General features: G+C 52.0%; 15 protein-coding genes across 30 annotated transcripts in view; 8 read left to right on the forward strand and 7 right to left on the reverse strand.

Annotated features, from left to right (window-relative positions):
* The window catches only part of CFAP74 (cilia and flagella associated protein 74), a 28,923-nt gene extending 20,717 nt beyond the window's left edge, over positions 1–8,206 (forward strand). For both annotated transcript variants that reach the window (XM_078873137.1, XM_078873138.1), the window contains 8 exons: positions 1,393–1,512; positions 2,430–2,585; positions 3,193–3,316; positions 3,937–4,091; positions 4,544–4,673; positions 5,396–5,523; positions 5,880–6,014; positions 7,165–8,206. In XM_078873137.1, the coding sequence (XP_078729263.1) occupies positions 1,393–1,512; positions 2,430–2,585; positions 3,193–3,316; positions 3,937–4,091; positions 4,544–4,673; positions 5,396–5,523; positions 5,880–6,014; positions 7,165–7,302 (1,086 nt within the window). In that variant the 3' untranslated portion in view covers positions 7,303–8,206. The remainder of the gene's footprint in view (positions 1–1,392; positions 1,513–2,429; positions 2,586–3,192; positions 3,317–3,936; positions 4,092–4,543; positions 4,674–5,395; positions 5,524–5,879; positions 6,015–7,164) is intronic.
* Positions 8,207–11,716: 3,510 nt separating this feature from the next.
* On the forward strand, positions 11,717–31,352 carry LOC144945139 (uncharacterized). Its single transcript, XM_078873423.1, has 16 exons — positions 11,717–11,823; positions 12,223–12,286; positions 12,979–13,137; positions 13,887–14,060; positions 14,147–14,335; positions 14,805–14,978; positions 15,586–15,744; positions 25,942–25,959; positions 26,118–26,162; positions 26,551–26,891; positions 27,071–27,296; positions 28,008–28,324; positions 28,860–29,088; positions 29,338–29,394; positions 30,318–30,375; positions 30,852–31,352. The coding sequence occupies exons 1-16, from the start codon at positions 11,740–11,742 to the stop codon at positions 30,886–30,888; spliced, it is 2,331 nt and encodes a 776-aa protein (XP_078729549.1). The 5' UTR covers positions 11,717–11,739; the 3' UTR covers positions 30,889–31,352.
* Positions 31,353–33,086: 1,734 nt separating this feature from the next.
* On the forward strand, positions 33,087–47,749 carry LOC144944999 (DBH-like monooxygenase protein 1). 2 transcript variants are annotated; one of them, XM_078873143.1, is made up of 13 exons: positions 33,087–34,054; positions 34,849–34,995; positions 35,992–36,150; positions 37,391–37,477; positions 38,220–38,396; positions 38,969–39,071; positions 39,614–39,780; positions 39,924–40,006; positions 42,190–42,286; positions 42,998–43,057; positions 44,808–44,941; positions 45,786–45,939; positions 46,728–47,749. In XM_078873143.1, the coding sequence occupies exons 1-13, from the start codon at positions 33,728–33,730 to the stop codon at positions 46,863–46,865; spliced, it is 1,833 nt and encodes a 610-aa protein (XP_078729269.1). In that variant the 5' UTR covers positions 33,087–33,727; the 3' UTR covers positions 46,866–47,749. The 2 variants fall into 2 exon arrangements, with proteins under 2 accessions (XP_078729269.1, XP_078729268.1); XM_078873142.1 differs by having other exon boundaries at positions 33,090–34,054; positions 46,725–47,749.
* Positions 47,750–49,540: 1,791 nt separating this feature from the next.
* LOC144945000 (cysteine protease ATG4C-like) lies at positions 49,541–60,075 on the reverse strand. The gene is made up of 13 exons (XM_078873144.1): positions 59,770–60,075; positions 58,138–58,317; positions 57,171–57,361; positions 56,644–56,727; positions 56,054–56,326; positions 55,560–55,714; positions 55,122–55,282; positions 54,663–54,733; positions 54,009–54,256; positions 52,863–52,941; positions 52,099–52,175; positions 50,965–51,084; positions 49,541–50,609 (listed from the first exon to the last, which is right to left on the reverse strand). Exons 3-13 carry the CDS (start codon positions 57,301–57,303, stop codon positions 50,418–50,420), a joined length of 1,593 nt encoding a protein of 530 aa, XP_078729270.1. The 5' UTR covers positions 57,304–57,361; positions 58,138–58,317; positions 59,770–60,075; the 3' UTR covers positions 49,541–50,417.
* A 6,831-nt stretch (positions 60,076–66,906) lies between these two features.
* Positions 66,907–74,091, reverse strand: LOC144945001 (programmed cell death protein 10-like). 2 transcript variants are annotated; one of them, XM_078873145.1, is made up of 8 exons: positions 73,959–74,091; positions 72,057–72,173; positions 71,544–71,597; positions 70,726–70,843; positions 69,651–69,777; positions 69,462–69,543; positions 68,959–69,041; positions 66,907–68,251 (listed from the first exon to the last, which is right to left on the reverse strand). In XM_078873145.1, the coding sequence occupies exons 2-8, from the start codon at positions 72,132–72,134 to the stop codon at positions 68,164–68,166; spliced, it is 630 nt and encodes a 209-aa protein (XP_078729271.1). In that variant the 5' UTR covers positions 72,135–72,173; positions 73,959–74,091; the 3' UTR covers positions 66,907–68,163. The 2 variants fall into 2 exon arrangements, with proteins under 2 accessions (XP_078729271.1, XP_078729272.1); XM_078873146.1 differs by having other exon boundaries at positions 73,947–74,002.
* A 386-nt stretch (positions 74,092–74,477) lies between these two features.
* On the forward strand, positions 74,478–79,873 carry TMEM222 (transmembrane protein 222). Its single transcript, XM_078873439.1, has 6 exons — positions 74,478–74,830; positions 75,412–75,496; positions 76,732–76,763; positions 77,217–77,313; positions 78,159–78,289; positions 78,872–79,873. The coding sequence occupies exons 1-6, from the start codon at positions 74,520–74,522 to the stop codon at positions 78,960–78,962; spliced, it is 747 nt and encodes a 248-aa protein (XP_078729565.1). The 5' UTR covers positions 74,478–74,519; the 3' UTR covers positions 78,963–79,873.
* Positions 79,874–79,973: 100 nt separating this feature from the next.
* On the reverse strand, positions 79,974–94,868 carry LOC144945002 (PWWP domain-containing protein 2A-like). 8 transcript variants are annotated; one of them, XM_078873149.1, is made up of 7 exons: positions 94,723–94,868; positions 92,237–92,315; positions 91,405–91,493; positions 90,918–91,010; positions 89,103–90,465; positions 88,399–88,679; positions 79,974–87,672 (listed from the first exon to the last, which is right to left on the reverse strand). In XM_078873149.1, exons 1-6 carry the CDS (start codon positions 94,854–94,856, stop codon positions 88,449–88,451), a joined length of 1,989 nt encoding a protein of 662 aa, XP_078729275.1. In that variant the 5' UTR covers positions 94,857–94,868; the 3' UTR covers positions 79,974–87,672; positions 88,399–88,448. The 8 variants fall into 8 exon arrangements, with proteins under 8 accessions (XP_078729275.1, XP_078729276.1, XP_078729273.1 ...); XM_078873150.1 differs by having other exon boundaries at positions 88,399–88,595; positions 91,345–91,493; XM_078873147.1 differs by having other exon boundaries at positions 91,345–91,493.
* A 1,966-nt stretch (positions 94,869–96,834) lies between these two features.
* Positions 96,835–107,959, forward strand: RSU1 (Ras suppressor protein 1). 2 transcript variants are annotated; one of them, XM_078873156.1, is made up of 9 exons: positions 96,835–97,057; positions 99,418–99,532; positions 100,190–100,240; positions 100,938–101,058; positions 101,644–101,762; positions 102,414–102,496; positions 102,843–102,957; positions 103,440–103,572; positions 105,055–107,959. In XM_078873156.1, the coding sequence occupies exons 2-9, from the start codon at positions 99,424–99,426 to the stop codon at positions 105,155–105,157; spliced, it is 834 nt and encodes a 277-aa protein (XP_078729282.1). In that variant the 5' UTR covers positions 96,835–97,057; positions 99,418–99,423; the 3' UTR covers positions 105,158–107,959. The 2 variants fall into 2 exon arrangements, with proteins under 2 accessions (XP_078729282.1, XP_078729283.1); XM_078873157.1 differs by lacking the exon at positions 96,835–97,057 and adding an exon at positions 98,066–98,084.
* Positions 107,960–108,945: 986 nt separating this feature from the next.
* On the reverse strand, positions 108,946–120,499 carry LOC144945005 (PR domain zinc finger protein 4-like). Its single transcript, XM_078873158.1, has 13 exons — positions 119,576–120,499; positions 118,266–118,381; positions 117,379–117,564; positions 116,194–116,659; positions 115,495–115,743; positions 114,803–115,053; positions 114,172–114,321; positions 113,493–113,617; positions 113,093–113,178; positions 112,403–112,530; positions 111,817–112,233; positions 111,236–111,407; positions 108,946–110,609 (listed from the first exon to the last, which is right to left on the reverse strand). Exons 2-13 carry the CDS (start codon positions 118,378–118,380, stop codon positions 110,255–110,257), a joined length of 2,700 nt encoding a protein of 899 aa, XP_078729284.1. The 5' UTR covers position 118,381; positions 119,576–120,499; the 3' UTR covers positions 108,946–110,254.
* LOC144945006 (uncharacterized) lies at positions 119,918–125,622 on the forward strand. Its single transcript, XM_078873159.1, has 4 exons — positions 119,918–119,981; positions 120,892–121,035; positions 122,072–122,270; positions 123,213–125,622. The coding sequence occupies exons 3-4, from the start codon at positions 122,075–122,077 to the stop codon at positions 124,526–124,528; spliced, it is 1,512 nt and encodes a 503-aa protein (XP_078729285.1). The 5' UTR covers positions 119,918–119,981; positions 120,892–121,035; positions 122,072–122,074; the 3' UTR covers positions 124,529–125,622.
* A 2,859-nt stretch (positions 125,623–128,481) lies between these two features.
* On the forward strand, positions 128,482–158,681 carry LOC144945007 (SPRY domain-containing SOCS box protein 4-like). Of its 4 annotated transcripts, none has more exons than XM_078873160.1 (4): positions 128,482–128,821; positions 150,473–152,070; positions 153,770–154,260; positions 157,251–158,681. In XM_078873160.1, the coding sequence occupies exons 2-4, from the start codon at positions 151,789–151,791 to the stop codon at positions 157,492–157,494; spliced, it is 1,017 nt and encodes a 338-aa protein (XP_078729286.1). In that variant the 5' UTR covers positions 128,482–128,821; positions 150,473–151,788; the 3' UTR covers positions 157,495–158,681. The 4 variants fall into 4 exon arrangements, with proteins under 4 accessions (XP_078729286.1, XP_078729289.1, XP_078729288.1 ...); XM_078873163.1 differs by having other exon boundaries at positions 128,483–128,821; positions 153,770–154,202; XM_078873162.1 differs by lacking the exon at positions 128,482–128,821 and adding an exon at positions 131,449–131,560.
* An 8,523-nt stretch (positions 158,682–167,204) lies between these two features.
* On the reverse strand, positions 167,205–176,338 carry TPI1 (triosephosphate isomerase 1). Its single transcript, XM_078873164.1, has 7 exons — positions 176,147–176,338; positions 172,676–172,799; positions 171,760–171,844; positions 171,271–171,403; positions 171,005–171,090; positions 170,523–170,610; positions 167,205–169,288 (listed from the first exon to the last, which is right to left on the reverse strand). The coding sequence occupies exons 1-7, from the start codon at positions 176,259–176,261 to the stop codon at positions 169,170–169,172; spliced, it is 750 nt and encodes a 249-aa protein (XP_078729290.1). The 5' UTR covers positions 176,262–176,338; the 3' UTR covers positions 167,205–169,169.
* Positions 176,339–177,123: 785 nt separating this feature from the next.
* TAF10 (TATA-box binding protein associated factor 10) lies at positions 177,124–180,779 on the forward strand. Of its 2 annotated transcripts, XM_078873441.1 has the most exons (5): positions 177,130–177,316; positions 178,325–178,461; positions 179,092–179,156; positions 179,820–179,934; positions 180,013–180,779. In XM_078873441.1, the coding sequence occupies exons 1-5, from the start codon at positions 177,271–177,273 to the stop codon at positions 180,100–180,102; spliced, it is 453 nt and encodes a 150-aa protein (XP_078729567.1). In that variant the 5' UTR covers positions 177,130–177,270; the 3' UTR covers positions 180,103–180,779. The 2 variants fall into 2 exon arrangements, with proteins under 2 accessions (XP_078729566.1, XP_078729567.1); XM_078873440.1 differs by having other exon boundaries at positions 177,124–177,316; positions 179,820–180,779.
* A 1,264-nt stretch (positions 180,780–182,043) lies between these two features.
* LOC144945140 (high affinity cGMP-specific 3',5'-cyclic phosphodiesterase 9A-like) lies at positions 182,044–201,194 on the reverse strand. Its single transcript, XM_078873425.1, has 17 exons — positions 201,056–201,194; positions 199,705–199,831; positions 198,345–198,349; positions 193,200–193,354; positions 192,376–192,419; positions 191,617–191,719; positions 190,757–190,899; positions 190,007–190,066; positions 188,914–189,091; positions 188,106–188,228; positions 187,227–187,319; positions 186,946–187,013; positions 185,689–185,791; positions 184,590–184,694; positions 184,043–184,189; positions 182,193–182,340; positions 182,044–182,060 (listed from the first exon to the last, which is right to left on the reverse strand). Exons 1-17 carry the CDS (start codon positions 201,192–201,194, stop codon positions 182,044–182,046), a joined length of 1,758 nt encoding a protein of 585 aa, XP_078729551.1.
* A 50,945-nt stretch (positions 201,195–252,139) lies between these two features.
* Positions 252,140–278,979, reverse strand: C1QTNF12 (C1q and TNF related 12). Its single transcript, XM_078873442.1, has 8 exons — positions 278,466–278,979; positions 268,094–268,219; positions 265,879–265,990; positions 263,770–263,993; positions 256,282–256,390; positions 256,061–256,151; positions 255,130–255,208; positions 252,140–252,477 (listed from the first exon to the last, which is right to left on the reverse strand). Exons 1-8 carry the CDS (start codon positions 278,736–278,738, stop codon positions 252,379–252,381), a joined length of 1,113 nt encoding a protein of 370 aa, XP_078729568.1. The 5' UTR covers positions 278,739–278,979; the 3' UTR covers positions 252,140–252,378.
* Positions 278,980–283,813: the final 4,834 nt, after the last annotated feature.

Consider the following 283,813-nt stretch of genomic DNA (forward strand, 5'->3'; position numbering starts at 1 on the left):
CCGCAAGGTGGCTAGGAGATGGCAGTATAGCAGGTGGGTTCGCAAACCCATATGTGCGGACTTTTAAATGTTATTTTCTTGTGTATACGTGGGTTTCTCTGGGAACTTCACATTCCTCCCACAATGCAAACCCTGCCTTACAAAAGACCTGGCCAAACATCCCAATGCAGCACTTTCCTAAAAACATGTCTCAAGACACGCTCAGGTATGGCTGGCTAAATTACATTATTACTATGATCATCATTCTTGGGATTTAGAATTTGTATTTATCAAGTGCTTGAATGTGACTGCATCTCTAAAATGTTGTGCAGCACATAATCATTACACGATTAACAGAGCGATAGTGGGAAATGATGGACAAAAAATCAACGGAGTTGGTGCAAAGCAGGCAGAATGATTGAGTACTGAGCATCATGACATTTTCACACCACACACACATATTGGCGCTTTGGAATCAATGTATTGTTGAGTAAACTTGACATGAAGACATCTCTTCCCAAATTGTATTCCTCACATGTTCAAGTCGACAGCAAAATAGCGAAGACATTTCTGTCTGGTTCACATCAATGGATTGATATTCTTTGGTTCTTTCGGTAAAGTCACGTAGATAGAAAATAATAAAAGGTAAAAACCACGACGTTTCGATCGCAACGCAAGCGATCGTCCTCAGGTGAACAAATACAGCTGGCGGACCGTTGAGAGGAATATAGTGAGACGGCTGCTCGAGCCAGATGCAGAGCCACTGCAACCAAATGTTATATATGCTTGGAGTAGGCGGACGTAGAGATGGAATTTGCAAGTAAATGAAAGATCGCAGAGCTAGGAATACATCGGCTAATTACGTCTGTATTAACCACAATACTTGTGGTCAGAATGCAAACAAAAATAAAGCGATCGGTAATTACCTCGGTGTCGCGGCGTCTCTTCAGAGAAGTGAGAGACGATATTCCTCTCAACGGTCCGCCAGCTGTATTTGTTCACCTGAGGACGATCGCTTGCGTTGCGATCGAAACGTCGTGGTTTTTACCTTTTATTATTTTCTATCTACGTGACTTTACCGAAAGAATCAAAGAATATGAATTCCTGCAGTTCCGAAAGCTTTAAGTCAAGAATCAATGGATTGATTTTTTTTCATAAAGCAGTGTGTGGGAGTTTGTTGAATTTCAGCTGCTCAAGACCAAAGGCAGCGGTGCAATCCAAAGGGATCCTTACATGAAGCGGTGGATACACAATGACTGGCGTGAAACTAATCCATTTAACAACCCGCCTTGTCCTATTTGACGTGCCCTGCCGGGCCCCGAGCTTCACCGCAGCCCTCACCGTTGGTGCAGGGGTGATTTTATGACGATGCTCGGCAATGGGAGTCGGTCCCTTAACGCAGCCGTGCCAAAGCCGACGTGCTCTTTGCTGGACCCGCTGGGGCCGTTCACGCTGCTCAACGCCCTGCGTCCCATCTCGCCCGGCTGCACGCACACGCTGATGCTCGCCTTCGCCGCCCTGCAGCAGCGACAGGTACTCACGGGCATTCAAGAGGCGAGCGGTGGGGGGCGGAGGGATGCGCAACAGGTCATTTTACCTGGGCCACATACAAAATAGGCCCCCATTAACGGGCCTGTGTTTTGTGATTCCTGAATAATTGGGCCCCCGTGTGGCATTCTGCTGCAGCCCCCCAGACGGCCCTTAGCATGTACGTTGAACTTCTTTCGCACTGTATGTAGCCGACCGTGATAATCGGTGTGGGGGCACAGCTACATCTGACTTTCCTCTCGACCCTTGGCCTAATTTTATACATTGGCCACTTATCCTTTCACCAAAAATGTACTGCCATTTAATTCGACTGCAACTGACCTACATGTAAATTGGTTGCAATGTTGAGAATTGCTGGTTCAACCTTGATAGAGCTATGTGGGTAGGGAAGACTCCACCACTTGCTCGGAGCCACCAGCACCACACCACGCTCTCTGCAACACGAGACATTTTTACAATAGCATCTCTAAAGGTACCTTTGTCTTTGTACAAGCCACCAAAGCGTGAATGTGCTTAATAATTGCACGTGACTCAATCGTCTAAAAGACTACATGGGTTTAGATTTTGTACAGTATATATAAGTGGATGTTTTGCATGGTGTGAGCAGTGGGGGAGTTAGCGCGCCGTGCCACGAATATACCAAAGTGTGATCAATTCTTGGCCATGGTTAACATCAGTGGTGTATAACGGATTTGGCCTCCTCTAGGTCGACTCAACCTTAAATGAGTATCTGGTGCAATATTGTAAACATCAGCACTGTGGAGACAGCTGTCCATGGTTCTGGCCTCACCATCTCCTCCTTGCCGCCTTAATAGGTGCTCGCTAACAGCACTTCCCCCAGCAGTGTGTTAAAAGGCTACCTACACAGGGGATCTTTGTCTTTGCTGTGAACGCGCGCGCAGTTCCACGAGCGGCTGGAGGTGCAGGCCGGTGGTGCGGTGCTCACCCTCACGCTGGTGGGGCGGGCCCAGCTCCCGCTGGTCACCTGCTCCTTGGAGGAGCCTTGCCTGAGCCTGGGCCCGGTGCTATCGTGCAGCACTGCTAGCGCCGGCTTCAAGGTCAGCGACCTCAACACAGGGCACACGCATCACTGCCCCTTGTTGTTCCCGTATTTTCACAATAATCCAATACTACAGAAGCCTATTGGGTTATTTTTAGCGAATGCAATTCCTTAAAAGTTTAGTATAAAACCCATCAATCCATGATGATAATTCAGTGAGAACAATCAGGCTATTATGAGTGGTTCTCCAAATGTGGCCATTTAAATGGCTTATGAAGTTTTAATGATATTCACATTCAAACAAATTACTTTTCGTAGACTGCACACTTGTTAGAAAAGTAACATCTAACCTAATGAGTATCCTCCATAAGCGCTCTGAGCAGCTTGGAATAATGGGTACCACAGTATGTTAAAAACATTATTTATTAGATAGTTTTACATATTTATGTCCGTGTGCTTTAAATTACACCGTGGATGCTGGGGTCAGGGTAACACCACTCAAAGTTTGATCTTTTTGGTAAGTTTTGTTTCAAATGTACAGTGGTGCGCATGAACAAAACTAAGCGTGTATGGTGTGAAGCATAGAATAGTATTGTAAAGTACGATTCGTACATATCTATATGTGGCTTGTATAACGACGATGAAAGCTGTGCCATTCTCCACAGCTTCATAACGACTCCTCGGTGCCAGCGTCATTCCTGCTGACGCTGGACAGCGAAGCTCCCGGACTCCACTCCTCGCTACCAATCCTCGCTCCCTCTGGGGGCAGCAGCAGCAGCTCATCAGTGGGCAAGTCCAGGAGCTCGCACTCACGCCAGTGCCCAGAACACGATCCATGCAACGGCAGCATTCACGCCTGGCTTTAATGGGCCGACTTTTAAATGGATTTGAGTTAAATGCAAGCCAGCTCGCACGTTACAGTAACCATAACCATCACCATCAGTAATGATCGTGATTTATCCACCTCTAGATGAAGGCCTCGCGATGCAGCAGCAATCCATCCAGGACCTACACGAGAGCCAGTTCCATCGCTCCACAGCCTTCGTCGCTCAAGATCGTGCACCTAATCTATTCACTTAGGGGTCACAACAAATATAACAATCACATTATCTTGTGTTTTTAACATTATATAAACTCGTCTTAGATGGTGTTCACTCATTTTCTGGACACTTGCTTTGCCTTTATAAGGTGAATTGGCATATTAATTCTGAATATATCTCAGCTCTTGGTAATTACATCATTTTAACTTTGTAAATTGTTTAACAGCAGGCACATTGCATTGTTTACCTCTGCTATTCAGTGTCTATAACTCTGCGTGCTAGTAAGCTCAATGTTACAGCAGGTGAGATACCCAGCATTCACTCCAGACTGTGCCAACTGCTCTGTGACATTGCTTCCCCACGATCCAGGTACGCAAAACCACAGTGGGCTCAGTGTCTTCAGCGTGCAGCCAGTGCAGGGCATCATCCCGGTGGGCGGAGACACAGAACTGCTGGTCACCTTCAGCCCAGACCACGCCAGCGCTCGCTACTCCGACCGCCTCCGTCTCCTCCTCTTTGGCAAGGTGTGCCTCTCACGCTGTACTGCTGCCGCTCAGCCATGGGGGACGATCGAACATAAGACGGATAGCAACTTTGAGAGTAAGAACTTGATATCTACATGGAAAACTGAACAATGTAATGCAAGAAATGACAAGATTTGCCATAAATACTAGACAATTAGATGTAACCGGAAGCGTCTAATGCTAATTTCTTGAGTAAAGTCATGGACTGGGCATAAACAGAAGTCCAGGATCACAGACATCTTTGAGAAAGTACATGGCACAGAGAGATGTGTTGTCCCCAGTAGCGTACTAACTACGCAACAAACAGGTTTTGTTCTGTGAGCAGTATGAGCCATTCTAGGTTCACACGTTATGACGATTCACATCATGACTGTCCGCTACGGGACAAAACACTACTGTGAGTCTGTGTAACAGGGCTGTATGTATGAATGTGCCCGCGTGTTTGTTGCTAGGAGTTTCGTGTGATAGAGCTGAAGGGCTGTGCAGTGAAGCACATGTTGTATCTGGAGGGCGGAGACCCTCTGGACGTTGCAGTGGAATCCCTGGCCCCCCTGCCCGTCTGGGAAGATGATGGGTCCTCAGGTATGGAGTGCGTTTATTTTAGACAAGGCCCAATTCTTCTGCCTGGCATTTTCCCTCTCATTTGAGATCTGCCCTCCTCGTCCTCGACTCATTCCTATCCTGAGACATATCCACGTCCACTCCACAGTCCTTTATTATCCTCGTTCAATGCTTAGACCACCTATTTATATTCTTGGTTCATTAGCCTAGTTCATGTATTGGGAAAAAAAGTCCTTTTCAGTCATTTATTTGGCAAAAACATTCCGTATTTATCACCAACAATGGGGCTTTTGGCCAAGGTGATACTTGGCTATTTCTTCAGTGTGTGAATTTGGCCTGTAATTCGTTTTCACTTGCTGCTATTCGGCGTTATTACAAAGTCATCGTACCATGCATTACAACTTGCAGCGATACACTGCAGCATCCAACTGGGACTGCATCTGAAGTTGCTGTGTGACGTGAGGCTCGTCAAACTCAAGCCCTTGCCCCCTATCATGGTGCAGTTCATATTTACCAAGCGTCGGATGCATGTAACACGTAAACACTTGTAGGTATGTTGAAATTCTTTCGCACAGTACTTTAACTTAACTTTCATTTAAGCGGAGAAGATTGATGTGCGTGACAAGGTGCAGCACCGTGGTGGGGTGCGAGGACTGGAATTTGACAATCCCTGGCGTGTCAGATGCTCACATACCAGGCGGACCGCTGTACTCACTACCACCACGTCGGTGCTGCCCGGGTAGATGTAGCGGCGGCTGTGAAGCCGTTCCTGCTGACGATGAGGAGCACCCAGACGGACGATGGCTTCAGCCCGGTCACTCGAGAGCTCTTCGTGGGCTGCGTGCGCCCTGCACAGCCTAGCAGCAGAAAGGTGGCCAACTCGTTCTATCCTCTCCATGTTGCTCTACATGACGAGTAGCAGGAATACTCACCCTGACACATTGTCATTAAATATATTGCGGGTGGTGGGCAATGCAGCAAAAACCATTACTGTGCTGTACTCCTATGCTCCCATGTCTATGCAGCCCACATTCACCCAAACCCTACGCTGACCAGCATGATGAAGTATGATCAACTATCAATCAACTGATAAGGGCCTCCTTGTTGCTGTGGAAACAAATGACGAAATCTGCAGTGCACACCTACAGGCTATCTGCCCATGGACCGTGATGATGATGGACACGAATACGTACGATTATTATGTTCTTAGCGTGGTTTCTTTGTCAGGGCGGAGAGTTTATTTTTGACAACATCGCCGAGGCCCGTGCCAAGGGCTTCACGGTGGAGCCCGTGCGAGGCAGCGTGGAGGCGGGGCACAAGAAGAGCGTGTGCGTGACCTGGAGCCCAGTGGACGGACAAGACGTGAGTTCACCACCGGCGCCACCGCGATAATCAAACACCGCCCTCGGCGTACACAAATGCACGCACCCACCCACCGTGGATGTCACGCACTTAACAGTGCATCAATTCAAATAGATTCTTACGCTCGTGATACACGCATCGAATTATAAGTGCAAGAATTGAGTCAATTATGAAAAGTGTACGCATATTATTTGCCTTAACACTTAGGCTTTCGCGACCAATATCCTCCATAATACAAGTTTTTTGGGTTAGATCGCGTAAATATGTAAATGTAGTTAAACCCACCACCACCCGACACAGCCAATTAGTAAGGTTTGTTATGTAAACAGAATGTGCCAATTCGATACTAGTGTAGTGGTTTCACGGGAAGCACACACTTCACAGGGAGGCAACACGTTTATTTCTCGACTTACATAAATCACAACGGGTTAAACTAGACCCTAACGGGGTTAAACTGGACCCTAACGTGGTTAAACTAGACCCTAACGGGGTTAAACTAGACCCTAACGGGGTAACTAGACTACAACAGGGTACGAGACCACAACGAGGTCACTACATACCTGGGTGATTCAGTTCTCATACTGCCTGACCCACGATGCTGAACGTGACGAGCGAAGACCCAAGACTGAAGAGCGGCGAAGTGTAGCGAAGTGTAGCACGACGGGTCCCATTCCTGTAGATGGCCACCTTCGGCTCTCAGCGCCCCCTTCTCATCCTCTGCCGAGCGTGGCCTCCCCCGCCCTTAGCCCCGCCTCCTTCTCGATCTTCCTAGAAGGTTCTCGATCCACGCCACCTGCCCCTCTCGGGTTCAACCACCTGTCACATCCTCCCTACCCCCCTTCTAACGTCCACCGGAACTAAGCCCCCGAGGGCCCCCTTTCCATGCCGTAACATACCCTGGTGCCAGCGAGAAGCTTTAACACTCGCAGCTCCACTTTCTTATCAGTAGCTAGCGCTAAACGCCATAGTGACTCCATTAACGTCGCTACACTAGTGCAGCACACGTGTCAACAAAAAACATATTTTAAACCAGTATGTAGTAAATATAAGCATGCGGGATAAATATAATCAGTAGCCATCTGCGTCAAATGGGTCGGGGTTGGCAAGCGTGCAGGCACACAGTGAGGTGCAGCGGGGCGTTGTGTTGCAGCCGTGGGCGCCAGCGTCCGCGTCCGTGTCGCTGTCCCTGCGGAGCGGCGACGCAACGGAGGCTGTCTCTGTGCTGCTGAGGGCCACGCCGCTGCCTGCAGCAGAGGGGCCCGGCGCCCGCTCCCTTCGACGTCCGTGAGAGATGTGACCCAGCGAGTCGGGGCGAGGACGCCGCTGTTCTGTGTACCGCAGGACGCGTGGAAAGGTTGTGTGTAAAAATAAAAAAATTCGGAAATGTAAAAAGGCTACAAAGGTAAAGGTGCAGCCATGAAATTTCTCGCACAAGGCCCTCAACTGGAGGAGCTCACGAGAGGGCTCAGCAGAGGCCCCTCCTGAGGGTATTTGGCCCAGGCAACTTGGAAGTGCGAGTCCCCAAACTTTATCTGAATATGTATCATTATTAAAGATCCACTAATTAACTGCATTTATATTGTGTAACCTATTTGTCTTGCGAAGCAAATCATAGCAACGAAAAGTAAACTCTTAAACAGGCATAATACTTTTTTTCTGAAAATGCATTACTGTAATATATGCAAAGACTGCCTTGAATAAGCGTTGAAAACTAAAACATTTACAGCAGGGCAATGCACAGCAACGCCAATGAAAATAAAGTACGAATGCACAGTGTGTTGCTTCTTCACACGACTGTATATTTAGTTCAGCCTTTCCAGTGCATTTACCATTACATTTTTGTGCACCACCAAAGTGAGATCGTTGAGACTCTGTTGTGTATTGTCTCCGTTATATTTGGCGCTTCAGGGTGCCGTGCAATGTTGTAGCGACGCCTGCAGACGGAAAAATGGGGAATTTGTCTCTCTCCTCTCAATGCCACCTGTACGGATGATGACTCGGTCTCAGCTCTGTCGCGTTAAGTTTAGCTCATCTGGTTTGGCTCTCAAGGGCTACGAATGCAGACCTCACAGTCTCATAGAGTCCACAGAGAAGTGTATCCAGTGCCCATTGCTGTGTCGCACAGTAGCACGCAGAGCGATACGGCACCCCGTGCTGGTTGTGCGTGTGAGAGAGAGGTGGAATAAATAAATAAATAGCTTGAAACCAAAACGTGTCCTCGTCTATGATTACGAGCTGATCTTGTCCAATCTCAGAAGCTAAGCATGCTCGAGCCTGGTTAGTACTTGTGTAATAATTCTCCGGAGACGGATTCGGAATCGGTCCTCTTTATTTTCACTTCACGGTACACTTGCTCCCACACGCTCCGTTGCTGGCAGACAACGTAGCGGCAGCGGACTCCCACCAGCTCCCACCGCGCACGTGGCCCCCGGAGCCCCGTACGCGCGTGGCTCTCGCCCCCGTTCAGTTCCCAGACTCCTCCTCGATCCTTCCTCTCTCTCCCTCTTAATCCCTTCGTCACGTGGTCCTCCCAGCCAATCCTTCATGGACAATCTCGACCGTTCTCGATGGTTCCCTGTCAATCCCGGGACCACGCCTCTTACCCGGATCCCCATTGGCTGGGGCCCCAATTGGCTGGGCCAATCACTCCTGCTGACATGCCGTGATCACGCCGGCCCCACACTCCCTATCTCAACCCTTATTGGCTACAAGCAGGACCGGCAAGCCAATCCCCCACGTGAACCCACGATAGCTGTTATTACACTTGGATGGGAGACCGCCTGGGGTGTTGAAGGCTTTTGCTGTCTGCAGGGGGCGGACTTCACTCACGACACCAGTGTCTGCAACGAAACCCTCCTTTCATTTTGATCTAAACATCCAAACTTGGGGATTTCATTATAAATAAAATGAGTGCATTGGCAGTGAGGCAAAATAACACTCCTCACGATCACCGTTAACTGCACGTTAAAAACAGGTGGCACAAGTGATGATAGGTAATTGGCAACATCTGGGGTTGATAACAAACAAGCGTGTGCGGCAGGAGGTGCGGTGCCTCCAGCTGTCCTGGCTGGGAGGTGCTGATCAATGTCCCAGTTAAGAGATGGATGTGGGCAAGTCGATTGATCAGAGAAGGGGGCACAAATAAACGGTGAGGAGTGGACTGGACAAGATGGTGATGGCAGCAGCACCACCATTGGCACCACACAGCCTCTGAACGAAAGAGTCCATGCTCGTGCGAGGACTTGCATTAAGAGACCTACTGCAGTCTTGCGTGTTACTCGACTACGTGTAATCAGAATAGTACTTTATAGAATGGGATGGAAAGCACTGGTGCAGAACAGACAAAAGACTGCTCTGGTGTTTGGGACGATGGATGGGATGGTTTATTTTCCCTTCCCCCAGTCGTCTGTGCTCTCGCATCTCTCTTCCCCTGTTTGGCTCTAGACCTTCAATGCTACATATGACTGTCTCTTTTAAAATAAAATACACAACACAATACTGTTTGTGTAAACTATATGCCTATTTTTACTTCTTAAGATGCAGTTGCGTGTAGACGCTATAACTATTTATATGAACAGTCCATCATCTCTCGGGTCGATTAAACGAGTACCACTTCGTGGGGAAGCCAACAGTGGCTGCCCGATGAATAGACTCGCCCCGCCATAGGAATGTGGAAAATCCGCCACCAGCTCTGCAGGGTTGTAAACAGCAGATGAGCACCAATGCAGCAGAACATCACTGTGACCTTTAACTTGATTTCTTTACCAAAACTCTGGCCATCATGGGGCTCACAATAAGGCAGATTCCAAATCGTAAAACCTCAATGCAATACATTATTGTTTTTGGTGATTATTGAGTCAAATAATCCCAATTTCCACTATACTCTGGTGCAGGAGTCAAGGGCGTGCCACGTTTCAAGCATGGCAATTTCCAGATGTCAAGAGCCCCGCTGACTCAAAGAGCACTGTCAGCAGCAACACGCTCAAACCTGCTGGGTGTGTCGTCCACGTGTGTGGCCTTATTTGCATTATTGAAATGCAAAAATTGGGCATATGTTACATAATATTTGTTTTAACACTGATTAAAACATTTTAATTGGTGAAGTCATAATTTTCCTCTATGATTAACATTTACTTTTCTTCCTCATTCTCAGATGAAATTTCTAAATGGAAAGAAAATATACTGAATTGAAACAAAACATCATTGATGAATGTTCAAAGATTACACCTGTAATCTTCATAAAGAGCCCTAAATTAATTAAAATAATGTATCAATGCATTCATTATTAATGTTCATGCAGAACGATATCCGAACCGGTCTTTGCACCAGCACGGTGAAGTATGGTTAAAAAAAACTTCCATGACCTACACAGCATGGGGAGACCTTCATCCAGAAGATTGACAAATTACGATAAATCATCATTGTCATCCGGCTTGCAAGCTCATTCAAATTCATGAACTTCACCTAACAGTTCCAACTCTGCACCTGGCGCAACAACTAGAACATGAATTGCCGCGAGGCATGGAGGCCCTGGGAAATTAATAATCTGCACCCACAAGCGTTATATTTTGTCTGGCAATCACATTTGGCAGAAAATATCAACATAGGCGATTACATCAATGTAATTTCTGCCTCAACTGAACAATTCAAGTCAATGGAAGATTTTGTGGAGGGTTAAAAAAAACACGGTTAAATCACAAGTTAATCATCTCGACTCACAACGTGGCACGTGGTATTCGCTTCCTTCTCAAAAGGGGAAAGAACGACTCGGGGAATCGAGGAGGAGCCACAGACCAGTGGCAAAGGCGATGAGCCAGTGCTACACTGTACCAACAATTTTCCAAGCTCTGTAGTCCTCTTATATATTAATATGAGTGTTAATACACGTGGAGAAAACCCGAGGAGGCCAACGCTATCTCGTCACTATCCAATACAAACTGAACAGGTTGGGTCCACACTTGCTGCACCGAATTCTCCTGGCGAGCCAGGGTACGTCAACCTCCTCGACGTCCACGGCAAGAGTTTCACAACATGTGTGTAGTGATCCACCAACCCTCGCTGCTACCACAACGATGTTGGATTACAGGGCACCTGCAGCATCGCCACCACCGTCCGGCAAGGACCGGTCCCGATATCACTCACCACCGATGTTGGGCCATGTCCAGGAAAGAATAAGCACTGCGCCACTGCTCTAACCTAACGATTGTGTCCCGTGGGAGTGAAGCCACCGCACTCCGTGGTTGTTAAGCGGAGCTCTGCCTGCATTGGCAGGACCACGTGTGGAGCACGTGGACCTCGCTCTGAAGCGTGAACTTTCCAAGCTCTCAAAGCAGCTGGTTGGTGTCGTGACATGGCGGTGGTTTTTCTTTTACTGAGATTCACCCCACATCGGACTCATTCAAGAAACAGACACTCGCTGGGCTCTGGGCTCGTGTTCATGAGCGAAATTACCTCCTGGGAATCGACACAAGTGAGGAGGGCAGCCTTATTTACATCTTGTCGCTGGGGCGACCATAAAACCATCAGCACACATCACTATTCCGTCAGCATTTTTGCGCGTCTGTCCATAATAATGACAAGTTTGCTACATGCACACGCACGCACACACTTGTGTGAGCACGTGCGTGTGTGTGTGTGTGTGCGAGCGTGTGTGTATATATAACAGTGTGTCAAGTGTAGAGAGTTGAGGACGGGCACCTTGACGCAATAGGGTTGTGCAGTGACGATGTCGCTGTGGCTGCTGCTGCTCGTGTGGGTGGCTGGGGTGGTGGTGAACACGCGTCTGGGATCTGCTAGCCCCTTCAGAGAGGTACACGGGTACACAAGCACACGGGTGTACACGGGTACAAAAGGTACAATGGTACATCAGGTGGACGGGTACAACAGGTACCCATGCACGTGATGCACCTGGTTAGCGCGCTGTGCTAAGAACCCAGTAACCCGAATTCGATTCCCGCTCACAGCCAACACCAGTGATAATTACCTGAACTGGTCCTGGGCCTCCCCTATGTCGACTCAGCCTCAAATTAGAACTTTGTGCGTTGTAAACATCGCCACTGGGGAGATAAAGGCGGTTGGGCGTGGTGCTGGTTACCTTTGTATATCGTCCCGGCTTTGAGACGTGCTCGCTAACAGCACTTGCCCCAAAAGTTGTTTAAGGTTATAGGGGGGGGGGATCTTTGTCTTGTGTGTGTGTGTGCCTTAACAGGAGAATGAGGTCGAGCTGCGAGAGGGTGGTAAATTGTCCCACGTGCTGTCGAAACGACACAAAGGTAATGCCACTCCTGGAGGTCGGGCGTCTTCCTAAATCATTTATGCCGGTTGGGATATTTCCTGTACGGGTCTCAAGTTTAATCATCAGCATTATCCTCGCGTGCACGCTGACGCTGCCTTTGTGGCTCATGACTCAAGTACTCATTCTAACCGCTCCCAATGGACTAACATTGATGCCGTTTCACCCATATCTTTTTCATCGAATCGCTTCTGCATACCACACGTGACCACTGCCTGCTTACTCAGATTCCCTTTCTCTCCACAATACCCCTTCGCTGTGGCCCGTGTGAATTCCGTTTCTCGTTTTAGTTTTTGCCTCCCAAGCCCTGCTGAGTTCTCGTGAGTGAATGCATTCTCGGCTGTACATTCACTCACTGGCTCGTGCGTTAACTCGGCCCATCATCAAGTTGTATTTTGGATATACTGTCCCCCAGCATGGGAATTTTCACCACTTGGTCGGTACAACCACCAGATGTGAGATCCGCCCCATGCTTCGAGCCGCATACCTTTCTCGGTAACCTTCCCCCTTGCTGGTGATGGTGACGTGACCAGCTCTTCCCGCCAGGCATCACAACAAGAGGGCCCAACCACTGACTTGCGAGCGTGGCCGTTCGACTTCGTCCATGGGCGGCGGCTGCGGCGCTGCTATGCGTGCGTCTCCGCTGACCCCGTCGTGCCCCGGTTCCCGCAGGCGGGGACACGGGCGGGGCACCGTGCGTGTTCCCCTACACTTACGGCGGACGCAGCTACGACTCGTGCACGCTGGACGGGCGCAGCGATAACCGCTGGTGGTGCGCCACCACCGCCAACTACAACACCGATGGCTTCTACGGCTACTGCTCCTTCAACGGTAATTGGCGCGCCAGGCGGGGTTTGTTCCAACCGGGTCTTGTCCGGGCAGGAAACAAATATATTTCTGGACCTGTCACCACACCACATCCAGTGTACATCTCGCTGTTAACTGTGGCGACTAATCACGTGCCACCCTAACTGCGGTCTACAAGTGACCCGGGCAATGTTGGGCAACGACGTGATCAATTCTCCTCCAGCGTGGCTGCGTACACCGTGGCGGTGTTTATGTTTTAGCAAACGTGCTGGAAGCATAGGCCTGATGGCCTACACAAGTAGCCGGCTTGTTAAGTTAATTTTAATTTGATTTGGATTTAAGTTTTCTTAACACCATTAGTTATATATTAGAAGTGACACCACGTGATGGTCTTAAAGAGACGGCCTCTGTGTAACCCGAGCCTCACTGATCTAACCAATCTCGCCGACCTTGGGAAACCCGATGATTCTCATCCCTCTCCCGTGCCTCGGGTTTGAGGGAGATGCTGACAGTCATTGGCCGATACACGGTGCGGGGGGGGGGAGACAACGCTTGTCACTTTGGAGCCAGGGCCACTCGCCTGTTTGCATCTCCAACTGCGCAATGCAATGATACCCCCAAGTCTCGGACACCTGCTGCTGTGATGGCACAAAGCCATCATGTGCTGAAGTCAGTTGCCAGTGGCTTGCATTTGGAGTCCCTTCACTCAAACTCTGTTGTTGGTGACCAGTGAATCCATTGCATTTATTGGTTAATATTCGATCATTCAACAGCTCAGCCAACAACCCTGGGGAACGACGGAGGAACGGCGTGCATGTTCCCGTTCATCTACAACGGAAAAACGTACAAAACGTGCACGCTGGACGGGCGAACTGATGGGCGCTGGTGGTGCGCCCACACCGGCAACTACGACACCGACAGAAAATACGGCTTCTGCACAACAGCTGGTAACGCATGCCGGGGCGGCGCCCACTCACACTTCGCCCCCGGGGCGGCGCCCACTCACACTTTGCCTCCCCTGGGGTTGATGCAGGCATCGTTGGCTTGGGCAGTTCGGAATCACGGGCAACGGGGCCGACCCCGCTGTGCGTCTTCCCCTTCGTGTACGCGAAGCTGAGCTACAATGGGTGCACACAGGCCGGCCGCGACGACGGCCGCTGGTGGTGCTCCACCACCGCCAACTACGACGACGACCGGAGATGGGCCTACTGCTCCAACAAAGGTAATCACGCGGTGCTCGCAAGCGCAGACCTCTCCTCGAGCCGTGGTCGAGCGGTCCCTTCCTGCTGCAGTGATGTCGCAAACGGAGCGTGGTTTACAGGGGAGCGGTGGCGCATTGTTTTGCATGCTCTTCTACGAACCCGGCTCCCGGAGTTCGATTCCCGCTCACGGCCAACACCAGTGACGATTATCTGAACCGGTCCTGGAGCTACCCTGGGTTGACTCAGCAAGAGTACCTGATGCGGTGTTTAAACATTGGCCGAGCGTGGTACCGGCCACCCACCCCTTCGCATCTACGAAGGCCATTGCCGGCCTTCGTAGCTGCTCGCTAACAGCACTTGCCCCAAAAGTATTTTTTGTAATTTAAAACCGATTCTAGTTTACTCAAATCCGTGTAACCAATTCAAATAGAATCTTAACACCTGGCCGCGCCTACTGCTGCACGTCCCCGGCACGTTTGTCTCCCCCAGCCATGATGACGTCGGGCGGCAATGGGGGCAGCGCCAACTGCATGTTCCCGTTCCTCTACGGCGACAAGCCGGTGTACGAGTGCACGCTGAAGGGGCGCACCGACACGCATCTCTGGTGCGCCACGACGGCAAACTACAACACCGACAAGAAATACGGATTCTGCGGCCGCGCGGGTAACACGGCGGATGCGGCAGATGCGCGGGAGTAGCACGGTAACAGTAGGGACGCGGTAAACCGAAGCGATGACTGTAGTACCGCACTAACTGTAGTAATGCAGTTACCATAGTAATGCAGTCATGATAGTAACAAAGGAACCAAATTAAAACACAGTAACTATAGTTATGCAGTAACCAGTGACGCAGTAACCATAGTAACTCAGTAGCTAGATTAACACAGTAACCACATTATCTTAATGCAGTAACCATGGTAACACAATACCATAGTGACACAACTACCAATGTATTTCATAAAACACAACTCCACACAAACTGCGTCTCTTCTGCCATCTGGGTGCTCGCAGGGCACCCCACTATTAGTAACAGAATCTCTATTTGTCCTGGATACATCCTATGAGCTATGCAGTTCTTTTTTCACAATGTCCAGGAGGGACGAGTCATAAAGTTACAACAACAAGAGTGTTGTTAGAGTACACGGGGCTGAGCGGGGATGTCGGCATCCGTGCATCTGTGACTGTCCTTACACACTCCTGTGTGCGTGCGTGCGCGGGTCCCCACCTGCACCGCCCCCCCGCGACGAACCCTCTCCCACCACCGTCGCCAGGCGGGTACTCGGAGGAGCCGTCGTGCATCTTCCCGTTCGTCTACAAGGGGCAGAGCTACAGCGGCTGCACTCAGGACGGCCGCACCGACGGCAAGTGGTGGTGCTCCACCACCGCCAACTACGACAGCGACAAGAAGTGGATCGTCTGCCCCGTCGCGGGTAACGCTCGCGCTCCGTCTCACGCGCTCCGTCTCGCGCGCTCCGTCTCGCGCGCTCCGTCTCACGCGCTCCTTCTCACGCGCACCGTACCGCCCGCGGGCACCGATCGCAGCGGGACGGGAGCACGCGGCCAAACGAGTTCCTGTGCCCCTCGTGCGTGGTACACGGTAGTGGGGATGCAGGGGGAACCCGTACGGCGTCATCATCAGTCCCCTGTGGGGGTCATGGGGTCACCTGCGAATGCTTTGGAAATGTACTTTCCCCACCTGTTGAGGACTTTTGCAATCTGTGCAACATCTGCTGCCGAGCTCCCTGTCCAAGACGCTCGGTTCACACCCGGCCCCTCCTTGGCCTTCCTCTCTTCCTCATCCCTTTTCACGTTCAAAGTTTATTTTGTTTATCAGGGCGAGAAGTCAAGAGGCTAATTGTCAAGAGAGACCTGGGTCACCAAAATGACAAAAGCAATAACATACAAACGATGAAGAAAACATGACATAAGAAAATTAGATAGTGCACAAACATTAATGAATACAGTACTGGATTAAATAAAATTAGCTGTAGTTTCCGTTAAACTGGACCCTGCAGGGCACTGGCGGAGCCAGTGGGGGGAGGGGTCAGGTGGCACGTGCCCCTCCAATGATCCGATCGAAATCCCTAATTTCGATCGGATCATTGGGGTTTACTAGTGAAGTATTGGAAAATGACGGCAGGAAACTCCTTGACGGGAACACACTTCTTTTATTAAATCTTGACTTGTAACAATACAACGCGTGGCCTCTCTTCTTCACAATGCGCTTCTCTTGACTCTGGATTCTGTGCTGCCGGCTCTCTGTGCCTCGTGTAGACTCCGCGCCTCGGCTACACTCCTCTCTCGCCTCGTGTAGACTCTGCGCCTCTGCTACACTCTCCACTCGCCTCGTGTAGACTTTGCATCTCTCTCTCTGGCTACACCGTATGCATACTCGGCTCGTGTAGACCTTCCTCTCTCGCTGGCTACACCGTATGCATACTCGGCTCGTGTAGACCGTTCTCTCTCGCTGGCTACACACTATACATTACTCAGCTCGTGTAGACCGTTCTCTCTCGCTGGCTACACACTATACATTACTCAGCTCGTGTAGACCGTTCTCTCTCGCTGGCTACACACTATACATTACTCAGCTCGTGTAGACCGTTCTCTCTCGCTGGCTACACACTATACATTACTCAGCTCGTGTAGACCGTTCTCTCTCGCTGGCTACACACTTATACCTTACTCTCCTCTACTCTCCATTACTCTCCTCTCCGGGCTCTATCTCTGCACCTTCGTCTTCATTCTTAGATGGTTCCACTTCTGCCCCTGCTCCTCTGTGCATCACCTTATATACCCCTTCTTCCCGGGAGACGGAGCGGATGCAGACCTCAACGTCGGCACCGCTCCTCAGTTACCCAATCCCCACGCGCTATCCCTACGATCCGGTTCCGCTCAGCGCGTGTTTCCACTCCCCGACCAATCACACCGCGCTGCTACCCGATCACTCCCTCTGGGCGCGTCACCGGCACACAGCCAATCAGCAGCACTACCCCCACCCGCGCACTGACGCCTGCTCCTCCCCGTCAGCGCGCGTCACCACACACACACCCGTACATACGCGCTGGCACACGACATATACACCCAGCGCGTATCACCACTACATCACCCCCTCCCACATAGCTCGCAGCCGGCCCGGCTGCTAACAACAACCAACCGCGACGATAAAACGACAACCAACAAAAAAAAAAACCCCGTAACCCCCCGAGTGTGCCCCGTAACATAACACAACAACAACAACAACAAGAATAACTATGTACAGATTGACAATGAACCCGAAAAGTCAACAATAACACGATACGAGCAAATTCGAAACGAACGCGCCCCACGTCCCTGCGACTACACGCAGTGACGAGGCGCTCCAACTGCCCCGACTCCTCACGAGGCAGGTCATGCAAAGTAGCACGACCTGGCGCGAGTCCGTCTGGCTGGTCCATCGTATGGGGCGGGACACTGACGACCGTCCGGCGGTTCCGGCTGCTCCAGACGGCGCGGAACGGGCCTGAAAGGGCCGGCCCCGCCGCGGAGATCCGGCCGCCGGTGATCGGCAGCTGTCAGTTCCGAGACACCTGGGAGCAGATCAGGCGAAAATACGTGTGGATCAGGCAGAGACATTTCCCCCTCTGGGTCGCCGGTCACGTCACACGCCCGGCCATCACGACACAAGGGGAGGCCATATGGAGGCGAGAACGGTTTCAGTCGGGAGGGGTGAACGTACCACCGGCGCTTTCCCCACTTTATCTGAACGCACTGGGGCCGTGCAACGCGCACGACCTCCACGGGTCCCCTCCACGGTCTCAACAATTTAGGCGACGTAGCCAAGGGTGCCTGAGGGCAATGCAGCCAGGCCCTGTCACCTGGTTTCCATTCGTGCATGGACACCTTCCGTGCCCGCAACCGTTCATTAGCAATTTGGCGAGCCCGCGAATTAAGCCGCGCGGCCTCCCTCGCCTCTGTCAGCTTGTGAATATTAAACTTAATATGTTGTGCCAAATTAGAATTAGTTCGTGGAGCGGACAGGCCAAGTTGCGTTTCTATTGGCGGGTCAGCTTCCCGACCGTACATCAAATAGAATGGGGAAAACCCCGTAGCTGCATGGGGGGCCATTCTATACGCGGCAAGGACTCCCGGGACCTGCAGGTCCCAATCTACATGTGCCTCGCACACCTGCTGGCACAGCATGGAAGTCAAGGTTTTGTGGAGTCTCTCCACCATCCCGTCAGTCTGCGGGTGGTACGGGGAGGTACGCACCTTCTTGGTACCCAACAGATCGCACACCTCTTGCAACAATTTACTCGAAAAATTTTTACCTTGGTCGGTCAGCAGGCGTTCGGGAGCCCCCTTGTCCAGGACATAGCCCTGGACGAAGGCATCCGTCACAGCCGCTGCCGACTGGTTAGCGAGAGGCCACGCCATAGGCCATCGGGTAAAGTATTCGACCCCCACTAACAAATATTTATTCCCTCTCGGCGTGACTGGGAAGGGCCCCAAAATATCGAGTGCAACGAGCTCGTTGGTACGCGAGACCTGAATAGATTGCAGCGGTGGATTAGCTGCCACGGCCGGTGGTTTACGCCTGGCGCACTCAACGCACCCCTTCAGAATATGCACCACATCACTTCCCATTCCCGGCCAGTAATAGTCACGCTGAAGCAGGGCAAGCGTCTTGTTAACTCCCAAGTGCAAGAGGCGTTCGTGTGCCGCCAAGACAACCCTCCCCCTCACAGCGGAAGGCACCACGAGTGCGTTCCGCCGGGACAAACTGTCCCATTTCAATAACACGCCCCGCTCAAGTACATAGGAGCCGGTACGCTCCTGGTCCCCCTCGGGACCCCCAACCTTGCGGCGCAATGCTAGCAGCGAGCTGTCCGCCATCTGGAGGCGGCCCCATTCGCTGAGCGACAGCGAGAGCAGCGAGTCCCGACCCTGAGAGGCAGTGGAATCATCCCCGATCGGTGCGCCCGCTGTCGCAGCCAGTGCCCCCATCTCCCCCGCAAGCGTCGGTTTACAGCGCGCCGATCCCGACAAACACGCGCATTCATCACAAGGCAACAACCGCGACAAGCAATCGGCATTCGTGTGTCGCAACCCCTTACGGTACGTAGTCGTAAACTGATAGTCCTGGAGGACTTCCAACCAACGCGACAACTGGCCCGAGGGCTGGGCGACCCTCAATGAATACTGTAGCGCCGCGTGGTCCGTTCGGACTGTAAAGTGACGACCATAAAGATATGGCCTAAACTGCTGCACAAAAAAAACAATGGCAAGCAGCTCGCGACGGGTGACACAGTAGCGCTGCTCCGCCGGAGACAACACCCTACTACCGTAGGCGACAACTCTTTCGACACCCCCAACGACTTGGGATAGCACCCCCCCAATGCCCGTGTTGCTAGCATCCGTGTCCAGCAAAAAGGGACTGGCAAAATCGGGATAACACAAGGGTGGGGCACCCACCAAGGCGTCCCGGAGGGAGCGAAACGCGGCCTCCTCCTCCGGTCCCCATTTGAACTTCACTCCCTTCGCCGTTAGAGCGTGCAAGGGTTTTGCAATAGTGGCGAAGTGCTCAACGAACCGCCGATAATAAGAAGCAAACCCGATGAAACTACGCACGTCGGAAACGGACGTAGGTGTCGGCCACGAACCGACACAATCCGTCTTCGCGGGATCGGTGGAGATCCCCGAAGAATCGACAATGTGACCCAAGTATCTAACGGACCTACGAAGGAGGTGACATTTGGCCGGTTTAAATTTCAACTTAGCCGATCGCATTCGCAAGAACACCCCTCTCAATCGCCGGAGGTGTTCCTCAAACGTTTTACTGAAAACAATGACATCGTCCATATAAATCAAGCATGTATCCCACTGCAAGCCCGACAAAACCAGCTCCATAAGTCGCTGAAACGTCGCTGGAGAGGAGTGAAGTCCCATGGGTAACCGGTTAAACTGGAACAGCCCCCCTGGAGTCCGAAATGCTGTCTTAGGTTTCGACTCTTCGTCGAGCGGCAACTGCCAAAACCCCGATAACAAATCAAGAGTCGAAAAATATCGCGCACCAGACAATGCATCGAGGGACTCATCCATCCTGGGGAGCGGATACGCGTCAGCCACAGAGATCTTATTCAGGCGACGGAAATCAACGCAGAATCGCAGGGACCCGTCCTGCTTCTTAACCAGCACAATAGGCGCTCCCCACGGGCTAGAGGAGGGCGAAATAATATCGGCTTCTAGCATATCGTTAACAGCCGACTGAACATGTTCCTTCTCCACGGGACTCAGTCGGAAGGGATTTAGCCTGACCGGCGCCGCATCGCCCGTTTCAATGTGATGGTGCAACAAATCCGTGCACCCAATGTCATACATATGTTTACTGAATACATCAGAGAATTCAATGAGCAACTCGCGCAGCGCACCCAACTGCGCCGCCGACAAATCGTCCGAAGCGGCACATAACGAATGGACCCACTCAAGGTCTTCCCTTGGCTCAACGTTCCGCGCGGGGCTCGAGCCCACCTGCGCAACCAACCCATCATCCCCAGGGACCTGCGCCGCGTGAGCCAGCACGGTGCCCTGCGGAATGACAGCTGGTCGCGACCCCGCGTTCAAAACCATCACAAACGGATCCCTGTCAGCCCGCACCAAAGTGTGAGCCACCGATAAATCAAGACCCCCGACAGCCTTGTTAGAAGGACCCAAAAGCATACTCTGTCCCGAAGCCTCCCTCACCCATGGTTTCCGCAACCGGAGGGGAATCAACATCTGTGAACCCGGGGGCACTTGCACTGTCTGCGTCGCCACCGCTTGTATCGTAGCGCACGCCGTCCGAATGTCAGTAGGGCCCGTCAAAAATGAAATCCGGCGACCCGATGGCAGTTCAATGCATCGTTGATCGATAAGAATTTTAATGGGCATTTTAGCCAAAAAGTCAGTGCCCAAAAGACACGGAACTGCCAAAGAAGACGAAACGAAAACGGGTCCCGACAATTTGATATCTCCAATGCAAATGGACGCCCTAACCTGACCGATAATGCCCAACGATCCCCCATTAGCGGCGTAAAATGGCACATCCACTGGAAGCAGCGGACGACATTGGACCGGAAGAATATTATAAATGAGGTCCGATATAATAGTTGCCGATGCCCCCGTGTCCACTAACACCCTAATCTCAACCCCATCAATAGATCCCGTAACAACGGACGAACCCGCCGAAGCAGCCACAATTCTATGCCCCAATTCCGCCCATTCAATGTCTCCCTGGTCCCGGCCGAACCCCCCTCGCCGAACCGAATCCCCGAACCTTAACCGGCCCTCCTCCGCCGCAACGCGGCGTCCCATGTGTGCCGAATAAACAGGCCGAGCGTGTGAGGTGCCGCGACTTGCCGGGGATTGTAGAGATGACTTGGGCTCTCGGTCGTCGTCCAGCCGAGCTCCCATGGCGCGCTGCCGCGGAGCGCGGCACCCGGACGCCACGTGGCCCCGGAGGCCGCAGTTATAGCACGTGACGAGGGTCGGAGTAGATCTTGGTTGCTCCGACTTTCGGCCCGATCGCAGAGGCGACCGGGCCCCCGGCCTCCAGTCCCCTGGTCGTCCCGTGGCGAACGCCTCCTCTCGTGGGCTGACGACTTGGGGTTCGGCGACCACCAAACCCGGGGCTGCGACGACAGCAGCGTTGCAACCAACGCCTTGCTTCCGTTGTAGGGCCTCGTGCGCTTGAATACTCGTGGCGACTCTCAAAGAAGAAATATCAATCTCGTCAGCTGTGTTGATAGGGACCCCCAGGTCCTGCGCCAACTTGAGCAGCTGCTCCAAAACCATCGCGTCTTGGCCCTCCTCGTCCATCCGAGGGAACGCAGCATCAGCAAGAGCCAGCAACGCCGTGCGATAGGCCAGCGCGGTCTCCGTGGCCGCTTTCCGTCTTGCGTAGAACTGATGGCGGCACGTAGAGGGAGGCCCGTAGACCCTGGCCAACAACCCCAGCGCATCCTTCAGCGTGGAGCGGTCCGACTTCCGTGCAGCCCTGAAGGCCGCGAGCGCATCGTCGTCCAGCATGGCGGGCAATGCCCGCAGCGCCGTAGCATCGGACCACGCTGACATCTCTTGATGCGCCAAAAACCTTCGCTGAAATTGGCCCCAGTCTCCGCCTTCCGCCTTGAAGGCTGACAACGTGGGCAGGCGCTGCTGAAAAATGAAGTCATCCGCCTCGTGGTTCCTCTCCGCCTGTCCGTCGGTGTCTAAGATGGCGGCTCCAGCAGCAGACGTAAGATGGCGGACCCCCTCGCGCGCTGATGACGTCGATGCGCGCGCTTGGGAACCCACCACCACGTGGCGCTCGCCGTTCCCGCCAAAAGTAGGCCCAGGCGCAATGGCGGGAATCCCCCATTCGTTTTGGCGGGAATCTGCGGGGCGACCTTGTAAAATGTCCCCCACCGTCCCCGCTCCTCCCGACGAGCTGATCTCCGCCAAGATGGACGCGGCGGCGAGCAGCAGCTCCGCCAGTCGGGAGTGCGCCTCACGAAGCCCGGCGTCTGTCCCCGGTCGCTCGGCCGGCGCCGTCGACGGACCCTGCAGCGTGGGCAAGTCCTCTTCCTCACCCCCCGCCACCAGCGGCCCCGAGTCGTCCAGGTCTTCCTCGCGGTCAATCCCGTGGGTCCTACGGGTCTTCCTCGTCTCCATACTTGGAAGCCCGTTTCACTTCTGACGCCAGATGAAGTATTGGAAAATGACGGCAGGAAACTCCTTGACGGGAACACACTTCTTTTATTAAATCTTGACTTGTAACAATACAACGCGTGGCCTCTCTTCTTCACAATGCGCTTCTCTTGACTCTGGATTCTGTGCTGCCGGCTCTCTGTGCCTCGTGTAGACTCCGCGCCTCGGCTACACTCCTCTCTCGCCTCGTGTAGACTCTGCGCCTCTGCTACACTCTCCACTCGCCTCGTGTAGACTTTGCATCTCTCTCTCTGGCTACACCGTATGCATACTCGGCTCGTGTAGACCTTCCTCTCTCGCTGGCTACACCGTATGCATACTCGGCTCGTGTAGACCGTTCTCTCTCGCTGGCTACACACTATACATTACTCAGCTCGTGTAGACCGTTCTCTCTCGCTGGCTACACACTATACATTACTCAGCTCGTGTAGACCGTTCTCTCTCGCTGGCTACACACTATACATTACTCAGCTCGTGTAGACCGTTCTCTCTCGCTGGCTACACACTATACATTACTCAGCTCGTGTAGACCGTTCTCTCTCGCTGGCTACACACTTATACCTTACTCTCCTCTACTCTCCATTACTCTCCTCTCCGGGCTCTATCTCTGCACCTTCGTCTTCATTCTTAGATGGTTCCACTTCTGCCCCTGCTCCTCTGTGCATCACCTTATATACCCCTTCTTCCCGGGAGACGGAGCGGATGCAGACCTCAACGTCGGCACCGCTCCTCAGTTACCCAATCCCCACGCGCTATCCCTACGATCCGGTTCCGCTCAGCGCGTGTTTCCACTCCCCGACCAATCACACCGCGCTGCTACCCGATCACTCCCTCTGGGCGCGTCACCGGCACACAGCCAATCAGCAGCACTACCCCCACCCGCGCACTGACGCCTGCTCCTCCCCGTCAGCGCGCGTCACCACACACACACCCGTACATACGCGCTGGCACACGACATATACACCCAGCGCGTATCACCACTACACTAGTAATAAATCGGCATTTTGCGACCGCCACTGTGTAGCATATTATGATGTCTCAGGGACTCTATGAGATGATAGGCCAATAGTCTGAGTCCATAATTGGCAATAAGTAACGGCAAAGCAGTTATAAGTGACTCACAGAATTGTGCGCAGTTGCGTATACAGTACACGACTTCCCTGAAGGCATTCACCTTCAGCGAGCGCGATGCCGATCACTCAACGCGGTTCGAATTCGGGGACAAGTCCTTACTTACTAACAACTATCATTTTTCATTGCTGGAGGGGTTGCCCCTCCTACCTAAAAATCCTGGCTCCGCCCATTGCTGCAGAGTGGTGTTGAAAATCCCCCTCTGTTGTTTGAATGACAGGACCAAACCATCGCAGCTTCCTCCTCTTCACAATAATAATTCCAACTTGCAATGCCAAAGGTTCACTCTCAACAAGAGACGACGACTCAGAGGCACGAGAAGCCACAGACGAGCAGGGAGGCAGCCACGGTGGCGAGATGTTAATTAGCTCGCATGGTATACCGGAGGAGGTGGGTTCGACCCCAAGCCTGACGCCTGTATATTTTTGGAGTTTGCATGTTTTCTCTGCGGTCATGTGGATTTTTCTCCAAGTCCTCCAGTTTTCCCCTCCACATTTAGAAACATGCGTGTAGAGTAATTGGCTGCTATAAATTTTCACATGACACTTCATTGAGCGAACAATTGTGGCCAGGTCGCTTCTGAAAAAGAGCTATATAGCTCAGTGGGCCTTACCTGGAAAATAAAAATAGTTTAGTTGGTAGCAAGCGCTACCAACAATACATTTTCCAAGCTCTGTGGTCCACTATATATTAAGTTTTTTTTCCAGCCATTAACAATAGTTTATAGATGTGGAATGGTAGCACCCGGAGAAAACCCACACTTGTAAAGGAACAATCGTCTTATCGTGTACAGCAGGGACAGATTATTATGTAAGTCCACAATTTGCTGAATCGCCTTCTTCTGGCACGCCAGGGCACGGCACCTCAACACCCACAGGAAGGGAGTTTCACAATCTTTGCCCCGGGGCCCTGCTAACCGAGCTACACGAAAGCAGAGTGCTGAATTACAGCTGTGTGCCATCACTCTTGCCCTCACAGTCGCGTGCTCCGATGTTTTAATTCGAGATACACTGTAACCCTTGCATAGCCTCCTTTGTCCACGCATGCGTGGTGGCGAGTTTTGTCTTCTCGAGGGGGCTCCACCACCCTTCCCCGCCGTCCCACTTGGTGTCTTCCACCTCAAGTTCCCCCTGTTGTAAAAGTGTCGACTGTAACCACTCTGCACATAGGTCACCAGAGCCCTCGCAGTGAAATGAAACGTCTCAGTGTCACAGGTGTCTTGGGGCAATCAGTGGAGACTAAGTAGAATCAATTAACAGCAACACAACCTATATTTCTAAATCAGCTCAAGCCTCCCTTACATCACGCAGCTTCTGCGTGGCCATCCCCACTCTGAACCCCTCCCCTCTCCCCGCCCACTGTGAGAACAGACTCCACTCCGTGCAGCAGCAGCAGCAGCAGCGAGGCCTTGATGCAGCCTCCCTCCCCATTCTCATCTCTCCTGACCCTACACTCCCGTTCCTCCGCTCTTTCTCCGTTTCCTCCTATTCCCCGTTCTCTCTCTTCCCTCTCCCGTACCTTTCTCTTCTCCCCTTGCATTACGTCCTTGACTCCACTCCCGTTCCCGTGGCAGCCACGGCTAACAAGTTGGCAGTACTGTACTGTAAAAATTACCGATGTTAAATGAACGAGGAAACCGTTTAGATTACTGAACTACTAAAAACACGGATGTCTATTTAACTCGATGGTTAAATATTTTTGGTTTACTGCATTGCAGAAGTCTGTTTACAAACGTTTTGTGTTATTTAATGAAACGTTGGTAATTACATATTTTCTTTTTTTCTTCTCAGTGGCAACAGCTGTGCCAAGTGAGTCCCCGCACTGGTGTTTACCGCTCCATAATTACTCGGGATGAATACGTGTTCTCTGGACAATGTTGTATATTTTCACTGTGAGCTTGTGCCTACTTTGTTGAACTGTCCGTGTCTAAGCGCAGTGATTCACACGACAGTGTTTATTGTTCCAGCTGTCGCCCCAACCGCCACCGTTCAGCCCAAGGTCGTCGTCCCGGGTGAGTCAGACTCTGCCATTTACCCAGCTCGAGATCCTCATCATCGACCATCGACTGGAAGGGACGATGGCCGATGGTCAAAATTAACAACAGAGTGCCAAGCAAATGATAACTCATTATTTACCCAGGATGTAATTTCTTTAGAATCACAATTCACCCCCGACCGTCTACCGTTCTCGTTAACCAAACTGGCATCCGTTTCAAAATCTGTGTTTGTATTTAAACGAACCACAATTTAATGACAGGAGGGGTCGAAACCCAGATTGCTACAATGTAAGAGACGGTGATAACGAGGTCTTTATCCGGCAGTGGATAGATCATGGCCAATGCTGACGACGGCGGTGCACCGCTGCCTGGGTTGCCTCCGTATCTGCGTCTGGGAGTGCAGCGGCCGCAGGGAACCGCGAGGCGGACTTCGTGTTCGTGGTGGATGGCTCGGCAGGCGTGTCAGCGGCCAACTTCGCGTTGCTGCGCCAGGCGCTCGCGCGCATCGTGGCCGGCATGGACGTGCGTGCCGAGGCCACGCGTGTCGCCGTGGTGACGGTGGGGGGCGCGCCCAGGCTCAGCGTCGGCCTCAACTCTTTTGGCGACAAGGCGCAGCTCGTGGCGGCCATCGAGCGGCTCGGCCACCCGGGTGGCGCTCGCAACCTGGGTCACGCGCTGCAGTTCCTGGTCAGCGACGTCCTGCGTCCGGACAAGGGCTCACGCATCCAGCAGGGAGTCCCGCAGGTGCGCACGGCGCGGTGCAACCAACCCGGCGAATCGAGTTCAATTCCCGCTCACGGCCGCCGACACCAGTGACCGATTATCTGAAACGGTGCCGTGCCTCCGCTCGGTAAAATTGGCCTCAAACGAGTACCCAGTGCTCACCACTGTGGGGCGGGCGGTGGCTGCGTCCGTGCGTGCAGATGATTTACGTGATCATGGGAGGAAAGTCTGAGGACGACGTGGCCGTGGCGGCGGGGCAGTTGCGCACGATGGGCGTGCGCGTGTCGGCGTTCGGAGCCGGATACCAGGACTCGGCGGCGCTGGGTTCCATCGCCACGTCCGGCTCGCTGGTGCGCAGCTGGAGCAGCTTCCAGGCTCTGCTGTCCGACAGTGCCAGCCTCACCGGCAATGCCATCTACTTATCGGGTGAGTAGCTTCAGGCGCAGCTTCCGTGTCAAGTCAGATGCCACCCTGCCCTCACCAGCGTGGGAAAGTATGACCAATACCCCCCCCACCCCCACAAACCCCACGACCCGCATGACACGGGAGACCGTCATACCGGGGTAGTCACAAAAAGGCCTCTATGTGTGTATTAGTAACGAGCAGCCGAACATTCCATTTATACCATTGCAGCAGTCAACCTACGAGGAAAGCAGCACCTGCGAAGCAAATGTGGAATTTCCCCCACTGGTTCTGGGCCACTGAGTGTCACCGCAAAAAATTGCTGATTTGACCCGGGAGAGACTTATGCATGTTGTATGTTGAACTTATTTTGCACCGTACGTATCCAACCATGCTAATCGGTTCAGGAGTTGCATCTAAAGTGGCGCTGCTTAAACGCCTCAACTCAAAGCACCTCGCATCCTTGTGCGGCACAAGGTGTTGGCACAGCATCGGCCTGCAAGCGGGCATTATTTTAGAATTAGCGGAGATCAGTCCGTCTCCTTTAACCAATTTATGAAATGAATCCGCTGAGAGGCTGCGTAGGTCGGTCGCGTGCTCCACTTGCCAAGTTCGGCTCAGAGAGGTTCGATCGCCCAGGCCGAGTTGGAACGACGCACAGTGGCGAATCTTTCCCGGCGCCTCTTTTGAAAGCGCAGTCCGAGACGAGCTCACCCGTGCCGTCGTCCCTTGCAGAGGAGCCGGCGAGCATCGTGTTCGTGGTGGACGCATCGGGCGCCGTCAAGGCGGACGAGCTGCAGGCCGTGGGCCGCTTCATCGTGAGCATGGCGCACCGCCTGAGCCTGGGCGCGGGGCACGCGCGCCTCGGCGTGGTGCTCTACGGCGCGACGCCCTCCATCCTCGTGGTGCCCGGGGAGCTCAGCTCGGCGCAGCAGCTGGATGCGAAGCTCGCCGGTGGCTTGCGCCTCGTGGGCGGCGCCACCAACACGGGCGCCGCCCTCGCGTTCGCCCTCAACAGCGTCATGACGGCAGAGTCCCCCAAAACATCCAAGGTGCCGCGTGCAGTTACGGGATGTTCAGTGTTTTTTTTTATTTAAAACATAGTTGCTGAGCGCAGTGCACAAAGGCCAAACGGATCTCGTGGCTAGCAGCACTGAGTTGTACGAGATAAGAGTGAACACTTTGTCAGGGCTTTGTAAAACAATTACATCGGAGGGAATTCTCAAGCGGAGCAATTGAAAGCGTGAGAGGGGCTACCTGAGTAGTGGGACACTCTGACCCAATGCGAGAAGCCAGTCGTTGGCGTGGCTGTGTAAAGAGAGGCGGGGCTCACATGCAGAGGGGCTTCCTGCTCTACCAGGGTCCTGGTTGAGCCTCCTAGATATTTGGTATCGTCCTTTTAAGTAAATTGTTACATTGCTCGCTCTCGTAAGTTGAACAGGGGGAACGACGGAGCGCCGACGAGCTGCACTACAAATCTGTTAGCGCCGAGTTTCATTCACGGCCGTGGCTAACATCAACGGCAAGTGACATCTCAACTTGGCCCACAACAACCCGTTGTAAACGACGGATCCGCTTGTTGCGCAGAGCATCGTGCTGGTGACGTGGGGCCCGTCGAGCGACGACGTCTCCGCGGTGCCGGCGCTGCTGCAGCAGCACGCCGTGAGCATGCTGGCCATCGGCGTGCGCGGCGCCAACCAGGGTCAGCTGGACGTGCTCGCGTCGCGCGGGGGGAAGGCGTTCCAGATTGCCAGCGGATCCCTGCTGCTGCAGCTGCAGGGACAGATTCTCACCAGGACCCTCTATATCACCAGTGGTACCAATCCGGCACACCCGCTTTCTCCGTATAATTCTGACGCTGCGTTTCGGTCACGTTTTCACGATTATTTTTGCGAATGGTCGAAAATTGGTAGCCGATCGAGAAAAATCGGCTGCGCAAGAGAGGGATATATCACAAAAACAATCTCCGGGAGATATTATAAACCTGCTTGCCGTACCCATGCCATTTTTTTATATGTATTCTGATGTCCCGTGCCGCGCACCCGATGACGTGTTTGTGCTGCAGACGTGACGATCAATTACATCAACCGTGGCACGATTGAAATGGAGGAATACGAGGAAGGTGAGACTCCCAGAAGCGCCTCCGTGCAGTGGAGATCCCCACTGCGTGCCCTGAGCAGACTTTGTGTTTGGGAGAACCCCCCCCCCCCCCACCACTTTCAAGAGAAGTAGAGACGTGAAATCTGGGTGGTGGAGAGCGGAAAGTGAGGGGTTCTGGGTAGAGGATGACAGTGAGGGCGGTAACCCGCCCCAATGAGCCTTCTCTGCACACGTTGTGGCCCTGTGGTATTTTGCTAACGTGTCTAATGAGAATTAAAATGTAAACATATACAAGTAACACTTCTCCTACCTGTCCACAAAGCAACATTCTTTATGCATTGATAAGCTCCGTGAATTTCAACTGAAATGTGTGTGATGTGGGAAGCAAGTGTATGTGTGATTTATCAGTTACAATGCATGTGCCTTTTTTCCCCAAATATTCCATCATCGCCATCGAGGCCTTCGTCTGTTGGACGAAGGCCTCGGCATGCCCTCACCATGCCTCGTGTTCCCACGATGCCAAGATCCATCTCGCTCCTACACGCCATCTGACTTTAAACCTCCATGGTCACGGTGGTCATCCTCTTGGGCACATTTCTGCCTTTGGATTCCATCCCATGACCAGTCTCCATCTATCGGCCGTCATCCCTTCTAGCCATGATGGGTCCTTCCCAATCCAGCTTACTTCACACAATACAGTTTCTCTTGTGTGTTCTCAGCTTCATGTGTTCCTCTTTCGGTATGCACACGCATCTCTTCGTGCTGCTTTTGCGCACTCAGTTTTTGTTCCAAGTCTATGTTCGTGCTTGTGATGTCCATATGCCATTGGAGGTAATAATAACTCACTGAAAATCTTTCTCCGGTCATCTAGTAGACTGCTTGTCGTTAATCGAGTTCAGCCTTTCACAAAATAAGTTTGTATCACTTGCCATACTTCTCTTACAGGCACAGTCATCAACTGTGCAGACGTTGATCTGAATGAACTCAAGAACTCTGGATTCAAGTAAGTGTTGCCGAGTGAATGTTGAACCTGGCCACTGAGAGTTCATGAGGGCCGGAAATTCACGAAGTCGAATGTTCCCTTTAACCGAGGTCCTTCACCTTGCGCTCACATTACCTGTCGAAGTCACAATTTTCACTCTCTTCCTTGACGTGAGACATTTTCACAATTCGAGGTTGCGCTTAGTTACAGTCGGATTGTCTATCTATATGCACAGTTTTATTTCGATTGGCGTCACATTAACTAAAATAAGTAATTCTCAGAGCTGTCATTTATTCAAATTGAGCGTGCAACAAAATTTAATGCGACCATTTTACTGCGCAGTCACTGGCGACCACCATCAGCCCTCTACGCTTGGAAATCCGGTTTTTTCGCAGGCGTCCAAAACCTGGATTCAAACCCAGCTTCTCAGCGACGCCAGCTGGGCGCTCTCGCCTCTAAAGTTGCTCCGTTAACATTCAACATCTCGCCCCCTGCAGCGTGGCCTGCCAGAAGAACACAGAAGTTTGGAAATGAGTCTGAGGGGGTCTACCCGTCGCCGCCGCACGCTCGAGGCTCGGCTCACGAGCAGCCCGGAGAGCCTCACCCCCCCCCCCCCCCTCGTGCCGTGGTCTCTCCTCGACGACGAGACAACCCCATGAGCCTCCAGCCTCGCCGACGGCTGATGTGCAGACGCATGGCACGCGGTGCGAGAGCCGCCACGGCCTCCAAAGGGCCACGGTCTTCAAGCAGCTTAAAGAACCTAATGGTGTGACATTTTTAGGTATAACGTCTTAATAATACGGTGCATGTTTGGGATCCGCTCGTTTTTTTATTAAAATTTTGATAGCTACTGAATAGAGGGAAGCGTTTCAAACTGACGGGCAATGTATAGCTATGGCACAATGCGAAGGTGCATGCATGAGAACTTTGTGTTCGGAGCAGTATTTCAGTGGCGGTTTCGATGGAGTTTACTCACCTGGTGGTACAATAAATGGTTTGCGGGGACCGGTATTTGTTGGGTTTTTTTTCTGCCAGATATGAGACTTTATGAAACATAGATGTTTGGTCGATTTACTTTGTGGGGCCTCACCGTGTTTCTTCCGAGTCATCGGCTTCTGCAGCTCTGATTATTTCGGGTCGGTTGTTTTATTTGACTGGCCTCAGCCTGTAAGGATCATGATAATTACGCTTGCATCTTCATCATGGAAATGGAAGTACTTGTAAGCACTACACAAGGCAAGGCTTGTGCAATTACTTCTCCTCAAGAGCGGGAGTAGACAAGCTGCCCCGGCACATCAGAAATAAGAAGTCGTGTGGTTTCCTACGTCTTCCAAGACTGGGTGTGCCACACTCGGTGTGCGATGTGTGTGGACGCTGTGACATGTTGTCACGAATGCAATGTGTTATCAGGGTTGCACTTTTGCGGAGGGAGATAAACATTACGAAATGTACTTGCTAATTTCCTCATTGTATCTGAATTTAGGCCATTTATTTTAATAAAAGTTATATGGGAACTCCACAGGATGGTTAACAATGCCAGTCCTTGCTAGAAACGTATCCTACTCCACGTAAGCCACCTTGCCCTAGCTCTTTCCCCTTCCATTAGCTCGTGCCCTCCTACCCAGCTCACACCTCAATACTTGCCATGGTGGCGGAGGAGGTGGAGGTCTCGCCCTTGTACTCCACCACGTTCACCCACATGGTCCCTCCGGCGCTAACCCCGGATGGAATACGGAGACCAAGCTTGAATAACACAAACACACCGCAACTAAATTTGTCAAGCGACAGTAGGGAATTCTTAGTCCTAAATGGCAAGGTGCATCAGGCAACAAAACAATTTTCCACCGCACGGTCGAATGCCACCCAACATGCCAATGCACAGAGTTGCAGTGCCGGTTCCTTGCGGTTACCTCGCTCTGGAGATCACAAGAGTTACCAGGGCAAGGCGTGGGCACAGCAGGCCCTGCATGTACGATGGCCGTTGCCCCCTCCAGCCACCTCACCGCCCAAGTCGGTGAATTGCACGTCTCATTGCTCGCCGCGTGATCCGCCAACCCCCACCTCGCTCAGCCCATTCGGCACAGCACCACGACCATGGGGGATGGGCTGCTATGCTGTCAGTAACTATAGCTAAGGTGAATTACAATGTGTCACTGGTAATTATAATCGCAGGGTAAGTGTAAGTTTAGCTTCTAACCAGTCTTCTTCTTTCGTATAGCTGATGTAGATGCAGAGCAACAGCTGCAATTTCACATCCAGGTGGTCAAGCCAGACAGTCGCGTCAGGAGTAGCGGAGAGTATCGTTGTGATGTCTCCTCGTATTTGTGGATCAGGCTTTGCGTCGTTGCACGGTCTGCTCTGGATGACCACAGTCACACACTGGAGAGTTTTAAATTTTCCATTTGTAATAACCCAATAAACATTGCACGTTAAACCACCGTTAGTTAGTCCAACGGTTCCAACCACATGCAACGTTGGCTCAACATTGCATGTTTACTGGGAATACTCCTCAAAGTCATTATGCCACCTCGTTCTGGCTGGACCGAAGAGGGCCTCCTGCGAGTGTGTGTGGGAGGTACATGCGTCAGTCGTGGGAGGTACGTTCGTTGTGTTTGTGTCTGGTTGCACAAAAAACGCAACTCTCGTAGTTGCAATAATCTCCACCACCCCTACGCATGCCGGCCACAGTTCCTCAACGCCCACGCCCCGTGTCGGAACACCATCAAGCTAAGTGTAGATATAAAAACTAGCGCCTGTCCATTGCGCCAGCGTTTAGCGGATGTGGAGCGTGGCAGTGTTAACGTGAGTGTGCTGTACTAGGAACGAATTGGCATGTTTTGTTTACGTGAAAAACCTTACTAATTGGCTGTCGGGTGGTGGCGCGTTTAACGACACATTTATATTTATGCGATCTAACCCAATAAAACCTCTTCTGTCTAGTAGATGACGACAATCCGTCGAGTCACAGTCAAGTCCTGCAGTCGGTGGACTTCGTAGAGTCATTCTCTTAGTCTCGTCGACCAAAGCGGTCGGTCGCTCGTCGCTATTAAATGTTGACGAGAGGGGGCACGCTCTTTGTTCCTCCCTAATGTTACCACGTCAGCTAAAAATCACTGAACTCAGTCAATTATTTTATGTACCGTACTTATAAAGGGATTTACCATTTGCGGTCTTCTTCTTCTGTGCGCTCTCCCAGCGTTGCTAAGTTTGCTCGCTCGGCGTTTCCACTCAGACTCATCGTCAATCTCACCCCGTCACACAGCCGGCCGACTCACAGCCACAATCAGACTATACCAAGAAGAATAACATTAGTTTGGTCACTGAATAATTCGTTGGCAATCTTATCACTGGGAGCGAGAGAGGTAGCAGAGAGATGCCCTGGGGTGGAAGATCACAGTGCGACATGCCGGCCCTTTCTGCCCGGCTGTGCCTGGTGGTGGTGGTGGTGGCCTTGGTGGTTGCCCTGACGGGTGGCCCAAGTGGGGCCACGCAGCTCTCGCTGGAGAAATTCCAGCACCGTACGAAGCTGCACGAGCGCTTCTTGCTGTCGTGGAACGTCAACAGCTCCTACATCGTGTTCAAGATCGATGTGCAGACCGCTGGCTACGTGGGCTTTGGGGTGTCGAGGAAGGGCGGCATGAAGGACACGGACATGGTGGTGTGTGGGGCCGACCATGTCGGGGGCGACTACACCTGCACGGTAAGAGAGGGGAGTGTGGCGGGGGGGGCAGCCTTGGATAGGTTGTGGTCAGCCCTGTAGCATAATTACTTAAATAATAACTTTATTTAAAGAATTATCTTCTGTTTAGTGTTTAACATTGCTGCTGTTAGAGGGTGTCTGCCTCTAACTGCCCAGTAGTATCCTCCACGAGCCTCCTTCACAGAGGACGATCTTGACATCGCTGGTACCAGTCATTGGGGAGTCCAATCAGCTTAATATCCTGTACCACGGGAGCCTATTTTCTCTCCAACTTGTGCCATGCCGTTTAGCCAACTCTATCCAGCCAAAGAGAACCTGCTTGGGCATGCGGGCGAGAAGACCGAGCCAACGCAGCCTCGCCTGCTGGAAGAGCTCACTGATGGGACCGTGTCCAGAATGTTCAAGGGTCTGTGAATGTTTTAAACCAGTGCAGATGTTCCTTCATATTGAGAAAATCGAGATTCGTATGGAGTGACAGGTCAGGTAGCTTCCATACGGCGTTATGCAGCTCATGAAAAGATAATGCCGCTTGACCGATTTAGAGCGAGAACTCCGCTGCCATACCGGAGCTGGCCATACACATACTGACCAGGTACGGAAACTTATCCATTCTCTCCATAACTGCCCCATCACTCGTGGGGAGTTGAGGATGTGGAGCATTTAATGACGTAAAATACCCAAGTAGATGCTTTTTTGTGGGCTGATGATAAGGCCTCACTCACCATCACACACTCTCACACACATTGCCTCCTATCACACGCATCATTCTCTCCCCGTCGTCCCCGTGGCGTCAGGACCGTTACTCAGCGAGTGAGACAACCCCCGTGAAGGACGACTCTCAGGATGTCCACATCTACAGCCTCAACCTCGTCAACCAGCACCGCGTGGTCACGTTCGGACGGAAGCTCAAGACTGGAGACAAGCACGACGTGGACATCACGGTGAGTCTTCATCGATTCTGTTGCATCACACGCACCGCTTTTACTTTTTTATTAATGCTTTCCAACCAGGTTTAAAAGCATCAATGCATTCTAATGTGTAGGCTTTCGTGAGCAATGTTATTCACTAGGTTGTTGGGGGGCACCTGCGTCTCCCCCCAACAACCTAGTTTTCATCATAAAGATAAAGTCGTGCGCTTACCAACGTAATGGAACATCTGTCCCTGTGACTTGTTGATCGTGATAGCGTCTGCGGGGAGAATGGGAAATTGTTGTCGTCGTCGCAAAACAAATGGCAAAGTGGTGTCGGTGGGGGCCAAGTCAATTCTGAGAATCAACACCGAATCGCCTCGTTCTCTCTCTCTCAAGCGTTCATCATATTCATCATAGACAGACAGAGAAAGTTGTTAATATATAAATATCATTTTACATCTGGAAGACCTCATTGAAAACGACATTTCGTGTGAATTTTCTCTCGTCGTTAAGTAGATGTCCTTGCTGGGGGTTCGGTTCGATGCGGACTTTCACTTGGTTGGGATTGCGGGATCGAGATAAGGCGACATAGAGCTGGCCGTGCGAGAAGACCGGCGTCTGCAGATTGATTCCAACGTAATCGAACGTCTATCCCTGCGCCACCGACGTTCATGCAGGGGGCGCGTAGGTTTGCAGCGCCCCCTGCATGAAAACAACGGGAAGTGCAGCGTTCATCATTTTCATCACATATAAAGTTGGGCGTTTATCTTATTAATAAAGATTTTTGGGTCAGAGCATTGTAAATATAAATGTGTCATTAACGATACACAATATGTGTCGGCACACACTACATGTCGTTGACACATTTATATTTACGCGATCTAATCAAAAAACCTAAAAGTCAATGCATCGTGTCCACGTACCAAATCTGTCATGTCTGCCTCATCTGTGCGTCTACGCATTACAAATCTGCGCTTGTCATTTCTGGGCGCGTACCGTGTGTGTGTCTCTGCGCCTGGCGTGCAGCACGACACGATGCGAGCGGTGTTCGCGTTCGGGAGCGACGTGGTGATCGTTCACCATGGCGCTAACCGCGGCACCAAGTCGGTGCTGCTGTTGTCGTACTCTTCGGGACGCGACGAAGTCCTGGAGCCAAGCACGACCGCCGACCTGCTCACCAGCAACGTGGCTCACCCACCGCAACGCGAGCACTCACCCACTATCGCAGGGAACACTCACTCACCGCAGGAAGCACTCACTACTACAGGAAGCACTCACTACTGCAAGTTCTACTCACGAGAGACAGCACTCACTCCTACAGGGCATACTGAAGCACCGATTATTGGTTCGGTCCTAACGCTGGACGGGAGGTGGCCGGCAGGGCTTGGTGATGTCATTGGCATCATCAGCCGTGTCACGCTGGATGGGGTTCCAAGGGTTTTTCCTGCCTACAGAATGTGGGGGTGGCCACCATTTTTAGAGGGCTCAAATAATCCTCCACAAAAAATTTGTATATTGCAATTGTGAGTTGAGCAATCGACTTCATAAATGAGTCATCCCAGCTCTAGACGAAGCACACACAAGGCAAGGACGGGGGAGGCTGCAGGAAGCCTGCCCAGGCAGAGACAACACCGCAATTACGAAAGCAGCAGAAATTCAATCGCAGTTTGAAATCATTTCTGCTTTGTTGTCGTGATATATGAGAGGAAGTACCCATCGCTGAGTGACAGGCCCTCCCTAACCCCCAACAACATCCCCATCTCCCCACCTCCAGGTGCCCCCTCCCACCTTCCGCAGTCCCCCCGAGTGCGACCCCTCCCCTTCCCCACCGAGCCGTCCAGACAACCGAGTGGATTCCTGGTCGGGACCTCGAATATACAGAACTCGGGTTACCTGTCCCCCAATAACCCCCGAGTTTGTATGCAGATATATTTTTGTTACATAATAGTGATAATCCAACTACATTGATTATAACGTATACTTTTTTTTTATTGCATACAATTTTAGTGTGAAAAGTGGCCTATTTGGGATTTGTGGAATTTCACATTTACTATGACAACCACCGACACTAATTAGTAATTTATATGGTTCAATATCATGCCAGGGGACCCAGTAAACATGCCGTTGGCCCGACGTTTCATGTTAAGGACAGCACAGATAAATAATGTTTGTATGTTGAATTTCTTTCGCACCGTACGTAGCCAACTGTGCTAATCGGAAGTGCGGGGGAAGGACAACTAAAAAAAGATACTATGTTTGTACTGCACTTCTATGCTCCCACACCTATGCTGTCTTCATAAACACGCACTGAATTAGCGTGAAGTACGGTAAAATAACCCTCACACGATCCGCGTGGCATTGGGGAGGCCCTCATCCAGCACATTACACCATGGGTCTTCGCCGGCCGTGCTTTCTGTCGTTGCAGTTCAAGATCCCTTCGGACAAAAACACCTTCTACTTGTGCACGATGTTCAAGCTGCCCGTGCTGACAGAAAAACACCATCTCATTAAGGCAAGGGTCCAACGGGGCCAAGTGGCCTCCACGCTCTCACAATGTCTGATGAGGCCACCCGGTCACTGGGGCCTAGTGAGGGAGGGGGGGCAGGTACACGCCGGGGACCATGTCACGCGTTCTTGAGATGCTGGCGAGACGGGTTGTGAATGTGACGTCTGATTCTGGTTGCAATGTCTCGTATCGGTTCTGGGGGCTGTAATGCCTGTAAGCTTGTGTCTATTTCAGACCCAGCTGGCAGTGTCGATTTGTCTACCCTACCACATCTGTTCACCATGACCCACCAACTCCCTCTTCCCCTTCCTCTCTCACCATCAATTGTCCCATCTTCCCCATCCACCTCCCAGATCCTTTTCCCACTCATTCACATTCATCAACCACCTCGACACGCTGCCACTGCTCCAAAATTGCTCCAACCTCCCACCCCTCCAGTCACTCACCTGTCTTTTCCTTCCCCACCCCAGCATCTTAATCTCCCACCTCCATCTTCCACTCGATCGCACACCTCCATCTCACACTCGTCCACCCACCTGCATCTCCCAGTCCTCCAACTTCCCACCTTCATACCAGTCCCTCACCTTCATCTCTCGCCCACATCTCCCACTCTCGTACCTCATTCTCCCATTCTATTACCTTCATCCTCAATTTTCCCACCCGGATCTCTCACTTCCCTCTGCTAATCCTCCACCCTCTCCACCTACACATCTCACTGGTACCCCCTCCCCCCCTCTCTGGAGGGTAGGTGGAAGCAGTGGTGACGAATGGCAGCGAGCCATACGTGCACCACATGATCCTCTACCGCTGTGCCGCCAACATCAATGGCTCGGACAAGCAGCAGAACCAGTGCTACCATCCCAACATGCCCGAGCCATTCTGGAAGTGCCAGGGCATCACGGTGGCGTGGGCTATCGGTGGCGAGGTAACCGCCGCCGACCTCGCACCCGACGATCCAAAACCCATCCGTGACTCCGAACCGACGTGGAAAATACATTCTATTTACTGAGAGGGTTTCTGCCTCTGATATACATTGCAACAAAACCAGGACATGTCAGCGGGAAGGAAAATATCACGCTATGCGTGAATGCATTGTCCTGAGCTGTGTATTATTAGGGAACTTGATGCAAGGTGCCAGACATTTTTATTTTACTTTTAATATTAAATGTAAAAACCGTGAATCTCAAGTGTAATCCGTGAGACTTGACATGTGTGGGGTAGTGGTGGGGGGTGTAGAAGGGCAGCAGGTGAAGTGTGACGAGTGTGCGACGATCGGTTAGATAGTGGCTGACGGGCAAGGTAGGAGTGGGGCAGCTTCATGAATACCACCATCCCTCTTAGAGCAACATCAAACAGTTTTCCTTTTAAGTCCACGGTGTTTTGGACGAACGTGTTGGGTTATTTTGTTGTTTGTGCTTGTGCACCACTACCAATGCATCAGCAGCGACGTCACCGGATGATTTGTTAAAAGCGCGGTCGTTGTTTCCTGGCGCCCAGGCGTTCGTGTACCCCAAGGACGTTGGCTACTCATTGGGCACGAATGGTGACCCCCAGTACGTCCTGCTCGAGATCCATTACGACAACCCCAACCTCGCCACCGGTGAGGTCAGGGCTCGGGCGCTGAGGACACAGGGTCAGAGGGCATGATATTCCGGGTGTGGGATCAGGGTGCGGGGTCAGGGCACAAGGCCCACATCTGGAGGTGACCAGGTGGATTAGGGCAGGGTCCTTCATGCAAGATTCTCTGACAAGCCACAATGTAAAAAAACATGTGCTGGTGGGCAGCATGACATCACATAGTGAAGGAGTTATCACTGAAACACTCGCACTGCATTGATTACGGCAAGTCCTCGCTTAATGCATGCTGTTCACACTAGAACGCCTTTTCGCTATGACGCGGTTCCTCCCATTAGGCAACACCTTTCGCACAAGGCAGAAACCACAACGTTATGACGTGGAACGCGCACCGTTATGACGTGGAATGCGCCCCGTTATGACGCGGAACGCGCCCCGTTGTGACGCGGTTTTTGAGCGGTGGACGACAAACTACGTTCATAAGTTGCGTGGTTGAGCGGTACAGTGATACAACGAGGGCTTGTGTTGTAACCATACAACACGACACTGCCTGTCGCCCCCCTTCAGGTGTCGTGGATAACTCCGGCTTCCGGCTCTTCTACACCAACCAACTCCGCAGGTACGACGCGGGGATCATAGAAGTGGGGGTGGACCCGAGCCCCTACCACATCATCCCCCCACACGTCTCCGGCTTCGTTAGCCACGGCCTGTGCACCACGGCGCTCCTGCAGGATGTGAGTTATCTTCGTTGGGACCCTTGTCTTTGGCCGAGGGCCCAACAGCACTGTCGCATATCCCACGCTAAAACAAACGCACGCGTAGGCGCCCCTACGACGAGGCATGGTGGCCCATCTGCCCGTCTCGTTGCTGCATGCAGGGCCACGTGTCGCGTGTGTACGTGTTCGCCGCGCTGCTGCACGCGCATCTGGCCGGGAGAAAAATTCACGTGCGCCACTTCCGGTGAGTGTGAGTCACTTCCGGTGAGTGTGAGACACTTCCGGTGAGTGTAAGTCACTTCCGGTGAGTGCGTGTAATGGTGCCTGTGCATTGGCACAGTTTGTGCATCTGGCAATCACCTCGGCAAGTCAACCCATGGCACCTGGGTCTGCCCCATGGCACCTGGGTCTGCCCCATGGCACCTGGGTCTGCCCCATGGCACCTGGGTCTGCCCCATGGCACCTGGGTCTGCCCCATGGCACATGGGTCTGCCTCATTACCTGTCAGCGAGTCTTCGACACTTCGCGTGACCTCAAAAGTGCACCTAGTCTGGCACAAGCGCCATGGTGACGCCATCGCCATTTAGTGACGAATGGCGTTGCTGTGCGAAATAAAAACAAAATCCCAAATGCATTATATAGTCGGACCGATATCAAACCATGGACCACACACATGCTGACACCGCAGGCCATTCACCTGGATCAGAGTTTCAGATACTCACCAGGCCACTCCATGACTCCGTCCACTCACCGACCTCGACACGAACTTGTCGACGTTTGTAGCCGGTCCGCCCTATCCGCTCTCCTCCCGCCGTGAATCCTTGCGAGGTCAACTAAATAGACAACAGCGACGATAAAAATAATAAAAGTTCGGAGACGATGAGTAGACTCTGCGTTGTTCTGTCCAACAGATGCAATGGCGATCAGAAACGCACCCCGGGTTACAACACTGCAGCTCAAATTCTCAGCTCGAAATCCGCCCAAATCTCAATTATGATAAAAGCTGCTGATATCGAACAACATTTAACATTGATATTATTTAACAAACATTTAACAAGACACATTTTAACATCTTCCCAAAACATCTGTAGCACCTACTACAGCTCCTGATAATACTGCCTAAACGAGACAATACACAGTTATATTTTTTATATCAAATTATATTAACATGTAAATTAGAGAAATCATATTTTACTGACAATAAACATAACATCATTCTGAAACCCAAATCGGGAATGTCACCTGTGCAAGGTCACCCGTGGCCGCTCGCCCCACGAGCTCAATGTTAGAATGAGCTCCAAGGCAGCCATTTTGTGCCTTCCAAATGAACAGCGCAATACCAAATGTTATAAACTATTACAAAAACTTCTTTCATCACCAAAACACCATGATCATCTTCAAACACCGTTATATTAATTGATTCGAGTTGGAGTGATCAAAATAAACAAGTAATTAATGCTCGAAATAATAATTAAATAACTCGCTACGACGCGAGACGCCATCTTTCTTTATTCGATTTCCCGCGCAAAATAGTCGAACAATATTTACGTGTAAAAAATTAGAATAGGTTTTACCCTCTCTGGAATAAAAAAAGGTGGTAAGATGTTTAAACACTAAATATAAACCTTTTCCAAGGGATCAAATCTTATACAACTAAAAAAAAAGTGAAAATCTTGTACCTGCAATCGTGACCACACACCCCCACAACCACAACACCGCAGCAGAATTCCTGTCAATAGGATTCAGCGTTAACATTGTAGACCCAATTACTGCGAGTATTTGATATATTTAAATCAACTTTATTATCAAAGTCTTAATTGTGCATATCTTCATTACCACCAGCAGCTCAATCGACAGTCAATTAACATTACCGAGTTCCTGTCAGCCAATTGACTGAAACAACACGACGATGATAATTGTTTTTTTACCCTTTTATCTGGCAACAAAACTGACACATTTTTTACAAGGAGTCATGTTTGTATAGACCACAATACCTGCAGTCATAACGCAAACAAAAACATAACTCTCATAATGAATGCACTGTCCTTGAAGTTGATTGGTCCACACCCGAGACAAGCTCGGGTGTGGACCAATCAATAAGGAAAGCTGTCTCGGGTGTGGACCAATCAACTTAAAGGACAGTGCATTCATTATGAGAATTGTGTTTTTTGTTTGCGTTATGATTGCAGGTATTGTGGTCTATGCAAACATGACTCCTCGTAAAAAAGCTGTCAGTTTTGTTGCCAGATAAAAGGGTAAAAAACCAATTATCATATTTTTTTACTGGCAAATGAGGTACTAATGATGTAAACACGACGATGGTCGCACGGCTTTCACGTCGCCGTGTGGAGCGTGCCATGGGGACGCTGCCTAGGACATGGGCCGCGTTGCTGTGCTCATGAGGAGGCGGCCCGCGTGGTTTTCCAGGGCCGGGGAGGAGATTGGAAGTATCGGTGAAGACAACACCTACGACTTCAACTTTCAGGAGAGCAGATACTTCCCACAGCACATTGAAGTGTTTGCGGTGAGCAGTACAACTCCTAGCACCGGCTGCTCTTCTCTCAACATCTTCTTCCACTTCGTATTGAGCGAAATCTGCGTCATTTTCAGTTTGAATTGCATATTCTCTATTGTTTTTGAGGGGGGAGGGGGGCAGTGAAGTGGAGCTCTTAACCTGGTAACCTGAGTTTGAATCCTGGCCACGGCTAACATCCGTGGCGAGCGAAAGCCGAGCCCATCATCCATGGTCCCACCACTTCACAAACCCGCGCTGATCGGTGCGGTGGAGTACGGGCAAGCGATCAGCGCAAGCCGCACGGCACGGGAAGGCATTCATCCAGCAGTGGATTTTGAACGCACTGAAAGCCTGGCGGTGAGTAAACGCCTCGGTTCGAGGTAACGAGCTGTCGGTCTGTGCAGAGGGAAGCCAGTGTCCAGCATCATGGGGTCTGTGTCACTATGACACTGTGACGTGGTGTGTGTGACACTGTGACGTGATGTGTGTGACACTGTGACGTGTCATTGTGGCAGTGTGACGTGGTGTGTGTGACACTGTGACACTGTGACGTGGTGTGTGTGATGTGCTGTGACAGTGTGACGTACTGTGACGTGGTGTGTGTTACTGTGACAGTGTGACGTGGTGTGTATGTCACTATGCCACTGTGACGTGGTGTGTGCGTCACTGTGACATTGTGACGTGCTGTGACACTGTGACGTGTGTGTGCCACGGTGACAGGGCGATGTGCTGGTGGTGGAATGCACCTATGACACGGAGGAGAGGAAGAACATCACCACTGTAAGTACCACGCAGCACGGCGTACCGATTGCGAACACGCTCGCGGTTCTAAAGTGCGCTCGCGGTTCTAGGTGGGTGAGGGAGGGGCAAAGAATGCGGCATGGATACCGTGCGGGAGAAATTATAAATGTGCGCGGCGACCATCAGCGGACAAAACACTCCGATACGCAACGTGACAACACGAGCCTTGCTGACACAATAAAAATACACAATAAAAATACACAATATCCAACAAATGCCTTACGCAAAACACACCGATACATCACAAACAAATGCCCAAGGAACACAAAACACGCAACGACACCAGGAACCGCATGCCTTGCTAACAGACAACACACTGACACACAGCGTGAAACACAAATGCCATGCTAAAACCGCTTTGACTAGAGGCATGGACATGTGATCTCTCTGTTTATTGTGGCCCTCAAGTACCCTTAGTCAAGTTTGAGGCTGGCAGGGATCAGTGATCTTGATTAGAGGGCCGCCATACCTAACAAGTTGAGAACCACTGATCGATACCGTCGGGACCGAGTTCGCACATAGGCTTTCCCAACCGATCTAATGATCCATAACAGTTTATTCATTGAGTTGTGGAGATATGATGCCAATTAGAGCTAAAACCTGCTCACAACTGATGATGCTGGGTTGTAATCTCCAGCAAAACGAATTAAATTGTTAAATGTTGCTTGCTTTTGAACATAACCAGGTCTTGCTCAAAACAAACTCGACTGGCGCATTTTCCTGGGTGACAACTTGACTCGATTGTCTGTGTCTGGTGGTCGAGAGTGCACAGCCCGAGTTGACGGACCCGCACGACGACCCAAGTCCAAAAAACGAATAACGAATCAGTGGTGGACCGAGTGGAGTGAATTCGGATGACCTACAATTTGCTGGAAAGCTGACAAGTCTACACCAATGTAGTGAAATGGAATCCTTTAACTAGAAAAATCTGAAAACTAAAAATATTTAACTTTAGTTTTTAAAACTGGTCCTAATCATGTTTGTATTTGGGTGTTTTTAAAAGTGTTGAATCCATAATTGGCGTCATATTTTAAATAACTTCATTTGTACTATATTTTTACAACACTGAAGACAATCATAAATGGACAGAGTTCGCTGAATGAGTAAAACAGCAACTGAGTGAAAAAGTGACATGCTCATGTTCTAGAAGGGCTAGGAAGTTGACATTTAGAACAGCCATATGGTCGATATTTAAAACTAGAAAAAGAAACTAACTTTAGGAATGTTTGACTGCCTACATTGTAATCAGTCTTACTCACAGGGGCAGGATTGGCCAAAACTTCTCAAAATCTTGCACCAAACACATACCAACATCGTTACCATCGTTAACACATTCATTTTCTTCACGACACTCAATTATTATTTTGTGCTATGTATCATATAACTTTGCGTTGAATTCGGACCCATATCTTACAGAGAGGGTACTTGCCTTTAAACATCTGGCAATCCAACAGCATTGGCTTAAGGCAAGCCTGACATTCAATGGTGAGACATTGAATGTCTAAATCGGTCAAGAGTTTAGTTTGGATTGAACCAAAGCTGCTGAAATTATGTACTCACAGAAGGCCGTGCGGCCAATGCGATGCATACAAAGTATTAGTTATATTTGTTAATGCGGAGACAAAACGATGGGAAGGAGGCGGTACTTATTTTGTTTGATAACATTCTCCGCGACAATGCACGGTGAATATTCTGCGTTCGGAACGTACGATGGCTCCTGTCGCCCCAGGGAGGCTTCGAGACGCTGCAAGAGATGTGCCTGGCGTACCTGCACTACTACCCGCGCGTCTCGCTCGCGCGCTGCCGCAGCATCCCCAACGTGCCGACGCTCGCTCGCAACCTCCTCGGCTGCGAAGTGACCAAGTGAGGCCATCTTCTTGGTTCTTTCGGTAAAGTTACATAGAAGGAAAGACAGCCCTGTTCTTCACCCGAGGACGGCTGCTTGCATTGTGGCCGAAACGTCGTGATAATTGTATTTAATTATGTTTTATTTTTATTCTTTTATTATTTCCCTTCTACGTGACTTTACCGAAAGAACCAAGAAGATGAATCCCTGCAGTCACGAAAGCTTTAAATCGGAACCAAGTGAGGCCGATCGCCCGGCACCAACTCGGCGGTTGAAATGGGTGGAAGCGCGCGCGCGTTTTAGTGGCCACGGTGAAACTCTGGCGAGGTGCCACCCTGGCAGTTCCAGGCAAGTGTGTGGCTGACCTCGAGGTGCAAAGGCCTCACGGTCAAAAATCAGCAAAAGCAGCATCAGCCACAGGATCACTCGAAGCTCCAAAGTTGTGAAATTTTCCAGGCCGGTCGTCTGGGTTCCCCTGGCAGCTCTGGGACTCCAAATTTATTATTCGAGTCGCGTTGAGAGAAACACGTCCCAGCCCTGTTTAAAAAAAACCGTGCCTCCCTCTCGCCCATCCTGGCTCCTCTGTTTCCCCGTAACCTCTTCCTCCACACCGGAGGCTTTAAAGACTGGGGCCTTGGGTTCCAGTGACCGAGCAGGCAGACCGCTGCACACGAGATGTACTCACCACCGTGAGACTCACCACCGTGAGACTCAGCACTGTGAAACTCCCCCCCCGCCCCCGCCATGAGACCGACCACCACATGACACACTCACCACCACACACCACGCGCGGAGACTCGCAAACACACGTCACGGTGCCGAGCCGGGCGTGACCCCCACGACCGCCGTGTGAGTTCGCAGGCAAAGCAACAAGTACACGGTGACGTCCCCTGAGAGGCACAAGGGGCGGCTTCTGGAGGCGGTGGTGGCCGAGTTCGCGTGGAGCGCGGACCGCGTGACGCAGTACGAGCGCCTCCTGCGGGACACGGACTACGACGTGAAGCTCTACCTCTCGGTGGGCCACCGCGTCACCGCCCCTCTTCCTGCTGCTGCTGAGCCACACAATCCCGGCACTGCACCAGATAACATCTGAACACATTCGACAGGAGCACCGTGGTATTAAAGGGATACATTCACCGCATTCCCCCATCTCACCCTCGGTCTCCCTCGACACCTGACCTGCACATCGGCCGACCACTTCGAAACAGCCCACAAATGGAACGTGTCCATGACTGCCAGCATCTTGGCTGTACTAAATGGTACTGGAGGGGGGGGGAGGCTAGTATTTTCTTCCTGGTGACAATGTCCTGTGATTTGATTGCGTTGAGATATACCCCTGTCATCATTGTAAGGGCCTCTGCGAGAGCCTTTTTATCTGTGCTGGGTCTGAGTGCCTCGTACCGTAACAGAAGCAGACAACTGTCTCCCAAACACAGGGGGAGACGCTGCTGCTGCCGCTCGCGTCGGCGGTTAACCACAAGAGGAGGTGGCTGTGAAAAGTCAATTATCACGGGGCTCGTATAGTCACGGGTCTTTGTGCAAGATCAGTTTCGTGCATGACACAGGCCTAGGTATGAAATTCTCGACGATCCGAATGTTTGTTTTGGATTGATCCGAAAAAACACAAGTTATGTCGCCACACTTTGTCTGCCAAAATTGGTCTCTGGTGGCATCAGGTAACATCAGGATTGTTAGCACGCAGACGCATCACATTACATAATTTAAAGGCTACACTTTACATGAGTATATCATGTAAATAACCTTAAAATCTGACTCGCGCGTTGCGTGCCGTGCGTTTAGAAGAACCACACGTGGCTGTACGAGACGGCGAAGCTGCCCGGAGCGCGGAGCGCGGGGAGCCGGGGCGACGCAGGGCACCCTCGCCCGTGGCGTCTCGGGTTTGAACTCCTCACAGTCGCCGTGGCCCTCCTCCTCCTGTGACCACCGCACCCCCTGGCCACCACCCTGCCCCGACGTAGCGCTGTGCGGTGACCAACAGGGATTCACTCCGCGCAGGGTCACTCAATTCACCCACGTGGTATCACTTCTCACATTCACTCCACATAGAATTATTCCACGTAGGTGTGCATAAATGTACGCACAGAAGCTCACATACGCCCTCCTGCACACAAGGGATGTTCTAAACGTGTTCCGTGCCAGCACACAAGTGACGTGGTCCATCGGTTCACTCCCCATAATGAATGTAAATGATAAGTGAATCATATATTGACTGAACATGGCGTGAATATAATGACGCGGTCGCATTATTGCATGATTATTGACAAGTGTTTTCTGGCAAATTAACAAGAACATTTAAATGTGTAAATATTTTTTTTACATGACGCCTTCTGTTTTGCAGGAATTATTTTACGTAATTCGTCATATTTCTACGCTCTGCATTAATTCTCAAAAATGCTCCTCTTGCTATTCTGCGCAGCGTCCCGTAAGCAACGCCACTCGCATCTCCACGCTTAACGAGTTGTACCGCGTAAATAGATGAAACTCACCGCCCTCTGAATTTCCCCTCCCTCGATGTCCACTGAAGTGTCAGTGGCTCAAGGATCTAACCGCATAAAATCGATTCCCATGCTGACAAAACCCGCATCGGTTATTGTGTGTGTATGAATTATTTTGATCTGTATCTGCTGTAGTGGCAACAAGTGATACACGCATACATAGTAGACAACATGTAGAAATACAAGGTGATATATAAACCAGGTAAAAACTCAACGCATTCGTCAATAATGCGACCTTAAAAGAGAAAATAAAAAATCAGCGACATCACAGGCCTTCGTTGGTATGCAATAAAGCGAACTACACACAAATTGGGCGTTGATGTGGCCCAGTGGCTGGTGTCGTTATTTGTCAAATGCTGACCGCCATGTCTCCTAACGCGAAAGCGAGACAAGTGATGTGAAACGGAGTGGTCAGTGTTGATTTCTCGTAAATATTTGGTCGGAAACGTTTGGATCCTTCACCGGTTTTCCGAAATTTTCTCTAAAATGTTTCACTTGTTCAAGAAAGTCTTCAACGGGAACGCTGTCATTATTACAAATGAACGTGTGCACCCTGATGAAGTGCTAGGTGGTTTGCCGTTACCACACAGCTGCCTGGTCGGATGGCGACCTCTCACAATCTCCACCTCGTAAATCAAACAAAACTCCAAGAAACCCAATCACAGATCACGTAGAAATAAAACACAAAGCTTCCCTTTTAATCTTCAGATACTCTTTTATGAAGGCAACCATATTCCTCTTCTGGACAACAACGTATCTTAAAAGATATTTAACATCAACGGAAATTAAATCGGCTTAACATTTTTATCGGTGTTGACTCACGACGCCCTGCTGCCCTGTCCGGCGTGTCTCGGACTCCAATTCCAACGACCCACCACCGGCGCTCCCTCCCACTGTAACCAACCTTCGTTTAAATACAAATTAGGTCATTACACACTGTACACACCCGATGATTGTTAAACACGTGCCACGTGACAGTGGCCATTCCAATTAAAAGGAGTGTTGTGTATGTCCGTGTCCCCCGTGATGTAACACGCGCGTTTTTAGAGAGACTTATGTTGGTCAACACATCTCACGGGACGTAAATAATGCAGATTAAAATTATGATAAAAAAAAGATAAATTGGTGATGATCATGTCATTACATGACATCAACGGGACCGATTTATCTTAATTTTAATCTTCATTCTCACATGGGACGAGTTTACCAACCATCTGTTGCATGTAGCGTCGTGCAGAGAATCTGAAATTGAACCGCGGCGAGTGGTTAACGTGGAGAGGCAACATCGCGCGGTGGGTCGCAAGAACTGGAGCTGGGATACCCGCGAGTAAACAGCCTCCTGCCCAGCGGGCAGTGGAAGTCCCGGCGACCGCTGCTCGGCCTACCCAGGTTTGCCTCTGGTTTGAGTCTTCGTCACAACAATAAGCTGGCCACCGCCCGCACGCGTTGACTGGAGCCGGCACGATGACCCGACCTGATGGGCTACGCGGCAGCCAAAATTCATGTGAGGACGTCACCAGCGTGACAACTTGCCTCCCGGATTGATCTCTGGAGAACTCTAGCTGGCTCTGGGCAACACCATCACCATGGAGCGTAAACCCGAGCGTGGTTGAATGGTATAGACAGCAGCAAGGGCATTGGAAACTCCTTTACAGACATTAGGGGCAGCGTGTGTCGAACACGATGCACATTTCATCTGATCCGTGCGGACCGCACAAACCCCATAAAAAAGACCATGGTCCAGTGTAAGGGAGCTTCAACGTGTACATACCAACGTACACCCGGGCACAGTGGTACGCCTGTGTGCACACAAGCACAGTCACAAAATACATTAACATTTCCCTCGCCACATTTCGAGACAATATTTACAAGCGAGCAAAAAATTGCACTGTCAAAATTCATTCTCCGAAAGTTAAAACGATGGTGATGTGCAAAACGTCAGAAAATGATGCTACCAAACCACGTGCGCACAGCTTAGAGCTTGGATAGGGCCTCATGTACAGGACGCTGGGAGCTGGACGTACAAAGTGCCTGGGGCTAGGTTCAAAGAAGGTGTCACGTTAAACCAACGACCACCGATTACCACAGCTTCCTGCTCGAATACTGATCGCAAAATGTAACAGCATTAGGTGCAAACAATGGATTTATCATGTTTACAGGAAGATCACCCTGATTACAAGTCTCACGACTTGGAAAACAAGCACTTCTTTGTCCTCAGGTACATGTTGTTGGGCGACAAGTCGTACATTTTTTAAATTAAAATGTTCTTGAGCGTTAAAGGTAGCATCAACGTTATTACCACGCTGTCGAATTCTCAAATGGTTAAATAAAATAAGCCTGAAATTTCAGAGCAATGAAAATAGTTTGGAAGTGAAGGTCAAACGCAACAGTTGTAAAACAAGGGATTGAATGTGATGTCACATGGAAACAGAGTCTGCAGGGCAGCGATTATGATGGTGGGAAGTTACGGCAGGAAAAAGTCCTCATGTTCATGGGATACGGAGCTGCAGAAGGACCAAGTCTGTACAGGAGCTGCCCTGCGGATTGCAGGCCCCTGGCGGGATTCAAGTCTTCAAAGCTGCGCTTGGCAGTGAGAAGTTACAGCATATCACAGTCCCCAAAGCAGCTTCACCGTGTTCAGGGTGCATCAGCATGACACTTGGTAAAAGCTTTACCTAGGGATACAAGTTTACTCATTCTTCTCAGACGTCTCACGAGGTGTGCTCACGGATACATCCTCAGAGAAGACTGGGGGATGAGAGGTGGCAGCTGACTGAACTCCGCCGAGACGACTAGCGAGGTGTGGCGGTGCTACAGCGGCAGAAGAATCACGGGATGACAGATCATAATCTGTCATCCCGTGATTGATAATTATAATTATCAATCGTTACAGCAGGTTTAAATCCTTCGAAGACTAACTGGGTGCGGTGTTACACAGCAGGCTTAACTCCACCGAAAAGACTAGCGGGCTGCCAAGTCACAGCAGCACGAAGTCCTCGGAGGAGCTGCGCTGGGCGGCTCGACGGCACACCGGGTGGAGCCGCACGTGCCTCTCAGGCCTCGGCTCCTCATCCTCCACGTCACGGCTCCGCCCCGACATGAAACTGAAGATGGGGTAGCTCTCCTGTGGCAGGCCTCCTCCTCCAACGCCCGCCGACGGCCGGAGGACCTGCGCCAACGCACGGCGAAACACGGCAAGGCAAAAGTCTCGAAAAACAAAGGCAAGCTTGAAAGACCTGCGCCGAGTAGTATAATAATAGATTTGCGATTTTTTTTCTTAAATTACAGAAATCATTGTCAGAATATGTGCTTTCTGCCCAATCATCGGCCATCAGCAATACTCTATCCACTGCTGGATGACGGCCTCTCCCTCGGTCACGCTGCAGAACAATCCACCCGTCGCAGGCCAACCGCAGGTCTCGGTCATCCGCGTCTTTCCTGGGCCGACAAGTCCCTCCGCTCTCGCGAGTATAGCGGCAGCGCGAAGACGTCCTTTACTCAAAGCGAGCCGGGCGCACATTCACCTTGACGACTCGATCGCGGAACGCGAGGAAGTCGTCCCTCGTGCGGCAGTAAAAGCCCAGCGTGCAGCTCGGGTCCATCTTGGTGAACGCCGTCTTCCGTGGTGAGCAACAGTGGAACGACTGCACGGGGGAGGGCAGGAGACATTGAGCACACACGGCACGCCCCCGTGAGTGGGTGAGTGGTGAGTGTGTCATTGGTGTGTGGTCAGAGTATGAGTGGTGTGTGTGGTGAGTGTGTATGTGATGTGTGTGATGAGTGTGTAAGTGGGGTGTGTGATGAGTGTAAGTGGTGAGTGTGTAAGTGGTGAGTTTGAGTGGTGTGCGTGATGAGTGTGTGAGTGGTGTGTGTGATGAGTGTTTAAGTTGTGTGTGTGTGATGAGTGTGTGACTGGTGTGTGTGATGAGTGGATGAGTACACCTAAATCATCCACAATGCACCCCATCTCACCAGATATTGGTGTTTCCAAGCAGTGTTGAGCCTGCGAGTGATTTGATATGAGACTGCCTGAGAATAGCAGGTGCTGGAGGACTGGGCTGTGAGATGGCCAGGAGATGGAAATAAATCGATGGACTTTTTAAAAATCCATGTGTGCATGAATGTGTCGTAGGCTTCCTCCAGAGACTCAGGTTTCCTCCCACATAGCAAACACCCGGAAAGTCAAAGTGATTTATCTCTGATACAAGCAACGAGCAGATGATCATCTCTTGTTTACAGTCCTGAGCCAGTGCTACAAAAGTCTCTCCATAGGTAAAGCATTGTTGATTTTCACACAAATCGGTACTAATTTTACTGACCCCAGGGTAATGATGGCCTGAATCAACCTTCCCTTTGCGAGCCACTCGCTCTGCCACTGAGCCACCTGCTCGGTTAAATATAACTGGGGATAAAAAGCAAAAAAACAAAAATCCAAATCTGTGTTTAATAGTTCTTAGACAACCTCCCGATGCGATTTAAGTTTGTGGCTGTGTTCAGTTCACCAAGAATCCCTTCCAAAAAGACTACTCGTGATTATGCAAAGCTCAGATAGCATTGCTCCAGGCCTGGATCAATCGCAATTTCAGCTCAGCCAATTAATTACATATGATCCCTTTACAATCGTCATCGCAGGTTACTCCCGGGTCCACGCGGCTCACCTCAACCAGGAAGTCGGGCTGGGCAGCATCCACCGCGGTCTGGCAGTAGTGTGGGTCCAGGTAGATGACGTGGTCATCTGTGGGAGTGTGCATCAGCAAATTATCACCCTTGCAGCAGCAGCAAGGCCAAGAGGTCACCTTGGCCAATGATGCTGATGCTCCTACACCTTGCCATCACTTTGTTCTCCTAAATCTCTCAACTGTTGCAGAGTTTCACAGTTGTCCTTCGGTGACTGCTCTCACCGTATCATATTTTATTTTACGAATGCATTGACTGTTTTTTGTTATCTGGCTTTTGGTCTTTCGCTTGTTGCACAGTTAACGCCCTTCCAAGGATCGCAGACTCGGCATCATCATCAACATCTATTAAAGATTCCGTGACGCCATTCGCAAGAGGAGGCACTGATGTGAAAGTGTCATCCAAATTTGCCATATTTGAAAAATTACCCACAAACGGGCTCATTTGTTATCCACACAGCAATCATCACACCCCAATGTGAACACTTGCCAGGACCCTGCTGATGAGTCTCGAGACTCAGTGAGGCTTTCCTGGGTGAATGAGCGAATGAGCGTAACAATAATCATGGGTTTTAGGTCTTACGCAGTTGGCACTCCCTCCAAGGACCACGCACTGACAGTCTCATCATTAACAGAGAGGGCTTGAAAGGGCTTGAGAGCTCATTAAAGGAGCCGTACGAGCTCTAGAGAGGCACGAGTGATCGTCGTCTGTACAGCGGCAGGAGTGTGGAGCCAGCCCCGCTGACCTTGGTATCCAATGAAGTAGAGCGAGTGCTTTGGTTTTCCTCCGATGATGCCGATGCAGTTGTCCATTTCCAGGATGCCCTGCACACGACACGCACCACGCGTGTTTGCGCGTCACCACCAGAGGGGGCCTTCCTCGCTCACGGCGGGGACCGGAGAACGTCCGACGGGTTGTCTCGCCAGCTGGCACCACGCCCACGCGAGCAGAAACTGGCTCAACAGCAGCGGGTCCCCGCTCTACAACAATTATGATTTTATGCGGGACTCAACATTAATCCGCTAAAATCGACTGGTCTGTAGATTCGTTATGATTATGTGCAATTACATTTCACACCGTGTGTACAAACTGTGGACTCTCAGGATGACGGCATACCAATGCTGCTTCGAACCATTTCACAATGTGGAGTTTTACTGTAAATGACGGGCGTCACAGCCATATAAATGTCTTTACAACTTCTCTCTTTGCCATGGCCAGAACAGACATATCCGTACACGTACGCACCAAACGCCCACGCGTCGCGCATTGGCCGAGCGTGGGACACACACCGCCGTTGACTCCATGCCAGCCCGTGCACTGCCTTCTACTCTACTCGGCTCGCTCACATTCCCTGACTAGACCTGCACACACCTGGACACGACATTGCAATCCACACACTCCCTTCTACTCCCGCAGGCTTGTTTGCCCTTCTGTACACTCCCTTGCTGTACACTCACTTTCAATTCTCCTGGACACTCCCATAAATCTCAGTTCCACTTCCATACACTCCACGATTACAATCTAATACACTCTGTCACACTTCCACACTCTCCCATACATTTCCTATTACACTCAAATACCTTCACGCTCCATTACATCCCCACTCTGTTACACTCACATACACAAGTTAAATTGCCACACACTCTGCTAGACTTGCACACACTCAAGTTACTCATGTACACTCCCGTACACTCTTGATAACACTTTATTACACTCCCACGCACACCCATACACTCCCTGTTACACCGTTACACTCCCACTCTGTTGCATCCCCATACACCCATGTACTACTCCCCAGACACTGCATCACACGCCCTGTCACACGCCCATAGGCTCGCACGTTTGCGTGGTGCAGGTGGAAAAGCCCCGGGCCACTCGGGGAGAGCCGCACCTTGACGCAGCTGACGTAGACCGGGTTGAGCGTCTCCCCTCCCAGCCGCACCGGCACGAGCACGAACAGCGCCTTCCACTCCGCGCTGGGCACCGGCGACATCACCGCCGCCGATTCCTCTCCACCCCCTCCTCCGCAGCAACCGGCCTTGACGTCTAGAGGGCCCCGCGATCCCAGGGCTTCACTGCTGCTGTCTGAGCTCCCTGCGGCTGTCGGTTGGCACAGCTCCTGCACGTCGCCGGTGTACACTGACCACAGGAAACCCACGCCGCTTGTTTGTTGTTGTCGGATACGTGATTACTTGCGCTGCTGGGTACTCATCCCCCTGCGTAAGGTAGCAAGGTGTTACAGCCCTGCAGCCAAAACTAGCTGAGGTAATACAATCCAAAAAATCATTCCTGAGCACCCAGAAGCAGACTTTATCGCATCGTAATCCTGTGGAGTACGTTGCCGACCCGCCCTCTTGGGCCCTGAGCATCACATGACTGTTCTTTCACCCGCGCACGCGTCCATTTTTGTCTATCGCGCTAACTCAAGCTGTGCAGAAAATTGTGTTACGCGTATTATTACACATTGAACTTAAATAATAATTAAAACGCCTGGCGTGCAGGTTATCCACAGCGCTGATCTCACGTGAACGCGAGCGGCCATCACCTGTGCAGTCCTGGGCCACGTACACCACCGTGTCCTGCAGGAGCTTCTGCTCGGCTTCTTCGATCGCCTTCCTACAGCGCCACGAGGTACGGCAGAGACCACGGGGCACAATACCAATGCTGTCGATCGCCGGGGGACTGCGCCATTTCCATGGCCTGGCTGAGGGCATCCCACAGAGAGGAGTGTCACCCCAGCGCAGATCTAAAGCTCAAGACACGTGACCCGCGATACCGCACTGTGAGGGACGATGGATCACGGACGAGGCTGGTGACCGAATTGCAGTTAAAGACGGGAATGCGCCCGAGAGGACGACGACAGCAGAGAGGGAGCGATGAGATCGACTCCAGCGCAGGAGCAAGATGGATTGTGGCACCTCTGTTAACTAATAACAAAATTAACGAACGAGCGTGAGATTCGGGGCCTTGCGCAGCGCCCACATCCGATTCGAGCGACACTCACTTGAGGATGTGGGCGACGATGGCGGGGCCGTACCAGTCGCCCGCACGCTTGCCCGAGCTCTTGCCGAACTCCACCAGCTTGTGGATGCCAAATGGCGAGTCAGGCGTGTCCGTGAACCAGCCCAGGATCTGCCGGTATGTGTCCGTCTGCTCCGTAGAGGCCTGCAACAGGATGTGCAAACCGGCCGTGGTGACACCTTACATTGGGCGGCCAGGGCATAACCTACCCCATCAGATGTATGTGTGTTCAACTTCTTTCGCACCATATGTAACCAACCGTGCTAATCGGAGCTAACACTCACCTGGACTTACAAGACTTTCCATAAACACATTTATGATTTCCTACATCCTATACACACTAATACTGTGTGTGTCGTTTATAACTGTCCCAACCCCACCCTGCATGATAGACATGCACCGCTCAAGCCCCGGTAAGTACCATCCAGCTGGTGCCTGCTAGCCGCAAGGCGATGCTGTCGTCCAGAAATCCACGCCCCACCATCACGTAGTCGGGCTCGCCGGGGCTGGAGGACAGCCGCCCGGGCGCCTCGCTATCTTGGTGCAGTAGCTGTACAGCCTCCTCGCTCTGCCAGTCTGTGCCGCCGACAATCACAACAGCTTTTGTCACCACCTCCAGAGCCATGCCTGCATGGCTAAGTCTTTTTTATTCACGTAATATTGCAGAGTTGGAAGTAACAATCGACCATTGTGCCCAGGTCGCCCTTGTTGAAGAGGCAACATACCACGTGTCTCATTGGGCGTATTTCGCCTGCTGGTTCAATAAAGCAGAGTGACTGTAGTTGTTGATGTTGTGTAGTTGTTGGTAGTGGAAGCGTTGGTAGCGTTAGTCATATTAGCGACGATCACCGTCATCGCCGGTGACGGCGCCGTGTGCGCGCGCGTGCCGAGCCCTCCCTGGGGCCCACGCTTCACCTCGTCCCAGCAGGTGGTGCAGCAGGCCCTGCGCCAGCAGCATCTGTCCACTGCGCAGCATGCACCCCCAGCCCGTGTCCGTGGTCCAGCCCGAGCTCCCCAGCTGTGGGAACTCGCGCCGGTACGTCATCCAGATCCGCGACGCGAAGTCTCGCCGGAACGCACGGAATGCCGGTCCCAGCCCTGCCGGAGCACTACCGCCGCCTCCTCCGCCCGGCACGGCGTCTGGACAGGAGGAGGAGCCGGTCGATATCTTCCGAGGAACGTCCACCACTGAGCAGGGAGACGCAGAGTGCTATCGTTAATATAATGTTACACCTCACTATGTGCGTGCGTTTTCGTGCATGGAGACTGCTTCGAGTAGCTTTTCAAGCACTGCACTGCAAACCTGGTGGCCTGGCCACGAAATACAATTAAATAACCCCCACGCACCTCGTACAGCACGAGGAGGCCGTTAACCAGCAGTGGATTGACAAAAAGCTGTACATGTATATAGGTACACTTCATAGGCAGGCTACTTCCCTGGCATTAGTTAACCCATTTGTGTGGGCACACAATGCTTGCGTAATCACACGAACACACACAGTCACCTTCAGAGGAGCAATCGTACTGCTTTCCGAGCAGGTAGATGGGGGAGTGGCGACTGAAGCTGGTTTTGGTCTTTACGACCCACCCTGCATGCAGAGACACAAACACCCGCACAGTGCGACCATCGCTCCAGGGGCCTCATACCACGTCAAACCACTGAGCCAGCACTGCTGTACGCCTGGTTTCAAATGCAGGCTTCAGCCACCCGTGAATAACAAAACAATATTTTTAATTTACATACCTTCTAAATGCAATCTTAGCTGGATATGTTTTGTAAAAATGATAAAAGTTAAAAAAGATTTGCTTTCACGGGGGGTTGATGGGGTCAGGGCAAGGAAACATGGGGGACAGGAGACCGAGTGACAAGGTGACACAGCCCAGGACAAAGCCATCGAGTGCTTTCGTAACCTGCCCTGGGTCCCCTCAATTCATCCCACGCTGACCACGAAATATGGTCAAACAACCCCCACGGCCCACACGGCATGGGGAGGCTCTCGTCCGCCAACGCTGGGGGTGGCGCATTGCTCACCGTGCTTGACGTTGTTCCACGCGGCCATCAGCTTCGACTTGAGCTTGTCCACCTCGTCCACCTCCACGTCCTCTCCGCGCGGCGTGAGGCCGTTCCAGTCGGCCGCCGGCACCACCGCCGCTGCCACCGCCATCCTCCCTTCGGCCTTGTCCCCGCGGGCCACCACGCGAGAGGAGCGACCCGGCAGACGCCTGACGCAGACAGAGCCACGTCGACGAGCCACAACCTCCAGAGCCTACTCTCTTCCATCACGTGCTGTGAGATGGAAAGCTATACACTTCTCGTATTAAAATGAAAATGTCTTTGAAACAACCCCAGTGTACTCTTTAAGTAGAATTTCGCAAGATTCTCATTTAAACTTGAACACACATATAGGAATCCTCGAAACACATGAAACATATGCAGGTTAGAGGCATCGTATCGACTGTTAAAAAAGGTAGATAGGCTTAGGCAGGGCACGTTGCTAGAAGGGATGATTGCCGGCAGCCGAGAGCAACAACAGAATGGCGGTGAAAGGAGATAACGTGCCTGGCAGGACATCCACCACAGAGACAGAGCAATGAAATGAGCTCATGTTCAGGTTCTAGAACAGGCGTGGGGAACCTTTTATCTGCCAAAGGCCATTTGGATATTTATAACAATTTATGTTGCTATGAAAAAAGCGCCGAGATTTATTGAATTTCGAGTCGTGCGGTTGTCTTGGCAGGGCCAGATCAAATTATTTTGCGGCCTTATACGGCCCACGGGCCGGACGTTCCCCACCCCTGTTAATCTAAACAGATTGTTACATCGTTAGACCGTGAGAGACGCAGATGGCTTTGGACGGCTTTCATCCAACAGTAGTTTGATCGTGGCTGATAATGATGACACTGCTAAGAATGACGTGAAAATTATGACAAGTAGACACTGGGACTGTGGAGATAATGATGATGACGATGATAATGTGGGTGGCAAACACCCTCCTCACCTGCTGGCAGGCGTGTGGCGTGACGACCCTCCGTAGCGCTGGTTTGCGGTGGCGGCGCTCGTGGCGCCGGCGGCGTCATGCTCCGGCTGACGGCCGGGCGCCGCGAGGATGGGGAACTGTGACGGTAGCAGCTTCGCGGTGCGGGCCCGGCCTCACGGTGCCGGCCTCACAAGGGCAAAGCTGCTCACGCAAAACACGAGCACAACCCCAACACACACACACATTCTCCCATCAAGCCTCCTTCATGGACACGGGCGCCTGGACGGTTACTCGCGATTACCAGGCCACCGTCATCACCGGGCAAGACTCACGCTGCTGCCGATGTTGTTTGGCACAAACGAATTGTCCCAATCAAATTGTTCCATGACGAAACCATTGCTCGGTTAATTCAGATGTTTCGCCCATTACCACGCTGCGATTTTAATCTTTAATATTTTATTACAATGCAAAAATTATCATTATCTGCTGCATGTGGCCTCTTGTGCAGCACTGCTGCTGCCACCACACGTCCCCGTTGGCATCGTTCTTCTATTGAAATAAAGCGATTGACTATTACCCTCTTGTGCAAGCTCATTGGCCTGCTTCATGGAAAGTTAATTCTCGACTCTGCCGGGACATGTGGGGGTAGCGCGAGGTGCCACCCACTGTAGCCCTCATTGCGCAAAGCATTCGTTTGGTTTCGCGTGGCTGCATCAGATGCCACCGTCTGTGAACCACTGCTCCTCAGAGGTCAACTTCCATGTCGTGAGTGAGCCGATTCACCAGACTGAAAGCTCGTGACGGGCATACGCTGCCTCGTGGGAGGCGATGGCACTCATGGCAGGCACACGACGCGCACAGCGCAGCCCTTTGACAATCCACTGCTGGATGAAGGCCTCCCAACGCGCTCGCCATCGCTCATTGGTCCGATGTCACTGTCACCCATTTGACTCCTGCACGTGACATTGATTTCATAGCTCCGTCTCTGCAGTGGTCATCCTCGTGATGAATAAAGTGTGCTGCTTATACTGCACTGTACGAGTAAAACAGGGTGCATGGGAAGGAGAAATATAAAGAGGCGTACGATTTGTCTTTCTCGTAATGGTAAAGCCAACAAGTGTCACCATCAGACACTTTCAGAGTTGCAAATCGAAACTCGGGGAAAAAATTACTAATTAGAGCGAGTGGGGTAAGACCATGCGAACACACACAAGTACACAAACACACAATTACACAGGGACACAAACACTAGAACATGCATGTATAGAATAACACAGCCACAAGGACAGACAGGTACACAATCACACAGACACAAGACGAATACAAGAACTAAGTTACTGGTAGGTACACGATGGCACACAAACACACAGGTACACAAGCACACACACAACACGAACACGTAGGTACACCACACTTAAACACAACTGTGTAAATGCACAGATACACAGGAAGACACAGCTACACAGTACACACAAACTTAGACACACAAACTTAAACACACAATTGGCTTCTCAGCTGCCCCACCCCCCAAACCTCGCCTAGCTGCCCTCAGCGGGAGGCCTAGTGCAGGCTTCCCGCAAATGCCCAAGGCGAGGCCCGGCAGGCCGGTAGGAAGGGGGCACGGCGAGTGATCGTCACCACATCGGCACTCACCTCCAGAGGTCAGCTCACGACGCCGTCTCACCCGAGGTCACCCGAGGTCAGGTCACGCGGGGTCAGCCCAGGGAGGGGGCCAGGGTAGGCGACCGAAACTCCGTGGCGTCCATGCCTCCGCCCGGCCTCGCAGCGTAGGACTCTGCACAGCAGGTATACAATAATAGTATGAGTACTATTACCTGTTCAAGCGATACGTTAGAGAAGAACCCCTTTGGCTGTCGTCACAATGAGCAGCAGAGTTCGCGATTCGTTCAAATGCGCCGAGACGGGAGCGCCGCGCGCGCGTGGATCTCCCAGCCGGCGAGTGAAGAGTGGTCGGCGAGCGCGCCCAGCGGCAGCGTGTTTCCCGGTACCGCACGCTGCAACGAGCTGCATTTACTGCGCTGATGGCTTACACTGTGAAATATGTAGGATTTTTTGTTCATTATCTTCATTTATTGAACCCCTTGGGCAGGAGGCGTCATGGCTAGACCGGGTGATGAGCGATGGTCGAGACTGGTCACGGAATTGCAGTCAAAGGAGGGGAAACTGATCTCAGAGGACGGACGCTGGGGAGATGGGGCAGTCGCACTGGACTGTGGCGGACAGCAACAGCGTGGGGAGGCCCTCATCCAGCAGTGGATAGACAAAGGGCTGAAGACGCACACGTAACGATACAATGTAGGAAGCGTGTTAATGCGACCGCATCTCAAGACGATTCATGGGGGGGGGGTGGGGCGAGGGGATTTATGTTTATATTTTTTGTGGTGGAACACAACTTGATAATCTTGGTTCTTTCGGTAAAGTCACGTAGAAGGAAGTAATAAAATAATAAAAATAAAACATAATAAAATAATTATCACGTCGTGAGAATTATTTTATTATGTTTTATTATCCCTTCTACGTGACTTTACCGAAAGAACCAAGAAGATGAATCCCTGCAGTCACGAAAGCTTTAATCGAAATACAACTTGATAAGTAGGGGTATGACATCAAGTTCTCGAGTGATGTTTCTCCATATCCACAGTGAACTGTTCACGTCTTATATCACTCGAGTGCTATGATGACGCTCCTAACCACATGTTTTAGTTTCACACGTGCTCGAGAGGCCAGGGCACGCAGCACAGCTGTGTAGCTACAAGATGAGAGCCATGGGTTTGTTTTAATTGTCGTCCTGTAATTTAAGGAAGTTCTCATGCATAGCGAGGTCATATTGAGCAACGCCTCATGCTCCATTTGGTTAATTACAAGCTCCCTCCCGGCCCAAACTTCCCTTCGTCATCATACACACACAGAGACCGCACACACATCAACACACACACACCACACACACATCAACACCCCACACACACATCACACACCACACACACATCACACACCACTCACACATCACACACCACACACACACACATCACACACCACTTACACATCACACACCACTCACACATCACACCCACACCACACACACAGACCACACACACATCACACACATCACGCACACATCACACACCACACACACACACACCACACTCTACACACACACACATCACACACACCCCACACACTCCACACACACACCACACACACCACACTCCACACACACATCACACACACCACACACACACACCACACACACACCACACATCACACACACACCACACATCACACACACATCACACACCACACACACCACACTCCACACACACATCACACACACATCACACACACACACCACACACACACCACACATCACACACACATCACACACCACACACACATCACACACCACACACACATCACACACACACATCACATACACACCACACACACATCACACCACACACACATCACACACCACACACATCACACACCACACACACCACACACATCACCCACACATCACCCCACACACACACCACACACATCACCCACACAGATCATCCCCTCAGCGAGAAGTGTGTTTTCCCCACAGCTGTAAAATGCTTGCCCCACTTGCAGGAGGAACCAAAAGCAAGGGTCTCTGCAACCAGGGCTGTTCGCGGCTGTTGATTATTCAACACGATGTGGCCACGTTGCGTTCAAGCAAAACAGCAAGATATAGCAACAAAGATCTAATTACTAAGGCATAAGATATACACAATAAGGTTGGTGATGCTGCGTTGGCATTAATGCACACGCACACAATTAACAAAACTACTCAACAGGTTCGTAAATAACACTGCCTTAAAATAAAAATATATAAATACGTGACGTTTCGGGATATGGGCCTTCTTCATAGTAAATAGAGGCTTCATAGAGATCGAGTGGGTAACAAGAGTTAGAGACTGCTATTTACAACGTAGTCATAATGGTCGCGAGTGGGATGTTGAAGGTTCTATGCCAAGTCCCAGTTGAGTTGCTCGCGATTGCCAGTCTTCAAACTCACGTGGCCGTTGTGTCGTGCACTGCGTTACCCAACATACACTGCGTTACCCAACATACACATCTTTACATGGAAAACCAAAACAAAATTCAACCGAAGCTGTTTTATCCAACCATTCACTGATATATAATATACATATATTACTGCAAGTAAGAATTGCGATGAATTGGCGACCATGATGAGACATCTCGGTCCACTGGTCGAGCTCAGGTGTGAACTCAGGTACCTCGTCAGGACTGGCTCAGTGACCCAAACTGTGCATCAGCTTTCTGAGCGAGCCAAACCAGTCACTACCCCCGTAGGTCGCACTAGTAGTCATAAGTTAATTATATATCAAGTGCAGAGTCTGCAGCCCACCCTACGCACGAAAGGTGACTCACACCTCACGCACGCCACCTGCAGCCAGGGCCCTCGTGGCGACTCGTGCCACGTTTCCACGGCCACCGGAAAGTCACCGCGAGCCAAGCTGCACTGCTCCGAGCAACACGCATTGCTCATTCCTTGTTCCGTTTCTTCACGAGCAGTGCGGCTCTGTGTCGCCCTTGTGATGGCTGGCGTGAGGCTGTCAACCAGCTGCGAACCCGCTTGCATCACCGGCAGACACAGCCCAGATCCGCAACCCACGTTCTCAGCAAGTGTCAGTCCAACAACTTTTATGCCACCTGACATGCCAGCTCCGTATATTTTTGCCTCAATGCCTTGCAGCTACAATCCATCCATGATCTCCTCTTAAATTTTGATTTAAAGCTTTCGTGACTGTAGGGATTCATATTCATGGTTCTTTCGGTAAAGTCACGTAGAAGGGAATAAAATAATATATATTTTTCTTATAATAAAATTACATATATTTTTCTTTTATCATTTACCTTCTACGTGACTTTACCGAAAGAACCAAGAATATGATATCCTCTTATTCTCGTGCAGTGTATAAATGTGGAAGTAAAGTGCGTATGAATGACATCAAGCTCAATAAATATGGACGATGGCAAACACACTGCTCCCTCTGCTTGGCGTACAGAAGATATCTGACTTAAGAATTATAAAGTTTAGAGATCATTCAAATATGTAGTGTCCCGCCTGTTGGACAAAGGATAGTATTGTGCCTAACATGACGAGTTTAATAACTTAAGATTTGTTTACCCAGGAAAGCCACAAAGAGTCGTGTGACTCATTTTCAGGAGAGTCCTACATTGCGTTTTATTTTAGGATGTTTCCAGCCAACTAGTATGAATACAAGTGGGAGGAAACCGGAGCACCTGGAGAAAAACAACACATCGCACGAGGGATGGAAACAGATGGGAATTCGTCCCCTTGTTATACTGCCTTCTCCTGGCAAGCCAGGGTATGGCTCCTCGATGCCCACGGGGAATTTCACATCATGTGCGATCCACGAACCCATTGCTACTTCCAGTGCTGGAGGACATGCGCATGAGACACCACTGCCCAGCTCGGTGATGAAGGGGCGAAGGCTATCGAGGGCTGCACATCATTCGCGATATGGAGTTTTATTACCGACGTTGTTGAGAAAAGAAACATCGCTCCATCCCGACGATGGGCCGTACCAGCTTGTTAGAGATAAAGCAGCTGTATGGCGCGTGACGCAGGACCCTGAAGGAGGCATCTTGAGTGAGGGTTGTAAAGGGGTGCGGTGGATCAAATAACTTGATGCACACATTCTCTCGTGCGGTGTAAAGGTCTCGACACTACACAGTATTGTCAGTACAAATTACATGCCCACTTCATAATGGTCTCGATTCCCAGCTGTTTTTTTTTTAAACTGGATAAAAATTTTGCCAGCGTTACTTACAAAAAAAAGATGATCGATACATTTGACGATAAATGTGTAACACTATAATGGAATTTTGAAACAATCAGGCAATGTACAGCTATTTGCCTATCCACTACTGGGTGAATGCCTTCCCAAAGTGTTGGTCACTCAGATTTCCAGGCTGTACTCCACGTTGGTCAGTACGCGATGGCAAAGGGAGAACCCAGGATGAGTTATCGCTTGCGACGGATGTTAGCCGTGGTTGGTTATCAAACCCAGGAAGCCCGGTTTGTGAAGTTGTGTGCTCCAACCACCCGCCACAAAAAAATATACACTTTTAAACGCCACGGCAAACGTATAAATACAGACCCTTGTGACATTTAATGAGTAAAGACAATGTGCACAGGAATAGAATTGTGAGAGCGTCAAGGATATTCAAATAACAGTTTATATGCAGATATTAAATGGAGTACTACATTGCAGGGTTGTGAGAGATGGCGGCAGCTTGAGGAGACCTTCATTCAGCAGTATATTGATCAGGGCTGATGATGAAACTGTAGCTTCAGGTTAAAAATGTTTAAAATTCTGGTTTATTGAACAAAAACTTAAAATCCAAAATGTAAAAGCTTGTGTGATCGTGGCTTACACATGCATGACACTATTACAACATTCATTTTTGGATCTAAAAAAAATCAGTACAATCTGAATTCCAAAGAATATATTTCCAGGAAATATTTCAGGAATCATTTTTAAGAACTAAAAAAAAATATTAATAATAATTACATGAAGCAAGTTATAAGTTACAGTGCTCAGATTCATTCTGCAACACGCACACCTTTGACACTGCTTTGCAACTCAACAGACCACCCTGCCCTTCTGGACCAGTGGCATAATTCACATGGGCCCTGGTGCAAGGCATCACACAGGTCCCCACGTCTGCCTTCTCATGCCTTTGTAGCCCGGTACCCGGGCCCCACCGGCCCGTGGGCCACGGTGCTACTTGCACCGCCTGCACACTCGATAGCTGGGCCACCATTTCCGATGGCGTGATGCATCCACGGCCACACGCCGTCTCTGCGTGAATCTCGCCGCTCTCTCAAATCGACCAGGGGCTGAGGCAGGCACCTCCCAGCCACCAACAGCAGCAGCAGCAACACGCAACAGCCAAGCCGTTGGCTGCAGACCTGGAGAGATTTCACACGCGTGTGGTACCGACGAGCATAGGCAGGACAAATTGCCTTTTGTACTCTGAACTAAAATAGCACAAAGCAACCAGCATTGTTCATGGTTTTGGTTTGGCGGTAGGGTTTGAAATTCTATTCCGTTCAATAAAAGGTGTTTGCAAGTGTGCACTTGATTCAGGTCCTGCCGACTTTGCGATGACGCAATTAAGCACAGTACACAACACCGTAAGTCATACTCTTAGATGCAGCTGCCCGATGAACAGCAACAGCAGTTCAAATGCGCAACAAATACCTGACAAAGTTACTAAAAGAGATGGGAGAGCACTGGTTAAAACTGCTTTAACTCTACAGGTGCTTCATTATTTGTATTGAATGCAAACCAAAATTCAAATTGTTTTATTTTTAAATGTTATGCCAATTGTGTTATCGGTGTCATGTCATGAGACGGAGTATACTCTCAGATCTCTGGCAGAGCAGTGCGACCCTTTTTATCAGAGAGTTGCCCTCTGAGATCCCTTCAAGTGACCTCCAACACACACAGCAGGGTCCACTCTTTCCCACTGGCTCTGCCATACAAGAGTAATGTTCGTTGCATGACAGTCAAATCGATATTTAAATTTTCAGATATGGGATTTATGCAAATTAAGTGCTGAACCAAATTTTGATGTGAAGTTTTTTTGTGTGCAGTCATTGGTGACTGGGTTAAGACCATCAACTCACGACACACGAGGACCCGGGGAACCACAGTGGGCGGCAGCCTGGATTCAAATCCAGGATCTCTGCGATGCCAGCTCATTGTGCTGTCCTCTCTGAGCTACCCAGTCACCTCAGATTGTGTAAAATGTATACAAAATAACATCCAGGCCTGAGGTAAACACACATATATACACAGAGATCCGCCATATAGCTTCACACACTGTTGGGCCAAGTGCTGTTCGTGAGCACCCAATGAGACCAGCACACATGGTAAGAGTAGCACCATGCCCAGCTGCTTTTGTCTTGCCAGTACTACTATTTAAACATCGCCGCAGCTACACATTTAAGACCGAGTTGGCCTATGGGAGGTCCCAAACAATGCCAGATGCCGCTTGCCACCAATGTTGTCAAAAGCAGGAAATGTATTCCAGGTTGCTGGGTTCATAGCAGTGCACCAATCACGACAACACCACTCCCTTTGCGCACACACACACAAGCGAGCCTACATATTTGAGCGAGGTCTTCAAGATAATTCTGGTGAAAGTGCACTTAAGATGGAATGCTTGACCTGCTCTGTCTGTGCTACGTACGTATTTTGAACTTCTTTCACACCGTACGTAGCCAACAGTGTTAATCGGAGGTGCTACAGCTGTACAGCTGTTTGAATGAACAGCGCTACAGTTGTAATCACACGTCAATAGCACATCACTGATTCCCGCTGCACCAAGGACTACAGCCAGGGTAAAGAGCGGCTGGGTGAAGGAAAGCAAGGGCAAAGGTGCAAATTGACAATCTCTAGGTTTCCAATTTATCTATTTGCTCAAATAAGTGCTGTAAATCGGAGTAAACTAGGTTGAGAAAATCTAGTAAGATGGATAAAATAAGTATACAGCCGTAAAAAGATGCGATAACTCAAAAAGTGATCAAATATTTAAATCATTTAATTTATAAATACATTTAAGATGCACAAATAGGAGAAATGGGTTTTACAAAATGTATTTAGTGGAATAAATTGTTCTACTTAGAATTGGAAACCCAGTGACTGAGACGAAGTAGAAAAAGGGAAGCACAGGGACAAAGACACAGACAATGAGAAACGGACAACTTTATATTGTGGTCGATATCTACATTACATACCAGAGAAACCTTTGCATCTTGACACTGAAACAAAACTGTATTTACAGAGAGGTGAACTGCCGTGGAGATGAGTGGGGGAGGGGCGAGGGCCAGGTGCAGTCCAACTCATTTCCTCATGGCTGGTTTTTGTCTTACTCATTAACACACAACCGTGGCCACTCTGCCCCACACCCACGCCGTCTCCTCCGGCAGACTGGAGCACGGAGCTGGAACGCAAAACACGACAAGCCCGTTACACTGCGGCGGTGCGCGTATGACCATAACGGCCGTGTGGATTTAAGCGTAACACCCCTTTTTTTGGCGAGGTAAGGGTAACAACGCCACAGTGCAACGGCTGCATCCATGGGTCTCGCTCATGGATGGGTTCGTTATCTATCGACCAATCAAACGTGAGCATGTCATCATAGACCAATCACAAGAGGGAAGTGTTTTACCTTGGACCAACCAAGGGAAAACAGTTTCTTACCATCAACCAATCAAGAGAGGGTGGTCTCCAATCATGAACCAATCAATTTGAGTGCAGTCCAATGGATAACCTCTGCCCACGACTATGCCGAGCTTAAAATCTTGTGTTGGCTAACTTAAATAGGGTTGTGCATTCATTTGCCATTGGAGGAACTGCGTTGAAATGACTGCTGCTACAACAACACGTGAATGTGAATCATCTGGGCTCCCGACTGCAGTGCGTCGGCCACTGTCGATATTCTCGACATCACGTGTGTACGACAGGGCCTAAGTGAGCTCCTGCACTCCTCTGGGGACAAGAGCTCGGCTATGACACGTGCACACATGCACGTGCCCTCGTGGATGCATGCTCACGCAATCACGAATGCACACGTGCACGTAAACGCTGCGCATGCGCGCCAATGCTTCACAGGGGTTGGTCAGCTATGCAAACGTCAAAGCTGTTATGAGCGTACATGCCAAGCACGTGGATACGTTGGTAGACGTGCGAACTTGCGAAGGTGGCATGCGTGTACTGTATTTGCCTCTCGATGTGCCTGTGTGCCATGAGTACTTCTCCCAGGATACGTGCGGTCATATGCCCATAGGGCTGCGGGTGTGTGCTCTTGCGTCCGTTACCGTACTTGCCTGTACGTGTACCCGCCGTGCAACGTGTGCCCATTTATGTGTCTGTGCCTTTGTCGATGTGTGTACCCGTAAGCGTGCGTGCGTCTGTGCATGTGGAGAGCCAGCCCTCTCTCTCAGCTGGTGCCCACGGTTTTGAACGTCTCCAGGATGGCGTTGGTCTGATACACCAGGCGGCTGGCACTCTCGTGAACACTGGCACTTCTGTACACACACACGTGAACATATGCTTGTGAGGGTCAAGAACCCACTGATGTTGATGCAGCAGAATAAAAGTAAAGTTTTAAACTGCTGAAATAAATCAAACTTGATTTGGAGATTTCGTGACTGCAGGAATTATTCTTTGGTTCTTTTGGTAAAGTCACGTATAAAGATAAAATAATAAATTAAATTAAATACTAGCATACGACGTTTCGATTGCAACACAAGCAATCATCATCAGGTATAAATTAAATAGAAACACAAATCTAGTATACTTAGAAATGTAATGTAATACAACAGAGAGTCGGATAACATAACAGTCAAATAATAAATTAAATTAAATACTAGCATACGTTTCGATTGCAACACAAGCAATCATCATCAGGTATAAATTAAATAGAAACACAAATCTAGTATACTTAGAAATGTAATGTAATACAACAGAGAGTCGGATAACATAACAGTCCGACTCTCTGTTGTATTACATTACATTTCTAAGTATACTAGATTTGTGTTTCTATTTAATTTATACCTGATGATGATTGCTTGTGTTGCAATCGAAACGTCGTATGCTGAAATAAATGTCCAGACATAATTTTTTCAGATCTATGGTGACCTCCACACACATCAATGCAATAATCAATGGTGCATTCACATATCGACTTGTATAACCATGCACCGACAGATGTGTGGGTAGGTGCGGTACCCACTTTCCATCCTTGAAGTATGTCTTTAGGGCGTCGCTGAAGCTCTTGGAGTGAACAACAAACTCCTTCTTCTGGTTCTCTAGGGCCTGGAAACAACACGGCCGGACCATTCCGCCACTCTCATCAGCTCGTGTCACTTACTCACTGATCACACTCCATCACTCACTAGCCGCAAACTCACTAACCCCCCCCCCCACCAAAAAGAGGCACAAACTCTTCAACCACCCAGCTACCTCTTCACCCAGCCTCTCAACCTCCTTGCTCACCCACACTCAAAAAAGCATGTTACCCGTCCACCAGCACTTCACTCACTTCTTAATGTCACATACACATGTGTCTCACTCACACTTGAGTCAAACACGTTTGTGATGCTCTGGTTGGGGCAGCGGTGTTGATTTTTTGTAATGGAATCAAGCACCACTCAGTTGGTCTGGTTGTGTAATGCCAGCGATTGTGTTTGTGGTGGTAGTGTCAGTGTTGACTGCGGCTGTGGTGGTGTCACACACCCTTCGGTTGTTCTGGTTGGGGTACTTCCGGAAGACGAGGTTGACCGAGTCCAGCAGCTCTCTGATAGCGCTTGCTGTGTGCCTGCAACCAAACCACAACCCAGGGTTCAACCACAACCGCCGCCCACAACATCGGGCAATCCACAGGGCACGGTCGAGGCCGCCCAATCGGCCGGTGTGCGCGCTCACTTGATGGTCTGCAGGAACTGTGTGCGATCTGACATCTCGTCCGGGATCTTGCTGAGGATGAGTTTCAGCGAGCGCGCCTTGTTGTTCAGATCCTGGAACTCGGGCTCTGGCCGCTTGATGCTGCAATCTGACAAAAACAAACACGAGGCACTCTTGTTGCACGCTGTGTCGGGGATTTCGATTTCGTTAGTTTTGTTTTTTTCAACGACATTCCAGCTGTGCCGTCGGCATTGTGCGGTGAGATGGTGGGAAAGGGCAGCGTGACATCATTTCATGTTGGAGAATGGACCTGGAAGATGAAATCATATAAAAGTTTCTGAATATAGTCAATAAACCTGTAATTTACATTACACAATGTACCTTTTTATATTGTGTAAAACATTGTGCTTTCTGTCTAACAATCAAACTAACAGTTTTAGTACGAGCTGCAACAACAAGCAGGTTTACTGATAATCCATGTTTATAGGATGGTTATTGGCTATTATTGGTGACCAGGCTGAAGGCCTCAACTTGCTACAATTGAGGCTGGTTTCATCATGGGTGGCTCACATTCTGGAATAAAATCCAGAGTCTGAGTGGAGCCGGTTCGGTGCCCTGGCATGGCATCAGGCCCCTGAGCTATCTTGTAACCAAGGAGACTCACACATGGCATTCTGGGTCTCATTGACCAGTGGCTCACCACCTTTCTCTGCCACAAACAAATACATTAATGTAAACTTAATCAAATGGACCTCACGACCCCACAAATAATAAATGATGTTATTGGTGTTGTGAAGGTAGAGTATTCTATCGTGTAGTGCTGTAGTGGAGGGGCTGTGTTGGTGATATGGTGATGAGGTGGTGGTGTATTGTGCGGTGGTGGTGTATTGTGAGGTGGTGGTGTATTGTGAAGTGGTGGTGTATTGTGAGGTGGTGGTGTATTGTGAGGTGGTGGTGTATTGTGAGGTGGTGGTGTATTGTGAGGTGGTGGTGTATTGTGAGGCGGTGTATTGTGAGGTGGTGGTGGTGTATTGTGAGGTGTACCAGGCAGTGAAGTGGCTGCAGTGCGTGCTTGAGACAACGGCTGTGTGCGTACCATCGAGGTTCTGTCGCGTCATGCGCAGAAGAACTTCTGGGAAATCGAGGTTCACTGCCTGCCTCTGCAGAACTCCCAGCACCAGCTCCTCTGTTAACCCCGGGCTGAGAGACTCGGCCTGCAGGGAAAACGGCACAGGGAGTGCAGGATGGGGAGCACAAGGCGATAGTTTCTTCGACATTACATTGAGAACCCCTTTAGTGGGAACAATGAAAACACTGCATTGTTCATTCTAATAGATGGGGTATTAAAACTATTTGTTCTACCCAAACTCACTGCCTTTCATCCAGAATGAGAGATATTGTGTACTCATTCCTGCTGGGTCTTATCGTGGTGAAACAGGCAAAGAGGCAGCTCAGAGGCACCCATGCATGAGGATCTGCTGTTTAATGAATTGACCAGCAAAAAACGAATGAGAGAATCTCACAAAAGTATAAAATAACTTTTACATGCACATACATGATCATAAAGACAAATATCTCTTGTGTAGCAAGTTCTGTTAGTGAGCACCTATGAAGGAAGCCACGGAATATTAGGAGATGGTCTGGCCAGAATCACAACCAGCAACCTCATTATCCCCAGTTATGTTATTTACACACTGTGCCAGGTACTCATTTAAAGCTTAGTCGCCCTATGAGAAGCCCAAGACCATATCAGATGTCACTTGTCACCGAGACGTTGTGACCTGGGAATCAAACACACATTGTAGTGTTTGAAGCATAGTGCACAAACCACTACCCCACCGCTACATCCAATGCACAAGTACACATGCGCAATCACACACACAAAAACTTTAGCACGTCGCACGTGTCACCAACCTTTGTGAAGGCATCTCTGAGTGGCTTCACTGCAATCGCGTCGGTGTTCTCCAACTATGGAATAAAGCACACAACGGCCATCTCATTGATTAGGTGAGAGAAGAAAACATTGTGAATGCCCCGAGTTTCAGTATATTTAGTATATCATTGCCATTTAATTTGTATACATGATAAATATACCACTCTTACAAAATCATCCATAATGCAATTGATTTCAGAAGGAAATCAGAGTTGAGCCTAAAAAGAGGTGGTCTGAAGTCATTTTTTAAATAAGATATAAAGGACTGTTGAGTCAATATCTAAATGGCTGAGCACCAGAATGAGTGGTGACTCCACACGATTCGGGATCATGCAAGAACGATAAATTTAAGACACATGAGAAGTAGAATATGTATTGACACTGGAAGAATCCGATGAGCTATGAAGTTATTTTTTAAAGAAGGGGATAAGGGTTGCGTGACGGTCCTCGTGGTCTGGGGCCACCAGCTGCGGTGCGTTTGTGAGGCAGCGCACCTCACGAAACACGGGCGCCAGGAGCACGCCCAGCGGCAGGCAGGCCAGCGTGTCGCTCTCCGCCTCTCCCATCGGCATCGCTTCCTTGCTGCTCCGCTCCCGCAACCGCTGTTTCACCTGCAGAGGCGAGGCCCGCGAGACACGGTCAGACCAGTGGGTTGAGGCACATGGGATGCCAAAGCAGTTCACTTGCCACCGATGTCAGCTCTTTTGATTAATTCTAGATTTGAAGCTCTCACTTGATACAGCTATCGTGCTGTGACGGTTCCACCTGAAGACGGAAGCTTGTGTTGCCTCCGAAACGTCGTGATTTTTATTTTATTTTACTTTTATTAATTAAAATTTTTTACCTACGTGATTTTACCGAAAAAACCTAAGAATATCTTTCGATTCATATACTGTATGTTGCAGGCAATGGATTCACATGACCCCTCCAGCCACTACAGACCCTTACATTCACCACCATGTTCCGAAAACGTGATTCTTGCATCGATTCCTTACCTAGATTTGCAATATTTCTTCCAGCGTGAGGGCGGAGGGAATAGTTAACTCCTATTTGTACTAAATATAACTCTAGCCATAGCCCACACCCCTAGCAACCAACCCCCTTAGCCAAGGCGAACTTGCCCAATGACTGTGCTGTGTGTTACTCAGTGACGCTGCTCGCGCGAGGTCGACCATGTGCCAATGTCGTCATTGCACAAGCATGACACACTCACCAGCGCCTACATTGATATTTTGACGCTGTACACTTCGCTAACGAGTAACTCTTATTACGTAACCATGGCTACCCGGGTCTCTCCCTCAACAACTTCTTTAGGATAATGACTGCGGTGCACAAGCACACATACATTAAACTCACGAACATTCTTCTTCACGAACATTCGCTAAGTTTAAGTTACTAAGTTTGTTGAGCAGCAGGCCACTGATTCTCCTCTGCAGTCCCATTCCTCTGCTGTCCGTGCTATCAACCCCCGAACCAGATTCAACTTAAGGATCAATACCACCACCCTCTTCTCCTCTACCTATGACTGACTGGCTCTCTTTCTCTCGCTCTCCATAAAATGAAAATGCCCACAGTTTCTGGTCGCATTTACACGCGAAACAAGTCAACGATGTAATTTGAGCGCACGTAATGAACACTGCCCTATAACTCTATCAAATATAAGACACATTCTGAAAGAGTGACATTGCCCGAAACGTCAGCCTGTGACTGCCTACACCAGCGGCGTGGCTTCCTCTCGAGTCCGCGCTGCCGCCCGCGTGGACGGCGAAGATCCGTGACCATGAAAGTTGACGACGAATTAAGAAGAATTGTGCCGACGAGAATGTGGATGTTGGGGTATGACGTTAAAGACGTGAATCGCGAAGTTATAACGATGATGGCGAGGATGACACCGATGATACAGATCACGGGTTTTAAGTTATTGACGATGTTATTGATGGTTACATGGAGTGTGAAGAGATGGAGATTACGACGCGCCTAATGAAGTTGATGGTGACGATGACGCCTAATTATGGAACTGATTAACACTCGATGATTATGATTACGTTGACAAGTATAATGAGGAAGATGGTGACGAACACGATGGTGGTGACGATGACGTTATTGCTGCTGACATTTTAATAAATTATAATCCTAACCCCGACCTATGCCCGCCCACCCGGCCCGGCCGCCCAAGGTCTGCCTGTCCCGGCCGGCCCAACAGGCAAGCCCGTAGGCTCCGCGCTGGGCCAAGCCGCGCTCGGCCACGGGGTCAAGGGGACCGCGGCGACCGCGGCGCGGAACCCGCGGAGGGCACGGGGGACCGGGGCTCAAGGCGAGACCCGGGACGCTCACTCGTTCGCTCGGGCTCGGGTGTTACCACGCGTGCGGAGTAGAAATCCTACCGCGTTCGTTACCTTGGCAAGGGGAGACGGCGGCGACTTCCCTGAGTGGGGTGCGGGGCCCGGATGCGAGACCTGAAGGAAGACACGCCCCCTCCCCACGGGTTTCACGGATGCCAGAACAGAGGGTTTTCCTCCGGATCAGAGTATTTTTCTTTAGATCACTGGAACCAAAACAGAGGATTTTCCTCCAGATCACTGGAGCCAGATCAGATTATTTTCCTCTAGATCACTGGTGCCAGATCAGAGGATTTTCCTCCAGAACAGAGGATTTTCCTCTAGATCACTGGAACCAGAACAAAGGATTTTCCTCTAGATCACTGGAACCAGAACAGAGGATGTTCCTCTATATCACTGGTGCCAGAGTGGATGTTTTATTTAGAAACCACCTGGTGACCTATAATGACACAATCTCTCCGTCTGCAGGTAAACCACTCACGCCTCGACCCGGAGGTTAAACAAAAACGACTCAACGGGGAGGTAAAACCTCTGATCTGGCACCGGAAATGCTGTGCATCTGGAGGTAAACCCCCTCTGAGTTGGCACGACCTCGTGCGGAGCGGTTGTCAACGGCGCATGGAGGAGACGAGACGCGGGGGAGGCAGGGACGTGGGACACGCGGGAGACACCAGAGACACGGACACGGGAGACACCAGAGACACAGACACGGGACACAGAGACACCGGAGACACGGGAGACACCAGAGACACAGACACGAGACACAGAGACGCCAGGGACACCAGAGACACGGGAGACACCAGGGACACCAGGGACACAGACACGGGAGACACGGGGGACATGAGGCCCGGGGCGGCGTGGAGCGGCGTGGATGTGGCGCGTAGCCGCTTCCCCTTCTGCGTGGTGTGGACTCCCATCCCGTGCCTCAGGCGAGCGACGAGGCCATGGGCCCCATTCATTCACGCGACTACAGTCCACAAAACAGTACACTACAGTCTACTATACAGTACACACTAGTCTGCTGTACAGTACACACTACAGTCTACTGTACAGCGCACACTACAGTCTACTGTACAGCACACACACTACTATACAGTACACACTACAGTCTACTATACAGCACACACTACAGTCTACTGTACAGCACACACACTACACACCAGTCTACTATACAGTACACACTACAGTCTACTATACAGTACACACTAGTCTACTATACAGTACACACTAGTCTACTATACAGTACACACTAGTCTACTATACAGTACACACTACAGTCTACTATACAGTACACACACTACAGTATACTGTACAGTACACAGTCTACTATACAGTACACACTACAGTCTACTATACAGTACACACACACACTGTAGTAGTCTACGGTACGCAAACTATACAACCGCACGTCGAGTATATACACAGCACAGTGCAACACGTGCACACCAAAACGTCGCAAGCTCGCCCAGCCGTGCATCTAAGTGCCCCCCCCCCCCCGCGTTGCGTGCAGTTGGTTCGTGCCCTTCATTGGGCACATGGGCATCGCGATGGCGTCCGGGGTGATCAGGGACTTCGCGGGGCCCTACTTCGTGTCGGTGGGTGGCGGCGGGGGAGGCGCGGCGTCTCCTGTTGCTGCTGTTGTGTTGCAGGGCGCTTCAAAAACAACATGAGAATGGGGACTGTCGTTTTTAATGGGAGGGCGGGGGGGTGACCCGGAAAATAGACTGTAACGTGATAACCAATGTCTGTTAAAAGCTTCAAAAAGTCAGTCTCCTCCACTTTTGGAACCTCCTTTGCCAGTAGCAACATATGATAATTGGTTTATTACCCTTTTATCTGGCAACAAAACTGACACCTTTTTTTACAAGAAGTCGTGTTTGCATTGACCACAATACCTGCGGTCGGAATGCAAACAAAAAACACAACTCTGATAATGTATGCACCGTCCTTGAAGTTGATTGGTCCACACCCGAGACGGCTTTTCTTAAAGCCTCGTCTCACCCTGGTGTTGGACCAGATGTCGCCAAAAGGCGCACAACTCCACTCGTTCCGCCATCGTTGTCAGCACGTTGCCTGGGATCTCCTCCAGGTGGTCTCCAGGGTCTCGCGGTGTCGTCGCAAATTCTCAGACGCGTTGACATTTGTGTTGAAGCAGCACCCTGGATGTGGGCGCTGCTGTGGCTAGATGTTAACTTTAATACAGTCCAGGTGCTGGTTTGGGTTAGATGACGTATCGATTTGTCGTTCACCCGCCACAGATGTGGCCCAATCGTTTTCAATATATTGCCATGTTCACCACAAGTTTGCGTGGTTAATGGAGACACGATTCCTTGCAAAAGGTTTCTGTTTGGTGTTTTAACATCTTAACACAACTGTTTTATTGCCAGAAAGGGTAAAACCAATTCTTATATTTTGATATTGGCTAGAAAAGTCCCATGAATCTCGATGTTTTTACACGCTTTTGTTTAACTCACTGTCTGTTGTTGTATCCTCAAATCTTGTAACTAAATTTTAACCCACTTCCCAATGTGGTATCGACTGCAAACTTGGCATACTTATGTCATACTGATGACAATACCATGTTATATCATAAAAAAATATATATATTTAAACATTAATTTTTATATGTTATGTTTCGGTTTGGGTCTAATTTTCCACGCTCAACTGACGTTGGCTGTAAATCACCACGGCCCCTTACGCTGTGGCAATCGTCGGGGCCACTTCCTGGAGTCGTGAAGTTCTGCAATTACGAGTAGGGTACATTTCATTAAAGCGTGTTTTTAAAAAAGTATTTTAAAATATAACTTTTGACACGGTTCTCATCTTTCAGGAGGATAACATGGCGTTCGGGAACCCCACCCGGTGAGTGGCTTTTCATCACCGCCTGCCTCGCTCACTCCACCACCCCAGCTCGTTAAAGGCGTCACGGATCGTCACGATGGGTGGGGGGGAGTGACCGTAAACATTTAGGTGATTGAGCGGTGGTGGTGATAGCAGTGGATGGTGACCAGGCATTGAGTGTGAGATAAAACTGAGTGTTAAATTGCATTTGTTACACAGATGATCCTGTTGAGCCAGTTGCCCAGCCACTTTACAATGGAGATCGGGAGTGCATGATGATACCGATAAACGGTGCGGCTGGACGGAAACGTGGGGTGGTTATGCCGGTGGTGGCATTAGTAGTGTGGTAATGCGTGATGGTGGAAGTATTGGTCACGATGTATGTGTATTGATCTTGACGTGCGAACGTGTTGCTGGCACCAGCTGGGCTGTGATAGCAGAGTCCTGACGAGTCCGCTGGTGCTGGTCTTGCAGGTACTGGATGCTGGAGCCGAGCAAGGTTGGGGTCAGTCACCCCAATGCGTGGGACAAGGCCATCAGCGAGGCCTCGGAAGAATACAAGCATCGCATGGCACGTCCGACCACAAAGACCCCCCACCCACCCCCTTGACACATACCTGTGAATTATGAAAGTTTCATGAGCCGAACATCTGGTTAGTGTCTGCAAGCCCCTTGTGGAATTCAGCCTGGATTAACCCGGAGTGTTCGTGCATGCCGATCCTGGGTCGTGTTTGGGTGGACAACTACCGTGCATGAAACAGTTGTAGTTTTCTGCAGCTCGACGGGGTGGTCAGCAGAGGGCAGTTCAGCAACATCCATGGTGAAGCATGGTCTAAGAAACTCGATGACTGCATGGGGAAGTGAGAGCTGACGAGCCACATCGAGGCAGCTTCCACATTGCATTAAATAGCAGCATAGCAAGTGGGTTTATGAACTTGTCTGTAAGGGACCTCTCGGTATCGGCCACGCCTTCGGTTTCTGCCCATATGCAAACACTCATGAGAATAACTGGTGCAAAGCCTTCCTGCAAGCCTCTGGACCCAGCAAGATTTCCTGGATAAATCCCTTGGTTATGAACGCTTTCCAACTCAAATGAAAAGGGATTAAGCCTTAGCTCTGTCTGGAGGAGGGGGAGGGGGATGCTATGAATTTTGTAGAGATCCAATGTGAACAAACCTGTAATGTCAGGTTATATTGGCGAGTGACTTACCCATTGAAAAACTACCAAATTGATTAGGGAGAGAAACATTATTTGCAAATAATCAAACACTTTCTGCCCTGCTCCTAATCCTTCAGCTTTTGTACTGGTAAGTAAAATATAGTTAAGGAAAATGTATTTGCATAACAATTAAGTCATACTGTACAAATATACAGGCGGAAGGGAATGTGGCGGGTGCGATCTGTGCGTCTCTGCAGCACAATTTGTGCTGCGACAACTGCCACTCGCACGTCGCCATGGCACTCAACCTCATGCGCTACGGAGGGCGTGACGACTGGGGCATGGTGCGGCTCTGCGTGCTCATGCTGGTGCGGGGTCGCCACGTGAGGTATGGACGTGCACACAGACAGCACCTCCCCCTGTGTGGCCTACACAGGCTGCTGTTCGTGAGCACTTGTGAAGGCTGGCACGGTACGCCTATGATGATGTGGTGTGACCAGCGCCGATAGTTACTGCGCGAGGTACTCGTGCAAGGCTGAGTTGACCTCGGGCAGGCCCAGGACCAGTTAAGATTTTCCTCACTGATCTTGGGTTGCTGGGTTTGGAGTGCATTGTGCTAACCACGACATGCACACACCCATGTGTAAACGTCGGTAAGAGTGTTGGGAATGTTATGGTTCAACCTACCACCCCCTAGCAATCATTTGTTTCTCTGGTTGCCATGAGTCAGTTTATTGGAAAAAAAACATTTGACGAGTTGCTATAAATGTTTCCGTAAGACTCGAGAAGGTATTAAATGTAATAAAGTGCTGTTCGGTGTCCGACTACTTGCGGATAATAGGACCCACCACTCACGCTCTTTACACGCAGAAGTATTTCCGTTAACTCTACCGTGTTTATTGTGGCTTTGCCGTGCCTCGCGATGACTCCTGATTTTCTCGTGCATGCGTACACGTGTGTGTGTGGGCAGTATGTGGGGCTTCCTGAAGACGTGGCTGCCCTTCACCCTCATGGTCACCACAGCCGTCATCATCGCCGTGGTGCTGAGGCTCGGCACCTGAGGTGTGGGGAAGGGAGGGGGTGGAACGGGCGGCTCCCAGACAGCGCCAAAACTGTTGCCATCGCGACGCTGCGCGGTGCCAACACGAAGCGCAACCTTCACCTTGCGTGTCGCCTACGCAGGCTCTCTGCACCGCGCCTGCACCACAGCCCCCTCCCTACATGACGTACATACCTTGCATGGATATAAATATCACTCTTCAGTCCGTGGGCCAGTGCAGGAATTGTTACGAACCAATGTCCTTGTGCGTACAAACATTTAAAGCAAGTAGGTATAAATAATTTTAGTATAAAAACGACGTGATGTTGATTTTTCAGCTCATGATATATACATTGAATCGCATCTGTAAGAATTGGTGTTTTTCCGTTTGTCAATTAACTTGTTCACGTCACCAGCACAGCCACTAGATCCTCAGAGCTGCTTTTGTGTTTAGTCTGTTGACCTCCAGCACCTCCGATGAGCACGGTTGGCTACGTACAGCGCAAAACAATTTGAACAACATACATCTGCCAACCTTCACAATAAAAAAAACTATTCTTGAATTGAATTGTAACAATAGATAAAGCCGTTAAAGGAGTTAATCTAAGAACCAGGCGAGAGCCATTGAGTAGTCTTGTATTTTTGCAAGAGGAAAAGTATTTTTCAAGGGTAGCCAATAAAGTTGAACGACTCATCATTCAAATATCACATCTGGCCATAGACCTTTTCCGAAATATAAAACCAACGTTTGAACAAGTTAAGAATCTGATCTGGCCCATGGATGGCAAAGCTCAATGGAACGTGAGTCTTGTGTACATTGTCCCCGTGTATATAATGTTTAAACATATACACAAACACCCCATTTGTCTTAATCGGTTGTGGTGAATGCCTTTGTTAGTCTCGTGGTAAAATTGTGATGTCAGTGTAGGGCCTTCCGGCAACAATTAAACTTGGTGCCTCTGGCTACTTTGGGTAAACGTCAGACTCGTGTGTGGAACCGGCTGGCGGTGGGTGCCCACCGCAGTTCCACGCCTGCACAACGCACATTTAGAAATAAGCAGACACCTGGCCTTCACTCCACGATGTATCAATACTTTATTGTTCACAGTAAATGGTAATGCATGTGATGAAAGCAATACTGTCCCCTACACCCTAAGCATAGTGGACCACAACTACGGGACGACATCTAGTATGAAGACGATATTATACAGTATTTACTATGGCCTCGCCGCTCTCAAAACCACTCAAATCAAACGGCAATATAAAAAAGGGGTGGGGGCAGATTCCATTGCAGTTGTGGGGTCAATATACAAGTTGGGACATTCAAAACAAAAGGAAGAAATGCATTATACTCAAGCCACGTTTAGCATTGTTCCCTAAAGGCAATGCATTTCCGTTACTAGTTAGAAAATAATTTACACCGTTTCCGAGCAGTCTTCGGTTTAAAAAAATATATATACACAAGGTAACTTCAAGTAAGACAACAGCTGAGTGTGATATTAACTGGAGCCAAAGAGACGTCTTGCGACATAAGCGACAAGAGACAAAGAAAAGCACCCAAGTGGGAGTCTGCGTCGTGACACTTTGTGCGATTTCACGAGCGGTGAGCGGCGTGCGTCTCCACAAGGCAAGTCCCACGAGCGTGGCTACCGGGGGGCACGTGACGATTCAGAATAAAATAGATTATTTCCATCACCAGACACGCATCGAGTGGACGATATGCTCAAGTTACATTAAGGCTAATGTAACAAACAAAACTTTTCTGTTGAGACAGAAATTCGATAAAAAAAATAATGATTATTGGATCAAATCGACACTCCGAATCGTGCCAATTCATAGATTTGGCGGGGGGGGGGTGAATCGTTACATAGCCAGCGGTTTCCATTTCGACTGTTATCCCCGTTACCTTGCATTGTTTCTGTACATCATGACCAATTCTCAAACGAAAGTGCCGGGCCTTTACCGGTGGAGGCAGTGCAGTGCCCCACCGAGCCCACAGCTGTGTTTGGGTGATGGCCAATTGGTCACCCAGGGCACACCGTTTACATGATGAGTGCGCTCAGCAAAAGGGAAATTCAAAAATATAATCTGTTCTAACTTCTACTACTGGCGCTAGGTACACGACGCGGCCGCTTTGCCCTTCAGCCAGGTCACGATTGGTCCTGGGGTGAGAAGCACGCAGACCGGACGCTCGACGTCTCGGGAGGATACCCCTGCGATTCGTCAGGAGTAGGTTTTACCGCGATCAAACTGCCTCGCAATATTTCAAGAATGAAACGTGTCGCTTCTCAGACGCTGCAACCGCACCGATGCCAGTTACCAAGGTTCAGGATTACAAGGGGTGCATAGAAGTGGTGGCGGCGGCATCAAGTTAAAAATATAATCTGGGAAAGAGCCTCGGGCAAGTTGCTTTTTGTTTATTGTAAACGTCACTGGGGAAGGTGAAATGAGCCCCGGGCTTGAGGGAGGGGGACGCAGGTGGTGCGACTCACACAGAGCTCAACCTGTCTGAATGCAATTCAAGTCGTACGACAGCCATATTTAGTTATTTCTTTACAACCTTCAAGTGGCAAGGTTCAAGCCGTCTGCTGCAAAGTGAACTTCAGGAATGTTCTGGCATCACCAGCACAGACATCACATTCTTGTAAGTTCTCTGCTGTCATGAGGGTGCAGTTCACCTCATGACCAAATCGTCTCATCCAGGACGCAGATATTGAATCAGTGCCCACGTTAAATCTACCAATTCTCTTGAAGGCTCAACCAGGACACACATTGAGCTGCCAGCCCCTCCCCTCTGTCAGCCCCACCCACGCAGCCCAGTGTGTGGCCTCTTTATGATGCTGGCCATGCCTACTACGTGCTATGCCCACCAAGGCCCCACCAAATGTTTAGGGTACGCACAAGGCCACGGTACTTCCTTTAACCCCGATCATGAATTGTGCACGAGGCCAAAATATTTAAAACCAGAGACAATACTGATTTTCACAAAGGCTGTCGTGGCCAAAATGTGACACATTGGTAGCTTTACCCTACTTACACAAGAAACGCAAGTTCCTAACTCAATCACAAGTTAGGCTGAGAAACCAAACCTAGCCACAGACAGACATGACCACTGCTTCCATCGTGAAAGAATGCGGGAGCACATCACAGCGCCAGGCGTGATGGCCATGATATAATCGTGATGCTACCAAGAAACACAATAACAAGCACAGTGATGTTGGGACCTCTGAGCCGATACCATAGTTACACACCAGGTTCTCGAATGCAGCGAATCTAAGTGAAATACCAAATTTAATATTTATAACTTTTGCACGGGAGATGAATTAACTAAGTGGCAGGGGCGAGGGTGGAACCATTGGGACACGACAGCACAGGGGTTTCTCAGAGTTCGACTGTCCTTGTATGGAAATTCAGCAGAAGTGTTTCTAGAGGGAGCAGCAGACCAGGAGAGAAGGGAGCTGGAGAAGCCTACGCGCTTATAGACAAGTTCCTGCGCAGACGTCAATGGCGTTGAAAGCGGAGGTCTAGGAGAAACAGTGATAGCGATCCACGGTCGATGGAGAGAATTTTTTTCCTGACCACACGTAGACTAGCAGTGAAATGGCCTTGGGTGATAAACCAGATTGTACTGGGTCGTAGAGGGAGCGGTGCTTGGAGAGGTGTCAGTAAAATGTTTACACCATCATCAGTTCTGACTTACTACACAATACTACATAACATTTCAACTTAAAAAAAATAAACATTTTTACAGAGTCTACAGCATTAGTGTGAAGCTCACAATCCCAGCTCAGTCGAGACAGGGAAGCACACCTCCGTTGACGAGCAGCAAAAAAGTCATCCCATGCGGCATTGGATAAAATTAGAACAAAGACATTGGACGCATGGAACACGTACGTGAGGGTGACGTGCAATGTGTGGAGCCAGCAGCCCCTCAAGGTACGATACAAAAACCTCCACGCCAACTGCTCCTTCGGATTTGGGACACCTATCACAGCAGGTTTGTAGAAACACACTCGGGATATGAGGGACGCCCAGAAAAGTAATGCCGCCTTCTATTTCATAACAGGGCATGACAATCGAGTGGCAGCACAAGGAGGGAACACTCAAGAGAGCACGTCCACGACAAAAGATGGACCGATGATATCAGGTCGTGTGAAAGTGCTTGGCGGTTTGTGCAGTGGTTAGTGCACTGCGCTACAAATCCAGCCACGCGAGTTCGATTCCCGCTCACGGCCAACACCAGTGACGAATATCTGAACTGGTCCTGGGCCTCCCCTCGGTTGACTCAGTCTCAAAAGAGTACCTGGTGCAGTGTGTAAAAATCGCAACTGGGGAGACAAAGGCAGCCGGACGTGGTGCTGGCCACCTGCCCCTCTGTGTGCCGTGCCGGCCTTCATAGGCGCTCGTGAACAGCACGTGCCCCAAAAGTCTATTTAGACTACAACATCGAATTGAGAGATGGAGATGGCGATGGCTTGGGGAGGAACTTCATCTAGCAGTGCACGGACCATGGCTGATGATGATGAAATCTATTTAAATGATGGAAAACGTGTCCTTAATTTGTGTCATATTTTGAAAGTTTAGTTTTTTTACTCTCGGTCCACTGCAATGCGCTTGCACCAAAGTAGAACCAGGGCCAGCATTCCACCGTATTTGAGGGATTCATCAGTGTCAAAACAATTTGTGAACAGCTGTGTTATTTACAAAATGTTGGCCCACAGGCAAACTTTAAAGGGCCAAACAGATGAACATCCTGCCCTGCCAGATGTGGCTGTCTGGTGAATATACTGCCCACTGGTCTCTGATGTTCTCAGGCTCGTATGTGGTCTGAAATTGTCTTGTAGGAGGAAGACTTTCGCCAGAAAACTAATTTTCTAGACATTAATTACATTGCTACCAGTGGATGGTAAATTTTTGTATTGGTTCAGTGAAGGTTATTAAGAAACCCAAGCAGGCATTCTTTTTGACGTGTCCCTCATAGGTGACACCGCAGCTCGTTACTCAAAGCCAGTAGGTGAAGCCATGGTTTAATCCAAGAGGGGAGCAGAGGGGATGAGCTATAGGGAGCAGGCCTTACTCGCAGACGTACATGGGATGCATAGCCAGACAGGGCAAATACCTGTCACAACCCCACGTAGCCACCACGGATCAAGAGCCACCACCACATAAAACAACCTCTACCTCCACCACCACCACAACACAAGCATCAACCACCACATCAGCCGACAGCAGCATGGAAATACACACCACCACAAGCACTATCAGCAGCACCAGCACCACAAATAGCACCACCAGCAGCAGCAGCACCAGCTGACACTCAGGCTGCACAGCAGGAGGTTAACAAGAACCAGTATCGTGCAGTTCATCCTGCAATATAACTGGGGCCACTGCGCCCAATGGTCATGGAACCACGAGAGGTCCTGGAGTGATACATGCGAGTATTGGGCCGTGTCGCCTTCATCGCATTGGTGGTCACGTGCACACAATGTCTCAACAACGGTAATTGTCTCACGCCCTCCTAACAAAAAAGGGCTTATTTGTTGTGACATTTGAATCATGGATTGACTCTTACAACAGCCACAGGAAGCGTTTGCATTCATGTTTGAAGGAGGTTCGCCTCGTGCGTATGAACTCAAACCGTTTCGTTACAAACAGCAGCAGTTGTAGTACCGAGCCATCGCATGCCAACGTCGTCCCTCTCCAAGTCTCTTCGCTCACATCTCACACAGCAGAGCTCGTAAACACGTGGCCTCACACTCGCTACGCAGCCTGCACAGGCACCTGGACACCAGACATCCCACATCATCGCAGCGCGAGCGATGTACCATGAGCCACGCCATGCCACGCCACCAAAGCCAATGCAGGTGCAACTTTCCACAAGCAAAACCAACCCCCACGCACCGCTGCTGCCTGTCGGTGCAGCCGCGACATCTTCGTAAACCCATACAGGCAGCAGCAGATGCGTCACACAATCTGGCAGATGGAGGTCACCGGGTGGCTCCGAGTCAGAGCGCAGAGCCAGCACCGCCGAGACCACGGGTTTGAATTCCGGTTTGAGCCGCCCGCCACTAAGCCGGGTTATTAAGCGTAGAGAGTCAATGGTCTCAGACTGGCCACCTGTGCCAGGACAAAAACACAAAGCCAAACTACAGTTTTTTGTCAATCAATTTATCACATTCCAGTTGTGAGAATTAGACATTAGTTGACATGACATGCTAAGAAGACTTGTTCCAGGCCATATAAGAAGATGCCAAGGTGTGCTCCTGGTGTGGATATAGAGGCTAATGAAGTTGTTTCACGAAGCTTGGGGCCACTCTCTAACACATGGCGGCACACTGCTGACTGTAAGACTTCCAAATCCCTTGGTCCGATGACAAAAGTGACGTCGGCACAGCATGAACGTAATCAGGGAGGAAAAAAAGGAAAATCCGTGTAAACATAATGTGGCGAAGCATGTGTGCGTGAGGGGAAGTGCTGGGGCACATCAAGATGTGACCATACCGCCAGGAAGTAGGAGATAACGTCACCGGATTGCCACTCTCATCTCTCAACCTCGACACGGCTCGCGTCCAGCACGCCGTGCTGCGGAGACCGGAGACGTCCCAGGAGGAGCGAGGCCGAGCGAGACGACGCGGTCAGCAGAGACAGATGGCGACGTGAGCACGGCAACGGTTTTTACGCCGTCACAGGGCGGAAGCAACACGACTCCGATAAGGCCTTGAAATGTGTACGAACATTCCATCAACTAATTACAATCCCTACGATGACGTTTTCTGCATGCCGAGCACAGCTTTGGATTGGGCTTTCCACGAGCCACGCTGACTCCCACTTATTAAAACAAGATGCGAGCACGCCTGCCGAAGCGTCGTCAATCGGCGTGCGGGCGAACGCACAGCAAAGCAGCTCACTGCCGCGCGGGCAAAACAAACTTGGGGCAGAGCAGCGTAAAGTTTCGGCACGGTACAGTTGCTCTGATATTCAGAGCATCGGCATAGTACGGGAGCGCTCCGCGAAAACCGTGTAAAGCACCGGTGCTTCCGATGCCCCTGGTATGACCAGGCTTCCTCCAGCGGCAGCGTGTGCACTCGCGTGCAAATCAATCGGTGACGCACGCAGCCGCCAAATGGCGGCCGGATGAGTGAGGATGTTGCGTAGGGGTGGCTTGAAGCAGAGTCTGCGGACTCTGCCACGCGACGACACCACCACCACGACGACAACATCACGTCACTACGATGCCTCGCGACGACCCCAGGCGACGACACCACGATGACGATACCAGGCTGCGACGACGCCACGTGGCCGTCACGCGGTACGCGGATGAGTTGTCGCCGCGTAACTTCGACCGAGAGAAATTAAATGCAAAAGAGGCAGCCTTTGAACACCCCCAGGAATGTCATAGCACCAACTCGTTAGACGCATCGTCAGCAGGAACTTGCCGACGAAAGATGCTGGCTAGGCGGATTCAGTTGGCCAGGGGGAGTAGGGGGGGACAAGGTGGCCGCTCGTGATGGAGCGCCGCCATGGCGACGCTCGCGTCAAGTGCCCCCCCCCTCCCCCCTGAGGCAGAGTTAACGGAAATAAAACAACAAAACGTGTAAACAAGGCCAGGGCATGCAGCACCACAGCCTGCAGCACACCGAAGCTGCCTCGTCACTCTGAAATGTCAAGACGCCCAGCAGTAGCAGCATCACGTTCAGGCCACTGCCCAAAATATCACACGTCTACTACGACGTGATTTGATTTCGTGATAGCTCTAACCCAATGATTCGGTTCAAATTACTTTATGAATAGTATATTTTTTTGGTTTCTTCCATAGGTGCAGAAACAAATAGGTGGTGGGTTGGGGTCAGCGGTTTGAGTCGGGCAAGACGTGGTTGGCCGTAGTGGAGGCACAGTGACCCTCAGGGTCGCCGATACAATCCACGCCGAACCGAGCGGCGATGATTAGGTGTCGACCCCCATTCCGATCCACACGCACGACCAGATCCTCGTCTAAGCCAGGGCTTCTCAACTGCTTTAGCACCAAGGACCCCTGAGAATGGGATAACACACTCAGTGTTGGCTGTGTGGAGTCATATTTACAGAATTATGTAACGTGTCTAAGGCTGTATCACTGGCTATTGTCTGAACGATGAAGTGAAGGGGAATAGCAACTGACATGTGGATCCAGTGAGACTGCATCTCTGTTTCTTTCATGAAACCCCGAATGTGAACCCCCTTTAGATTCTTACGTGTATCCCAATAAAGCTCTCGGCTTGTCTTATCTGCCCCCTCCCCTCCACCCCAACGGGTCTACGGACCCCTATAGTTGAGAAGCCTTGGTCCTAAGCGGTTCGCACACAGTCACAGGCAACGCACCCACCTCCTTCCCCGCTCCGGTAACCTTATTCAAAGAATCTCTGCATATCCACCGCGTGTTGAAAGACGCAAAGCTACAGGGTTCCACGACGCTGATACAACGCACGCAGCGGGATCACCGAGAAGGAAGCAGGGGGCGACATTCATAGGAGCGTACGGTGGCGGCAGTGCCGACGCCAGGGGCGCAGCTGGAAGGCGGTACCCACCTCTCGCAGAGGGGCAGCGTCCCTGAGGGGCAGAGCCTGTGCATGGACAGCAGCTGTGGCGGAGTGTGGCGTTCATCTGGGAGGACGCGACGCGGGGGACGGCCTGGCTCCGCGCGAGCCGCGCAGCGAGCCGGTACGCAGGCCGCAGCGCGACACTCCCGCCGCCGTCTGCAAGGCAACGGTTTAGCGTTACGAGCGCCTGACCAGCCGCGCAAGTGGCCCAGTGGCGGATGCGGCTATTTCTCCTGCAGTCAGGGAGTCCAGCGATTGGCCTGAGCTCGCTTCAAAAGACGGCGCACGCATGGGGAGAAAGCGGTCTCAGAGTGTGCCTCTTCGATGGTGGCGTTGGGCGTTATGGAAAGTGCACTGGCATGCACGCAGACCCACGCATTAGCAAAACGGCTCACACCGCGCATGAGGGGTCGGTGTGGTCAGCACCATGCCCCGGCGCCTTTTTTCTCCTTCGTGCAATGTACCGACACCACACCAGATACTCATTTAAGGATCAGTTGACCTAGCCAAGAGGCCACTGAAGTTAGCCTCCGTTTGGGAATGAAATCCAGGTAGCTGGATTCGTAGCGCAGTGCTCGAACCACTGCCACCAACACGCGCACACAATGCAGTCTCAAATTGTGTGCACCCAGCAGCAGAGGTGCACGTGCACGGGATGTGCACGTGCACGGGATGTGCACGTGCACGGGATGTGCGAGGGCAAACGCGGGCACGCACAGGCAAGCACCGACGGCGCACACGGGCAAGCCACGGCACGGATGGGCAAGCGCGGCATGTACAGCAGGTACGCATGCGAGCACAGGCAAGCGTCGGCCAGAGCAACGAGAGAGCCGTGAGCTGCCAATTTCCCGAGGGCCACGCGCGACCGATGGCGCCACCCACCTGCCCGCGTAGCCGCAGCGGCCAGTGCCGCCGCCACCACCACACCTCCCCTACGTCTCAAACTGCGTGAGCAGCTTGCGCACCTCCGGCGTGAGGCGCCGGGACGCCTCGGCGGCCTCCGAGACGGCGCGCCGGTAGCCGTTGCTCTTCTTGCGGCGGCTGTAGCGCGCCTCGAAGTTCTCCATGAAGGGCACCACCTGGGAGAGCGGCAGGAAGGACGTGGTCGTGGAGCCGAACCACGCCATCTTCGCCTCCTGGCTCAGCACCAGGCCGCTCTCCTCCTGTGCGCGAGCGTGGGCACGGGCAGGCACAGGCAGGCACGCACGTGTTAAGCTTGACACGGTTCTGAGGTCGCAGCGGTCAGCTGGTACCGCTGGTATTGGTTTAGAATCCAGGCAGTCGTCTGTGATTAAACCGGATTCTCAAGTGGAGCGACCCCGATGGTATATCTATCCCTAAACTGGCTCCGAGATCAACATGAGGATTGCACTCACCATCTTCCAGTTTTTTCACGAAATTGATCCAGCCCACCTCTTCCCCTCTCATATCAGTGTACTCCCCACCACACACGCTGCTTTCCTCTTTTTCGCAGACATTTATAAAAGAAAAATGCCCCATGTTTATGTACGACATTTAGACACAGTTGCATTCGGACGCTGCAGACATTCACAATGTATTGTAATGTATTATAAACGGCATCGCACCTGGACGCTGACGCTGACACTGCGGACCTGCGCCGGCCACCACGGGCAGCCGTGCAGCTTGGCCCACACGATGTCGCCCACGCACACCGCCTTGCCCTGCGACGTCACGCAGCGCGTCACGCTCTTCTTGTGCACGCGCGCTGCCCTCGCGCGCCGCCGCCCACCGTGCCGCACCGGCCACGAGCCCCCGTCTGGCCCGTCGGCGTCGACACCGCACGTCACCGGCACCGCGGCCGGCGCCGCCGTCCCCGACGCCGCCGTCCCCGACGCCGCCGGCGACGCCGCCGGCGTGACAACTTCCGGTCCGACGCAGCCACCGTGGGCGGTACCCGTGCTGGATCCCGACATTGGGGAACCCGATGAGCTCGCCCCGCTTGCGCTGTCGCCCAGCGGAGCGGTTGCGGCGACCTCCTCCTCCTGCTTACAACAGCTCTTCACGTGGTGGTCCCTCACCGCCCTGTGCGGCGCAGTCCTCACGCCGGCCCTGGCGGCGGAGCCGCCCTGGGACGAGACGACGCTGGCGCCGTCGCTGTCGGTGTCGGCACGGCAGCCGTTCTCCCGGGCGCCGTCCGGCCTCAGGGTCCTGGTCCCGGCGCGGGACTCTGCGCGATGCCGCCGCGTTCTCCTCTTGCCCTTGCCCTTGGACTGGCGCAGCGCGTCCCGTGCCCTCGCCTGCTCTAGCTTGTCGGCCGGGAGGCAGCGCCGCGAGCCGAGGGCCCTGACAGCATGACCGACGCGCGCGGGGACCCTGAGGGCCCGGCTCCTGCCGAACACGGTCTGCCGGGAGGGCACGCCGTGAACGCAGCCCTGCGACGACGCCGACGGGCGGCCGCCTCCGGCCTCCGGGCTCCCGTCCCTCCCGTCGCAGGGCGAGCCGTCCGCCCTTCTCTTCCTGCCGCCACCATCCCCCGGGAAGCGTAATGACGGCGCGGAGGCGCCGGCCCCGTCGCGGCTCACTACGCGTTGGCACCGCTCGCACAGCACGCGGCGGGGGCGCAGCCCCTCGGTGCTCTCGGGCTCCGCGCCGCCGCCGTCTCTGCTGCCGCCGGCGCCGCGCTTGGCGCGCTTTATGGTCCGCGGCGGAGGCTGCGGCACGCACTGGTTGTAGGTGTGGCGGATGAGCAACGGCGGGGGGTACGGGGCGCCCTTGGAGTAGAGCGGGAAAAAGGCCCCGCCGTTCTCGCACTCCGTCTTCACCACGGGCAGCGCCGGCGCCACCTTGCCGTTGTTCTCGGGGTGCAACAGCTGCAGCGGCGGCGGCTTCAGGTCGAGCTGCGCGTGAAGGTTCTCCTGCTCGCCGGGGTAGGCATTGTGCGGCTCCCTCTTGGGGAACACCGACACGGGCATCCCACGCAGCCCCGTCCTGCAAACCAGCAGCAGCAACAGCAGCAGTAGGAAAGTGCATTACATTTCTACACCCGAGGCTGTAGTAATAACTCACCGTCTCCTCTGCAAAGGAATAGACTCGTTTTTTTTGTCCCAAGTTTACTTGCTTTGTCGCATTTATCTTTGGTTCCGTCGCATTTGCACCGTTTGGTTTGCATCATTCTCCGCCGTAAGGTTTTCACGTAATTTATATCGATGGTAAATAATCAACTCTTCCGCGCCTAATATTATACATGTATCGAGAGGGTAAGAACGGACTTAAGTTGATTAATCAATCCACCGTTACTCCCTTATAATGCAGGCCACATACTGACCAGATCCATCAGGGGCCTCCACATATCACCACCCTTCTTCTTAAAACATCGCTGTTTAAAGAGAAACAGCTTCAAATACAACCTGGATTCACGCTGCCCCTAAATGCAACCGCACCTCAAGAGGATGTGCAAAATGGGAACATCAGGATAATTTGAAGAGGGATTTCTTCGTGATGGTTCTTCAATGGGGAGAGTGAGGGGTGGGAGGCTTCAAGGCAGAGAAGGAAAGGAGACAACAAGATGGTAAGGTGTGGATAGACACTTCAAAAGAAACAAATTATTTGGTGAAAAAAAAAAACAGGCAGGTAGTCTTAGAAACACTACGAATTCCAACATGGACGAAAATTTCTGCAGGGCTGAATTGCATTGAAAAGTTTCCATGCGTCTTAGTGCCCTGCGGCAGGCGCCACTAAATCGTGTGCGGCTGTTCCACCAACGCACACAGAGGTTAGAGCAATGGGGCTGTGTCAGCATTGCAAATGATGTGAAAGTAAAGAGAATCGGGGAGTTGTTAAATTTAATCAGAAAGTGCTTTATTTCACATTTTGCAGATGTTCGCCCTTTTAGGGGAACACGGCCTTCGGCACTGGCAGAAGAGTGACCTCGTCCAGAGGTGCTGCGATGCCACGCGACGCGGAAAAGTGCCCCAAGTAGCAGTGCCACTCGCGCCAGAGTCAGCAGCATGAAGATCCTACAACCGCAGAGATTACAAACTAGACATGGTTTACAACATACAATGCGATGTGGATTTTAAAAGCATCTCAAGACTCTGCACAAATACGAGCACGTGGGCATGAAGAGGACATTTTGTGGGATCGCCCCCCCCCCATTGGCACAGCCTTTGGCTGTCTCACAACCTCGGCCAGGTACTACTGACAATCTTCTTTTAAGAAATCAACGACAGTATGCAATCATCTTTCAATACATTCTCAATAATGTCGTGCCAATCAATTGAAAAATGTTTTATTTAGCCATCCATCAATAGGACTGAGCCAGCAATCAGAAGCAACAAATCACTCAATAAAATGGTTTTGCCCATGCTATAGCTCAAGTCATGTCCCCTGAAACAACAAATGTGCATTTTCGGGAGCGTATTCTTTGGCATATATCTTTGATATGATGTGCATCCGTGGACTACTGTAAGCTTCTTGAGTTATAGGCGAAATGACAAAGATTGTTCTTATAAATCAACATGCTTATGATTACAGCAGGGAGACAAGCTAGGGTGTACGAAGCTACAGGGCAGAGAGAGAAAGGCTACAGGAGTATGGGTAGAGGTGCATTCCTCAATGAAGACTCTTCAAAAAGAAGGGGCAGTTCCAGGCAGAGATGTCTTGTGAAGGGATTTGAACTCGGGGTGAGTCGGCAGTGCAGAGCCAGGTAGAGCACTATTGCTTGTGCTATAAAACAATCCGGTGTGTTTTTGGGTTGTACCGCATGTTGTCGAGGCGCCATACCATGGCTCGCCAGAAGGCAGTACAGCAAAAGTGCACTAATCGCCATCCGTTTCCATCTGTAAGGGAAAAGAGTGTTGCTTCCTCGTACGTGTAGGTATTCTCCGGGTGCTCCGGTTTCCTCCCACATGTACAAACACTCATTAATTGGCCAAAAACATCTTAACATCTCAACCCAATGTAGCAGAACGCTCCTGAAAAAGTCCTACGAATCAATGTGGCTTCCCTACGTAAGTAAAATAAGTAATGTTTCACTCCACGTGCCAGGAGCTGAAGAAGCACGATTTCTAACAACGCACGATGCAAACCGAAAATACACCAGAGGTAGTGACATCTGAGAGGCAGCCTCTTAAGAGCGTAGCTTTGACTGCAGGCTCCGACAGATGGCCTTGGTTGCTAGAGCAGAGCACGGGGAAGGGGAGTGAGACGGTGCGCGAGGCGGGAGATAGGTGGGGCGAGTTCACTGCCTGTACACGTGTGCGATGGGCCTAGGCTGTTAAGTGGATTTTCTTGACTGGGAGAAGGCGGGTCGAACAGCAATGAATAATTCACAAATTGGTAAACGACCAGATGAATAATTAATGGGGGCGCAAACAGTTGCGTGGGGTCCTGCCTCCGACCAGCTGAGCAGCCTCCTGTGCCAGGCCACCACGCCCTGCCAGGCTCAGGATCTGCCCACGCCCCACAGACAACAAACGTATCGCATCAACGGCCAATTTGTTCCCCTGCCACGACTGTAAAAGGCAGTCACGTTTCAATACAGTACAACCGAGGTCAGCATGGCTTTTGCTGGGAGTGAAATTATGTGAACCGATTCTCAACGACTTCTGCAAATGAGGAACTCGACAGACAGCAAAACAGTGCAGTCAGAGGCGCCGAGGCCGATTTCTGGACAGCAAAAGGTGCGATTGTGGACGTGGGATCGGACCTCATCTCTTGACATGTCTCGTGTGACATCACCACACTGTGAATAATGCCTTGTCAAATGTACGACCATATCGTGTGGGCTGTTATACGGTAAACCGGTAACCGTTTTCAGAAGCTATTCTCCTGGGAGTTTAATAATTAGGGGAATCAAGAGGACATACAAACGGCACCGCATCCATAGTTACCGCGTAGTACGTTTACCCACGTGTCTCAGTTGAAAGGTAAAGGTGGAACCCTGCAAATGCTCGCTAGCTTGCGTGCTCATGCCACTGCTGGCAGAAGCGCCTCCAATAGAGGGAGTTATCGTAGGTATGTGGTCTGCTCTTCACGTTGAGCAGACGTCTTGTAAGAGGTGGGGACACCTCGCACATTAACCAACCACACACAACCTGCCCGATCGACTATTGCACACCGATGTATGCTGCGAGTTGAACACGTGGCGGGGGTGTAAATAAACGTGCGCCGTTGTATTTAGCTGCCGCGCCGGAAGATGGAATTGAAAACCAGCAGTTATCGTGAGCGATTACCCCAATCAGCATCATCATCACCACCTACCCTTTGACAATCAACAGCATAATTTTCACCAGAATCATTAATACAGCATACCCATACTCCTTGGTTCTTTCGGTAAAGTCACGTAGGTAGAAATAAAACAAATGACATTTCGATCGCAACACAAGCAATCTTCATCAGGTGGAACAACCACAGCAAGAACACATGCTGAAGTAGGCGAGAGCATACCCAATTAATCAGTCACCACCACCATTAGCACTACCATCATCACTACCATAATTACCAGCATTATCACCTCCACGATCACCGCTATGACCATCACCACCGCCATAACCATCAGCAACTTCACAATTACCATAATAATAGCCATCACCTACCCCACCATCACCACAGCCGTAATGAATACCATTAGAACTATCACCGTTACCACCCACTGCAATCATTACCGCCGTGCCAATCGCCACAACCATAGGCAACACAATCACCCAGGCAACACAATCACCCAAATCTACACTGCGGTAATCAATAGCATCACAACGATCACCACCATCACTAACGCCAGCGTCCGATACAAATGGTCAAATATTGAACTGGTTTCAACCTACATGTTGGTAAATCTGGCGAGGCAGCCAGCCTGTTCACCTCTCACCATCACGAGGCGTCTCTACCACCCCACCACCAACTCGTGCATCCCTTTAAACCGCCTAATCAGCAGCTTCTACTCTACAAATCCACAAAACTGAGTTATCTGTTAATCGCATTTTTGAATGCGCATCCAAAGTAATGCAAAAACCTCTCGTCCTTTGCAACACCCGGAGGGCTAGGGAGGGGGTGGCGGGTAGGGGTGTGGGGGACGGGGGGGACGGGGGGGCCGGACCGGCCGCGACCCCCAATGGACGCGCTCGGAAACCGGCAGGGAATCCAGACGAGACCGAGGCTTGGGCCTCTCCACCGCGGGCCTCGGTCTCCGCGCGCGGACGGGTGAGCCAAGCGGGAGCGACGGCGAGCGAGTGCGGGGCTCCTCACCGCCCCGACACGTCCATGAGCACGCCCGAGAAGTCGCGCTCGCCGACGCTCAGCGAGACGAGCAGGACGCCGCCAGACGCCTCCTCGACCCGCACCACGAGCTCCGAGCCCGCGCGGCACTCGGGCGCCGCCATCTTAGGCGGGGAGGGGGGGTGGGGGGACAAGAGGGGAGGGGTGGAGGGGGAGGGCGATTGGTGGCTGCAGAAGGGGGGGGGGGCACGAGGGGAATGTTGGGGGGAGGGTGCGACGAGGTTTGGGTGAGGTGGAGCCGTGGAGAGGAGGGGAGAGTGGGGGGGGGGAGAGTCGGGGGGGGGGGAGAGTGGGGGGGGAGAGGGGGGTGGAGAAGTGGGGGCAGAGTGGGGGCAGAGGAGGGGGGAGTGGGCGCAGAGGAGGGGGGGGAGTGGGGGCAGAGGGGGGGGGAGTGGGGGCAGAGGGGGGGGGAGTGGGGGCAGAGGGGGGGGCAGAGGGGGGGGGAGTGGGGAAGGAGAAGGGGGGGGAGAAGTGGGGGCAGAGGGGGGGGGCAGAGGGGGGGGGGCAGAGGGGGGGGGCAGAGGGGGGGGGGCAGAGGGGGGGGCAGAGGGGGAGGGGGACAGAGGGGGAGGGGGAGCGGGGGGGGGGCGGTGGGGGGCAGAGGGGCGGGGGTTTGGGGCAGAGGGAATGTGGGTGAGAGGAGACGGGGGCTGAGAAGAGAGAAATGCGAGAAGGACGGGAGGGAGGGGATGAGAGGGGCGATGGTGGGAGACGGGGCAGGCAAGTGAGGGGCAGAGAGAACGTGGAAGAGTCCCACGAAAGAGGACAATGGGTTGGAGGAGTGTGGAGAGAACGGGGGTCAGGGGGAGAGAGGGGGATTGACTGAGTTGCTAGTCACGAATTGTGTCCAATTGGCAGGGTGTTCGTGTGGGAGGTGTTTGTTGAGGTTTGGTGTGGGCAGGGACTGCGTGTGGGGGTGTGAGGCGTGGGTGGTGGTGATGGTGTGAGTCAGTTGTGTGGGTGGCAGGCAGAAGGGGATGGTGTGTGTGTGATGTGTGTAATGTTATGTGGGGACTGTTTGGGTGGAACGTGGGTGAACGTGACGTGTGAGGAGTTTAATGTGGTTGTAACATGGATGATATCCGTGTGCATGTGTGGGGACTGGTGTTTGGTTAAAAGGTGTGTGTGGCAGTGTCTATGGTTGTGGTGGCAGCTTGGATAATTGGGTTCGTGTGGTAACTGATAGTATCAGGATGTGTGGTGTACCTCTTGAATACGTCTTTATGGTTTGTGTGAGGGATTACATGCATATGAGCTTGGACGATTGTGTTGAAGAATGTTGGTGTGTGGGGGTGGCTAGACTCGAGATTGGGTTTATGTAGTGGTGTGTGAAGTGTGTGTGGAGGAGCGACGCTCACAACAACGAGCGGAGCGCCCGGTGGCTAAAGCACAGCAAGTTGGCATAGTAGGTGGCACAAGTTGGTGCATCTGTCAGTCATCTCTGTCAGTCAACCCATGGCACCTGCGTCTGTCCCATGACCTCCTGCCAGCGAGCCTTTGACACTTCGCGTGGCCTCAGAGTGCACCTAGCCTGGCACTAGCGCCGTGGTGACGGCACCGCCGCTTCGTGGCGAATGACGGCTGTTGTGTAAAAAATCTGGGTCTGTGTGTGGGTTGTGATGTGTGTGTGCCTACCTTATTACTAACCAATTCAGACCTTGTTGGTCACCCCGTGCCCTTTTAAATATAAACGTCCATCCTACAAAGTTCCGTCACAAGGGAGAAACACACAGAGAGACAAAAACTAATTTCCCGCATTAAAACGGCTGCACGCCGCATGGACCTGAAAACTCAATGTCCCTGTACAAGAACACGGGGTAAACCGTCCAGCGATGTTGTGTGTAGACTGATGTGTTTATTTGCTGCGTGCGAGGGGGCGGTGTGTGGGCAGCATGTAACCCGCACACCACACCCCGCACCCATCAGCAGCGATGCCGCTCACGAATGCCCATACAGGGAGGGGGAGAGGAGGGCGAGCTCCACGCCCTGGACGCAACGCCATCGCGGTTGCCATCTTACTACTTCCCCTCAACTTGGGGCCAATCACGACGGTCGCCTGTAGTCACGTGCGCGCTCCTGGCCAATCGGCTCTCTCGGCAGTAGCAAGATGTCTGCGCCCAGTGGCGTCTGACTTCGCCGAGCGTTGTGAATCAGGGCGGTGGCGGCGGCGACGGCGACGGCGTTCTTCATCTCCCGCCGTTTCCAGCGAAGCGCCCGCGGCTCCGGCTCGCTCAGGGGGATCCAGCAGGGCCTAAGGGGAGCCGAGAGAACCCGGGGCTAACACGAGGGAACGACGGGTTACGCGGTGAGTGGGGTCAGCGTATGCACCCCGGAGCGTTGCGCGTGGTGGTGCTGCTGCTGCAGGACAGGAGGTGGTGGTAGTGGTGGGTGGGTGGCGTGGTGGTGGTGGGTGGCGTGGTGGTGGTGGTGGTGGGTGGCGTGGTGGTGGTGGTGGTGGGTGGCGTGGTGGTGGTGGTGGTGGGTGGCGGTGGTGGTGGTGGGTGGCGTGGTGGTGGTGGTGGTGGGTGGGTGGCGTGGTGGTGGTGGTGGTGGGTGGCGTGGTGGTGGTGGTGGGCGGCGTGGTGGTGGTGGTGGTGGGTGGCGTGGTGGTGGTGGTGGTGGGTGGCGTGGTGGTGGTGGTGGTGGGTGGCGTGGTGGTGGTGGTGGGCGGCGTGGTGGTGGTGGTGGTGGGTGGCGTGGTGGTGGTGGTGGTGGGTGGCGTGGTGGTGGTGGTGGTGGGTGGCGTGGTGGTGGTAGTGGTGGGTGGGTGGCGTGGTGGTGGTGGGTGGCGTGGTGGTGGTGGGTGGCGTGGTGGGTGGTGGGTGGCGTGGTGGTGGTGGTGGTGGGTGGCGTGGTGGTGGTGGTGGTGGGTGGCGTGGTGGTGGTGGTGGGCGGCGTGGTGGTGGTGGTGGTGGGCGGCGTGGTGGTGGTGGTGGTGGGCGGCGTGGTGGTGGTGGTGGTGGGCGGCGTGGTGGTGGTGGGCGGCGTGGTGGTGGTGGGCGGCGTGGTGGTGGTGGGCGGCGTGGTGGTGGTGGGCGGCGTGGTGGTGGTGGGCGGCGTGGTGGTGGTGGGCGGCGTGGTGGTGGTGGGCGGCGTGGTGGTGGTGGGCGGCGTGGTGGTGGTGGGCGGCGTGGTGGTGGTGGGCGGCGTGGTGGTGGTGGGCGGCGTGGTGGTGGTGGGCGGCGTGGTGGTGGTGGGCGGCGTGGTGGTGGTGGGCGGCGTGGTGGTGGTGGGCGGCGTGGTGGTGGTGGGCGGCGTGGTGGTGGTGGGCGGCGTGGTGGTGGTGACACGGAGTGCGGCTTCCTCACCCCTTGAACGTCTCTCAGATCGAGGTAGTCTGAACATTGGGATCGCTCTGGCTCGAGACAAACGAGAGATGTCGTCTGGGTTATCGGGTTATCATAATCTTTAGTTAGCCTGGAGGAGAGGAATCCGATGAGCTATTAAGCTCTTTTTCACAGATGTCCAGTATGGGCGGGTCAGCAAGTTTTTTTTATAGATCGTTTATTGTCATTGTCACCAGTACAACGAAATTTAAAATGCTCACCAGCTAACAATACGAAAACACGATAGGAGCGCGAAAGAGAAACTGATAAGCAAGTCACTAAATATAATAAATACACTAAATTAATTAAATACGTCCGAGCGGTCCCAGAGGCATGGGGGTGTCTCAAGGTCTAGAAGTGTCCACAGCCCAGAGCTGAGGGTGTCCGGGGCTAGAACTGCCGAGCGAGTGGTTGTCCGGGCTAGAGGCAGCCTTGTGGCAGGGTTCATGTGTGCGTGCATGGCGTGTCATTGCAGGAGATGATGGTTTATGTTATACAGGACGGGCGGTGCTTAGCTGGTGTGAGCTACCCGTCTGCTTGCTGCCTCAGTTTCCCTAACGAACACCTCAACATCAGCACAACCAGCACCAACACAACAAGGCATCACAAGCATCACGTACAACAGCACCAAGGACAACATCACTAGCAACCATTTATACTAAGCACAACCAGCATCACCAGAGCCAAGTTCCAACACACGACCACTGGCAACACTGCCTGTAGCATCATGACCACCACAAACACCATCAGCCACCATCATGAGCGCCACTGACATCACGTTGTTAACATTGGAACCATCACGAGCAGTAACAGCAGCTGCACAACCAACTGTGGGTAGATGCGGACAACTCAACAGTTGGATCAGGCCTAGTCCTTCTTGTTCCCTGTGAGTTTTATTGGAGTTCCCTGTGAGTTGTATTGGAATTTTGAAACACGTAGTCAACCAGGCCATGCGTTAATTGTGTGTTAACCGACTCTTTGTGTTGTATTACATCACATTTCAATATTTTACTAGGTTATTTAATTTTCGTTTGCCTGTATACTCCTCTCTATGTGTGCCGTTGTGATGTCTGTCTGCTTGTATGTCGGTCTATAGTTTTCTAGTTAGATTTTTGTTGCTATTTCTTTTATGCCTGATGATGATTGCTTGTGTTGCAATCGAAACGTCATAATGTGTTGTTTTATTTTGATTTATTATTTTATTTTTAGACGTGACTTAACCGAAAAGAACCAAAGAATAATTCCTGCAGTCACGAAAGCTCCCAAATTAAGATTGGAATTCCACCCCATACGTAAACATTCATGTATGGTCGTGGTGGCTGTGTGTGTGTCGCTGCAGACAAAGATGTCCAAGTCTCTGAAGAAAGCCGTGGAGGAGTGCAAGGATAAGGATGTGCCGGAGTTGGACCTGAGTGACAAGGCCGTATCCAACATGTTGGACGTGCCAGGCCTCTGTAAGCATGTCCAACTACCCCCAACCACAACAGACTGATAAATACTGTGGTAACAAAAAAAATTGTTCCTGGGTAGTAAGTGTTATTTCCTCATTGCTTATGCCTCAAAAGTACAGAAAATGCCTATTATTCCCCACAAACTTTGCTTTTGTGACCAGGACAGTGATATTTATAAATGTACTTATTTTCAATGAGAACACGTGTGCATTCTTGGTTCTTTCGGTAAAGTCACGTAGATAGATTTTTTTAAATAAAAGCAAAAAACCACGACGTTTTGATCGCAACACAAGCGGTCTTAATCGTTCACATTAAGTCCTGGTCACAAAAGCAAAGTTTGTGGGGAATAATATCCATTTTCTATACTGCCACGTGGGATAGCATTTCTATGTAGTAGGACATTTGGGAAAATATAACCATCGGTAATGTGGTAAAAAGTAACTTGAAGGGATCTCAGAAGAAGTTCTGTAATATATCATTCCACACCAGTCTCTAAACAAAGGGTGATGCACTCGTCTGCGAGACTTCTGAATGGACATTTTTTCTCGTGACACAATTTGAATATTGGAAAAAACAAAACAACATGAGCTATTACTCCTATTTAGTGCAATGCATTTATAAACTCGGTATGATTTTGTATTCGTGTACTCTCTGTTTCAGTTGCGTTGAGTCATCTCACCCAGCTGGTGCTCAGTCACAACAAGCTGCAGAGTGAGTTTAATGATGTCGCTTCTTCTGCCCTCATCACGAACTAACTCCCTTATCCCAGTCATCCATGCTGTTGACTTCTTTCCCCTATTCAGGTGCAAGCTTAAAACCTTTTTTCCTCTGCCTATAACTGGCTGATTCCAAAATAATCCACTTTTTGCTCAACATATCTAGACTTGGTCACATTTTCACACAATAAATACAAATTGCATTGCAAAACATGGAAATCACTGAACATAATGACGGTACATCACCTCTCCTAATGCCACCGCACATCACTACTCCCCAGGTTGATGCACCATCATCTCAATATACTCAACTGAATGTACTCACCGCACCGTGTGTAACGATTCATCTCACCAGCGATTAGATTAATTGGCACGATTCAACTCAAGAATTCTGTTTTGTTTTTACCGTCTACTTTGTAATCTCATTTGTTTCTCTCTTTGCAGTTATGTTTGCTCCATTAACCTCAATGTAACGTTAGTATTTAATTTGTATGTAATAATTTCTTTAAATTCTTTATGCATGTGTCATGAGCATCATAATTGGCTTTGATCGATGGTTCTTTACATACCTGCTCATCAAACTGCCACCCTTACTTGCAATCTCAACTCAGAGGTTCACGTACCTTATGTTGACATCAGCACACAAACACGTTTCCGCAGCTTAATGAAGCACAATGTTTTCGCGTGTGCAGCTGTGACGGCGAACATCAGTGAGCTGCGTAACCTGGAGGTGCTAAACTTCTTCAACAACCAGATTGAAGAGCTGCCCACGCAGATCAGCGGCCTGCAGAAACTCAAGCACCTGAACCTGGGGTGAGTGACAGTCCCTCTACTCCCACACTTCATCCCCTGATGACTGCTCACCCTTGCCCCTCACCTCCGATTCATGGCTCCATCTGCTCTCACCTCTCACCGCTCACCCTAGTCTCTCACCCTCACCTTATGCCTTGCCCCCCTCTAATCACACGGCTCAAATCTAAAATCAACCATCACCTCTCCTCTCACCCTTACCTTTAACTCATGTCACACGCCTCTCCCCTGTCTTCATCCTTCACCTCTCAATGCTCGGCTCTCACCACTATCCTCTCATCCCTGAACTACATTTTCTCTCACCCTTCACCTCCACTCCCATTATAACTCTCCTATAATCCATTATCTACTCCTTGTCCTCACCTCCATCCCTCACCCTTCACTCTGTCTCTGAGATAGACATTAAACTGAGAGTGAATGGGCGGGAATGCGACTGCTCCTCCTCATGTGTAACTTGCTTCATGATGGACTAGGCAATGCGCTGTAGCGTTACTACAAGAAGCAGCATGAGTGTGAAATGGTGTTTGTGTGTGTGCGCGCGCGCGCATGTGTGTTCATGTGTGTTCACGTACGTGTGTATTTGCAAAGGATGAACCGGCTGAGCACGCTGCCGCGAGGGTTTGGCTCCTTCCCAGCACTTGAGGTGCTGGACCTCACATACAACAACCTCAACGAGGCCTCCCTGCCAGGAAACTTCTTCTATCTCAGTGAGACGCATGGACACGAGCACACACACGGACACACACGGACACGCAGAAACACAGACACACGACAACAGCCTCCATTCGCCACTAAGTGGCGATGATGTCACCACGGCGATTGTGCCAGGCAAGGTACATCTCGAGGCCACGTCAAGTGTGGGATGCTCACTGCTGATAAGAGGTTTCGGGACACACCAAGGTGTTATGGGTTGATTAACTGAGATTTATTGCATTTTAGTCACCTGACGCTCTGCTCTTTTTGAGCGTCGCTCTTCTTATCTTTGTCATTGTCGGAGGGTGCCTGCCTCCAACTTCGAATTAGCGGGCTTCACAAGTCTTGTCCAAGCGTCAGGACATGTATATACAGGCACACGGGCATACACGGCATGAAAGAATATTCCCCTATCAGTTGTACCCACAAGGACACACGCTTACACATGCAGACGTACTGGCCATTGGGGTTAATCGTAGATTGTGTGGTGGCATGCAACAAGTAGGTGTTGTGCCAGCTGACTCCTGCCAACCGTGCTGAACACGCCTTGCTGTATTCAGCAGCTGAGTGTTACGCATTAATAAACATCGGACGCTGCCTGTGCTGTGTTTTAACAATCATATTGATCTGTTCTCACGATGTGCCCACATGTTTCCCCTACCCAGCCACGTTGCGTGCTCTCTACCTCAGTGACAACGACTTTGAGACACTTCCTCCCGACGTAGGGAAGCTCAACAAGCTGCAGATTGTGAGAACTGGACACCTCTCACAATACCGTGATCACTCCTAACCCTTACACCACCATCAATGAGATATTTTGTGATGACTGATAACTTCTACCTACACCACAATCTTCAATAAACCCTACACGACAATAATCGAAAACCCCTGCACAACAATCGTCTATAACCCTTGCACCACAACCTTCGATAAGCCCTGCACAACAATCACCTTCTGCACTGATCACCACCCGCCCATGTGCCCTCTCAGCCTTGTTATAGGCGCTCGCTAACAGCACTTTCTCTCTACAGCCTGTGCAAGGCCCAGCGGCGCAACCTTGAATCTCGGTGTTTCCATGTCTGTGTGTCGTGCAGCTGAGCGTGCGCGACAACGATCTGGTGTCATTGCCGCGGGAGGTGGGAGAACTTGCGCAGCTCAAGGAGCTGCACATCCAGGGCAACCGCCTCACTGTGCTGCCACCTGAGCTTGGTAACACGGCAAAGCACGCGCGCCAAACCTCGGCCACGGAAACACCATGGCAACCACACATCGTAGTAACGGCAACAAAACACCATGGGAGTGACGCACCGTAGCAAGCGTAATCTTGAAAATCAGGCCCAATTGGCAAACACAGACTGGAAAAAACAATGAGCCAACTGTGCTGATTGAAGGTGCAAGTGTACTGCACTATGAATTGAGTGACCCTCGCTTTATTATTTATATATATATACACCAATCCTTGCCAACACCAGTGATGGATATCTGAACAGTCCTGGGCCTCTCCTTAGTCTACTCAACATGTAAACATCTCCAATAGGGAGACAGAGGCGGTTGGGCATGGTGCTGGCCACCCACCCAATCATGTGCTGTGCCGGACTTTATAGGTGCTCGCTAACAGCACTTGCCCCAACAGTCTGTTAAAGGCTACACGGGGGATCTTTGATTTTGCTTCTTTTTTTGTCCACGCACAGGTGTGCTGGATTTGGTGGGTCCCAAGCAGGTGTTCAAGGCTGAGAATAATCCCTGGGTGGCCCCAATCGCTGACCAGTTCCAGGTCGGGCTGTCCCACGTCTTCGAGTACATCCGCTCCGAGACTTACAAGTAGTGAGTACCGCTTCACCCAGTGCAGCAAGCACACTTAATGCATACGCCTGTGCCCACGAACGTGTCTGTGTGTTGTTGCAGTTGTGTGAAATTTGCACAGGTTCCATATATAACAACTTCTGTGGATGTGTGTACATGCTCGTGTATGTGCTCGATGATCGTATGTGATCGACGCCCGGGTGCGATCAAGGGATGGCTCCCTATTGGTCAACCACGTTATGTATGCCGATGATTTGGTAATAGCTGCTCATTCAGAAGAGGAGTTGGAGACGCTGCTGCTGAGACTGGAGCATGCCACTAAGAGGTGGGGCCTTACCATCAGCCCCACCAAAACTAAGCACCTGCCTGGGTATTTTGTACCATCGGACACTCCACCCCCACAACTCCCAATTGGTGATGGGGCAGTTGTGGAGAGAGTGGAGAGTTTCCCATACCTGGGCAGTGTGCTTATGACCGGCTCCAGTTTATCAGCAGAGGTCTCACTCCGAATCAGTCGAGCGGAAATATCTTTTCATCGGTTGCGTAACGCTGTGTGGAAGCTACCTGGTCTCTCGCTCCGCACGAAGCTTCAGGTCTTCTCGGCCACGGTCATTCCCTCCCTTCTCTACGCTTGCGAAACGTGGACCCCCCTAGTGGAGCATCTTCGCCGGTTGGAAACATTTAGGCTGGCCTGCCTACGATCCATCCTGGGTTTAACCAGGCTGGATTGTGTGAGGAGCTCACAAGTCCTTGAAAGATCTGGGCAAAGTCCCATCAGTGAGCTCCTCCGGCAGGCAAGGCTGCGTTGGCTGGGTCATATAGCCCGCATGCCCAGCCACCGCATGCCTAAACAGCTTTTGTTCGGCCGGATCGAGGGGGCTAAACGGGCGCGGCACGGGCTAGAGAAGAGATGGAGTGATGTGGTACAGGAGGATGTGGAGCTGAGTGGACTTGCCGATGACTGGTACCAGCGGTGTCAAGATCGGCCTCAGTGGAGGAGGCTCGTGAAGGACGCTACTGGGCAGTTGGAGGCAGTCGCCCTCCAGCAACAACGGAGGGCGGAGGAGCAACGCTCACAACAACGAGCGGAGCGCCGGGTGGCTAAAGCACAGCAAGTTGGTACAGTAGGGGGCACAGGTGGTGCATCAGCCAGTCATCTCGGTCATCTCGGTCAGTCGACCCGTGGCACCTGGGTCTGCCCCGTGACCTCCTGCCAGCGGGCGTTCGACACTTCACGTGGCCTCAAGGTGCACATGGCCTGGCACAAGCGTCGTGGTGACGTCACCGCCACTTAGTGGCGAATGGTGGTTGTTGTTGTTGTGCGCTACATGCTCCTGTGCATGCTGCATGCTTTTGTCCATGTGTAGGCAGTTACTGTCGGGAAATGTTGGTTAAGTACCTGTGTTTTATGGCTTTGTGTCTTTACATGCGTATATGTTTGTGTGGCTTTGGCTTGATTGTGTTTGTATATATGTTTATGTGTTGTGTGTGTGTCCTTTGCAGTTTATACGGCCGGCACATGCAGGCCAATCCATCCCCACCACCCAAGACCAACGACAAGACCAAGAAGATCAGCCGCCGTCCTCTGGCGGCCAAGAACAAGTAGTACCTTGCCGCTAACCCTGGGGTCCTCTCCAGACAGTCCCAGACACCCACAGTCCCACCCACAGGTCCACATCTCCTGCATCCAGCCAGCACCAGCCAGCACCCAGCCAGCACCCAGCCAAAGGCTCCCTCCTCCTGTCACACCGGCTATGGCCCTCTATCGCCTCATGGGCCTTGTCAGTTCTGAGGGGGTTCCTGGCCTATGCATCCAGCAACCCCCTGTATAGTGCCAGTAGTTACTTGATGTCCAGCTGTCACTGCCAGACCCACAGTGCCTTTAACTAAGTACTCCAGCTGCTGTCTGTAAAACACACAACCCTGTCTTTAACCGTTGTGTTCGTTATATAATCGTTACTCTTCTGGGAGGTGGCCACATATTTGTCCTCGCCACCCTTTTTTTCCACCGACCTCGCTGTTGCACAGGAAGATTCGTTCCGAGGCCAGTGAGCACGTGGGAGGGCACGCTGCTGACGGAACGGGCAATTACACGTGTCGACGAGCAAGTCGGTCACTTGAAGACCACAATTTCCCAAAGCTTGATAATTATTAACGCGGAGGTTGGAAGTGCGGCAGTGCTTGAAAATCCACCCACACGCTTACACCCCTGCCTGGTGAGTCCAGCATCTGAGGATCCTAACTCAAGACGTCCGTTTATTGAAGCCCATTCTTACGTTCCCGATAGTTGCATTGAATTGTAAAAATACGGATAATTATTTTTAATGCATATTAAGTCCAAACATTTTCTCGCTCGGAGAAGGCGGTACAGCAAAGTGTGGACTATTATCACGTCGCTTCTGCATTGGATGTTTTCTCCCACGTACGTGTGGTTTCTCCTGGAAACCCAGTTTTGCTGAAATCATCTTAACATAAGAGGACTCCAGAGCATGGGCAATTTTTGGTGCTGGCTCACTGTCTGGCTGCCTTCCAACGTGTCTGTAGTTCCTCAGCATTGTGTGACGCCATTTGTACGAACGACAATGCTATATAAACTAAAACATTTCGCAATTATATTAAAAACACCGATTCTTGAATTGTGACCCCAAACCAAGAACAGCCTTTATTTCGTGGGGGCGGAAGCGAGTTGAAATCGTCACATGCCTCTTGACTACTCCGGCCCGCTGCCAATTATTGATTTAGCACTGAGCAACCATATTAAACTATTGCGCTCCACAGTACTTATGATAACCACCAAATAGTTTTAAAGTTTAAATGTGCGCTATAGTTTTGCATGACGGCGTTATTAAGATATACACCTGTAATCGAAAAAAAAGGTTTAAATGTTTAAATGATTCTTCTTGCTAACAGATCATTAGCTTTTTTTAAAACTCCGTAGTCCTTAAACACCTGACATCAGGGTACGGTGAATTTGCCAGGAGTGTTGTATGAATGACTGTAAGCAGAACAACCGTGCTTTCCTTGGACTGCCCGTGCCGCCTGCCTTCTCCGTACGGCTCTGCACGTACTGCGGCATTATCACGGCGTAGCACGGGTCATCTCGCCTCGAAGCCGTGGGTTCGTTACCCGAGGGTGTCCGGCGGTCGGTGGGGTAACGCGGTCGTGGCGTGTATCGTGTTCGAGAGAGCCCTTCAAGCCGCGCTCGCAGGACGTTCCGATGGCCTGGCTTGACGATAGATCCCCTGGCGCTCGCCCCGAGTAGAGGTGCGGCCCAACGGCCCAGTGTTAGTGCTGGAACGGCGTTTGTTAGGTTCACGCCGGCGGAGTTTCGGTCACACGGTCGGCGCGTTCCACAAGCCACCTACACAACTCCTGTTATCCACGAGGTGCAGCTTTATTTAAATGAAATACCTTAAAAGTTACTTTTTTTTGTCAATTATGAATGGAATTCCAAAACTACATCTGGGATCATGATCACTTGTGCGCCTCTGCTGCGACTGCTGCAGTCGTTGCGTAATGCAGAAAGCTTGCTCAGCGGTAGAGCGAGCGGCTCGCACTTGGAAGTTTGTAACTTCAAATCCTTGCTGGGGGTTGACTCATCATCCCTACTGGGGTCGATAAAATGATTATCACTTTGTAGAAAAGTCAACAGTGGCTGCCGTATGGATTAACTTGCCCCCACCGTAGGAATTTCCGCTAATGGCTCCGGATGGTAAACAGAAGATAAGCACCGCCTCAGTGCTCAATTGAACAAATCACTGTGACAATAGAAACAAAGATTCCCCATGTAGCCTTAACAAACTGCTGGGGCAAGTGCTGTTAGCGAACACCTATGAAGGTCAGCACGGCACGAGGGGTTGGGAGGCCAGTCCACCACCGCTATCACCAGCACCGTCATTAACACGAATTAGCATGCAACTGAAACTCGCACAGCAGCAGGGAATTCGGAGCCGGTGTTTTTTCTTGTGAACCCATTCCTGCTGGTGGTAATCAAATAACCTACGAGGGTAAACTTCAGGTTCCCAACACCTCTCTCTGGCCAGTATTAAGCAGCACAGATTCTTTGATTCAGCGGAACTGCCCACAAATGTGCCTCGGGTGGTCAGCTCACCCCACGATTCTGTGCTCGCATTTCACAAACGCCTCGAGTGAGATTTTCCCCTCCGTTTACACCGATTCTAGTGCAAAGTGCCAGACTATTTCACTTAAGTTGCTGTGTGTGAATGCCTAATGAAGTGTAATTTCAGGTGCTAAATAACAAACCTAGCCTATAGCTGTGGTTTTGAAATAACGGAGACACAACCTAAAATGTCTGTTGCTCGTTCCGCTTGCTGCCCTGCATGTACATTTGCTTTTGTAAACCTATATAATGTAAACCTATATAACGTAATAAAGTGGTTATGCTTAGGCACGTGTACTGCCTCGTGCAGGTGTGTTGGATGCAGTCCAGTGGTCGAGACTAATGACGGAGCGGTAGCTTAAGGAGGGAACATGCCCGAGAGGATGTCCACCATGCAGATGGAGCAAGGAAATCAGCCTTGGCGCATGACCTCCATGAATGACTGCAGCATAGCGTGACCTGAGACGGCAACGATCATGGTGGATGACGATTGCCGTTGAGAAAGCAACAGTGTTGTAATGAAGGTAGCAGGATTCATCCGAAAAAGTTTTCCCAGAACCCTCTAAATTATTACACGCCCAGTAAACGGTGCGGTAAGATTCAACCTCCCGCACCGACTCGCCTGTGCTTTGAATGCCCAGGTGAGTTTCCGGGCTGAGTCCACGTGATGGTGGCGGTCACGCTGAACCAGGTGCGAGCCCTCCGGGAAGGTCCCTTGAGTTCCCACTCTCCTGAGACTGGATCACCAGCTCGAGTTGCCACCTGTCCCAGGTGTCCCAGGAGCAAGCTCTTGCGGCAGTTACTGTCCTGGGAAATCTGCGAGTCTTACCGGGACATAAAAAAGTGCCGATTTTTGTCCGGCATGGTGTGGGCTTGTTGCAGTCTTATGCTGCGCAGGGAACGAAGAGGAATAACAAGAAGTAATAATGCACCACTCAAGACATCATTCACATGCAGTTTTCTCTTCGCTTCAGGTATTGAGAGCATCTTCTTTCAATGATACGTCCTGGGATGTTGTACCTCTGAGGTGGCAAGCCTAGCACCCTACCTATTGAGACTGGTCCTGCAACCAGGCTCAAGGCACGCTGAGCTAAGCAGCTCTTTTGTAAGGACGACCACGGCCCAAGACCATCGGCAGTGGCAACAGCTACAGGAACGTGACGGGGTGGAAATGTGAAAATAGGATCAAAAACGACATTTACACGACGCACACAAAACTTGCATTTCAACCAATTACATTTGGTAAAAAACTTCTTTATGCCATACAAGACGGGCTTGGTGGTGGGGAGCATCGAAGCACAGTACAATATATATTTCTGGACTGTCCCCTGCCGAGAGGCTGGCGACACATTCACCTGATTTGTGCCTCTTTGTATACGTTTATCCAAATGGTGTGATTATAACATCATCGATTTGAAAAAGCACTGGATTTTCTCGTAATTGTTAAGTGATTATTCAAGTGCGTCTGCTTCCTAGAATTAATCACTTGGACATAAGCGAGGTTGTCGTTGGCAGCGGTACGACAGCCGAGCCTTTGCAGCAGCACGAGATGCGGTGATAACCGTGTGTCCAACGGGGTGACCCCTTCCAGGAGGTCAAGACCTGATGACCTTACGAACCCAAACCTGACAACACACAGGAACAGACGGGCACTGTTGAGTTGCTCTGAGATGAGTTGTGTTCAGGCACAGCTATTAAGGTGATGGAATTCACTATTCATGCAATTTAACTTAAACATTTCATTATTTTGCACATGACATGTGGAATAGTGGTTGGAAGAATGTATCATTGGTAATATATAATTACAGTACATAAGTATATGAAAATTCATGATTAATTTCAGGCTAGTTGGGTAAACTCAATAAAAAAATGTTTTTATCGTGACACAGAAAATTACAACAGTTCATCCTCGATGCTTTGTAAGTGGAGCAGCCACACACAGCAACGAGGAAACGAGACGACTAACCTCATATCAGTTTAATTTAATTTTGATTGCCCAGTTGAGAATTCAAGTGACCAGGATAGAGTCGCATTTCCAAGAGTGGCCTGGGCCATCAGCCTGCCACCAGGAGGCCATGATTACAGTCGCATCATCCCAATTGAGAATTCACTTTCGAATGTGGCAAATGTGGACCGTGACGCCGGCACGCAATGGCCTACTCTCGCGAATAACGTCACGGGGATCTTTCACGTCCACCGTCAAGCAGATGGCGCAAATTATAACTGGGGCGGTGAACGTCCCATCTCATCACTAGACGGACCCGTTGCTGATCATCAAAAATGCCAGAGGACAACTTAACGAGCAGAAAACTGATACAGGATCCTTCATATAAACCTGGACTCGCTCCGAATGTCATGATACAAAGTCAGGAGATTTGTCGCTAGTCGGCTTGACAACAAGTTGCCGCTCGGGAAACCCAAAGGTCACAAGATGAAGTGACGATCGCAGAGTTGGCGACACTTGGAGCGAGAAGCAGCTACGGTCACAGCAGAAGCAGCAGCGCGTTGAGCCAGCATCTGCGGGGAATCGCTTCCTGACACGGCCACCGCCACGTGGCCTCCGCGTCGCGGGGACGCGAGACCTCACTCGTCGCGCTCATCCTCCGCGGGCCGCGTCTCCTCGTCCGAACCGCTCGTGGACACGTCCCCGTCGTGACCTCTTTCCCCGTCGTGACCTCCGCCCCCCGCTGCCTCCACGGGACCGACGATGACGACCCCAGAGGAGGAGGAGGAGGAGGCGGCGGCGGCGGAAGAGGGGGCGTTGTGGCCGCAGCGGCAGCCTTTGATGTGCCGTGCCAGGTGGTAGCGCGTGAGGAAGGCCTTGCAGCATCGCAGGCAGGTGAACTCACGGCGGCCCAAGTGGGTCTTGAGATGCTTGCGCATGTGGGTCGCGCGCCAGAACATCTTCCCGCACTCGGGGCACTTGACGGTGCGCTCCCTGTGCACGAACACGCGCGCGGGGGTGGGGGCGTGCGGGGGTGGGGGCGTGCGGGGGTGGGGGCGCGCGGAGTCACAGGGCAACCTCGGTGTGCGTGCATGACGCGCGCGTGACTGTACGTGTGTGTGTATTGTGTTTGAGTGGAGTGTACGTGTGTGCAACGCGTGTGTCATTTGTGGGAACGGTGGTGCAATGGTCAGTGCATAGCGCTAAGGATTTGGCGACCTGAGTTAAATTCTATCTGAACCGGTTCTAGACCACCTCCCAAGATCAATTCGATCTGAAGTGAGTACCTCATATAGTGTGTAAATATGTGGGGAGACAAAGACAGCCAGACAAAGCGAAAAGCGCGTGCGTGCGTCCCACCCTGCGTGCATGTGAGCGTCTCACCCCGCGTGCGTCTCACCCCGCGTGTGTGTGTGTGCGTCTCACCCCGCGTGTGTGCGTGTGTCCCACCCCGCGTGTGTGTGTGCGTCTCACCGCGCGTGTGTGCGTGTGTCCCACCCCGCGTGTGTGTGTGTGCGTCTCACCCCGCGTGTGTGCGTGTGTCCCACCCCGCGTGCGTGTGTGCGTCTCACCCCGCGTGCGTGTGTGTGTCTCACCCCGTGTGCGTGCGTGTGTCTCACCCCGTGTGCATGTACGAGTGCTGCTTGAGGTCGTGGCGCCGAGCGAACAGCTTGCCGCACGCGTCACAGCGCAGCGTCTTCGCGCCGCCCGCGTGCACCTGCGCGTGGGAGGTGAGGTGCGCCTTCTGCGTGAAGCTGCGGCCGCACACCTCACAGCTGAAGTTGCGTTGGCCTGAGGGCACGGGGAGGGGGCGCGCCGTGAGCCTCGCGTGCGGGAAACGCAGGTACGCGCGTACCCACGTGTGCCTGTGTGTGTGTGCGTAACCGTGTTACGTACGTAGCGCACGGCGGTTTAGTGAGCTGCGCTACGAACCCGGCCAGCCGAGTTCAATTCCCGCTCATGGTCAACATCGCTGACGAATATTTGAAAGGGTCCTGGGCCTTTCTTAGGTCGACTCAGCCTTAAATGTGTACTTGGTGTAGTGCGTGTAAAACGTCACGACCGGGGAGACAAAGGCAGCCGGGCGTGGTTTTGGCCACCCACCCCCTCGTCTGCTGTGCCGGCCTCAATAGGTGCTCGCTAACAACACTCGCCCCAACAGTCTGTTCTGGGCCATACGGAGAATCTCGTGTTTCGGTACCCGTGTGTATCCGCAGGTGGGTGCGCAGGTTGCTGGGGTCGCAGAATGTCTTTCCGCAGTACTGGCACGCGTGCGGACGCACGCCCATGTGGCCCAGCATGTGCAGCCTCAGCTTGGAGTTAGTGGGGAAGGCCCTGGAGCACACGGTGCAGGCCAGCAACTTTCTGCCGGGTCGCTCGTCGCTCGCCACCGTGCCGGCATCCACGTCCGCCGAGGCCTCCCCCGCCGTCACTACCACGGCCTCCCCCATGGCCGCCGCGCTCCCCGGCCCCACGTCTCCATTGCCAACGTCGGGGCACACTGCGGCGCTGGCGCGGACGTGCAGGCCGCCTTGCAGGCCGCCCTGCAGGCCGCCCACTGGAGAGAAGTCTTTGCCGCACTCCTCGTAGCGTGGGGAATGCAGCGACTCGGGCAGGGCTGCACACACACAAAGATAAAGATTCCCCGTATAGCCTTCAACAGATGGTGGGGCGAGTGCTCAATGCTCTTGACTCCCGAGTCCCCTCTTAGAAAAGCAGCGTGTGGATGGAGTGTGGGGGGCGTGTCTGGGGGGGGGGGGGGTGGTGGGGGTGCAAGGGAAGCTCACCCAGCTGGCGTGCGTAGTCCCTGCAGTAGTAGAAGCAGAGCGGTGAGAAGGGCGCCACATCACGGGATGTGCACAGGTACACCTTCCCCTCGTGCAGGTACGCCACCAGGTTCTGCTCCTCTGACGTCCTGGAAGCACGGGCGACACAGCCAACAGCCTTGACGCACGCACGTGCTCGTGCTCCTCGCGTACGGCGTCGGCATTCTGTTCTTGCGCTTGATGGCACCAGCGATGTGGTTCAGGAGCTTGATGCCAATGTCGAGGCCTGCTGGTCACGACGAGAGGGCTTCAGCAGAGAGAGTTCGTGTCGTTTTGCTGTTCCTCCTCCGTTGAAAGAGTGCAAACTATAGTGGTTTACTGTATGGTCCATCGTGTGGGTTTCAAGTTTCGATCGCAACACAAGCAATCGTCTTCAGGAGAAGAAATCCAGCAGGCGGACTGCGAAACGTCGTACTCAGATTGTAAATGTTGTGGCTTAGCTCTCAAACACACCGGTGTGCTGTAGTGACGAATTGGCACGTTCTGTTGACGTGACAACCCTTACTAGTTGGCTGTGTCGGGTGGTGGCGGGTTTTAACGACACACATATATTTACGCGATCTAACCCAAAATACCTCTTATTATGGATGATATTGGTCGCGGAAGCCTACGTGTTAAATAGACATGAACACACACGCGGGGCCCAAGTACCTGGCTCTCTGTACCAGGGAGAGCCAGTTCGACTCATCCTCGTCCTCCGTACAGACACAGAACTGCAGCTGCTCATCCCGAAAAATCTGTAGGTACAGCACAAGGCTCCGTCATTTCAACAAGGCAGCACACACGCAAGCAGCAGCATGGCTGCACACTCAGTTAAATAATGGAAGAAACCGGAGTATCCAGAGAAACCCACACGTAAGATGGGACAACACCCGACGGTCCCCACCGAGGGATTGTGTGCCACCAACACAATCGCTGCACGGCCATCTCCCGGCCAACTCACGGCCCCATTCGTGAATTTCGATGCCATTCCCTTGCCTCTAGCGCGCTGGACCGCGGGCGTGCGCGCGACTGAGTGCGATGATGGAGGTGCAGGAGGAGGGTCGGGCACCTTCCACACGTTGAGGCTGCCCATGTCCAGACGCGCCCACGCCTCCTGCTGCTGGGGCAGCACGTGCCGGCCCGTGAGCGGCCCGAAGCACGTGCGCACGGGCAGGGCCTGCAGCGTGCGCACGCCTGCAAACGCGCATGCACGCAGACACATACAAGCACGCACGCGCACAGACACACGAGACACAAACGTTTATACAAATACGTACGCACGCATACAAACCGGCAAGGGGTGTGGACGTACAGCGACAAAACCACACACGCGCACCGACACATGCAAAGATAACACAAAAAGTAAACAAATAAGACTCGCACGGGTATTTTAACCACGTCACCGCCCATCACTACCAAACACCAACCACATGAAATATTTTAACCACCACCTCCAGCCCGTGACCACCACCAGCCTCGGGTCCATCCTGGGACTGGTCGGTGTGTGGCCTCAGTGGCGCCGATGATGCCGTTGGTTTTTCTGCGTGGTCACCGAGTGCCATCGGTCCTGCATTTAAATTTTTTGATCTTTGTCTCCACCGTCGTTCTGGATTTTCGCCGCGCGCTTGAGATTAATTAGCTCGAGAGCACAGACGAAACGAGCCATGGACAAATTCCACAGGCAGGGGAGGACGGACGGAGCGCGTGCCGGACGGGGAAAAACCGCGGGCGCCACGCGGGCCACGAACCGGAGACGCCGCCGTCGTAGGCGAAGAGGAGCGCCAGCTGCTTGGGCAGGGAGAGGCGAGCGCGCGTCTCGATGGGCGAGTCGGGGATGAGCGTCAGCGGCCCGTGGGTCGGGCAGTCGTCCTCGAACGCGTCGTCGCACACGGGGCACCCTGGTGGCATGGGCGAGACGCTGACTCTGGACGGACGCCGCGGCCGTGACGAGGCGATTACGGTTAAACGTCACCTGTCTGGCTGTCGCCTATCCCCACGCTCGGTGCAGTATGCATGTATGACGGTGTGTCATCTTGTACAGATTTGAACAAATCCGACCTTTTCACACAGAGTTAGCGTCCTCCGGTTTTCCCTCCACATTTAAAAGCGTGACAAGAAGCCACTTTGTTGAGCTATCATTTGTTCTCAGGTCACTTCTGAAAAAGAGCGAAATAGCTCAGTGGGCCTTACTGCTGCATAGCTGCTCACTGCTAAAGCACAGGAAAGCATTTCCCCACGATTAGAGCAGTGTGCGCTTGGTGTCCAGTGACACAGTTCTGCCTGCAGCTCAGTCCCCAGCGAGTCGGATCTGCGGACGTTGCACGTTATTTTAAGCCGCTAAGGGTGGTACGTTAAACGTGACGCGCGCGACGTACTCACACACGGATCTGTCCTCGTGCGCCATCCCCTCGCGCTGCAGCACCGCGACGCGCATCTCCTCCCCCGGCCCCGCGAGGCGCACCGAGTTGGCGGGCGCCAGCGCCAGCCCCGCCGCGTGGCCGCCGCCCTCCGAGGAGGGGTCGGCGGAGCCGGCGAGCGGGGCGCGGCCGCCGTGGTGGAGCCCCGGGGGCAACTCCACGGGCTCCAGCACGATGGAGCTCACGGCCTGGAGCGCCTGCACCGCGCCGCATCTGTAACAACACGTACGCGCATGCACGCACATGGAACGCATAAGTATTCACATGCGCGCACATACACGGGTGCACACGCACGCACGCGCACGCACATGCACACAGAAGGGTAAAGATTCAGTTCAGCCTTCAGGACCACGAAGACACCCCCGTGCAGCCTTTAACAGTCTCTTGCATGAGTTGGGCAGGTTGCGTGCTAAAAGGTCAAAACAGCGTTGCTGACAACGTTAAAAGTGGAACGTTGTAGCTGTTAAGCAGAATGTGAAATGAAACCTTGGTGCCACCAACAACATCTTTGGTTGACATTGAGGGACCGCCTCTTCGCTCGGGCCCAACTCTGACGTAAAGAGAAGCAATTTGGGGGTCGTGGAAACGCAGTTATAGTTTACTGCAGACGCTGGCAGCATGTCAAACCTGTGTGGGGTTTGCTCAGCCACGCACCTGCTCACGACTGCCGCCTGCTGCTCATCGCGCTCCTCCTCGTCGTCATCGCCGTCGTCCTCGTCGTCTCGGCAGCTGTCCTGGTAGTCGCTGGCGTCGATGACGACCGGAAGCTCCAGGGAGGCGGAGTGTCCGCCTAGGCCCGGCGTGTCGGGGTCATGGGTCACACCCTCCATGGCGAGCGAGTCGGCGGCGGCGTCCATCGCCGCCCCGCAGCTCGGGGAGACCGGGCTCGGGGCCCTGCTCGATCTGACATGTGCACACACACACACAGTAGCGGACAAAGACACCTCGCACGGCCTTTAACAGACTTTGGGCAAATGCTGTTAGTGAGCACCTGAGAAAACGCGAATGGTGTACGAGGGGGTGGTGCGGCCTGGACAATGTGCAGGACCAGTTCAGACATCACTTGCCACTGATGTTAGCCGTGATTGGGAATGGAACTCAGGTTGCCCGATAGCGCAGCCCGGTCACCGCTCCTCACATGCATGAACAAACACATCCGCACCCCGCCGAAAAACACAGACACACATACGCGTATACACACACACGCGTATACACACACATGCATGCACGCGAACACCACAACACCACCTTAGATCCAATCGCCTGCTGCCACCAACCTTCCTAATTCACTCCGTTACAACGATCGAGACAACCCCCGAGCAGTGTAACCACACGCACCGCCGTGCAGCTCACCTGGAGACGCAGTCGATGGCGATGTGCGTCTCCACGTGGTGATGGTGGTGATGCAGCTGCGCGTGGTGGTGCTGGCCGTGGTGGTGGTGGTGGTGGTGCAAGTGGTGGTGGTGGTGGTGCAGCGGGAGGTGGTGGCTGTGCGGGTGGTGCGGGTGGCCGTGCGGCGAGTGGTGCCGATGGTGGTGGTGCTGCTGCGCTGCGGCGGCGTTGGCGTCGTCGGCCCGGTGGGGGCTGCCGGGCGGCGTCGGGCTCCGCTCGGCGGCCGCGTCGAGCTGGGCCTTGGCGGCCTCGAGGCCGAGCGAGTCGCCCGGGTGGTAGTGCTCCAGGCCGGCGGCCGCCGCCGCGGCCGCCGCGGCCGCCGCCACGCTGTGGGCCAAGGGCACGGCCGCGGCGCCGGCCTCCACGGTGCCGGGCCCCGGGTGCACGTACTGCGGTGGCGGCCGGTCCGCGAGGTAGGACAGGATCCCTGCAGCGAGCGGCCAGGGCGGCAGGTTTAAACGACTCGACGTGGATTCCGACGACGTTGGAGCGCGAGCGCACGGACAGACGGTGGGGGTATCACCCTCTGGTGCCACCCTCTCAATAGGCTCTACAGCACAAGCAATGACACACGCCTGCTTATTTGCTTTAGCTTTGTAACAGGTATAATATAACCGTGCGCTCTTTGTCAGCCTAGAGCACGGGTCGGCAAACAAAATAACAGGAAGAGTCATTTTTTTCAAATTCCGTAAGAAACTCAATATTTCAAGAGCAGAAATACCTGTGAATACGAGACGGTGGGTCCTTAATTAATCACGTCACAAAGCAGCCCTGAAAGAGCCACATACGGCTCCGGAGCCGCAGGTTGCTGACCTCTGCCCTAGAGAAATTATTTTGCTCACGATACAATGCGTAGAATTGTGCGTGTGAGAATCAATGATGTACAAAATGCGTATGAAAAATTGTGTACCCATGACCAGAACAGACCACTATAGAACCAAACATGATCGTAAAACAATGCATATGAGATGGAAAATATGAATCGTGGCAGTTCATAGACTCGCCGGGGAGCTCAACCTCAACAATTACGCCTTGAATGCGTTTGATTGGCTCAAGCCATTTTTTGTTCCGGAGAATGGGCACGTTGCCGAAACACTCCCAAGTGGCACCACCGACGGAGGGAGGGAGGCAGGGATGGAGGCGCACCAGGCAGGATGTGCCGGATGTAGCCGCTTTCCACGTGCGGGTACGGTGGCGGGAGCGGGTAGTTCCTGTCGGGGGGCACGTTGCACACGACGCCGCGGTCCCCCAGGCCCAGGGGCAGCACGAGCGAGAGGGCGGAGGAGAGCGAGCCGATGGCGGGCGGCAGGCTCGGGATGGACACCGCCATGCCTGCGCGGACGGCACGGCGTAACCAATGACCCGTCATCAGATCTTGTCACCACACCGCATACTTTCACTAAAGAGGAGGCCTTTCAAAGTAGGCGTACAACAATGAATCGCTGCATTGAATGTGACATACGGATCGTAAACACCGCCATCGAAAGTGGGCAAAAGAAGCTCGGAAAAGGAACACATGGATGAGAGAACGTACGCAAGCTAGAGATGTCATATGGACGGTTAAGAAAAGTGGGCCAGGATACATCACGGACGGGACGGTGACCGGTGGTTGAGGCTAACGGTGGAGAGGAGGGAACATGCCTGAGAGGACAACCGCCGCGGATTTGGAGCAAAGAAATCAGATCGTGCGGAGAAGTTTGTCGGATTGTTGCGTCGCGAGACACTGAGAGACAAAAATGCTTGGAGGCCTTCATTTAGCAGTAAATAGGTCATGGTTGATTATAATTGGTTAAAATTAAAGGTTTTGAATGACTGTATGCGTTACTTTCCCGTAAAAGAACGTGACCGACAGCGAGAACCACATCGGAGAGTCCATTGCGGAAAGCCAAGTGAACTTCGACCAACCACCACCACCAGGAGCAGCTCACCGCTGTGACGCGCGATCACTTCAACAGTGTCCCTGCCCTCAGCGAGGCTGGCCACGGCGACTGAGCGACAAACCACGTCGAGTGTCGAGGCCTGGAAGGTCTCACCCGTGGGCGTGATGGAGCTGTGCGACGGCGAGGCCAGGCCAAGGTGAGACCCCCCGCCTCCACCACCTCCCATCGGCTCCATCCCCGGAACGTTGAGGTTCATCTCGTTCATCATCCTGCGGCAACAGGAACGAGACGGCACCAGATTGAGTCAGCGGCAACCTTGGTCTACCTCACCGGCTGTTCCGTCACATCAGCACCGTGTCCAACCACCACACTGCAGGCCACAGCAACACACTCACACACTCACTCACCCATTCACTCACCACACTGCAGGTCACAGCAACACACTCACACACCCACTCACCCATTCACTCACCACACTGCAGGTCACAGCAACACACTCACACACTCACTCACCCATTCACTCACCACACTGCAGGTCACAGCAACACACTCACACACTCACTCACCCATTCACTCACCACACTGCAGGTCACAGCAACACACTCACACACCCACTCACCACACTGCAGGTCACAGCAACACACTCCCTCACACACACTGCAGGTCACAGCAACACACTCCCTCACACACTCACCACACTGCACATCAGAGTGCTTCTCTTTCTGCTACTTCCTCACACTGCTCCACTTTATATTTATGTCCCATCGTTTATTTTATTAAGCGCCGACAATAACCTGGCTCTACTCAAGAAACGTGCTGACAACTCGAATCTAGCACAACTTTGATATTGCTGTTTGTCGCTGGCCACTTGGCGTTTCGGGCCATCGTGACTTGATGTGCCCAGCTGCCCAAAGCTCTGGTCTAGAGGTATCGGAGTGGGTGACACGGAGCCGAGGGCCAGAGCAGGGGCCACGGAGCCCGGAGGAGGGAGGGCCGAGCGTGGACACGAGGTGGGAAGAGGGCCACACGACGGCCGGAGGGCCCAGAGGGGTCGAGAGAGCCAGGGGCGGCCCGAGGTCCATGGTGGCCTGCGCTCCCGTGATGTAATAAAGCGTTCGCTGCACGATAATGGCCGAAACATCATTTCAAGTGAGGTGAAGAATGAGACTCCAAGTGAGGTGAAGGAGACTCAAAGTGAATGCCGCAGAAGGGAAATGAGGACACAAGGCAAGGAAGTCGACATTGCCACCGGACTGTGCCACAGAAAGGCAACGGTGCCGTGGGTGACATCTGTGACAACTCGTGGAGATCTGTGAGAAATAAAATAACTCTACGGCTCATCGGATTCTTCCGGTATCGGCACACGATACATCACAGACGCCCCACGTCGCGTGCTGGTCGCACGGGGCCCAACGTGACAGCAGCAATCAGTGGGAGAGACTTCGCAATCTCGCAGCTCGTACCTGGGGGGGGGGGGGGGGCTCAGGTGCCCCCCTGCAGACAGGCGGGGGGCTCCAGGCAGCGGCGGGGGGCTGAATGAAGATCGTCGTCCTCGTACGATCCCCGTGTTGTCACCACGCCACGCACGGGTGTCACGGCATCGCCATCATCGCCTTCGTCATTCTAGAGTTGCCACTCCGCATTATCTTAAGTCGCCAACTCGTTCTAAAAGCGTTCTGCGCTCCGACTGAAGTGATGATTTTAATGTCTTAGTTTACAAGTGGGAATCGGTGAAAAACACGCGGATTGTGTGCACAGCACGTCTCGAATCGTCGTATGGAACAGTCGAGTGGAGTGCCGGCTCAGAGATGATGTGGTCAGCTCAGCCACAATGAAGCGATGGTGATGATGATGGTGAAACGATGTTAAGTAAGCGCAGTGGCGATATCGGTAGTAACGAGGGTTGTGTGATGTGGGTAGTGATGTGGATCGTGTGATGAGGGTCGTGTGATGAGGATCGTGTGATGTGGGTAGTGATGAGGGTTGCGTGATGAGGGTTGCGTGATGAGGGTTGCGTGATGAGGGTTGCGTGATGAGGGTTGCGTGATGAGGGTTGCGTGATGAGGGTTGCGTGATGAGGGTTGCGTGATGAGGGTTGCGTGATGAGGGTTGCGTGATGAGGGTTGCGTGATGAGGGTTGCGTGATGAGGGTTGCGTGATGAGGGTTGCGTGATGAGGGTTGCGTGATGAGGGTTGCGTGATGAGGGTTGCGTGATGTGGGTAGTGAGATGAGGATCGTGTGATGAGGATCGTGTGATGAGGATCGTGTGATGAGGATCGTGTGATGTGGGTAGTGATGAGGATCGTGTGATGTGGGTCGTGTGATGTGGGTCGTGTGATGTGGGTCGTGTGATGAGGATCGTGTGATGAGGATCGTGTGATGAGGATCGTGTGATGAGGATCGTGTGATGAGGATCGTGTGATGAGGATCGTGTGATGAGGATCGTGTGATGAGGATCGTGTGATGAGGATCGTGTGATGAGGATCGTGTGATGAGGATCGTGTGATGAGGATCGTGTGATGTGGGTAGTGATGTGGACTGTGTGATGAGGGTTGTGTGATTATGTTGATGTCAGCCGGGCCGCGTGTCCCCCCCCCTCCTCCTCCCGCCCCATCACTGCCGGGTCGCGCCGGGTTCCCTTTCCGCCCCGCGTCACCTCCTGCCGCTCTCCTCCATCACCCACCTCGCTCATCATCCTCCTCCTCCTCTCACGCTCTACCACCATTCCCTCTCCCCACCACCACCACCATCTCTCTCTCTCTCCGTCTCCCCGCGCAGCTGGCCATGGTCTCCCCGGTCCCGTAGAGAAGACGCCACGGGCCAGGGGCAACAGCAGGAGCAGCAGCAGCAGCAGCAGCCAGGGACCTGGCGTCTCCCCCCCCCCCACCAGGTTTCCACCACGGCCTCCGAGTTGTGATCAAGGTGAGCCCCGTAAACATTGCAGACGTTGCCCCAACGTTGGGGCCACGTTGGGCATGCGCTGGGCCAACAACGTCCTCGTGTTCACTGGGGGGAGGGACTTGAGCCCTGGGCAGTTGTGGCCCCCGTGTCTGCGTTGTACCCACGACGCTTTGTAAGGTCAAAGGTCAAGTTTCGTGACCCGTGACCTTACAGGGCAGCAGCCGTGGTCAATCCGCTGCTGGGTGAAGGTTTCCTCCCCCTCCCTCCCAAAGGCGCCACCACCTCGAGTCATCTGCGATGCGCAATAATCATCATCCACCGACTGAATATGATGGCAAGGTGACACTTTCACTTGGGCTTGGTCACGGACAACGTGTTTAAAATGTGGATAAGGCTGCACCTTGACACACAGTCATGTCTGTTGATAATTTGAACTCGGCATGGACGATGAACACGCATGTCGAGAAGGTGGCCTCATGCTCAGACGAGCGCGGTACGGCACTCACATCTCTGGTCCACAACTCTAACAATTTGTCGGCAATTACATCTTGCTATGGCGGGGCCCAGTCTGTCCACCAGGCAATAGTCGGGTTGCTTTCCACAGAGTGGTACCGATTTGACTGACGCCAGAGTAATGAAGAGGCTTTGTCAACTTCACCGCTCGCGCCTGTGAGACGCACACGTGACGAGCACAGTGCGGTAGTAAATAGAGACGCGTTCATTCATTGTTGTTGCCCTTCCCGCGATCAGGACGGTCGGATGCGCACGGTGAAGTTCAACATACATTGGTCACGGTGGGCAGGAGGAGGTGGCAGTGCAGTCAGTGGGGTTCGTGGCCCCCATTGCTGTGGACCGAGGGCTAACTTTGTTATTCCTTCCTGTGTGAAGCTGGCTTCCTCTCGGCGCTGTGGTTTCCTCCCACACGCAGCCAAATACCCATTAGTGGAAATGGCCAAACATCCCGATGTCCAGGATGTTTGGCCACCGAGGCTTTCCTGAGTAAATGAAGGACGTGGCTCTTCCTCCTGCGACATTGATGGTGGTGGTGTCCCAGCAGGACATGGCCGGCACCTCGAGGAGCGAGTCCGCGAGGGGTGCAGCGACGAGCGCCCCGCCGGTGGCGCGCTACCGCGCCGAGCGCGTCAGCGGACTCAAGCAGCTGCTCAGAGCCATCAAGCAGGAGGAGGAGGACGAGGATGAGGAGGACGAAGAGGGCGGGCAGGGTGACGATAACGAGGAGCAGCGGAGTTGCGAGGGTGAGAGGCAGTCCGCCGTGTGAGAGGGAGCGGCAGAGCGCTGCCGGTCACACCGCCGCGCAGGCTTCCGCGCTTGTGCTGCAGTTCCACGATGTCGGACGATTCGCTTCGTGTGCTGGGAGCTTCTTGAAGATCGATTCGGAATTAATTCGGTTCCGGCACGTGGAGCGAAACGTTGGACGGCATTCAAAACACGCGGTACCGCCCGAACACACGTTTCAAAGGTATAACGCCATCAGGAACGAAAATAAATGTGACATTTTACGTGAGGCTTGTACCAATATAAGGGGGTATCTGGCCCACTCTGCTATGCTTGCAAAATGGGCTCGAAGAGACGTTCATAGATGTGTTTTTCTCCACCAGGCAAAAAGTAAGTTACATCATGGGACCTCCTTTGCCAGTACCAAAATATGATAATAGGTTATCCCCTTTTTTCTGGCAACAAAATAGGTGTTAAGATTTTAAAACACCTATTATATTTTGGTACTGGCAAAGGACGTCCCATGATGTAGCTGCTCATCCCGAGCTCTCATCACTCTGATAGTGCTTATCTATGTGCAGTTTGCCTTTTGGCGTTCTCTGGTCGAACAAAGAAAGCCGTCTCTGGTGTGGACCAATCAGTTTCAAAGACAATGCATATATTATCAGAGTATGTTTTTTTTTGTTTGCATTCTGACCACAAGTATTGTGATTAATGCAGACATTATTCCCTGTAAAAGGTTTCAGTTTGGTGTTTTAACATCTTAACACCTGTTTTGTTGCCAGAAAAAAGGGGAAAACCTATTATCAAATAGTAAGTTGTCTGCTGGGCCCTACAGTCTACTCTTCCACTCACTTGCGTTCTCCTCCACCGCAATGCCTGGCTGAGTACGTCGCCCCCCCCCGTCCCCGCCACGTGAACGTTGTGTTGCTGTGCTCTGCTTCTGCTCGGCTTCTGTTTAGACTGCTGGAGTGCAGGAGATGCAGCAGATGACTCCAATTCCGGCGCCGAGAGCGACTCTGGCGAAGCGGCGGTGACCGAGGCGGCCGCGGCGGTGGTGGCCGTCGCTTCGAGCGCGTCGTCGCCAGTCCCGTCCCCGGCAGCCCCCTCCTCAGCCGAGGACTCTTCCTCGTCATCATCGTCGTCATCGGCGAGGGACTGCTCGTCCAGGGAGAGCTCGACCGAGCGCCGCTTGCCGAGCGGAGACGCCCCGGAGCGGGGAGAAGCCGCCCCTCCAACCGACCCGGTCCGGGAAGGCACTGGCGATGCTAACGACAAGGTTCCGCCCGAAGAGGAGGGGGCGCCGCAACCGACCGATCGGGACGAGTCGCGGGAAGCGGCGAGCGGCGTGCTCGACGAGAGCAAGAGGAAAGGTGGGAAGAAGCGACGCGGCAAAACCCGAGTGTCGCGAGCCGGCAAAGCCAAGGAGAAGCCGTACAGCTGCGAGCAGTGCGGCAAGGGCTTCAAGACGCTGAACTACTTCAACCACCACAAGGGGATGCACGGGGAGCAGCAGCAGCAGCCGTACAAGTGCGCGGTGTGCGGCCGCGCGTTCATGCAGTCATCGGCGTTCACCAAGCACATGCGGAAGCACAACGGCGAGAAGCCGTTCCTGTGCCTGCAGTGCGGCAAGAGCTTCGCCCAGTCGTCGTACCTGGCGCAGCACATGCGCATCCACACGGGCGACATGCCCTACGCCTGCGACGTGTGCGGGGAGAAGTTCAACTACTCGCTGTCGCTCAAGTTTCACAAGCTGAAGCACACGGGCGAGAAGCCCTACATGTGCGACGAGTGCGGCAAGACGTTCTCGCGCTCGGCCTACCTCTACATCCACCGACGGACGCACACGGGCGAGCGGCCGTACGCGTGCGGCGTGTGCGGGAAGCGCTTCACCCAGTACTCGTCCATGTCGCTGCATCGCAAGTCGCACTCGGACGAGAAGCCGTACATCTGTGAGGTGTGCGGCAAGGCCTTCGCCAACTCGGCCTACCTGGGGCAGCACCGCCGCATCCACACGGGCGAGAAGCCGCACGTGTGCAACAAGTGCGGCGTGGCGTTTTCCCACACGTCGCACCTGGCCCGCCACCGCACGGTGCACAGCGGCGTGAAGCCGCACGCGTGCCAGCAGTGCGGGAAGGCGTTCGCGCGAGCCTCCTACCTAACGCAGCACATGCGCATGCACACGGGCGAAAAGCCCTTCGTGTGTCCCGTTTGCGGCCGTGGGTTCTCGCAGTACGCGGGACTCAACTACCACAAGAAGACGCATTCCTCAAAATGACGGGGGGAGGGGGGGGTGGCAGCTTGGAATCTTGGGTTGGTCGATGCCAACCGCAGATGGACCCCTCCTGCCCGGATCCTGATTTAGTTGAACTGCTTACAGAACTCTGTGCGAGCTTTTTGCAAGGGTAGGGCGAGTTCAAGTTCGAGTTGATTTCGTGTCACTTGGGTGAGAACTCCAGTCTCATTTGCAAGGGTGACCTGGGTCACCACAGTAACAAAAGCAGAAACAAAACAAATGCACTGCCTCGCGGACCGTGCTCTTTATTCGAAGCAAGATAATCCCAAACGATGTTGGGAGCAGGGCAGCAGAAGAGAATGTGAGCTGCCGATGTGTGACATCGCCGCCAGAGTACGCTACGTCAACACGCTTGACTTAACGTAGAAGCGCATTCCTCCCATTAACAACGATACACACTCGTGTTTGACAGCCATGGACACACAGCCAAGGAATATATCTACCAGACAAAATAAAATCTCGTCAAAATTTTGCTCGCTTTTCAAAATTCCGGTCGGCTGAATAATCAAATCAATTGGTATATTTTTCCCACGTGAGAAGTTGATTTGATTGGCTCTGTCAGATACTGAAGGGTTATAGTTAGATATTGACATATCCACACGATCTAACCCGAAAGAAATGTATTATGAATAAAAATAAGTTCGTGTTTTTGGTTGACTTATGTTGTTTGCTTTGTTCAGTTGAATGTTTTTTGCTGCGTTTGGCAGCCCCGGATTGAATGTCAGTCTCACTGGGAGTGGATTGTCGGACACAATGGCACTCCTCTATGGTGGAACGGCAGCGAACTTATTTATAACACGCAGTGGTCTCGATGGCGCACGTGAAGCGCGGTGTTTTATGGGTAACGTGGGCGGAGTTGACGGGAGTGGTGCGGAGGGTTGCATCAAATGTGAGTTTAGTACCGAATGTGTCAATGCTCTGAAACGTCAGCATTAGTGTATACCTTCATTTTAAAACATGTAAATGTGAGCTTGGTATTTTATACATAATGTAAAAAGCTTGATCATGAAGATGTAACTTATTTAATATTAGCGTATACACTTACTGTATCTAATAATTGTGACAAAGTGTCAAGTAGTTCTCGAAATAAAACACACATCGGCTTGTATCATCGTCCTCCTTGCTGGGATACCGCGGGGCATTTCTCACCTTGACGCGTTTAATATTTGTACACGGCACGGTCGCAAGAGTCGTGGCGAGGAACGCGTCTCCCGCGGACGGAGCCATGAGATCCAGCGCGTGTGCAGGAGCCAGAGGGAATGTTTTCTTTGCGAGACCGCGAGAGATGCCCACGGCTTGAGGAGTCTGCAGTGGGTAGCTCATGGCTGATGAAGACCGTGATGATTAAGTAGCCGCCTCCTTAAAAAGTGCACCCGAATGGATCCATTAGCGATTGACACTGGGAGCACGTCGCAGTCGGCAGGTGGACAGTTCAATTCTCGGTCAGGCATTACCTCGGCCCATCATCTCCGCAGCGTCGATAAAACGACTTCGTGAGAGGTCAACAGTGTTTGTCCTTGGGGAAAACTCGTCTCTGCCTTTTGAGAATGGAATTTCCACTGACTGTGAGAGGGCGCACCGACTTCGGTGTGGCTGTGGCTTCAGTCGGGGGACCCTGCCCCACGAGTGGTTTCACATTCAGTCCGCCAGGGGGCGAGCACGAATTGGGCATCAGACAAAGCGGTGCCTTAAATAGGTGCACACACACACGTGTATACCCACACACTACACACACGTGTACACGTACACACACAGACATCCTATTAATCCATCACGCTTGGGCTATGCGTGTCAGCGAGCACTTACCAAGGCTAGTAGGGCACATAAGGTGGTTGTGGTATTGAGCATACCAGTTAGGGCTGAGTCAACCTATTCGAGGATGCCGAGTTTCAGATTTAGATTGCTATTGGTGGTAAGTAACCAGGAGTCTAACTCAGGTGGGCAGCCAACGAACAACTATTACAGACGCACAAAGACAAAGATCCCCCGTATAGTCTTAACAGACTGTTGGGGCAAGTGCTGTTAGCGAGCACCTATGAAGGCCTGAACGGTACACGAGGGGGTGAGTAGCCAGCACTCGCCCGGCCGCCTTTGTCTCCCTAGTGGCGATGTTTACACATAGCACCAGGTACTCATTTGAGGCTGAGTCGACCTAGGGGAGGCCCATGACCAGTTTAAATAATCGTCAACGGTGTTGGCCGTGAACGGGAATCGAACTCAGGTTTGCGGTGGTCGTAGGGGAGGGCGCTAACCACTGCGCCGCCGCTCCCTCTCACAGAAGTCATTATCACACACATCGGATTAACGCTGAGACACACACAGAGTCTCTCAAAGCACGAGTATGACGACTCCGCTTGTTTACCCAGCCAAAGCCTCACCGAGTCCCGAGTCTCTTTGCCAGGAGGGTCCTGCCACGTGGTGCTCCAGCTAGGGGTGTGGTGGGTGATGCTGTGATCGCAGGTGAGTCGTCTGCAGGTGAACCATCAACACTGGAGGGGTGGGGGGGTCCCGGGGGGGGGGGGGGGGGTCCGTGTGGCCAACATTGTGCCGGTTGCTGTTTGAGCTCCAAATGGATTCTCACAACGTCAAAACTCTCACAACAACAACAACAAGAACCATTAAGTGACGTCACCGCAGTGCCTGTGCCAGGCCAGGTGCACGTTGAGGCCACGTGAAGTGTGGAAGGGCTCGCTGCTGGCAGGATGTCGCGAAATAAACCTGGCGTTGACTGACCGAGATGACTGGCAGATGCACCACCTGTGCTCTCCACTCTGCCATCTCTGCGTTTTATCCGCCCGGCGCTCCGCTCGTTGTTGTGAGCGTGGCTCCTCTGCCCTCCGTTGTTGCTGGAGGGCGACTGCCTCCATCTCCACAGCGATCTTGACACCGCTGGTATCACGCACACACCGACGAACACACTCACGTACACTCACACACGGTGACACACACTCACACAGGGTGACACACTCTCAGACCCACACTGACAAACATGCCCAGGTATTCTCACTCCTGACACGAGACAAAGATCCCCCGTGTAGCCTGAACAGTCTGTAGGGGCAAGTGCTGTTAGCGAGCACCTATGAAGGCCGGCACGGCACACGAGGGGGTGGGTGGCCAGCACCACGCCCGGCCGCCTTTGTCTCCCCAGTGGCGATGTTGACACCGCACCGGGTACTCATTTGAGGCTGAGTCGACCTAGGGAAGGCCCAGGACCGGTTCAGCGCTAACCGCTGCACCACCGCTCCCCACAATAAAGATCCTAACCGCACACAGTGACACACAGTGAGACTGTGACACACACACTGACACAGTGAGACACAGTGACACACAGTTACACACAGTGAGACTGTGACACACAGTGACACACAGAGACACACAGTGACACACACACTGACACAGTGACACACAGTGAGATTGTGACACACACACTGACACATTCCCAGACACACAAACACAAAGATCCTACACGCACACAGTGACACACAGTGAGACTGTGACACACACACACTGCCACAGTGACACACACACTGATACAGTGACACACACACACGCCAACACACACGCTGACATTCTCATTCCCAAGCAAAGACAGACGCACACAAATCCAGACACGCGCACACACAAGTGACAAACATACACATGGATACTCACACACACGTTCTCATTTCCCAAGACACGCACATACCCAGACACAGGCACTGACACGCCAACACACACACACACACCAACACACACACCAACACACACACACCAACACACACACACCAACACACACACACCAATACACACACCAACACACACACACCAATACACACACCAACACACACACACGCCAACACACACACACGCCAACACACACACACGCCAACACACACACACACCAACACACACACATCAACACACACCAACACACACACATCAACACACACACACATCAACACACACATCAACACACACACCAACACACACACCAACACACACACATCAACACACGCGCGCGCTCGTTCAAAGCGGAACAGACGCTGCTGCTCTCCTCTGCTCCGGCCTGCCCCTTGCCCCGTCTCTTCTCCCCACCGCTCTGCCCCCCACTCTGCCCCCGTCTCTTCTACCCCCAGCCCAGCCCCAGCCCTGCCCCCAGCCCAGCCCTGCCCTGCTCTGCCCCATCGCTGCCCCCCAGCCCCCACCGCTTGCCCAGCGCTGCCCTCTTGAGATGTCCATTCAGTCGGGCGAGCGGACCTAACGACGACAACAACCTCGACGTGTGCGCGCGTTTAGGTACCACCACTCACCACCACCACTCACCACCACCACCACGTACTCACCACCACCTCACCACCACCACCACTCGCCACCACCACCACTCACCACCACTCACCACTCGCCACCACCACCACTCACCACCACTCACCACCACTCACCACTATCACCACCACCACGTGTACTCACCACTCACCACTATCACCACCACCACTCACCACCACGTGTACTCACCACCACTACTCACCACCACCACTCACCACCACCACGTGTACACACCACCACCACGTGTACCACCACCACGGCCTGCTGCTGCAGCAGCAGCACACAGCGGGGTGAGTACAGCAGCCGTGCTGCGTGCGGCACGGAGCGGTGGTCGCTTCATTGTTGTGTGGCTATCCTAATGGGGAGAGTACCGTGTGTGGTGTGTGAGTGTGTGTACTGTGTGGTGTGTGAGTGTGTGTACCGTGTGGTGTGTGAGCGTGTGCTGTGTGTACCGTGTGGTGTGTGTGATTGTGTGCTGTGTGTACCGTGTGGTGTGTGTGATTGTGTGCTGTGTGTACCGTGTGGTGTGTGTGATTGTGTGCTGTGTGTACCGTGTGGTGTGTGTGCTGTGTATTGTGTTATCCTAATGGTAGAGAGGAACGTGTGGTGTGTGTACCGTGTGGTGAGTGTGGTTGGTACTCTTCCCCTAATGGGAGAGTGTATGGTGTGGTGTGTGTTGTATTGTTTGTGCGATGTGGTTTGCGTTGTATAATAATGCGAGTACTGTTTGCGTGTGTGCGCGGTGTGTAGTGTATGTGCGTACTCGGTATGTGTACTGCATTGTATGACATGTGTAGGCATTGTAGAGTTGGTGCTTGTGTTCTCGGTGTGTACACCGTATTGTGTATCTGATGTACAGTATAGAGCCTGTACTGTGTGTACTGTGTTGTGTGTGTGTATGTGTACTGTGTTGTGTGTGTACTGTGTTGTGTGTGTACTGTGTTGTGTGTGTACTGTGTTGTGTGCTGTGTGTGTACTGTGGTGTGTACTGTGTGTGTACTGTGTGTGTGTACTGTGTGTGTGATGTGTTACACACACACTCTGCTGTGTGTAATGTTTACATGTCGGTGTACCGTGCGTACCAGCTGTGCGTGTGTGCTGTGTGCACTACAACACATGTTGTGTGTGGACTCTGTTAAGTGTTTTGTGTACATTGTAGTGTGTGTGTTTACTGTGTGTGTTCACTGTGTGTGTACACTGTAGTATGTGTGTTAACTGTGTGTGTTCACTGTGTGTGTACAGCATGCAGTACATACTGTGCGTGTACCGTGTGGGGTATATTGTGTACCGTACATCCCCATTAGTTTGAGTATCCTGTCCTGTATATTATGTGTACAGTGTGTGTGTGTGTTATGTGTACAGTGTGTGTTATGCACAGTGTAAATCCATACACTGCGGAGTGTCTACTGTCCGCGCTGGACACTGTAACGATTAATCGAGGGGGGCACAGCAACTGTACACTGTACCACCATGTGGTGTACTGTACCCACGGTGTACTGTATCCCCGGTGTACTGTACAGTGCGTACTGTATTCGTGTGTACTGTATTCGTGGTGCACTGTATTCGTTGTGTGTCGTGTAAGCACGTGTACACATTCTCTACACACGTGTACACCGCGTGCACGTGCATTGTATACTCTTGGTGCACCTAGCCTGGCACAGGCACTTAGCGAATGATTACTCGCTTCTGTTATTACGTGTCGACTGACGGTGCCGCGTGGGGAGGCATTCATCCAAAAGTGAATAATAAAAAGGGTTGTGAATTATTAAGGGACGATATTGGTGTCATGTACCGCAGTGAGTACGAGAGAGAAGCTTATGTAATGCACGTTTTTATAATAGCGTGCTACAGTCTACATACTGCATTATTCACTGTCAGCATTGATCCTGTAGCAGCTGATTTAACATGTTTACAAGTGTGTTGTACTGTACACCTATGTGTACACAACGTGTACACTGCGTACGAGGGGAATGGCGTCCTGATTGCGTCTCTTGTTCATCACACACGTGGCGATTGCGATTGTAGCGCCCTCTCTACATTCAGTTGACTACAGACAGCATGCACACGCATCCTACAGGACATCTACGAGTCTATGGTATACGAATCTATGGTATACGTCGTCATCATCATCATGGCTTGGCTTCGCGAACGAAGATCTAGGAAGGACATCCACGTCTTCTGCAGGCACGCTGGTGGCTGACGAGGCCTATCTATGCGGGACAAGCAGGTCCTGCCACAACGGCTGCAAGTATAGGTCTGATCTGGGATGGGTGCCGAGGGGTCACGGTTCTTCCTCCTCCTTTTGTCCTCCATACGGGCCTTGCGGGTATCTTCGAAGAAGGAGGTGGCCTGGTGGACTGTGTGCCGCCAGGAGTTGTGATCAGCTGCTTGTGTTGCCCACTGACGGTGATCGATGCAGCAAGCAGTGAGGGACGTCTTCAGGGAGTCTTTGTATCGCTTTCGTGGTGCCCCTATGTCGCGATGGCCAGAGGACAGTTCCCCATACAGCACAATCTTAGGTAAGCGGTGGTTCTCCATCCTGGCGATGTGCCCTGCTCAACGAAGCTGTATCTTGAGGACCATGGCCTCGATGCTGGTGACCTCCGCTGACTCGAGGACTTCAGTGTTGGCGACGAAGTCACTCCAGTGAAGGTTGAAGATTGTGCGGAGGCAGCGCTGATGGAAACGCTCGAGGAGACTCAGGTGACGACGGTACGTGACCCAGGACTCAGCGCCATACAGGAGTGGTCAGCATGGTATACGTACGATACACGCATCTATCACGTATGTTATAGGTGCAAAGTACAATGCTGCATAATGTTTAATAATTATTCACTCGGCAAAGCCTTAACGAGTCTCAACACTCTCATTGGGAGGAGGGTCCTGCCTTGGGATGTTAGTCTCGGTGATATTGAATGAGTGGCAAAGAAGATTCGTGAGGACCCCCCAGCGCCCATATGAGAAGATGGTGCTCTAGTGGGGCCGCACAGATGGGTGCAAGAATCCCACCCGCTGTGCTGACGTCTTCCCGGCCACCTCACTGCAAGTGGCAGTGGGGTTTTGTTTTTCAGTTTCACGGCCCACGGTTGGGACCTCTTCGTTATTCACCAGCGCCGGTGTTTAAAGCGGCCACCACCACGCCTGCTGATGTGCACCCAGTGAACATGGAAGGTTGGGCCAACGTTGGTCCCACGTTTTCAACCATATGATAACAACGTAGACCCAACGTTTACTGGGGAGAAATCAGAAAATTATGCAAAATTAGCATTTGTGGTGGGGGGATACATTCACGTAAAATATCTAAGTTGTGTGTGTACGTGTATACGTGGACCATTTAACGTTGTTGCCATTCAGTATTTTAACACAGTGCATTTGCACTTTTGTAAATGCACTTCACCACATCACAACGGCCGTGGGGGTGGCGGCACCATACTTCGCTGCTCTGGTCAATGCAGTCGGTGTAGGCGGGCAGCGTGGACGTGGCGAGCGCCACGCTGTCAGCGTGTCATCACGAGCTGCTTGCTCTGCACACACGTGTGCGTGCACACACCTGTGCAGCATATGTACGAGGATGTGCCAGCACACATGCAAATGGTGCTTAGTTCAAACGTGCACACACCTCTGAACGTTATGGCTCAATGCGACTCAGGACTCTCCTGAAAGAACCTTGCCACTGGGGTTTTCCCTGTGCACTCAAGGAACTGATCACATCGTACACTGCACAACAAAAACACAAATCTCCCGTGCATCGTACATAGACTGTTGGGACAAATGCTGTTAGCGAGCGCCACGTCTGGCTAAGTTTGTTTCCACAGTATTGACGTGTGCACACACAGCACCGGGTACTCATGAGGCTGAGTCGACCTTAGGGAAGTCCAGTGCCGGTTTTTATATCGTTCACCGTGGATGTTAACCACTGCTGGGAGTTTGACTTGGGTTGCCGCGTTTCGCCCATCACTCCCCCACACACTGCACACACCTTTCACACACACACAGACCCCCGCTAACCTTACAGACGTCAAGCTAGTGCTCATAGTGAGCACCTAGTGAGGCCGACAAGGAAAAAAAAGGGGCCACTATTTGTTTTCCAGTTCTGATGTTCATAAGGAGTCAATCTCGTGGGACCCAAAGTCAGATTCAAATACATCTTGCCACAGATGTTGACCGTTGCCAGGGATCTAACCCAGGGCATTAGGATCGTGGTAGTGCACAATCTGCCACGCTTCTCCCCATTTACACAAATATGGAATGACAAAGATCCTTCTTATAACCTATACACTGTTGAGACAAGAATTTCATCAGTGTTACCTACGATAGAAAGCCGGACTATTTAGCCCCACAAAAAATAGATCCGTGAAAAGACCAAATCAGGATTCGCCCTGCTGCAGAAACTTGCAGGAACGACCTGGCGATCCTCAGCTGGTGTGCTGCAAACTGCCGCCCTCTCACCGATCTACTCGGTGGCAGAGTCACTGCGCTCAAGCCAGGCGCGGGAGCTCGTACACAAAGCTGCCAGAGGCACAGTCAAATAACGCAGTGCGCATCATAACCGGAACACTGAAACTGACACCAACTCCCTGGCTCCCTGTTCTGGCGAACATTCTACCAGAAAATATCTGCGGACACAAGCACACTGCAAGGGAGTTTAAAGTTTTCTTGCCAACAACAACCTACCCGTCAAACAAGACCTCAATGGTGTACCTCGCCGTCGACTAATCACACCGATCTCCCTTCTGGGAGCACGCTGTGATCATCCTTGAGTTTCACCCAGATCCAGACGAATGCTGCTGGCCAACAGAATAGAACGTGGACGTCCAGAATAAACATCTCATTCGATACCAAAACGTCGCACCTCCTGGCTTTGACATTCCTCAAAGGACACTGGTGGTGGAATCATCAACCACATCAGAACATCAACAAGCCAATGTACACGTCTCCTTTACAAATGAAAAAATAAATGCAGCCCACTGTGACTGTGGGAAATGCAGCCCAAACTGTGGACCATATAGTCGTCTGCGCTCCTTCACTAGAGGAATAGCAAGACTACACGAACTCTCTTGTGGCTAGCAGACCTCAACATTGGCATTTAGCTCCTGAGCATATTGCCATCATGTGCAAGAAGATAATAAAACCCATTATGTCATAATTGTCCCAGGGGTCCACACGACAAACACACATTTGCATGCAGGCACACACACGTGTGTACATGCAGAGACGCATGCATAATGCAAATTATTTGTTCAAGCAAGCATAACTGGGTTTCCAGACGCTCTTCAGGAGGACGCTGCTCCTACATTTGGATGCTTGGCCAATTACCATTCCAGCTATGAGTGTTTATCTTCATATGGGAGGAAACCAGAGTACCCAGAAAATAAACCCACCGTGCTATCTCCTGGCCTCTTCACAACCTCACACCTACACCGCCTGGGCAAGCCTCGACCGGGTTGCACCCCGCAGACTTTCCATAAATCTGACCGGATCGGGCTCGTTTAGAGTCCTTTGGTTGCAGTCCTCTTGATTGAGCGAGACCCATCAACAGCTCGCCCATAGCACTGCCGCCACCCTCTTCATTATCCAGAGTTACCGGACTCCTACACCGAACCCCGATGAACTCTCAGACCGCAGCGTTGGGGGGAGCGAGCGCATGTGGAGTCGGCGGTGTCGCGGTCGTTATACATTCTCACCTCGGGCCAAAATGATGGCACGTGGCTGTGAAAAGCTGGACATGCTATTGCCATGGCGTGGGTCATTGCCAACTCCCACGCGGTGGCTGTCGAACGCGGTGCCCGACAGCCCAGGGATGTTGATTGCGTTTCGGGTGACCACGGTCATGGCGTGATGCCCGGGAGGCCCGGAGCTGGCTGCGACGAGCCCCAGCGCCAATCGGAGAGCCTGAAGTCGTACGTCATGGGGCGAGATCCGCCTGTCTCGGATGTGTGCACCAACTCTGGTGGCAACGTTTAGTTTTGATGTTTTTCAAGGTTTACACCGAACCACGGTTTGTTGTTGTGAGACATACGGACGCCTTGGGGGATTCCTTACGTGACTTTACCGAAAGACCCAAGAATATAAGCGTTTACATAACTCAACATGCGGGTGGAACGGTGGCATAGTGGTTAATGCACTGCGCAATGACCTCGGCAACCTGAGTTCGATACCTGGCCATGACTTAACATCAGTGGCGAGCAATATCTGAATCGGTCCTGGTATCCCCACCTAACCATACCGCACTGACCAGCGTAGTGAAGTATGGTAAACCACCCCCCCCGCCACCCATGAGCCACACAGCGTCAGGAGGCTGTCATCCAGCAGTGGGGTGACAAGGGGCTGCGCGTGTGAGTACTGTCCACGAATGAGAGGAAGGAGACGTTGCTATTCGTGTAAGTGGTGGCAATTCTCCTGCACCTAATCGGGGACTTATCGACCGACGGAGCGAGATCACAGCGTCGACGGCACCGCAGCTCGCGTGGCCGAGACTGCCCTCCTCCTCTCGGTTGCTCCTCTCGCCCGCTCGGCCGGTCGATCGATCACGAAATGGGTGTTTGCCGCACCGCGCCGATACATAATTCATGCGCGGACACAAATCACGCCGTGTAAGGCTCTCCCGGCAAGCGTCCCACACGGAGGGCGTGCGTGCGTGTGTGCGCGTGCGCGCGTTTCCCCCCACCGACACTGAAATACGCGTGCGTGCGTGCCTGATAAATATATTTATACGATGCAGATCGATGAAGCAAGGGGAAGTGCATTGGCATTGGTGCGGGGGAAAGCACGCGGGTGATGATGGCATTAACCCTGGGTGGAAATTGCCGCTCTAAATTAGGGCCGCGCACTAAAGATGAAAAAGCAGTTGATAATAGTCGTAGTGAGAGTAGCAGTAAAGATGTTCCAGCGAGGAGCGGAAGGTCACGGCAGAAGAAAATATCGCGCTGCGAGCGCCCTGAGTGCGCCCGCTCGTCGCGACGCCGTCGACTGCGCTCCATCCCCACGCGCGCCGTGCCGCAGGGACTCGTAACGTTGAGCATCGTCAGGCAGCCGCTGCGGAGTCGCTCCTCACTGCGGAACGGGGTCGTGATTTCCCGACTGTAAAATGTGGCCCTGCGCTGTGGCGGGGGCGACCGCCGTGGGCTGAGAGCTTTGCGGGTGCTCCGGAGCGGTGGAGGTTGTTGCTGCGTTGCTGCCGTTGGGCGAGACGGACCTCTAGGGCAGGGGTGGGAGACCTGTAACGGCCTCCGTTATGCCCCGTCGGCAGAGCCGCATGCGGTGCATTAAAGAGCCACGTGCGGCTCGGAAGATGCCAGTTGGCCACCGCTGACGAGAGGATTGACTTTCGGTGCCGTTGAGCAAAAATGGAGGAGTTTTGCGGCAGTGGGACACTGCTGCTGATGCTGTTGCCGGGAGAGCTGCTAAACACAAATTGTCGAAGTGGCTTCCAAACGAGTATTGAGGCAGCACTCATTTCCTGTGTGCAGCCACGTTCCTCTCAATAGCACAATGTGATGTTTACTTCACCACTAAGTGGTATCTATTTTATCGACCCCAGACGGAGGGATGATGGGGCTGAGTCAACCCCCAACCAGTATTTGAACTCATAACCTTAAGTTGTGAGCCGCTTGCTCCACTGCTGAGCCACCAGGCCGGTGACTCTAAACTCTCAACTATTTTTATCTTACCAGGTAAGGTCCACTGAGCTATTTCGCTCTTTTTCATAAGCAACCTGGCCACAAATGATAACTGAACGAAGTGGCTTATCATGTGGATATTTATAGCAGGCAAATACTCTAAACACATGTTCTAAATGTGGAAGGAAAAATCGGGAGTATCCGGAGAAATATCCATGCGACCAGGGGGAGAACATGCATCAGAGTCGGGATCGAACCCACGACCTCCTGCATACCAGGCGAGGTAGTTAACATCTTGTCACTGTGGCGCTCAATCCCATTGAATGAGTGGCACGGCTACTCGCAACCACAGCAAGCCGCTCTGTACCACACCCCATCCCACGGTCGCCTCCCCCGGCCCCGTGCGGCCAAGCCCATCACACTGGTCGCTCGAGCGAGCGAGCGAGCACGCACAAGTTGGTGCACAGGGCAACACGTCAGGACGAATCCCATCTCCTGCTCGGCTCAGCCACGCAGCTGAGCTCGCATGAAAATAGCGTGTGGGTTTACGTGCTTTGCTCTCTCGCCCCATGGCCTCACCCCCAGCTCCTCCTTCACCCTGTCTGTCCATACATTAAATCGCGCTGCTCTTTGGACGCTGTATTTCGGACCCTTGTGTGTTTTATTTTGTTGCCTTCATTTCTCGAACCGTTTCGTTGAGCGGTGAGTAATTCGATTATCAGGTGTATGGGCTCGTATCGCTCACTTACTCACTTCCTCTTCGACTCTTGCGTTTGTTCAGGCACGCCCAAGGCGCCCCAATCAGAAACCTTTGTGTGTCGCCACCTGCCAACATGGCCCCCCGTTCACACAGGAGGTGCACCCCAGTCGCAGCGCAGTGCTGCGAGCGTACGAGCGTTGCGTCCCGACAAGATCTCGATGTAAATGTGCAGGCTGGGAATGTCACACACACACACGTGAATGAACGTCCAGGAGGTCGCGTGGCTCAGAGGTCAGGCCACTGAACTGGCACCACTGAGATCCTGGGTTACAATCCAGGTTTCAGTCGCCTTTTGAGATTTAACCGTTTATTAAAGTGCGACGAGTCGATGGTATAAAGCCTGTCACCCAATTACTGCACAACAAACCCTCGTGTTCAAATTGGGGTTTTCACTTAATTCGGTTACATCTCCAGCTCTGTGAATGAAAATATCGGTTTGACTGGCACGAGACAAACACCTCTATGGCAAGGAACATGGGCATTTGTCTGCGCCCTCCATCTTATTGGATGGTGACTACTCCATCTTTGTCAACCAGCGTGTTGATAGATGAGCAGCCCGATCCTCGTACGGCAGATCCTTGAAGCGAGGTCTCGGATGTAGCTCTGCGACGTTCGTTTCTGCGGGCCGTTCTCTCGCCTGGGGCAATGCACGAAGTAGTCATTGAAAGCCAAGGATTGCTCGCAAATCGCTGCACGAATTTTGTGCGCACCGTAAACCGGACTTTATTGTTGTTGTAGTTGTTAGTGGTGGTTGTGGTGGTAGCCTGCCACACCATCGGATGTGTTTTTTGGATTTGTGATGCATTCGCTGAGTATTCGCGTGCGGTCGCTCCCAGGCCTTGAGCTTCCAAGTCATCTTTCTCCCTCCTCAGCTTCCTCCGACAGCCCCCCCCACCGCTCCCCACCGCTCCTCACCCCACCCACGGAGCGCCTCTTGAGTGGCTTCCCCTAAGTGCACTTGCACGTACCCTTCCATGTTCGGTCTCCACCTTGGCATGCACCCCTCCCGCACACTTCTATAAATGATGCAATATGCATTAAATATACAAGCTTCGCGAGCACACACTATATAATGTTTATCTGATAGAGAAATGTTTTTCTGTTTCCATTGACCTTGCAGCACACAAAATTCGTTCGGCATCATTGTCATTGTGCCTTTGAAAGCCGGTGCATGTGGCGTGTGCCAGGCGTGCTAGGCGTGACAGGCAGACTCGGGGAAACACCGTGGGTGCTCGCAAGGGAATGCGGCGCTCAGAAAGCGTCTTAGATGCGACGAGGAAGAGGAGGTTGCAGGGTGTGTGGCACACGTCAGAATCAGAATCTGTATTTATACTGCAGGAGGAATCTGATGAGCTATAAAGCTCTTTTTCAAAGATGTCCAATAGTGGCACGGGGTCAGAACGTTACAACAACAAACAATACAAACAACACGATAGGAGTGCAAAGTATAGGGAAAGTAAACACATCACTACAAAAAGGTGGCTAGGGTAAGCAACTTGGAGGTTGGGATTAGAACATGGCTGTAGAGCGCTGCGAGGTGCCATCGGGAATAGGAGATTGCGATGGGTGGGACGTGCGGTGTGCGTGGCGTGTGCGGTGTGCGTGGTGTGCGCGGTGGAGGAGGGCCGGGTAGATTACCGAGAGGAGCCCTGCAGTGGCAGCGCCCACCGGTGTGCGAGCATGGCGGGGGTGAGACCTGAAGCCGCACGGGGGTGGTGGAGATGGTGGAAGTGTAAGAGCGGCTCTGGAAGGACGTGCCGAGTTTGTAATGAAATTAAAAACCTGCAGCCAATTTGCGGTGGCAAAGAGTGCAAGAGCAAACCTTTTAATGGTGGGTGTCAACTCTGCACTGGCTACAGAATGAAGCAAAAGGAAGAAAGCCATGCCAAACAGCGGTGACATCAAGGGCATTGGCTGTCAATGACCTCTCGTGGGATATTGCCCACAGCGTGCAGAATTTGCCCATCATTGTTACTGTTATTGTGCTGCGGTAATCCACGGCGCTATGTCAATCCACGGCAGGATGAAGGGTTTGTTTGACTGTACGTCACCACGGTGGTCAGTGTGCGGATTGAATGTGGGGTGAGGCCCTGGACCGGTTCAGTTATCGCTCGCCACTGATGTTAGCCGTGGCCAGGAAAAACACATCCAGCTGGCTGGGTTCAAAGTGCAGTGGCCTAATCACTGTACCGCCGTGTTATAATGATAAAACGTTCCACTAATCACGAATATTGATTTACGTTTGCACGTGTAACAGCCTGCGTACTAGAAATGGGGGCCATCATTATGAAGGAAAGGATCCGTGTCTCGCCACCACAAAGTGGTGTTGGTGGCACCGAGCCAGGGCTGGAAATTCCACGTTCGTGGGGTGAGAGCCATTCTCTCTCGAGGGAACAACGCAGGCGCGGAGCGCGCTAACCATTGCGCCACCCCTGCTGCACGGCGGTGCAGCAGCGCGCGTGCCGGGTCGCGTCTAGTGAAGGATTGTGGGAGCTGCGCGCTAGAACCCCCCTCCTGGCTCATCGTCCCCTTCTTCCCTGGCGTAGAGCGCTCCGTGCTGCCTCGCTGTCCCCACAGCCGCAGGGCTCACGGGGACGCGGGGGCCCCGGGCGGGGGGGGGTACGAGTTGCCACCGTGGGTGCGAATTGCGATTCGCGGCGTTTTTCTGAACACAAACCGCGGGCGTCGACAATCGCGGATAAATCACCGCGCCGAGAGCCGCGGTGACGTCGCGCGGCGAGGAACCCCGCGAGCATCGCACATTAGCGGCTCCGATGCGCTGCGTGGTGTAAAATCACCACCCCATTAGTCATCTTCCTTCATGGCTTATCGACTTCTCGTTAATGGAGAAAAAAAAGGCAAGATGAACATTTTGGCCGTCGGCGATGATTAGAATTCCTGAACTGTTAAAAAAAATAAACGTTCAATGACCAAATCATTCCGAATGCTTCCGATCTTGGCAGATCTCGAAGGCTGAGCTAGGGGTTGAGCCCGCATAGTGCTTGGATCGCTGACCACCGTATGCATAAAACAGGTGTTATAGGCTGTGGTGTGGCTGCGTTGTGTATTGTATTGTACTGTGCCCACCTTCACTGATGCCCACTGACCAGCGTGGTGAAGTACGATCAAATAGAACCAACGGTAGACAGGCAACACACTGGCGGTGCCATTGGTCGACCCATTCCGTCCTGGGAATGTGGAATGTTCTCCGCCGCCTCAGGGCCCCATCGTAGTCAGAGCGGAGAGACGCGCCGGAGCCTCGTGACTTCTTCTCGGGGTTCCTCTCTGGCGGGCAGCATGGCTCCTTTGTGATTCCCGTCGCTGCAATCGACTCGCGACACACGAGAGCCCGCAGACAACACCGCGTGTCCAGCTGTTCAGGCTCGGTGCCCAGACCCCCTCCCTGCGAGTCTTTCACTTGGGGAACAATTACACAGTCCCTCGACGAATACTGTTGGGGGGGCAAGGGCTGTTCGCAAGTAGCACCTACGAAGGCCGTAACGGTGGGTGGCCTGCACCACGCCCGGCCACCATTGTCTCCACAGTTGGAGACGTTTCCACGCCGCCGCACCAGTTACTCATTTGAGGCCGAGTCAACTTCGGGGAGGCCCAGCACTGGTTTAGATGATCGTCTCACCGCTGTTGGCCAGGATCGAACTCGGGACGCCGAGTTCGTAGCGCAGTGCATGGACCGCCACGCTACCGTTCCCGACTGCTCGAGGCCGTGTGAGGACACAACAAAGCACCAGGGAGCTCTGGAACGTAGAGTACAGTGAATCATTGATTGAGACAAATCCTGTTTTCGTCTGCGAATTAGAGTTTAACAGACTGTCAGAGTACCATTTCAGCGCATCACCCTGTGGGCGTTATTCTGTTTTTCACTTGCAATTGTTGAATCTCGTAATCGTATCAGTAGTGAACTTTATCTAGGAGAAGAGTCTCACCTTGTATGAAGACTCAGGAGGGCCCAATTCCATGAATGAGTGCCAGACACGTGAGGCAGTGGAGTGCGCAGAGAAAACACAAACACAAGACCAGACCACTCGCCTTGTGTAGTTATCTATCGCTGAATGGCCTTCTTTTGGCCACCTTGCATGCAAACTCGGTTTAAGCAGGACAACTCTTTCCTGGCTTTGACATGTTGAGTCTCATCAGCAGTGGTGCCTATGAAACAATCTCTGCCCTGTCCCCAGGTGTTCGGTGTTCGTGGCAAGAATTCTCAACACCTTAGCACCCGATGCGAATATTTGCCAAGCGATCTACTGTACCAGAAGAGGGTGGTGGGCAGTGGCGACGCTGTGGTTAGCGGACTATGCAACGAACCCAGCCCCGGTTAACATCAGTGGCGAGTGACATCTGAACTGGTCCTGGGGTCACGCTTCAACGTGCGCCGACCAGCCTGGTGAAGTATGGTCAAGCAACCCCCAAGACAAACACGGTGTGGGCAGGCCTTCATCCAGCAGTGGATCGATGAAGGGCTGTAAAAATATATTTGTGCTCGAAGAGGTGTTCACAACGGTGCAGTGGTTGACAAGAAGTTGATGGCCTCAAGTGCAATGTTACGATTTGTATTGCCCTCAATCAGCTGTGGTAGCAGACGCTGTAATAGTTAATAGGTTTTGTTATCGCAGCACGTGGTTGTTCTCTTGAGTAATGGAACGCGGCTTTAGCCAAAGAGGGCATTGAGGCAGCTCCTGTCGAGGGTCCGGGGTGACAACAGGAGTGCCACTTTGTGTGGATGTCAATCGTCCTTGGCCTCTGGATAGACTCTCCCCGAGCTTAAGAATGTGCGGTTTCCACCACTGGGTCGTGGCTGTAAGCAGAAGTTGAGCACCGATGCCTCAATGCTCATTTGAGCAGGAAATCACGCTGACGTTAACCTGTCTAAAATCTTACAGCATGGTGCAATATTTTAGCCACTTAATTTAACACTCAGGATTCTTTGTTGCAGGCAAAATCGATTTTTGGGTCGGATCGTCGCGCGAGTAAAATGCCAAGGTTGTGTCGTGCACCTTCCTCCACCCGACACAGGCAGGTAAAAGAAAAACGTGGTCACGTGAACAAACGCGGCCAATGTATCATTCATTGAGCACAGTGGCGTGCGGGAGAGGGATCCGCACGCGCTATCAAATCGGGTACGGAGCAGCGCCGGCCCTGACACGCAGTGTCACCCTGTGCTTCCGACGCAGTTGCGTTCAGTGGCTTTATGAGTGGTCCAAGTGGTGCGTTTCTTTACTGGCAGTGAACCCTGATCGATGAGATTGTAAGCGAGAGGGGAGTGAAGATCAGCGTAGAGAAGTTATTTGCTGACTGCCGCAACATTATTTAGAAGTTAACGGAGAGAATGACCTAAACTTGTACTGCACAGAGTGATAATAAAAATGAGTTTTAGATTTTACAGCCCTTTGCCAAGGCCTTAATGGATGGAGGTCCCCCAATGCCATCTCAGTTTGTGGGGGTTGTATGACCATACTTAACCCCGTTGGTCAGTGCGGGTTGGCGAAGGGGAGGAGACCCTAGGAACGGTTCAGATATCGCGCGTCACCGACATTAGCCGCGGCTGGGAATTGAACTCGGCTGGGAACTGAACTCGGTCTTGCCGGGTTCACGCCACGGTGCACCGACCACCGCGTCGCAGCCTCCCCCCTCGTGTCGTGAGTCATTTATAACGCTCCGCTCGTCGATGTTCAGTCACGCGCTCACAGCGCCAGGGGTCACGCACGCATGGTGCGTTTCGTCAGTCTTCGAGAACGTTTAGGGTTAGGATTCAAATGCTCGTCCTGTGGTGCCTGGAAATGTGTAATTTTTACACCCGTTGCCGGGCTGAGAGCGGGGACGAGCGTCGCCACCGCATTTTTACTCTGACTGTGCCCTCGGCGTCGCAACACGGAGGATCCGAGTGGATCTCGCGCGCAGCGGTGCGACGCTGCTCGTTGAGGGGAACGGAAGCGGCTATCGCAGAGCGCCGACCCTGAGCGATGTCTCGGCTCCGTGATCCGGTCGCGTGGGTCTCACGTAAAGGGTCAAGGCCACTCTCATCACTGCTCACCCCCACTCATCTTCGCTCATCCTGCCTGGGTCAGGCAGGGTTCAGGGCTGCCGATGCCTGCTCGTTGCGCTGCGACCTCGTGGGGAAATCGGTAAAACACCATGACATCCGTACGAGCCTAATCTCAGCCAATGTCACCGCCCCGCTCCCAATATTGACATGAAATGCCACGACACCACCTCTCATCGCTGACATGTTGACCTTTTTATTACACATTTGTTTATCTTCGCGGTGACATTTTTCAGATGAAGTCTCACCTCCCTGGAAGCGAAATAAAAAAAGATGTGGCAAATGCATTGGTAGTGGAGCATCAACACCAAAGAGCACCCCAGTGCACTGCGTTACAACGGAAAACTACGCAGGAGGCTGACGTTCTTCACAACAGATATCAGGCAGTGGTAATGATGAATATGTCCCGTTTTAACCAGAATGTACATCCAACTATTTTATGATGTAACAGATATTTGGCACTTTAAACAAGTGGCTTACTTTTCACAGACCATCGGTGCGAGGTGGCTAGAAGGTGGCAGGACAATGGATTCTTGAATCGACCTGTGCTGCGACTCGTGTGTCGTCCCATCTTATTCAAGGGTTATTAGCACTCGCTGGCTATCGAGGCATCGCCGCTCGGCGTAGGGGAAACGCAACAGGAGCTGTGTCGCGGGAAGACTTTGGGCCTCGTCATAAGAATGTGAATTCCCACCGCAGGCTTTGGACGTGGAGCCCGAGTTGAGCGCCACCGACGCTCATCTAGCAGTGGAGAATTGTGGAGGCAGACGCCTGTGGGCACGGCGCTGGTGTCGGCGCATCGACGACGGAGTGACCACCGATTGGGTGATATCGGAGTCGGCGGGTTCCATCGATCCGGATTTGGCCACCGAACGCCACGCGTGATGCACTGTACATGTATAGAGCCATTAGGGGGCTGCTCTTGCCTGCCGATTGCTCTGCCGAGTGCCGTCGTCCCGCGGATCGTAAAACGTGCGTGGGTGGGTGTGCTTGTGTGGGTGTGCGGGTAGGTGGGTGGGTGCGCAAGTGGGTGAGTGTGCGCGTGTGCGCAGTGCGTGCAATGAACGAGGCCGCCCGAGTTTGATTACCGCTCACACAGCCAACGTCGGTGACGAATATCTGAACCCGTTCGACACGGACTCAGATGGGCGCTTGGCGCAGTGTGTGTAAACCTCCTGACCCTGACCCCTGGACACTCACGCTTCTGAGACCAACAATGCTGGGCAGTGACACGCAGTGCGGCAGTGACACAATCGTGTTTTGGCACGGTCGATTTGGGGAAGTGGCACGCAGGGTGGCAGTGCTTTTTTTGAATGGCTCGACACGGGGCTGCAACGTGACTGTGCGTGACGGCGACACAATCGTGTATCCGTGACGGCCCGTGTGCTTCACTGACGCAACAAGGAACTGTGACACCTGGAGAGACGGTGACACGACCACTTGGACTCTGTTATCCCCCACTCCCACCCCACCCTCCCGCCGTACTACACAATCTGCCCATCCTGTCAGGGCCTTCAACCAATTCCTTCTTGACCTTTAAGCTCGGCGGGTGGCGATCGTGGTATGTTTAGTGTGCAAATCTTGGCCGTGTGCACGAGCCACAGGGATCAGCCCCCCCCCCCACCACCGCCACTACCTCTCCCCCCCACCACCTTTCCCCCGCCTGCAGGCCCAGACTTCATCGGCTGGTGGGATGTACTGCTGGGTGGGCAGCGATTTCCAAGGCCCGCACGACACACGGAAGGGTGGCGTGGCCAACTCCATTCCCGGTTGCCTTTGTCTCCCCAGTGCTGAGTAGACCTAGGGGAGACCCAGGACTGGTACAAATAGAATCCCCCACTCATGTTAGCCGTGGCCGGGAATCGAACTTGGGTCGCTTGGGTACATAGTGCAGTTTTCTAGCTACTGCACCACCACTCCCCCATAAGATATACAAACAAGTATCCCCTGTATAGCATTAACAAACTTTTGGGGCAAGTGCTGTTATCGAGCACCTATGAAGGCTGGCACATCACACGAGGGGGTGGGTGGCCAGCACCACGCATGGCCACCTTGGTTTCCCGAGTGGTAATATATACCTGCACACACACACACAACAACCGCCAACATTCAACACTACATGGAGGTGATGTCGCCACAGTGCTGGGTACTAAGCTAGGTGCGCTTTGAGGCTGTCACTTGATGTGTCGAAGGATTGCTTGGCAGGAGGTTATGGGAATGACCCAGGTGTTACGGGTTGGCTGACTGAGATGACTGCCAGATGCACCACCCGCGCTCCCTCCACTGTGCCAACTCGCTTCCTTTTAGCCACCGCATGGCAAGATGGCACAGCTCAAATGTTACGGTTGCAACAGCAACGAGCTGATTGAGTTCCAATACGATCCTTAAGGATCATCAGGACTCTGCGGCCACGAGTTAGATTTGGGGCCCCATCGTTCATGTCGAGGGTGACGTTTGTTGTTTGAGGGTTTTGTTTTGGCCGTATGAAAGCCGTCTTCATGGGAGGAGGCGGGGGGAGTAAACTGATGAACCAGAACAAGGTAAAGAGGAGTCTGCTGTTATTATTCCGAGTACTTCGGAATAAACTAAGAGTCACTCTGAATAAGGGCCATTGACAGAATTGTGAACCTACTGTATTTGTTTTCTGTCGTCAGTCTGCGTCGATGACGAGAAGGCGGCGACCCGGTTGACTTGCAGCGCTGGGCCGCGTCCGCGTGCGGTTGGATCCGTCGGACCAATGTTGCTCCGACGTTGGCTCAACGTGTCCCATGGTTGCCGGGGAGTCGCGTTGAGTTGCGCTTGCGCACCGCTGCCAAACTAATGTTGCCGGAAATGATTATTGGTTATTGGTCCAAAAGGAACCCACAGGCTGATTGCCCTGGGCGTCACTTTTAGTTTATTTAGTTTGAGGCGATTTGTAGTTTTGTTATTTTTTTGTAACACTCTGTGCAACTTGCAGATGCAACATGATGAGTCGGACTGCCGTCCGATGGGTGAGCCTCGTCGTGATTCTTCCCGCGCCACGAGCTGGCGCGTCATTTTCAGAAAATATAAATGGGGAGAAAAACGCCTCCTCCCCCCTCGCTCTGCCCCGCATCGCCGATGACCCCTGCGTGACCCCAACGCCGCCGCCCTCCACCCCTCCTCCATCTCTCGTTTTCGCTTCGCTCTCCGCTGACGGCCGATTGGCCCATTTATTACAGAAATCTCTCCTGGGCTCCCAGAGGACCGCGTCCTGCGATGGCAACAGCCTACGGCAAGCACTGTCCTGAAGGCCCGAACCGTTATGTGGCCGACAACAAACGGCACGACCAGAGCTGTAATAGACAAGAGTTGACACGTTTGTGGAATTGAGCAAGGCTATTATGATTATTATTTAAGAGTTTGGGACAAGAGGCGATGGCAGGGAATTTGAAAGTGCAGCAGTGTGAGGGAAGAAGTGATTAGCATGGTTGGTTACGTATGGTGTGAAAGAAGTTCAACACATGCATATATATACGTGATGGGTGAGTGTGTGGATGAATAACTGAGCTGTTGTGACCTGCAGTGTGGTGAGCGGATGAGTGGGTGAGTGGGCTGTTGTGACCTGCAGTGTGGTGAGCGGATGAGTGGGTCAATGGGCTGTTGTTACTGAGTGTAGTGGTTGAGACAAAACTGTCAGTCTGGTCGACCGAGTCCCCAACACAGGCGGAGGAAGCGAGGAGTGAAGTTCACGGCAATGGTAACCATGGCAGTAGTGATAGAAGAGGGATAAGGAGGTGACTGACCCTCGGCGAGCAAGTGGCCGGAGTGAATTAGCCGGTGCTGGATCATCAAACAACCCGATTGCTTGACGGTTTGATGGACAAATGCAAATCTCAAATGAGGGAAGACGTTTTCCTGTCTGATTTGTGAATCAACGTTCGTTTTGACTTGAGAAGACGCAAGAAGAAAAAACAGCAGCGGACGGAGAAACCCAGCGGTGCTGATCATCATGTGCAGAGGTTGTGACTTAGAGGTCGTGGCTCACAGAGGTCGTGGCTCACAGAGGTCGTGAGTCAGAGGTCGTGAGTCACAGAGGTCGTGACCCACAGAGGTCGTGACCCACAGAGGTCGTGACCCACAGAAGTCGTGGGTCACAGAGGTCGTGAGTCACAGAGGTCGTGGCTCAGAGGTCGTGACCCACAGAGGTCGTGACCCACAGAAGTCGTGGGTCACAGAGGTCGTGAGTCACAGAGGTCGTGACCCACAGAGGTCGTGACCCACAGAGGTCGTGACCCACAGAAGTCGTGGGTCACAGAGGTCGTGAGTCACAGAGGTCGTGGCTCACAGAGGTCGTGGCCTACAGAGGTCGTGACCCACAGAGGTCGTGAGTCACAGAGGTCGTGACCCACAGAGGTCGTGACCCACAGAGGTCGTGGCTCACAGAGGTCGTGGCTTACGGAGCATGCGGCCAAGCACAGGGAGACATTTTTCAATGAACACGAAGTTCTGATTAATTCTGATTTTATTTGACTGCGCTCCTTTGCCATGGAAAGCCTCACCGAGTCTCGAGCCACTTTTCAGGAGGGTCCTGCCAAGTTTCTGCAGTCGAGGGCAACGTGCCTGCTCTGGGTACTCCCAAATGAGTAGTTTGTTTTGTAATCTTTCCGCATTCGGCTGTTTGGCCATTCTCAGTTACACTTCGTGTGTTTCGTTTTCACCGTGCCAGCTGGGCGATTTGTGCCGTTGCTGGCGATGGAGACAGCGGCACGACATCCTCAAAACACGGGCTAAAAGGAATGTCTGTGTTGGATTGTGGGTAATAAGTTATAATATAAACAGGAAAGGGTCTGTATTACCACAAACAAAATAAAACTAGAATAGCATTCATGACTGTCAGCCTGTTGGTCACTTTGGAGCTGTGTTGTCCAGTAACCTTTGTGTAAGCAGCAAATCCTGAACTGGTTTCAACTCTCCGATTCTCATCAGCAGAGTCTGGTCTGTTTAACAAATGCCGCTGTAAAACATTGGTCCAGAATCCTCATAGGCTAACGTACTAAACTACTGTTTTACGTGGCTATACGGAGCTTGTAATTATTAAAGTGATAGATATAAAACGTGTTAACTCGTCGAGAGTGGTATCTGAATGTCGTGACATCGGAGGCAGTGCTGCCCCCCACTTGTGGGAGAAGGCCGTCGGCCACAGACCAGGGTCCTGACCTTCCATCGGGGACCTTCGCTTCGCCGTTGGCCAAATGTGTCGCTGATTTGTTCGAAGAGAGATCCGAATGCGTCGGGTGGTTTGGCGTTTGTCAGCATGACAAACACTTGCGGAGAAGACAGTTACACTGAAAACTAATTTACTTAAAAATGTTTAAGTTACCAGCAACACAGAAGTGTAGTGCAACTGGGGCTCACAGATAGAGACTCTGGCGCCGGGGCTGTATTTCGCACGTGTACGCACACATGTGTGCACGTACGCACACGTGTTGCGCACGTGTGCGTACGTGCGCGCACTGTTGACTGTAAATTGATATAATCTATTGAGCAAATGAAACCGGGTGTGCCTTTTTTTAAACTGCTTGCGCCAGCCACTCTGTTTTCCAGGAGTCACAACCTCAGCTTGAATTTCTTGTTTTCAATCTGTTTTCCCTTCATGGGGGGTGAGTGGACGTGATTTGAACGAGGAGGGGGGGGGGGGCTGGGGTTTGGGGGGACAGAGTCGGGCGTTGATTTGCTCCATCGTAGGATTCTGCCCGTGCCGACGCGTTCCGCGAGAGAGCGGGGAGCCCGTGCGACGGCGCCGAGACCCCTGGAGTGAGCGCGGAGTCTCCGGTCGCCCTTGGCGGAGCCCATTCCGCACGTCTGGCCTCGAACTGATTGTTTTCTATTTGTCCCCCAAATGTATCCCGTTTGCGCTATCGGTGCCACGTCGTGAGACGAAGCGTCCATTCGGATCTCTCGAAGGGCGGCGCGACCCTTCGTGTCGGAGAACGGCCCGCAGAAGCGGATGCTACAAAGCTACCTCGGACTGATGAACGGCACGGGCAGAGCGGACGGGATAAGCAGCAGCTTGGAATGGAACGTGGCGTGAGGCGTGAGCAGGAAGGTTGCGATGGGTGGGACGCGCGGTGTGCAGCGTGGAGGAGGGCACCCAGAGGTCGGAGACGAAAGGGGAAGCGGCGCTTGGAGGATGTGTTGCCTGTGTAGCAAGGGGAAGATGATGTGCTAGTGTAAGAGCAGACTTAGGAGGTCGGTCATCTACTGTTCATCTGGTCGTGGGATCTAGCAGACGGAAGGAAACGATGGCAGGCAGAGGCACGTCCGCAGTGACTTGTGGGTGTACGCAGCCGAGGTACGTTTTGGGCAGCGTTGAACCGTGGCCGCGGAGTGCACGTGCACTGGCTTGGAGTCCAGGCCCGGCGGAAGCGAGAGGAGAGGCGGGAGAATAGTGAGCCGAGTTGGGCCTCGCACGCAGTGGGCGTGCAACAGACGCACACACACAGTCGTGACATGTCGTTGGAGGTTTGGAGGTGAAGAGGCATACGACGCTGGTGACCAGGATGATGGTGGTGGTTGATGATGAATCGACCGCCGCCTCTGCCCACCCGGCAGTAGGAGTGGGTTGAGCACAGTCGGTTGGCAGACGATGACGTCCGCAAGATCATCCACGGACTCGCGCCGCTCTGCCTCTCCCCCCGTGTGCCGCTCCACTCCCCTGCACGCACTCTCTGCTCCAGCAGCCGACGCTCTCCGTCAATCTCCCAGTCAGCCTTCGCTCGGTGGGAAGTCGCTTATTCTATTTTGCCGCTCCTATGCTCTGCAACTCCTTTACCCCAGCCATCTGTGCTGTCGGCTGCTTCCACCTTTTCAATTACAGGCTCAAGACCTTCCTTATTCCCCCCCACCCCCACCGGACGACTCGACTGCGTCCCTCTGAAACAATAATGTCCACTGTTTCTGCACAGCGTCTCGAGGTGTGGTCACACGTGGACGCGACATTAGTCCACGTTGTACTGAATTGTATTGACGGTTACACTGTGGTCTCTTGCAGGACATCGCGGGGACTGCAACGTCCACCTGGCAGCAGGCGGTGTTTGTTGTTGATTCATCGTTGACCCTGATCCCGCATAAAGAGAGAGCGCGGTTCACACAGAACGATCGCGCAATCGCAGCCCCCAAAGTCTCACACCGTGGCATTCGCTCGCTCTGTGTGCGTTTCACAGCATATGAAGCGGACAAGAGGCTGCCCCTGCTGGAGATAAACATCGTCGCCTCCGTTGAGATTCCGCTCTCCTTTCTGGGAGAAACTCCACGGGAGCGGCCCCTTACCCGGAACGGCCGCGACCGCCAACATGGCTGCTTCCGTGGGGCCTCCCACGCCGGGCCTCCTCGGGGGTCAGGGCTCTTCGTTGCTGTAGCCGCAGGCACCAAACGACGGCAGAGGATCGACAGCTCCCCTTGTCATCGTCGCCGCAGTGCCCCGTTGGCGTTTAACTCGAGTTGTTGACTCGTCGGGGTCCCTGCTCCAAGTGCCGCCCCCTTTCTGTGCTGGCGAGGCCATCGGTCTGGCGATGAGTTCAGGAATCTTCGCGTCCTGCCACGGCGAGCAAGCGGCAATCTTTGCTCACTCTGGATCGCAGAGCGGATGACTGAGCGCCGGAGTCGGTGGAGGAATCCGAGTGGGCGGGCGACCGCGGTGGATTTAAACTGTTACGCTACGACAGCAACAAAGAGCGCGGCTTCAAGCCCCTTGAAGCTTAAAACCAAAACAATCCAAAAAATCTAGCAGAAATAAAGTCACGAGTGGCACAACTAAAATATCCGATGCATTCACGACCAGGTCAGAGCCAGACACAAACAGTGCAATATGCTTTGACAAGGGGCCCTGGTTTTAGAACAGAAAACAATTGCCGATAAAATACATCTGAGTCCGTCCAGGAGTTGCAGAAAGACACGGAGCGTCACCTCGCAGCGGTTGAGTGTCTCACCGCCTGAACGCTGAATATTGCCCTGCAGCAGTTTGGTCCAGAAGGCGACCCTGATCTCGGCCGCGGAAGACGCCTCTAGCCGGTTGGCATCGTTCGTCGCGCAGCGGTAGAGTGCGGCCCGCGTCGGTGTCTCTGCATCTCAGCTCCAGGGCGAAACGTCGCAATGCAGGATCCCCCTGAAAAGAACCATAAGACTCATTGAGCCTTTGCCGGCTAAATAAAGGATTTATAATTACATAATTACTGGCAGTGCTAGTGCTCCTAGTGTCGTGGGAGTACTGTCAGCGATAGCACGGTTTGAGGTAGCACGAGCATCGGCAGTAGTGGTAGCAGTAGCGGTGGTGGCAATAGCGGTAGCACCGGTAGTAGCGGTGGTATCAGGATCGGTGGTGGGATTGGCAGCGGTATCGACGGTAGGAGTGTCGGTGGCATTGGCGGCAGCGGCGTTGTTGTATCGGCTCTCGACACTGGTGTTGCCGGCAGCGCTGACGCCGGTCGTGGCCGTGGCGGTGCCGGTGGTGCGCTACGGGAAGCCCCGGAGCGAGCGGGCCATGGGCCAGAAGGTGGCGGGCGGAGCGAAAGCGGCCGAGGCCCCGGACCCAGCTCGTCGGGGCCACGGCGGTGGCGGCGCCGCCTCGGCTCGCGCGCCCGACCTCTTCTGGCCGGCGCGCCTCGACTCCCTGCTGGAGCTGCCGCCGGCGCCGCCGGAGGTGGCGCTGAGGCACGCGTGGAACCCCGAGGACCGCTCGCTCAACGTGTTCGTCAAGGACGACGACCCCCTGACTTTCCACCGGCACCCCGTCGCGCAGAGCACGGACGCCATCCGTGGCAAGGTGAGGGGGGTGCACGGGGAGACAGGGGGGGACTGGGACAGAGAGGGGACTGGGAGAGAGAGGGGACTGGGACAGAGAGGGGACTGGGACAGAGAGGGGACTGGGACAGAGAGGGGACTGGGACAGAGAGGGGACTGGGACAGAGAGGGGGACTGGGACAGAGAGGGGACGGGGACAGAGAGGGGACGGGGAGGCAAAGTGAGAGGCACAAGTCCATGAGAATCACTCGAGCTCAGGGGGAAGGGAGCATGGCAAATGACGAAGGGGCCATGGGAACCTGGGATACAGGGACATCGGCACCAGTTCATCATCATTCTCGCCGGCCATGATCTACCCACTGCCGGCTGAACGCCTGTCCCCTTGCCATGTCGGTCACGCAGTTTGTCTGACCGTGCTTCAGCAGGCCGGTCAGTGTGGGTTAGCCGTGGTCGGGAATCGAACTCGGGTAGTCTGCTTCATAGTGCAGTGCACTAACCACTGAACCAGCACTCCACCGCATTATTAATGGTACTGTACATGATTAGTGACGAGTATTTTATTTATTTTTAATGAATTAAATAAATCTGTAAATTGATAATGCCGCCACTGCTGAATAATTAAATCAAACATCTGTGCAAGTGACCACCACAGTGAGCCATGCTTGTCAATGAAACAAACAGTTGAGTGTGCCGGTGAGAACCTGTGTGTGCCCGTGAGATCCCATTCCGGCCAGACGTCTCTCGGTGGCTCTGGCCACAAATTCGCGCTCCACGATTTGATTGGGTGTGTGCGGTGAGGCCGGCACGGCGGCGCGGTGAGGCCGGCACGGCGGCGCTTCTTCTCCGGCATTAATATTGCATCGTGCACTTAGACGCCAGCCCCCTCCGTACCCCGAGCCTTCGATTTTTTATCTTTCTCTTCTGCACGTCATTGCCACTGTGTTTAACATGCATAATTCAAATACGCGCGTTTGCCGTATGGACCACGCGCCGTGCGCGCGCTCTGTGCCTGTTCATCGAGGCGGAGAGAGACCCCGGTTAGTCCGGATAAAATAGCCCATTTTGTCATCGCCTATTAAGGAGAGTGGTGGCACAGGGATTCATCATAGATTTTTGTGTCAGGTCGTGCGAGTAAAACGTGTCGCAAACCCTGCACCTCCCGAATAGCAGGGTTGGCTATGTACGATGCAAAAGAAGTTCAACATATGTACAGACTAAAAAGCTATCACGCGAACAAACGTGCCAGTCTCTGCATTGCCGAGTCAAGGATACAATGTGATGGGAATGGGAAGAGAAAAGAGAAAAACATGGGAAATGAGAGGAAAAGGATTGGAAAGAAACAGAGAAACGTGAGCGAAGGGGTCAGGAGAGATGATGATTGGGAAGGAAGAGAGGCTGCATCAGGGTCTCGACGCTGCTGCCGCTGCACGGAGCGGAGTCTGTTCTCACAGTGGGCGGAGAGACGGGGGGAGGGGTTCAGAGTCGGGGTGTTAACACAGAAGTCACGTTATTTACGGGAGTTTTGGGCTAACGATGACGATAAAGTTGGTGACCTAGACTTTGATAATGATTGTGAAAATGATGACAATGATGGAAAATCTGAATGATGATAGACGACAACGTTCAACACAATGGTGACAACGATGACCACCATGACGAGATTGCTGAATAAACTTGTAACTCCTCCCCGCGTGCGTGCGTGCATCGCCCGTGTCGCCCAGGTGGGCTACACGCGCGGCCTGCACGTGTGGGAGATCCGCTGGCCGAGCCGCCAGCGCGGCACGCACGCCGTGGTCGGCGTCGCCACGTCCGACGCGCCGCTCCACTCGGTCGGCTACGCGGCGCTCACCGGCTCCACCGCCGACTCCTGGGGCTGGGACCTGGGCCGCAACAGGCTCCTGCACGACTGCAGGAACCGGGCCGACGGCGGCGGGCGCGCCTACCCGGACGCGCCGGCGCCGCTCGGCACGTTCGAGGTGCCGGACCTGTTCCTCGTCGTGCTCGACATGGACGAGGGCACGCTGAGCTTCGTGGCCAGCGGCCGCTGCCTGGGCGTCGCGTTCCGCGGCCTGCGCGGGAAGAAGCTCTACCCCGTCGTGAGCGCCGTGTGGGGCCACTGCGAGATCACCATGCGCTACGTCAACGGCCTGGACCGTGAGTCGCGTCGCTGGAGAGACGCGTGCACCAAGGAGTTGGCGCGGTGTGTCCGCCCGTTAGTTTTATTATTTACATTCTACACATTGATGGCGAAGGTTGCTTCGGGGCAAGTGCTCTTAGCGAGCATCCACGAAGGCCGACGTGGCGCACGAGGGGATGGCGCCCGGCCACCTTTGTGTGCCGGTGATTAAATGTACACACCGCACCAGGTACTCATTTAAGGCTGAGCCGACCTAGAGAAGGCCCAGGATCGGTTCAGATAATCGCCGCTGAAATCGGCCATGAGTGGGAATCGAACTCGGTCTGCGGGGTTCGCAGTATAGTGGGTGAGCCACTGCACACCACCAGCACACACTGCAGATAAAAACATCCTCCATTCACGAAGTGATGGTGACATCACCATGGTGCTTGTGCCATACTAGGTGCACTCTAAGATTTCTTGAAGTGTCGAAGGCTTGCTGTCAGGAGGTCACGAGACAGACCCAGGTTCCATGGGTTAACTGCCTGTGATGGCTGGCAGATGGACCTCCTGTGATCCCCACTGTGTCAACTTGCTGAATTTTAGTCTTGCTGTTGCTACTGTCGCTTCTCTGTCCTCAATTGTTGTTGAGGGATGACTGCCTCCTACTGCCCAATAGCACACACACACATACACACACAGTCACACACATGAGCCAAAGACACAGAGAAGCCACATTCCGTGCAGCTGGTTGCGACCAGTGTTGCCTAAGAATGTAAACTGACAGTGCTGGTGCGTGCGTGTGCAAGTGTGTGTGCAAGTGTGTGCGTGTGGACTGAATAGTGAGCAGTAGCGTAGTGGTTAGCACACTGCACTACAAGCCCGGCGACCCGAGTTCGGTTCCCGCTCACGGCCAACACCAGTGACGATTATCTGAACCGGTCCTGAGCCTCCCCAAGGTCGACTCAGCCTTAAACGAGCACCCGGTTCAGTGTGTAAACATCGCCACCGGGGAGACAAAGGCGGCCGTGCGTGGCGCTGGCCACACCGTCCCGATTATGTGGAGGCATGACGGCCTTCATAGGTGCTGCTCGCTAACAGTACTTTCCCCAACAGCCTGGGTAGCCTATATGGGGGATCCTTGTCTTTGTGCACACTTGTGCACGCATGCAGAACAGTTTAGGTCTTTTGTCCTGGGATTTGATTTAAATTTAAACAGAAACAAGAGGCTGGGCGGGCGTGCGAGGGTGGTGGGAGGCAGGCTCGGTGGGGCTAAAGAGCAGCAGCAGAGCCAGCGGGACGAGGGAAACAAAAGGCGTTGGTGATAATACGCCAGATAAATTACGCCCCGGGGAAATAAAACCCAGAAATCAAGGGGCCCCGTTGCCAAGGCACGCTACCCAATGTAACCGTGGCGCATGGTAATGCCCGACATCGATTATTTACCCGGATTATGATCCAGGAGACCTCGCTCGAGTCTCACCGCGAATTTCCAGGAAGGCCCCAAATTGCCACGCTGGGGTCAGTTTGGGTGTTTTTATTTATTTATATTTAACGAGCGTCTCGCGAGTGGAAGGCGACCGGAGTACCCGGAGAAAACCTCCTCCCGAGGGGAGAACGCTCAACAGGTTCGCAGACAGGCTGACGTCGTCCCACTTGCTGTGCTGGCCACCTCCTGTTCCACTCACTGCCCAGCGGCTTTGGGATGAGTTCACGAACCGACTCCACTTCGCCCCCTGCTGTGAAAACTTAGCAGCGAAGTCAACTTTCTCTACCGACTCCTGGCCACTACCGCACAACCCGGCGGTTATGGGAGTTTGGCACATCTCTACGTGATCCACCAACCCTCGCCTCCTAACCGCTGGCCATAGGCTTGAGGCTACACCAAAGCACAAAACTGTTTACTCAGCGTGGAGAGACCGGCTACTCTCAGCGACCGTGGAGCTCTTCTTGGTTTTGTCTTAAACTCGCGCAACGCTGCCACCTCCTCCCACGTCGCCTTCCAGCGTCGTGCGTGAGAACGTCCAAGCGGGAGGGCGAGCGGGCGGGAGGGCGGGAGGGCGAGCGGGCGGGTGGGCGAGCAGGTGACGATGGCGGCGGTCAGGCTTGGCGAGGCAGGAGGAGGATTGATGAGATGGAACCACGTTTCTAGGAGGCGGCTAAGAATGTGGGGTGCTGGCAGGAGGTGGGAGAGGGTCGTTAATTGTGGGGGCTGGGATGACTCCGGTGGTGGTGGTGGTGGCGGCGTATCCAGGGATTATTGGAGAGCGCGGTGGCGCGTGCACGGGGCCGAAGAGAGGCAAGCGCAGCAGCCGCCATCACCGCTTGGGCCGTGGGATTTCTCTTCTCGCGACATTTTGTCTGCGTAGCTTTCAACAACGTTGATGACGATTGACAGGTCGTCAACAAGGATCGGTCGTCGCCATCGTCAATTATGAGACCAATGGCTGCCACCTTATTGTTGGCTATGATGCTGCCAAACGGTGCTCACTAACGGCACTTTCCTTAGTGGTCTACGCACGCCTAAAGGGGACATTTTGGTGTTCCTTGTACCGTGCACGGGTCCAAATCCGCCCCCACGATTCTCGCCGCTCTCTGTTCTCACCGCCCCCCACAGTCGTGACAGCGAACGCACGCCCGGCGTTTAGTTCGCTCGAGTTGCTACGGCGACTTCGTTCAGGGGTCGGACCGCTGAGCCGGCGCTCGCTAACGGCACCTTCCTAAGCGGTCTACGGGCGCCTAAAGGGGATTCTTTGGTCTTCCTTGTATCATGCACGTGAAAGAGCACGTGGCATCGTTTACAAGAGTACCACAAAGGTGGCCGGGCTTGGTGCTGGTCACCCACCCCCTCGTATACCGTGGCGAACTTCAAAGGTGCTCACTAACAGCGCTTTCCCCAACAGTCTGTTAAGGTTATACGGGGGATCTTTGTCTTTATGTCCGCATGTGCGTGTGTGCATGCTCTCAGTTTGAGCCAGGCACTTTTGTGTGTGTGTGTGTACCCATGTGCTCACGATGCTCGTGTTGCGTGCGTGTGTTTTTTCTCGGCGCTCCTCCTCCGTCCGTCCACGTCTCCGTGGCCACAGCCGAGCCGCTGCCGCTGGTGGAGCTGTGCCGCCGCGCCGTGCGCCTGGCGCTCGGCCACGAGCGGCTCCACGAAGTGGACGCCCTGCCGCTGCCCGCCGCGCTCAGGAGCTACCTCCTGTACCACTGACGGTGCGGCCGCCGCCGGCCCCGACACCGCCTCCGCCGGCATCGCCAGCAGAGTCGTCGACGACGCGAGCGGTTCCAAAAACAGCGTCGCCCACTGCCAACGCCACCGCGCTTTGATCCACGAGCACTGCCACCAGCAGTCACCACCTCCGCACCCGTTAGCACCGTCACTACAATTACCAGCGACGTCACCACAACCACCGCAAGTCAGTCGCTATATCATTGTCACAATCATCATCGGGTCATTATCACTGTTAGCATAATCCTCATCAGGATTGAAGACATCATCATCATCACAGCCAGTCATGAGCATTGTTGGTGATCGTTTTCATCCCGCGAGTCCCGATCATTTCAATCGGCGCCGGCTCGACGCTTCGCCGGCACCCTCCGCCCGCGGTGCCGGGTGGAGACGAGCCGTCGAGGCCGTGTGGACTCGGCGAGCCGTTGCCGACGGGCGCGGGGCGACGAGGTCGTCACCCTGCGCCGCCTCTCCACCGTCTCCTCACCGCGGCGGCGTCGACCGTCGAGGAGCAGCGGGAGGGGGGGAGGCGCTACGCGCCGAGGGTCTCGACGAGAGCCGCTCGGGTAACCGGCGTGGCACGTCCCGGGGGACCCCCGCGGGAGACGCGGCGCCGGGTCGCGAAGCCTGCGACGGAGCCGGCGGCCGCGGAGGCGCGTGACGTCGCGCGTGCTCGTGAGAACCCTCTTGCCGGATTCATGAAAGGGACCGGGTTGCTGCAGCGACGCGCGAGGAGAGAAGCTCAGTCCAGGGTTCGAATCTGCCTCCACGATGCTCGCCGCTCTCCGTCGCCACCGCTACCCACGCCGCGGTAGCTCGAGTTGCCGCGGCCGCCACTTCGTTCGGGGGTCGGAGCATCGAGCCGGCACCGCCAACGTCCTGGGTTGGATGCCGAGTTTCAGTCGTCCGTGGTTAGACCGGCTACTCAATCGTAGTACCGAGTCGATGGACCCAGCCCCGTTACCGATCATCACACAAACAACCCCCCCATCACATTGCTCTTGCATTTTACACGTAATTTGGCAAAAAATTCCAGGACTTGTAATTAAAAAAACACTTCAGTTTGACTCATGCCACCAACATCATCCAACCAACATCGCTGTAGCCGGGATGCATGGGGACGAGCAGCACCCCCTGGTGTGGACTGAAGGAATCTCGGAAGCGGTTCCGTGATCTCTCCTTCTGCGCCATTCTCGATCACTGGGCGATGTGACTGCTCACTGCTCCTCGACGGTTCCCACTGCATTCTCCACCTCGTGACTTTGACGCGAATAGCACAATTGTAAAATACATGGGGGGGTCGGGGTTGGGGTGGGGGGTGGTTGGGGGGGGGGGGCACATAAACTTTTTGAACAAACGAGACTTCACATCCCAGAATGGTTTCTGCCACTATGTAGCGAAGTGGCAATGTCGGTCAAGAGACGGATCGGTTGTCAGGGGAGTCGGAGCCGCGTGTTTGGGACATAGATACCAAGGGGACAGCCTCAACACTGCCGGGAGAGAACGTGACTCACACCTTCATCCAGCAGTGGATAGAGAAGAGACCTGCCGTCAATTATAATCAATATCAGCAGCATTGTTTAGCTGGAATTACAATTATTATAACACTGCGATTACAATTCACTAGGAGTAACACAATTATCAATTGTAATTGTCCCTGGGTCTGGATAGAGAATGGCTCCTTGCACGTGCTTTGAGAGTCGTGACACTGCAGGAAAACCCAGATCGTGATGAATGAAAAGAGAACTTCGTAGGAAATCGACCTACGTTGGCGAGGGTCACATTTTGGTGGTTGTGGTAACTTGGCTACGTGCCGCGCTTGTCGCCGCTCGCCTACAGAGAGATGTTGACACCGCGGGCACGATGAGGTCGATGGTCGGGGACAAGGAGGGGTGGATTCTAACCCCTAGATTTGGAACTCCACGACCGGCGGCGTTCACCGTCCGGGACATCGGGCAGGGCCAGAGGAGCGGCCCGCCGGCCCTCCCGACAGCTGGGGAGCCACCCGCCTTCTAACCGCTTGCGTTAAATAATAATAATGATGATGATGTACAGAATTATACCGCTCGCAGCCACGTGTCTAAGAGAGCAGCGTCGCGACGGCGGCGGCAGACAGGAGGGGGCTGCACGCTGCAGGAGCGGCTATTTGGGTTCCCGCAGATAGAAGGCGTCTGTCGCCTCGTCAGCGGTGGTAGTGGCCGGGTTTTGTAATCGGGGGGGAAGGTGCCGATGTGGCAGCCGTGGATCGGCCGACGGCAAAACGGGAGAGTCGGCGGCACGCCGAGCACGGTCCTCCTGCATCGCCCGCGCGGAGACGACGCCGACGTCTCGTGCGCCGAAGCGGTTAGCGAGCCGCCTGTTGAGCTCCGAGCACAACGGCAGCGGTTTACCCAACGCAGTCGCTAAGTGCCAGCAGCAGCAGCGTTGTCGCAGTGTGATGTGGGGCATATTGGCGGTGGCTCTGTCAGTTAGGGCAGCCTTAACAATTGAAAAGCAAAATGTATAATTAAAAAGGAATCCATTATCGTCGTGCCTGTAGGTATATGGTGACTGAGGCGCGTGAGATTTCGTCAAAGTAAAGGGCTGGTACCTGCCCCCCTGAAGACCTGACTACACGGCCGCTCCCCCCACCTGTGGACGATCAGTGCCGGCGCCGGACCACCTGGGGCAATTAAACGCACGGCGATTGTGGCGGTGATACCGGCCGTCGGCAATCATAACGCAGATGTACGAAATTATTTACCAAATAATATATTTATATCCTCGCTGCGAGCTTGGCATGAAGGACGCAAAGCCACCGGCTCAGTCTGCGACTGGCACTGCCCGAGCATTTTGTACGATTTACGATGGTGTATTATTCTTTTAGTTGCTACACAATTTCTGTACGGAGACCGTTTACTCAGGGGTAGGGGGTGGGGTGGTGGGGGATTTGCCAATTGCACTCCCAGGATTTCCTGCTGCGCCGTAAATTCACGTAGCCGATCGGCAGAGAACGCTTGTCGTCTCGAGCCGTGGTCTGACAAAGTGACGATTTACGCGTGCGGCTAGCGAGCTCGTCGCCAGAGCCCGGCGGTGTCAACGCGCTGTGTCATCGCGCGCTCGAGTGCGGCACGGCCTCGACCTCGTGAACGCGTCTCAAGATGCCCTACAGGGACGTCACCGTGGAGGCCGTTGGCGATCGTGCTCTGCGGCTCTCCCAATGTTTCTTTGAGGTCGTGTCGCACGGCGTTCGGCACGACACCCGATGTTTCGCTCCGCGCGCCGGGAGCTTCGACTTGAAGTGACACGTCAGGCATCGTGCCGAACGCGCGGCACGACCCAATCGCACGTCCTAGAGCCGTGTCCAGCCATATTGAGCCATATTTTTTTACATTTCAGGAGAACCGTGAGAAATATTTCGACTTACATCCTCATTCAGACACACGTAATAACTTTGGGCCGTGGTCTGCGCCCTCCTGGACTTGACAGATGTATGGAAGCGCAGAGAGAGGTGGTCATCTTGGCAAAGAAACATAGACAACCTTTGAAGCTTTCGTGAATAGACAACCTTGATATCAGCGGAATGCTAATAAGAGAGGGGCCACGTGCCGGCTATGTGATTTGATTTGGGGTCGTGATTCGAGGTCCTCTTGTTTCCGCCATCCCCATTCTACTGTCGCTCATTTGATTGCTGAGTGGTTTATAGCGTCGTCAGCACTCCATGAGCCTAATTGTAGCACTCGCCATATCACTTGCGTGTTCGGAAATAATTCTCACAGGCACGATTCAATGCATTTATCGCGACCGTAAAAAAACTGGTCAGACACAAATCAATGCATCGTTAACATATGATTTTAAAAGTCCTTAATTTTCATTATAAGCATATCGATAAAATATTCCTCCCAAGGTAAAAATTCTGCCACAGTAGTGCGGCGGTAGCACGAGCAATCCAAAGGTCGCTGGCGCGGCAGTTAAAACATTGTTATTGACCACGCCTCTGCCCACCCAGCAGCTACAACCAGCTGGAGCGAGCGGTCCTCTGAAACACGTTCTCATAGTCCCATGGGCCTAGAGCAGAAATGTACCTCACCTGAGGTAGTTACTTGATAACGATTAAAATGGTTACCACATCGCCCACTATTCTTGGCCACACAATTAAACCGTAGCCGCGAGGCGTTTGCCATCTCAAGGTGGCACAGAAAAGTGAAACGTGGACCGTAAGCGGCGTTCGTCGGGCCAGCCGCTCTCCTCAAGAGCCACCGCCAGTGACGATTTAAGGCCACGGTGGGCAGCAGCAGCAGCAGCAGCGGGGGGAGGGGGGGGGGCATGTCCAAACCTCGGTGGGGTCCACTCACCCTGGCCTGACCCCGCGGCGACGCTCACGACGCTGCCGAAGGTCATTTGGTCATTTGAGCGCCGATCCCTTCACACTTTGCGCTTGAGCGCCGGCTCCTTCTCTCTTTCTCCAGAGAGAGAGAGAGTCGGGTCAAGGCACGGTTCGCTGCGCAGTCTTTAAGTGAATGTTCATTTTAATTTAAGTGACCTCAATGCAACGACACACAGAGGTGTGCTCACGAACAGCAGGAGGACTCAACTCCCACGATGCCTTGCATGCACGTCACCACCACATTGCATGCAATGCTCTCGGCCTGGTCTTCTACCTCGCTGGAAAGCAGACAAACGTGTAACCAAATTATAAAAAAATGTAAATCCTATACTCTAATGGAAAAAAGCAAATAGGCCATGCAGGCCTCAGATTGTTTTGCTTATTCTCACGGTGAATTACAAACTGCAAAAAAGCCATAAACAAAGATGCAATTACATCATGCATGGCAGGCACACCTCGTATGCTTACGCTGCCAAGAGCATCCGAGTGTGGCGAACGGACTCGCAAACAGACTTTTTGCCTTATCGCGACCTCTATCACCACAGGGGTGAAACTCTCAAATCCCACACGCGCCTTCAGGAGCTGTTGCGTTATTCTTTGTGGACGGCGATTTCTCCGACCGCCGTGCCAACGACGGTGAAGCCTTCATTGGGCTTGGCGGTTTTAAAACAGGCGACAGGGCCCTAACCGCAGCTTGCGGACCTGCGAGGTCGTGTCCAAACCCGTCGTGTGCGAATGCTGCCGGTAGCGTGCATGGCAAGCGAACGCCGGTTACAGATTTCCCGCATGATGACATTTTCTTAGGGAGTGGGCACGTTTTTTTGTGCAAAATTTGTTTGAAAATCGTTCGAATTACCGCCCGCCTATTATGCAACCCTCCGCCTTCCTGTTTAGTCGTTTCCATTTCAGAATCCACCCAATTCAACAAAAAAAATCTCCAAAAGAGCACACAAGGCATTGGGCTGTCTTGCCTGTGCACACAGCCTCTTGTTGTGTCCACCACCACTGCCACACCTGCCTCCACACGCGAGGGTTGCCACCTGTCCTGCTTTCACCACGAGCATCCTCTTCCTGAGGTCGCTGCTGGCACCAGGGAAATCTTCCGAGTCTTCCTGGGGCATAGAAAGTCCCAGTTTTTGTGAGTTTCCTCCTACACCACTCCAACCCAACACATTTACACCCAGGTACCTTTTCTTCCGGCATTGTGAGATATATCATTCTTATTCCCCTCGCATCTCCTGGATGTTTGTGCCGCAGGTGGCAACCCAACCACAGCACTTTACAACAGCACCAGTTCCCCAGCTCGGGCACCACCAACCCTACCCCCATGCCGACCCATGTGCACTAGAAATCCAATGCTGTACACACTGTATGCACTATCAATACCGATCTTTGCTTGTACGGCATGGGGGAGGTGGAGGTGGTGGCTCGCGAAACGTCACACGGAGCAAATCGTAAGGGCACAAAACACCCGCAAGCCAACGCCATAAACGCTACGAGTGCCTTGTTTTTATTCACGAACTCCTCCCCTTGGCGATCCCGGCAGCTGCTGCTCCTCTCCCATTGCATTCGTTCATATTTGACCGCTCGCGATCGCTACCAAGAGCCCGTGTGACCTCCTCCTCTCCCGCTCCACCCGAGCGTGCGTGGAGCCGTGGCTGGCGCCTTCAGAAGTTCTCTCTTTTATTTTATTTCATTCTGGGGTCGTCTTCATTTCACGGGCAGCGAAAGCGCCCGCGGCCGTCGTTCGTTCGCGGTTCGCAGCCACCGCGAGGCGTCCCTCGTCGCTTCGTTGTGCTCACCACCCCGTGTCGTTGTGCTCACCACTCCCAAGTGTTGTGCTCACCACTCCCAAGTGTTGTGCTCACCACCCCGTGGTGTTGAGCTCACCACTCCCAATTGTTGTGCTCACCACCCCGTGTCGTTGAGCTCACCACCCCGTGTCGTGCTCACCACCCCGTGGTGTTGTGCTCACCACTCCCAATTGTTGAGCTCACCACTCCGAATTGTTGTGCTCACCACCCCGTGGTGTTGTGCTCACCACCCCGTGTCGTTGTGCTCACCACCCCGTGTCGTTGGGCTCACCACCCCGTGTCGTTGTGCTCACCACCCCGTGTCGTTGTGCTCACCACTACAAATTGTTGGGCTCACCAATCCGTGTTCGACTCGCGCAACGTTCCTAGCTTTAGCGCATGCTTCCAGTTTCCGTCACGGATATTCACCCCCAGGTTGTACTTGTTGTTGTTGTTCTCTGGGAGGTGGGGAGGGAGGCAGGGGGGGGCAAGTTGTTTGTCGGTGAGATGTGACAAAAGTTCACGTTGAGGCAGGAGAGGCATTTTGCGCCAGGACCGATGAATCGGGGTTCACCTTCATCCTCGCCGCAGTTGTCAGCACGGCACGCGCCACGGCAGCCATCGAAGAGCTCAGCCGTCCGTGATTATTTTCATTTCATTTTCGCGCATTTCAATGTCCACGTTTCGAGGCTTTAAATTGAACTCCGCAATTAATAGCGGCGGTGTGGAGTTAGTGGGTGGACCCCGAGGAGATGCAATAGAGTCGCGAAATAAAAACGTGGGGTCCTTTCTTCTCGCAGCCCCTGGGGTTGTGCTGTGCGCCACTCCCGACGCCACGGAATGCCTCCGCCGTGTCTCCGCCGTGACCCCGCCGTGACCCCCACAAGGGCTCCGTGTGACAGCTTTGCCATCGACAGTTCGTTCATTTTGGGGAGTTTTTCTCGCTCTCTCCACATCGAGTTGGTTTTTGTCGTGCGCGCCCGTTTGTTTTAGCGACTGTACAAAATGTCGTAATAAACTAAAATCTTTATGCAACGCCCATGGGTTGTCGCACTCGATGGCAAATGACACGTGCGCGCTCTCGTCTCCGGCGCGCCTCCTGTGCCCTGGTGCCCTGTTCTTACTCGGAGCGTGTCCCGAGTTACGCCACTTTGGTTGGTGGCACCCCAGTGGCGAGTTCACGAACCCCGGTCCGTGTCCACGACGAGCCCACGATCTCCCGAGCTGCAAACACTCCTCGGGACTTTAACCAGATCCGTTTTGACCCAATAAGAAAGCAACGTCCTGGTTTGACATGTATGTCCATCACCCTAGGGGCTATCTGGACCGATGGACATGATTGTTGTTATGTTGTTGTCTTCCCCCACCCCCCCCACCTCCGATTCGCACGGTTGGATACGTGCGGTGCGAAAGTAATTCGACATACAGACCATATGCTGCTTACAGACTCGTGGATGTGTGTGATGTATAACCACCTACACGCCACGCAATGCGCGGTCTGTACAACTTTGCTGTGCGGTGCCGAATGGCTCTCACCGAGTTTAAGAGTCCTCGCCTTGAACACGAGGCCCACAGCATCAAGTAATGGTTCGGCGCCTGTCTTAACAGGCCACACACAGCGTGCTGACGAGGCTGCACTGGTGGGCAGTGGCTTACAAACACAAACGCGAGACGCTCGAGGCAGGAGAGTGGAGGGAAGGAAGGCGTGAACGCACGTCACGGAGACGCGTGGAGATGTGGAGTCATTAATTTGGGATGAGATTGGGAGCCGGGACGGGAGCACCGAGGCGATGTTGGTGTGGCAGTGCAGGTGAGGAGCGCTGTGCAGTGCCACGAGGCAGGAGGAGTTCTGCTGCTGCGGTGGCAAAACTCTGCTCGCACTCGCCTGGGATGGCCTCAAACAACGGGCAGGAGCCACCGGCTGCCGTGGGAGGAATGTGGCCCCACAGCGCCACCACGCAGCGGCAGCAGATTGGGTTCGTTCAAGTTTGCAGTGCAGCCTTAGATTAGCCAGCTCCCGCATACGTACAGCCAGCTGCCTTTACAACAGCAGCAGCGACACTGCACCTCCTCGGAAGATCCCGGACGCGAGATTTTCACCCGCTCAACATCCAAGCGTTCAGCTGAAATTGCCACGCGTCTGGACAGATGAGCGATGTCCCGTTGCCTCTCAGGCTGTCCTGCCAGGCCGCTAGTGTCCAGCCGACTGCACGGATGCCCTCTCGATCCTGACCTTGGCTATCACACCCTGGGGGGGATCACGGCCGAAGGCTGGCGCTGGTCCATGGTACCGTGAATGCAATCGACCGCCTGCGCTCCGCTGGCGTGGCGGTACAGCAGACGCAGGAGGCGTCGAACTGGTGGGTGAGGAAGGCGGTGGCGGTCGCCCAACGAGCAGAGATCGGTTACCAGAAACCCAAACGCACCCTGGGACGCAGCTGCCATTCCCCCGAACCGATCCACACGCTACCGAGTGCACCCGCGATTCCGTTGTCAGTCCTGGTGGCCAGGTGGGTCGCTCCGAGTCGCGAGCATCGCTACTCCGCTCAGATGAGCGGCTTCCTCCTCCATGAGGATGTTAAGCAAAACGACACCTGCCGGTTCACCGATTTGTCAAGTCGAGTGGGGTTTTTTTGCTACGACAAACCCACAAAAGGACCCATGCACAATGTTCCAGAGTGCAATAGTACCTGGCGGGTTTACACGACCAGAGGCAATGGCTCGCATCTACAAACAGCAGCCAGACCTCTTACCGGGAAGATATACAATGGATGAGTGACACCATTGACATCACACCGTTAATTTAAATCCTCTTTTGGGCGAGAGATAAATTTACCGTTCAGCGGATGTTAGTCAAGGAGACGGACAGGGCCGTTCGAGGTAAATAATGCCCCACTCCTTCATTCGCGTGGATGATGGAGATGCAAAGCAACTACATTTTCACATTCAGGTGGGCAAGCCAGATAACCGCGTCAGGAGCAGCCGAGTGAATCACCGCTGTGACGTCTCCTTCGTATGTGGACCAAGCATTGCGTTATATACTGTATGTCTATATATAAACTTCGCCGTTTCAAGTTAAGGCAAATCCCTTTACTCAATGGCAAAGCAAAGTGCAGCTCTTCAAATGGATTTCCACAACAGCTGGTGACCAAACGCAAACTGCCAGAGCAATCTCAATCTACAAGGAAACATGCCCACTTTTACTGTGGCTATTTTAAAATGCGATGTCATCTATTAAGCCTTGCTTATAAATAGGGCATTTACAAATCTGACGCAGTGTCGAAGCCAACGCCTGCAGTCGTCAGCACATGGCACGCAGCATGTGCCTTCATTTTAAGCTGGTGGGGGTGGGAACATTGGGATTGACGTTGATGACCCAAATCTCCACGCCACTCTCCCTTTCCCAGCCGGTGCTCGTCCGTTTCAGGTCCACAACCAAGTCTGTCGACGAGATTGAAGGGATGCTCACGTTTCACCAACAATACAACGCTGGGTATTTGAGGATTCGCCACCAATCAATGACACAATTCGGTTTATGGAAACATTATTTCTGCATCTCCTTTGTACTGTCCATCTCCTATGTTCAGTTTTGTAGATTCAATTAGCATTTGTAATACTAACAATAACAGCAAGGGCACAATTACATAGCTGCAGTGCGAGACTTTATTTAATTTCCTTTAAGAAGCTTACAGTTTCTAGAGTGATCGGAACAGTCGACAGGACTTGCACAGACTGACATCAATAGCAGTGAACAAGCACACTGGTAAATGAAAAATCTGAGTGTCCACGCATTTTCAAAGTTTAGTTTGGCGGAGAAAAATAAGAATCACAAGCAAGCCATCTGAATGATAAAATTTGCTCTTTTTTTAACTATCGTGTTTTGTAAACAGATTTCCCTTCTTGAAAAATCGGACAGGTCAAAATGCAGACAATTTTGAAATGGGTTCCAGACACCACACGATTTAGCTTTCAAGTTCTTCCCGACTTCGTGCAGCCCAATTTTACCATTTAGACGTACAGACAGGCCACTGAAAAACTCACAACGTAACGCACACACACTTGACGATGAGATTCCCAAAGGTGACCACACCGTGAGCCCCAATAAACGGGCAGCTCTCAGGGCCGAGTAGATAATTAATGGGCAGTGTACACGTCACGTGCAGACGCCCTGGGCAGCATGGAAATCGACGTTGGGAGCCTGAAACGATGACCCAGACTGCAAAACAATCACTTTCAACTACGATCCGGTGACCAACCAACCGTGATGTTCCAAAAACCGTTTCGCAACCAATACTCTTTCAAACAGTGGGGTGCTGTATAGCAAGAGCTCATGATATTGATCCCTTAGTTGCAAAGTTTCTTTACGACCACTCGCTGCAATAAAGGACAGAAAGGTTGACACGGATACACGCCTACTCTTCTTGGCATCCCAACATTTTTAGGTCGATTTCCATGATACCTTGTGGCCTAAAGGCGTTTCATATCAGTGGCACTTTACTGATACAAGCGCAGTGTGTGAAATGTTCCACAGGGGCACCACAGGGCATGGGACACACGCGTCAGTCACCTTTAAAGAGCACGGGGTTTGTTTTGTAGGGAACAGGCACTCTCGCACGCGTTACTACACAACACAGGCACACAGTGCTAGCCAGCGACTCCAGCCCGAGCCACACACCTCACGTGCAAGCTCACCACCGATACACAACAGTCATAGATATATTAACGTCTGCAGGATAGTTATTTTTACAGTGGATGGAAGCGTGCAGATTGAGATGGTGCGCACAGGGAGTGCGTTTCTGCTCCGGTTGAGCGAGCGCCGTCAAGCCGTGTGTCACGCGCTCCACTCCGGGTTTTGCTCGTGGGTAAAGTCCGCGCTTGGGTGTAGGTGGATCACAGGTGGCGGTCCGTTGGTCCAAGTATGTTCACGCCAGTCGCCATCCCCCCTACATCATTTAAATCGCAGTGTTTCATAAAGCCATTTGCGAAATAAATAAATTCAAAGTGGCTAATCCCGTGGGAATATGGAATTTCCACCGCTTGCTCAGACTTGCCAACAGAGATGTCGTTTGAGCAGACACCGACCTTTTAAAGGTTTTTGAGAAGTGTGTGGCCGCCAAGTTGTGGAAGGCGTAATCGAGCCGACGATAGGATTAATTTTGACAGACGCACACAGGAGGTTCTTCAGGACCTACGGCTAAATTGAGCACACACCGTTGTCTAAATCAATCCTAAAATGCAGAACCCCACTTTATGTTTTGTGCAAAGGCCCTCTTGTTCAACGATGTTTACGTCACAATTCGCTGCGCTCGGGAGTCTGAGGAGCAGAATTTTTAAACCCGGAGTGAGAAGACAGGGGCGATGGTTCAAACGGGAGCGAAGCCGGCACTGTGCACGCACACACACGTACGCACAAATACAAACGCACACAAAAGCTACGAAGACCCAGAACACAGGCCCCACCCAACTAGTCCCAGGAGGCCCGCACGGCACAGCAGCAGATGAAGGAAAACATTCAAATCATCGTTGCCAGCATGGTTTAGTACAGGGTACAGATGGATTGAGTTCCTCTGGGCTGTGTACATTTTGGGCATGCGAGCCTCTCTCCGGGCCCGCTTCACTTCTTGGCGTTGATGATGTCGATGAACTCGGGCTTGAGGGAAGCACCTCCCACCAGGAACCCATCCAGGTCAGCCATGCCCGCCAGTTCCTTGCAATTCGATGCCGTCACGGAGCCTGCGCGCAAACACACAAAGTAGCCTTTAACAGTGCCGTTAGCGAGCAGCACCTATGAAGGCTGGCACGGTGCACGAGCGGGTGCTGTGGGCAGCACCATGCCAGACTGCCTTTGTCTCCCCGGTGCCGATGTTTACTCGGTGCACGAGGAACTAATTTAAGGTCGTGTGGAACAACGCGAGGTTTAGGACCGAATCTGATACTCTCCATTGATATCGGCTGTGGATGGGAATTTAATTCGGGTAAACACGTTCAGAGTGCAGAGCACAAACCACTGTATCTTCTCACTTTCCAAATCAGACATACTTCCATAGAAGTATACATACAAAAGTATACTCATGCACACATGCAGGGGTACTTAACACACAATTTACACAAGCAAACTGTAATATATATATCAATAGGACTACAAAGCTAACATTAATTCCGAGGAGCTTTTCCAAATAAAGGTTCTCTACAAAACCCCCAGTGACAAACACGACGTCTGCAGGCATCGCGTAGCAGTAGATTCGTGGCACCAAGTGGCCACATCTTCAAGCACTTAAGTTTAATTTTGCGTCTGTTGCTGCTCATTCAAGCCTCCAACTGCAGTGTGACAATGACCCTCACGACCTCTAGCCACCTGGCTTGCATTCCGTTGTGCAACTGTGAAAGCGATAGCTGCAGTCATCGCTACATCAGCATTAAAACGAGACAATCCATCGTGCTTATGTTAATCAATCCCAAGTCAAAGGGTCTCCATGCCGGAACTAAACATCGGGCGGCAGTTAGCTAAACTAAAAAACTGAACTATTTTTTTTACCAGGTAAGGCGCACCGAGCTATATCGCTATTTTCAGAAGCAACCTGGCCACAAATGATAGCTTAACAAAGTGGATTATCGTGTGGAACTTTATAGCAATGCATATCGATTCTAAAATGGCGGGAAAAACCGGAGAAACTCCACGTGACCACGGAGAGAGACACATAAACCAGATAGGCGTCAGCGTCGGGATCGAACCCACGACTTCCTGTATACCAGGCAAGGTGGTTAACATCTCGCCACCGTGGCCCCATGTGTTGTAGGCTCCAAGCATCCGAGTTGGGACTCCAGCACGGCCCTGACCCGATTGCGTCACACATTCCTCTGCGTGGTCCGCACGAGCCACACAGGCATCGGGGAGAGCCAGGAGGCTCCATGCTAGGGGCCAGACCCACGACACACTCCCAAGCGGGACCTCCCCCCCCCCGCTTGCCTCCATAGATGATGCGGGTTGAGTTGGCGACAGCCTCGGACACGTGCTTCTTGAGCCAATGGCGCAGCTTCTCGTGAACTTCCTGGGCCTGCGGGGACCAAAACACAAATCAGCATATCACCACATGTCGTTTTTGGAGAGACAACCGTAAAATCGATTGTGTGCCACCACAGCGCATTTTTTTGGGATTACTGTAGTGTGCCTGGCAAACCTGTTACATGTCTACTTCAAGGTGCAGTGCATTGTGGGGGCTAGCACTAAAACTATATCATAAACACGCAATGAATTGTGGGAACTAGCAGTGCAGCTATGTTGCAGGTGCATGCTGGGAGCCAGCTTTGTTAGACCAGTGAAGGTTGACATGCCTGGGAATGAATATAACCAATGGTACAACATGTCGGCCTTAATAGGTGTTTGCTAAAAGGCTCGTGTCAGTCTATGTGGCTACATGGGGGATCTTTGTCTTTCTGGCACCATCTCACCTGCTGGGGCGAAGCGGTCTTGCCCGTGCCGATGGCCCACACCGGCTCGTATGCCAACACCACCTTGCTCCAGTCCTTCACGTTGTCTGGTGGGGGGCAAAGCAAGGCACAGCGGAGACTTGTCATTGTGACCACAGACACGAGCGAGATCACCTTCATTAACCATGAGCAGTACAATCCATTGCAATCGATGTGTCGTTAACTAATATTACCATGCAGGGTGCTTCACACACGCACGGCCATGTGAGGGTGGGGAGGGGCGGCACCTGCGATGTGCTTGGTCTGATCGAAGACGACCTTCTCGGTGACGCCGGCCTCCCTCTCGTCGAGCTTCTCTCCGATGCAGGCGATGACGCCCAGGCCCTCGCTCAGGGCGTGCGCCACCTTCTGGCCGATGAGCTGCAGGGGGGGGGGGGGCGGCAACGAACGACGGCTCAACGGGCGGCGGCGTGCTCGTCCGTCGCGGCGTGCGCGAGGGTGAGACGCGGGGCATCGCAGGGGACACCCACAATACCCTGCGCGGGGCCCACGCAATGCCGGTCAGATCGTAATCGGACCGATTCCATTGGAACGGATAAAATGTCAACATACAATTCATCTAAACACCATTAACTCAAAAAAACTGCTCAGCGAAGGAAGACGCACGCTATGAGTGGGAAGGAGGATTTTCTTCAGACGTTTTTCAGAGGCGAGGGAGTGAGGGAGTATCCCAGAAAGCTTAATTCCAGGGAATGGGGTGGAGGGGGGGTCCCTACCTCATCGGTCTCCCCAAACACGTGGCGGCGCTCCGAGTGGCCCAGGATGACCCAGTGAGCACCACAGTCCTTGATCATAGCCGGGCTGCACAGCACGGCCCACAGGGAAGAGGAAGACGCCACATTACACGGCAAGTGTCAAACCGTTCCTCTGTTGCTGCGGCATCTTGATGACGGGGGACGATGGTCGAGGACGCTAAAGATTTGGCACCGTGCCTTGACAGTGGGCCCTCTTGTTGCGTCGTGCGATGCTCCTTCAAGCATCAAGTCAAAATAAAAAGTCCGGTAACACACCGGAGCGGTTCGCGCACATCGCGATAGGAACCTAGCTACCAGTTTGATTTCCGACCGCGGCTAACATTAGTGGCGAGTGATATCCGAACCTGAGTATTATTCTCTTCGTACGTGTGGGTTCGTGCCAGGTAATCCAATTTCCTTCCACATGCAAAAACCCTTAAACAACCACTCGCCAAACATACGAGTGTGGGGCACTTCTAAAGTCACAACTTTCTTGTATGGAAAGGACATTGTGGTTATTTTATGGACATGTTTGAACAAGTAGATGAAACATGCTGTGGCATGGTTTTCTGGGACAACTTTTTAAGACCACATAAATATTCCAGAGTGAATGTTAAACCGAACGATTCATGAATGAATATGCTTCATTTACTACACACCCGGGGTGAAAAGCCATCTCATCCATGGGCAGAAATGTTGAGTCAAATAGGTGAGCTCATTTGGTGCGGTTTAACAAAATGCAAAAAATTCATTGAACAAAAACACACAACTCAGGAATAAAGTAAAAGGGTCTCCCTGCTCAAATGGCAATGAGGCGGTGGGGGCACTATCAGCACGTTTGGCAGGTCCCAGCCAGTGAAGAAACTCCACTTTAATTCGGACGCGCGAGTCTCCTCACCTGATCTCGCCAGTGAAGGCCCCCTTGGCCAACTTGTAGCAGTTCTGTGCAGCCACGCCGATCTTGGGGTCCAACTTTTGGCGTGCAAAGTCGATATAGATGGCGGGGGCACCGCAAACGATCTCTACAAGCGCACGCACACAACACACACACAGGTAACTTAACTCCTGCCCAACATTGGAGATACAGACGAGTGGCCGGGTTGAGCTGGTGGTGCACGTTCACAGTCGTTGAGCCCATGCCAAATCGCTTCCCACGCCGTCGACACCTGCAGAGGCTTTCACGAGCGCGGGCATAGCTTTTAAGGAGGGTGTTACACCATTGCCGAGCAAACCACCGTGATTAATAATTCAGTACGGACCCACACAGGCAAGACGCGTTATGAAACAATGTAAGCATGCCGTGTGATGTTTTTATGGGCTCAGGTGTAAAATTAAGTATGCAATTCACAACAGTAAGGAGCTGTCGTATCACAGTCATCGTGAAGCAGTGACCCCTCCAAAAGCAGCCCTGATAAAACAGGAGACATGCACTGCTCAGGAGCTGAGCTCATCAATTATAGTTTTTTAAGACAGCGATGACCTGCATAGGGATATTACTGCTCACCCTTTTAAGTCAGCCCACCAGCAGACAATTACACATAAAGACAGAGCAATAAAAGATAGGAGATAAGCCATATGACTAAAAGGGAGACCCAAAAGAAGAAAAACCAAAGCCAGGTAAACATTCATCATGAAGCTCATCTCTGCAAATTAAAAGGCCCGCTGAAGTAGACATAGAAATGCTCCACCCGATCTGCAAGAGGCTGCGCCCTGCTGTCTGCCCAACTATTGCAGCGATTGGAGGTTCATCAGAGGCATGATGGGCATGAGATGTCGCCTTCAAATTTAGAACCTCCCGAGTCAGCGTCTGAGCTTATGAGCGGTGACCTTACAGGAATCCTGTACATTTACAGCAGAGGCTACTGGAGTCTTAAAATAACCCCAACTTGCCCTTTACAAAAAAATTCCATGTCCTTTTATTAGCCTGGTGGCTACTCAGGTTTCAAGGGAGCCTACTGCACAGTGAATGTGCTTTCTGCACAGCCACCTTTGCACGTACTACATTCACCACACGTTCAATAATGCAGTGCGCACGAGTGGTGTAAATGCAATGAACGGTGTCCCATTACTAACCACCGCAAAACCCCACGCAACCTGTGCGATACGCCAGCCAGGCCAGGCGGAATGTCAATCAGTCCCAGCTTCCTTATTTGTGCATCGAGCTGCAACCTCAATGAAGGCGTGGATCAGCATTAGTTTATTATAGCGTTCGTTTTTTTCTTCGCGATTTGCCCGTGGCATAGACGGGGAAGCGAAAGTGGGGTCGAACAAGGTGCCAGTTGTGTACATTTCGGGAGAGCCAAGGGTGCCAAGGTGACACCAATGTGGGTCTTTGCAGGAATGATGCGTCACATGACAAAATGGCGTGCAGAGAGCGGGGATTGTGTGTAGATTTTTTTCATAGCCCAACCCCTTTATTCTGCCTTCCCACAATGCAGCCACTCCCTGCGCCCAGTGGCGACCGTGAGCACAAGCCAAAACGTGGCAAGGGTAGTGGGGTCGGTCGAACGTGGTTTGATTCATTAGTCCGTTGTCCTATTTTGCAGGCCACAGAAGCCATTTTGGTAAAACCTGTGATGGCAAAAAAGAGTGAATTACAGGAGAACGTCTTTCAAAACGAGTAAGATTAGGATTTTAGCAAGCTAGATGCAAATGTTCCAACATCCCTGCGCCTGGCAACACAGGGATGTGGAGCAGGAAATCACCTAGGATGGGGGCAGATGGTTGAGATTTGTAAGAGGTAGCAATGTCAGATTCTGCATTTGAGTGGCTGTGATTGCTGTGGGTGTGTGTAAGCATCAATTGCTCAAGTGACACCAAGACGACTCCCCATCGAGACGTGCGTGTACAAGACGTGCCAACAGCATGCGGGGACTTGAGGCGGGCAGTGATATTATTACACGGGATCCTATTACGTCCTTTGCACTCAGGCAAATGCCAACCATGCTCTGCTACTGCAGCGATTGAAAATGGGTTGTTGTAACTTTCTGACCTGCTCCTACTGGACATGTGAGAAAGACCTTCATAGCTCATCGGATTCTCCAGGATAAAAAATAATAATCAGATTTTGAATTTAAACAACTTCCTATTGTGGGTCAACTAACTAATCCTTGGACCGTCATTGTTAAGTTTTTATGCGAAAATGATTGGTGCTAGTAGTGACTTGTGAGTTCAGCTTTTCGCCAGTGAGGGTGACCACCGCAGAGACGAATCGATGAGATGAGCTCATGCGCCGGATTGCGGCTTTGCAGACCGAGGACCTTCATCCAGCAGTGGATAAACCACGGCTGATGATCACAACTGACGGTGCAAATATGCACTTTTATTCTCCAATCCACTGCTGGATGACGGCACCGCCATGCTGCATTAAAATCTAAACTGGTGCCCACGTAGAAATGGTGAGCGTACAACTCCCCACCGAAATTCCGGCGCGCTAACCGCTGCGCTGCAAGCAACGCGACGTTGTCATCGCGGGTGCACTGCGGTGGTGGTAACCGCACGGACGGGTCTGCGGCACCGCGAGTCAATTCGTGGTGCCACTGGCGGGCGGGCTGGTGGGGGTCAAATCGACGGGTCACACGCTACCGCAGAGCGCCGGGTCAGGCGCAGTGCGCATGCGCGTGGACGACTCCCCCCCCAAGCCCCGCCCCTCCCCACCGCGCGCGCGCGACCTTCACCGAGCGCGCGACCTCCACCTCAATTAACACGGAACATTATGATGGCCGTGCAAATGTCAACGCTGTAGTTAATTAATGCGCGTTAAGAAACGACGTTGTATATGCATCTGTGTGTATTATTGTTTGTAAATGCCCGCACGTCAGCGCGGCGAGTGACGACATCGGCGGACGCTTCGCCCCGCAGATCCGCAATGGCGATCGCCGCCTTTGCCAACGGAGGAGGCTCAGAGGGCCTCGCCTATCAATCCCCTCAGCAATTAATTCAAATAAATACTCGACTAAAAAGATTAAAAAAGACCACGTTAATATAATCTAACGCTTGCTTAGCCGACGGTCGGCTGCAGCTGCGTTGCATTCCAACGAGGAGTCTGCGTAGTGGCACCATGTTCAGGCGAACCCAGCGATTAGCAACCAAACTACACGAGCCACTGTTGTTACGTTGGGTAAAAATAAACCCCTCAATATTTCAAGAGCAGCAATGCACGCGAATACTCGACGCTGGCCCTTAATAAATGACGTCTCATTTTGCAGACCCCTGGGGCGAGCCCAATCAAATTGCACACCCGAGTTTATACGAACCAGGGATTGGTTGAGCCCAAATATGCACGAGAATGTGAACGTGTGCATGCAAGTTGTGTCGGCTCTGGCGTGTTTATTTAGTACGTGGGGAGTTGCGCAGGGCGATGATTTACCGGTGTTGGGGTCGAGGGGAGCCTTGTTCATGGACTCGGCCAGCGCGCCCAGGCTCGCCTTGTCGCCATTCAGCTTCCAGTTGCCACCGACGAAGAATTTCCTGCTTGGTGCCATTGCGTTTGAGTTTAATTGTCGAGGAGGGAGCTGACGATGAACGGATGAAGGTCGACGAGCACTGCGCGACTGACGAAGGGTGTGCAAGTTGCACGCGACTTTATAGGGGCGAGGCGACCAATCAGAGGACGCCTCTCGTGCGCGCGGCGCTGTCAGCCAATCGGCGCGCGCGCCTCAACAGCGAAGCCCGCCCCTCACGTGGGCACGGATTGGTTGAGCCCCAAGACGAGTCCCCACCGGCCGCCTGCTGTGATTGACGGCCTCGTGGGAGATATTTGAGATTCACCTATGCGTTGTGATTGGCGCCCAATTATTGAACCAATTAAAGCGACTGAGGTTAAAGCTATTAGAGCAATCGTCCTGCTTTTGCCGGTGGTTTCGAAACGTCGAAGCTTTTATTGAAATAATTTGTTTTTATCTTCCTGAATATTTCTTCTGGAGCGTCACTTCCTAGAAGCAAATCTTAATGCCTGTAATTGCAGAATGCTTTGCCGAGTCGCCCTTGTAAAACGCTTCTCGGCTCTACGGGTTTGACTCGGTGGGACATTGCACGCTCCTGGGTTCTTCTGAATCTTCCAGAAGTAATTTTTTTAGTCGTTTCAGCAATCTTCCGGAAGGCATCTTCCGGAAGATTGCTGAAACGACTAAGGCATCTTCCGGAAGATATCTTCTGAAGGGGATTCTGTATTCTGGAAGATTTCTTCCGGCCGTATGAAAACCGGGCCCTGGTTCGCATGGAAGAGATATTCCAGAAGACATCTTCTGGAATAAATAATTATTATCCCGGCATGACATCTTCTGGAAGATATATTCCGGAAGACGCCTTCTGGGGCCTATTAAAACGCGCCCACGTCTTCTGGAAGCACTCTGCGACCCCCAGAGCACCACAGGAGCTGCTGCCGCTACCGCTGCTGTTGTTGTTGTCTGGGTCTGGTGCTGTGATCCTGTTGTCGTCGTCGTCGCCCCCTGCTGTTGGTTCAGTCTCGAACCGTCGGTGGTGCGTGCCCCGATGAATCCTGCGCGCTCCGACGCCAGCCCGTGCAGCTCCAATGCGGGTAACGACTGCGGGCCGCCTCGCCTGGCTCAAGCCTGGCCACTAGGCCCTCGGAGGCGCCCATTGAATAATGTTGGTGGCGGTGCCGAGACGTGTTAAGTTTATATACATAAACACAGACACGGATTGTGTGTGGCAGATCATTATATATATACATAAACACAGACACGGATTGTGTGTGTGTGGCAGATCATTATATATATACATAAACACAGACACGGATTGTGTGTGTGGCAGATCATATAAACACAGACACGGATTGTGTGGCAGATCATTATATATATAAACACAGACACGGAATTGTGTGTGTGTGGCAGATCATTATATATATATAAACACAGACACGGATTGTGTGTGTGTGGCAGATCATTATATATATAAACACAGACACGGATTGTGTGTGTGTGGCAGATCATTATATATATAAACACAGACACGGATTGTGTGTGGCAGATCATTTTATATATATAGCACTGTGGACATGTACAGCAGCTTGACATGGCTTAAATACAGCAGCTAACAGTTGACCAGTTTAACAGCTTCTGCAATAGCTACGTTTTAACAGCAGCTGACAGATAAAATAATGCAGCTCACCGCTTGTGTGTATATAAATAACACTTGCATATAACAATACGTATTTATATAGCAGCTTGCGTGTTTGATAGCTACCTCAAACATCTTGTGTGACAGATTAGATAATTTTTCGTCTTGAAAATTGGTAAATTCAGGTCTCCTAAAACCCTCTAATCCGCTTATATTTTTAGAAAGTTTATATAATTTGTTGTGTTTTTAAATAATTTATCCTAGGTCTGATCCAATTACAGTAGCATTGTTACGAATTCCGTAATTGTGCCCAGGTTTGATGCGTGTATTTTCTTATTGGATGCAACCTTAGCATTACACTGTAATGAAAAACTTGATTTCCTGTCCTGGTTATCAAGGATATCGACTGACTTTGATACATGGCGATGGTATTGGTTGATGGCGATATTCAACGGTGATTGTTCAGAGTCCGAGTCCAAGGCGATGATCATCGATGGGCTGCACGGAGGCGGCTCCTCGGCCCACGTCAACGGGGACCGATCTCACGTGGACTTCCCAGCGCTCAACGACCTCCTGCAGAACCTGGAGGACTACACGCCCACGGTGCCCCAGCAGCAGCAGCACCCACAGTGCCGGTCTGACGAGGCCGCTTGACCCACGAATTGGCTTGAGTAGTTATACCCATACGGGCGTTCGGTGTCAAGACCGAAAAAAGTCAACCTGCGGTTCGCGTGACCTCAGCCGAGATGTCTTGTCTATTCAAGGCTCTGAGTGATTCTAGATTTGAAGCTTGATACATTAAATTTAGCTGTGACGGTCCCACCTGATGACGGAGACTTGTGTTGCCTCCGACACGTCGTGATTTATTTTATTTCTATTATTTCTATAATATTTATTATTATTTTTTTTTACCTACGTGATATTCGGTGGCGGCTGCTGAAAACTGTTCACATGTCCATTAAAAAATATAAATTTCTCAACTTTTTCCCAGTTTGTCCAACTAAAATCCGCCAATATTTCTACTAAACTGTAGAATGTGAGCCTCTTAAATGTTTTTACGTAAATAGGTGTGAGTTTAATAAATTTGTGTCGTAGGACATTAAAGAAGCGTGTAAACCTTGGGGAGGCCTTCATCCAGCAGTGGATTAATATGGCTGGTGATGATTGTGTACCACAGTACTTTTGCTTCACGGTGACTGAAGGTTTCATTGGCAATTCCTTTTCCATTTTCAGGTTCCAGATGCAGTCACGGGATATTACCTTAATCGTGCTGGATTTGAGACTACGGATCCCCGGATGTACGTATGGGTGACACACCGCTCCATATCCGCTTTTGGCATTGTCACCCAGCACTTTGGTGGTTTTGAGAGCGATGTCCTGACGCACGAGAATCACAAACTAATGAAAACGCTTTGTACTGGTGAAGTGTGGTCAAACAACCATCATGACTGACAATGCACAGGGAGGCCTTCATCCAGCAGTGGGTTGAGAAAGGGCTGTCGATGATTATTATGGAGTTCAAGCATCGATTAACACCAATATTAAAAGTATAAGCAATGACACAAACCTGCAACTCCACAAACAACCAGCAGAGGTCGTGTACGTGCTAAGATGGCCTGCACATTTAGTGAGTCAATGAATTGTTACAAATTAGTCGTGATTAGATTCAGTAACTCTTTGGTACTTCGTTTGTAGAGTTCCTCATTAGTTTTACCTCGAGTGAACCTCGAGTGAACGAGATAATACAAACGAGACAGGTATCCTCATCAGTACTATTTAGCACTGTGTTGCAGTTAGCATACTCCACTTGTTTTACCATTCTGTTTATCTTTGTGGAAACGCGTCGGTAGTGCGATTTCATAGTGGACAGTTTGACGTGTCTGATTCGTGTATATGTTTACTTCGATGTGTCGACTTATATGGATCTCTCTAACCGCCTCCGTCCTTCCTGCCTTTTCCAGAATCCGTCTCATCTCTCTTGCCGCGCAGAAGTTCATTTCGGACATCGCCAACGATGCGCTGCAGCACTGTCGCATGAAGGGCACCACCTCCACCACCTCGCGCAGCAAGAGCAAGGTGCGTCCTCTCACAAACCCCTGCATGCCTCGCATGTCCCCTCCCCTCGCCTCACTAACGCGTCCGTTTGTGCTACAGGAGAAGAAGTGCACGCTGACCATGGATGATCTCATCCCGGCACTCGGCGACTACAACATCAACGTGAAGAAGCCTTGCTACTTCACTTAGAGACACAAGTCCTGGCCCACACCTTGCGATCAACACCTTGTGTGTGTACTTCTGTTCTATGCTGAATCGTTTGAGCAGGAATCTTCGCTGGGTGTCGCTAACTCACTGTCAGTCGCCTGGCAGAGCTGTGTTGTCTGATTTATTGAGCTGCGAGTTGCTATTGGGTTGGCTCGTTGAACTGGCCTGCAAATTTCTGAATTTTGGCCTGCAGATGTCAGGTCATTGAGTCAATGTACCACTCGCTGTGCTCTTAACAAGTCTTCATTGACGGAGGCTCACCGGCGGCAGGGATTCGGTGTGGGATCGGTGGTAAGTGCACCACTTTGGCCAGTGTTGTGGGAACCATGTGAGTTGTTGATGGCGCGCAAGTTTTGTGGGGCGGTGTTGTGTCTGAGAGTGGTCGGTGAACTGGTGCTTGACGTAGGTGAACATTGCTACTCGCTCAGAACGTTAAACGAAACATACAAAGGAAGGAGAGATGGCTCCGCCGAAGGTAATTGTCGGAGTTTTATTGCGTTGGCTTGGAGATGTAAACGAAGACCCACGTGTTGTAAACATTAAAATGCTACATCGATATGAATTGCTCAAATCAAGTTCAAATCAAGATCGATATGAATTTTTTAAACCCTCATGTTTTATGTTTTGAAAATGTGAAAAAGAAATAGTTGAAAATGCAATTATTTGTGGATGTGTGTGTGCATGTCTATTAAACTGAATAGGGATATTGTAGATGTCTTCTTGGTTCTTTCGGTAAAGTCACGTAGAAGGGAAGTAATAAAATAATAAAAATAAAACATAATAAAAAAATATTGTAGATGGTCTGAAACTTCTGTAGACTTGACAATATTAACTTTTTTGAACTGGACATTTAAACCCTTGGAACACATTTTTACAACCCAAATACAACGCCATTCGTATCTGTATCGCACATCCACACATCTCCACAGACAACGTTTGCACGCACGATACCGGGGTGTGAGCGACGCCTGCCCGATGAGGTTACGATCCGAGCAGGGGGTGTGCACTGCAGGCTATGGAGGAGTGCTGCTGGTGCAAGTTGGGAGCAGCAGGGATCCGAGTGGTTCGGACTGATCCGGCATTGCCAACCCTCCGGCTTGCACCAGCGCTGCCTGTCGCCGTTCGGCCTGGTTAAACTAAAACGGAAGTTCAAGCAAAATGTTACGATGGTATAATCCGTGTCACAAGACATTGATTCGTGTCTTGCAACAGCTTCGTCTGGAGGGAATCTGTCCCAGCACGTGGCCTAAATCACTTTTATTTGTTTAGAATTTTCATGAAACATGGCGTTTGGAAATGCTTTTGCACAATTGTATGGATGTAAAGATTCATCGATTCACTGACATATCTGATGCGTGCACGGAATCGATAATTATGCATGTAAATTATATGCAGATGTTATATGGAGACTAATGGAGCAAAATAATACATACGAGACATTGTATTGGAAAATTGCACGAGGTACCAAATTGAAGATAAATTATTATTGAATCAAAACTGAAAATTTGTCAAATAATAATTACAAACTTTATGACCGTTTGGTAGCTAATTATAGCCATGGCTGGGAATTTAGCTCCGGTGCTTGCTGGGTTCATAGTGCACTATGCTAAGAGCACCCTACATAGCACTTGGAGAATTATGGGTAACCAATGATCCTACGCGACAGCATGCAGATGGTTGACCATTCTTCACCACGCTGCTCGGTGGAGCTTAGTAAAGGAGCAATCGTAACTCCAGCCATGTTCCATCTGCTGCTGGATGAAGCCCCCAACGAGCGTCTCCACCTCTCAAGATCACAATATAACGTGCTTAGCATCTGCACGTGAACCAATTCATCGCTCCATATTATGACGGTAATGATGAACACAAGTACAACTATATACACGAGGAGTCTTAGGCACAACATATGAGGTCGGCAACTGCTCACGAGTGGGAGATTCCTGGATGTGCGGGTACGCCGATAGATCAACGGAACAATTATATCAGAGGTGTGTCAATCACCGAGTCACTCAGCGCGGCTGGAGGTGGTGGTCCCGTGATTCCCCCTCGCTTCCCCCGTGATTCCCCCTCGCTTCCCCCGCGGTTCTCCGGCGCTTCTGCGGCGCTTGCTTGGTGCCCCGCGGCCACGCTCTGCCGGCCGGTGCCTCCGTGCTGCTGGAGCGCTTGCTCCATTGTGGAGTAATACTCCAGCGCCTTGCTCACCGGCTCCACCAGCTGCTCCTGCACGCGCTCACACACGGTCGTGGGAACGCGGCGACGGTGGCACCACCACCACCACCACCACAGTGGAACACGGCTTGTTTTATTATCACTACTCTGCTTGTTTAGCCAGAAAAGCCTTGCGGAACCACGTGTCCCTTTTTCAGGAGGGTCCTGCCAAGTTTACGCACCCGGGGGCGATGATCGACAACCTCTGCTTTAAAGCGGCGAGCGCAGGGACAGAGATAGAGGGGCAGCCGTGCCCTTGCTGGCTCGACGCCACAGCTAGCGCGAGGGCTCCTGCTAGAACGGGCGTCGGCAACCTGCGGCTCCGGTGCCGCCATGTGGCTCTCTGACTGCCCCCTTGCGGGGAGCCGTTTAAAAAAAAAAATGGAAATGTTAAACATAATTTAATGTAACAATAATGTATTAAATATGGCAGGGAATGGGGTCACTATGAAATGTCCTGGTGACAACAAAGTGTACAGTCAAACTGTATTGTTAAACAATAACTAAAGGGGAAGAAACTAAATGGACGCAGTTTATTCCATCACCTATTTTTATTTGTCAGAATGTGTTGTCATCTGCTGTGTACCGGCTGCTATGTTTGTGTTCAAGTAGCTCTGCGTATGATGCGGCTCAAGAAAGCCCCTTTTACGGGGTATTTGGTCTACTCCACACCGGCCCAAATCGTGACAATCCATCGAGTGTCCGTGTGTGTGGATGGTTTCGGTGGCCACCCCCGTGCTCGCAAGCCCGGGAGCCGAGCGGCAATAGTCCTCAATGATGGGCCGTGTTCACCAGCCGTGTTCACCGGCCGTGTTTACCGGCCGTGTTTACCGGCCGTGTTCACCAGCCGTGTTCACCAGCCGTGTTCACCAGCCGTGTTCGCCGGCCGTGTTTACCGGCCGCGTCTACTGGGCCGTGTTTGCCAGCCGTGTTCACTGGGCCATGTTTACCGGTGCCACTGCTCCTGGTTATTTTCATGCAAAGGTTGTCTTTAATGTTAGCCTGCGGTTTGATTTCATGTTTACGAAATGAGTTCTTTAGACTTTTTTAATAGCCATTTAACAAAAGTGACAAATGATTGGGATTTTTTTTTTCATCATGAATTATGAATGAGCCTCTTATATTGCTCACATCAAAACAAACATGGACACAATGCACCAAGCAAATTTGCTGCTGGAGTCCAGTGAATTAGCCTAGCCCGTGAAAGATGCGCTCCATTAATGAGTCTCAGCAATTAATGGCAAGCAAAAATAAAATGCACCTCATTATCAGCACACCTGGGCTTTCGTAAACACGATCCTGTTAAATTATATATACCGGTTCCTGGTTTTCAACCTGGCAATTCAGTGCCTTTGACGGCCATTATGCATCCAGTGTGAGAGAGAGACACCCAGGCTCGAGGCTTGAACCCAGGGCTCGCAGTGGTACCGCCTCGGTGTCTCCGACATGGCATTGTGAATCTCAGAAAGAGAGCGATTGCTAGGACCCAGGGCTTGAACTAAGCTCCCAGCATCGCTAGCTCAGTGTCTCCAACATGAGAGAGATAACCAGGCCCAGGGCTTGAACCCAACTTCTCTGGCTCAGTGGCTCGGATATGACCATTGTGAACCCAAGTGAGAAAGAGACCCCGGGTTGTAACCCAGGATCTCAGTAGAGCCACCAAGGCCATTGTGAGCCCATGGTCCGCTGCGTTGATGAGGTGCCGCCCACCGACCTGCAGGGCCGGGAAGAGAGTGGCGAGCGCCACGAAGAGCGGCAACAGCACGTGGCGGATGAAGTTGACTTGCGAGGAGGAGCGCGACACCTTGTCGCGATCCATGAAGGGCGACACGGGCAGCCCCTCCAGCTTCTCCACGTCGCTCTGAGGCACACGTGCAGGGGCAGCGGCAGCAGCAGCGCGAGAAACAGAAGTGTTTCAGTGACAGCAGCAGCAGTGAGCGGTGCTGGTTAGGTGTGCACTTGTTGGTCGAGTCCCCGACTGCTCTGTGCTCTGTGCTGCACTGGGAGAGTCCTCATTAAACGCAGCAGCCACGTTCCGCCTTGCGCAACACACCGGAACGATCCCACGCTCGCGGCCGGCACTTTCCCAACCGATGGCCGACAACGTCGTCTCGCCGCCCTCGTGAACCCGGCTTTAATCACAGGCGACGGCTGCCTGGATTCACAGCCGGGATCTCACGGTGACCCCGAGCGAGGCGAGACTCCGCGCGTGCCGCGACCGCCGACGACCATGTCGGCCGGTGACGAGCCGCGGGCCTCACCTGAGAGAAGAATTCCTGCAGCAGGCAGTCGAGCCAAGGCTCTGCCACCTGCATAGGCCTCGCCTCGTTGGAGATGTCGCTCACCTTGATCATGATCATCATGAGCTGCGGACAGACGGCTCGTGTCGGTTAGCACGCACCCAGGCACGTGTGTGTGTGCCTGAATGTGTGGTGCATCTGTCAGTCATCACAGTCAACCCGTGGCACCTGGGTCTGTCCCATGACCTGCCAGCAGGCCTTCAACACTTCACGAGCCCTTAAAGTGCACACAGCCTGGCACAGGCGCCGTGGTGACATCACCGCCACTTAGTGACAAATGGCGGTTGTTGTTGAATGTGTGTGTGCGCCACCCGCCTCCTCACGTGCCAGGCCGGCCTTCGTAGGTGCTCGCTAACTGCTCGTACCCCAACAGTCTGTTAAAGGCCGTACGGTACTGATGCTGCTGGACAATAGTGATGTGGAAAGCCAAATTAATGGACAAAACATGAATTTGACTTTACAATCGTTTCGCCCGTTCATTCTTTACTTGCCCAGGATGCAGCCCTGGGTCCAATAAAAGTGCTCTTGCGTGACCTTACAGAGCACATTTAACATCGTTGCCTCGCTGATCTCGTCAAGGAGCATAAATTATCACGCAAACTCGGCTCATCCTCGCAGTAACGGCTTTTGGCTAACCATCGAACAAAGACGGTCACTGCATCGTACACATTCAGATGCACTTCTGTGGCCGCCTGGAACGCTCTTACTTCCGATATTAGGAAGCCACTGGAGCTACGCACTTTAAAATCATCTAGATTTAAAACTCATTTCTGAAGAACTGCTTTTTGTCGTTTGTTGTCCTTCGAACTCACCTCCGATTAGTAAGGTTGGCTACGCACAATGCGAAAGAAGATCAAGATACATACATCTTACGATGCGTCAGTCATCTTTCGGGAGCTAAACATATACCAACGCTTGCACGGGTCTTGCTGCCCTGACCAGCGCAAGAGCGTTGAGGGCATTGCGGTGTGAGCACAACACCGGCGCCAGCGTCGTTTTTTCTTCTCGTCGCTGCGGAGGGCTCGCGGCGTCACCCCGGGGCATGCGACGCAGCGCTCACCACGTCCGTGTGCTCCCTGTTGCGGAAGTCAAAGGTGGGCAAGATGGCATTGAAGGAGGCGAGAATGTCGTTGTGTCGCCCCATGTCTGTCGCCAAGATGCACCTGCGGGCGGCAGGAGGCAGCGGTAACGGGGCGACAGAGGAGATCCAGAGAGAGGGAGGGAGGGAGACCCAGACCCGGTACGCAGTGGTTCGTGACCTGGGCGGTGCAGGCTTGACGACTTCGCTACCCGAGTTGACGGTCCCCGCGGAGCTGAGGAACGGCTCGCCGTGACGCCACCGACGCTGACTTACAAGAAGCCCATTCACCAACGTCAATATTGAGAGACGCTGGGGTCGAGCGCGTGGACAGCTGACGAGGAACGCTTGGCCAATTTCTTCGATCCACTCTCATCATTTAAAAAAAAAACACACTGAAGGAGCTTGACGTCATCCAGAACGGAGTGGCCCTTCTTAATCGGCACCTCACTGAACGGTGCACAGGACAGTCCACTCGTGAAGGATGATCAATGGGATGCGGCGCATCATCTCTCCTCCGCTGCTCTGGAAGCACCCCCCAAACACCGCGACCTCCGTCCACGAGAACAACAAGGGCACCGGCCGCTGCACGGTGGGGACGTGCAAATGCCACCACCACCCCCAAGATGCACTGCAAGTCGCACACCCCATGCGGACTTTAACGTTCACCGCCGCTCGTTCACCATCACTGGGTCAGAATCCTGGAACTCGCTGGGAGGTGGCACGGTGGTGGCACTGCCACCACCACCATCACTGCTACCACCATCACCACCACCACCATCACCGCTACCACCATCACCGCCACCACCGCCACTACCACCACCACTATAATGGCTGCTGGAGCTCCAGGGAAAGGCCCAGCACCAGCACCACCCTCTCAGTGCGACTCGGGGTGGACGATGAATTCTAGATTACCAGCGACGCCCACATCCCGAATATTTAAGACTAAAATATTCTGACTGTCATCTTATTAGGCTGGTTGTATTTACTGGCGAAACGTCGTACTCGAATGATAAATATTGTGGGTTGGCTCTCCAACACACCGGTGTGCTGTACTCGTAACGAATTGGCACGTTCTGTTTACGTGACAAACCTTACTAGTTGGCTGTCTCGAGTGGTGGCGGGTTTAACGACACATTGATATTCACATGATCTAACCCAAAAAAACCTGTATTATGGAGGGAAAAAAATACGCAGACGTATTACGCGGTCCCCTGAATGTGTGGAATGAATACTCACTTGATCATGCCCTCACGGACTCTCTTGTACTGCTCCTTGGTCAAGTTTCGGAAGATGTTGCTTTCATGCTGCAGGAACAGCGAGCTACGGTCATCGCACGGCAGTCACGGCTCGATTGCCCCTCATAAACAAAAATACGATTCCACAGCCCTGGCTTAACAAGTACAGCGCTCTTGATTGTATCCGTGAAACATTCTCGTGTTGGGCCCGTGGGTGGTCGACTCGCACGGCCTCTGCTGTCGCGAGGCTAGTGGATGGATTGATAATGGATGGAGCGTCACCTCCTCCAGCAGTTCGAAGGCCACGGCGCAGTGGTGGTTCTCCAGCGGGGAGATGTCGTTGTAGCGCAGGGCGAGCTCGGTGCGAGCGTTGATCTGGAAACAATAACGCGATGGAAAACACTCACTCACCCACTCGCTCTCTCACCTACTGATCCACTCACTCACGCACTCACACTCACTCGCTCGTCTTCTCACTCACCCACTCACTCTCTCACCTACTGATCCACTCACTCACGCACTCACTCACGCACTCACACTCACCCACTCGCCTTCTCACTCACCCACTCACTCTCTCACTTACTGACCCACTCACTCTCTCACGCACTCACTCTTTCACTCACCCACTTACTCTCTTACTCACCCACTTACTAATGTGCTCACCCTCTCACTCACCCACTCACACTCAACCACTCACTTTCTCACTCACTGACCCACTCACTCTCTCACTGATTCTCTCACTCACCCACTCACTCTCTTACTCTCCCACTCTTTCACTCACTCACCCACCCACCCACTTACTCTGTCATTCTCACACTCACTCTCTCACTCACCCACTCACTTACCCTCTTACCTAAAGGTAAACAGTGACTAATGCCATCATCCCCAACAGTTATGGTCATTGTCATTACATTCAACATCATAACCGCACCTCCGATTAGCACAGTTGGCTACGTACAGTGTGAAAGAAGTTTAACATACATACAATATCACCATCATAATTATCACCGTCATCATCATCACCACTACCATCACCACTGCAGAGCAGCTTGAACCGTGCCAGTCCCACGCAGAGGGAAGACGCCACGGGGCTCTGTGCGACAAGGAAGCGCTGCCAAGCCGCCCACCGCGACCCCCGAGGGCGTGGCGGCGTGCGAGCACCTGGTAGGCGTTGTTGTATCCCGGGTGGTCGAGGTCGTGGCACACGGAGGACGTGAGCATGGCCAGCAGGTCGATGTGCTCCATCTTGCTCCGCAGATCCGTGATGCAGATAAGTCCGTACATCTGTGAAGTCATCGTCGTCGTCGTGGTAGTCGGCCACCGTCGCCATCACCACGATCGTTGTTTGTTTCCTGATGACTGTTTTTAAATTGGCGCCTGAATAGTTACCTAGTTGTATCTATTGAGTATCAGACAAACCCCTCAATAATAATGATCAAAGACGTACGACTCAATAAACTAAGATTGTTATCACGGCGGCTGAAACCCGGATTCGAACCCAGGTATTGGCATTGCCGGCTCAACAAATTACAAACAGAAAAGTAAGTAAAAAAAAATCGACTTGGGAAGAGATTGGGATAAGGAGGGGGGGGGGGGGCAGTGCCAAATTAAGCTAGTGCGGGGCCTGTAGCATATGTTATAAAGGGGCCCTAAATAATAAAAAACACGTAAATATTAAAACACAAATTTTTAACTTACATAGTAAAGTTATTGTATTTTTTTCATTTGCTATACAGCCAGATAATCCGACAAATCGCACACTTTAAACACCCAGTCGTTCATAAAAGTTGAAGGCAGTATAGTACTCTAGTAATAGAGCAAGTGCAGAATCACTGAACCAGAATTGATAGCTTGATAGCATTTAGCGCGGGGCCCTTGAAAGTGCGGGGCCCCTAGCACACGTGGCTACTTGTGCTTCAAGCAAGTTCAGAAGGCCTCTTCCGTGGCCGTGCGTGGGCTCCCGCCTCACCATCTGCGAGACGCAGAAGCAGTGCTGGAAGTTGTGGAAGGGGATGTGGTTGTAGCGCGCGTAGATGCGCAGCAGCAGGCGGCGCAGCACGCGCCGCTCCACGCCGAACGCGGACACCAGCTCCAGGTCGAGGAACATCTGCAGCAGCAGCAGCAGCATCTCGGCATCCTCCCACTGCCTGCACGGGGCACGTGGCGGGCACGTGGCGGGCACGCGGTGGGTGACGCGCCCAACGGCAACGGGCGACGAGGGGTGACGGGCCGGTTAGGCCGTGTCTCACGAGGCTCGATGTTCACGCTTAACCCCTTACCCGCACACAAGATAAAAACTAAAACTATAAAAATATATATTTTGCCAGTCAAGGCCCACTGAGCTGTGTAGCTCTTTTTCAGGAGCGACCTGGCTATCACAAAGGACAGCTCAACGAAGTGGCTGATCACGTGGAAATATCTATCAGCCAAATACTTTAAACGCACGTTGATTCTAAATGTGGACCCGGAGAGAAAACCACGTGACCACGGGGAGAACGTGCAAAGTCCAAATATACTACAGGCATCAGGGTCGAAATCGAACCCACGACCTCCTGCATACTAGGCGAGGTAGTTAACATCTCACCACCATGGTACCCTTCTTGCTGTTGTGCACGGGAAGGAGTCGAATGACAGCGTGGGTGTTGTACTGCGAGGCGACCGCGCGTCACCACTTTGTGCAGAGCGAGTGGACACCGTGACTTTATAGAGAGAGTGTGTGTGTCTCCCTCTGCGTCTGTGGGTCTCTGTGTAAGTCTATGGGTCTCTGAGTGTGTGTGTCTCCCTCTGAGTCTCTGGGTATCTGTGTGAGTCTGTGGGTCTCTGTGTGAGTCTATGGGTCTCTGTGTAAGTCTATGGGTCTCTGCGCGAGTCTATGCAATGCAATTACAATGGAGGTTTTCTTTTGTGAGCATATCTATTTTTTAAAGATGATGACCGTGATGAGGACGACCCTAACGATGACAATGGTGATGACGACTGTGACTCTAGCGATGACAGTGATGGTGATGATCACCGCGACGACGATCGCCGTGACGACGACGAGGATGATGGCGATGACGTACCAGTTGTCAAAAGTTGGCGTCTTGAGGCAGCGTCTGACCTCCTCCGTCAACTCGACGTCGCTGCAACACACGCACGGGCGACGACGGATCGAGCGCGCGCGTCGCGTTCTCGGTTCGGCTGCCGTGCACCTCCGTACCCGCGGCCGTCACACCGCGGCGAAGAGGAGTCGAGCCAAGGGACACGATTGGGACAGGGAAGGGATGCCGTGATGGAAGTCGCCAAGGCGGAAGAAAGCAGGAGGAGGGCCGGGCAGGCACGGGAGGGGGAGCAGGAGGGGGAGAAGGAATGGCCGGGCCGAGATGTCGGGAAAGAGAGGAGAGGGCCTGCCAGGTTGTCGTTGCTGCCGTGTGATCCCAATTGAGTGGCGATGTGCAGGTCAGTTGTCAGCATTTGGATGTTGGGCCCATACCAGTTGCATGTTTTGGGTTCTTTCGCTTTATGGGAGGAAACCAGAGAACGTAGGGGAAACTCAACACGGGCAGAACACGGGGAGAATATTCAAACTCCAAATATACAGCAGCAGGCGTCAGGGTCGGGATCAATCCCACGACCTCCTGTATACAAGGCGAGGTGGTTAACATCTCGCCACGGCGGTGCCCTCCGTGAGGCCTGAGCGGTCTCACGGAGCGAGCCGGCGGGACGCGGGGACGCAGGGACGTGGGGGTGTGGGGACGTGGGGGTGTGGGGACGTGGGGGCGAGGGGACGAGGGGGTGAGGGGGCATGGGGGCGAGGGGGCGAGGCGACGCACCACACTTGCAGGAAGCGCTCCTCGACGCGGGAGCACTCGGCGCTGGTCTTCCTGAGCAGGCGCCGGTGGTAGAAGGGGGAGAGATTTGCCGCCTCCTGGTTCAGGTCCTTGAAGAGGCCCAGCCAGCTCAGGTGCTCCACCGTCTGCGGGGACGACGGCGACGACATTTGAGCAGTGCAGACGTGAGCGGTGCAGACGCAGTTGGGCAGGTCGTCTCGCTGGGACGTCCGTTCACTCTCGGAGACATAAAATGATTCAGAGCCACGATCGGCGCTAACAATTGACCAAGCTCTGTGGGCCTATATTGGGATGTCTGGCGATGGAGGGTGTGTGGGGGGGGGGGTAACACTCAATGTCCATAGAGATGGAAATTAACCCGCTTGCTGTACTGCCATCGTACCCTGGCGAGGCCAGGAAACGCAACATCGCCACCCACGGGTATGGAGGAAGTTTCCCGAGCGCTCTGTGTGCGATCCACCAACCCCTGCGTGCGAGGCCACGTGCAGCACGGACTCGAGCGCCCGGCCCGTGGCAGAGGGGCGGCAGCGACAAGGGGATTGACGAGGCCGGTGGAGGGAAGCAGGAAGAGGTGAAGGCAGTAAATGGGACGGTGGGAGGAGGTGAGATTGTTCGGGGGAATGCAAGTGGGTGGAGGTGGTTACCACGGTTGGCTACGCGCGGTGCGGGGGAAGTCCAACAGGCGTGCGGAGTGGGAGACATTGGGGGAGGCCTTTGTCCAGCAGTGGGATGTAAAAACGGCTGAGAGAGAGAGAGGGAGGAGAATGAGGATGAAGGCAGCGCGAGTTGACAGCCGAGGCATCCGCGGCTCCTGCCGTGTGGAGGTGAGCGGCTGGACTCACCTCGAGCTTCTTGCGAAAGGTCGCGACCTCGCGCTGGAGGTCGAGGAGGCCCGGAGGCCGGTCCCCAATGCCGGCCACAGCCGTCCTCTCCAGGCTTTCCACTCTGCTCGCGGGACACGCGGGCGGACGCACGCACGGGCAGGCAGGCAGCGAGACAACGTACAGAGTGAGACAAAGCACAGGAGACGATGAGGTAACGGACATCGAGATAGACAGTTGGGACAAACAGAGCATGAGATAGACAGGAAATGAGACAAACACTGAGGCAACGGGCAACCATCGATGGGATATCCACTGAGACGGACACACAGATAGACAATAAACAAGAATTGTGATATTGAAACAAGCGAAAGACATTGAGATTAAATAGACAGACGGATGGACATAAACCCATTGAGACAGCTACGGTGACAATCTGACATAACAAGACAAAGGTGGAGAGGGAGACCGACAGTGAGATACCATTACCTGACAACCCACACGGGGAAACCGTATGGGTTGACAGGTATAGGACCCCCAGATTGTCGCTGCTCTGCTTCTCTGAGGTGTTTCACCAACGTCACGAATCAACCCTCAGCACGAACTGATGGTACTTCCCCCTCCCCCCCCTCCTCCTGCCCCCCTCCTCCCCCCCTCCTCCCTCCTCCTCCTCTTCCCTCCTTCTCCTCCCTCCTTATCCCCCCTCCTCCCTCCTCCTCCTTCTCCCTCCCTCCTCCCCCGTCGCCCCTCCTCCTCCTCAGCATGGACACACCCTCTCACCTCTTCTCCAAGTCCAGGAGGTCAAATCCCAGCGAGGGGATCAGCTTGGGACCTGCATCACGCGGGCCCACAAGACAGACGAACGGGGCAAGTGCTCCGTGCTGGTGAGCGTGCAGGTGGTGAGCGTGCAGGTGGTGAGTGTGTGGGTGGTGAGCGTGCGAGCGGTGAGCGTGTGGGTGGTGAGTGTGTGGGTGGTGAGCGTGCGGCTGGTGAGCGTGCGGCTGGTGAGCGTGCGAGCGGTGAGCGTGTGGGTGGTGAGTGTGTGGGTGGTGAGCGTGCGGCTGGTGAGCGTGCGGGTGGTGAGTGTGCGGGTGGTGAGCGTGCGGGTGGCAAGCGTGCGGCTGGTGAGCGTGCGGGTGGTGAGCGTGCGGGTGGTGAGCGTGCGGGTGGTGAGCGTGCGGGTGGTGAGTGCTGGGTGGTGAGCGTGTGGGTGAGGAGCGTGCGGGTGGTGAGCGAGCGGCTGGTGAGCGTGCGGGTGGTGAGTGTGTGGGTGGTGAGCGTGCGGGTGGTGAGTGTGTGGGTGGTGAGCGTGCGGGTGGTGAGTGCTGGGTGATGAGCGTGTGGGTGGTGAGCGTGCGGGTGGTGAGTGTGTGGGTGGTGAGCGTGCGGGTGGTGAGTGCTGGGTGGTGAGTGTGCGGGTGGTGAGCGTGCGGGTGGTGAGTGCTGGGTGGTGAGTGTGCGGGTGGTGAGCGTGTGGGTGGTGAGCGTGCGGGTGGTGAGTGCTGGGTGGTGAGTGTGTGGGTGGTGAGCGTGTGGGTGGTGAGCGTGCGGGTGGTGAGTGTGCGGGTGGTGAGTGAGCGGCTGGTGAGTGCTGGGCGGTGAGCGAGGGTCTCACACTGCGAGGCCACCACTATGAGGGAGTACGGCTGCTCGCTGCTGTTGGCTGCCAGCGCCGGGGAGACGTTGACGAGGTGTCCGCTGGCGTTGTACAGCTTCACGATGTCTCCCGGCTTCGCCTCCGCGGCCGCACGGAACAGCTCTGCGCGAGATCGTCGTCGTCGTCGTCATGATCAAGATCCACGCGATCGGGTTCATCATCACGACCATCATCACGATCATCATCATCGTCGTCGTCATTGGGTTCTTCGTGATTATTATCATCAAGATCGTCATCAATTAGCATCAGTATCATACTTGTGTGTGTGTACACGTGCATGTTTATGCACCTAGCAAAGGCTATATGGGAATCTTTGTCTGTATCTACGCACGTGTAGACGTGTGTAGGTGTGTGCGCGTGTGCTGTGTGAGTGGGGAGCGGCGCTGTAGCGGTGAGTGCGCTGAACTACAAATCCGGCAACCCGAGTTCCCGCTCACGACCACACACGATTATCTGAACTGGTCCTGGGCCTCCCCTAGGTCGACTCAGCATAAAATGAGTACCTGGTGCGGTGTGTAAACATCGCCACTGGGGAGACAAATGCGGTCGGGCGTGGTGCTGGCCACCCACCACCTCGTGTGCCGTGCCGGCCTTCACAGGTGCTACTCGCTAACAGCACTTGCCCCAACAGTCTGTTAAGGCTATAAGGGGGATCTTGGTCTTTGTGGTGTGTGACACACACGGGCACGCGCACGCACGCGCACGCACGGGGCTTGGTGCGCACCGACGGCACAGACGTTCACGAATCAGCTGCCACACTCGATGCTGGGAGGTTCGTCTAATTGGGCGCGATGACCTTTTGGCAGACGGATCCCGCTTCCTTGGGACGTTTGGTCAGGTTCCATCGATGAGTGTTCGGCTTCGCGTGTGCGAGGAAACCGGAGAAAACCCACCACGCATACAAGAGGGCGACACTCGACACTATGCACGGATAGATGCAGGAATTCACTGCTGTCCTGCCATCTCCTGGTCACACCATGGCGCTTGCTCGTAGTAATGAGAATATCAGTAATAATAAGTAATAATAAGAATATTAGTAATAATAAGTAATAATAAGAATATCAGTAATAATAAGTAATAATAAGAATATTAGTAATAATAAGTAGTAATAAGAATATTAGTAATAATAAGCAATAATAAGAATATTAGTAATAATAAGTAGTAATGAGAATATTAGTAATAATAAGCAATAATAAGAATATCAGTAATAATAAGCAATAATAATAATATTAGTAATAATAAGTAATAATAAGAATATCAGTAATAATAAGTAATAATAAGAATATTAGTAATAATAAGCAATAATAAGAATATCAGTAATAATAAGTAATAATAAGAATATTAGTAATAATAAGCAATAATAAGAATATTAGTAATAATAAGCAATAATAAGAATATTAGTAATAATAAGTAATAATAAGAATATTAGTAATAATAAGCAATAATAAGAATATCAGTAATAATAAGCAATAATAAGAATATTAGTAATAATAAGTAATAATAAGAATATTAGTAATAATAAGCAATAATAAGAATATTAGTAATAATAAGTAATAATAAGAATATTAGTAATAATAAGCAATAATAAGAATATTAGTAATAATAAGCAATAATAAGAATATTAGTAATAATAAGTAATAATAAGAATATTAGTAATAATAAGCAATAATAAGAATATTAGTAATAATAAGTAATAATAAGAATATTAGTAATAATAAGTAATAATAAGAATATTAGTAATAATAAGCAATAATAAGAATATTAGTAATAATAAGTAGTAATGAGAATATTAGTAATAATAAGCAATAATAAGAATATCAGTAATAATAAGCAATAATAATAATATTAGTAATAATAAGTAATAATAAGAATATCAGTAATAATAAGTAATAATAAGAATATTAGTAATAATAAGCAATAATAAGAATATCAGTAATAATAAGTAATAATAAGAATATTAGTAATAATAAGCAATAATAAGAATATTAGTAATAATAAGCAATAATAAGAATATTAGTAATAATAAGTAATAATAAGAATATTAGTAATAATAAGCAATAATAAGAATATCAGTAATAATAAGCAATAATAAGAATATTAGTAATAATAAGTAATAATAAGAATATTAGTAATAATAAGCAATAATAAGAATATTAGTAATAATAAGTAATAATAAGAATATTAGTAATAATAAGCAATAATAAGAATATTAGTAATAATAAGCAATAATAAGAATATTAGTAATAATAAGTAATAATAAGAATATTAGTAATAATAAGCAATAATAAGAATATTAGTAATAATAAGTAATAATAAGAATATTAGTAATAATAAGTAATAATAAGAATATTAGTAATAATAAGCAATAATAAGAATATTAGTAATAATAAGCAATAATAAGAATATTAGTAATAATAAGTAATAATAAGAATATTAGTAATAATAAGCAATAATAAGAATATTAGTAATAATAAGTAATAATAAGAATATTAGTAATAATAAGTAGTAATAAGAATATTAGTAATAATAAGCAATAATAAGAATATTAGTAATAATAAGCAATAATAAGAATATTAGTAATAATAAGTAGTAATAAGAATATTAGTAATAATAAGCAATAATAAGAATATTAGTAATAATAAGCAATAATAAGAATATTAGTAATAATAAGTAATAATAAGAATATTAGTAATAATAAGCAATAATAAGAATATTAGTAATAATAAGTAATAATAAGAATATTAGTAATAATAAGTAATAATAAGAATATTAGTAATAATAAGCAATAATAAGAATATTAGTAATAATAAGCAATAATAAGAATATTAGTAATAATAAGTAATAATAAGAATATTAGTAATAATAAGCAATAATAAGAATATTAGTAATAATAAGCAATAATAAGAATATTAGTAATAATAAGTAATAATAAGAATATTAGTAATAATAAGCAATAATAAGAATATTAGTAATAATAAGTAATAATAAGAATATTAGTAATAATAAGTAATAATAAGAATATTAGTAATAATAAGTAATAATAAGAATATTAGTAATAATAAGTAATAATAAGAATATTAGTAATAATAAGTAGTAATAAGAATATTAGTAATAATAAGTAATAATAAGAATATTAGTAATAATAAGTAATAATAAGAATATTAGTAATAATAAGTAATAATAAGAATATTAGTAATAATAAGCAATAATAAGAATATTAGTAATAATAAGTAATAATAAGAATATTAGTAATAATAAGCAATAATAAGAATATTAGTAATAATAAGTAATAATAAGAATATTAGTAATAATAAGTAATAATAAGAATATTAGTAATAATAAGTAATAATAAGAATATTAGTAATAATAAGTAATAATAAGAATATTAGTAATAATAAGTAGTAATAAGAATATTAGTAATAATAAGTAATAATAAGAATATTAGTAATAATAAGTAATAATAAGAATATTAGTAATAATAAGTAATAATAAGAATATTAGTAATAATAAGTAATAATAAGAATATCAGTAATAATAAGTAATAATAAGAATATTAGTAATAATAAGTAATAATAAGAATATTAGTAATAATAAGTAATAATAAGAATATTAGTAATAATAAGTAATAATAAGAATATTAGTAATAATAAGTAGTAATAAGAATATTAGTAATAATAAGTAATAATAAGAATATCAGTAATAATAAGTAATAATAAGAATATTAGTAATAATAAGTAATAATAAGAATATTAGTAATAATAAGTAATAATAAGAATATTAGTAATAATAAGTAATAATAAGAATATTAGTAATAATAAGTAATAATAAGAATATTAGTAATAATAAGTAGTAATAAGAATATTAGTAATAATAAGTAATAATAAGAATATTAGTAATAATAAGTAATAATAAGAATATTAGTAATAATAAGTAGTAATAAGAATATTAGTAATAATAAGTAATAATAAGAATATTAGTAATAATAAGTAATAATAAGAATATTAGTAATAATAAGTAATAATAAGAATATTAGTAATAATAAGTAATAATAAGAATATCAGTAATAATAAGTAATAATAAGAATATTAGTAATAATAAGTAATAATAAGAATATTAGTAATAATAAGTAATAATAAGAATATTAGTAATAATAAGTAGTAATGAGAATATCAGTAATAATAAGTAGTAATAAGAATATCAGTAATAATAAGTAGTAATGAGAATATCAGTAATAATAAGTAGTAATAAGAATATCAGTAATAATAAGTAATAATAAGAATATTAGTAATAATAAGTAGTAATAAGAATATCAGTAATAATAAGTAGTAATAAGAATATTAGTAATAATAAGTAGTAATAAGAATATTAGTAATAATAAGTAGTAATAAGAATATTAGTAATAATAAGTAATAATAAGAATATTAGTAATAATAAGCAATAATAAGAATATTAGTAATAATAAGTAATAATAAGAATATTAGTAATAATAAGTAATAATAAGAATATCAGTAATAATAAGTAATAATAAGAATATCAGTAATAATAAGTAATAATAAGAATATCAGTAATAATAAGTAGTAATAAGAATATCAGTAATAATAAGTAGTAATAAGAATATTAGTAATAATAAGTAGTAATAAGAATATTAGTAATAATAAGTAATAATAAGAATATTAGTAATAATAAGCAATAATAAGAATATTAGTAATAATAAGTAATAATAAGAATATTAGTAATAATAAGTAGTAATAAGAATATCAGTAATAATAAGTAATAATAAGAATATTAGTAATAATAAGTAGTAATAAGAATATCAGTAATAATAAGCAATAATAAGAATATTAGTAATAATAAGTAATAATAAGAATATTAGTAATAATAAGTAGTAATAAGAATATTAGTAATAAACGTCGTGCATGTTGGCACACTCATAAATCAGCCAAGAACATGAAACCAGTCCACGTTTTCCAATATGGGGAAACACTGACCTTGAAGACCCGTTGGTCAAAACATTGTTTTTGTTCGCTCCGCTGCTAAACACACAATCATTAACACGTCGCGAGACGCGGACTCATTAAATTCAATGACAGACCGCGTCTACGCTCGAAGAGAAAACGGATTCGTTAACTCAGCGAGGGTAGCAAATCCCATAATTGTCTAAAATTGTCCGCTAATCCCCCGCACGCGTTCTCTGTGGCACCACATTCGACACACTACTGACGACACATGCACGCGAATACCGCACGAGCGATGGGTTTCGGATGGAAATATTCCGATTTTTTTTTAGATGCTCAAGGGAAATGCTGGATATCGTTAAGATTTGGGATCGTTTAGGGGCAGCGGGTCAGCAACCAAAATAACAAGAAGAGCCATCTTTTGCGAATTCGGTAAAATATTGAAACCCTCAATATTTTAAAGAGCCGCAATGCACCGTGTGGTGAATACGAGACGGCGGTGGTTCTCAGCACGTTGGGGATAGCTCAGGACCGGTCCAGACATCGTTCGCCACTGATGTTCGTGCAACCGCAGCTACTGATCAATGTGCAGAGCCGTCCCGAGGCGAGCGACCTGGGCCCCGCGCTTTGGGGGGCCCCGTGCTTCGACGTCACGGTGTCAGATGTAATACTTCCAGTTTAGTTTGAAGTCATCGGGTGGGGGGGGGGCACACAGTGGGGTTTGCCCAGGGCCCCCGCACCCCGCCTAGGGACGGCGCTGTCGACGTGTGCGTCACGACTTGGACATTGAGTTCGCGCTGGCTTTGCGGTGGCTAGGAGATGTTGACTACCTCGCCTGGTATACAGGAGGTCGTGGACTCGATCCCGACCCTGACGCCTGCTGCTGCTGTATATTTGGAGTCTGCGCGTCTCTCTCTCCCCGTGGTCGCGTGGAGTTTTCTCCGTCCACATTTAGAATCAACATTCACGCGTTGAGATGATTTGACTGCTGCTGCTGCTGTCCACGTGACAGGCCGCTTCGCCGAGCTGCCATTCGTGATGGCCAGCTCGTTTCTCAGTGGGCCTTGCCGGGTAAAATAAAACGTCTTTCGTTTTTATGTTTTTATTGAACTCAGTGTCCCAGCCGGGCGCCTTCACCAGCCCAGCGGTGGCACTGGCACCAAGAGACTGGCGTGTCAGGGACTTGTTAGTACTACTACTGCTGCGTGGCGTATGAGTGGTGATGGTGAGTGGTGAGTGCTGAGTGGTGAGGATTGTAGAGAGATGATGAATGGCTAGTGGTGAGTATGAGTACCAAACCATTGATTGTTGTTGGAGTGGCGATTGTGGCGAGGGATTTGTGGCGAGTGTGTTAGTGCGGCGAGCATTGTAGATGGAGAAGGTGCGAGTGGTGAGTGTAGCGCGATGTCATCTCCACTCACCCTTCACGTCATGGGCAGAGCTGCCCCTGTTGAACATCACCCTCTCTGGTCGCCCACCCACGCGGAGGTGAATCACCGCGTCTTCCTCCATCCCTCCGAGCCTCGCTCCTCCTCCCTCGACCTCCCGGCTCCTTGACGTGCTCCCCACTCCTCCTCCTCTTCACTGCCCACCTCGTCCTCCTCTTCTCTGGGCTCTGCCAATTCTGAGACTCGAATGAGAGCCACGCGCACGCGGGGGGCGTGGCTCCACGGGGAGGAGGCGTGGTCTCCCCTCCACGGGGGAGGAGCCACGGGGCTTTTTGCATCTTCTTAATCAGCAGCAGTAGCAGCGGTGATCTCTCCACTGCTGGATGAAGATGTCCTCCCAAGCCGTCGCCACGTACCACAGCCCGGTGGTGCAACAATCCATCTGGCTCCTGCACACTTGCCAATTATCTCGTCTTACACGGATTCATATCGCACCTTAACCCAAGGCGCTTTAGATCAATTATACAAGTGAACGTAAGGTGATAGTGGTTTACATCAAGTGGGGCTATTGAAAGTCGTGGTGTAGTTGTGGTGACAGCAGGTCCGGTGGGACTGGTTTAGGAGGGTTTTGGGTAGTGATAGGTGTAGTGAAAGGGGTTGGGGTAGTGGTAGGGGTAATAATAGTGATAGAGGTAGTGATAGGGGTGGTGGTGGTAGGGGTGGTGGTGGTAGGGGTATGGGTGGTGGTAGGGGTGGTGGTAGGGGTAGGAGTGGTGGTAGGGGTAATAATAGTGATAGAGGTAGTGATAGGTATAGTGATAGGGGTGGTGGTGGTAGGGGTGGTGGTAGGGGTATGGGTGGTGGTAGGGGTGTGGGTGGTGGTAGGGGCATGGGTGGTGGTAGGGGTATGGTTGGTGGTAGGGGTAGGGGTGGTGGTAGGGGTAGGGATATGGGTGGTGTTAGTGGTCGGGGTATGGGTGGTGGTAGGGGTAGGGGTGTGGGTGGTGGTAGGAGTGGTGGTAGGGGTCGGGGTGTGGGTGGTGGTGGTGGTATGGGTGGTGGTAGGGGTAGGCCTGGTCTTAGCTTGAGGACGGGGTTGTTATAAGGGAGGAACGGAAGCTGCAGGTTGTTGTTGTAGTGAAGATGGTTGCTCTGTGTGCTGCAGGCGGAGTTGGTTCCAGTGGAGGGGAGCGAGAAGGAGCAGCAACGAGGGCGCGAGACTGGGCGCAGGGGAGCGAGGGAGGCGCAGGGAGAGAGAGGGGGGGGTAGAGAGGGGGGGGGTAGAGGCGGGGAGAGTGGAGGTCAGGGAGGGACAATTCCCGTGTCCCCTCCCTAGTGGAGTCCTCTCGAGTCTGTGCCCACCTTTGGCTGCCTGTCCATCGTGAGTCTCGACCTTCGGGCGACATTTCCCAACGAAGCCCCCTTGTTGGTCTCAACGGCGACCGCGGCGTCTCTCTCACGTGCGGGTTTGTGTTTGTGTGTCTCGGGTCCGCGCTGATCCTCGTGTGGTCTCGCTGTGCGACTCCCCTTCCCCGCGTCTCGGCGCACTCCGACGTCTCTTGCTCCGTCTGGCTTCGTCACCGAGGGATGATTGGACATGGCAGGGCCCTCCCGAGACAGAGAGTCTCGGAGCTCCGTGAGGCTTGCCTGTTTGTTGTAACTTTCTCTCCCGCCCATGCTGGACGACTGTGAAAAAGAGCTTCATAGCTCATCGGATTTCTCCAGGATCAATAAGGGGCCGTCCATAAATGACGTCACGCGATTTTGGACGATTTATGACCCCCCCCCTCGTCACACGGCGTCACAAAAAGTCTGACCCCCTCAAATATGACCTCACAAAGCTCTGCCCCCCCCAAACCATATATCAATTTTGAAAATAAAACATGCTTCAAATCGCTTTAAACTATCGTCATTGTAGTGCGTATTTAATGTGGCGCTGCACTCTGATGTTGTAGGAGTGTTGTTATAACAATTAGCGTTGTTATAACAATTCTATATTTATTTAAAGTTGCGCATTTTGATGTGACGTCACATTTCTCAACCCCCCCCCCCCTCGTCACACATCGTCACACATCGTCACAAATGTCTGACCCCCCCCCCCCTAGGTGCGTGACGTCATTATGAACGGCCCCTAAAAGATTCTGATTCGGAGTTTCAATTAACAATAATCACCATCCATACGCCAGACCTCAGAAGCAGCAGTAGAAGTAGCGTCCAGCAGATGGCACCAGGCACCTGGAAATCTTCACAAGATTTGCGTGAAACTGAAGTTGAGCTCTGGGGACAGCAAACACCATTGTGCCCTGGCACACTGTGGGTTCTGAAGCGTTGAGTCCTGAAATTTGATTTGTCTTGGCACATAACAATAATTTCATCTTGTGACGCTGCTGCTGCCGCTGCGCAGTTTTCGCTCCCGGCTCTCGTAGAGAGAGAGGGCGACTCAGCGGCGTCAGGGGGAGCCACAGACGAGGAGCGGGGAAGGCAGCAGCAGCAGCAGCCACGCGGTGAGGAGCAGTCGGCGCTACCAACAATTGCCCAAGCTCAGCGGTCCTCTATTCATTCAGGTGTTATTCGTCAATTAATGAGCGTTTACATGTGGGAGAAACCCACGCGTGCGAGGGGGCAACACTCGATGCGATGCAGATGGAACAGGTCGAGTCCACGCTTTGCTCTACCGTCGTCTCCTGGCGAGCCAGGCAGAGCACGGCTCCTGAACACCCACAACTTCTGTCTGTAATCCACCAACCCTCCACGCTGCCTCCACAGTGCTGGATTACAAGCCGCTTGCAGCATAGCCCCCACATCCTTCAGCAAGTATTAAACTCACAATCTCACAGTAATAATACATTTATGAAGCACCTTGCATCGAGGATATCAAAGCACTAAGAAACAGCAGAAGCAAATACTCAGCATGAAAATAACTCATGAAACAAAAATATAAAAACAATAAAATATGCTAAATGCCATAAATAATATGTAAAAGGACAGTGCGCTGTGCGATTCTTTTTTACATCTTGAAGCCTCATCGAGTCTCAAGAGGGGAAGGAAGAGAGAGGGAGATGGAAGAAAAGGAGCGAGCAGAAGCGAGCTGCATGGAGCAGCGTCTGTTTTCAGAGGGGGCGGGGAGAAGGGAGCAGTCACGTGACTCACGGGAGGCTTGAGCTGATGGAGACTGAGAGAGAGATTTAGGTGGGAGGGGAGGGAGTCAGCGTGGGGGTGGCCACACGGATGTCTCAAGACTCGTGTTCACGAGGTTCCTGAATCACATTGTTTGGCCAATTCATGTTTAAAGAGTGATTCGCGAGTGAGAGGAAACCGGAAGACGGACGAAACCCACGGATACGAAACACGAGAAAGGCAAAGGTGCAGCCCTGCATTGCCTTGCTCGCGCCACTGCCGGGAGAAGGGCCCCTCCAGAGGATACTTTTTCCGACTCGTCCACACTGGTGAGACGTCTTGGATGAAGTGGAAGCGCCCATGCTTTACCCCACCGTCCGATCGACTCGCCGTGGTGGGCCTGTTTACGCCACTGGGTGGCGGGGAGATTCTAGAAACTTGCCCCATGGTTTTGGCAGCCTCGCTAGGAAATCGAACCGGACAAACTCTGGTTTGAAATCCCAGCGTGTGCTCACGGTGTCACCACCGTAGCATCCCATGCGCGTAGGCGGATTACAACTCAAAACTCTGCGTGAGAGCAAACTCAAACCCACTTGCTGTACTGCCAACATCTTGGCCACTTTTGCAGCCCCCGGAGCGTTTAGAGAGTCACGGCAGCTAAGCGGAACCGCACCGTGGACACAGCGCATTAGCAGACACGTGGAGCTACGGGCCCTCGAACCCGACGCGGGTCAGCCATGGGGGGGGGGGGGGGTAGAGGAGCCAAGCGCCCTGCTCAATCGCTCGCGTGTCCACGGACAAACGAGGGTTTTGTGGGGAGCCCGAGTGCCTATACCCGCGTTGCCCGGAGGCCGCGTTTCTGCCCCGTGTGTTGTTTGGCGAGGCCGAGGCGCGGCACTAATTCCAATCCGGCCTCGTCGGGGCGCGCAAGGGACAATCCCCGCTGCACGAGCGAGCGAGAGGCAACCCCCCCCCCCCCCACCCGCTAAAGACAACAACGCAGGGGAAAATGTTCATAACCAAACCACCACCGTAGTCCGTGCGCCGCGACAAATTAAAACAAACGGTGACCAGAGGTGTTCCTTCTTTATAGGAGGCGCGCGCTCCTGGGTTTTGGCTGAAATTCGAGCGGTCTGGCTGACGCTGAGGGGTGGGGAGGGGGGTGGTGGGGAGGGTAGCATTTCGAGGCCGTCTGTCGGTGGGGCTGCCCCTGAATCTCCTCGCCATGGGGGCCGGCACCGTGAGCCGTCTAGCCGGGGCGGACTTTTCGCTCTCAGTGGCTCCGGTCGGCTGGCAACGGCAGGGCCGTCGTGGCAGGGCTGGCGCCCGTGTGGCAATGGGGCCGCACGCTGCTTGGCAGCTTTTCCAGCGTGAAACTGGAGAGTGTAATTGGCTTCGAGACTGCTTGCTGGCATGCCTGGCATCTCGTGGCGGCGGCGGAGGAGGAGGCGGCGGCGGAGAGGGATTTTTTTTTTAAACTTTCCTTCTCTGTAAACAGTCCCCATCACCCACAGCAGAGCACAGCACGCGGTCCTACTGCTCCCCCCCCCACCTCTAACAACCACTCAACACAAAAAAAACCCAGAGACAGTCTCTGCAAACACAAAACATCACGATCCTTGGGGCTGTGTCGCCGTCTGCCGCGAGCGAAGCCACGATTTCTCCCCGCGCGGCTGGCTCCCTGTGTTCATTTCCCACGAAAAAACAAATTAGAAGCTTCGATTACAGCCACGGGGGCCTTGCCGGGGGTGGGTGGAGGAGAGGGGGAGGGGGGTTATGAGACGGGGGCTCTGTGGGGGGTGGAGGTGGGATTGGCGCTGCCCCCCCCCCGCTGATTTGTGGAGGCATTAGGGGCCTGACAATGGCTCATCGCGCGCCGCAGTGCTGCTCAGTGTTCGGACTTAGGGGCTCAGCGCGCGAGGGCTCTGAAGCACGCGTGGCTCGTCGCGACGGCGTGCGGCTGAAGGCGCAGCCCCGCAACTGCTCGCTCACGCCGCTGCTGGAGGGAGAGCCTCCACTAGGAGGAGCTCCGTAGGGCTCTCCTGGAGGGAGTCGGGTCGGCCCTTTTTGCACGCTCGCCAGACGTCGTGTGAGGAGTTGGCCCCGAGTTGGGAATACCCACGCTTCACCCCACCGCGACCTGCCGGTCCACGACGCTGTCATGTTGCACATGTCTGCTGCTGTGTGGACAGGGGAGCGGCGATTTCAAGGGATTTTAGAAACTCGCACCGTTGTTTCAAGTCCCGCGGCGGTAGGTGTTACAAATGTACAACACCCCCCCCCCCAGACCGATCCACCCGCCCGGCACTGTGGTCACATGGTCAGAGCCTTCAGCTCAGAGTCAGAGGGTTGTGAGTTCCAAGTCCTGGTTTAGTGGTCGCCCCGGCGCAAACTCCCCGCTGAGGTTGTGACGCTGCGTATCGCGACGTGCGCGGTCGATAGCGGTTGTCCCATGGAGGGGCTTGGTCTCACCCACAGTGCAGGCGAGTGTGCAGGCGAGTGTGCAGGCGAGTGTGCAGGCGAGTGTGCAGGCGAGTGTGCAGGCGAGTATGCAGGCGAGTGTGCAGGCGAGTGTGCAGGCGAGTGTGCAGGCGGTGTCACTGCGCACATGGGCCTGGAAGGGCCGAGGTGCCGGGCTCGGAGAAGGGTGGGACGGGTACCGCATCGCGCGCCTTCAGATGCGCTTCCGCGGCCGTCTGGAAAGCTCTTCTTTCCGATATTAGGAAGCCACTGCAGCCATTCACTTTTAAATCTAGCTTTTTATTTATTAATTTAGAACTGCATTTCGCGTTTAGTTTATTGTCTTTCCCCCGCACCTCCGATTAGCACGGTCGGCTACGTACGGTGCGAAAAAAGTTCAACACACACACATTCCTTGCATCGGGGCCCCTGGCAATCGCGCTACTCCGTCATGGAGGTGAACGCCACGGGCCCTGGCCGCTCGAGCAGCGCGGCGTTCTCCACTCACGACGACGATGATGGCGATGAGGAGTTCTCCACTCACGACGACGATGATGATGAGGAGGAGTTCTCCATGATGTGTTTTTATTTCTCCGTTTGGATCTCTCACGGCGAGTGAGCAGTGCACCAACCTGCGTTGTAGAACGGGGATCTGAAGTCGGCCTCAGGAGTATGTTTTCTGCCATCCCGTCAAAAGGCTCTTCGCCCACTTTTCAAGTTGTGAATGTGAAGCCTCAAAGCTGGAAATCAGCCACACGCAGACGCGAGAAAACAACCGAATTGAATACTTGTTTTTAATTAAACCAAACACAAAAACATTAATTCGTTCATCGCAGCACATTGTGCCGTGAGTGTAAATATGAGACGAGAACGGCGGAGGAGGCGAGCACAGCTGTCGGCGGCGCTCGGGCGTCAAGGGGAGCAGATCCACCGCCAGCATCGCCTGCCAACAGCACAGACGACGGCGTAGCGAGAAGGAGCGAGTTGATCACGCAGCGTCATCCCGAGGCACGATGGATGTTTCCTTGGAGTCACCGGTGGCCGCGTTGAGACACACGCAACAAAGATCCTTCGTTAGAGCCTTAACAGACCGTTGTGGCGAGTGCTGTGTTTTTATTGAGTTTGCTGTCTTTCCCCCGCACCTCCGATTCGCACGGTTGGCTACGTACGATGCGAAAGAAGTTCAACGCACCCAGACACTGCACACACAGCGAGCGAGCTATGAAGAACCCGCACGGCGCAAGCTGGACTTGCGAGGCCGCTTTGACCGCACGGGAGCCGAACCCTGGAGCTCAAGCTCAGCTCGGGGCACTGCCGGGGGGTGCTGCTGATGCAGGAGCGCCGCAGGAGGAGCCCAGCGATGGACTTACATGGCAATGGATGCGTCGCAGCTGAACCGCGGCCCAAAGAGAAATCCCCCCCCCCCCGCGCGCGCTCCGTAATGGCCCCGCAGACAATTTGCGGTCAAAGTCGTGGCCAAATTAATCTGAGAGACGTCGCCAGGCCACAACTCGGCCAAAAGAAACGCCACGTCTGGTCGCTTGTGGTTTTCCTCCTCCTCCAAACGAGTGCGGAGGGAGAGTCGTGAGCGATCGCTGAGAGAGTCCGTGAGACTGAACCAGAGCCACGTGGCCCACGTCGTGTTGACGTGTCGCTTTCCGAATATTCAGCAGCAACGAGAAATGAAGACACTCGCATTAGTGCGGGAAATTGTGAACCGTCTCAAGTTTTGCGAATGACGCAGCCGTTATAGCGAGCGGTGGAAATCAATTACAGGAAGTTATTATAAAGAACTTAATAAATGAAAGAGACGCTGCACAGTTGAGCCCAAGATAAATATCCCGCGTGGGCAAAGACAAAAGTTACCGCACAACAAGGGGCGGAGGAGGGGCACGGCTGGAGACATCGCGGAGGATGTAAACCTGGGGTGCGTGTCTGTCTGTCTGTGTGTATGTTGCGTGTGTGTGAGTGTGTTGGACGTCTTTCGCACCGTACGTAGGCAATCGTGCTAATCAGAGGTGTCGAGGATGGACCGGGATCAGAACGGCGCCACGGAGAGCAAGGTGGACGAGCGGTTTTGGAAATAAAAACGGACTTATCTTTCTCTGTGTGTCCTCGTGTTGTTGCTCTATCATTTTCTGCAGTCACGAAAGCTCCAAATGTCTCATTGACATGCTAATTTCTCTACCCCCCCTCTCTCTCTATTTAAGGCCTCGACACAGAGGCGGTGTTTCTCTGTGTGCCTATGTGTGTGTCTCTCTGTGTGTGTCTCTGTTATCTTTCTGCTTATGTGTCTGTCTATGTGTCTCCGTGTCTGTGTTTTGTCTCTCTCTCAAATTGAGCAAACTTTGAAAGAACGTAATCAACCAGGTAGGGTGTTGACTGTTATGTTAGCCGACAATCGGTGTTGTAATGCATTACATTTATAAGTTTACTAGGTTTGTTTTCTCTTTAAATTTTACCTGATGATGATTGCTTGTGTTGCAATCGAAACGTCGTATGCTATTATTTAATTATTGTTTTTCTTTCTACGTGACTTTACTGAAAGAACCAAAGAGTCATCCAAGAAGCGCAACACACCAATGATGGAGTACAGCATTAGCAGTGTTTAGCGGTGGTAGGATCACAGCGCCTCCTGTGACGGCGTGGATCAGCAACGTGGGGGCGGCGCACAGCAACAAGCGACTCCCGACTCGGGCCTCCTACTCTGTGGACTTTGTGCGTCTCCCCACCGCTCCGCAATGGGGGGTTTACTCACACAGCTAAAACACACACACACACGCCGTGTGACCGACGTTACTCGAAACATCACCGCGCTGAAAGATTACACCGCAGGCGACTCGTGGCAGCATCGCACCCCGACTGCGAAAACTCGGCAGGACCCTCCTGAAAAAAGAGTCTTGAGACTCGGGTGTGGCGGCCCTGGGAAAACGGGCGTAGTGATGATGAATATTCATAAATAGTCGCAATAATAATACATCGTGAGACATGGAGCAGACAAGGAAAAACAGGAGCGTGTTGAGTCGCAGCCCTGGAGTGACACGGAGAGACAGGAAGAGGAGCACGTGGACTCGAGATGACACGCAGGCGAGAGACGCCACGTCGGCTGTCAAGAGAGGAGCGTGGGCTAGGAAGGAACGTCCACCACGGAGAAGGAGCGATGAGATCGGCGCGCGCGCACAGCAGCGAGACGGCTTCGTGTCGCATCTAAGAGACCGCGAGGGATGGTGACGGATTGGAGAGGCTTTCATCCAGCAGTGGATCGATCATCGCTCACGATATCAGCCCCGGGCGCGTGCACGTTGGCCCAAACACGCGAGGCCAATAGACGAGACGCGGAGCGGCGAGTGGATTCGCCGAGCGATCGATGAAGGCTGGCGCAGCGTAAGAGGGGGTGAAAGTGCCGGTGCCGATGTGAACTCACCAGGGTGGCGAGGTTTGGGTCAAACAACCCCAAGACCCCTTGACCCGTGTTCATACTCGACGCACTAATCCTGCGCGCGCTCTAAATCGGACATTATAATGAAGATAACATCATATATAACTTCCCCACCACCACCGCCGTTGTGCAAAGTGGATATCTTCCAAATTCATCGTTGACAGCTGTCATTGTTGTTCACTCAAAATGGAACATTCCATCCTCTAGCCGGCCCAGAGAAGCCGAGGCACCGTGAGCCGCAAGTCAAAGACACAATAAATAATAACACTGTGTAAATAAACAATAACACTGTGTAAATAAACAATAAATAATAACACGGTGTAAATAAACAATAACTAATAACACTGTGTAAATAAACAAAAAATAAATACACTGTAAATAAACAATACATAAATACACGGTGTAAATAAACAAAAAATAATAACACTGTGTAAATAAACAATAAACAATAACACTGTGTAAATAAACAATAAATAATAACACTGTAAATAAACAATAAATAATAACACTGTGTAAATAAACAATAAATAAATACGCGGTGTAAATAAACAATAACACTGTGTAAATAAACAATAAACAATAACACTGTGTAAATAAACAATAAATAAATACACGGTGTAAAAAAACAATAACACTGTGTAAATAAACAATAAATAATAACACTGTGTAAATAAACAATAAATAATAACACTGTAAATAAACAATAAATAATAACACTGTGTAAATAAACTATAAATAATAACACTGTGTAAATAAACAATAAATAAATACACTGTGTAAATAAACAATAAATAATAACACTGTGTAAATAAACAATAAATAAATACACTGTGTAAATAAACAATAAATAAATACACTGTGTAAATAAGCAATAAATAAATACACTGTGTAAATAAGCAATAAATAAATACACTGTGTAAATAAACAATAAATAAATACACTGTGTAAATAAACAATAAACAATAACACTGTAAATAAACAATAAATAATAACACTGTTAATAACCAATAAATAATAACAGGGTGTTAATAAACAATAAATAACAATCACACGATCCGTCCCCTCTCACGGCTCCGTCTCTCCACTCACCCCTCCGAGTCACTCGACCCATCAGCCGCACGGCCTTCTGCGGGTGCTTCGTTTCAGCCGTTTGGACTCCTTCCTCCGCACCTCCGGTTAGCACGGATGGCTACGACCCGTGCGAAAGAAGTTCAACATACATCCAGAACTCTGGACCGGTGTCGGCATTACAGTGTCTCATCAGCAGCAGAGTCGGGCTCGCTTCAGATCAATCCAAGACGCCTGCGTTTGGTCGGTGGATAACATTCAACAATAGTCCGTGAACCCAACCAAAACAAGTTAACAATGAAAACAAAATCAGAGCACACATCTAAATTACATAATGCACAAGTCATGACCCGTAATCAAATGAACTAATTTACAGTGCTCTGCACACACCAGCCAAACCTCAGGGTAAACACGAAACACCGAGGGGAATATTTGTTGTCAAACTTCACGGTGAGATGAGGGGGGGGGGAGTCAGTGGCGGGGGGGGGGTCTTGCGGTGACGAAGTCGGCATCAGCTTGGCCGCGAGCCTCTCGGCAGTGTAAACTAAACTCGAAACTAAACTCTTTTTTATTTGGCCAGTAAGGGCCCACTGAGCTACAAAGCGATTTTTCAAAAGCGACCTGGCCACAAATGATAGCTCAACGAAGTGGCTTGTCACGTGGGAATTTATGGCAGCCAAACACTCTAAAACGCGTGTTTCTAAATGTGGAGGGAAAACACCACAGGACCCGGAGACAAATCCACGCGACCACGGGGAAAGAGACACGCAAACTCCAAATATACGGCAGGCGTCAGGGTCGGGATCGAACCCACGACCCCATGTATACCAGGCGAGGTAGTTAACATCTCATAGCCACCGTGGCACCCCACGAGTGTAAATCGAGGGATGTCCACTGGAGTCTCAATCACGGGCAGCCGGATCGCAGACTGCGCATCGCGACGAGCAACGCAACGTTCCACAAATCTTTGGCATCGAGTGGGAGGAGGAAGCCGAGGTAACCTGGAGAAAAAGCCTCTCTGCACAGATGGATTCAATAATCTATTTCTTTGCTGCCATCTCCTGGCCAGCTCACGGCCGTTGCGTGCTGGCGTTGCCTTGAACGTCCAGGCACCATGCGTGTTGGAACATTGAATATTCGCCCATGTATAGCTGATGACAGCTAAGAGGATGAAACCAGCCGAAATCTGCCAATTTTGGGAAATATTGGCATTCAGAGAGAGTCAGAGAAGGGGAGAGGGACAGAGAATCAGCTACCGAGAGAAAGAGAGAGAAACAGAGAGATGGACAGCGGAGAGAAAGAGATGGAGCAACAGAGAGAGAAAGAGATGAGAGGGGGAGGGAGGGAGGGATGGAGCAACAGAGAGAGACGGAGGGGGGGAGGGCGAGGTTTGTGCTGGAGCCCGTGTTATCGGCGCGGCTAATCTACACGCGCCTCTGTCGCCAGAGCCCTCTCCCCTGCGGCACCACTCAGCAAACAGACAGGCCGGGGCAGGACGGGGGCACGGGGGGCGCGGTGGGCTGGGGGGGGGCATGCGTGGGAGGGAGGCAGGGAGGGAGGGAGGCACAGCGCGGTAAGGCTGGGAGCCGACAGGGAGGCCCAGCCAGGAGCGAGGTGAGGGAAGGTGAGAAGGTTGGGCTTGCGGAGCGGCCTCCCTGCTCGTGTGTCACGGCTGAATTTGGAGCCTCTGAGCCACCGGCTGTGACCGTGAAGATGAGCCCCGTGGCCAGAGATGGGGCCCTAGGACTCGGGGCTGTGGTCGATGATGGGGGGGGGGGGGCTGATGGAGGGGATCTGTGGTAAAACGTTTGTTTTGGAAGGTAACCGTAATTTATATCAAATTCTCATTAAGAATTAAATTCGAAACCCAAGTATGTCATCTTGTGCAAATTAAACATTGGTCTTAGTCCTAAAGCAGCAGCAGCATCATCATCAGCAGCACCATCACCATTACCGCCTTCACTCTTTCTCTGTCTACTGCTGGATGATGGCTATCGTGTTGTACACCGCAAGAGGGAGAGATGAGGTGAGAATGAGAGAGAAAGGAGTGGAAAACAACGCCGAGAAGTCAGCAAAGCCCAAGAGAGAGACGAGCAAGTACATATTGAAAGAAGGGGAGGGAGGGAACCGTAAGGGAATTTGTTGAATAAAAAAAAATTATTGGCTCAAAAAACTCTCCACATACCTGTGCTAAGCGATGCAGCGCTGACGCGGAGTAATGAGCGGGGAGCTGGGCGCGCGTGGGCAGCCCGGAGGGACGGCTCCAGGGGACCCCCGCTCACTCTCCGTCTCCCACACCGCCAGCCCAGCCTGGGCCACGTCACCAAACATCCCCAATGTAGGACCACAGAGCTTGGGCAACTGTTGGATATTGAGGAGTGCTGTCCACAGGCCCCCACCACCACCACCACTCCCATCACCCCACCCCCCTCGCGTGCGTGAGGTTTCTCTGGGTGAGGCTGGCTTCCGCCTACACGAATAATAAACACTCATTTATGGGAAAAACATTCGCAATACATTCGTCAATAACACTCCCTTACTCAGAACCAGAACATTTATTTTTCCTGGAGTAATCCGATGAGCTATGAAGCTATTTTTCACTGATGTCCAGTAGAATTTATATGATAGCGTTGGACAAACATAAACAATGAAGTTGCACAAACATCCCGATATAGGACCGCAGACCTTGGGCAATTGTTGGGGGCAGTTGTGGCGGCTTTTCCACGTGTCTGTGGGTTCCACGACTTGAATCATTCTTTTCTCTCCGTGTGAGTGCGCGATACAAATTCTAAATTATCATCATCATCATCATTGTTATCGTACCCCCACTACATTCAAATACTGCTCATCATCAACTGTGGATAGACTGGCCTCAACCGTAGGAATGTGGAGTTTCCACCGCGGTGAAATCTTCCCTTATAAACCCTCCGTGTATCTGTAACTCCTATCACGCAAGCCCTCCTGGACTGAGGCAGAACAACCCAATTAATCGTGTTTTTTCCGATAAGAGAACTCGTGCAGGACCCGGTTATCCACGACAGAGCGGAAGAAGTCGCCAACATCCGATGATTTGAGAACCTGCGACCCAAACGAGGCGGCAAATGCATTCTCTTCTCCACGTGTGTGTGTGCTGCATTCTGTTATCCACGTGTGTGTGCTTCTTTGTCGGTGTTCACGCGGATAAGAGGAGATATTTTTGTGGATGAATACAGATAACAGGATCAACCAACAGTGCCCGCCACATCATCGCGGATAAGAGAACCTGAATCTGTGTTTATCCTGGAGGAATCCGACGAGCTAGGAAGCTCTTTTTTCACAGCTCTGCCAACAGGGTTGTCGTCGTTGCTCCAGGATTACTTTCAGGATTACTTTCAGGATTACTTTCAGGCGGAGATTTCCCGGGGCTGAGCTCTGGGAATTGTTTCCGCACTCGGTCCACCGCACCAGGTCCACCTCTCGGCCCACCGCACCAGGTCCACCTCTCGCTCCGGCTGTGGCCACGTGCCGGTCGAGCGGCGTCCCGGGAATGACCGAGCGGGAGCGCAGTCCGGGGCCTGTGAGCAGCGGAGCCGCTGGTGGCGACTTCACCTTTCGTGAACCAAACCGCGATGGTCAATCGCTCAAAAGTCTGATCACCAGAGTCGCCATCCAACACCTTCCCCCCTCCCCCCGCGCCACACAAAAACAGAGAGCGCAGCGCGGGCCGGCTTCACGGTGACGATGCGTGGTTGTTAGCGCAAGAGTTAAATTCTCACCCCGCCGGCGTCCGCGCCACCGCCCCCGCAGGCCCCCGCCAGACCTCCTGAGCCGTAATAAAAAAATCTGGAGCGGTGACCTTGACATTGGAGCTGTGGAGTCTTGGCGTGCGCTTTACCGCCTCCCTTTCATCCCGGCGGAGAGCGATAATAAATAAATAAAAAATAAATAAGGCTCGGTAAGTCGAGAGGCGACAGCTGAGATCCGACAGGTACGCTAAGCCACCCCCCTGTCTCCAGGCTGTCATTGCTGAGAGCTCTGATAGCACGGGCGCTGCGCGCTGGTGGCCGTCGTGAGCCGGCGCCGACGCCGACGAGCACGCGGCTCCTCCTCGTCGCCGTCGTCAGGGGCAGCGCGGGTGTCGAGGAGCGCCGTGATAACAACGGGGGGGGGGGGGGGGGCTGGAGGAGAGGGGGGGGTCGAGGAATCGCAGCGCGCAGATGAATTACGCGCGAGCGTGACTCCCCGCGAGTCGTGGGGATGAAATGAAAAGTTTTAAACAAATTCGGAGTTGACAGCGGTGTAACAGCTCCTTTATATATTTTTTGTTTTACTTTACGTACACCACACGTGGTTCAGCTGAGTTCAGCTTTAAAAAAAACAATACTGACCATCGCCTCGGGACAATTCGGCTAAATATTTTATAACGGCCCGAAGGAGTGAGGGAGCGATCTCATTTGGGCTCCCTCGTTCATTCCCATCAGTCGGGCCGCTGCTCTGCAACTGAAGTCTCGCGCCTCTCGGCACCGCGGCGCTTTGCTGCTTCTCCCACTCCAACGCCGCCGCGAAACTCAGCCCCGGCCATCGCGACACCGCGGATCCACGAGCAATGACGCCCCCCCCAACCCCCCCCCAACCCCCACCACCCCCGCCACCCCCCCCCAACTCCCAAACCCCTCCACCACCCCCCAACCCCCCCCTCCAATCTCCCAACTACCCCACCACCCCCCCAACCCCCCCTCCAACTCCCCCAACCCCCACCACCCCCCCAACCCCCTAACCCGCCCGGGCCCCCCGCGAACGTTTGCAAATATTCCCCTAATTTGCCTGCGCCGTGAGAGCCCAGAACATCTCGCTCGCGGTTTTGATGTACGACTTGTTTGAGGAGCTTACGGTTGAGTGACCTACAAGTAAAGCTTCAAGTCAGAGAAGGGGGGGGGGGTGCGAGAGAGAGTGGAGAAAAAAAAACACTCCACAGTTGTGGTAAAATAATTATTTATTTGTTGAGACAAAAAAAAAACACGAAAAATTCTTCCCCCCGCGATGGATTTGGTGGCTCGAGTCGCAGCTCCACGCGTCCAGCAGCAGCAGCTGCAGCAGCGAGGCGGCACTTGAGTGCGCGCCTGCTGCCTCGTGGCGGTGAAGCTGCTCGAGTCTCACGTTTCTCTCGCTGCGTTCCCGACTCCCTCTTGTTGTGATCCAGCTGTGATTTCATAATCGAAAACACTCAACTCCACTCACTCTCGCACCGGCGGTGCAGTGGCGTGGTTGGCATGAGTCCTGGTCCACAGAATCAACTGCCCCCCCTCCTCCTCCCCCTGCCCCCCTCCCCCCGCCTCTCCATAGCAGCTCATCCCGCGGGCTCTTCCCCCAGCCGTCTGTGCTGTCCACTCCCTGGTCCTGGTCAAGTCCAAGCTCAAGAGCTGCCGATTTGTGTCCCGCCACCAGCCTGCTACGACGTGGCCGCGTCGTTCTCAATCTCGATCTATCTCTCGATAGAGAGTGATAGAGAGAGATAGAGAGAGATAGACTTTGACTTTTAAGCAACTTTTATTGCCGCCAGCAGCAACAGCACTGGAGGCGATTTCGATTCGAAATACACAGTTCACCAGCAAACAAATGAAAATAAACGCTGCAAATCCACGCGCTGTGGCACTGAAAGCACCGCGCACAACACAAAAGAAAAGTCACGTGGTTGTGGTGGTCATCGCGCAGAGATAGAGAGTGATGGAGAGAGAGAGAGAGTACCCCCGCTGTCGCTGTAGTGCAGCGTCTTGCGATGCGGTCGCAGTTCGACACCGCGACGTGAACTCAAATCGTGTTCGGCTTCAGCGTGACCCCCTGTGCCTGTACACAGAATGAGTATTCAGCAGCAGCAGCAGCAACACGAGAACGCTTCTCGCGATGACGATTGGCGGTACACAGAGTGGGCATTGTGGACGGCAGAGGGCAGTGCAAAAAAAAACACAATTGTACTGTACGTCTATGTTCCCTAGTCTTTGCTTTCGCCGTCCCCATCCCGCACTGACCAGTGTGGTGAAGTATGGTGGAATAATCGCCTCCCCCCGCCACGACGCGCAACCGGGAGGTCCTCATCCATCAATGGATTGTTGTCGGCCTTCATAGGCGCGCTCGCCAAGGGCACTCGCCCTCAACGTCTGTCGAGGCCACGGGGAGGGACCTTTGTCTTTGTTTGAACTGCAGCGAGCCGCAGAAGGGAGTCTGCGCTCCGAACAGGAAGGGGTGACCGGAGCGTGGTCTCGGTCCGCGCACTCAAGTGAGTCACGGTCGCTCACGGCCTTCATTCACATCCTGCGCCGGGGAGCAGAGCCAACTCTGCGGCTCATTAGGGTCGGCGCGAGCGTGGGGAGGGTGTTGGGGTTCTCTGGGAGTCACTGTCAGACGCTGGCTGATTAACGGCGGAAATTAGATTTGATAAAGCGCACGGGCTCGTAACTATCAAATCAGCTCCCACGCGAGGAGGACTCTTAACACAGAATGGGATTTGAAAAGGTCGTAAAATAGCATTAGAATCACCTTCTGTATTGTGCCTCTACTTAAAACTATCGTGACTGCAGGAATTCATATTCTTGGCTCTTTCGGTAAAGTCACGAAGGCAGAAAAAATAAATAAATTGAAAATAATAAAAGCAAAACAGCCACGACGTTTCGATCGCAACACAAGCGGTCTTCATCAGGCGGAGAAAAAAGAGGGGGCAAGCCTTCAAATGCATGGGTTTTTGATTTTATTATTTTCAATTTATAATTTTAATTGAAAATTTTAATTTTGTCTTATTATTTTAATTTTTGAATTGAAGCTTTCGTGACTGCAGAATTGTATTTAGTTTTATTTTTACATACGTGACTTTACCGAAAAAATCAATGAGTATAGTAATTTTATATTTATTTTTATTTTCTATCTACGTGACTTTACCGAAAGAACCAAGAATTTGTACCTCTCCTGGTTCGATCGGTGTTCGGTGATGAACCCAAACCGAACCCAAACACCGGGCGGTCGGACACCCCGTGCTGACAAGTCACGATCAAGTGGCAGCCAACGGAGCGAACCGAAAGCACGTCCGCCGCGGAGATGGATCGATAGAATCAGCCCACGTGCAGGGGCCACGCAGATGGTTGCATTGCGTGACCCAAAAGAACGGCGAAAATGCGGCAAGGCCTTAATCCAGCGGTGGATAGACCACGGCTGGTGATGCTAATGACGATTACCCAGACAAGCCTCGCTGAGTCTCACTGCCTTTCTGTCCCCCCAGGAGGTTCCTTCCTGCATTGGGATGAGTTGGCCACGTCCACATTCACGAGCGGGTCGCTTCACCTGGGAGTCGAACGGGGGAACACGGAGGTGACACTCAAAGCTTCGCACAGATAGATTAAAGAATACCTTCCTCTGCTGCCATCTTATGACCTCCTCGCAGTCTATGGAAACGACTCTTGTCATGGACTTCAATTCCAAAATCCTTTAACCTAGTCATCATCAAATTAACTTATGTTTGAACAGGGCTCTCATCGTAAAATTGGATTACAGAAGTCTATAATCTACGGACTCGTCAAACTATCTTCGATACGCAGAAGCATGATAATAATACAATTAGATTCCATCAGCCTATAATCTAGTTGCCATCAAATTACACTCCCTATTCAGATCATTCCCATCTCTCGCTAAACCGGAGCGTGGAGAGACGCATGCTTGGAATGAGACCGAGAGACAGAAGGAGGAACGCGTGGATCAGAGAACGCGTCGTGGATACAGGTGGAGTTGGCTCAGGCGGGACACGTGGTACGCAGGGACGATGTGCGGTGGGAGAGTCGGAGGACGGAGCCGTGGCCAAAGCAAGGAGCGCGCCGGGGAGCACGGCCACTGCGGAGCACCGAGCGATGGAACCAGCGCGCGTGCACGAGATGGGCCGACTGGTGCGTCGCGTCAACAGCAGGGATGGCAATAGCTTGGGGAGGCCTCCATCCAGCAGTTGATTATAGCGGGTTAACGCATGCCGAACGATGGTGTCGAACTGTATTTTGACATTAATCCATGAATGGCCCTTGAGCGTGTACGGATGCAACTTGAAAAGTTTTAAGTCCAACACCCGCTTTTCCTCTTACGTTCCATTTAAAAACACAAATTGATTGTATGCGTGTGTGGGGAGTCTTTCATCTAGGAGTGGATAGATCGCGCTGGCCCTACTGCTGCGGCTGCTGCTGCTGATGATGATGGTGCCGACGATTGCCAATGACAAAAATCGCGATCACTCCGAGCATCACTTTCTCTTTGCATCAGCGGCGCTCCAAGGCTGCGGCGGTTAGGGTGGTGTGGGTGGTGGGGTGGCTGGGTGCGTCATGGTGCAGCGGAGAGAGAACGTGGGGCGGCTGTAATCGCAGCTGCTGGTCTAGATTAGGGCCCCATTAGCGCTATCGCTGGTGGCGCCCGGGATCACCCCGACGCGGCTGGGAGTCGTCAAAGGCAGCCGAGGAGGCCACTCCGCGGTCGCGGCAGGGAGAGGAGGAGGCACGCGCGAGCGACACCAGCAGGGCCCTCGGAAGAGCACGCGGGGTGGGAATCCGGGAATCGGCGGGGAGCCTGATCGGAATTGGGAACGATTTTGTGTAATCGCGTGGGGGGGGGCCTGGCTGGAGTGTGGTTTTGTTAATAAAACAGAGAGGGAGAGGCCGCCAAACGAGAGGGCAGAGGACAGCATCGCCCGCAGAGCGGATAACGAAGCGGCGAGACGTCTCCTGGATTGAGCAGAGTCGTCGAGGAGCTCGGGCGGGGGAGACGAGGGAGGGGTTCCATCGCCAGCAACGCGGAGCGCGGCCGATGGCGCTGCAGATACGGGACGCGGTCACGAGATTGGGCAGGGCTATGGGGCGACTTTGGGGAGGAGGAGCGGGGGTGGCATTTGCACGCTGGGCTGTGAACCCGGCGGACGTGAGTTCGATTCCAGGCCACAGCTGACGCTAAAGACGAGCGGTGTCTGAACCGGTCCTGGGCCGCCCCCTTCATCCACCTGCAATGAGCAGCTTGGTGAAGTATGGTGAAGTATGGTGAAGTATAGTCAACAACGACCGACGCGCGGGCGAGGCATTCATCCAGCAGTGGATTGACAAAGAGCCGTGCACAAAGGGCGAGAGTAGAGAGAGAGGGGAGAGTCAGGGCGGCGTGTGGAGGTGAGTGGAGAGAGATGAGAGTCAGGGGAGCGTGCGGAGGGGAGTGGAGAGAGATGAGAGGGGAGAGTCAGGGGGGCGTGTGGAGGGGAGAGGGATGAGAGGGGAGAGTGAGGGGAGCGTGTGGAGGGGAGTGGAGAGAGATGAGAGGGGTGAGAGAGACAGGGCCGAGTCCATGGAATATCTCAAATACTGAGAGGGGCGTTGGTCTGTTAGTGGGTCTGAGACGAGAGTTGATCTCGTAGTGGGTCTAGGATTGAATCGGGAAGCAGTGGGTGAGAGGAAACAGTGAATCGAGTGGGATTGGTGGAGCTATCGAGACGCGCATTTTAGGAGAAGTGCAAGAAGGGAGAGGGGAGCGGGGGGTGACCGCGTGGCGCGGTCTTCGTGGTGACCTTGGAGACGAAGATTTGGATGGCGGCAGCAGCTGAAGACTCGTGCGCTCCCATCACGCTCCCGTCACCTCCGACCTCTCCATGCCATCAAAGGTCAAACGCAAAACGCTTTTTTCTCCCCCCCCCTCCCCCCCAAAAAAAACCACACGATTTTTTCCTAGAAACCCTCCGGATAATTTCGAGTACAAATGTTTCGGGGCCACGCTGCAACCAATTCATCACTGCCGGTGAAAGTTTTAGTGAAATACAAAATACCACGCCCCTCCCCTCCACACAAAATAATAATCATCATCATCATCTCGCAACGTCAACCCTCGCGGGTTAAAACAAAGCACAGAAGCCGCTCGCGAGCCGCGCTCCGGGCGAGGGCCCGGGCTGGACGCGGGCAGCTGCCCCCCCCCCCCCACAAACTTGCGGATTTGGAGGAGCGAACCTTTCACTCTGCCTGCCCCTCAACCCCCCACACTTTCGCACCCACACCGTGCCTGCGAGTACTGTGCGTGTTGTTGTTGTTGCAGCCTTCTGACTCATAGCTCACCGGATTACTCCTGCAGGCTAAATAAATGTTTTGATTATGATTCCGAATTTAACTTATGCCCCCCTCCTCCTCCTCCCCCTCAGATGTTCCACGTTGGGGCTCCTTGTGGCTACGCGCCTCATTCAAAGTTTGACATCGGTCCCAGGTGGCCGGTGCTGAGTGGTGTTGGAGAGTGGTGAGTGGAGTGAGTTCGGTGGAAGGGTGAGTGAGGTGAGTGAACTTCGTGGAGTGTGGTGAGTGTGGTGAGCGCGGAAGGGTGAGGTGAGTGAGCTGTATTGTGGTGAGTGGGGTTGGAGAGTGGTGAGTGGGGTTGGAGAGTGGTGAGTGGGGTATAAATGTAGTGAGTGTGGTGAGCTGGGTGTAGGAGAGTGTGTAAGATGGTGTAGCTTGTATTTTTGGTTCTTTCGGTGAAGTCACGTAGAAGGGAAATAATAAAATAATACAAAAATAAAAAATAAAAATTCTCACGACGTTTCGACTGCAACACAAGCAATCATTATCAGGTGTGAAATCCACAGCAAGAAAATTTGAAAAAAGTGGCGGTTTGTCCATTATTGTTTTATATTTTTATTATTTTATTATTTCCCTTCTACGTGACTTTACCGAAAGAACCAAGAATATGAATCCCTACAGTCACGAAAGCTTTAAATCATGGTGTAGCTTGTTTCAAGGATGTTATGAGTGCGTTTTGAGTCAGTGTGGTCAGTGTGGTGAGCAGACAGCGTGAGTGGCGGTGAGGTGAGCGTGGTGAGGTGAGCGTGGTGAGGTGAGGTGAGCGTGGTGAGGTGAGGTGAGCGTGGTGAGGTGAGCGTGGTGAGGTGAGGTGAGCGGTCGACCCCGCACAAACCTCCACAGGGTGGGCACAGAAATCGTTTCCCCCACCCGGCCGCTCGAATAATACCAACAACAATAACAACAATAATAAAGTATCGAAATGTTTAATTCAAAATAAAAACTGACGTCGCGTGACTTGACACTCGCCACGTCCATGTTCCTTGGCGGCCTTCACGAGGACGGTGACGCCCACGGCGTCAGCCCCTTGGCAGCTCAGCAGGAGTTGAGCCTGGCTTCTGTGTGTGCGCGTGTTTGTGTGTGTGTGTGCGTGCGTGTGTTTGTGTGTGTGTGCGTGTGTGTGCGTGTGTGCGCGTGTGTGCGCGTGTGCGTGCGTGTGTGTGCGCGTGTGTGCGTGTGTGCGTGTGCAGGACAAGACCTTGACGGATGGTGACGCGGTGGGGAAGAGGCTTTCATCCAGCAGTGGATAGACCATGGCTGATGATGATGACTCATCATTATTAGCGTTCGTCAATGTCGGGTATATCCTCCTGTACAGGTGACATACGATGGGGACGTGCTGACCTTCACCTTTCATTTAGCCCCAAGGGCATTCACCAATTGTCAAGTTATTTATTTATTTGCTAAACATTTTCGCTTCTGTCCGGATGAGACATCGCACGGCGATTGTGGACCCCGCGTCCACGTGGGAGCACTCACCCCAGTCCCAGGGTGAGTGGGACTCACCACACCCAGCTGAATGATTTAAAGCTATCAATTCTGGTTCAGTGATTCTGCACTTGCTCTATTACTATAGTACTATACCGCCTTCAACTTTTATGAACGACTGGGTGTTTAAGTTTAGCGATTTGTCGTATTATCAGGCTGTTTAGAAAATGAAAAAATACAATTACTTTACTGTGCAAGTTACAAATTTGTGTTTTAATATTTACGTATCAAAAAAAATGTAGGGCCCCTTTATAACATTTGCTGCAGGCCCCGCACTAGCTTCATCCGGCACTGCTGCAGGCACACAACCACCTTCGAGACGAGTACAACGTTTCAACAGATATATGTTTTATTTTCGCACCTTTTCTTTCACGGATTCTAGAGGTGGTGGCGGCGTCTCTCGGCGCGAAGACAGGACAGTGCTGCACTTGTTTGTGGGTAACAATGAACAAGACAATTGGGAAAAGGGAGGCGGCACACACACACACAATCAACAGGAGAATCACGTGGAAGTTAAACGAAGGAAGGAGATCACAGCGAAGGTCACGGCAAATCAGCAAGGCTGTGGACGGTCCCATTCAATGTGTTATTTTCCCCACTCCGCTGATGTCCGCGATCAAAGTTTGGCCTCGCTGGAAAAGTACGCAGCGCATTGGTCCTCGTCCATTGTTCTACAGTTTGTTATTTTGCTCAGCGAACGTCAGCGACCCCCCGGCACAACAACCGCTGCCCCGTGGCCGCTCGCACACCCGCGAGCCAGAGGTCGCAAACGGGTTTTGATTCCTTACCCGTACCCGTACCCGGCCGCACCAGGGTCGCAAACGGGTACCCGTACACGTACCCTACCCGAGACCCGGCTACCCGTACCCGGCCGGGTATCGGGGAGCGTACGGGTACAGGTACCCGATTGCGACCTCTGGGATGAAGCCATGTTGCAGGCGCGGGTGGGTTGATTCTAGGAACTTGAATTGTGAGAAGAGACAAGACGTTGGGAAATGAGTGACAAACGGCAACTCACCAGTGACTCACGGCCTACCCGTACCCGGCCGCACCAGGGTCGCAAACGGGTACCCGTACCCGGCCAGGTACGGGTAGCCGGGTATCGGGTACGGTACGGGTATCGGGTACCCGATTGCGACCTCTGCCGCGAGCTGGCCGGAGCGCCGCCTCTGCGTTGCAGAGTCGCGCAGAGGATGGCGGTCATGCCCAAATGATGAAGTCGGCGGGCAAAAAGCCACGGTGGCAAAACTTCAGCGGTCCGCACCACGAACAACTCCTCTCGGCGCGTTGATACAACTCACCGTGCGGTAGTGTATTGTGATTGTGTCTCATCATTCACAGGGAATGGCTTGGCGACGACACCAGAGATTGGTGCCAGGAAGATGTGGCACCACTTGAGCGTATTGGCACGAGACAGAGGAAAGTGAAAACAAATGACGAAATGTTGCAGTGGACACCTACGGATCATCATCACCATCACAATCGTCATTATCAGCATTGACCAATCCACTGCTGGATGAAGGCTTCCCCCCAAGCCGTTCTGCGATGCAAAAATCCATCCATAGCGCATGCACGATCTCACCGCTGCATCTCCGCAGTGAAATCCCTCACGAGTGTGTTTCCCTCCTCAAGGGTACCTTTCTTGAACGACAACAACATCGCAGGAGCCCCAGCATGCTTTGCATGCCACGATGGCATCACCGACCGCGCGTACATTCTACACACCGGCTTGGCGATGATCACCAGTTACAAGAGCCGAGGTTGTGGCATTTAAAAAGAATCAAAACGGCACAAGGACAAGGAACTGGACGTTAGATTCATTCGGACGCATCAGAACAGGACAGACTAACGTGGAGAAGAGCCCACTGACATTGACTCCTCGTTGTAATTCCCAGCATGCATCTCCCCTCCACACTTCTTGAACAGCTTTTGTTCCAATGTCATTGCCAGCGGACGTCTTCTGATCCAAACATCAGAGCTGGCACGTAGCACGCATTGGACACGGTTATGTTTGAATCAATGTATGTAGGTTGAACTTCTTTCGCGCCGTACAAAGCCAACCGTGCTTATCGGAGGTGCCGGGGAAAACACAACACTCAATTAGCAGAAGTTCCCCCTCCCCACTCCCACGCGGCGTGGCGCGGCGTGCACACTCGATAGCCACGCCGACGCCTCCTCCTGCCGCGTCCGCCACCCAACACGAATGTCCCGCACCCACCGCGGCTTCTCAACGACGCTCGTTCACGCCTTGCCAAGTCTGCCCGGCGTGGCCCGCCGCGTGCGAGGTCATTCGCGCCCGGCGCGGGACACCTCGCCCTTGAAGAACAAAGACGCACAGAGCGGGGAGCGGACGTCACAATGCTGAACGGCCGCGATTGTTTGCGGTGCGAATCGACGCCAAGTAACGAGCGCGCGAACCCTCGCTGCGTTACCCCCCCACACCCTCCTCCTCGTCTTCCTCCTCGTCCTCACCCCCCCCCCCCCACTGTGTGCCAGCCAAGAGCGCCGCGAGGGTTTGCGTCGTCCCGAGATCTACCGCTGGGCCACCGCGTCCATCACTCATGTCGCAGAGGTTCGCGGTTCGAACTCGGCAGGCCGCCCCTGGTTATTACTGCGAGTGCATTCGTCGGAATGTATTTCCACCCCCCCCCTCTCTGCTTCACAGCAGTGGACGTGAAAAAAATCCCGTGAAGTAATTCACAAGAGCAGGCCATTGTGTGCCAGCGTCATGGTCCACATCTGCCAAATATGAAAAATCACCTGAAAATTTGCTCCATTGAGATTATCCACATAGCAACACCCATCCCCTAACGTAAAACGACTGCAGACTGTGCCTGTGAAACATCGCGCCATGCCGATTGCCTTCGTGGTGCACGCCTGCAGTCCAGCACAGTGGAGGCGAGGGTTGGTGGATCACGGAAACGCCACTGATCTCCCCTCTCGTGGCCGTCCTGCAGCCATACCCTGGCTCGACCAGGAGATGCGAGTGCAGCGAGCGGACTCATCTCCATCTGTTATCCCCTGCGTGGGCTTTCTCCGGGGGTACCGGTTTGCTCTCACAGTGTATACACAGTGAAACAAATCGGCTGAAAACTTCTTAAATATATAGCGGATCGCACAGCTTGGCCAATTGTTGGCAACGCGGGCAGCCCACCGCGTCGCTGCCTTTCAATCGTTCCCTCTCTTCGACAGCGAGCGAAATCTCTGCGCGTTACAGGTCTAAGTTACGATGATAAGTTACGAGTAGTATTACTATAATAATCGAGGTGGCGAGATGTTAACTACCTTGAATGGTATACAGGAGGTCGTTGGTTCGATGCCGACCCAGACCCCTGCTGTATATGTGGAGTTTGCGTGTCTCTCTCCCCGTGGTCGCGTGGATTCTTCTCCGGGTTCTCCGCTTGTTTTTTCCTCCACATTTAGAATCAACGTCACGCGCGTTCAGAGAATATTTAGCTGCCGTACATTTCCACTTGATAAAGCCGCTTCGTTAAGCTACCATTTGTGACAGCACAAGTCGCTTCTGGAAACGAACTCCACAGCTCAGTGGGCCTTGCCTGGTGAAAGACAAAGTTTCGTTTAGTTTGAGTCAATCTGCTCAGGTGGAGAGGGCATCTGCGTGCGTGGCTGAGGCCCTTGCGAGCGCTCCGTGGCTCTCAGCCTGAGTGGACCGCGAGGCCGACAGGAGGTTGAGGCTCCAGGCGCCGTCTGGGGCCGCGTCTCCCACAAGAAGACGGGAACGCGGACGGGACAATCTCACCAGACCCGCAACGGGGGGTCTTACTCACCACCAACACTCACCACCAAAACTCAACACCAACACTCAACACCAACACTCACCACTCACCACCAACACTCACCACCAACACTCACCACTCACCACCAACACTCACCACCAACACTCAACACCAACACTCAACACTCACCACCAACACTCACCACCAACACTGATCACTCAACACTCACCACCAACACTCACCACCAACACTCACCACTCACCACCAACACTCACCACTCACCACCAACACTTACCACCAACACTCACCACTCACCACCAACACTCACCACCAACACTCACCACCAACACTCACCAACAACACTCACCACCAACACTGACCACTCAACACTCACCACCAACACTCACCACTCAACACTCACCACCAACACTCACCACCAACACTCAACACTCACCACCAACACTCACCACCAACACTCACCACCAACACTCAACACTCACTACTCAACACCAACACTCACCACCAACACTCAACACTCACCACCAACACTCACCACCAACACTCACTACTCAACACTCACTACTCAACACTCACCACTCACCACCAACACTTACCACCAACACTCACCACCAACACTTACCACCAACACTCACCACTCACCACCAACGTCATCAGCCCACACATGTGAATGTAATAACACAGACACGAGCTATGATCCGAACCTTGCCCTAGAATCAGGCACAGCCATAACCTTGACCCTCATAACGCTGCGAGATGACCAGGAGATGGCAGTACAGAGATAGATTCTTGAATCTATCTGTACGGAGTTGTGTTACTCCTCACATGGAGCTAAACACTCAAATCCCTGAATTGGCGAAACGTTCTCATGGCAGGATTCGCTTCGCAAAGGGACTCGAGGCTTGGCGAGGCTTTCCAAGTAAATAAAGGTCCATTATTGTTGTTCTAAGCCTGGCCCCCTGAGGTAACTCTACCCCTAGGCATACTGTAGTTGCATGTGTAATGTGCATCGCGTTACACACAAACACATACCTACACAGACTGCCGTGCATTATGCGGACATTGGCAACGCATAGTGCACATAACCTGCACACAAGATACATCACCGCGACAAACGTTCGTCGCCTACATTACACGATCGGAATGCCATGCACGCACAGATTCGTAGATATATGTACAAACATGCCGACATACGCACACACACGCACACATACACACAGACACACTCAAGCACAAATACCCCACAACCACAGTCGTCGCACATGCAGACGTGTACACGTGTGCATGGATGTGTGCATGTGTATGTATACGAGGGTGTGGATGGCCAAAACCACTCCCGCCCGCCTTTGTCTCCCCAGTGGCGATGTTTACACAATGCACCAGGCACTCATTTGAGGCTGAGTCGACCTAGGGGACGCCCAGGACGCGTTCAGATAATCGTGTACTGGAGTTTGCCATTAGCTTGGTCGCCGGATTCGTCGCGCAGCGCGCTAACCACTGCGCCACCGCTCTCCCCATACACTCCGCGCCCCCACGTCCCACACACATATTTGCTCACCCACCTCAACATTACACCGATACTTCACTCTCGCTGTCACGTGCACACTCACTTGCCAAGCAATCACAACAGCCGTCATTCGCCACAAAGCGGCGGTGACTTCACAACTCTGGTGCCAGGCTAGGTGCACCAATCGCCCGTGGGCACACGCACCCCCATACTCACTCTCGCCGTCACACACTCTGCTCATTCACTCCCTCGCGCGCTCTCCCACATATAAAACCCTTGCACGCACACTCTCTCTCTCTCACCCACTCTCACTCGCAAACTGTGTACACATTATATTATGCCGATCTTCCTCCCTGCGCCTTGCGTAGGAGAAGGGGGGGGGGCGTTTGACCATACTTCACCAATGGTCAGAGCGAGTTGCTGAAGAAGTGGAGGCCCCCACAACCGGTTCAGAAACCGCTCGTCAATTATTTAGTTTTTATCCGTGGCCAGGAGTAAGTCGCAAACTCATCGCAATCGTAACGCGGTGCGTTAACCGTCGCGCCACCGCTCCGCCCCCCCCCCACGACGTGACGCACGATGTAACGCAAGTCAAACAAAGCGGCCCGCGCCGCACGAGGCACCGAGGGAGAGAGAGAGAGAGAGGTCGTTGCGAAATTAAAACACCCGTTCAGGAACGAGTGCGGGTGCCCGAGAGAAAGGAAAAAGAAAACCGAGCAATAATTCAGGCCGAGCGCGCCCTCCCGGAGCCGGGAGAACTCGGATCGAGGTCACAATTCTCTGGAACCTTCGAAACAAGAGCCGGCAGAGGCTGGACCAAAAGACTCGTAGCCGCTTTCCCTGAAGGGCTGCTCCTCTCCTGTCGTGCGCAGGCTTCGGGCTGCCGCTGCGTCGGCAGTGCCGCGCGCGTGCCCCATCACTCCGTACGCGCGACGTTCATTTGCGCAGCCGCGAAAATTGGCTCGCGTGGCCAATTACGCATTTATTTATTTCTTTTATTTAAAGAAAAGTCTGGCACGGCGATTAATTTTGGCGCTGACTGACGTGGGGTCTTTCAACAACAACAAAAAAAATCCGGGCCCATTTGTCAAAAGGTTGTATATCTTCATTATTTCAAATAATTGCCACCCTAATGCACCTTGACAAACCGTACACTCAGCCCTGAAAATAGCTCCATCAGGAGGCGCCAGCGGCGGCCCCCCCCCCCGGGTCGCGCCACGGCGGGGAGGGTGGAGGTCGGGGTGGGGGCTCTCGTGAAACGAAACCGCACTGCGTCTAACCCCCCCTCCCTCCCCCTTGCACCCCCCCCCACACCACCCACCCCCCCCACACCACCCACACCACCCCCCACGCGACAACGTCGGCGCGCGGTGCCACTGCCAGCCCACCCCGCGCGTGCAGCTGAGACTGGCACCGAGAATTCGCGCGTGCCACTGCTCGGACTGTGCCAATGAGTGGGCGCCAGGCAGGGCAGCGAGTGGGTGCGCGGTCGCCGCGTTCGGTCCGTGAAACCTCTCCGCCCCCCCCCCCCCGCGTGAGAATGGTTTGAGCCAGCGGCTCCTGTTAGCTGAAGCCCTCCTCAATAGGCGCCAGTATGGAATGAGCAAATGTCTTTGGCCCGCTTTGGAATATTAGCCCTTCTTAATAGAGTCTGCCCCTTTAATCTGTGAGCGTGTGTGCGCGCGTGTGTGCGTGTGTGTGCGCGCGCGCCTATGAATGTGTGCGTGCGTGTGTGAGTGCATTGGCGGGTATGTGCGCGTGTTTGCATCCGTGTATGTGTGTCTCCATGTCTGTGTGTCTGCATATCTGTGCGTCTACACGAATGTGTGTGACCGCGTGTGTTTCCGTGTATGTATGTTTGAGTGTATGTTTGAATGTGTGTGTCGGAGTGTGGAAAGCGGTGGTGTAGCGCTTAGCACGCTGCACTACGAACCCGCTCACGGCCGAAACCAGTGGCGATTATCTGAAACGGTCATGGGCCTTTTCTGGGTCGACTCAGCCTCAAATGAGTACCTAGTGCGATGTGTAAGCGTGGTACTCACCCCCTCGTGTGCCGTGCCAGCATTCGTCGGCGCTTGCTAAGAGCAATTGCCCCAATAGACTGTTAAGGGGGGTCTTCGTCTTTTGGTTATGAGTGTGATGGGGGGTGTGGGAGTGTATGTGTATAGAAGTGAATGTGTATGTGAGTGTACTCTTTAGGTGCACGAATGAGTTCTCCCGGTTGGGTGTGTGAGTATACGAGTCTGTATGAGTATGCAGGCAGACCTCGCCGAACGCGGGAGTGACCTTCCAAGAGAATGCCGTGTTGGGAAAAACCGCGTTCGACAAATAATACATTTCATTGGAAAAATAGGGTTGCGTTCTTGGGTTCCAAATTATAACTATTTAAACTAATTCTACAAGATGTATGGCCGTGTTATTGTACTAAAATATGCTGAGTCGTTCTCCATGTCTTGCGTGTGTGTGTACACTGTTTATATTTACAAACTTTGACAACACAAATCTCAACATTCGCCCACGACACTGAATTCCCATCCCAACACTCTGGCCTCTGACACTGAATTCCCAGCCCAACTCTGGCCCCTGACACTGAATTCCCAGCCCAACTCTGGCCCCTGACACTGAATTCCCATCCCAACACTCTGGCCTCTGACACTGAATTCCCAGCCCAACTCTGGCCCCTGACACTGAATTCCCAGCCCAACTCTGGCCCCTGACACTGAATTCCCATCCCAACACTCTGGCCTCTGACACTGAATTCCCAGCCCAACTCTGGCCCCTGACACTGAATTCCCAGCCCAACTCTGGCCCCTGACACTGAATTCCCATCCCAACACTCTGGCCTCTGACACTGAATTCCCAGCCCAACTCTGGCCCCTGACACTGAATTCCCAGCCCAACTCTGGCCTCTGAGACTGAATTCCCAGCCCAACTCTCTGGCCCCTGACACTGAATTCCCAGCCCAACTCTGGCCCCTGACACTGAATTCCCATCCCAACACTCTGGCCTCTGACACTGAATTCCCAGCCCAACTCTGGCCCCTGACACTGAATTCCCAGCCCAACTCTGGCCCCTGACACTGAATTCCCAGCCCAACTCTCTGGCCCCTGACACTGAATTCCCAGCCCAACTCTCTAGCCCCTGACACTGAATTCCCAGCCCAGCTCTCTGGCCCATGACACTGAATTCCCAGCCCAACTCTGGCTCCTGACACTGAATTCCCAGCCCAACTCTCTGGCCCTGACACTGAATTCCCAGCCCAACTCTCTGGCCCCTGACACTGAATTCCCAGCCCAACTCTGGCCCCTGACACTGAATTCCCATCCCAACACTCTGGCCTCTGACACTGAATTCCCAGCCCAACTCTGGCCCCTGACACTGAATTCCCAGCCCAACTCTGGCCCCTGACACTGAATTCCCAGCCCAACTCTCTGGCCCCTGACACTGAATTCCCAGCCCAACTCTCTAGCCCCTGACACTGAATTCCCAGCCCAGCTCTCTGGCCCATGACACTGAATTCCCAGCCCAACTCTGGCTCCTGACACTGAATTCCCAGCCCAACTCTCTGGCCCTGACACTGAATTCCCAGCCCAACTCTCTGGCCCCTGACACTGAATTCCAAGCCCAACTCTGGCCCCTGACACTGAATTCCCAGCCCAACGCTCTGGCCCTGACACTGAATTCCCAGCCCAACTCTCTGGCCCTGACACTGAATTCCCAGCCCAACTCTGGTCCCTGGTCACGTGACCGGGCGGCATCTCGAGCCCGCCGTTTGAGACCTCGGGCTCCACGTCACTCAGCTCCGTAATGTCACTCCGGCCAATTTGCAGCTCCGGAGACGCAATAGCCGTGGGTCATCAATGTTTGTATCGATGTATACGACACGGGCGTATTGATAACACCGCTTGATGGGGTTGAAGAATAGTAATAAGAAGACATGTACACTGCGTGGTGCACGTGCTCGAGATACGAGACCTGTTGAGGCAAAAGCCGATCAACTTGTCTTGGTCACAGACCGAGAGGCATCGTCAGTGTTGACTATCGCTGCCGTGGAATCATTCTTGATTGATACATGCACCGCTCCTGCACCCCTTTTACTATTATTTTTAGAAATGTTTAATGATAGGTTTTCACGCTTACTGCTTTTACGTATGTCTTATACATACTGTGCACAGCGCTCTGTGATCCATCGAGGAAGAGCGCTAAATACGTCTTAATTAGTTATGATTAAGTGTGCCTTTTGATCAGCCCCTGTTGTTATTACTTGATCAGTGACCGCTCAGGCTGTACTGGATGCGCGCCACAGTGGTGAAGTATGGTCAGTGCCTGCTAAGGCCTTTACTGCCGCATGGTGTGCTTGCGCTGTTGCTGGGATATTGAATGAATTAAATGTTCAATTAGCTAGGGCACCCGTCACCACTGTGTTGTGGCGAAGGCCACGCTCATCGAACGTATAAAACTCAGAAGCTCAACCTGAGTTTGGGCTGCTGACGGGGCAGGGTTCACGCACTGGAGAGCTCCACTCAGGTCACGTGGATCGAGGCCAGAGCCAAGCGCTCCCACGGAATCACTTTTCGACGCGGAGATGAGAATCTTTGGGGCCTTTGGCCGAAACATCACCCCGCGTGGCGGACAGCAGATCTGGTGAGGTAAACCGTGGAGAGCCGGAACACGCGTTCGATAAAGCCGCGTTAGGCAAGGGTTTCCTGTACTGTATCTATATCTATGTGTGTGTGTGTATCGGTGTATGAGTATGAATGTGTGTGGGAGTGTGGAGGTGTATGCAGTGGGGAGAATGATCAGTCCCGAGTTGAGAGGCAGATTGATTTCTCGTCACGTTGTGCCGCCCACGCCACCGCCGCTGCTGCTGCTGGTGGTGGTGCTGGTGGTGGTGGTGTTGGTGGTGCTGGTGGTGGTGTTGGTGGTGGTGCTGGTGTTGGTGGTGCTGGTGTTGGTGGTGCTGGTGGTGCTGGTGGTGGTCGTGGTGGTGGTGCTGCCCTCTGAAAGGGCACGCGGTATCTGTTTCACTGGGCAGCAGTTTAGCGGAGGAATGCCGCCTGTGTTGTCAGCGCGTGTTGGGTCTGGCTCCAAGCTGCCTTAACCCCGGCCCTCGCGTCTGCGCGCGGGGTCGCGCGGGGAAGAGGAATGCAGCGCGCGAGGCGCGGACTCCCCTGAGCGGGGATCCATTGAGAGCACCTCCCCCTGCCCTGCGCCTCCTCCTGCCCTGCGCCTCCTCCTGCCCTGCGCCTCCTCCTGCCCTGCGCCTCCCCCTGCCCTGCGCCTCCTCCTGCCCTGCGCCTCCTCCTGCCCTGCGCCTCCTCCTGCCCTGCGCCTCCTCCTGCCCTGCGCCTCCTCCTGCCCTGCGCCTCCCCCTGCCCTGCGCCTCCTCCTGCCCTGCGCCTCCCCCTGCCCTGCGCCTCCTCCTGCCCTGCGCCTCCCCCTGCCCTGCGCCTCCTCCTGCCCTGCGCCTCCCCCTGCCCTGCGCCTCCTTCTGCCCTGCGCCTCCCCCTGCCCTGCGCCTCCTCCTGCCCTGCGCCTCCCCCTGCCCTGCGCCTCCCCCTGCCCTGCGCCTCCTCCTGCCCTGCGCCTCCTCCTGCCCTGCGCCTCCTCCGGCCCTGCGCCTCCTCCTGCCCTGCGCCTCCTCCTGCCCTGCGCCTCCCCCTGCCCTGCGCCTCCTCCTGCCCTGCGCCTCCTCCTGCCCTGCGCCTCCTCCTGCCCTGCGCCTCCCCCTGCCCTGCGCCTCCTCCTGCCTTGCGCCTCCTCCTGCCCTGCGCGCGCGCGCGCGTCCACCCTGATCCATGGGCCCCAGTCACGTACCTCTCCAACTTCCTCACGGAACCACAGCAAGGGCTGGCTGTGGCCGATCTCGTGTGCACGCCTCAACACGCTGTTGCGGCCTGAGCTGACCTTGTCACCCCAGTGCTAATTTAAGGCTGAGGTGACCTAGGGGATGGCTTTGATGTCACTCGCGAATGGTTGCCAGCAATCAGAGCTCAGGTATCCTGCGAAGTGCAGGAACCACTACACTCCCGCTCCATACGTCGCCCTAACAGACTGTTGGGGCAAGCGCTGTTTGCGAGCACCTGTGAAGGCCGGCACGGCGCACGAGGGTGGGTGGCCAGCACCACGCCCGTGCGTGCAGACGCAGACACGCGCACTCCGTGGTGGCAGAGACGCCCCTCCGTCATTCACGTGATCAGCGAGCACCGACGAAAGCCACCACGTGGAGGTGTGGTGGTCAGCCCCGCTAGGACGTGTTTGTCTCCCAGTGCTGACAATCAGCCCTTGTTCACGTTGACTGTCGATGACGGAGCACATCGAGCAATTGGATGTGAGGGTCGGTGGAATGGACTGGGGACGCAGTCCCGCCTGCTGGACGCGCGCAAGCTCGGAGCTTCTGGAGGTGATGTTCATGATGACGGTGATGTTCATGATGACGATGATCGTTTATGATGACGGTGATCGCTGTCCTCGGCGGTGTCGCAGATTGCCCCTCGTCCTCTGTATGTGCACGCACACCCGTCCACGCGAAACAAAGCCACAGATCCCCCGCATAGCCTTCAACAAACCGTCGGGGCAAGTGCTCACGAGGGCGAGGGTGTGGGTGGCCAGGACCACGCCCAGCCACATTTGTTGACCTCGAGGCGATGTTTACACACCATGTACTCGCTGGAGACTGAGTAGACCTAGGGGACGCCCAAGACCGATCAAAGATAGTCGTCAATGGTATTTTCCGTGAGCAGGAATCGAACTCGGATCGCCGGGTTCATAGCGCAGCGGTGCCAACCGCTACACTCACACTGACAGACACTCATCCTGACACACACACACACACTGTCTCTCACACTCGCATACACACCCTGACACACTCTCACACACCCACACACTCACCCTAACAGTCTCACACACACTCACCCTGACACACACACACACTGACCCTGACACACACACACACACACTCTCTCACACACTGACCCTGACACACACACACTCTCTCACACACTCACCCGGACACACACACTCACCCTAACACACCCTCTCTCACACACTGACCCTGACACACACACACACACTGACCCTGACACACACACACTCCGCTCTGTCTAGCCAGTAGATGTATCTGACGCCGCCACAGTGGCTTGTCTCGCTGCACCGCTGTCAGCTCATATTTAACCCCCCCCCTCTTACACGTCCCCCCTCTTACACGTCCCCCCTCTTACACGTCCCCTCTACCTTGTTGAGGCGAGGGGGAGGGAGGGGTGTGCCTGGGTTTGTTTTGTTTGACCATCACTCCCTGCTAATGCCCCTTAATGTTGATGCTCACTACACGTGTACTGATGCATTGTGATATCTTACATCAATAATCGCAGCCATCCATCCACTGCTCCACCTCGCTGCCTTTGCTGATGAATGTCTCTGTGTGTGCGCGCGTATAAAGTTACCGCCCTGGCCAACTTATACAACATAACGAGCTCATTATAAATAACAACAGAGGGTTTGTTTTACTCTTGCCGAGAGAATGGAGGATCTCGACGTTTTAGATAACGGACCTGCTGCAGGAAATGTTTTTGGTGTTTTATTTTATAACGTATACATGTATATACGTGTTTGTGCATAGAGGTTTGTAGCGAGCACATTGGTCAGCACACTGCGTTGTGAACACGTGACCTGGGTTTCATTTGTGGCCACGGGTAACATCAGTGGCGAGTGTACACGTGTGTGTGTTGGCAGTGTGTACACGTGTGTGTGTTGGCAGTGTGTACACGTGTATGTGTTGGTAGTGTGTACACGTGTGTGTGTTGGCAGTGTGTACACGTGTGTGTGTTGGTAGTGTGTACACGTGTGTGTTGGCAGTGTGTACACGTGTGTGTGTTGGCAGTGTGTACACGTGTGTGTGTTGGTAGTGTGTACACGTGTGTGTTGGCAGTGTGTACACGTGTGTGTGTTGGTAGTGTGTACACGTGTGTGTGTTGGTAGTGTGTACACGTGTGTGTTGGCAGTGTGTACACGTGTGTGTGTTGGTAGTGTGTACACGTGTGTGTGTTGGCAGTGTGTACACGTGTGTGTTGGCAGTGTGTACACGTGTGTGTGTTGGCAGTGTGTACACGTGTGTGTGTTGGTAGTGTGTACACGTGTGTGTTGGCAGTGTGTACACGTGTGTGTGTTGGTAGTGTGTACACGTGTGTGTGTTGGCAGTGTGTACACGTGTGTGTGTTGGCAGTGTGTACACGTGTGTGTTGGTAGTGTGTACACGTGTGTGTTGGTAGTGTGTACACGTGTGTGTGTTGGCAGTGTGTACACGTGTGTGTTGGCAGTGTGTACACGTGTGTGTGTTGGTAGTGTGTACACGTGTGTGTGTTGGTAGTGTGTACACGTGTGTGTTGGTAGTGTGTACACGTGTGTGTTGGTAGTGTGTACACGTGTGTGTGTTGGCAGTGTGTACACGTGTGTGTTGGTAGTGTGTACACGTGTGTGTGTTGGTAGTGTGTACACGTGTGTGTGTTGGCAGTGTGTACACGTGTGTGTGTTGGTAGTGTGTACACGTGTGTGTGTTGGTAGTGTGTACACGTGTGTGTTGGTAGTGTGTACACGTGTGTGTTGGTAGTGTGTACACGTGTGTGTGTTGGTAGTGTGTACACGTGTGTGTGTTGGTAGTGTGTACACGTGTGTGTGTTGGTAGTGTGTACACGTGTGTGTTGGTAGTGTGTACACGTGTGTGTGTTGGTAGTGTGTACACGTGTGTGTTGGTAGTGTGTACACGTGTGTGTTGGTAGTGTGTACACGTGTGTGTGTTGGTAGTGTGTACACGTGTGTGTGTTGGTAGTGTGTACACGTGTGTGTGTTGGTAGTGTGTACACGTGTGTGTATTAGCAGGAGTCTCTTGTCTGTGTATGTGCATTAATATTATTGTGTGTGTGTCTGTGTATGTGCATTAATATTATTGTGTGTGTGTCTGTGTGTGTGTCTGTGTGTGTGTGTCTGTGTGTGTGTGTGTCTGTGTGTGTGTGTGTCTGTGTGTGTGTGTCTGTGTGTGTGTCTGTGTGTGTGTCTGTGTGTGTGTGTCTGTGTGTGTGTGTCTGTGTGTGTGTGTGTCTGTGTGTGTGTGTCTGTGTGTGTGTGTCTGTGTGTGTGTCTGTGTGTGTGTGTCTGTGTGTGTGTGTGTCTGTGTGTGTGTGTGTCTGTGTGTGTGTCTGTGTGTGTGTCTGTGTGTGTGTGTCTGTGTGTGTGTGTGTCTGTGTGTGTGTGTCTGTGTGTGTGTGTCTGTGTGTGTGTGTGTCTGTGTGTGTGTGTCTGTGTGTGTGTGTCTGTGTGTGTGTCTGTGTGTGTGTGTCTGTGTGTGTGTGTGTCTGTGTGTGTGTGTCTGTGTGTGTGTCTGTGTGTGTGTGTGTATTAGTAGGAGTTTCTGTACTCCTGTTGCAATGTTCAGACTCATCCATTTCAAATTAAAATTATAGCCGTTGCTTTACATCATCGTCAGCCATAGGAAGAACAATGTTTGTGTGATTTGAGTTAGCGTTAGTAGTGTGTTTATATGTGTAGTGTGTGCATTAATAATATGTGTGTGTGCATGAGTAGAATTGTACGTGTGTGCTAATGTGATTCTGTGTGTTTATAGTCCAGTTATGTGTATGGTGTGCACACATATACATCCCTGGACTATTAATATCAGTGCCAGGAACACGGCCAACCTCATGTACAATACTGGGCCCACGACCTCCGGTGTTACATTAACATCCATGGCAATAGGTGCTCGCAGACTGCATTTGCTCCACTGGTATTTTCGTCCTGAAATAGATGTAAGAGGGTTGTTATTTTAATAGTTTTTCCCTCCAAAACTTTATTCCACTTGTGCGATCATTGGCATGCACCGCATGAAATGAAATCTCCATTCAGACATATCAGAGCAGCACACGTATACAGGTTAGGGTCGGGGTTATGTGCAACATGAACATACAGGACTGTTGCCCAAAGTGTCACTTATTGTGTCTGTTATTGATGAATGTGTCGATCTCTTTTGTTATTTGTGACTTGTGAACCTCTGCCAATGCAGCATCATCACGTGGTGTTTGAGAACGATCCACGGAAGCAGATATCACAGAACGACCTTTGAGATCTCTTGAGGCGACCTCCCATCAGCACACGAGGCGGCGCTGCTTGTTCACAGACGCCCTGTTACAGAGGAATGTTCGTCACACGGCAGCCAAAACCAGATTACACGTGTTCATTCTCAAAGATGTAATGTTTTCCAAAAGTCAGTGGCACACCTACATTTAATATAAGGTGTTTGTTGTATGCAGTTATTCGGTGAGCAGGCTAAGGCCAACAGCTCTCTACACGTGAGAATTACGTCTCATCATGGGAGGATGAAACCCAGATTTAAACCCAGGCCCTCTGTGGTTCCGGCTCAGTGCTCTGACCCCTGAGCCAACCGGTGACCCCTGTCGTTGCTGCTCTTGTGTTTCCATGTGTATCTCTGTTCCAACGTTCCCACTGGAATAAAACAACATGAACATGTGCTGTAAGCCTATGTTATAATATTAAGTATATGTACAGGAGGATCTCCTCTCATCCGCAGTGACATGGGGGACAATATCACGGATCTTATTATCCGCGGGGTTTCCGTGATTTTACTCCTCTTATCTGCCGTGATATAGGGTAATAGTATCGCAGATTCTATATTTATTCGGGATTTCACTCTTATCCACGGAAAGTCCAAGCCGTATAAAGGATCCACTCTCATTGCTCTTGGCTAAGATCACGGATTAATAATGGATAATAGGAAGGAATAGGGCCACGGATAATTATTACAATAGGATTTTTCACAGACCCTACAGCTGTCGTGGATAATAGGAGTTGTGAGCAATAGGGTCGCGCATAAGAGGCACTTTGCTGGGTGTGGATTAAAATGCATCTGAAGGAATCGACAACTCCTTTATAGCGTGAGCCCTGAGCAGAACAACCCATTCGTATTCATTGCTGTGGCAAAAACCGGAGACATTGCATAAAAAAAACGAATGGCAAGGTTTAGAAATCGCGTTGGCAGCGGAGCACGGGCACCGATCGACGCCAAGGCACCTCCTCCTTCGCCATCGCCGTCGCATCGTGAACAGAACCGCGCCGACAGCGTCGAGGGGGCTGCCTCTGCCGTGTCGCACGAATAGGAGTCGCCACCGCTCGCTCGCTCCACGTGTCAGCTGCTGAAACGTTCTTCACTTGTCAGCTCAAACAAGCGGCGCAGTTCGTCGACTTTCCCGAAAGTTCCCAGTTTTGTTTTCAGGGCCTCGCAACGTAAAGCGAAATGCCCCCCACTACAAATTAACAAAGAAAAACTGACCACGTTCGTCAAGAACACGCCGCGCGTGTGCGGGGCCAGGGCGCATTCTTCTTCTTGTTTACAGACAAGCGAGGCCAGAGGGGTAGCGATGCCCCGAGAAGTCGATCAGCCTCCTCGCTTTTTTTCTGCTCTGAAGAAGAGCCGTTGCCTAAAACGTCAGCTCATTCAATCACTTTCTTCTCTCGGGAAGAGTTCATGTTCAATGTGGTTAGAGCCATTTATACAGCAAGCCCATGTTTTTGAATTGTCTTCCAGACATAAACAGACATTGCAATTACTTCCAAGTTTCCACAAAGACGAAGGTCATCCCGTGTAGCCTTAGCAAGCCTTTGGGGGCAAGTGCTGCGAGCGAGACGCACCTATGAAGGCCGGCACAGCACGCACGAGGGTGTGGATGGGTGGGAAGCACCACGTCCGCCCAGTACTTCTGATGCTGACCCACCACTCTCGGTGCTCTTGTAAGGCTGAGTTGACCTAGGGGAGGCCCCAGACAAGTTATGACATCACTCACCGCTGTTACTAGCTGTGATTGGGAACCAAAGGCAAAGCGACAATCTCAAATGCACAAAACTTCGATTGATACAACAGAAATAGACACGAAAGATGAATACAACGCCTCAACAACAACAACTCACGCGAGATGTACAGATACACACACAACACAGATTCATACAAAACACATATAACCAAATGTGCCTTGTTAGTAAATTATCCATAAACACATGATGTTATTTTTATCAACGTCGTAATTAGTAATGCAATCGTGACGGAATGTGCCGTGGTCGTGTGGACGGAGAGGCTGATTCGCAGCACCTTGGCGATCTGCCTCGCTGCTGCTGCTGCTGCTGGAGACATCAGAACATTTTCACCAAAAACATTGAACAGAAACTTCGGACGAGAGCGAACATTTGCCAACGACGCGCGAAACGGAGCCCGCGCGCGCGCGCGCGTGGGGGGCTGACCGTCACTATTAGCAGCACAACGACACTAATGGGTTAGTCGCTGTGTCGCCTTCGCGTCATCGGCTCGCCACGTAAATTTTTTTAAAAGCATTGGATCGTGACAAGCAAACTGGATAATGTTTTGGCGTCACAGTGTCACATGAGCATCAGCATCAGAGTCAGGCTCGATCGGATCGAGGCGAGGACTCCCTCCCCCAGTTTGATGCCAAATGAGGCTGTGCTGCTGATGGGTGGTGATGGGTGGTGATGGGTGGTGTAAGAGCTAATTTTGTTTGTTAAGTGGGGACGGACATGTGAAGGAGACGTATCATCTGCTTGTTTACATTCAGTGTATGATAGTTACTCAGCAAGGTCAATAGTGCGGTTTTCGCCATTTGTGACACGCAACTGATGAGTCCCCGTTCTTTTTAAATGCTTGCGCTTTGAGCCAACGATGCCACGGGCAGATAGTCAAATAATGCGATACCTTTTCATTATTATTATTATTAAATAGGTGTCGTGTTTGCTCGCCGAATATTTGCCCAAGCGGAGTGAGGCCAGACCTCTTTCGCGAGGGAATTTTTTTCTTCGTAGTAATCAGCGATCTGGCACCTCGCAGCGGCCCGCGGGAGGTGCCTCCTCCTCCACCTCCTCCTCCTCCACCTCCTCCTCCACCTCCTCCTGCTCCACACGCGGGCTCGCACGTCAACACGCACGCCACCGGCAAGCACGGGCAGCAGCAGCAGTCAGGGCATCGTGTTCATCAGCAGTCAGAGTATCGTGTTCATCATCAGCAGCAGCAGCAGCAATAATAATACTGGTAGGAACCTCCTGGTTACACCAGCCCACAGGGGATTATTGTGTCCGTCCGTCCGTCGTGCAGGGAGGGGCTGGGTGGGGAGGGAGGGGCTGGGTGGGGATGGGAGGGTGGGGAGGGGCTGGGTGGGGAGGGTGGGGTTGGGTGGGGGGTGGGAGGGGTGGGGCTGGGTGGGGAGGCGCTGGTCACCCCGTGGTGCCCTTATAAAACTAAACGTTTAACCTACTCACGCCGGCTTGTGCCCGCCCTCACAGTCGGGCATATTAGCGGAATACACCACGCCGCCGTTGACCCTGGCCATTGACCGAGCAACCCAACGTTCCTACCAGCTCCCTCCGCAGGAATGTGTTAGCATCTTCGTTATCATTGGTATTCTCATCATCGTAACTATTATTGTATTGCCATCTCCACCACCACCACCATGACCGTCACTATAAGCAGCAGTATCAATACTAGCAGAAAATGCAGAATCGTATTATCATTACCACCAGTGTTGCCATCATCATCATCACCATCATCCTTATTACTCGGTTCATCATCATGAGGAGCAGCAATACGAGTAGTATCTTTATAGTCGCTTGTAGTGTCATCTACTAGCGATCGTCAACCGGTTGTCGTAGTTATTATTATTATTTAACCTATCTACGTGACTTTACCGAAAGACCCAAAGAATATGAATTCCTGCAGCCACGAAAGCTTCAAGTCAAGGTCATCATCATTTGTACATAATTACGATCATATCTTGACGAGTACCACTATCCTCATCACGATCATTGTCATCACCATCATCATCACGACACGACGTGCATGGTGTGGCGATGCCTTCATCCAGCAGTGGCTTGACACAGAGCTGTACATGAGTTTTATTATTTACTGTGAAGTCTCAATTTGAATGAAGTGATCAAGATTAAACGTCGCTGCAGTTAAGACTCGGTGATTTCTCCGTTCCAGACTGAACGGAGAAGATGGTCAGCTCAGAGTTCACAATGATGGGGCAGATGCTTCGGCCACGCTGCTGCATTGACAGCGGCGCACAATTAACAACAACAAACTCAACACGCCCAGCAATAACAACACCGTGGCCTTAAAATAACAAATACACAGAGTCCACGTGCTGTGAAGAAGGGCCATTGCCCGAAACGTCGCATATATATTTGCGTATTTTCCCCCCGGCTATGGATGGTTCACACTGTGCTGTAGAACGGCACTACGAGGTGGAGGGGGAACATCCCGATCACCGATGAGGCTTTAGGCCTGGGAGTGTTTTATTTATTTATAAAAAAGCATTTTTATTCATATTCTCAGGTTTTTTCGGTAAAGTCACGTAGGTAAAAACATTAAAATTAATGAAAGTAAAATAAAACAAAACAAAAATAAAATTCACGACGTTTCGGAGGCAACACAAGTCTCCGTCATGCAGCTAATTCGGCTGTGACGGTCCCACCTGATGACGGAGACTTGTGTTGCCTCCGAAACGTCGTGAATTTTATTTTTGTTTTATTTTACTTTCATTAATTTTAATGTTTTTACCTACGTGACTTTACCGAAAAAACCTGAGAATATGAATCATTGCAGTCACGAAAGCTTCAAATCTAGAAAAAGCATTTTTTCTGAGAACGTGAACTAAAGTTTAGAAGAGATATTTCTTTCTCACTTAAACGAATCTTTCCATCTGACGTCAACAACTCCGCGATCTAAGAGGATTCTCATCAGGTGGGTGAGCAAGGCACCAGGATGGAGGAAAGTGCAAGGCAGTACATCAAGTAGGTTGCTGATGCGTCTGCGACGAGCTGGAGTGGTCTCTACCCTTGCGCATGAAAACAACATTGATTTGGAAAGGAATAGACCACAAGGCTACGATTTCCTCCCACATTGAGCCAACCGCTCGTTATTGACATCGGCCAAACATCCAAACTTAGCAGGACCCTCCTGAAAGTTAGCCCTGAGATCCAGTGAGACTTTATAGCGTTGTGTAAATGGTTACCGTTAATATTACTAGACACATTTTTAATGAGTAATTTTGACCTGACTTAAGTCTCACCAAGCACGCTGTAGAATTCCTCTAATTGCAAGCGAGGCATCTTTGTAGGAACGGCACGAATATAGGGATTGTAATGGGTTCGTTTTGTAAACAAATGCTGGGGTGGAGTGGTGGCACAGTGGTTCACGAGTTCGATTTGCAGCTCAGGCTAACATCAGCGACGAGGGGTATCCTAACCGGTCCTGAGCCCTCCACTTTCACAAACCCGCAATGACCAGCGTGGTGAAGTATGGTCAAACTAACCTGATGCTTGGCTTGGCATCGATGGGCCTTCATCCAGCATTGTATTGGCAAAGGGCTGTAAATGTAAAATCTGGAAGTTGACAAGGCTTGTCAACTTCCAGATGTTTATAATAAGCCAAGTAAGGCCCTCTCCTGTTAGATGCACGGGTCCTAAAGGAACTATATTTATCCATAATAAAAATAGTAGAGCGATGCAAGAGTTGATTTGCTGGCAGTGGTGTCAGCTCAGGGCACACGTCCACGGCTGTGTGCGCGACCTGGGCACTTTCTTTTGCCTGCTTTATTTTGTTTCTGATGTCCCCCCCCCATCTCCTCCCCGCTTCGTTTCAGTCCTTAACCCCAAGCCCTGCACGGGTCAGCGCGTGAGCGCCCGGCATGAAATCAGCGCCGCCACTCTCCCAAGCACGGCACGAAGCCCTGACGCCAGTCACTCGGGCCAATGCCGGCGTCTCGCGGCGGCAGACGAACGTCGACCTCCCGATGTTTCGAGGGAAACAGCTCTTCCCTCGAACACGCACACAGAGACAAAGGTCCCCCCTATAGCCTTCACGGACTATTGGGTCAAGTGCTGTGCGCGAGCAGCACCTACGAAGGCCGGCACGGCACACAGGCGGTGGGTGGCCAGGACCGTGTCGCCCGCCCGGTCGCCTTTGTCTCCCGAGTGCTGATGTTTTATACACACACCGTGCCTGGTACTCATTTGAGGCTGAGTCAATCTAGGGGAGGTCGAGGTCTGATTCAGATATTCATCACTGGTGTTCGTAGCGCAGCGCTCTAAACACTGCATCCCCGCTCCCTAAACTGATGAATGCACATACAAACAAAGACACGCACTTATGCAGACACATACAGACGCCTATTCGCAAAACAAACACAAATACTCAGTGATGCACACACAAACACATGCACACGCGCACAGACAAAGACACACATGCAGTGAACACGGACAGGACACACATGCACACACATACACTAGTACAGACTCACAGTCATACACAGAGTCAGCACAGACACACAGACCCAGACACACACTTGCAGGCACACGGGCACATACACGGGCACACAGACAAGCAGACAGCAGAAAGGCAATTACACTCACAGACGCAGGCACACACGCGCACACTTATACGACCGGTGACCACACACCTCCTAATGTCTCAAGGGAAAACTTCTTCCGAAGTACAAACACAGGGCAAATCTTATACACCAGCAGACAACCAACGTATACACAAGTATGTTCACACATTCACACACACACTAAAAACCTTACAAACACACTTACACTTATACGCCCACACACAAAGACAAAGATCCTCCTTAATACATGAAAAGGCTTTTGGAGAAAATGCTGTTAGCGAGCACCTATGAAGGTCGGCACGGCACACAAGGGGCTGGGTGGCCAGCCTTTGTCTCCCCAATGCCGATGTTGTATCCACATCTCTCACATATAAGTCACCGGCGACCTCAATTCTTCTTTAAATATATTGTAATGTCACTGTGGACGGCCTTAGTGAGAGCCAATCACCTTGCCTGACTCCTTTTCACAAATGCATTTTGCAGCGTTGCACACGCAATCTCAATATAGCTCTAACGTTTCTATAAATAGTTGAATCATAACAAGGCCATTTACCCAGAAAAGCTACACCGATTCTCAATACTCTTTTTCAGAAGGGTCCTGCCACATTGGGATATTTGTCCATTTCCACGAGTGGATAAGGGGGTGGTGACACTCCAAGCTGGGCGTAGATGGATCCATCGCTGTAGGCTCATCTCCTGGCTACATCTCAGCCCATGCCTACAACAGCTGATGTTCCCTGGCAGTCACCCATCCAAGCAACAAACGGGCTCAAATTCCTGCTTGGCTTCTGAGATCTGGCAAAATCGTGAGACTGTCGTGTGATTCGGTCATCGGCCCAGCCGAGGTGGCGTTGCCAAATTCCCATTGGTATTGCTCGTCACGGGCAGGAGTTGAACCCAGGTAGCTGGCGTCGCTGAAAATGGCATCACTCCACACATTCGAACACCGAACATTGCTGCAAGTCCTGCCGCTCATAAGCCATGCTCTATCGGCTGCTGGGTGAAGGCCTGCCCACACCATCGCAATCCCTCATGAGTACGGCTAAACTGTCTGTGGAACACCGGCAATCGGGCAGCGTCTGCTTTACACCTTGCTGATGGCTCTCGAAAAGTCAAAACCGGTTTGCATGCGGAGACACTGCTGGACAACATTGGTCCAGAAGACCACAGAGCTCACGGACATTTTTGTTAATTCGTGTTAGTTTATTTTCGGGTCGGAAAGCATTCTCCCTGATTATTTATTTATTAATCACGGATAACTCTGACATTTCCTCTGCTTATTATAATGACTATGTCATTAGCAAATTTGAGATGGTTAATGTTTTCTCCTCGCCCTAATGTTGCAACAAACCACTCCGATGGGGCTCCCCTTCTGATATGTAATTTGGTACTTTCTGCATTGCAATCACAGTGTGGCTGTCCCAGTTCTGTAAATCTTGTGATTATTATTACGACTCGTGAGACGTATTTTTTTCTGGAGCGATGAAATTGGCGAAGGTGCAGGAGCTCGGCGATGTTTCTGGACCCTGCGGACTGCCACCGCTGACTCTCGGCATGTTTGTTGGGTGATCCGCCACGCACCAATTTGAATATTTTTTCAAAATCAAAACGCCTCTAAATCGTAGCATCCGCAGACTTGCCACGGCCTTGCGGAGCGGCAGCAGCAGCAGCAGTGCCATCCGGACCACGTTGCCGGGAGAAACACCGACCCAGCAGACGGGTTGCTGCATCGCAAGACCCTGAGAGATGATTGCAAAAGCTTGGGGAGGGCTTCATCCAGCAGTGGACTAATCACGGCTGCTGCCGCTGATGATGATTAACTCTGACAGCGAGACGATGTAAAAGCAGCAAGGCAAGATGTGCGCGTTCCTCGCGAGCCGTCAAAACAAACGAGGCTCGCTTATTGGACCGTGCGCCCGGCTTGCAGGCGGGCGCCTGCGGCAATAATCGTGGCGTGTTTCTTGTGTCGTCGAGGCGGCCGGCGTGTGCTCCGTATTATTTTACTAATGGCGATCAATTAGCGATTTCCACAGCGGACGCAATCTTTCCATTAAGTGTCATTATTTACACTGAGTGACCTGAAATGGCTCGTGAAATTGAGTCCGACGTCCCTCTAATAGGGGGAGGAGGGGGTGCAGGGGGTCTCGTCTGGGTGGCAACCGCCCCACGCGGCTGATGAGGCTGGGTGGAGCGAACCTCGTCCAAGAAAATGCCCTCTCGATTAAAAGAAAAAGGCTCAACGCGTTCGTCAGTAACATTGTGTGGCCTTAAAAGGAAAGTACGTAACATGCGACGTTTCAGGGAATGGCCCTTCTTCATGGCACATGCCCAAGATTATATACTTTGAAGGCCACGGTATTGTCGACGAACGTGTTGACAATTTTGCTTATTATTTCCGTTCGTGCACCACTGCCAACGTGGCAGCAGCATCGTCACCGAATGATTCATTCAATCTCGACAAGCACGTGGCATTTTTGTAGCATCGCCTCGCTCAGCGCCTTCGTACTGGGTCACGCAACGGCGGAGACGTTTCAGGAAGGGCCCTTGAGGTGGTGAGGTGGCTCAAGAGGCCAGAGCGACGGAGCCATTCCCTGCGTTCGATTTTGGGTTTCAGCTGCCAGTGATAAAACTGTCTTCTCTCGTGGAAATTAATTGATGGTCTCAGCCCAGTTAATATTGACTGTATAAAAACATGACCTTCAATTTAGTTTGTCACTTAAATCAATATTTCAATTTTAAGAATACATTTGTTTTGCTTTGATTTATAGCCAACGAGCATTGTATGGGGAGAATATAAATGGTGTTCCCCCAAGTTTGGATAATGAGGAATTCCTGAGTGACTTCGGAAGTAGTTCTATGATACTCTTCAAGGGCATCTTCTGACAGGGCGTTGTTGATGGCAGCGGTTGGGGGGGGGGGGGGCGTTTAAATCCGTCAAATGTGTCTGCAGGTAGATCGAGGAACAGTTTCGCAAGCCGCAAGCTCATCGCATTATTGGAGATCGTCAGCAAGGCGCTGCCAGGACTTAAACCCCGCAGCCAGGGAAAGAGAAACAACAAGAATACGCCCAAACTGGTGCAGGCCGCAGGCGCTGATTCCACAGAGTGATCTGACACAGTGGCCACTGTACAATTATATAACTTGAGGTTTCGCAGTCGGGGGATGTTCATAGATGTCTCAAATTTTCAGGGAACTTTTCCGGGGGCTGGAAATTCCTTGTGCAGGGAACGCGGTGCTGGCCGAGGCGCTCGTGTCAGCGTGCCGTGGCACGAGGAACAGTTACCGTGGCACGCTGACACTCGCACAGCGGGGGCCAGAGCCTGGGTTCGAATCCAGGTTTCGCAGCACCGCCAACTAATTAGTTTCATTCATAAACTTACGGAGAAATAAGACTACACCAAGGCACCGTAGGTGAATTGTACTCACGATACACTTTGTAAGACTTTTGACCTATGTAAAACTGCTAATCACACACTTATGAAAGAGATCAAAGCATCCGGGCAATAGGAAGGGATATTACTCGTTTAAAATATCACATTTTCCTTCTCTTTCAGTTATTCAGCTGCGCAGAAAAAACAACCGAGACATGCGAAAGCCGATGCACGCATCACGTCCATGTAGCAGCGCGCCGAGACTTGCCGATGATGATTCAAGACGACTCTGATTATTATCATCAAACCCCGGTGGTCGGACAATGGCAGGTGGCAGTGAAAATCCGACGTGGATCCACTCCACCTCACCGAGACGAGGCAGCCCCCCCACGCAGAGTGAGTGACGACGTGGACCCGCGTCGATTGCCGCGTTCATTTATCAAATAATGTGCGTCACCGGTGGCCGTGATTCACCTCGCTCGTGCGGAGCTCCGGGGCCGTGGTCTCAAGTCGGGGCTCGCTCGCGCCGAGCCAGCGCCAGCGTGGATCCCACCCAGCTCCCCACGGTGGAGCTCACGTAGCCCCACGGTGGAGCTCACACAGCCCCACGGTGGAGCTCACGAAACCCCGTACCTGGGTTTGCACGGCCGTATAGTGGAGGTCACGTAGCCCCACGGTGGAGCTCACGAAACCCCGTGCCTGGGTTTGCACGGCGTATAGTGGAGGTCACGTAGCCCCACGGTGGAGGTCACGTAGCCCCACGGTGGAGCTCACGAAGCCCCACGGTGGAGGTCGCACAACCCCGTGACGGAGTTCGCACGGCCGCACGGTGGAGGTCACTCGGCCCCACGCAGGAGGTCACACAGCCTCACGGAGGTGGTTACGCAGCTCCACGGTGGAGCTCACGGAGCTGGATGGAGTTGCCGTAGCGAAATGAAAGTGACCATCGCATGAAGTGGACTGGGAGGTTGAGAAACGAAGCAGCGTTGTCTGGTGGAGGGGATGACGTTGAGGGGAGGTTAGACTTCAGGTTGTGAGGGTTTTGAAGATGGTGATCATGATGATGATGCGAACTGGAAGCTTGTGTGGAGTCTGGTAGACTCATGCAATGCACTTTTTGCGAGTTAACGTGCTAACTAACATCCGTCTGGAATCCAATTTGAATGAAAACAAAAAAGACATGTTGACGAGCCACTCGTGAAACACCACCTCACCACTTCCCAGACAATTGACAAAGCTGGGACACAGTACAGCCTCACAAATCCAGAGTGGCACGCACACTGTTTATTTGGTAGCCAGGCCCAATGAGGAGACGGAGTCTTCGCATCACCTGGAGGCCTGGGACTTAGCAGGAACTTGCTTCTCGACCCACGCACCCACCCACGTGTCCTCACGGGCACAGCAAGGACAGCCGCTACGCGATGGCGACGTCGCCCCAGCACCTGTGCCAGGCTAGGTGTACTCTGAAGCTATTTGAAGTTGGCAGGAGGCCACGAGAAAGACCCAGGTGTTGTGGGTCGACTGACTAAGGCACCGCTCCCCGCTGTGCCACCTCGCTTTGTTTAATCTGCCTGGCGCTCTGCTCGTTGTTGCCACCTCCACAGAGGAGGCTCGTTAGAGACACTTTTGTTTCCATTCGTCGGAAAGTGCACACGCCTCCAAATAAGTGGCAGGCAGACTCAGTGGTAACACTTGTGCCTCATAGCAAGAAGGGCCTGGGTTCGATTACCGACTTGGGCACCTTTCTGAGTGGAGTTTATTGTCTACCTCTGTTCTGCATGGGTTTCATCCGGTTATACACAGCTAAAAGAAAACACACACACACACACACACAATGTGACTTGTGTTCACCAAACATTCAAATGCAGAAAATTTTACCTGCAAATCACTCAATTGGGATTACACAAAACAACAACATCCTTCCCTTCGGAGAAAACTCGGCAGAGGCCTCCTGAAAGAGAGATGCGACACGAGGTGAGGCTCGCGTGGGTCAACGTCGGCCGATCTCTTCTCGAGCCTGCGCTGCGCCTGTTTGTCCCCCGATCTGCGGCCAAACAGAAGCTGCCTGGCCACGCGGTGGCTGGGCATGCGGTCTCCTTGACGATGGGACTGTGCCCAGATCGCTCGGTGATCTGTGAGCTCCTCACACCGTAATCCAGTCTAAGCCTGGATTGTGTGGACACACGCACACCACCACCACCACCACACACTCCCAGCGTGACTTACACAGCGGCTCTCTCAAACTCCGCCTGGTGGAGGCCCTTCCGCCGGCAGTGACGCGAGCAGGAAACTGCAGGGCTGCGCTTCTCATCTTCTTCACGGTAGGTGCGCGAGCCGACGCGCGCACCTACCGCGAGCCGCGGAATAGCTTTTTCCGTCGACGAATCGCAGCCCGCCCTCTGGGCAACTCGTCCCCGCGATCAACTCGCGCGGTGGAGACGCGATCGTCTGAATTGCCGCTGCGCTCGGCGCTGCGTGTCCCGACACGGATCCCAATCGCGGGTGGCCAGGAGCGCCCTATGTGTCGGGACTGGTCCCGTGTCACATTTGTTTCAATATTTCCCACGACACAAAATAGCGCGTTGATTAATCGCTCATCAAACTCCGAGCCTTCCTGTTCGTCAGGTTTACGGGGTTGGTTTAATATATGGAGGGGGTTTGCGGGGGGGGGGGGGGTACAGAACAAAGCATTGCTCTTGACGCCAATATTAATTACTGCGTTACAAAAATCGATTATATTCCCAAGGCACATTCCTGTGTTACTGCCATTGCGGGACACGGAAACTGTCCGGCGTAGCGCGCCACAACCCTGGGTCGCAGGGCTGAGAGATGCGAATCCGTTTGTCAATCCACCGCTGGATGGGGGCACTCGACACACCTTGCGGGTCGCGGGGGCGAATGTCAGAATCCTAATTTGGACTGGAGGAATCTGATGAGCTATGAAGCGCTTTGTCACTAGGTGTCTAGTAAATATCACCAAACTAAACCACGTTGGCCAGTGCGGGTTGGTTTACGGGTTGACGCGGGGAGCGTAGAAGTACGGTAGAACGATGCATTGCAGTTTTGCTCACACTCATTGCCTATAACACCTGTTATTCACGGTGGTCACCAATACAAGAGCTGTTCAGGCTCACACCTACCTAGCTTAGGAGAGCTGATGAGGGTGGACGCATGCCGCGTGGATGATTGCCGATGGCCGGAACCCGGATAAGGTGGATTTTAAGTTCGAACATGACCCCTCACCAGGGCAGCTCTTCCTGACACCACTCCGCTATGTCCTTTCTTGGCCAAACTGCAGCGAGGCAACACTTGTCATAGGATTATTGTGGTGGTGGTGGTGGCAGCTGCGGGCAAGATAATTTGACTGTGTGGTGGCATTGGTGGCTGTGGTGGTGATGATGATTTTGATGATGGTGGTGACTGTGGCGATGATGATGGTGAAGGCTTTATGCAAGTGTAGTGTTGACATCGATTTCCTTAAAGGCAGATACAAACAAACCTACCGGCTCTCATCTTATAAAGACACACCTAGCCCGCGTGTCACGGTGGCATCGCTCCTTTATTATTATTATTATTTAAGGTGACACCACGAAAGTATTCCTGACCATCACTTTAAAGTATTTTTTGTTATCATTAACGAAGCCTCACTCTCTCATCCTCCGATCCGTTCCCAGTGGAAGCTCCACACGATGACGAACGTCGCAATGAGACGTTGACGGCTGTGGAGCGAAGAATCGCTACGACCTTGACCCGTTCAGTTCGCCACGGCATGGAGGAGCGGTGGCGCTGTGGTTAGCTCACCGCGCTGTTGACGAAGCGACCCGTTTTAAATTCTCCACGGCTCACATTCGGTGGCAAGTGACGTCTGAGCCAGGTCTGTGTGTGTGCGTGCGTGTGAGTGTGTGTGTGTGCGTGCGTGTGTGTGTGTGTGTGTGCGTGCGTGTGTGTGTGCGTGCATGTGTGTGTGCGTGCGTGTGTGAGTGTGTGTGTGCGTGCGTGTGTGCGTGCGTGTGTGCGTGTGTGTGCGCGCGTGCGTGTGTGTGTGAGTGTGTGTGTGTGTGAGTGTGTGTGTGCGTGCGTGTGTGTGTGCGTGCGTGTGTGTGTGTGCGTGCGTGTGTGTGTGCGTGCGTGTGTGTGAGTGTGTGTGTGTGCGTGTGTGTGGCATCAGTTCACCAACCCACACGGACAGAGCGTGGTGATGTTCTGGCCAAACAACGACAATGACCACCGATACGGCCGTGGCTGGAGGCCTTCATCCAGCAGTGGATTGTAAATGACTATCAGGTAAAGTTGTCGAGTCTGGGCACCCTGCAAGTCCTGCGTAAGATACACTCAGTGCTCGATAATTAACAATACAGATTTCGTTTTGTTAGCCACTTAAATTGAATAATGTGGAATGCCATGCTCTAGCAATTACACTGTGTTTATTTATTCAGTACAAATTAAATGTTTAAAAGGTTACAGGGCGAATAAACATCGGAGAGTGAGAAATAATGTTATATATTTATCGACTAACAACTGCCTTGTAATGTTATTAATACATTTTATTAATAATTTTAACTTAAAAAAACATGGTAATGTCCCAGACACGTATCTCATAAAAGTCATAAAAGGTATTAAATTATAAAAACCTGTCGATCGTCGTCATAATAATAAAAATAATATACGTTTGTTCCAGCGTACGTTTTGTAGTCTTATTTTAGTTAGCATATACAGAAAAAAGATTATAGATAATAAAAAATATTTTTTCTACTTAAAAAAAAAACATTTGTGGCAATGTTTCCAGTTATACGATGGCCTTGTGTGATACAGGTTTACAGCGATTATCATTTTACTATTAATACAGACAATGGGTACGGTTCAGGCTATTCCATAACGTGATTGTACAGATATGATACATATACGTGTCACATTTGTTCTCTTTTCGCCGTTTACGTATCAAAGTGTGATTTCGGTTTCAACGTTCGGGTAAATGCTCGTAAACGTGCATTTTGAACGTTGCTCAGTGAGCTGTGTGCACTCCGCAGAGAGGCACCGACACCTTCGTTGTGTCAGCCAGGTCTGGGCCTCATGTAGTCGGCCGAGTTGCAGCACAGAGACGACTTTCGCAGGCGATGCCAGTCCCACAGCGCTTCCTGTCGCTTCAAAATCGCTTGCGATTTTCACGTTGGCAAAGTCACCGAGATCTTCCCATTGGTCTCGAAGTACAGTCCTCCCTGTGGGTCTTGATCACTTTGGGCTTCCTGCAGCTCGGGCCTTCCCGTGGGCCTCGTAGCACAGGACTTCTTTGTCCATCATCCATCAGTCAGGACTTCTTGTGGGCTCAACTGCTTGGACCTTTCTCATAAGCAGGCATAGTCAATCACACTAAAAAGTCCACCAAGCCAAACAGGCCATCTCGTCTGCCGAAACAGTTACCCAAGTCGCTGGGGCCTTCACTCACCCTCCGTTTGTTCACTTGCGTCCAGTAGTCCCACGTGGTGGTGAATCGTCGTGTTTTCACAGTTTTTATTCGATTAAGTTTTATAACTTTTTTTTTAGTCGTGCAGCAACAGCCGTAGGTTCCTTTTTCTCTTTTTCTTTCCCGTTTACACGACGGTTGCTTGCTCCAACAACGTCCGGTTCACTGGAACACCTGTGGCCATTTGCATCACTCTTCGTCCAACTTTGTCCTTGCCCACGGATAGCTAAGTATTGGCCACCGAGGGACAGAAGACATCTCTAATCCAAGCGCCGTGCCGTCCGGACTCGGGAACCCGCACACCGAACCCCGGCGGTGTTGACGTCAGAAACACTTGGGATGATTTTGCTTAATGAAGCACGCGGAGTTCGCGTGACGTTGCGTTATCAAGACAACGTCGACACGACTCGCGCGCGCGGAACGTTTTGAAGTCGTAGCGCACGGGGTGGTTCCGATCGTTGGGACGTGCTCGTCATTCTCCGATTTGTTTGTTTGTTCCCGAACAGCGGAAGCGTCACCTCGGGCGAGAGCGCGTGCCAGGGCCTCGCGTGGCGCGCGGGCCGACGCTATACCCCGACGAGGACGCCCATGAAGTCGGAGCCCTTCTGCACGACGATGGCGGCACCAGCGCTGTTCTCCACGCTCACGGACGTGTGCTGCCCGACCTGGAAGCCGGGGAAAGCGAACGGCATGAGCCCGAGGGATGGCGGCGCAAAGACGGGCGAAGGAGTGAGAGAGGTGCACGCACGCCTGTCGAGGTGTATACGCGAGTTTGTGATCGTCGTCGTCAACGTCGGCAGCAGTAGGAATGGCGTCATCGACGATCATTGTCGTCGTCCGCGGCAGTAGTAGCAGAAACAGCAGCAGACGCGGTATCATTATCAGTAGCAGCAGGAATCAGTTTTGCAGATATCGTCACATCACCATCAGAAGTAGAAGCACTGCAATAATCATCATCATGAGCGGCAGCATCAGAATTAGCGCTATCGTTACTATCACTCATCAGATGCCAACATCAGTATCATCATCTTAAACATCATATTTACATATCCTCGCCTCTGTCCGTAAAGTACTCTACAAGTGTCCTTATCAATAAACCCTGACACTCATTTTAGACCCAGAACAATCGAACTATTATGATCACAACACTCCATTGCAAGATTTTTCCAAGGCTGATGTTCACAAACGTACGCCATCATTCGATATTGGCATTAGAGATGTGGTTCAAACATGATTCTCGATGTAAGAATGCATTTTTTGGTTTTGTTGGTATGATTTGTAAGTCCCAATTGTCAGACACGGTCTTAAACGTACGAGCTCTTCCAGTCATGCACAGCTGCGGTCACCTAACACACACGGCAAGAGGATCTAGAGGGGAGACGATAGACATTTTGCGAATGTCTCCCATTGTAGATGCTCTCCATCGATTCGTCACCAATTACGTCCTAAATTCCTGGGACCAAAATCACCCAGAATGCGCCAATCTCAGAAGCTAAGTCGGGGTTGAGCCTGGAATGTGCTTGTGTGGGCGACCACCATGCACAACAGGTTGCTATAGGCTGCTGCAGGGCTACGTGGTGAGCAGCAGGGTCGGATGTGTGCAACAAAATCCAAGGTTGCACTGCACTTCCACGCTCCCTGCCTCCGCCCACCTCCTCTCACCAACTTGGCGAAGCAGCTCCCCGCAATCCACAGCACGTGGGAGAGGCCCTCATCCAGCAGTGGATTGACAAAGAGGGCTGAACATGAACGCACCCCAGTTGGTGTTGCTGCCGACAAGGCGCGAGACGAAGTTTTGCGTCGCTAGAACACCTCGTCAGGAAGCCGTGCGACGCGGGGGATCTGGCGCTGACGTGGACACCGCAGAACTACGTCCGACGTCGCTTCGCTCGTCTCCTCGCTCCGGGCCACGAGAGGGCGCTGGCTCACACCTCGTGGGGTCCTGCGCGGCTCTACCTCTTGACCCGACCTCACAACCCGCTTCGACAGCGGCACCTTACCGCCAACCGGACCTGACCCACGTTTCCTTGGATTCACAACCCGACCCAAACCGCTTTTATGATTAGCCGAGTGACCCCACCCAAACACGAACATTTTTCATCATTTCACATCTGTGTCCGGATGCTATGTTATTCTCGTCGTGTTCAAGCACAGAATATTGGGAAGGGACTATATAAGTCGGATAGGAGACACTAAGAAGAAGATCGACTTCCATTACAATCTACAAGGCCTCTGCTCCAAAATGTAACTGCACATGGCCCAGCATTACTCACACTGCTAACAGTGCATAGAGGCTGTTCCGTAGCAGCATGGAGTCTAAGATTTTCCTTTTGAACGAATAGCAAAGTGAAAATGTTTGTTTCTAGTTGCTCGAATCGTCACGCTGCCCAGTTTCTAGAAAGTTTTGCAACGACAGATTTAGTGGCGGAGTAGTCCTGTATACAACATTGAAAATTAAGAAAAATAATGACGGATGTTCATCACGGATGACCCATGGCTTGACCCCTGGGGGGGTAACCCGCGATGGACATCAACCGAAAGGGAATCCGGAAGAACGACTCTCGGTTCTGACACGAAACCGAGCAGCGGCACCGACCGGCGCAGACGCAGCGCTCGTGAAGAACTGCTCTCACCACGTGCGCTCTCTCACCACGTGCTCTCTCACCGCGTGCGCTCTGTCACCGCGCGCCACCCGACGGGTGTACGAACGTCAGCCTTTGCCGCTGGGGTAAGCGGAGTTTAGTGAAACAAAACGATTATTAGTGCTGTGGTGGGAGAAAGTTGAGCGAGAGAGTGAATTACTTGGAGGATCTTTACGTTATAGGAGTGGGATGGGGGGGAGGAGGTCGTTACTCCGATTGCGTGGTTGGCATCACGTGCCAGACGGGGTTTCCACTCTCTGAGAGGTGCCGGGCATAGCCAAACCAACTTGTGTTTCATTCTCAGACAGCTCAACTTTAGCTGAATTCAGCGACAAAGAGGTAGATTAACGTCATAGGTTTGTGTGCAGTCGTTGGTGATGTGGAAGAGACCATTGGCTCACTACATTCCAAAGCTGGGTTAAGCTGAATTTAACACCAAAGTAGTCCTAAAGGTAAGATCTGATTTTATGCAGTCGCAAGCGGCCATGCCTCCACCATCAGCTTGATTAACCCAAAGACCCAGTTTGAGTTCCGTGCGGCTAAACCGGGACTCAAACCCAGGCTGTCGTTGTACTCGAGCACGGAGCCCTTGGGGGGGCACCTTCCCGACGCGTCCCAGGCCTCGCGCCGCCCCGCCAGTGCCAGCGCGGGCTTTGCCCGGCGTGGAGCACCCACCTGTAGCTGGAGCAGCCCCTGCAGGTGCAGCGTGAAGACGCGGCTGTTGCTCTCGAGGCCTGATGCCGTCTCCAGGGGCCTGCGGCACGGAGCGCGGGACGGACAGGACACGGCGCGCACGTCAGGGAGAGCAGGAGGAGGAGGAGATCGCCGCGGTGGCGACGCGGAGTGCACAAGGCGTCGCTGAAGCTGCCGCGTTTTCTGGGAGGCCTCAACAGGGACGTGCCACTGGCGAGCTGGCAGCCCCACCCAATGTTACATGGACACGCCCACTCCATCGCTAGCCCCGCCCACAAAGTGAGAGTGGCCTCCAGGCTCTCTCTCTCTCTGACGTCGACACCAACGATTGCTCGTAGGGCTCCACTCATCTGCCAACTCTGCCCAATACCCAGTAAGCACCACTCAAATATCGATGTTTCAAAACAATCTTGAGCAAAGCTTGAAGCAGTGAGGGGGAATGAGTGAGATCAGGAGATGAGAGAAAGAGAGTGGGAGGGAGAGTAGGAGGGTGAGAGGAGAGTGGAGAGTTGTAAAGGGAGAGAGGGAGTAAGATCGTGGGATCGAGTAGGAGGGAGTGGGAGTAGGAGGTGGAGAGCGAGAGTGGTGCTGATGTGGGTGCAGTGGTGTAGCGGTGAGTGCACTGCGCTACGAACCCCGTGACCCGAGTTCGATTTCCACTCACGGCCAACACCGGTCATGATTATCTGAACTGGTGCTGGGCCTCCCCTAGGTCGACTCAGCTTCAACTGTGTACCCGGTGTGGTGTGTGAACATCGCCACGAGGGAGACAAAGGCAGCCGGGCATGGTGCTGGCCGACCCACCCCCTCGTGTGCTGCGACAGCCTTCATTAGGTGCTCGCTAACAGCACTTGCCCCAACAGTCTGTTAAGGCCACACGGGGGATCTTTGTCTTGTTGTGGGTGAGACTCACGCGTGCCGGCTGCACTGCGAGTCGATGCAGATGTGGACGCGCACGCAGTCTCGGCCTCGCAGGTGATCCTTCCTCCGCACATCCGAGCCGTCTGGCACACGCACACACACAGTCACCGCCATCGTCACCGCCATCGTCATCGGTACTAACAGCAGCAGCATCATCACTGTCACCGTGTCTCTTTGTCCCCCGCGTCCCCGCGTCCCCGTGTCAGCCCGCACCGATGTGGATGTTGGCTGAGAACTGGTAGATGCCCGAGATTTGCGCCGTGTAGTGGCCCGAGTCCACGTCCATGCCTCTACCTCGCACGAACCCTCCCGCCGAGGGCAGCTGCAACGACACAAACCACAACAACAACCACGAGTCCACAGGTGAGTTTGCCGTGACAACAACCACGAGTCCACAGGTGAGTTTGCCGTGACGTTCTCGGTAGGGCCACGTAATGCGCCGGCCAGATGTTGTCATGTAAACCAGCCAAACAATTTGACATCTTCGGTGAGTGCATGAATAAGCGAGTGAGCGAGCGAGCACATGATTAAGCGAGCGAACGAGTCGGTGGTTATGTTGAATGGGATATTTGATGCATCTCAAAGTTTTTTTCTTGAATCTGTGGCCCCGGGGAGCTGCGTGGGCCCCCCAAGTTTTTGCTTGGCATGCTTTGAGCTCACGCCGCCACCACCACCACCACCACCGTTCTCATAGCGCCACGGAAGCCCAGCAGCACGGCCGCACGGTCGCGTCGTGGCGATTCCCACACTTCCACGGACCAGGCTACGGGCCAAACCAGCTGCAGGCCTCCAGCCTCGCTAGAACCTTTACGTTGCCTCTCCATCACTGCCGATTTCGACCACAACTGCACCTGCGTGAGCACGAGCCACCAGAAATAAAATAAGTGAAGTAAATAAACGGCAGTTTTGCCGAGCAGAAGCCCACATGCTCGGAATGCCAAGCGGCCAGCAGCCAGCAGCGCTATCGAAGATGTAATGGACGAGAGAGGACACGTTTCTAGAATGGAGCGATAAGAGACGGCGATGATGGTGGTGGGAGGAGGCAGTTCCCAGGTGGAGCAGGGCAAGGGGAGGAGCGGAGAGAGCGGGAAGAGAGGCGACCTGCGGTGCGAGGGAGAGAACGCATCGCGGCCGCGGTGGAGGTGCGCTCAGTAGCCCCACGCGATTGCGCTGTGAGTGGGGACTCTGTTTGGCCACGGAAATTTGTGTAACCATGGCAAGTTTCTACACATGGCGTATTGTATACACAGTGTGTTCCATATATACACACCGTCGTACGTATACAACTTACGTATTGCATGTATACACATTGTGACCTCGTTTATACACATTGCATGCTGTATTTATGTAATGTCTATTTAAAATTTGCATTATGCACGTTTAAATATTTTCACGTGTTTACACATCAGTGTAACATATTATGCTCTTTACGCATCTGACATACGCACTGCATCGTATGTAAAATGTACGCAGTTCGTACATAACACAATACATCTAAAGGCTTTTGTCAATAACACCCATCCTAGCCAACATAACTTTCAGCTTAATATAAATCGCCCATCTCTCTACACTAATTGTAGTATTATATAAACAATTTGACATTATTTAACATTATTTTAATATAAAATGAAGAGCATACTTTCAACACCACATTCCCCAAACTCATCGACTGCCCCTGGCATTTCGCACAAATGAAACACAGAGACACACAGATTATTCATACGCATCGCCGCCGCTTACAGCTCACACGACCCTCCTCCTCCTCGTTCTAAGACACAAACCGGGAGATAAACATAGCATGCAGGAATTAATCATTAGCAAATGATTCATTCTTTAAATACACTCATTCGCTTCCTCCCGATCGCGGCTGTCCGGTTGTCGCGTGGATGTTTATCACAAGTTCTGGTATTTTTATGAAACCAACGCCAACGGAAGCAATTCATTTCGAGTGGTGGCAATTCCACATTCCCATGACGGAGGCCAGTTTTAATAAGACAAACACCCGGTGTTTACTTTTGGGACTTGTTTTCGTGAACATTACTAAACTATGCTTTCACACTCATACTTTTATTATATTGACAAATAATCGTTCTGCCTCGTGTTGTTTTATTTATTTAGTTCATATTCCTGTCGTAAAAAATTCTGCATTAAACATTCAGGTCTCCCTTTGGTTATTTCGGTAAAGTCACGTAGGTACCTACGTAGGTACCTACGTGACTTTACCGAAAAAAACAACGTATGGACCCTTGCAGTCACGAAAACTTCTCAATGGGCTCTGGTTATAATGGCAATAACAACACAAACAACAAGAGGACTAAAACATCAATGATTGGGCTCATGACAAGGGTGATGATCGTGGTGATGATGACGGTGGTGTTGCAAATAACAGCTGTGATGGTTCCGATGATGATGATGTGACGACGAAAGCAATGATTATCAAAAGCATGTTTTTGTTTGCATGTTCACCACAAGTAGTGTGGTTAATGCAGACAGGATTCCTTGCAAAACTTTCTGTTTGGTGTTTGAACATCTTAACACAACTGTTTTGTTGCCAGAAAGGGTAAAACCTCTTCTTATATTTTGATACTGGCAAGAAAGGTCCCATCTTCTAGCAATGACGATGTTGATAACTGTAGTGATGGTGATGGTGATAACGATAGCAATGACGATGTTGATATCTTTAGTGATGATGATGTTGATATCTCTAGTGATGACGATGTTGATATCTCTAGTGATGATGATGTTGATATCTCTAGTGATGATGATGTTGATATCTTTAGGGATGATGATGTTGATATCTTTAGGGATGATGATGTTGATATCTCTAGTGATGACGATGTTGATATCTCTAGTGATGACGATGTTGATATCTCTAGTGATGATGATGTTGATATCTTTAGGGATGATGATGTTGATATCTTTAGGGATGATGATGTTGATATCTTTAGGGATGATGATGTTGATATCTTTAGGGATGACGATGTTGATATCTTTAGGGATGATGATGTTGATATCTTTAGGGATGATGATGTTGATATCTTTAAGGATGACGATGTTGATATCTCTAGTGATGACGATGTTGATATCTTTAGGGATGACGATGTTGATATCTTTAGGGATGACGATGTTGATATCTTTAGTGATGACGATGTTGATATCTTTAGGGATGATGATGTTGATATCTCTAGTGATGATGATGTTGATATCTTTGGTGATGACGATGTTGATATCTTTAGCAATGACGATGTTGATATCTCTAGTGATGATGATGTTGATATCTCTAGTGATGACGATGTTGATATCTCTAGTGATGATGATGTTGATATCTTTAGTGATGATGATGTTGATATCTTTAGTGATGACGATGTTGATATCTTTAGTGATGACGATGTTGATATCTTTAGGGATGATGATGTTGATATCTCTAGTGATGATGATGTTGATATCTTTAGTGATGACGATGTTGATACCTTTAGGGATGATGATGTTGATATCTTTAGGGATGACGATGTTGATATCTCTAGTGATGACGATGTTGATATCTTTAGGGATGACGATGTTGATATCTTTAGGGATGATGATGTTGATATCTCTAGTGATGATGATGTTGATATCTTTAGTGATGACGATGTTGATATCTTTAGTGATGACGATGTTGATATCTTTAGGGATGACGATGTTGATATCTTTAGGGATGATGATGTTGATATCTCTAGTGATGATGACGATGTTTATATCTTTAGTGATGATGTTGACATCTTTAGTGATGATGATGTTGATATCTCTAGTGATGATGATGTTGATATCTTTAGTGATGATGATGATGTTGATAACTATAGTGATGATGATGTTGATATCTCTAGTGATGATGATGTCTATGACGGCATTGATCCTGGTCAGGAGTTGAACTCGAGTCGCCGACTTGGGCTCTCCAGGGCTCTCCACGGCTCTCCACGATTAATCCGCGCTGGCTTTAACGTGCAAGAAGGCATTATTTATTTATTTCGTACAATACACATCGCATATATTTGAAATGACAACGTATTTACACAGAGAGTCGCACTTTATTTAATGCCCGCTTAAGCTGATCTCTGGTTATTGTCGGGGGGGAAAAATAAATTACGTCAGCACCCGAAAGCTCCCCCACTGCTCCCCCCCCCCAACAGCAGCAGCAGCAGAGGCTCGCTCCCCGTGATCCCCTCTCCACCCCCAACATCCCCTCCCGGACCCCCCCGCCCCCCCCCCCACGACGCGCTGCCCGAGAGACTCGTCACAGGGGCCGCACCCTGAGATGAGCTCCGAGGCCCTGCAGGGCCCCGGCGTTAGCGGAGTTCGTTTAAAAAAAAAAGTCTTAAAAGTCACTTTATTGTCAAGTGTGTTACATGCATGACATACAACACAGATGAAATTACAGTCCTCTCTCTTGGTCCCACGGTGCAACCAAGCAATTAAAAAATGAATCACAATAGCAAGAGAACTGGATTCTCAGCACAGCGAGTGGTGGCACGGGAGCGCGAAGGTGCGGTTTGTGCATGCAATGCGTATAAAAGTGTCAATTGCTGAATAAATTTGAGCACGAAACATGCTTTGGTGCCAAATGTATGTGCTGTGTGGCCAACGCAGCCCGGCTGATCTGCCAGAGTTGTCGTTAGCATCGGCCATCGACCACTCGCGACTGGGTGAAGGCCTCGCCAAGATACCGAAATCCCTCTTACGGTCCCGTGCTGCGGATCGTCTGTCTCACTGCAGCACGCGAACCGCTGTCATTGCTCACTCCATCTCCGTAGCGGCCGTGCTTCCGGGCATGCCCTCTGCTATGGCTGCCAATCCATCCAGCAGTCTCATCCATCGGCCGTCATGCCATTAAAGCAATGATGTGCCCTAACCGGAGCCCAATTACCTTCCTTGATCGTCAATGCAATCGATGGCTCTAACTTGCGTGCGTTCTAAAGTCCACTGTTCCTGTTTCTCGCCGCAATTCCCAGCACGCGCCTCTCCGTGCTTCCTGGCGCACTCCACACGTTTACGACACGATTGAAGATGTAGCTGTTGGGCCACAACAGGAAAATGCACACCAAGGGCTGCTTACGAAACCGCAAACTGGGATCAAAGTAAGGAACTATGTAAGAGCTGCACGGCTCTATTCGAAAACTAAATTGAATGATGGAATGCAGCAAACATTCCCCGATCCTCGTAGCACCAAAGAACACGCTCCTCGGCAAAACGTCGCGTTGCACCATTGTTTTCTGGCTTCTGCCATGGGAACGTGGAATGTCCAGCGATGGCTCAGGATCGCCGACGCAGATACCCACCATTCCACTGATGGTTTGCGCGAAGGCACACCGACTTTTGGCTGTCCTCCATGCCGTCAGGGGCACTGCCGTTTTTGCAAACCCACGAACTGAGCTGCTGGGAAACGTCGCTCGCCCGCCGCTGGCTCGAGAATAGAGGCCCACGCGCCGCCTCGTCGTGATTCAGACAAGCCCTCGGGCCGTCACGGCTAATCCTGGCAGGAGATACGAACGCGACGGCACTGGAAATGTAAATCCCACCAAAGCTCGCGAGCACGACTGCGTTGCAGGCAAACGGCAGGCCGCAGAGCGACAACGCCACGGGCGGCCTTTGGCGGGATTATCCCGGAGTGTATCTGATAAACGCCTCTCTGTCCTCGTCGCTGGTGTTTCCCCTCTCCGTTTCAAACGTCGCTCGAGTAGTCCCCAGGAGCCGAGCCGCGCGCGTCGCTCGCGAGCCCCGTTGAGCGGAGCGAGCGCTGCGCCCTTCGGACACCCGTGCGGCCTTTGATGGTAGAATTAAGCCGGGAGCTCATTACTCTGCTAGATAAAAAAAAAAAATATTCAGCTTGTCTGGGCAAGGAATGCGGAGTAGAAAAAATCGCAGGAGTAACAAAGTAAGCCCTGAATTAATCAAAGTGCGCGCGTGTGCGCTGTGAAAAGTACGACGCGTGTGGAGCGATGACCCAGTGGCTAGCGCGCTGCACTGTGAACCTGCGCAGTTTTCAATCATCGAGATTTAAAACTCGTTTCTTTAGAACTGATTTCGTTTAGTTTGTTGTCCTTCCCCCGCACCTCCGCTTAGCGCGGTTGGTTATGTGCGGTGCGAAAGAAGTTTAACATACGTGCAACCTGGTGACCTGAGTTTGACCGACACTGTGGGGCAGCCTCCATCCAGCAGTGGACTGACAAAGGCCTGTACATTACTATTATTAGTATTATATAGGATGTACCATGAATGTGCGTGTCTATGTAGGGTATTATTGATCCCCATCTTACCGAGAAAGTTAATTTATCAGCGAATATCTCAAGCAAATCATAGGATTTCATTAGATTGGCACTGGCATTCCGTGTGGCAATCTCGGTGATTAATCAGCATTCATCATCGAGCAGGGTTCATAGGGAGCTGCTGTGCTTACACCGCCGCACGTCATCTTAATATCGCGATCAACGTACGATCAAAAACAAAGGCGCCATTGTGTATTGGCGCGATACCATCGTTCGCCAATATTATGATGTTAAAAGAGTTACCCTTGATTGTGCAAAGTATGGAGCGCTAGGGGGTGGTTGGAGGGTGTGGGCTTGGGGTGTGTGGGGAGGGGGCGGCAGACCGGGGGGGGGGGGGGGTGGTGTTTGACGTTGCCCGCCGCCCCCCGAGGATGGAGGGGAGCCGACAGGTCGCAATGAAAAACCACCAGGACACCACTTTCATCCCCAGCGACGTGAAGAGCGGGATTATGGGATCAGCGGTGAGGAACAGTCGCGCGTGAGCAGCGCCGTAAGTCAGAGGCGTGCGCAGTGTCCCCCCTCCCGCTGCCCCCCCCCCCCCCGTGCCCAGCCACCCTATTGATAGTCGCGACACGACACCCGCAGCCCCCTCGTCGCCCCGCTGACGGATGGAGGCCCATTGCACTCCCTTGAGGTGGGCTGGTGAATGGTGGGCAGCGTGGGCACGGAGACTCAGCTGCCCTGCCCTCCGCTGCCCTCCGCTGCCCCACCGCGTAGCCCCAGTGGCCTATAACAACCTGCTGTGCGTGGTGGTCACGCATCCCGAGCGCTGCGATCTGACGAGATAGGGCGCATTCCACGTGATTTGGTCGTAGGTTTCCAACGTATACTTGTGCCCAGCGTGTACACACGCAGGCTTCCCACACTCTGTGTGGTGGTAGTAGATGTGGTCTAACAAAGGGCGCACAAAGCGAAACCGTGCCACAAGACAGCTGCCTGTCGAGTAGCGGGCACAGTACGCACAGAGTACTCACACACAGTACGCACAGAGTACTCGCAATGTCCCACGCCCAACCGCAGAGCCGCATGCAGAGTGAATTCCTACCGCATTGAGCCAAAGGTTGCCGCATATACGCAAAATCGCACAAACCGAGCGCGCGTAGAGCGAGGGCAACCTGTATTCCGTATCGCTCCCTTGGTTAGAGCGAATATAGCACAGCACAGGTACAGCCCTGAGTACGAGCGCATGAAGCCCGCTCGCGCCGTGGTGGCAGGGGAGTGGGCACGCCCTACAAGCGGCAGGTGCGGGGTCAACGTCGCAGGGTCGAGGAAGGCCGCTGTAGGTGTGGCTACGTGAATGTGGGCGGTTGAGCCTCCCAAGAAACTCGGTAGTTTTATCAACCCGGCCCGGCACACCGCGAGGGCCGCGAGATCCGTGTGGAGAGCGAGAGTCGGCGCTCACCGCGAGGAAGCCCCTGAGCTCGGCGGAGGAGCGTCGCTCCACCGTGGCGTTGCTCCCCAGCTTGCAGTGGAACGCCTCCTCGAGCGCCCGCGGGAGATCGGGCAGCAGCGCGGCCGCCTGCGTGGCCGGGGCCGCCCGCCACTGCTCGGGTCCTCGCTGCTCCCCGGGGAGGGCGGCCCGCGGCTGCAGGAGCAGCGCCGCCGCACGGCGCTCCGCTGCGTCTGCTCCAGAGACGACGGAGACGCGGCAACGGACGAGGCGGAGAATAAACGACGCGTTACAGGATGGGCGCGTTGCTTCCGCGCGCGAGTCGTGGTGGTGGTCGTCGTCGTCGGTCAAGAGCTATCCACGGCTACATCTGCTGGCTGCCACTCTTGCCAGATTGCGATGGCCTCGTCTAGTGACGGGTCCTGTGCTCAAGCCGCTCAGTTTTTATTGACGGCCGACGATGTCTTTAGCTTTCGTTTGATCTCAAATCCACATTTTCACGTCACTGTCAGTCTAATTCCACCCGTACGCCTCTCCGTGCTGCTCTGCGCACTCTCCATGTTTGCTTCATAACTTAAGAGATTCGTTGCGGAAACAGAACAGGAAGACACAATCCAGCATGTGGGCCCAGACAGCGGGGAAACGTTACTTTTTATTTTGTTGAACCAGAGAGCACGAGACGAGGATGAGTCTCGCTTGCGAGAGTATCTTGCGGTGTCATTTTTCGAACTTGCCAAATTTCGACCCCCAACGCCAGCACACAATGGGCTGCTCTTGCGAATGACGTCGCACGATGTTGGAAATCCACTGAGTGAAGCGGACGGTGCGCAGCACGCGCACGGTGAACATCACAACGGCGGTGTCAGTCGGGGCGGACGCCAGATTGGGATTGCGAGCATCTGCAGTGAGCGGAGGCAACCGCACCGACACTGGGCCACCACTGAAGCCTCGCCGCCCACAGCAGCGCAGCGATGTGCCAAGAGAAGAGAGTGTCTTAATCGGTGCCTACTATCTGCTATAATCACAATTAGATTAATATACCGCTTTTCATCAACGATCTCAAAGCGCTGTACAGGATACAGCAGCAGACACTCAGCATAAAACGAATTATATAAATACATTTTCAGAACCCATTTACTAAATGAACTGAAGGTTTAATAAGTGGAAGCGTATAAATAGGTTTCATAAAAAAAAATGTCCACAGACTCAGAGATGCTGGTTTCACGTGGAAGAGTGTTCGACAGGCGGTTATGATAGAGATGGATTAGAAAACACACGGTGATTGACGAGGGGAATGGAACGATTCGTAAACAATAATCATTATAAATTATAATTTGGATGTATAAAGCTTCAGAAATAAATGATATATATATAAAACATTTTATTATTTTTATTTTACCAGGTGAGGCTCACTGAGCTATGTAGCTCTTTCTCAGAAGCGGCTTGGCCACAAATGATAGCTCATCCAGATGTGGCTTATCACGTGGACATGTATAGCAGCTAAATACTCTAAGACTCGTGTTGATTCTAAATGTGGAGGGAAAAACTGGCGGACCCAAAGAAAAATCCACGCCACCACGGGGAGAACATACAAACTCCAAATATACAGGCATCAGGGTCTGGATCGAACCCACGACCTCCTGTATACCGAGCGAGGTAGTTAACATCTCCTAGCCACCGTGGTGCCCGCAATACAAGAGGACCTCCAGATGTTATACAAGGCGAGCGTGTAAACCATTTCCACAAATAGTGCAAACAAATAAACACAACTATATAAAAATAAATAAATAACCCAAATGGAAACGTGAGTAAAATATTAAAATACCCATTTAAAAGCACCGTTAAATTGCACCGTGATGGTGTTTGTTCGGCACAGTACTCTGTGTACACCTTTACTTTCTCGCTGAATTAAAATGCAATTTATTTCACCGTCTCGGTTACTCCGTTTTATATTAACTTGTTAATGTTCCCCGTTTTGTAACTACACAGATTACAGTTTCCCGATTGTTGCGTCGGCCATGGGGGGGGGGGGGGGGTGGTGTTTAACCATACTTCACCACGCTCGTCAGCGCAGGGCCGTCCCGGATATCGCTCGCCACCGATGTGGCAGACATGGCCTACCTTTCACCATATCCTTGAACTCCTTTATCAGAGCGTCCTTTGTGATTCTGGCTCCTGGGGGGCCAGGAGGTCCTGGGGGGCCCGGAGGTCCAGGGGGGCCGGGGGGCCCCGGCTGTAGGAAGACGCGCGCAAACATACGGACGCGTGTTTACACTCGTCCACGCACGCGGGCACAGCAACAACAACAACGGCAACAAACGCCGTGGCCCACGAAGTGGCGGTGACCTTACCACGGCATTTTTGCCAGGCTAGGTGCACTTTGAGGTCATGTGGAGTGTCAAAATGCTCGCTGGCAGGAGGTCGCACATGCACAACACGACTCAAATGTACGCAAGTCCACAACGCACACGTACAATTACACACCACGCAAAAACACATTTCCACGTAATGCACCACCAACACACAAAAGCACCCATGCCTACTGCTGCCGTTTGTGGCACACAGACCACTCGATGAGCTTCAAACGAAGGTTCTTGGGGATATGCGAAGAAACGATCAGCATTTCACGAAGAAGAAGTGCATTATGGTGCTCGTCCTGGAAATGCTGGTGGGTTTTTGTTCACAATCAAAGTTTCTGTGTTGTTGTTGTTGTTGGAAACTTGTGGATTTCGGGGTGGGCCTGTGCCATATTTTCCGTTCGGACAGTTTTTTTCTCGACATTTACGGGTTCGACAACAAACGACAACGCGACGTTTTCACAAAGCACTCCCTTGAAACGCGAGTCTCTCGCGGGAAGGGACAGGCACAGAGACGCTTCTCCTGGCTATGCGCTGCCACCTCGCCAGAAACGAGGGCCGTTCCTAATCAGGCTCTCATCTCGCTGCCGTGCGAATTATTGTCGAGTGAGTGATCGTGAACAGATGGCTCCCGGGAGGATGAGAGTACACGCGATGCTAAATCACGAATGCCACCACTCGGTGAATCTCCCCGACGATAAACGTCCGTTTAGCGCTTCCATAAAGGATCGGTCGATGGAGGAATGGAGCAGCTGCTATACACGTCCTCCACAATCGCCAGCTGTTGGCTCCATACACTGGACAGAGATCTAAATAGTTTTTAATACTTTTTACATTCAGCCATACTTGATAAATCAGATGCAGGATTTAAATGATAAACAAAGTTAAGTTTAAGTCCATCAGCCTCTCGGCTCTCACAGCGAGTACTAACCAACAGCATTTTCTCAAACAAGCGAACTTGGGACCTCTTTCCACTGAGTGAGATTCTACTCAAAACATATATTTTTGGGCGGTCCAAGTCCAAACTACAGGATGGCTTTTTGAATGTTTGTAGTTTTGAGGAAAGACGTGAGCATATTAGTGCCAAATTCCTAGCCCTTCTGTCACAATTGTTGATGTGTATTAAATATATCACATCCACTTTACGTCATTCGGACTACAATGAAAACAGCCGCGATTTCCTCGACACAAATTACGTCACCTTTTTCAATTTTCTCAACTTACCTGCCAAATTTAGTTTGACGCCCCAGCAATGTGAAGTTAAATCCTCCCCCGTACGCAAACACGTTCTTAAAACAATAAATAGGCCAAACATCTCAACGCAGGACCCTCTTGAAATGGAGTGTTTAAACGCACTACTTTACCGGCTTATCAGTATTATGTTTGTGGCTTAGCGAACATCTGGAGACCAGGACTTGCACAGTGTTCTGCTGGGAATCAGCAGTGACATCATCAGGTCAAAAAGCAGAGAGCCACCCTGTTCCTGTCCCACCCTTCTCAAGTCAAGACTCACACCATTCGTCTTGTAATGTATCATCCGACAAGTTTGTTATTTTAGTTGAGAGCCAAATCATTACACAGTTATAAATCCACCGAGCCAGAATTGCCGAGATCCTGGATTTAAATCTGGCTTCAGCCCGCTGTGATTCAACCGGCTTCTCAAGTTTATTGCTTTGACGGTCTCAGGCCGCTCACCAACGACTGCACAAATTAAACGCATCGTTGTAAATGCGCCTCTTCCGTTAACTTGGCAAAAGTTCAGCTCTGAGAATTAAACAAAGATATTGGGGTGACTGCCGATGCGAAAAAAAAAACATCTGCAGCAGGACATGTGGGAGATGCCTCGGAAGGGACCTTCAGAAGCACTTCTGCGATGTCTGCTTCTGCGGGCCATTCTCCTACACGCGGAGTCGGTGCGCCACAGTTAACTGCGACATTTCCACACTGGGGGCGGGGGGGTGGGGGGGGGGGGTGCTCACCAGCAGGCGATTGCGCCTCTTGTCGTCTTTCTTGCGCTCCTTGTTGGCGCCCTCGTGCGAGTGCTGGATGAACGAGATCCACGTCCCGTGTGGATCGATTCGCACGTTCTCTCGCGAGTCCGACACCTTGGCGTGGGGGGAGTGGGACGGGGTGCAAGATAGCACAGTCACACAATGCTGAGTCTGTGGGTCTCTCTGCAAAGTCCACAGGTTTCCGTGCGATTCTGCAGAATACATTACGTTGTGGATTTGTGCAGCGACTAAACGCGGCCACTTGTCACGGCGACGTATAGGAATATTTATTTTATAAAGAGGCGCTCAGTCACAGGCTGAGAAGAGGAGGGAGTGTCTTGAGCCTGGACTTCAACAGCACGGCAAACGAGTCGACAGCGCGGACGGCTGTGGGAAGGGAGTTCCAGACAATGACGGCAGCAGAGAAGAGGGAGCGACCCTCCCCACTGAGCGAAGGTTGACATGTGCTTGGGTTTGCTCCCAAAAGCCCAGCACTAATTCATGGAAAAATATCCCAATCACAAAGGCCCTCTTAACAAACGCCATGAGCTTCGGCGAGGCTTTCCTGGGGAATAGCGAGCATTGTGATGATTTAAATAATGCCCGTGTGGTCACATGGCCAATGCCGCTGCTGCTGCCACCACCACCACACCTCGCCATCACTTCCTCCTGAAAGACCTTGCGACAAATGTTGCAGGCAACGCATCCTTCAAGGACCACTCTCAAGAGTCTTGTCAAAACCACATCTGGCTCGAGGTCTTCCTGGTGGTCACCAGTCCGTGTGGTGACCACCAGAACGATAACGATTAGCGGCACATCGCACCTCGTTGGATTTCCACCTCCGGGCGAGGCAGTTGAAACAACAACGCGAGCTTCTTGAATCGCCTCCCCACCGCCTGTGTCCACCCAGCGGTAGGAACGGCGACCACCAAAGACGGTCGACCAAAGTTAGTCGACCGGTGGGGCCCCGTGCGGTCGAGATAATGCGTGGGTTCCAAATACCGTCTCTGCGAGGGCCTCTCTCGGCTGGAGGCCGTTCTGCCAGCAGTGGCACGCACAAGCAATTGCAGGGCTGCACCTTTACCTCTTCTAAAACGAAGCCTAGAACAATCCACACAATTATTGATATGTTTTATTTTGATTCCCCTACTTAAACACTTGCTGCCGTTCCTTCACCAGTTTCGACCACCGGCCATCATCCCTCATGACCATTTATGAATAAACATTGTTTTATGGAGTTGGTCAAATATTCCAATATAGGATCACAGAGCTTTGGCAATTATTGGCGTCGGTTTTAGCTGCCTTCCCGCCTGTCTGTGGTTCCCCATCCCTACGAGTCATTGTCACATCGAGTGAACGAAAACTGTGCAAATTATGACATTGAAGATATTGTAAACTATTGTTAATGTGCTGCGCATGAGCAGACGTTCAGGTCAATGTTTAATCATCCTCTCCACGAGGGACGGGGGCTGCCAGCGCCGCTACCCAGAATTCTCGGCGTCTCGCATGGCTGCGTTGCGTCGATCGGATCCCAAGGCCGCCAAGGAGTCGGCAGTCGTCGCGTCGCGGGGCCAATGTGGCGGCGAGCGGGCGGCTAAAACAACGGGCGCACCGAACGGCTCAATCGAGCGACCACACTCTCAGGCTTGACGGCGCGCACAGTAAAACACGACGGCCGTGTCACCGCGCCGGCACCGGCCGCTTACATTGCCAGTTTTTGTTGAGTTGTGTGCTTTTTGGCGGCGGGCTGGATGGACACTTAAGGGGGGCGGGGGGGAGAGGCCAATGAAAGCATTGGCCCTGGGGGAGCGAGCGAGCCGGCGAGCGAGATGGTGCGGAAACCAGCGCCAAGTTTTTTTGTGTGTTTTTCCTCTCCAGCGAATCGATTTTCGTGGCTTTGCCGATCACATCGTCCGTGGGCGCATTCAGAAGACTCGTTTATCCTCTTATGAAAGTCTGTGGGTTACCCGCTTGCCGTCCAACGCGGTGACGGGGGGACGGACGAGAATGATTTAGAGCGACTTCTGCAGTCGGACAATTAGGTAATGATTTATTTAACCAGTGGAAGGAATCCACGGGCACAAGATGAGTAGGTTTTGAGCAGTTATCTCTTCAGGCAGGAGACCAAGAAACTGGAATTCAAACGTGAGATGCGTACAAAGTGTCACCCAGTGACACGACCACCGAGGCCACGCGATCACCGCCACGGCTCCCCTTTCCATGAGCTTCATCACACCCTGTTGCTTCGGTCTCCCCGACGGAGCTGCACGAGTTCTCTAGTCCATGCGTCGCTCTTTGCGTCTCTCGATGCCATTCCCGGCAAGGATCTCCGCGCGCTTCTTTGTGCACTCTCCAGATTTTGTTTCGTCCTCTTCATCGGTGTTCACGCTTCTCCCATACCTCCTCCCCACCATGGGCGGCGGACGGCGTGGGCGCAACACGCCGGATCCACGCAGGCCGCGTCCCCGTCGCGACCGGGGTGGCGCTGCCGCCGGCCCGCGACTAGCGGCCGGCCTGGCGCCCGGCACGAGCGGCGTGTGCGGTTACGTAACGGGCGCAGGTTCAGACTCCGTTTCGGGCCTTCCAGCCCCACACTCCTCGCACCGCTGTGCGGCATCGCCTCTGCCAAGTACGTGAAATAACACACGGCGGGAATTCTAGATTTTTTCATTATTTCACCGGGTTCCTTTAATTTATCGTTTCACTCCCGGAGCCTTATTTGGCCGATCGACCAGACGGGGCCGGCGATCGCGGTTATGCAAGAACGCGCCGAGCTCCGTTACCGCGACAGAAATAAGTAAAGGGGCCGATGCCGGGCCCCCTTAGAACCGCCGTGGCCACAAATAAATATTAGATCGAATTTACGGTGTCGGCGGGGAGAGCCAATGCCCACAATAACTCTAGCCGAGAGCGGCTGGGAGTAGCCGGCTCTCTTACATGCGCCTTGCACGCACGTACGCACGTGTGCATGCCCCATAAATGGGTTCTGGCACTTGCCTACCTGTGCGAGAGCCTTTCCGTTCGGGATGAAGCCGTGCAGTGTTGCGAGCGCCGCTCACGCACGGACGGCAGAGCGGCGCTGTGCACGGCGCCGCGGGGCCCGCGAGCTGGGTGCCGCTGCTCGCGGTGGTTCAGCCTAACGGGCCCTCGAGCGGCAGTCAAAAGCGCTGCTCGCCGCGTCCGTCTGCGAGCGCGATGGGTAGATGTTTCCCAGGCCGTGGTGGCACCCTCTCCAGGGCAGAGAGCCGGAGGCCAGGACTCGGTTGTGCGAGCGACTCGGGTTTGACCGCGTGTGCGTAGCGGCCAATGGGCGTAGCCCGAGAGCGCGTCCACCACGGAGATGGAGCCGTGGAAATCGTCTCACGTCCAGGAACTACGCGAATGGCTGCGTCGTGGCACCACGACAGATGGTGATCGGCTCGGGGAGGCCTTAATCTAGCAGTGGATAAGCCGCGGCCAACGGTGATGATTGGTTTCATTGGTCACGCGATAGAGATGTACGTCCGTGCGGGACTGAAACAGCAGCACAGGTTTGTTATAAATGGCTCGACTACAGATGGCGAGTGGTGGGGAAAAGCGTGGGTGAGTACCTTCACCTCTTACAAGCCATCTGACCACGATGGAAGAGCAGGCCAAGATATCCTCTCTCGAGTGAAGGCCCTTCTGCCAGCAGTGGTGCGAGCTGGAAATTGCAGGGATGCGCCTTTATCTTTTTACATTTTACTACAAACTGGGGGTTCTGTACTGGAAATCAATGTTCCCGCGTGTCACCATAGCTCTTTTAACGCTCCTTAACGATTAGTTTTACACAAAAATACAAAGGTCCCCCGTTTAGCCTGAACAGACTGTTGGGACAAGTTCTGTTAGCGAGTAGCACCTATGAAGCCTCACGAGGGGGTGGATGGGTGGGTGGCCAACATTACGCACGCCCAGCCACCTTTGTCTCCCCAGTGGTAGTGTTTACACATCGCACCAGGTACTCATTTGAGGCTGAGTCGATCTAGGGGAGACCCAGGACCGGTTCAGATAATTATCAGTGGTGTTGGCCGTGGGCAGGAATCAAACTCTTAGTGCGGCACGCTAACCGCTCCCGACTCACCCCTGAACAACGCAGCACACACGCAGACACCACCGAATACACCACCAAATACACCACTCAGTACTCCTGCATTCAACAGGCACACGTCGCTGAACACGCGCGCGTGTGCGTGCGTGCGCGCACGTACGGACAACTACATACACCGCATACCAGCAGACCGGCATAATTGGCATACAAACGAGCAATGCAAGCCCATGTATAGAGATTGTCTGGGGTCCATTAAATGCTGCCTGGCAGCACTAATTGCGTGTGCGTCTGATAAACACCGCCGCCACCGTGTCTACACGAGCAGACACGTTCGCCGTTGGAGCTCAGGGGAGGCCACCACCTCCACCAACAACCACCACCACCAACAATCTCCACCACCAACAACCACCACCACCACCGCAACCCCCACCGCCACCAAGGCAACTTTCACCACCGTCGCCGCCACTGAAACTTCCACAGCCACCACCGCTATGGCCAGTGAGAGGTCAGTGAGAGGTCAGTGACAGGTCAGTGAGGTCAGTGAGAGGTCAGTGAGAGGTCAGTGAGAGGTCAGTGACAGGTCAGTGAGAGGTCAGTGAGAGGTCAGTGACAGGCCAGCACTCCAATTCACAGCGGTCACTCACTCTCCAGTGGCCAGTCGCCTCCTCATCACTCTTCTATCGGTCACAACAACACACTCACCCACTCACCACCCTGCAGGTCACAACAACACTCTCACCCACTCACCACACTGCAGGTCACAACAACACACTCACCCACTCACCACACTGCAGGTCACAACAACTCACTCACCCACTCACCACACTGCAGGTCACAACAACACACTCACCCACTCACCACCCTGCAGGTAACAACAACTCACTCACCCACTCACCTCACTGCAGGTCACAACAACACACTCACTCACCACACTGCAGGTCACAACAACACACTCACTCACCACACTGCAGGTCACAACAACACACTCACTCACCACACTGCAGGTCACAACAACACACTCACTCACCACACTGCAGGTCACAACAACACACTCACTCACCACACTGCAGGTCACAACAACACACCCACTCACCACACTGCAGGTCACAACAACACTCACCCACTCACCACACTGCAGGTCACAACAACACACCCACTCACCACACTGCAGGTCACAACAACACACTCACCCACTCACCACACTGCAGGTCACATCAACACACTCACCCACTCACCACACTGCAGGTCACAACAACACTCACCCACTCACCACACTGCAGGTCACAACAACACACTCACCCACTCACCACACTGCAGGTCTCAACAACACACTTACTCACCACACTGCAGGTCACAACAACTCACTCACCCACTCACCACACTGCAGGCCACAACAACACTCTCACCCACTCACCACACTGCAGGCCACAACAACTCACTCACCCACTCACCACACTGCAGGTCACAACAACACTCTCACTCACTCACCACACTGCAGGTCACAACAACACTCTCACTCACTCACCACACTGCAGGTCACAGCAACACACTCCCCACTCACCACACTGCAGGTCACAACAACACTCACCCACTCACCACACTGCAGGTCACAACAACACACTCACCCACTCACCACACTGCAGGTCACAACAACACACTCACCCACTCACTACACTGCAGGTCACAACAACACACTCACCCACTCACCACACTGCAGGTCACAACAACACACTCACCCACTCACCACACTGCAGGTCACAACAACACACTCACCCACTCACTACACTGCAGGTCACAACAACACACTCACCCACTCACCACACTGCAGGTCACAACAACACACTCACCCACTCACCACACTGCAGGTCACAACAACACACTCACCCACTCACTACACTGCAGGTCACAACAACACACTCACCCACTCACCACACTGCAGGTCACAACAACACACTCACCCACTCACAACACTGCTCCACTTTGGGATTCTCTCCCATCATCGTTATCTCTTTACCCCAGCTCTTACAAGAACATTGCTCAATTCAAGAAACGTGTAAAAGCTTTCCTACTACATCTTAAATCGTGCCGTTTGTTGCTGGCCGTTGGACACTATGGGCCTGTTCCCAGCAACCGTGATAACAATCCACTTCCACTCCGACCGTGATCCACCAACCCCCCCCCCCCCCCGAACTCGATTCCCAGCCGGGGCCGACAGACGCAACACGGGTCGCGAGTGGAACCTGCGGCATTCTCGGGCCCCCCATTTCACCCAGCCGACCGCGAGTGACAGCGGTTTTGTGTTTGTGACATCGCCCCTCCTAGACGCCGGGGCGTCTTGGAGGGCCTCGATCGTGTTGCTGCTCCGAGACATTTCCACGTGATAAGCCACTTTGTTGAGCTATCATTTGGGGCCAGGTCGCTTCTGAAAAATAAGTTGAAACCCCAGTGGGAATAACCTGGTAGGATTGTGATGGTTTGGTTTAATTTGTTTGTGTTTGGGTGATTGGTGTCTTGTACTTGCTGAGCTTCCGAGAGCTTGACACGACCGGACACATTCGGGGCGAGTTGGTCGCAGGCCGCGAGACCGCCGCGGCACTTGGGAGCGGAATGTTTGAGAAACAAAAAAAGAGAAAACCAAACTGGAACTGGCGTTGGAAATGTTCTGATCAGCGCTATCTGGCGACGCATCTGCCCGGTGCCATTCATGAGCCGGTGGTCATTCCTCTAATTCGGCCTCAAAGTATGCAGGCCGATCCCTGCATAGGGTCACCGATGTCAGTCTAAGACGCACGGTGCACACAAACAAACCCCATCGACTCTCGTCTCCGTTCACGCGAGCTCTTGTAACAACCACGCTCAACTTAAGGCACGTGTCAACTCTCAGCCCTTACAACGTTCATTGTGCTGCTTGCTGCTGGCCGCGTTGTGTTTTGGGCTTTTGGGGCCTCTGCTGTGATCGACAGAAATAAATAAGTACGCGCTCTGACCGAAGCAACTTCAATGGGACTGGACCTCGCCAGATCTTGAAAGCTGAGTCGGCTTGAACCAGGATAGGGACTGGATGGGAGGCTGCCTGGAAATACAAGGTGCTCAACGCTCTATAATTGGTTGAAAACATCTCAATATATTGAGGAGCACAGAGCTTGGGCAATTGTTGTCATCGGCTCACCGCGTGGCTGCTGCTGCCTTGCCCATTCGTCTGCGGTTCCTCCTCGAGCCTCCGAGCCGTCCTCTCTCTCGCTCTTGGAGAGCGAGGAGTGGATGCAGTGCGGCGGTGGCGGTGCAGCGTTTCGAGTTGAGTATTATTGTTAACATATTTTATCAAGGACGCAGTCTACGTTTCCACCTTTCACCTTCGCTCTCAGCCTCAGGAATTCACCTCTGATCTGACCATGCTGCTGCTCTCTCTCGATATCGCGTTGAGCGAGCTTCATTTCTCATGCGATATTCTCTTCCCAGGTCACCGGTCGTGTCGCTGTGGTGCCGAGAGGTATGTTGGACGTGGTGTGCCGAGTGCATACAGATTCTCTGCCCGACGTTCACGAATGTCGCCGGTGACTAAACCACCCATCTGACCCCAGAAGCCAAGCAGTTTAAGCCTGGATAGTGCATAGACGGGGGACCACCACGCATCAGCAAAACAATCAAGAGTTTGCTGCGGAATACTTCGCGTGATGCAGAGGGCAGTTCAGCCAAATGCAATGTTGTGCTGTACTTCTGTGCTGCCCGCCTTCACATAACCCGCGCCGACCAGCGTGGTCACGTGTAGACGGGCGACAATAACCCCCGTGATTGGCACGGGCTGGATTGACACACAGCCCTCAGTGCCGGCCCGAGCCTCTTGGGGGCCCTAAGCAGAATTTGATTTGGGGGCCCCCCTCCCACCACGCAGACTCATCTGTGCTAGAAGATTATTGACACAAATGTCACACTATAATGTTATAGCGAATATTATAAACGAATACAGTGAGGTTTTCACTTGTTTAAGTTATTTAATTGTAAAAAAAAAAACGATTCGGGGGCCCCCTGGTGGCCAGGGGGCCCCAAGCAGCCGCTTAGTTCGCTTATGCCTCGGGCCGGCCCTGACAGCCCTCATGGCACACAACACTCACAGCACTCAGACACAGTACTCAGACACAAGCACTCAGACACAGTACTCAGACACAGCACTCAGACACAGTACTCAGACACAAGTACTCAGACACAGTACTCAGACACAAGCTCCTTGCTGCCACAGTGGAGACCCAATGGACACATGTCACGTTATCTATCGTTCCAGACACGCGTACACTGGCAAAGAAAAGCGATGTTGAATTGTTAGATGATATCAGAGAAAATCATTTTTTAACAAGACATTCAGAAATGTCGATGTTTGTGACATAAACCCAAATTGTGCTCTTGATATTTGTAATAAAGACATCCGCAATGAACACAACGATGTCCTTTAGTTATCCAGAAAAGCATCACTGAGCCTGAAGGTCCTTTTCGAGAGGGCCCTGCCCTGAGACGTTTGACCACTTTAATTGGTCAGTGTTCAGCTTCACGTGGCAGGAAATCAGGGTACCCAGAGAAAACTCAACAGCGTACCCAGGGGGAGCGCCGCACAGATGTATTCAAGAATATCTAGTGCTGTACTGTCATCTCCTGACCACCTTGCAGCCTGCTGGTGCTACGCACCTGGACTTTAACGTTTTCCTAATTAAAACACTTGAACATTTCTGGGTTTTGACTCAATTGCCACTCATCAGTGAACTGGAGCCAATTGTCGGCTAACCGATGGCTCTAACTCACAGCATCACGGCTGGGGGGGGGATTTCTTAAAGAGCAAAACAGCCGCACACATTCTCCCGTCTGGGAGACAGAAGACGCCAGGGTGTTGTTTATAGTTTAACTTAACCCGTTGTCTTTATTGCCCAAAGCCCCCCCCTCTCTGTATACGCGGCCAGGATTAAGAAACGCGGCAGAACGCTCCCATGGAAGAGAATCGAGTCACAGACAACAAGGCAGGACCCTCTTGAACAAAGAGGCCTTGAATATTCGCCGAGCCTTCCCAGAAATAAACGAAGGGAACGCATTGTTCCGACTCGCCACTTTGTGGGAGGTCAACAAGTTGCCCGAAGCCTACGGACTGTGCCGCTGCCATAACAAGGTGGAATTTCCGCACACCGATATGACGATCTCGGCTTATGATCACGTCATCCTTCAATGCTGCCGGTCTCATCGAATCTCGGAAGCTAAGCGGGGCTGAGACTGCTTTCGTGCAGGACTTGGATATGCGATGTGATGGCATTGATGTCACGCGGTTGTGTTTGCTTCGTTCCGATTTCGATTTGCCGCTTCGTGTGTACGTACCGTATGGCAAACTTCTTTCGCACCGTACGTAGCCATCCGTGCTAATCGGAGGTGCTTCATTACTGCACTCGACTTTTATTTTTAATTATTTTGGTGACAGCCCAGTGCCACTTGCAACTGAAACATTTCCTGGTCGATTGAGTTCTCAAGACCCCGTTCACACAAACTTGCAACTTGATGCGGTGTCGTAAACTTGGGATGGGAGGTGGCCACGAGATGATGGTAAAAGAGTGGATTCTTGAATCTATATGTGCGGAGCTTTAACTGCGACACCCCCCAGTATGTGTCCTACGGGTTCTCCAGTTTCCCCGCACAAGAGACGAACCAATGGGCCCCACATCCCTGCGTAGCAGGACCCTCCTCGAAATGAGTCTTGAGACTCAGGCTCTCGAGGTTAAAGGGCATCTGGATTATATTAGCAGCACTGCTGTTCTACTCTTGATGGTGCCGAGAGGTTTGGATGGACTTGCCCTCGCCATAGGAATGAGGACTGCTTCACCAATGGGCCTAGATGCCCCCAGCGGACACGAAGAACAGGCGGAAGGAAGACAATCGTCTGTGACGTGGAAAATATTTCATTGCCCGGCACACCACATCATGTCCACCTCTCGCTATATACACATGCCCACTCCCGTCTGCAAACGACATCGACAATATTCATTGTAAATGTAACCCCGGACTATGACTGTAACGTTTGATGCTGGACAGTGGAAATATCCTTCACGAGTTAGCCACCAAGCGACTTCTGATGCAGCAGCAGCAGCAGCAGAAGCGGAGCAGAAGCATCATCATCAACATCGTCCGAGTCATTAGACGTACAATGTTTGTGCAACGTGTCATTGTGGCAACCGAGATTCGTGCAGACGAGATGTCCCGTGATCTTAAGGGATTATATCCGTAGGGGAAAAATATTGTAATGGTCAAAAGAATCGTCAGCCTCACCTCCTCGCTGTTGGGTCCCGTCACGTTCAGGGCCTCGGTGTGCTGCTGGTTCACATCCTCAGAGGTCCTGAAGCCTCTATCGCCTCCTCCTCCTGCTGCTGCTGATGCTGCTGCAGGCCTTAACGCCCCGTTCCTCCGTCCCCCCGCGCCTCCACCGCCACCACCACCACCACGCCTCGCCTCCACCACCACCAGCGTCGTCTCTCCCAGCAGCAGCAGCGCCACCAACATTACCAGGGGCAGTAGCAGCTCGAGTCGCGACCACATCGCCATCACGACCAACACCACGCAGCCCTCTCTCGCTCTTCAGCGCGCTCCAGCGGCGATGGGGACTGCAACTCTGCCGACTCCGCAGATGATCGTGGTGGGATGATGATGATGGTGCCGTGATTATGATTGTAATGGTTATGATGGCGATGATGGTTAATTTGGCGGTGGAGGTTCGAGTCAGGCTGCGCTCAACGTGTCCTCGTGAGCTCCACGCGTGTGACTCCTGACATGGCTTCTCAACAACGTGCTGGTCGCTCCCAGGAGAATGATTTTAATGTAGACAAATTGTAGAACAAAACTAAAACCAACACGAAATGAAAACAAATCTGAAAGCGCTTTCAGTTTCACGCGAGCTGCATTTGGGATATCAACAACGACACGGTGACGACGGAGTTGGACTGGATCCGACGGTACGGGCTGACGGCCTTGACAAGTTACGGATAGCGATGATGATGCTGTCGATGAAACTGAATATCAGCAGTCAATGGCTCTCAGTTCCGCTCGGCGTTTATGACTTGAGAAGAGAGAGATGGAGAGAGAGAGAGAGCCCAAGTACGCGCTCAACCTGCCGAGCTGAGACGGCACGGTTCGACTCCACAATGCCCCTCTGTGCGCGAGACGCGCAGCGCTCTCCCCAGGGTTCACGATCTTCAGATGTCGCAGGTATCTCTTCAGATGTTTCAGATATCTCTTCAGATGTCCCAGATATCTCTTCCTCCGCGCGTCGAGGCCCTTGCCGTCGTCAGCGTCGCTTTGGAAAGCACTCGCCGCTCGTCAGCACCGGGACGGTTGCAACAACATCTATGAGAATGGATGAACAAACCGGTCACGAAGAACGAGACAATTTCAATAAAATCCCAACGTGGCTTTGTTCGTCACGCTAATCTTGCATCTCTCTGCCTCTCCCTCTCGTTCGTTCCCCGCGAGACAGCTACTGCACCGATCCTGCTTGCTGCGTGGAGCCCACGGGGCGCGAACTGATGTGCGACGGGTGTGCTGCTCACTGGACATGCGGCGGTCGTGGTGTCGGCGCTGATGAGTCTGTCGCTGCGCTCTCGCTCGCTGATCGCTTTAAGTCGGCGCACTCCGAGGGGGGTGGCTGCTCTCCCCCCTCCCCCCTCACCCACGGAGGCGGGTCTCGCCGTGGGAGGAGTCCCACCACCAACTTACCAATTCATCACCAGCCATGGTCAATCCACTGCTGGATGAAGGCCTCCCCAAAGCTGCCTGCATCTCCCGCGATCTCGCGCTGTCGTAGTAGCAGCAGCAGTAATAGCAGCAGTAGTAATAGTAGCAGCACAGTAGCAGCAGCAACAGCAGCAGTAGTAGTAGCAGCAGTAATAACGACCCCCCCCGGGCTGATTTCATCGCTCCGTCTCCCCTTCGTGGACATCGTCTCAGGCGCGTTCCATCCCTTGGCTGCCACTACGATCCGTCATCATCACCGTCGTCGTCATCACCATCGTCGTCGTCTCTCTAACTACAGTGATGCAGCAATCGGTCGTCCAACTATCTATCGGTTCATAAGAGACGTTTGTGTTAGATCGCGTAAATATGAATGTGTCGTTAAACCCGCCACCACCCGACACAGCCAGTTAGTAAGGGCTGTCACGTAATCAGAACACGCCAATTCGTGACTAGTTCAGCTCACACGGGTGTGTTGGAGAGTGAACCTCACTAATTGGCTGTGTCGGGTGGTGGCGGGTTTAACGACACATTCATATCTACGCGACCCAACCCAAAGACCTCGCTGCGAGAGGCCGCTGCGTGTTCAGCTGTCTCGTTGGTGGCGTCTCACTCCACGGGAGGCAAGTTACTCGGTCCACTGCCGGCGCTGATGGCCGAGGCGGTGCTGTTGTGTGTCCACGGCGCGAGAGACGCGGGGAGGGACTCCCTGCAGACTCTCTCAGCCCGCACACTCAGAGAGGACACGCAGCGGCCAGGCTGCGTCACGTGTCGGGAGTCAAACGTCGAGAGAGTGAACCTCACTCGCGATGTTGCGCGTGGAAAGAATGTCGGTTGGTAAATGTCCCATCTGGAACGCCACCTGAATGTGCACGAGTCACTGACATGTCACGTGTTCCACCACGTGTTCCACCACGTGTTCCACCACGTGTTCCACCACGTGTTCCACCACGTGTTCCACCACGTGTTCCACCACGTGTTCCACCACGTGTTCCACCACGTGTTCCACCACGTCTCGCCGTGTCTCAACAGAATGTTCTAAGGAGGGTCCTGCAACATTGGGACGAGCGGCCAATTCCATGCGAGTGAATGACACTCTCGAAGTTTCTCCGCAGATAGATTAAATAATCCGTGGCTGTAGGGCCATCTCCTGGCTACATGTACATCCACACAAGAGGTCTTCATGCGTGAAAGCGGGGGGATATTTTCTGGTGCTCTGCCCCGGACAACTCCGGGCACAAACGAAGCCGTGTAGAGCGATATTGCACTGATAGGCGGGTGTTACAGACATTGATAATTGTAGAGCCGCTTTGAGTTGGGACTAAACTGTGAGCGGGCTCACAGAGCCAGACTTAGGCACGCCAACCACAACCCTCACGCTTTCACTTCGTAAAACATTACACTATTACAGTAATCATTATTTACGGCCAAACGATTTTTATATTTTGTTTTGGGAAAGAAAAACATTTGAGGTTGAGTGTACGGCTAAATTTAAACTCAGATTTAAATAAATAAAAATCCGCGCAGCGCCACTCACCTTTAGCAATCCGCGGAAGCCGCATGCTTTGTAATTGGTGCAAAGTAGTCATACAACGTCACTCCGCATGGAGAACCCCTCTCATTAATAATCATGAACAGGTGACGTCCTCCAAATGGACACCCCCACATTAATAATAATCAGCGGGTGACGTCACTCCACATGGGGGGGGGCGAGGCGCCTCCTCCCCCCTCCTCGGCGTCAACTTACAACCCTCACTACAAAGGCAGAACCCTCACGTCACGCGATCTCCGTCACGCTGTTGAGACATCGAAGTAAAAAGGACGTCGTGATGAACAAGGGATTATAACCTTTAAATGAAATAAGTCCGTGTCACCGCGCCCTTACAAATTCGCACACGAATAGATGCAATGAATATATCACGGCGCGGTCTGATCTTCGCTTGCAAGTTTCAGATGTACTGCGATACACCCGTCCCTGGACGGGCAAGAGGCGAGTTGGTGTCTATTGTTTTAGAGAGAGGGCGGTTCGTCGTAGCCAGAGAAACAAGGGGTTGAGTCTGGCCTTCAATTGGGGGGGGGGGCAGTGTGGAGTTGACAGCCACGGGTGGCTGGGAGAGGAAGTCCCAGAGCGAAGGCCGAGTGGCGGCTTGGGCAGGACGCGTGCGAGTTGCTGGAGCGGAGGGTGTCCACCCATGGGGTGGACATTGCACATTCACTTGGCCGAGGGGGAGTCCATCCGTTGAGGACAACCACGTATTGCCTGCCTGTGCCCGTGATGAATAGTGTGTGTCTCTGTGTGACAGTTTGCATGCGAGGCAGGGTGTCTGAGGGTAATTGAGTATGTGATATTACGTAACAGTGTGTGTGGCGTATACATACCGGGTTCACGGTTCGACACCATTGGCCGCCCTGATTAATACTGCGGTGGGTGTATTAACCATTACAAGAATTCGCGCAGTCTGCTTCACAGCGGACATAAACAAATCAGGTGCCTTTATTCCCAAAAGCAGGCCACTGTGTGCCGGCTGCATGAAAACGACTCTAGCAAGTCAGACGATGCTGATCTCCCGAGTTCTCACCTGGTCCCACGGATTGAACTTGAAACTTGACATTGTGGCTGTGTATATATATACACCAGTGTGTATGCGTGTGTGATATAGCGTGCGTGTAATTGTTTGGAGTGGTAGTGCAGCGGTTAGCGTGCCACGCTACGAATCCGGCGACCCGAGTTTGATTCCCGCTCACGGCCAACACCAGTGACGAATATCTGCACCGGTCCGGGACCTCCCCCCTAGGTCGACTCAGACTTAAACTAGTGCCTGGTGCGGTGTGTAGTAAACATCGCCACGAGGGAGACAAAGGCGGTCGGGCGTAGTCCTGCCCACCCACCCACCCCCTTGTGTACCATGCCGGCATTCATAGGTGGTCGATTCAAGGCTATACGGGGGACCTTTGTCTTTGTTCACCGGCAAATATTTCCCATGGCACGGAGACAACACAAGCACCTACAGGCTGTCCGTCTCGGGCATTCCTGCGAGATGTGATTAGCAATCGAAACACGGCGGTTGGCGGCAGAGCCCGAGGCGTTACTCGACACGCGGTGCAGTGCCCGTGGGATCTTCCCTAAGTTCACCGCAGAAACCCAACATCCCGTCCACTTGTCTACGCAGGGCTTGTTCAAAAAAAAAAGTTGTCTTTAGGAAAAACCTGCCCCCCCCTCTCCCCGTCCACTAATTGCCAACATATATAGCGGGATAGTCGGAGCAACTGCAAGTTTATGATTAGCATTGGTCCGAGGTGGAGCGGTGGCGCTGTGGTTAGCGCGTCGCGCTAAAAGAGAGTGGCCAAGAGAGTTTGAGTCCCTTCCACGGATAACATCACCCGTGATATCTGAAGCGATCCTGCACCCCCCCCTCCCTTCACCAATAACAATCAATCCACTGCTGAATGAGGGTCACCCCAGGCCGTGCGGCTAGTGGAGAAGGTTACTGAACCATACTTCACCACGCTGGTCAGTGTGGGTCGGTGAAGGTGGGGAGCATGGAAGCGGGGGCATACAAGTACTGTACAATAATGGATGTTGATGCAAATCTGTCTGCTGAGCACCACGTAGCCCAGCCCTGCATCCGCCGATCGCAAGCCGTTTGTAACAATATCGAGACGTAAAATATCGAGACGTTAAATAATCCGCCCGTGTTTCTCTAAGGAACGCGTCTCAGAATCTCAGGACTCCCCTTCAGCAGGGCCCCGTGAATGGGATTATTTGAACTATTTCTCGAACGAGTGTTTCGTGTTTAAATGAAGACGCAAACACAGAACAAACCACACAAACACATACAATATACACGCGCAGTATCTCAACGTCTACACAGAAGCAAATATCGATTGCGTAC

The sequence above is a fragment of the Lampetra fluviatilis genome, chromosome 36, assembly GCF_964198595.1.
Source record: "Lampetra fluviatilis chromosome 36, kcLamFluv1.1, whole genome shotgun sequence".
Taxonomy (NCBI): domain Eukaryota; kingdom Metazoa; phylum Chordata; class Hyperoartia; order Petromyzontiformes; family Petromyzontidae; genus Lampetra; species Lampetra fluviatilis.

What these genes read in the sequence shown, in the direction of transcription:
- LOC144945001 (XM_078873145.1), bottom strand. Translation starts at nt 72,134, where the DNA reads ATGCCGATGGGAGAGGCGGAGAGCGACACGCTGGCCTGCCTGCCGCTG. An exon ending in CCAACCAGAACAACCGAAGG is followed by an intron (nt 69,042 to 69,461) that starts GTGTGTGACACC and finishes TGTTGTTTCCAG; the next exon opens with GCCCTAGAGAACCAGAAGAA. An exon ending in ACATACTTCAAGGATGGAAA is followed by an intron (nt 68,252 to 68,958) that starts GTGGGTACCGCA and finishes GTGTGTGTACAG; the next exon opens with AAGTGCCAGTGTTCACGAGA.
- LOC144945002 (XM_078873147.1), bottom strand. Translation starts at nt 94,856, where the DNA reads ATGGCGGCGCCCGAGTGCCGCGCGGGCTCGGAGCTCGTGGTGCGGGTC. An exon ending in ATTTTGCACATCCTCTTGAG is followed by an intron (nt 90,466 to 90,917) that starts GTGCGGTTGCAT and finishes GCTGGTTTGCAG; the next exon opens with GACGGGGCTGCGTGGGATGC. An exon ending in GTGTCAGCGTCAGCGTCCAG is followed by an intron (nt 88,680 to 89,102) that starts GTGCGATGCCGT and finishes GCTCGCGCACAG; the next exon opens with GAGGAGAGCGGCCTGGTGCT.
- TPI1 (XM_078873164.1), bottom strand. Translation starts at nt 176,261, where the DNA reads ATGGCACCAAGCAGGAAATTCTTCGTCGGTGGCAACTGGAAGCTGAAT. An exon ending in GCCTTCACTGGCGAGATCAG is followed by an intron (nt 171,845 to 172,675) that starts GTGAGGAGACTC and finishes CGTGCTGTGCAG; the next exon opens with CCCGGCTATGATCAAGGACT. An exon ending in AACCCGCATCATCTATGGAG is followed by an intron (nt 169,289 to 170,522) that starts GCAAGCGGGGGG and finishes GTTTGCGCGCAG; the next exon opens with GCTCCGTGACGGCATCGAAT.
- LOC144945005 (XM_078873158.1), bottom strand. Translation starts at nt 118,380, where the DNA reads ATGATGAACGAGATGAACCTCAACGTTCCGGGGATGGAGCCGATGGGA. An exon ending in GCAGCCTCAACGTGTGGAAG is followed by an intron (nt 113,179 to 113,492) that starts GTGCCCGACCCT and finishes CTGTACCTACAG; the next exon opens with ATTTTTCGGGATGAGCAGCT. An exon ending in CCACCTGCGGATACACACGG is followed by an intron (nt 111,408 to 111,816) that starts GTACCGAAACAC and finishes CCGTGCCCTCAG; the next exon opens with GCCAACGCAACTTCAGCTGT.
- C1QTNF12 (XM_078873442.1), bottom strand. Translation starts at nt 278,738, where the DNA reads ATGGCGATGTGGTCGCGACTCGAGCTGCTACTGCCCCTGGTAATGTTG. An exon ending in GTTCAAGGATATGGTGAAAG is followed by an intron (nt 263,994 to 265,878) that starts GTAGGCCATGTC and finishes TCGTCTCTGGAG; the next exon opens with CAGACGCAGCGGAGCGCCGT. An exon ending in TCGCAGTGCAGCCGGCACGC is followed by an intron (nt 255,209 to 256,060) that starts GTGAGTCTCACC and finishes TCCGTGCCGCAG; the next exon opens with GCCCCTGGAGACGGCATCAG.
- TMEM222 (XM_078873439.1), top strand. Translation starts at nt 74,520, where the DNA reads ATGGAGGAGACGAGACGCGGGGGAGGCAGGGACGTGGGACACGCGGGA. An exon ending in ACTCCCATCCCGTGCCTCAG is followed by an intron (nt 74,831 to 75,411) that starts GCGAGCGACGAG and finishes CGTTGCGTGCAG; the next exon opens with TTGGTTCGTGCCCTTCATTG. An exon ending in GTGCGGGGTCGCCACGTGAG is followed by an intron (nt 78,290 to 78,871) that starts GTATGGACGTGC and finishes GTGTGTGGGCAG; the next exon opens with TATGTGGGGCTTCCTGAAGA.
- LOC144945006 (XM_078873159.1), top strand. Translation starts at nt 122,075, where the DNA reads ATGGCCGGCACCTCGAGGAGCGAGTCCGCGAGGGGTGCAGCGACGAGC. An exon ending in GGAGCAGCGGAGTTGCGAGG is followed by an intron (nt 122,271 to 123,212) that starts GTGAGAGGCAGT and finishes GCTTCTGTTTAG; the next exon opens with ACTGCTGGAGTGCAGGAGAT.
- RSU1 (XM_078873156.1), top strand. Translation starts at nt 99,424, where the DNA reads ATGTCCAAGTCTCTGAAGAAAGCCGTGGAGGAGTGCAAGGATAAGGAT. An exon ending in GTTGGACGTGCCAGGCCTCT is followed by an intron (nt 99,533 to 100,189) that starts GTAAGCATGTCC and finishes TCTCTGTTTCAG; the next exon opens with TTGCGTTGAGTCATCTCACC. An exon ending in CAGTCACAACAAGCTGCAGA is followed by an intron (nt 100,241 to 100,937) that starts GTGAGTTTAATG and finishes TCGCGTGTGCAG; the next exon opens with CTGTGACGGCGAACATCAGT.
- LOC144945139 (XM_078873423.1), top strand. Translation starts at nt 11,740, where the DNA reads ATGTCGCTGTGGCTGCTGCTGCTCGTGTGGGTGGCTGGGGTGGTGGTG. An exon ending in GGCCTACTGCTCCAACAAAG is followed by an intron (nt 14,336 to 14,804) that starts GTAATCACGCGG and finishes TGTCTCCCCCAG; the next exon opens with CCATGATGACGTCGGGCGGC. An exon ending in GACCCTCTATATCACCAGTG is followed by an intron (nt 29,089 to 29,337) that starts GTACCAATCCGG and finishes TTTGTGCTGCAG; the next exon opens with ACGTGACGATCAATTACATC.
- LOC144945140 (XM_078873425.1), bottom strand. Translation starts at nt 201,194, where the DNA reads ATGTCCAATCATCCCTCGGTGACGAAGCCAGACGGAGCAAGAGACGTC. An exon ending in CCTTTCGCAAGAAGCTCGAG is followed by an intron (nt 190,900 to 191,616) that starts GTGAGTCCAGCC and finishes TCGTCCCCGCAG; the next exon opens with ACGGTGGAGCACCTGAGCTG. An exon ending in TGCAGGAATTCTTCTCTCAG is followed by an intron (nt 184,190 to 184,589) that starts GTGAGGCCCGCG and finishes CGTGTGCCTCAG; the next exon opens with AGCGACGTGGAGAAGCTGGA.
- TAF10 (XM_078873440.1), top strand. Translation starts at nt 177,271, where the DNA reads ATGAATCCTGCGCGCTCCGACGCCAGCCCGTGCAGCTCCAATGCGG. An exon ending in CCCGTGCAGCTCCAATGCGG is followed by an intron (nt 177,317 to 178,324) that starts GTAACGACTGCG and finishes GTGATTGTTCAG; the next exon opens with AGTCCGAGTCCAAGGCGATG. An exon ending in GAGACTACGGATCCCCGGAT is followed by an intron (nt 179,157 to 179,819) that starts GTACGTATGGGT and finishes TGCCTTTTCCAG; the next exon opens with AATCCGTCTCATCTCTCTTG.
- LOC144945007 (XM_078873160.1), top strand. Translation starts at nt 151,789, where the DNA reads ATGGGCCAGAAGGTGGCGGGCGGAGCGAAAGCGGCCGAGGCCCCGGAC. An exon ending in CGGACGCCATCCGTGGCAAG is followed by an intron (nt 152,071 to 153,769) that starts GTGAGGGGGGTG and finishes CGTGTCGCCCAG; the next exon opens with GTGGGCTACACGCGCGGCCT. An exon ending in TTGGCGCGGTGTGTCCGCCC is followed by an intron (nt 154,261 to 157,250) that starts GTTAGTTTTATT and finishes CCGTGGCCACAG; the next exon opens with CCGAGCCGCTGCCGCTGGTG.
- LOC144945000 (XM_078873144.1), bottom strand. Translation starts at nt 57,303, where the DNA reads ATGGCGGTGGCAGCGGCGGTGGTGCCGGCGGCCGACTGGAACGGCCTC. An exon ending in CGTGGCCCAGGACTGCACAG is followed by an intron (nt 54,257 to 54,662) that starts GTGATGGCCGCT and finishes TCCTGTGGTCAG; the next exon opens with TGTACACCGGCGACGTGCAG. An exon ending in AGCCCGACTTCCTGGTTGAG is followed by an intron (nt 51,085 to 52,098) that starts GTGAGCCGCGTG and finishes TCCCCCGTGCAG; the next exon opens with TCGTTCCACTGTTGCTCACC.
- LOC144944999 (XM_078873142.1), top strand. Translation starts at nt 33,728, where the DNA reads ATGCCCTGGGGTGGAAGATCACAGTGCGACATGCCGGCCCTTTCTGCC. An exon ending in CGTGGGCTATCGGTGGCGAG is followed by an intron (nt 38,397 to 38,968) that starts GTAACCGCCGCC and finishes CCTGGCGCCCAG; the next exon opens with GCGTTCGTGTACCCCAAGGA. An exon ending in CAACCCCAACCTCGCCACCG is followed by an intron (nt 39,072 to 39,613) that starts GTGAGGTCAGGG and finishes GCCCCCCTTCAG; the next exon opens with GTGTCGTGGATAACTCCGGC.